This window comes from Felis catus, chromosome B4 (assembly GCF_018350175.1).
Source record: "Felis catus isolate Fca126 chromosome B4, F.catus_Fca126_mat1.0, whole genome shotgun sequence".
Classification (NCBI taxonomy): domain Eukaryota; kingdom Metazoa; phylum Chordata; class Mammalia; order Carnivora; family Felidae; genus Felis; species Felis catus.
The window spans coordinates 71,037,656-71,326,013 of record NC_058374.1 but is presented as its reverse complement, the minus strand read 5'-3'; the positions used below and the strand labels follow the sequence as shown (position 1 = coordinate 71,326,013).

The following is a 288,358-nucleotide window of genomic DNA, read 5'->3' as shown; positions in this document are numbered from 1 at the left end:
CAACATATTTATGCCAAAAATGTTCATCACAATTATATCTGAGTATTAATTATAGAAAATTTTTATTTATTCTTTATACATTTTTGTATTTCAAAAACTTCTATGGTGAACCAATATTGCTTTTAACATCTAACATTTTAACATTAGCAATTAACATTAAACAAAGTAAAATTTAAATAGTGTATATAATTAATATGTATAATATATATTATATACATGAAGTTATTTAAAAAAGTTAAAAAAATAACTTTTTGGTCATTCTCCCCATTTTAATCAAATGTCATCTTTCTTGGTGTATTATACTTCAGATCTCATTAAAATAAATAATTATTCAAAGCCTCTTATTCTTTCCCAATAAAATTCGTGACTCCAAAATGACAAATTTAAAACAAGAAGTGGGTCAGTGACGTGGAATTCAGGTGTAACAGAGTTATAACATTTTGTTGACAAACCGACAGGGCACAGAACTTTGAGTCTGAGGTATCTGCGCTGGGCTCTCTCAGATGGGGTGTTCTTCCAGTGGGCTCCTCTCATGCCAGCAGTCAGAGTGTGGCCAATGAGCCACACAAGGAAGCTTGTTGGGATTTCAGACTCAGTTCATCTTGATTTGTTTTGGAAATTCCCTTCTTTTAATTAACTTCATTTTCAGTTTCTACCATTTGTTTACTAACATCTTGATTTTTTTAAATGTGTCTGGCACTAATTATAAACTGATTGCTGTTGCTACAGCTTTCCTTCCAAAATAATACTCCATATACAAAACAATATTTGAAAATAAAATCAGTAAAACACAATCATACCACAATTACCTTTCCCAAGCACTTTTAAAATGAAAAACTATCATGCATAGCATCTAAAAAGTTATGGTCTTCTTTATAAGTTCTTATGTTTGGGGAAATTATTAAAATATATCATGACAAATAACTTGGCCGTTTTGCTTTTCAGTGTTTCTTTGGAAAATGCCATATTTTAGAAAAATCATATCACCTTTTCTTTGTCCAAAAATTATTTTCATATAATATATAAATGTAAGGCTTTGACCTCACAATTTCAAATGTTTCACTGCAACTTTACTAGCATTTGGGCTCTGGCAGAATCCTGCTGTTTTCCTAGCAGTAAAATGACTTTAAAATAACTTCCCAGCTCACGCTTTACTTGGTGAGCACAAAAGATGAGTGCTTTAAAAATTCTCTAATCAATCTATAAAGCACTCTCGAGAAATTCAAGTTACTGTGTGAATTCTTTACATGCTGAGATTTGTAAGAATTTATGGACATTTTCTTCCTATTGTTTTCTATCAAATGATTCCCAGTTTATTAATTTGCAATCTTTATTCATGTTGGGTAGGTATGAAAAAAAAATAATCTCAAAGGGAGAAGCTTCACATAAAGCCATCGGGTAAGAACCTGTTTCAGTTCAAAGAAACTTCGATTGGAAAGGCTCCTACTTTGTAGATACTTCCTTAAAAGTCTCTTTCTCTTCCAACATTTCATGGAAAGGTTCCACTTTGCAAACAAAAGAAGACATTTCGGTATGTGCGCTGATTTTAAAACGAACGTTCCATTTTGCATGACTGAATAAAAATGAGGTTAAGTAAGAAATAGTAATAGATTGTGGCCGGAAGGCTTTCCCCTTACCTTTTTCACACACAAAATCTGAGTAACAAATGTTTCCACTCAAGCCCATGGCATCGCATCCAAACTGTTCCAGTGCCTCTTTTGCTCTTTATTAGTTTTTAAAAGGGTCTATCAATAAGGGAAATTTATGTTCTAATCTCTTCCACCCCAGAATATCAAATCTTTCCTAAGGTCATGATTTTCTTTACATCCCAAAGAAATGTTAGTAGATGCTGATAAAAAGAGATTAACTGCGGTGGAAAAGGTCAGGTGCTCAGCACCTGATTAAAACACTATGTCAATGTAATACAGTAGTGAAAGTACACCTTTCAGATAAATCAGAAGTGGGAAAAGAGTGGTATATTTTCAATACCCACTGGTTATGAGCATTCTGGTTTCACATGCTTGTGGGAGGCCATCTGGGCAATGAAGTCACTTGCAAGCTTTAAAAAAACAAAACAAAACAAAACCATCCATTGCAAGAATCTTATTTATGAACTGTGAGCCAACACATAAAAATACAGTTTACGAAACAGTACCTACCCTCAATATGTATGTACCATTACTGATATTTTCTACTCTATTCTTTTTTTGTTTAATGCTTTTGAAACCACTATGAGCCTGGAATGTGACCTGCTAATTGTAACCCTGGACCAGTTATTTACCCTCTTCGCATCTCAGGTTTTTCACTCCAAGTTCACCAAGTTAAATGAGATGACATTTGCAAAGTTCTTGGCACCTTGAGCTCTCAATGTATGTAATTCCTTCCTGTCCACACCACTCTTTTTCCTTTATGTAGAGTCTATGTTTATATTATGTTGACCAAAAACAAAATTAAATATATCCCAAAAAAAGGCAACATACACACACGTATGATAGATGGCCATAGTAATGACTCTTAATTTATCACACCTGCCTGTATCTATGGTCTGTATGGTAGTCCTCTTCACCAACATATGACACGCTTTGCCCAATGGGATACAAACAAACGTGCCATGAGCAGAGACTTAAAAACCGCTTGTGCATTGGGCTTACCTTCCTGCTGCTGGGAACTCCCTCATGTGACTTTTGGAACGCTGCCACCATGTCAACAAACCTACACAAGGCTGCCAAGCACTTGTGGTCCAGCTGACAGCAGGAACCAACAGACAAACATGTGAGTAAAGACCATCCTAAAGCATGTCAGATGACAGCCACAGAGATGTGCAAAAGAGTACCCAGCCAAGCCAGCCTGAATTGCTGACCCACAGATACATGAGCAAATAAAGGGCTATTTTATATCATTTTTTAAGCCATGGAATATGCTGGCTTTAAGTCACTAAATCTGGGGGTGATTTACTATGCAGCTCTTTCAGCTACATGGTTATTTTCAATTTTGTAGGAAAAAATTAATACAACTGGTTAATCTGTTTGAGAAGATGCAGACTAAGGAAATCCTCAACCTGGAGAAAATAGGGGTCAAAGGACTTTCTCCAGGAAATGCATGTAGCTCAAGTCCTTGATGGCTGAGTTCTTAACATCATGTGTGTGTGTGTGTGTGTGTGTGTGACACACACACACACACACACACACACACACACACACACACACACATATATACACACACATATATACATATACATTATATATATGAATATATAATATATACATATATATAATATATATGAATATATAATATATACATATATAATATATATGAATATATAATATATATGAACATATAATATATACATATATAATATATGTGAATATATAATATATATTCATATATAATATATACATATATAATATATATGAATATATACATATATTATATATGAATATATATGAATATATATGAATATATACATATATTATATATGAATATATATGAATATATATGAATATATACATATATTATATATGAATATACATGAATATATATAAATATATAATATATACGTATATATTATATATATGAATATATATAATACATGTTCATGTTATATTGTATATTAAAGAAACATAACATGTATATAATACATAAATACTCTCTCTTTTCTGACAATACTACCAAAGAAGTAAAAGCAGGAATCTTTTATTCTCAGGTTACTCCCCAGCAAGATTGTGACTGAGCAATCTGGGGTATGATTTTTCTTGAAAAAAAGAGGCAAATGATTTTTAAAAGGAAACAGAGACCTTTCCCCAGTATAAGCAAAGGGAAAATATTAAGATGTCATCTCAGAAACTTGTCAAACATATTTAGGGAAGTAGATAAAGTAATTACGATAACACAAAAATGAAGTCCTAATAAGTTCACTTTCAATTGAGAAAGACTATCACTGATCTTCCTGGATGCCTCAATTTATAGAAACATGATCAAAAGAGGTAATGTTTAAAATATGGGCCACAAGGTACTACATGAGAAATTTGGACAACAAAATACACATATAGGGTCTAAGCAAAAATAAAAGCATCTTCAAGTAACTGACTACAAGACTACTGGATTAAACTATAACTTGATCCAAGGGATTTTTTTAACGTGTTTAATAAGAAAGGAAATGACTAGAAAACAAGAGGGTGGGTTCTTGGTTGGACACCTCCCCTTTGTGCGGAAGGAGACATTAGAACCTGATGTGACTGAACATTTCCCTGGGAGTGAGAATGAGGTTCACACTCACCCTCGACTCCTCCGATAACCTGACTTCCACTATCATATTCCTAAAGGAAACCATGTAGGCTAGCCCAAACATCCAGTTTTCCTGACATCTGCTGTGTTGTCCTAAAATAATAAATTCACCTTCCTATTTATAGATGAAAAGAATGTTTTATTTACATATACAATAAAAAAGTGACTATTTCTTGAAAAGGTAAGGTCTCTGCTAGAACCCATTTTTCTCTTCATTTAGATTTCATTTTATAAGGCAATATTTTGCTTCATTACAAACATTTATGTCTTTGGGGCGCCTGGGTGGCTCAGTCGGTTGAAAGTCTGACTTCGGCTCAGGTCATGATCTCGCGGTCCGTCAGATCGAGCCCCGCATCGGGCTCTGTGCTGACAGCTCAGAGCCTGGAGCCTGCTTCGGATTCTGTGTCTCCCTCTCTCTCTCTCTCTCTCTGACCCTCCCCTGCTCATGCTCTGTCTCTCTCTCTCTGTCAAAAATAAATAAACATTGAGGGAAAAAATTAAAAAAACAAACATTTATGTCTTTTTTTCATAATATTAAAGAATTCTGGACTCAGAAGAGACATTAGAAGCCATCAGGTTTAACCAGTCACCCAAAGCAGAAGTCTTTCCCATATTCTCCCCTAACAAGGGTTTTTTCCAGTAGCTGCTTTAACACTTCTACTGGCAGGGAAGGGACTCACTGCAATACCGACAGAACAGTTACTTTAATTTCAGATGGCTTCAATAGCTAAAAAGCTCTTGCTTATATTAAGCCCAAACTGATTCTCTATAACCGTGATCCATTCATCTTTCCGCTTTTCTGTCCTCTGGCACTACACAGATTAAGGCTACTCCCAATTGTACACGACAGCTCCTCAAGTATTTGAAGATAGTGGTAACATTCCCCAGGCGAAAACCCAGATTTAACAGTTCCTCCAATAAAAGAGTCAGAAAACCCTTTATTAGTGTGGTCTGGCCTCCACACGCAAACAGACGGCCGATGAACCTTTCGGCATATGGACTGGGACATGACTGAAATGTACTAGACCTGGTTTGATATTACAGAGTAGTACTGTTCATTGCCTCATTTTGGAAAACAATGCTTCCTATAATGGCATAAGCTCTTTTAACGCTCATGACACACGAGTGATTCCCACTTGAGCCTCCAGTCAACTAAAACTGTAAGAGGCGTACTAAACAAACTTCTAGTAAGAACACAACCTGAATTTTTCTGGTAAAATCCAAGCGTAAGGTTTAGAGTTGTCTCTAACTTGACTTTTGTTATTTTCGATCCATCACTAAGTGTATGGAGCTGCTTCTTAATGCCGATTCCTTTAGCTAATTTCCTCAGTTTCTTTACCATCACTCAAATTACTGATGGGCTGATAGGCCAGGGGCTGACCCAGAGCCCGGTACCACACCATTAGAGACTGCTGAGGGTCATCTGGCTATTGTTCTTTTTAACATGTGCTTCTTCATGCTGTGCTAAAACCATAAAACTTTCTGCTTTTCTTCAGTATAAAATAATGAATCACTATCCCAAAGGCACTGGGTTTCTAGCGAAAGTCACCCTTGTTTAATGGAGATGCAACGTACCCTGAGAGTCTGCTAACATTTGGTGTATAAAGGTTGATTAAAAAAAAAAAAAAAGAGGGGCACCTGGGTGGCTCAGTTGGTTGAGCGTCTGACTCGCAATTTCAGCTCATATCCTGATCCTCATCCCAGGGTTGTGGGATCACACCCCACGTCAGGTTCCACACTGAGCATGAGATATTCTCTCTCTCTCTCTCTCTCTCTCTCTCTCTCTCTCTCTCTCTCCTCTGCTTATGCTCTCTCTCTCTCTCTCTCTCTGTCTAAAATAAAATAAAATGAGTTAAAAAAATAAAACTTAAATTTAAAAAAAGAATGCACTTTTTATACACTATATTACTTAATCACCCAGCTAGTTCCATAAAATAGGTATTATCATTTTTACTTTATACCTAGAAAAACTCAGTGTGGCTAAAAGTGCAGGTTCTCTTAAGTCAGAAAGCCTGCATCTAAATTCTGACCGTGCCTAATCTATCAGCTACTGGACCATCGGCAAACTACTTAACCACTGTCAGTGGTCTCTCCTCCTAAGATTTTTATGAGAAATAAATAAAATGACATACATAAATCATGTAATACAGTACTAGGCAAATAGGAAGATCTTGATAAATATTATCTATAATTCTTATAGCCTAAGACAAGAGAGTTAGAAAAGTGGCAGAGACAGGACCTGAAGCAGAGTTGCCTGACCCTAAAACAACCACAAATATATATAGTCAAGGACATATAGAACTAATTTCATTTTTCCCCTAGCAAATACAATTTGTCTTCCTGGCCATATTCTCTGATACAGTAAAAAATAAAGATACAATTTTGAGACTACTAAAAGGAACACTGCAACCATGGACATAGCCCAGTTAGAGATTTTATAGTGACAACTTAAAGACAAAAACCAGGCTAAGAACTAGGTCACAGGAAAGATGAGTTACAAGGCAGACAAGTGGCAGCTCAAGGCAGGGCTTTTGTGAGGTGGCAACAAATTCATTTGCTGTCCAGTATTTGAGGGCAAATGCTGAACGGCATTTTGATTTTGATGAGTTGTATGCATAGTCCTGGTTCTTTTCTTTTTTAAGTTTATTTATTTATTTTGATAGAGAGAGCAAGAGCATGCATGAGCAGGAGAGTGGCAGAGAGAGAGGGAGAGAGACAAAGAAGCCCAAGCAGGCTCCATGCTATCAGCACAGAGCCCAATACAGGACTCAGACTTACAAACCGTGAGATCATGACCTGAGCCAAAGTCAAAAGTTAGATGTTTAACCAACTGAGCCACCCAGGCGTCCCTGTCCTGGTTCTTAATACATCCTTCACCTTCCTGAGCTTTGGACTGCCACCTAAATTTTCATAAATAAAACTAAACCTCAAAAAGCTATTCGTTAGCATAACATACTATTAACAGACATGTCGATATTCTTAAGGATACAAATCTCAAAAGAAGATATACAAGTTGTCAACAAATATATGAAAAAAGGCTCAACATCACTTATCATCAGAGGAATGTAATTCAAAACCACAATGAGATATCATTACACACCTGTTAGAATAGCTGTCACCAAAAACACAAGTACTGGCAAGGACGTGGAGAAAAGGGAACCCTTGTACACTGCTAGTGAGAATGTAAATTGGTACAGCCATCATGGAAAACAGTATGGCGGCCCCTCAAAAGATTAAAAATAGAACTACCACATGATCTAGTAATCCTGTATCTAGGTATATACCCAAAGAGGAAGAAATCATTGTCTCAAAGAGATACCTGTATGCTCATGTTCACCGTAGCATTCTTCACAGTAGCCAAGATAAATGGAAACAAACTGTCTATCAAAGGATGAATGGATAAAAAAAAATACGATGTGTGTGTATGTACATAACAGAATATTATTTGGCCTTTAAAAAGAAGAAAATCTTGGGGCGCCTGGGTGGCGCAGTCGGTTAAGCGTCCGACTTCAGCCAGGTCACGATCTCGCGGTCCGTGAGTTCGAGCCCCGCGTCAGGCTCTGGGCTGATGGCTCAGCCCGGAGCCTGTTTCCAATTCTGTGTCTCCCTCTCTCTCTGCCCCTCCCCCGTTCATGCTCTGTCTCTCTCTGTCCCAAAAATAAATAAACGTTGAAAAAAAAAATTTAAAAAAAAAAAAAAAAAAAGAAGAAAATCTTGTCATATGTATTAATTTTAAGGATGTAATGCTAAGAGAAATAAGCCAGGCACAGTAAGACAAATACTGCATGATCTTACTTACATGCGGAATCTAAACAGTTGAACTACTAGAAGCAGAGTAGAACAGTGGTAGTCAGGGGTTGGAGGAAGAAGAAGTGGTGAGATGTCTATCAAAGAGTATAAAGTTTTAGGTATGCAAGAGGAATATGGTCCAGACATCTAAAAACTACATCAATGTGATTACAGTTAACCACAAGAAGTACTGTATACTTGAAATGGGTTAAGAGAGTAGATCTTAAATGTTCTCACCGCACACACATATATACACATGTGCAAAAAAGGTAACTACGTGAGATAATAGATATGTTAATTAGCTTGATTATGATAACCATCTTACAATGTTTATATGTATCAATTCATCACACTGTAAACCTAATTATATATACAATTTTTGTCAATTATAACTCAATAAAGCTGGGACAAGGATATAAACACAGAAGATGTAATTGTCTACTTTATGGTATTTAGTACAAAAGAAATCTATTTCCACGTTGGAGCAAAGTTGAGGAGGTCATATCAAACACATAATAACTGGAATAAAAGACAACAAAAATGTACATCTACAACAAGGTAATTGGGGCACCTGGGTGGCTCAGTCAGTTAAGCGGCCAACTTCAGCTCAGGTCATGATCTCGCAGTCTGTGAGTTCGAGCCCCGCGTCAGGCTCTGTGCTGACGGCTCAGAGCCTGGAGCCTGTTTCCGATTCTGTGTCTCCTTCTCTCTGACCCTCCCCCATTCATGCTCTGTCTCTCTCTGTCTCAAAAATAAATAAACGTTAAAAAATTTTTTAAAAAAACAAGGTAAGGTAAGATAAAAGGATAGATTATCAATTTTGCTTATCTATATAGATTAAGACCACAAGAAATAAGAATGGAAATCCTGTTCTTCCAAGAGAACAAGAAAGAAGCACTCTTCCACTATCAGATATCAGCCCAGCCAAGTCTGCAACTGGCATCCTCAGATGGTAGATATTAAGGTATTGATGTGACATAAAAAGTACCTCAATGTTGTAAATAGAGCATGCATCCATCATTTAACTCAGAGTAACAACTTCCGGTTGTAAAGTAGCTTTATATTTTCATCCTACCTGTAAACACCCTGTCATGGAGAAAGGCTGACAAAATATGATGAGTGAGCTGAAAAGTTCTGAAAGGCTGACTGGAGCTAAAGAACAAATAAATAAAACATCCGTAGTAAAACAGTAGCCCTGTAGATACATCACTCCTAGAAAAAGTACTCGAAATACATATCTAACTAATGTGTGGGGTCAGTAGTGTTACTTTTAGTTGGGTAATATACTGAAGTATTTGTAAGATTTTCCTATATGTGGTAGTCATGCATTCTCTGGAAGCAACTTAGACAATTAAGAATTACGTTAACACTTTCAGGTCACTGGAGTATCATTTAAAATGTCACTTTTAGGGCGCCTGGGGGACTCAGTCAGTTAAGCGTCCAACTTCGGCTCAGGTCATGATCTTACCGGTCATGAGTTTGAGCCCCACATCGGGCTCTGTGCTCACAGCTCAGAGCCTTGAGCCTACTCTGGGTTCTGTGTCTCCCTCTCTCTGTGTCCATCCCCTGCTCACACTCTGCCGCTCTGTCAAAAATAAATAAATATTAAGAAAAAAAAATTTTTTAAATGTCACTTTTATATGTTGCTAATTAATGCATCTTTTGAAAGGAAAACTCAGTAAGTCCCCTCAATCAACAAATATTTACTGAGTACTTAATATGTGCCAGGTGGGCACTGCGCTGTGCAGTTAATACCACAGCAAAGGACGGAGACACAAGCCCTTGCCTGCATTGGACAGAACAGGCTACATAATGCTGTGATAATAAACCACCAAAAATCTCTGTGCCTTTACACAACACACGTTTGTTTCTCACTCATGCTACCTGTGCCATACATGGGCCTCTGCTCGCTCAGGGACCTGGGCTGACACAGGCTCATCACCTGGTAGCTGAACCATCTGGATCATGTGGTCTTAGAGGCCACGTTAGAAGAACAAAGCATGAAGAACCATGCATCAGGGAAAGGGCCTGGGCCAATGATGGCACACATCACTTCTGGTTACAGTCACATGCTCTAACTGTAAGAGGGCTCAGAGATGCAGAAATAAAATCTCTGTATTTGAGAAGAAGAGGAGAATCAAAATATTGTCAAGCATTGGTAGGTAACACTGCCCTCAAAACACAATTTGATAGGAAATATACATGGGTAAAAAGGCAATTAAAACACAGTGTGGTGAATGTTATCATGTGGATGATGCATGATATTATGAGAACATATAGAAGGAACACTTTTCCTGACCTTTAAGTAGACCATCTAAGGAGACACCTGAATAAATATGAGCTAGCCAGAGAATAAGCAATGGGAAAGGGGGTGGTGGGTGGAGGGACTTATTTGAAGACCCAGGGGTGAGAAAGCACAAATTTTATTCATAGAAGTAAAAGAAGTTCACTTTGGACGAACTTAGCGTTTTGGCAAAAGTTACAAAAGGGCAAAATAAAGAGGTGAGCTGGGGCCACATTATTTAGAGCCTTGTAAACTTGGACTTTATTATGAAGACAATGAAAATCCACTGCAGAGTTGTAAGCAGGAATATCCAGGTTTTAGAGGAATCACCGCAGTATGGAAAATGAATGAGAAGGGGGTAGCCGCTGCAGAAATCCAAGGAAGAAACTAGGAGAGTAGCAGTAAGGATAGGTCTACGTAGATGGATTTGAGAAACACTTAACAGGTCGAATCAAAGAGTCTCTGTGATTTACCGCACTTCTGAGATAAGGGACCACAAGAAAGAATGAACAATATCTAAGTGTTTGGCCTTAGCAACTGGTTAGCTAACAAGCCATTCACCGGTAGGGAACAGAGGAAGCCGGCAGGGGTGGGGTCTGGGGTGTGAAATGAGTTCAACTGTGGATTTATTTAGCTTGAATATTGTTGATATACTCAAATAGATATTAGTATGATATGAAACTCAGAACTAAAATTAGGGATAAATATAAATATTTTAGAATCACAGATATAAAAATAGTCAATTAAGCCAAAAGGGTCGATCTCATTCAAGGAGCCTGAATAGAATAAGAAAATCAGACTACAACCCTGAGTGATGGGAGCCTAAAGAACACTGTAAGAGCAGTACCATGAGAGGAGAGAATAAAGAAAGGAGGGAAAGGTATGGCATCAAAAACCAAGAAGGTAGAGCATTTCAAGATGGCAGGAAAGGTGGTAAGTGCCAAGTGCTAGAGCTCCCTCCCCCTCTCCGGTAGAGCAAAATAGGACTAGGAGATCACAGGTGACCAAGTAGATTTGGGACCTGCACAGGATGATGTCAAGACTCGTGGCAAAGAGCAAGACGGAGATAGGTGCTAAAGCCTCTTAGTGAGTGAAAGGGATAATCACCAAGTTACTAGAAGACAGAATGGGACAAGTACAAGGTGAATGCCGGAAGCCTCCAAGGACTTTATATGAGGGTGGGGGGTGTGATTTTAAATTAATTTTTGAAGACATAATAATAAATCTGCACTGCACATTAACAAACGTCTATCACAAAGAATATTTTGCTTCTATCCTCTTTTTGAAACATTAAAGGGAATTTTTTTGCTTCATTCTACAAAGTAAAAGGATATTCCTATGGCTCTGTTGTGCTTTCTTTGATTAGAGATGTTGTGACATTACTAGCTGAAAGGATTTTTATCTATCTTTTTATATTTCCGCTTGCAATATAACTCTTACTTCCTAAAGTAAAATTCAAACTCATTTCCTACTAAAAGGATATACTCATAAATCAGTGTGTCACACATGGCTCATGAGGAAGTGTTAAGTGATTTTAGTAAGAATTATTTGCACATGTGCAGGCTGCAGTAAAAACTGCCAAGTCTGGAAATAGTTTTAAGTACAGGTACTTTCTCATGCCTAACTAAAAGAGCATGACACCATTATTCCTAAATTGAAGTGGTATATGGCACCTATAATCTGATGACTCTAAGAATCTGTACTGTGCTAAAGAAAGAAACTGAAAAATCCTGTAGCGTTTTAGCTACCCCTATAGTCAGAATAGTATGGGAAGTTGCCTGAACATAATCTTCCTTCAGCGGGTTTTTCAAGCCAAATATGTTACCTTTTCTGTAGCAAATACTAAAATTAGGCTTGAGGAAAAAGATCATAGAATTCTATACCTAGAAAAGAATTTAAGAAGTTACCTGCCAACTATGCTTTCCTTGGTCACAAGGTAGAACTTTAAACCATTCTTAAAAGACAACCCACCATCTGAGGAAGAAATTTGACTAACACCTCTCTGATGTGGTATCAAGCTTGCTGTTGTTGAAAAGGGCAAATATGGAAGACATTCTCCTTGGAAGCTAGTTAAGTTTTACCTGGGTGCCATACCTACAATTAGATTAGTCATTAAGACTAGAAATAAAGACCATATTGACAGACTTGGAAGGAAACCGCTCATTAAAAATTATTATTGGGCCGCTTGGGTGGCTCAGTAGGTTAAGTGACCAACTTTGGCTCAGGTCAGGATCTCACAGTTCATGAGTTTGAACCCTGCATCAGACTCTGCACTGACAGTGCAGGGCCCACTTTGGATCTTCTGTCCTCTCCTCTCTCTGCCACTTCCTCGGTCTCTGTCTCTGTCTCTGTCTCTCTCTCTCTCAAATAAATAAAACATTAAAAAAATCTTCTTTGTTGGGCACCTGTGGGGCTCAGCTCAGGTCATGATCTCACAGTTCGTGGGATAGAGCTCTGTGTCAAGCTCTCCACTGACAGCACAGAGCCTACTTGGGATTCTCTCTCTCTCTCTCTCTCTCTCTCTCTCTCTCTCTCTCCACCCCTCCCCTGCTTTCTCTCTCTCACTCCAAATAAATAAATAAATAAATAAATAAATAAATAAATAAACAAACAAACAAACAATCATTTAAAATTCACTGTTATACTTACTGTAAGGATTTGTTAGGAATGTTCTTGAGGATGTCATTCTCTACATTTTAGAGGGCTCTCTTTATGAAAACTCACAGGAAAATTTTCCTTTTGGTTTTCCTAAGAAAGACCTGTAGTGCTTCTCCCAAATATACATTGTATAATGCAATGCATGGTCTTTAAGCCTGAGACTCGGTTCTCTGTTGATTACTTGCTAATATTTTATGGGACAGCTTTAACGTTTCCCCACCATCAACATGGAGCAAGATATCCAGAAAAGCATGGAGCAGAAAATAAAATTAGTGCAGAGACTGAAGAAGAGTATAGGAAAAACTACACAGCATACAAAGGGAATTTGTTTTGTGGCAATTCTAGATGTGTGTGTGTGTGTGTGTGTGTGTGTGTGTGTGTGTGTGTGTCTGTGTGTCTGTTGTGTGTCTGTGTCTATGTATTTTTTTTCTTTCGGAACATTTTCATCACACAGAACCCATTATTTAAGTACAGTATATTAACTATTCACTGCTGAGGAATAAATTATCCCAAAATGTAGTGGTTTGTAACAGTAAGCATTTATTATCTCACAATTTCTGTGGGTCAGCAATCTGAGCACAGTTGAACAGCATCCTCTGGCTCAGAGGCCAGGTCACAGACTACAGTTCCCATACCAGCAGAGGCAACAGTCTTCTCAAGGCTTGATTTGGGGAGGCCTGGCTTACAAACACACTCACATGACTACTGGTGGGTCTTAGGTCCTTGAGGAATGTTTGGAAACAGCTCCTTGCCACATGGGCCTCCCATAAGACTACAGAAATTGTGTGTGGTAATTTTGCTCCAGAGTAAGCGTTCCAAGAGAGAGACAGACAGACAGACAGAGACAGAGATGGAGACAGACAGAAAACAAGGCAAACAAGACAGAAGTCTAATCTTAGAAATAATACCCCATCATCTTACTATATTTTATTCATTAAAAGCTAGCCACTTGGTTCAACCTACACTCACCCTACACTGGCTTGAATATCAGAAGCAGGGAACATCAGGACCGCCTCAAAGGCTGCCCACTGCATACAGTTACTGTCATTTTCTCCAATGACAGGGGTCCCCCTTTACTTCAATCAGGATCTGAGTTGAAAAAAAAATGGAGCTTGATAGGTTTGCCTTAAGCAAAATGGAACGTATTTAAATTTTCTTAAGCAATAGTCATGCGAGCAGAAAATGGAATTCACTTGGTCAGTCAGTCCTTAACCTTGACCACACTTTGGTCAATAATAAGGCCTTTCCTGAGGCTTTACTATGAACATGAATTTGTAAAATTTTCCAGGAACTCATTCTTACTATATTCTAACCTGATACAAGTTATTCATGGACAAGAGGCCATGAGATCCTTTATCTTGAAACAATCTCATGGTCCCTATTAGAAACTGAACTTGGCTACAAAGTAATTAAAACTGTCCAGGAATATTCAGTGTGCATCAAGGCCAAGTCTTCTTTCTAAAACATCCCCAGATGATCCTTTTTCTATCCAGGTCTCTCTCTATTCTCTCCTACTGATTTTAGGTAGGGCAACTATATGTGTCAGAGTGCCCTGACACCACAGTTTAAGTAATGCTTTGTAGTTTTCTTCCTTATTTCTACTCTGGCTACAGGGAATGGGATAAAGGGATCACCTTGTATCCTCTTCTTTTGCTAGTGGGAAGGGTTCAGAGAAAGAAAAGGCAGAAGTGAAACAGGAAATGCTCATTGCTAACTCTTCCCAATCTCTCTGTTCTCCAAGCAGTGGTGCACAGTCGACATATATTTAATAAAAGAAGAAAAGGCTCAGACTATTGAGCAGAATTTGAAAGATATATGTGGCACGGATAAAATACACCTAAGGACAACATTAAAAACAAAGTAAGCTAAATTCACAGGAAAAATATGGGCAAGGCTGTTTTGACTCCCTCTTAACCCTTCTGGGCAAATGAGAACTTCTTGGCTAGCTGTAAGAGCAGGCAGAGCAATCCACAAAGCAGATGGCTCCAATCCAAGCCAATTATACAGGTCACAATTTCCCAGTCCAGTGCTTTTCCTGGGCTACAATGGAAGAGATAACGTAGATATGCAACCATGTGATTTACTATCTACTCTGCCTTCAACCAAAGTCGGGAAGAAACATTGCTATGAGCAGTGCTATGCCCAGAAGCTTTCAGGCTCAGGTTCAATTTAATTATTTTTTTTTCTTTTTTAATTCAAATCCTTCCCCTCTCATGACCTCATCTTTTGCCTTTAGCAAACTCCTCCTTAACTTTCCCAGAAGGAGGAGTTGACTTGAACAAATATTTCTGTACCTCCAATTATTTCTTCACTCACACTATAATATTGCTAGCATGGAAAGGGGGCCCTGTTGCCAGGGCAACCAGGAGGAGTGCATAAGTTCAGCCTCAGTTGGATTCTCTATTCTAATTGATCAAATTCCAGCTGTGTTCTTGACTTATCCCAATTTTGTAGACATAAGAAGGCAAAACATCTCATAATTTCTCTGACAAATTATATATTTACCCATATCTTCATAAGGTCCCACTGACCAGTGTCTTTTCTCCTAAATCCACTAACTCAACTCATTTATTTCTAATAATCATAGATGACATTGAAAGTGTTCAGAACAGACATGGCATGAGAAACACCCAACACAATGAATATATTCACCAAATCAAAATGTATACTAGAGGTACACAAGAACTGAACCAGAGCATGTTAACTATCAATCGATCAATAATACCTTGAAACCATTCCTTCCTGCTATCAAATAGATTTCTCTGATCAATTACTGTGCTTTTAATTACCTGATTGGCCATATGATATTAACACTGCATACAACTAGATTAGATTCTGCATACACATCAATCAGATTTTGATGTGAAATTCATTCATTCCTTTTCTGTCACATCATAGTTACAATGATTTTGTAAAAATAATTATATATATATATATATATATATATATATATATATATATCCCCTTTATAGGAAGAAAGACACTGTTAGAAAGTGCAGAAGGAGGCTTGGAACTGCAATCATACCATGTACCTGGAATAATGCTACTGACTACCATATGCGGCCACTCTTACCTCAACTAGGAAGCGATTATGTGCTTCCTGATATCCTAATTCTTCCTGGATACAGTTTCCAGTCTCCTTGTGCTTGGTTGGGGCCAAGTAATTAGTGCTAATCAAAGTTGTGTGTCAACTAGTCTTTAACAAAGCAGTAAAGAGTATCCAATGGAAAAAAGACAGTCTCTTCAACAAGTAGTGTTGGGAAAATTGGACAGTGACATGCAGAATGAAACTAGACCACTTTCTTACACCATACACAAAAATAAATTCAAAATAGATGAAAGACCTAAATGTGAGACAGGAAACCATCAAAATCCGTGAGGAGAACACAGGCAGCAACCTCTGTGACCTTGGCCAAAACAACTTCTTACTAGATATGTCACCGAAGGCAAGGAAAACAAAAGCAAACATGAACTATTGGGACCTCATCAAAATCAAAAGCTTCCACACAGTGAAGGAAACAATCAACAAAACTAAAAGGCAGCCTGTGGAATGGGAGAAGGTAATTGTAAATCACATATCTGATAAAGGGTTAGTATCCAAAATCTGTAAAGAACTTAACAAACTCAACACCCAAAAAACAAACAGCCCAGGTAGGAAATGGGCAGAAGACATGAATAGACACTTTTCCAAAGACGACATCCAGATGGCTAACAGACACATAAAAAGATACTCAACATCACTCATCATCAGGGAAATACAAATCAAAGCCACAATCGGATACCACCTTACACCTGTCAGAATGCCTAAAATTAACAATACAAGAAACAATAGGTGTTGGAGAGAATGCAGAGAAAGGGGAACCCTCTTGCACTGTTGATAGGAATGCAAATTGGTGCAGCCACTCTGGAGAATAGTAAAGAGGTTCCTCAAAAGAATGGAAAATAGAATTACCCTATGATCCAGCAACTGCCTTATTAGGTATTTACCCAAAGGATACAAACACAGATTTGAAGGGGTACATGCACCCTTAAATTTATAGCAGCATTATCAACAATAGCCAAACTATGGAGAGAGCCCAAATGTCCATCAACTAATGAATGAATAAAGAAGATGTGGGGTATATATATATATATATATATATATATATATATATATATATGATGGAATATTAATCAGCTATCAAAAAGAATGGAATCTTGCCATTTGCAATGATGGATGGAGCTAGAATGTATTATTATGCTATGTGAAATAAATCAATCAAAGAAAGACAAATACCATATGATTTCACTCATATGTGGAATTTAAGAAATAAAACAGATGAACATATGGGAAGCAGGGGGAGGGGAAGGGGAAGAGGAGAGAGGAAAACAGACCCCAAGAGACTCTCAGTGATACAGAACAAACAGAGTTGAAGGAGGGAGGTGGGTGGGAGATGGACCAAATTGGTGATGGGTATCAAGGAGGGCATTTGTTGTGATGAGCATTGGGTGTTGTATGTAAGTGATAAATCACTAAATTCTACTCCTGAAACCAATATTGCACTGTATGTTAACTAAAATTTAAATTAAAAAAAATTTGGGGGGTGCCTGGGGGGCTCAGTTGGTTGAGCGTCTGACTTTGGCTCAGGTCATGATCTCACAGCTCATGAGTTCGAGCCCCATGTCAGGCTTTGTGCTGACAGCTCGGAGCCGGGAGCCTGCTTTGGATTCTGTGTCTCCTTCTCTCTCTGCCCCTAACCCACTCACAGTCTGTCTCTGTCTCTCTCAAAAGTAAATAGACATTAAAATTTTTTTTTAATTTTTTAGTTTAAAAAAAAAAAGATGTTTTTTACACAGTTAAAAAAAAAAAGTTGTGAGAAGTTACATTCCATCAGAATGTTGAATTATTTCCCTGAGACTCCAGGAGCAACTCTCAACATTACAGTGTAGTTACTATTTCCACCACGGTCCCAGAGGGAGGATGATGAAGCAGAGTCCTCCAATCGACTCACAATGAAATGTAGTGTGAGTAAAAAACAAATTTTGTTGTCTTAAGCCATTGAAATTTTGGATTTGTTTGTTACTGACACAGATTCTAACCTATCCTGACTGGTAGAATCTTAGTTTTATCATTGGAGCCTCCTGTTCAGTGTTCTAATTCTGAGATACCAACTTCAGTGGCTTTTAACATGGAGCCCATAAACTCCCTCACACTGTACGCAAAATTTAGGAGGCTGGGGAAGAAGATCCACGGTGTTCATTAAATTCTCCAAAACTCCTGACTTTAGCTCTGCCTTGTTGCTGATTCTTAAGTAATCTATGAGTTTAGTCTCTAACCATGATAGGTAACCTCTGGTTGCCAACCTTGACTTGGATCTCCTTGCCCTAGACTCCTACCTTGTCTTTGTAACCCATCATCATTCATTGTCTGGCTATGATGAAAATGTGCCTGTGACCTGCCTCCAGAGCTGAACCAGCTCTGGATACTTGTTTGATCTCAAGGAGATCAGTCTTTAAAGTGTAACTGGTAATCAGTGTCCAAAGTAGGTACTCGAAAAATGTTCTTTTAATCAATGAGGCTGATCTCAAACAGATCAACAGTGTCTGATACCTTGCTCCTACGAAAGATAAGGAAAAATGGCTATTGTGAATTTTAATTAAAAATCCTCCCAAAGCCTGATGAGTCTAGGTAATAAAGTCTCTAGAAGCAATTCCCCAAATAGATGCACAAATCTAGCTTTTCTACTAGTTTAATTTAGGTCATTGAATTTTTAGAAACTTACCCTAAACTGACTTACCTTAGATGATGTAGTAAAGTGATAATCAAGGCCACCCTATCCAGACAAGTGAATTGTTTAAGTAGCTTAGCTGTCCTTTCTGCTGAGCCCTGTGTTAACTTAACATGATCCTAACAGAAATATCATATCTGTTGCTCATTTAAGACCTATGTAATCCTGTTCACTTATCAGTTTTATGTAGATCCACATATTCAGTTAAGATGTCACTGTAAGGTTCAGTATAAGCTACAGCCTCTTATCTCTCTGTAGTTACTTATAACTTTATCATCAATGATTCATTTTTTTAAGTTTATTTATTTGAGAGAAAGAGAGTGCATGCACACACACGAGCAGGGGGAGGGGCAGGGGAGGTGGAGGGGGAGGGAGAGGTGGGGAGAGAGAGAGAATCCCAAGCAGGCTCTGCGCCGTCAGCAGAGAGCCCAATGTGGGGCTCAATCTCACGAACTGTGAGATCATGATCTGAGACAAAATCAAAAGCCCGGCGCTTAACCAACTGAGCCACCCAGGTGCCCTGATCAGTGATTTATTTTATATGCTTAGCTTTAAGTTTGCACATCAAATTCTCTAATAAAAGTAAAATGGTTTAATAAATAAATTTGACTATCTAATAAATATTATATATACATATACATGTATAACAGTATATTGAATAACATATACTATTACATATAATATACATTTTATATTAAAAATGTGCATATTTAGGGGCACCCAGGTGGCTTAGTCGGTTGAGCATCTGACTTTGGCTCAGGTCATGATCTCACAGTTCGTGAGTTTGAGCCCCGCATCGGGCTCTGTGCTGACAGCTCAAAGCCTGGAACCTGCTTCAGATTCTCCCTCTCTGCTCCATCCGCACTCATGCTCTGTCTCTCTCGGTCTTAAAAATAAATAAAACATTAAGAAAAAAAATTGTTTTAAATGTGCATATTTAGGTAGTATATGGATGATCTTGAAGCAAAGAAATCTATTAACATTTTTCCTAAAAAACTGCACATGTGGTATATATTCTTCTCTATTATTACACAGAATGCTGAACATCTTAATGCTTTGCAACATCCCTGGGAACCATCCTCCTCATCTTTTAAAATATGCACTTTGGGGGGAGAGGATTAAACTATGTAGTCTACAAAATACAAGTCAAAATCTAATACCCCTTTTCTGTCTTCATATTTTGTGTATATTTTACTAATCTTTTATTGTAAAGGACGTAAAGCAGGTTTTTTTTTTCAATTAGGTAAGGGTATCCATTTAATACATTACTTAAATATGATGTTTTTCTATGTCTTTTGTAACTAACTGGTTCAAGTATTTTATGCACATTTGCTTCTCTAAGAAAAAAAAAAAAAGTAGAGCGTCAGGGTACCCTGGCAGTAGCCTAAAGGAAACTGAAATAGAAAGAAGCTAAGCAGTCCCAATGAGATTCTCCTCTCGAGGAAAACACAAGCGGGGCTCATTTATCTTTACCCCAGAAAGGCACTATCCTCCCGATCCGGTGCAAGAGTAGAAGTTGTAGACATTCCTGACTCAGCAGCCAGAGTAGTGAACACAACAGTGCTACAAGTGATGTTACCTTGACAAGGAACGATTGGAATGATGAAACATTTTATTAACAGAATTCTGTTTACTGGTTCTCTGATTCCCTCAAGAATAACTATGGGGTTAATAGGTGACAAAGGGGGTTACTTGTCACCGAAATGTCACTTTCTCAGCTCGTTCTGGGTCCCTCTTATTCACTTATTAAATTAAACTATATAACTTCTGATAAAACGTAAGCCTTAGGCTATCATATACATCAACTTTTCATGCCTGGAAAGTAATGATTTCCTACATGTTCACCACTGGGAAAAAGGGACTGAGATGAAAATTAAAGATATTCATTATTACACAGTCTCTGGATAATGGATATTCACACACATGCACATATGCATGACTGCCACGTCATTAATTCCCATGTTATCATCAATAATTTCACCAAATGTTCCCTCTTTTCAAAAAAGACAAACTTAGCAAATAATCATTTAGTAACTTAATATATGTTTGATTTCCTCTTCTGAATCCTGATTAAATATTATATTAGCTCTGTGTATTTGCTTTTCATTGATGAAAAATAAGGAACAGTTTATGTATATTCATAAAGATGCATTCATAGCACTTGAACTGAGTGCTATGTATTGCATATACTAATCTGACTCTATAATGCAAGTATATTTAAGATTATGTATTATGTACTATTATGGCATAGGAAATTAATATTTATTGAAGACCTACTAGTGCTAGTTTGCATACATTGATAATAATCACCATAGTTGTAATGACAATAAAGTAGTAACATCACTGACATGTATTATATCATTTCGTTATAATGGCCGAAGTACTTACTGTTATCATTATAACTAATACTTACTGAGAGCTAAAGTACTTGAGAAACTAAAATATATTTTCTATTATTATAAAAGCAACTAACACTTATTAGGAGCTCATTACATGGTGGGCAGCACACCAATCTCTTGGCACACATTGTCTTCTTTGATTGTCACAACAACCTTAAGGCAGTACTAACATCCCCATTTTGCATCAGTGGAAATGTGGCTCCGATAGTGAAGTTTGCCTGGGGTCACATAGCAAAAAAGAGTGTCAGCACACAAGTCCATGCTATTTCTAGGACAACACATTGCCCTCCGTTCAAAGCAAAGCCAATGGTGACCGAGATTATGTTTAGTTTGTTTCTCCACTTTGGAAGCATGCATTTCCCCAAGATTAACAATAATAATGGTGAGGTTGATAATAGTAAACCCAGTAACAATCCTGTAACAGCAACCTATGTCTTAAAAATGAGAAACGGTCTAACTTTTCCAAGTTATTTTTGCCAGTGAGCGGCTAAGATGGGGCTAACGTCCAGGTCTTTCAATTGCCGCATTCGAATTTTTCCCCTGTAACAAGCTGATAAACTATTTAATGAGAGAGTCGAAATAAGCAACTGTAAACAAGGATCATGGAACACCTCTTAAGCGTGTCAAAACAATGTCGATTCTGGACAAATAATAATGCACTCACACACAGTAATAAGGATGCAACATCGATTGTGTTTTTCATTAGTGTTTTAAAACTTCATCAATTCAGACAACACTTACAGTAAACTCGTGATAATTTGGCTGTGCTGCGCTATCTTACCTTTGTACTATCAAAACCAAGTAATGCGAAACCAATACTATTAAAAGCAGCCAACTGTGCCCTATTGCTATACTGCCTCTGGCTGGCTAAGTAAGTCTCCTTCTCCCTTGCCTGACCCTCCCCCACCCACTCCCCTTTCCCTTCCCTCCCTCCCTTTCTCTCTCACCAAGCCTGCCTCCCTCCCTCCAGCATCCCACTGGGTCAGCCCCCAGGACCAGACCCAGCCATTCACTTCCAACTTTTCTTCTCTCCAGCCCATTCTCAGCAACCAGCTCAGGCCCCTTACTCCCAGCCTTGGTAATTAATTGTACTATTATTGTGAATTAATCGTACAAGCAAGTCAATGTTTAGCCTAATTAAGAATGAAGCCAACAAATTATGTAAAGCACCACTCCAGCAGAATTTGCATTCAGCCTTGCATTAGCAGCCAATCAAGCTTTTCAGCTATTGACTCAAGTATTTTCAGACTTCATGAATACCTACAGCCAAGCTTTCCCCCCATCCCAGCTTCTAAACCCGGCCCAGGGACTCCATCCTTCATCTGTCCCTCTAGGCCCACCCCTTGAAAACCAATAGATCTCTCTTTTCATTTACTAAAATTTAAATGGATAATTTGGGACATTAATAGTGTTGTTAGTTTACGTCACACAAAAACTGTAGTGTTTAACATTACAAAAGACCATTTAAATTTTTTCTTGCCATCTCCCAAAATAAATATAGCACTTTTAAAAACAACAAAACACACACACAAACGTCCCTTCCTCCAAAGGAAGCTACCAGTGTAAACAATGGTAGCAGGTCACCAACTTTGTACTTGAAATATAGCAAGTGAAAATCAGGGTTCTTAACAGAAAGAAACATGCACCACAGCCGTAACTATCTAGATCTATCTAGTGGTGACCAGAAAGAGAAAAAAAATGTTTGAGTAAGGAATCTGAAAGCATTAGTGAAGGTTTTAAAAATAGTGGACATAGGAAGGAAAAAAGTACTGCATGGAGTGAAATTTCACCCTGAATTTTTCCATTAAAGTGTAACTCAACTTTGGGAAAAATAATGGGCCGAAACCTAGACCTCTAGCAACAGAAACTAAAGCTATAAATCAGTTTTTTCTGATATGACATATGGACACACAGATGGACCAGAGTAACAGTCATTCTTTACAAAATGAGGATAAGAAGAGCATGGGGGCTAAGGTCTAGGTCAGCTGTGCACATACCCTTGAGAGAGCATTAGCGCTTGAACCATTTCATCCAGCCTGTAGACAAGTCTGTGCCAGTCTCTTGCTTGGTCATTTTTTTCCTACTCATTCTTGCTTGCTTTTGCTGTTCCCTCTGTACATAAAAGCCATACATCTCAGATTTTAGGAAAGTGTCTATTTTAAGTATTTCCTCCTGTCACCACTCCTAGACTTATCACCCTTACAGCACATCCACTGAATGTGCTTACCACACCCAGACATTTAATGAGCTCTCCACATAAGTTCTTACTTACTAAAACTGATCAGAAACAGAACAGAACGGAGACAACCTATTCCATTTTCATTACACCCATCACCAAATTCTTACCTTCATTTTTTTCCAGATTCTGAATATGAACGCTAATATTTATTTTCAAACTTGCCTGAATCAAATCACTTTGTCTCACTCGGTTCTCAATTTTTGTCTCGGCAAGACTTAACACATATTGATGTATTAATTAATATTTGTGACACTTCTCTGGAAAAAGATGTGTATTAGGAAGAAGAAAACTTTGTCATTATCACTAGAAAACGTCAGCGTCTTCATATCCTGCCCTAAGTAGGATGCACCCTGTGGAAAGTTATTCCAGTTCACAGAGGAAATTTTATCAGTCTGTCAAGTGTCTAATTTCCTCAGTGCTAAACACAACATTTATCCTTGTAATACTGGAATAAGTCTATAAACATGTATATATATGCATGTGTGTATATGTGTGTGTGTGCATGCGTGCCTATGTGTTTATATATACTATTATTTAAACTTGTTTTAGAACATAAAAAGAGGCCAAGTGCATCACATAATAAGTACTTATTATAGAGATCACTAGGTGGGTTTCTTCAGAAAGCTCACTAACAATTAGGAAGGCAAATATTTCAACCCAAGTTTCAAAAATTCAAAAGAAGGAAGATTCTCTTCAGAGAAAACCTGCCTACCACATGGTGAGGCAGTCTAAGCTTAAAACATGCCTTTTGCTGCCACCAAGTGGCTGTTTTCAGAATCTTTTTATGAACAGAACTGGAGCGTGCGTGCTTGCTTTCATACCATTTCATTCCTTATACATTATACATGTTATTCTTTGGGGAATTGAGATATCTGAGAAGGCCAGGCAAACATTTCCTAAATTAGGGCTTTATACATTTGATGCCGTAGAAATTCCATGACTAAGAAGTTCTTCAGAAAATGATGTCACAAAGGGTGTAAGGTATCTAAACACTAAAAAAAGACTCTTCCCAGCCCTTTATGACTTGCTTATTAGTTTCTGGTCAGTAAAGACCTCAACCTCACTAGATTCTACACCTGAAACTAATGCTAACTGGAATTTAAATAAAAACTTGAAGAAAATTAATTAATTAATTAAAGACCACAATGTGGACTCAAGCACACCTCTATTTCTGTCAAACAGAGATTTCTAAATGGATTGGCCTTAACATACCTAGTTGAACACAGAGGAAATCAAAACAACTGGGGTGGGGGGAGTCATTTAGAATCATTTTTAGGGGCACCTGGGTGGCTCAGTGGGTTGAGTGTCTGACTCTCAATTTCAGCTCAGGTCATGATCTCAGGGTCGTAGGACATGCTTAACATGGAGCCAGCTTAGGATTCTCTCTCTTTCCTCTGCCCCTCTCCCCTGCTTGCATTCTTTTTCTCCAAAAATGAACAAACAAGCAAATAGATAGATAGATAGATAGATAGATAGATAGATAGATAGATAAAACAAAATAATAAAAATGTCTTTAGAATCATGTTTAACCAAGGCAAGTCCATCACTGTGGAAGGAAATAGGAAATGGTCTGGTTTCTTTCCTACTTATGTCTCTTTCTTGAGGCTGCAGTCCTGTTTGGGAACAATGCAGCATATTGCAGGACTGGGATTACCACAAAACCCTAATTTTTAACTTAACTGATTCCTTTGTCTCTTTTTCTTTGACTGTCTTCTTTTCGCTCCCAAGAGACAGTTAATTAAACATCAATTGAATGACAGGAAATTGCTAACTTAAAAACAACACAAAACTGAAATGCGGTAGCAGCAGCCCCTTTGGGATTCCAAGAACACAGCACCATTCCTCTTGGGGTCCTGGTTCCTTTGACTGCAAAATGCATTAATGTGATTTGGGTTATGAAAGGAAAAGTTCCAGATAAATCAAAGTGGACAGAAGTAGAGATGAAAGAGAACTAAATTGCTCTATATAATGAACCAGAAAAATTTTAGAAGTTTTCTGGAATTCCAGAATTCTGGAAATGCGGGGGGCTCCAGAGAAAAGTAGGAATCTAAAACTTATTATTATTATTTTATAATTTATTGTCAAGTTAGCTAATAACATACAGTGTATATAGTGTGCTCTTGGTTTCGGGAGTAGATTCCCATGATTCATCGCTTACATACAACACCAAGGGCTCATCCCAACAAGTACCCTCCTCAATGCCCATCACTCATTTCCCCCCCGCCCACATCAACTGTCAGTTTGTTCTTTGTACTGAAGAGTCTCTCATGGTTTGCCTCTCTCTCTGTTTGAAACTATTTTTACACCTTCCCTTCCCCCATGGTCTTCTGTTAAGTTTCTCATTGCACACATGAGTGAAAATATTTGATATTTGTCTTCCTCTGACTGACTTATTTCACTTAGCATAATACCCTCCAGTTCCATCCATGTTGTTGCAAACGGCAAGATTTCATTCTTTCTCATCACTGAAGAGTATTTGATCATATATATAAGCCACATCTTCTTTATCCATTCACCAGTTGATGGACATTTGAACTCTTTCCATAATTTGACTATTGTTGAAAGCACTGCTATAAACATTGGGGTACATATGCCCCTATCAATCAGTACTCTTGTATCCTTTAGGTATATTCCAAATAGTGTTATTGCTGGGTCTAGGGTAATTATATTTTTAATTTTTTGAGAAGCCTCCACACTGTTTTCCAGAGTGGCTGCACCAATTGGCATTCCCGTCAACGGTGCATGAGGAGAACCTGAAACTTAGAAAAGAGAATGGGGGCACCTGGGTGGCTCAGTGGGTTAAGCATCCATCTCTTGATTTCAGCTCAGGTCATGATCTCACAGTTCATGGCTTTAAACCCCTCCATCAGGGTCTGAGCTGAAAGTACAGAGGCTGCCTGGGATTCTCTCTCTCCCTCTCTCTCTGCCCCTCTCCCACTCATGTGTGTTGCACTTTCCCTCTCTCTCAAAAGAAATAAAATAAACATTAAAAAAGAAGAAGAAAAGAGAATGGCGAGGAATTAGGGGGTGGGTTCTAAAATCCCAAGGAAAATGTATATTAAAACCATAAAATTATGCCTATGGTTATGAATTTCTCAGAACTTTTTTCTAAGCAAAGCCCAGCCTGTCAGACAAGCCTCCTAGATGCTGCCTGTGCTGGTAGTTATATTTTCTAGTCCATCTTCTGTAGCACTCTGCAGAACCACTGAAGGTAGGAGTGCACATTTCCATTCTCACCTAAAACGAGCCCAAATCCTGATCTCTGGTCCTGCTATGAGAGGTAAACTCAAACCCCTATGTTAGTGCCTCGGAGTGTCACTACACAGGCTTACTGCCCTGGTTTTCAGATACTTCTTCATTTTTGGCCTCTGGGATTTTTCTTTTTCTTTTCTTTCTTTTTTTTTTTTTAAGTTTATTTATTTATTTTGAGACAGAGAGACAGAGCATGAGCAGACGAGGGGCACAGACAGAGGGAGAGAGAGAATCCAAGGCAGGCTCTGCACTGTCCGCACAGAGCCTGACTCAGGGCTTGAACTCAAGAAACCTGAGATCATGACCTGAACTGAAACCAAGAGCCAGATGCTTAACCAACTGAGCTACCCAGGTGCCCCTGGCCTCTGGGGTTTTTTGTTACATCTGGGTAAGCTCAGCTATGCAGAGCTATGCACAGTCTATCAGGCTGCATTATATTTTCCATTGTTTCTAAAGACTTTGTAGGACAGCCTACTTAGACAGCCAACGTGTAAAAATGAAGTTGCTCATAAAATGTCTATAATGTAAAAACTCTGCCAAGGATCGGAGCCTTAACTACAGCAGAATCCTGATCCACAACCTCAAACATTTATAGAAAGATGAGTTTACTTTCATCTTGATGACTTAAAACATAACAGAAGTTACAAAAACAGCAGCATTTTTGGTGGGGTGTGGTGTAGAGGGGTGGAAAGAGAATCAATGGGGGGATACTTTCCTCATAGTAGTAGGACATATGGGCTGTCGTGAGCCTTGGTCCCTTTAGTCCGGTCAGCTAACTTACCTCTCTCCTTCTCCATTTGACCGCCTCTCGGCTTGACTCTCCAGAGATGGCTAATGCCATAGAGCTAGTGCATGCTTCAGGGAATTCACTCCAATGAGAACACCAGGAGCAGGCAACTTGACTCTCATCAAGCCAGTTCTGGCTAAAACTCTTGAGGTTCTGGTCAGATAAACCTAGGGGTTTTGTTCTCTATAAGGAGGGATCAAAGGACTCTGGCTGAACCTAACTTTACAACCAATCCTAAAATTGGGGGGAAAAGGCAAATCACTCTAGGGAGTCCTCTCAGAAATCCTAAAGAGGCCACAAACCAGGAAACACTGGAATCCTCAATGCCAATCAGATTCATTGTAAAGAATCCAGGATTCTTCTTCACCACCAGCAATCCTCTGATATAAAACTAGTCAGTCATGATATCCACATGCCTATCATCCTTTCCACACCCTCTGGCTCCATCATTCCCTGCCCTACAAAGGATGAGGCAATGCCTCAAATAACATGGTGAACCCTGGAGAGCCCCAATGCACAGATGCATCAATTTTCCCTAGGAATGGATTTTCCTCCAAGTTTACATTCCTACCTTAAAGTACTCACTAGTTCAAATGGCATGTGTCATTAAAGTTGGTAATATGTCTTTTATAAATGGTGATTTAATTTGTTTATTAGTAGAACTAAACCATTTGTCCCTTGCTTCGGATTTTTTAAAAAATTAAAAAGGGATTGCAGTAAGATGTCCCCTCAGGAAAAGACCCTTCTGAAAAAGGATGAGGCATATTGGTGAGGAGTTCAAGAGTTAGTAAAAATATGGAATACTGTATTTAGTCTGAAAATAAAAGAGAATCACTTTCAATTTTAGTTAAAATAGACGCATACAAATTTTCTTATTTTCTGCATATTCCTCCTACTTCTTTCAATTTTCAAACTCTGCTTGAAAGATTAAAATACAAAGCAAAGCTAATAGACTTACAGTGACTGAGTAACAGAATCAACCAGCAATCAACTCTGTGCCACCCTAAGAGCAGGATGTATTACCAGAATTCACTACTTAATAGTCCAACTCCTCCTTTGTCAATGTCTAAAATAGAGATTTAATTATAGTGTAACTTTAGACAAGTGACAGAACATGTCTGGTCCTCAGTTTCTTGATCTGTAAAATGGAGAGAATACAAAAACCTATTGCTTAGGGTCATTGTAAGGTGTAATTGAGTAGTGGTACTGAGTGCTTAACAGCTCTTAGCCCTCTGAAAGATTCATTTCAGTATTACAGTGTGCCAGGGGTCTTCCATTATTGCATTTAATTTATTACCTTGATAACTCCTTCTTCCCTCAGAATAAAAACTTCTGGTTATCAAAGACCTCTTTAGCTCCATTTAAAAAAAAAAAAAAAGAATTAAAGAAGTCAACTTCCAAGAAGAGGGTATATTTTATATTTAATGTATTATTTTCAGCAACAGCTTAAAAAATGCAAGGTTTTTAATGGGTCCCTTCCCCTTCTGGCCCCAGTGCTGACAGTGCACAACACCTCTCTGACAGGCTGAGTTGTGTTGGGTAATTCCAAGAGCACCATTACCCATTCCATTACTATCAGCACTGCGCTAAGGGTGAAGCTTGCCCTGACTTCCCTAGGTTAGAGTCTGTGACTCCATCATTTAAAAATAGACTCAGTAAATGGCATTATTCGAAACCCAAGAAACAACTACAAAGCATTTCGGTAGCTTCTTAAAGCCTGAACATTTGATCTAAATCTCACGTTCCACTTGGTACCAAAAAGGAACCTTTGTGAAATAACCTGCTTTCCCATTGCTGTTCATCTCTTTTGATGGTGGGGGGAAAAATAAAAATTTTAATTGAGCTATCCCTCTCAGCTTTGTGCTGGCTAACATCTGTACATAAGATCAAAACAATTGCAGTACAGAAGAGGCCGACAATCTTGCCTCGCCTATATTTAGAAGAAAATGATATTACCTAGCTTTCCAATCTATTGGGAAGGATAGATGAAAACCCTCCTTGGGAACTATTTCATTGCACAACAATATCTAACATAGTTTATTATTGTCACTAATCTAATTCTTAGTGCTGTAAGCTAAGCCCTTCTCCTTATATTCTGTTCTTAAACCTTACTGAGAGCAAACTAAGAATTGGAGAAACTTAAAAAAAAAAACCTACAGTCTACTTGTTAGTACATCTTCATGCCACAGTGATTTGATTAGTGATTTGATAAGTATAGATCACAACCCTGGATTTAATACAGGGTGGCCCACTTTTAAGATGACCCATTCATAACAAAGTTCTCTCTGTTGGAACTGTCAAGAGAGTTAAAAAAAAAATGCCACCAGTATCAAACACTTTTATTTAACCAGGCATTGCAGAGCAAAGGAATTGCAAATCTAAAGACCTTCATCTTAGCCCAGGCTTACTGAGTGTAAACAAGTCAGTAAGATTTCCCAATTCTCATATTCTGTCACTATAATGAAATTCTTACCTGCCCTCAAACTATCCACAGAGATATCCTAAAGGAAAAGGAACACAAGACAAGCACTGTAGAACACTACAAGCTCGTTGGAGGAAAGGCTCTAAATGTCTTAAGCAAGAAAAATGCACAGATTACCTTTACTGACAGTAAACTATCACAAAGAGTTAGGCTACTACAAGCTAAAAAATTCTCGTTGAATTTTCACGAATTTCAAACATAACACTCACCACAGTAGAAAGGGGAAAGATAACCTACCCCATGTTCCCATCCATTAGAAGAATCGTGTTGTAGATGTGAGAAAATATGAAGAGAAACAGAATTGTGCTGAAGAACATTGTCATCCATGACCCATGATCCTCTCGAAACATTTTTAACCGGAGCAACTGACCTGCGATAGAAAACAGTATTAGAAATTCATTGTACATCATAATTCCAAATTCATGCATCTTCACTTTACTTCACTGAATCTCTATTAGCTCCCCATATTCTAAAGACTTTGCCATAGAATTGCCTTATGGATCAAACCACCATGTTAATGTCCTTTCTGGTCTTTTGTAAATAAATGATCATGGACAAAGTCTAAGTCAACACCATATTATCCTGGAGCAAATGACACTAACATGAAAATCGAGTATGGTTTAGAAATAATTCATTATGCCACCATGAAAACAAGATGAATTAGAGCTCTACCATCTGCTATTTTTTTATTTCACAGATGTGTTCTTGGTTTCTTGCATGAGAAAATTACTTAAGGCAAATGGTAAAGATAATTGCTTTTTGTCTCCTTACACCCACTCCCAATACTGACCAGTCAACAAAACCAAGGCAGAATTCACATATACAAAGATCCAGCTGTTGAAGGTACATGAACACTTAAAGGGAAAACTCGAGTTTCTGTCATAAGATACAGACAACATAGCCTTTTTCTTAGCTAAAATATCCATAACTGCATACAGGCCTGTGGGTTGAAGGGGCAAGGGTTGGGGGGGGGGGGGGGCAGCATGTACATGTGTTATGGAGTTTGGTGTGGCTCCCAGCAAAAGGTTACTTACACCATGATGCCTAAAATTCCATTTACAAAGATAAATGCTAAAATTAGAATGTTAAAATTCAAATATTTCAAGGAGGGAAAACGTGTTAAGATCAATACTAAAGTAAAAATTATGAAGATCAGAATTAATCCAGAAATGCTTTTCCTTTATGGTAGAGAAGAGAAATGAGAGCATTAGTATATCCTGAAAGGTGAGGGAGATGACAAACCATGGGAGTAAGAAAAAATGAATGTAGGTCACCCTGGCTTTTCCTAAGATAAATTTTGTCTAGCATACTCATCTCCATTCCTGAGAAAGTTACCTAAATAACAATAAAGGCAATGATACACCTATAGGAACTACAGTTAAAATAGAGTAGGACTGAAATCTTATAATAGAATTTCTCACTAAAGAAAATATTCCCTTGGAGAGGATGTGGGGAAACAGGAACTCTCATGCATTGTTGGTGGGAATGCAAACTGGTGCAGCCACCCTGGAAAACAGTGTGGAGGTTCCTCAAAAAGTTAAAAACAGATCTACCCTATGACCCAGCAATAGCACTGCTAGGAAGTTACCCAAGGGATACAAGAGTGCTGATGCATAGGGACACTTGTACTCTAATGTTTATAGCAGCACTTTCAACAATAGCCAAATTATGGAAAGAGACTAAATGTCCACCAACTGATGAATGGATAAAGAAATTGTGGTTTATATACACAATGGAATACTACTTGGCAATGAGAAAGAATGAAATATGGCCTTTTGTAGCAACGTGGATGGAACTGGAGAGTGTTAGGCTAAGTGAAATAAGTCATACAGAGAAAGACAGATACCATATGTTTTCACTCTTATGTGGATCCTGAGAAACTTAACAGAAGACCATGGGGGAGGGGAAGAAAAAAAGAAAAGTTAGGGAGGGAGGGAGCCAAACCATAAGAGGCTCTTAAAAAACTGAGAGTAAACTGAGGGTTGATGGGGGGTGGGAGGGAGGGGAAAGTGGGTGATGGGCACTGAGGAGGGCACCTGTTGGGATGAGCATTGGGTGTTGTATGGAAACCAATTTGACAATAAATTTCATATTAAAAAATATTAAAAAAATAAAATAATAAAATAAAAAAGAATGCAGAATATATATATATATATATATATATATATATATGTATATATTTCCATCTGGAAATTGTCTCTCTAGGGATAGACAGTAGCTCTCATGTAGGTTATTGAACATAGGAAGAAATCTTTTAAGATTTAATTACTAAACTTTTCCTTGTACCTCACTTTTATTAAAATAGCAATTTAGGTTTCATTTGGAAACCAGAAACATTACCCTAGCCAAAACTCTAAATAGAGAAAAAAAAAAAAAAAAAAAAGGAGATTTGGTTACATCATTATCATCTGATTTCTTGTCCTGCACAAGAGAAGCAAAGAGCAAACCTGAAAGTCAGGGGGGATGTTAATTGTAACTAAAAGCAGAATGTGGAAAACTTTCTCTTGAAGCCAACAATACTATAAACTAGCACAGCAAATTACAACCCCACAGAACTTGTTGATTAATTGAATCAATAATTATGGAAAGCCAGAGATTTGCAATTCTCCACACAATACATTGTCAAGAACATGATAAATAGATAGTAAGCATAGAATGCTTGAGAGTAAAAAACTCATGCCATGAATATCTTAAAGCAAACTGTAAGGAATATTATTCATTCATTGAGCAAATATTGTTGAATGTGTTCCGATTAAATCAGCCATGGTTCTAGGTACTAGAGACACAGCTGAGAGCAAGCCAAGAAGGTGTTTAAAGTCCACCATTATTTAGGTAATTAGTGAAAATGTGATCTTATTTTAGACTCACAGGCTCTCTTTGTTCAAGGTTCCCTTTGCTGCAAGTCCTTTCAGCTTCAAACTAAGATTTATTTAATCCAGCAGTTTATTTATAATCCAGCAAAGACCAGTTAATTAGAATTCCTTGAAAATTTAAATGTGAATTTCCTTGACATATGCATATATGCAAAAATTACTAATGGATTTATTTTAAAGGTCAAATCATAACACTGGCGGTTGAAGAGTGCTTTGTAAATAAAACACTGGATTAAGTGTACAGTGGCTGAAATAACATAAAGTTAGTAAAAAGGGAAATGTGACCGTACCATTTATGCTGTCATTGCCAAGCTCATCGTCTGGCACTAATTTCAGTCATTAGCGTCATTAGAACAAAATGGCAGGTTAACATTGCCTGAAATTCACTTGCAACGCACAATAAAAGTGCTGCAGTATGTGAAGGACAGAACTGGTGTGACTCAAATGTTGAGTTAAATCACATTATAAAAATTTCCCGTAAGTTACTTCAAGGTGAACTCACTGAGTGCCCATCCTAATGCTAGAAATATATATGTATACATCGCCAACAGCTGACTGCTGTTTAAGTGACTTCTCATGCCAGCTAATCAAATCAAGAACCTCAGTGTTACCTGAAGGTGTCACAGGAAAATGTGCTGCCTCTGCCCTGTAGCATAACCATACATTTGGTTTGGCTGGGACAGTAGTGGCTTATAACTGTTGTCCTTATAACTAATGTCCCCTTCCTAAGTGTACTGGTCTGGGGAATAAATTATATGTCACCTCTTCTATAGGCCACAGAATTCAGAATTTTACAATACTTTCCTTTAGAGGGCTTTTGTAAATAACTGAGTGAAGACAGTCCTTATAGGTCAACAATAAGAAAAGGCATCACAAAGAAGGTTAGGTATATTGCTGACAAGGTCGTAAGTGACTTCTGTTTTAGTCATAGATGTATCTGTAAATATGAGTGTATATTTACATTATTAATAAAATTTGTCTTGGACTGTATGGAGCATCGCCTTTGATATATATGGTCAAGGTAATGGTAAAATGACCCTTAGAACAGCAGAAGCATTAAGACGGTACACAAGTCTGGGGGCGCCTGGGTGGCTCAGTTGGTTAAGCGACTGACTTCAGATCAGGTCGTGATCTCACGGTTCCTGGTTCAAGCCCTGCTTTGGGCTCTGTACTGACAGCTCAGAGCTTGGAGCCTGCTTCAGATTCTGTGTCTCTTGCTCTCTCTCTGCCCCTCCCCTGCTCACACTCTCTTCCTCTGTCTCCAAAATAAATAAACATTTTTTATTTTTATTTTATTATTTTTTTAAACGTTTATTTATTTTTGAGACAGAGAGAGACAGAGCATGAACAGGGGAGGGGCAGAGAGAGAGGGAGACACAGAATCTGAAACAGGCTCCAGGCTCTGAGCTGTCAGCCCAGAGCCCGACGCGGGGCTTGAACTCATGGATCGTGAGATCATGACCTGAGCCGAAGTCGGCCGCTTAACCGACTGAGCCACCCAGGCGCCCCAAAATAAACACTTTAAAAAAAAAAAAAGAAAAGAAAAATATGGTACACAAGTCTGTGTACATGTTGGGAGACACAGGGACTGGCTGTTATGAATGTTAGTTAAAGTCAGTTAAAATGGCCTAAAACCTCGGAATCGTTCCTGGAAATACAGTAGGTTTGGGACCACTAGCATGTCATAAAATTCTAACAAGATTAATGATCTAAAGGCATATTTAAAAATATATAATGCTCCTACATATGTAATGGAAAATAAAAAGAGACATGTGTAATAAGGAGAAATATGGAGAAACAATTTGGTTTTTGGGGGGATTTTTGCTACTATGTTCTCATTGGCAAAATAAAAAGGAGTATTTCCTTTCTACCTCATAACCAAATTTTTATCCTGAGTTCCCTTTTGTTCATGTGTGATTCTCACAAGGAGGCCTTGAACAAATAAATAAATCTCAGAGAAGATGAAGTGTCCATGCTTCCACATAAGAGATGGGGGTAGTCCTACTCCTGGGAATTCATGAAAGCAAGGGATTCGATAGAGCAAGGGCTTCTAGGTTCATAAAAGATACAATCATTTAAGCCTCCAAGGCGGCAGAACATCATCTGGATTTGATTACATGCACACTGGTGAGAGCTAAAGTATCAAGGGTCATGGCATTAAAGTCAGGCAAGGGGACTGAACTACCCCCAAGGGAATAAGGCCAGTAGAGCAGCCACCAACCTCCATTAGGAATACAACAACCTGAACAGGATTCCAGTCAACTGTTGGAGGAGGTCATGGAGAGGACATGATCACCGGTTGACAGTCAAGCTAGACCTGGGCAATCAGATGCTCCTCACCCCTCCGGGTCATTGGAATGCACGGTCCACACACAGGTGGGAGCTGTTTTCAAGGATGTACCCTTGAGAGAACAATGAGTTATTTAAACTGTCTAGATTTTATAAGTGACTGAACTCAATTAAGGCCTCTATATGAATTTTTTAAGACTGTAGCAAGCAAGTGCAGAGATCTAGTTTTGTGGCCGCCGAAGGCAAGCCTCATTACATGTTCTCTTGCTTATTAAAACTGCCACTTCCCAATCTGAAAGGGCCTGTCTCTTCTTTTTTTTTTTTAATTTTTATTTTGTTTAATTACATCCAAATTAGTTAGCATATAGTGCAACAATGATTTCAGGAGTAGATTCCTTAATGCCCCTTACCCCTTTAGCCCATTCCCCTTCCCACGACCCCTCCAGTAATCCTCTGTTTGTTCTCTATATTTAAGAGTCTCTTATGTTTTGTTCCCCTCCCTGTTTTTACATTATTTTTGTTTTCCCTTCCCGATTATGTTCATCTGTTTTGTCTCTTAAAGTCCTCATATGAGTGAAGTCATATGATATTTGTCTTTCTCTGACTGACTAATTTCGCCTGCCTCTTCTGTCTCTGGTTGCCCTCCATGTATGGGGGCCGGTTTCAGATTTTACCTGAGGAATCCCCAAGGTTGCAAACCAGCACCATCTTAAGCAGCACCATCGTGCCAAAGAGGTGGCCAAAGACCATCACCCAAGCAGCATTAGAAGAAGCAGGGAGCAGGTAAATACAGATGAAGGATTTGAGACTTTAGAGATAAAAAAGGTAAGGTGAAATATTACCAATATTGTACTCTCTGCTCACCTTGGTAGGCAGGAACTCACAGCAAGATTTATTTAATAACATAAAAGGGAAACTGTGGCTTTACACATAAGACCCTGACCAGGAAATACAAAAGGACGAATGAAGGTGGCACTTTCCTCAAAAAGACATCAAGCTGAGGGGCGCCTGGGTGGCGCAGTCGGTTAAGCGTCCGACTTCAGCCAGGTCACGATCTCACGGTCTGTGAGTTCGAGCCCCGCGTCAGGCTCTGGGCTGATGGCTCGGAGCCTGGAGCCTGTTTCCGATTCTGCGTCTCCCTCTCTCTCTGCCCCTCCCCCGTTCATGCTCTGTCTCTCTCTGTCCCAAAAAATAAATAAATAAATAAAAACGTTGAAAAAAAAAAAGACATCAAGCTGAAATGAACACTACTATCCATGAAGTCTACTGCTCCAAAACCTCCTATAGTGTGTGATGGTCAACCATATACATAATGTATACTTAATGGATACATACATAAGAAAAAATGTAATCTACAGCTATTTATAAATTCTCAATTTGTTAAGGTCAAAAGATAGTCAAATTTGGAATAGCAGGCATTCCACATATCAGTAAGAATGTTCTCTGTTGCAAGTAACAGAGAAAGAAGGAAGGAAGGAAGGAAGGAAGGAAGGAAGGAAGGAAGGAAGGAAGGAAGGAAAAGAAAGAAAGAAAGAAAGAAAGAAAGAAAGAAAGAAAGAAAGAAAGAAAGATGAAAGGGAGAAAGGGAAAGGGAGAAAAGGGGAGAGAGAAAGGGAGAAAGAGGTAGAGAGAGAAGGAGGGAAAGGGAGGGGAGGGAAGGGGAAAAGAGAAAGAAAGGGAGAGGAGGGGAAAGAAGGAAGGAGAGGGGAGGAAAGGCAAGAGGAGAGAAGGGGATGGGAGGGGAGGAGAAGGGAGGGGAGGGGAAGGGAAGGGAAGGAAGGAAAAAAATGAAAACCAGCTTTAAAATATAAGGAGTCTTTATTTATTGGTTTCTCATATTTTCTAACAAACATGCTTGTTCCCTAAAAAAAAAAAAAGTTAATCTTCTCCTTAACATGTATGCTCAGAAAACAATGTGGATTTAGTTTCACTAAAGGAATTAAATGACTTCAAGCAAAACTTGACCCAGCACTCACAAAATGTAACCAAGGTTTGATTTATCTCCATTTCCCAGCTTCATTTCTTCAGAGTGGGGTCCCATTATACCCAGCTCCTCCAACATGTTCATACATACCGTCTGTAGTCCCAAGATGATTGCAGCAACCCCAAGTAATGTCTTCATTTTTGTCCAGGGGGAAAACATGACGCTTTTGCCTCACTATTTCTAAGGAAATTTATGTGATTCACTCTCATTGAGCTTGTTTGGGTCCTGAACCAATCACTACTGGCAGTTATGAAAAGCAATGATTAGTTAACCCTATGTCACATGTGAAACTCCTAAAGCCAGATTAATTACCTAATAATACTACACTGATCCGCAAACGCCAATCAAGTATGGCAAACACTGTCACAAAAGGCAGAACCACAAGATGGAAGATCCCGGGGTCCTTGAATCCCTGATTAAAACAGAAGTACCATCTCGGTTTTAGGCTTCATATGGGTGAGAAATTCAATTGAGATGCACTCATTATATATTTTTACTACTGAAGCTAATGTTATCTTACCAGATACAAGATGACCAATAGATCAAAGGCACAGAGAAGGAAAAAAACGGGGTTTAAAATGGCCAACATGGAATCTTTATTTCCTGGTCTTTCTTTATATCTCTAGTACTCAGCACAATATATGGCAAAATATCTGCATTAAATTAAATACTTATGGAGAAATTCTAGAAGGAAAATTAAGACCTGCCCACAAGAAAGGGTACACATTTTCCAAGAGAAAAATTCTGTAAGTAAAATATGTGGGAAAATACATCTTGTTGGCAATGATGCCATCACTCACACAGCTCAACCTCAGAACACGTAAGGCCCAAGACTTTGCATAATTTATTGTCTACCTGTGTGTGCCACATCCATCTATAAACTGAAACACAATGAGGCCCACATTTGTCTTCTTCACCACTGATATCGCCATGGCATTGGCACATAGCATGTCTTATATAAATATTTGTCCAGTTGCTAAACAATGAAGTGATACAATACAAAATTGAATAATAGTTCAGTATTCTACTATATGACTACAATCCTGGATCTCTGCAGATCTGGCAATTTACACCTACCCTCTGAGCCCTATGGAACCCATCAGTTCTTTGACCTTCACCTCCGCATTTTATCCCCATCTCCCCTACTTCCTCTTATTTAGCATGCTACTTCTGTTTCCTTATCAAACTTTCTTTTCCTCAACACCTTTGTTTCCTGTGTACCCCATACCTGTCTTACACTTGCCTGCAAAACCCCAGCTCCGATTCAACGCTATAGTTTGCTTTCTCTGAGTTCGGTCAACTGCTGTAGAAAAAAACTGAACACAAGCTGATTAATAACTCACTACATAATCATGATCCCCACTTTCAGCAGCTACCACAGCACTGCACATTAGTAGTTTTCCTTGTACTTGTCAGTCTCTTTCCCATTCTCCTCAGCACTCATTTCACACTTTACCCCAAAGCTCCTACTAAGCCCCTCTCACTCTCAGAATATAACCTTGGTCCCAACCCCAGGGAAAACTGCTGCCACCAAACATGATTTCCTTCAACTTCCTGGCCACTCACATACATCCACTTTCTATTCACACTTCCTTCCCTTGTTTCTCAGAGGATGCAGAGCTCATCCCACAAAAAGGACCCACTTATGCCTTCTTAAAACTATACCCCCTACCCCTGCCCTTGAGGCCTGGTCCATCAGCCATCCTTTCTTTTCTTTCTATTTCCAGTCTCTCCCTCTCTCCTGGTTCTCTTCCCTCTGCCTCTAAATCCTAAGTCTGTCCTAAAGGCAGTGCTTTCTTGACCTCATGTCCTTGAACTACCATCCATTCTTCTCTTGTCCAGATTTCAAGAAAAAGTAGTATGCATCATGCCCACTCCGAGATCTTATTTGCAATGCAAACATTCTACTGAAATTGTTCTGGCAAATGTTGAAGCCTCCCACATTGAAAAATCCAGTAGAAATACATTGGTCTTTAATTTATAGGACATCTCCTGTATCCGACATGGCAGTTGTCCACTCTTGTCCTTTTTGACACTAACTTCCATGGCTTCTCTAACACCAAACACTCTTTGTTCTTTTTCTACTTTCCTGATTATTCTTAGTCACCTTTTTGGGCATCTCTTCTACTCATCCCATAAATGATGATGTTCCCCATGATCAGTCTCATATTATTGCATGATCTCATCCCCTGTTATGGGTTTAATATCCACTATCTCCAGCACAGACTTTTCCTCCCAAGCTTCAGACTGAAAGGGTCAACTGTTCACTCCCTTCCTGAATGTCCTATTGCCAACTCAAACTCAGTATACAAAAATGGAGTCAAAATCTCCATCCCTATCTCCAATCTGACCTTTTCTATAGCTAAATCCACTCCAACTTCTGACTTTACCACCTTGTTATTTTCAACATAACAAGACAGAATTCATTCTTGATTTTTTTCTGCACACCTGCCATTTCAATCAACAGTCATATTATTTTTTGACCTTACATCCATATTCTTCTCTCACAATTTGGGTTTCATTGTCTCTGCATGGGAGCATTACAAAAACCTCACTGGTCTTCCTCATTCCAAACTTTTCCACCCCAAATCCAACCTCCAGACAGCTAATAGATCTGACTGAAATACAAATGTGGTCACATTGTTCCATCAACGATCACCATTCCCCCATTGTAATTCAAGCTCCAAAATATGCTACAGAAGGCGTTGCTTGATTTGACCCAAGCTTACCTCTCCTTTCTCACCACCACCTGCCCTCCACTCTAGTCCCATCAACACTAAACAGATTTCAGCCTCTTATACTCATGCTGAACCCTCTGCCCGGGATACTCTTCCTTCCCCGTCTCTCGACTAACTCCTGCATTTGCTGTGAGCTTTAAAATGCTGGGCAGAGATGATCTCTTCTAGGTAGTTATCTTCACTGTTAAATATTTCATGTATTAGAGTCACAGAAAGAGCTTACAGGATGTACTCTTTCAGGAAGTAATAAGTTCCCTTCAGTGCAGACAAGAAGAAATGGCCACCAGCCAGGTATAGTTTAAAGGGCTGGATTAAATGACTTTTAACATCCAACTCTAGGATTATAGGATTTGTTTAGTCAGTGAGAGATTAGTGTAGTATGCTAGCTCAAAACACTTTAAGTTAAAAAGAGAAATCCTTACCTATTGAGAGAAAAAATGTTCCTCCTAATGTTTTATCTGTCATTGTATGCCTCTCTAATGTGTAAAATGAATCTAAAGTAACACAGTGATAAGATTCCTTAAAGGCCAAGTTAATATTTAACATTTTAAATATGAGAACACTTGACAATAATGTAAGTCCTATTTCTTATGTCTAGAATAAGAGAATAAAGGATAAAAATAAATTGGATCAGAGCATTTCAATATTAATTGAACTTCACTTCCAATTAGACTACAATAAGTATACAAAGTATTCACAGCTGATCTGTGTTCTAATTTATAAGAACATTATATAACTTTTTTAACATTAGTCATTGAAAAATGGCAACAGAATAAAAATAACTAAAATAAAACAGTCAGTCCTTGGATGGAACATCAAGAAAGAAAATTATCTAACAAAACACATCAGAATATCATTAGGGAGAAAGGATGTTCTAGTTAAGACAAATGTGGCATTATATAATAAGTATAAAATCATAAAACTTTTATGCCTTAAGGGCGCCATTCTATTAATATTCAGATTAAGTTGTTATTTCAGTGTACAAAGAGAATTAAAAAAACACTAAACAGATGGTTTTCCTTCATATTAGGAGTAGGAGCTTACACATAAAGTGTTTATTATTCACTGAATTTGACAGAAAACCAAATATTGAGAATTGAAATATAATCCCATATAATACTACAAATATGTATTATAATATGTAATTCAAAAGAGATTCTAAAAAGAACAAAAAATAAGACCATGGTTAGATACCCAGCATAAATGATGGTGTTTTCAGACCTAGAGCATAATGTCAACTTCAAACTTTTGAAGGGGTTCCTGGGTGGCTCAGTCAAAGGAGCATTTGACTTCAGCTCAGGTCATCATCTCAGGGTTTGTGAGTTCGAGCCCCGTGTCGGGCTCTGTGCGAACAGCTCAGAGCCTGGAGCCTGCTTCAGATTCTGGGTCTCCCTCTCTGCCCCTCCTTTGCTCGCATGATGTCTCTCTCTCTCTCTCTCTCTCTCTCTCTCTCTCTCTTTCTCTCTCTCTCTCTCTCAAAAATAAATAAACATTTAAAATTTTTAAGTGTACATATTACAAATTTATAGTAAAACATATACCAACTAAATAAACACATTGATATAAATAATTCTCCCCAGAAAAAGCTGTAACAAACCTTCCATTTTATTGAGAGAGGCTAAGTATTTTACTATAATAATATGGCTCTTTCCATTACTACTCTTAGGATTACTGACTTAAATTGCTTACTATTGCTCAAGAGGAAAAATTAGGTCCCCAAAGGAAATAAAAGTATTCATTTATTATTATCTAATTTTCCTGTTAAAGGAAAAAAAATAGCCACTGCATAAAAGAATACTAAATTGACATTACAACTTAGCTTGTGGCCCAAGAGAAGATTTAGCAGCACACTTAATTTATGCATCCATATAATATTGTAATATTGTTATTTTCATGAAAATCAATTTGTTCTGTATCTTCCAGATTTATACAGGTGAAATCATACTAAACAGCATTTTTAAGATCAAAACCCATCAAAAAAGTAAAAGTTTATAAAATATGTTCTCAAATGTTAGAGGTTGTGGTTATTATTACAATTTGTATTTCAAAATGGGCAACAGAATAGAAAATATAGCTCCCTATTCTTAAAAAATTAATATAATCACAACTATTAATAAATTTTTATGTCTTCATCATTATATTGGTACCAGTTTTGAAAAACAATAATACACTTCAAAAATAAGTTTTCAAAAAAATAAGTTTTCATTTAATCTCAGGCATTCTATTAACCCATCTAAAAAGGAAATATTAAATTGTCAAGACTAATCCCCTATAGGCTGATCAATGGTTTGAAGCAATCCTGATCAGTCACAAGGTAATTGTCCACATGGCTGGGACACAAGCTCCTGATCATTCATGGGGTAGAGTGGACAGGAGGGTCTGGTCCTCCCATTACCATAAATGCTAGGAAAGCAAAAACAGGTCAGAGGCCAAAATTCTAGTATTTCTATTATCTGCATTCATGTATCCAGGTCTCTTTGATTTCCCATCTATCTTGAACTTGGTTTTCATTCATAGCTTCCCATAAGTCCTCTAACTTAGACTGGTTTCTTGTACTTGCTATTTTCTCTACCCATTCCATTTTTAGACTCACTAAATATATTGAAAATTCATAACGGGTGTCTACTTCCATTTATAAGATGCCTGGAAATCACCACTTCATCCTAATAACACGTATAAAGCAAAACAGTTTTAAAATGAACAACTCTCCTAGGACCTGCAAGAGAGGTGAGGACACAGGGCAAACTCTTGCCGCTCAAGACCGGAGAGACAGACAGGCAGACAGGAGCTTACCACAGCAGAAACTGGCAACTGAAAACTGCCTTGGGAAACAGCACTGGGGTAAGAAAACTTGAACTGTAGTGAACAAATTGTTGGAAGCCCAATGTGGACAAGTCTGAAAGTTAAAAACTCGAGGAAGGCACAGCCATAGTGGAGGCCTCATGCTTTTGTAAATTTTACGTCCAGAAACTCAACTGGAATCCCACAGTAAACACTGGAGAAACCAGACCTACCTGCTGAGGTTTTATCAAAGCCTGACTGACCTGGAGGAAAAGAAATACTCAACTCCAGCCTACTCGAGCCACCCTCTCTCAGTCAAAGTGGTGGAGAGGTGATTGAGAAGTACTTTAGGAAGTTCACAGACCAGAAATATAGTCTCACTAAAAGACTGAGATCTAATCACAGGACTATAGGACGCTCTCTTACCCCTACACCTCGCCACCACATCGCTAAAGCGTTCCTTTTACCTGGTACATCATGTTCAGTTGTCAAGAAAACATTACAAGGTATATTAAAAGGAAAACAAAAAAACACCATTTGAAGAGACAAAGCAAGCACTAGAGCCTGACATGGCAATGATATTGGAATTATCAGGCCAGGAATTTAAAACGATTAATAAGCTAAGGGCTCTAATGTGTAAAGTAGACAGCATGTAAGAACAGGTGGTCAATGTTAGCAGAAAGATGGATTTCCTAAGAACCAAAAAGAAATGCGGGAGATAAACATTGTAATTTAGATGTAATTTAGAAATTAAGAATGCCTTTGATGGGCTTATTAATAGACTACACATGGCTGAAGAATCTTAGAACTTAAAGATATCTCAATAGAAACCTCCAAAAGTGAAAAACAAAGAGAAAAAAGACCAGAAAGGGTAGAAGAGAATATCCAAGGACTCTGAGGCAACTGGAAAAGATGTAATATATGTGTAATGAAGATACTAGAAGGAGAAGAAAGAGAAAAAGGAACAGGAGAAATACTTGAATAATAATGACTGAAAATTTCCCCAAGTTTATGTTTAGCATTAACAAGTAACAGATCTGGGAATCTCAAGAAACACCAAGCAGGATAAATGCAAAACAAAACAAAAAAACCCTAAATCTAGACATATCACTTTCAAGCTACAGAAAAATCAAAGATAAAGAAAAAAAAATCCTAAAAGAAACGGGGGGGGGGATGGAGGGGGAACCTTCCCTATTGAGAAACAAAGATACTAACTATATCCAACTACCCAACTTCTTCAGAAACAATGGAAGCAAAAAGACAATGGTGTGAAATATTTAAAATGTTGAAAGGAAAAAAAAATACTAACCTAGAATTCTGTACTCCGTGAAATTATCCATCAAAAGGGAAAAAGAATAAAGACTTCCTCAACAAACAGAAACCAGGAGAATTTGTTGCCACTAGTCCAGTCTTGCAAGAAATGTTAAAAGAAGCTCTTTTGAGAAAAGGGAAGAATATATGTCAGAAACTCAGAACTACATAAGAAAGGACGAATATCCAAGGAGGAAGGGAAGGTAAAATGAAAGCCTTTTTCTCTTATTCTTAATTGACCAAACCAATACATTCATTCAAAATAACAATAGCAACAACATATTCAAGTATGCACACTTATGCATATATCTTATATACGTATATATGTATATGTAAGTGTGTGTGTGTATATATATATATACACACACACATATGTACACATGACATGAATGACACCAATGATACAGAAATGGGGAAAACAATTAGGATTATTTTATCATTTCAAAGTATTCACATACCTGTAAAGTAATACAGTGTTACTTGAAAGTTGATTGAATTAGTTGTAAATATATATTGCAAACTCTAGGGCAATCACTAAATAAAGTTGTTGTTGATTTTTAATGCTAGCTGAGGGGCACCGGCATGGCTCAATCAGTTAAGCATCCAACTCTTGGTTTCGTCTCAGGTCATGATCTCACCATTCATGGGTTCGAGCCCTGACAGTATGGAGCCTGCTTGGGATTATCAGTCTCCCTCAGTCTCTCTCTCTCTCTCTCTCTCTCTCTCTCTCTCTCTCTCTCTCTCTCTCCCCCCTGCTCTCCTTCTCTCTCTCAAAAATAAACATTTAAAAAAGTAAAAAATAAAAATGCTAGCTGAAGGAGAATAAAATGCTAGGAAGGAGAGAAAATGGAAAAATATAAAATGGTGCCCTATTGGGCAGCATCAGAGAAACTTCTAGTCTAGTGCTAATTCTCCCCCACTACTCCGCTTTTGAGTGTTCTACCTAAGGCACCATAAATGGTAAGGTTTTGCTTCTCTGCCCTGTGGGCACACAAACTATCCCAGGCCCTGTGTGAGCACCAAGGACTTTTTCCCATGCTCCTCTGGAGTGATTCTTTCCCTCACTGTGGGGCTTTCCTTATGTGCATGTGCTGATCACACCTCACTTGAAGACTAAAGGGAGATCTGCTGGACTGTGGAGTTACTTCTCTGTGCTATGCTCTCCCCTCCAATACCTGCCCTGTGAGTTCTAGCTGTCTCCGCCTCCCCACATACCCAGCTCTGTCTCCCCAACTCACAGAGATCCCAGCCTCTGCCTGATGTCCTCCTACCTGCACTGAAGCCAGGAAACTCTCCAGGGATGTAAGCTGGAGTAACTGTAGGCCTCTCTTTTATTAAAAGATACAGAAAAGATTTGGGGTGCCTGGGTGGTTCAGTAAGTTAATTAAGGGTCTGACTTCGGCTCAGGTCATGATCTCATGGCTTGTGAGTTCGAGCCCCACATCGGGCTCTGTGCTGAAAGCTCAGACTCTGCAGCCTGCTTTGGATTCTGTGTCTCTGGCTCTCTCTACCCCTTCCCTGCTCATACTCTATCTCTCTCTCTCAAGTAAACATTAAAAAAACAAAAAAGATACAGAAAAGATCTTAAAATCAGACAGTAAAGATAGATTACTTCAAAGCAACAACACTTATCCTGACAGAAGACTTCCCAACAGTAACAAAAGATGTCATAAAACAGTGCTTCAAAGTACTACTGACGTAGAATTATGCTCCTAGTGCAAATATCCATCATAAAGAAGGCACCTGTTTGAAGACATCAAAGAACAAACAAGGCAGCCAAGATTTAAAGGGCCAAGATCCCTGCCAGAAGAAAAATGCACTTAAATGAACTCCTTGTTTATTACTGCTTTTTCCCCTTGGAAGATCTGCTGATTTTCAGTGTGGGACACAGGAACCACGTGGAAAACTGTGGCCTAGAGTTTGAGGCAGTCTCAGCGGGTCAGGGAGACAGAAATTGAAATTGAGGGCTCCAAATGCAACCAGGACATAAGGAATCAAAGTATCAGAAAAAGGGAAACTCAAAGTGAGCCCAAACATCTAATACAATTTCATACACAGCATTTGTTGACACCTAAACTATGTAGGTGAGAGATGAAACCAAGAAAAGAACAGCTGATAAGAGAAAACAGTTAAGCATGGATTGTAGTAGACTCATGACGCTCAGGAAACAAAATTGGAATTCAGGATTACCAAAGTAGAAGAGCTATAAGCAAAGTCCAGAGTGTCAGCTGTGACACACGAGGGACTGTATCACAGGAGTAAAAACAAACCAGAATGAGACCAACCCAAACAAAGCCTAAAACCCAGTTTTTATTTGCTTACCAGAAGAAAATTAAATTTTCCCTAGGGAAGATCATTATTAAACCTCTAAAGTTCTTCACACATTAGGTATACAAGGAAACAAGACAAGAAAAATTATTGTAAATCAAGAGGAAAAAAACAATATAAGCAGACTCACTGATGATGCACATATTTTAGTTCTAAGACCTGGAAGTCAAAATAACTATATCAATATGCTCTAGAAAATAGATGAAAATATTATGAATTTTACCAAAGAACTGGAATATATTTTTGAAAATCAATTGGAAATCTAGATCTTAAAAATAATAACTGAAATGAACACCTTTAGATTCAATTGAAGTTACCTATGTACCTACTATGTGATTCCACTTATGTAAATTTCTAGAAAATGCAAACTAAACAGAAAAGTAAACTGCCTGGAGGTGGAGAGGGATGAGAGAAAGGGATTACAAATGTTCATGAAGACATTTTTATCTTAATTGTGGCAATGGTTTCATAGATGAATACATAGTTCAAACTTTACAGAACTATACAGTTAAATATGTACAGTATGTCAATTATATCTCCATAAAGTTGCTTAAAATTAAATAACAATAATACTATTTTTTAGGACTTAAAACAGATGTTTTAAATTCAAGGAATTTAGGTTTATGACAAAAGTAGGTCAAAAGATAGAAAGAGGTAAGTGGAGTTACAGCTGTAAAGTTCTTATGAAGTGTTGGCAATATTAATTAAAGACAGACTCCAGTAAGTCAATTATATATGTTTTACTTTCCAAGATAATCACTAAGAAAATAAAAATATGTACAACTAACAAAGTAATAGAATGAGAAAAAAATAAAATATAAAAAATATTTAATTATCCAAAGGAAAGCAAAGAGAAGGAAAAAAGAACTTAGGAATGATAAGGCAAACCAAAAGCTAGTATACAGCAAAATGCTAGATTTAAACATAAATATATTGGTAATTAGTAAGTTCAAATGGACTAAATATTCGACTTAAAAGAAAACTGTCACAAAGATTTAAAAATATTTTAAAGCATAACAATTTAGAGAGTATGTCCCCTAGATATACCCCCTAGATATACTTTATTTAAAAACCTTCTCAAGGTTGTACATCAAGGTAAATAAACCTGACTCAGAAATACCTGAGACAAAAAGGAATGGTGAGAAAAGAAACTGATCAACATGTATCAAACCTAAGCAAACATCATTTGTATAAAATACTAAAAATGTTAGTGTCTACTTTGTGGGCTTAAAAAAGAACTAGAATACTGAACAACAAACCCATATAAGTAAGAAGAGGTTGACCCTAGTTAAAATGTTCTAAGGAATTTTCATCATTTGGGAGGTGATTAAGGCATTGATTAGCTGTAAGGGTGCCTGGGTGGCTCAGATGGTTGGGTGTCATACTCAATTTCTGCTCAGGTCATGATCTTGTAGTTCATGGGATTGGGCCCTGTGTCAGGCTCTGCGCTGACAGCGTGGAGCCTGCTTTGGATTCTCCCTCTCTCTCCCTTTCTATCTCTCTCAAAATAAATAAATAAACATTTTTAAAAAGACATTGATTAGCTGTGGACTTGCTAATATGTACAGTAAAATTGCAAGGTTAGCCACTTAAAGAGTGAACATTGAATGCATAACTTATAAACTCAATGAAGGTATAGAGGAGGGATAGAAAAATGAAAGGAAGGAACAAAAGAACAAAATCCAATCAGCCTCCCGCACCTAAAAAAAAGAAAGAAGTTAAAGCTGTACTAGTAAAAAACACACAAAAAGTGGTAGAATCAAATCACAATATGTAGTAATATATTGACCTTGTTAGCTAAAAGACAATCATTGTTAGATAAAAGAAAAATAACTAACAGGAAAACAAAATCAAAGACGTGTGTTTGCAAGAAACCTGTGTAAGAATATAGTAAGGCTGGAAGTAACAGATTATAAAATTATATACTAGACAAAACTAACCAAGTGAAAACTAGGATAGGTATAAATTCTAAACAAAATAAATTTTAGGTGAAAAACTAACATTAGGAATAAAAAGAATAATTATATAAGGACAAATATTAAATTCTCCAGGTAAATACAATGATTTCAAAGTTGTTTGTACCAAGTAAGATAGATTCAAAATGTATAAAATGGGGGCACCTGGCTGGATCAGTCAGTGGAGCATGTGACTCTTGATTTTGGGGTTGTGAGTTCAAACCCCATGTTGTGTGTAGAGATTACTTAAAAATAAAATCTTAAAAAAAAATTTAACGTAGAAAATGAAGTCTAATAAAACCTTAGAGAGAAATTAAGAAATCCATAATCATGGGTCGCCTTGGTGGCTCAGTCGGTTATGCGTCCAACTTCATTTAAGGTCATGATCTCATATTTCGTGAGTTTCAGCCCCACGTTGAGCTCTGTGCTGACAGCTCAGATCCTGGAGCCTGCTTCAGATTCTGTGTCTCCCTCTCTCTCTGCCCATCTCCGCTCACACTCTTATCTCTCTCTCTCTCTCTCTCTCTCTCTCTCTCAAAAATAAATAAACATTAAAAAAAATTTTTTTAATCATTCTATAGTCTAAAAAAAAAAAAGAAATCCATAATCATATGTGAGATTTTAATATCCCTCTTACTTATTGACAGATCATGTAGACAAAAAAAAGTAAGAATAAAATAGAATATATCAATAATACGATTATAACTTAATGAACTTATATTTAATCCTGTATGCAACAATTTTTTTCCACTTTTGGGGGAAAATAAGTACAAATCTGAAATAAGAGCTTATAAATTTGGAAGCACTGGGAAACCATACCATTGGCAAGGATTTCAACTTTGAGTACATAAAATCCTGAAGCTATAGTAGTGATGAGATACCAGCCTTAAACAGCACCCTTCCCCACCAACAGTGGCAGCGACATCAACAGAGGGTACTACAACACAATATAACTGACTATTAGGGTACCTGGGCAGCTCAGTCGGTTCAGGGTCCAACTGTTGGTTTCGGCTCAGGTCATGATCTCATGGTTTCATGAGCTCGAGCCCCATGTCAGGCTCTGTGATAGCAGCATGAAACCTGCCTGGGATTTCTCTTTTTCTCCCTCTCTCTCTCTCTCTCTCTCTGCCCTTCCCCCACTTGTGCTCTGTCTCTCTCAAAATAAATAAATAAATAAACTTAAAAAAAAAAAAGAATGTAACAGACTACTTCATCAGTCTATATAATATCCCCCTGGAGACCACAAGAAACAAGTGCTTGAGATTTTAAAGAAGGCTAGAAATTACAGGTTTGCCAAGAAACAGTGACATTGGGTTATGCATGTAAATGTGGCTCTCTAACTCAATCCAATACTTTTAACCAAAACAAACATTTGTAAGTATGGTAGCCAATCTCCAAGATGGCCCTAAGTCTCACATCTCACTAGTCATCCCACGTATAGTATCCTCCCACAGTGAAGGGCAACTGGTCTATGTGACTAATAAAATATGGCTGAAATGACAATGAGCGCCTTCCAAAGCCAGGCTGTGAAAGGCAATGCAGTTTCCACCTTGGTCTCTCTCTTGAATTGCTTATTCTGGGGTAAATCAGTTGTCATGTCTTGGGGCAATGAAATTGCCCTATGGAAAATCCACATGGTGAGGAATTGAGGATTCCAGCCAACAACTAACACCAACTTGCCATCCTATTTGAGAGAGCCATCCTGGAGGAACAACATTCCAATCATGTCTTCACATGACTGTAGCCCTACCTGATATATTCACATTATCCTCCTGAGAGACCCCAAGGAAGAACTATCTAAGCTGCTTCCAAATTCCTCATCCAGAAAAACTGTATGAGATCACAAATATTTATTCTTGTTTTAAGCCTCTGAATTTTGGGATAATTTGTTACATGGTAATAAATAACTCTAGGTTCTATAATTATTCTGAAGGCTAATAGGAGCCACTTGAGAATTTGAGACATAGAAATAACAAAATCTAACGTATGTGATTTTATGAGTAAAGATCAGAGACCACAAAATAGAAATAAAAGTATAATATTCATAGTATAAATACTTTAACTTAAAAAAATGTTTGACATTATGATGACAGAGCAAAAGAATCTTTATGAAAATTACCTTTCATAGCACAAAAGCCTTGAAATAATTGAATAATTTCAAAGGACAACCTTGGTGTAGTAAATGTCACTAATGATATTTTCTTTTGATCTCTACTATAATTCACATAATGCATCATATTTCTCACCATATTATATACCCTTTTACTCAGAGTTTTGATGTCTATATTACTGACAAAACAATAAATACAAGAGCTATTTTAGATGACTGGTGTCTATGCAAACTGAATGAAAAGCAATTCATTATAATTTAGATATTAGAATTCTTTCATCTGTAAGCATGGAGGCAATATTGCTTCTGAGTTTTAATCTACTGAGATTTAGAACTTATCTCAGATATACGAAGAATAAACAAGCAAAACAAATAAGAAACCACACCACACTCAGGATAGCCAACAAACTGCATTTACAAAAAAGAGATCAAAATATACAACCCATTAGAATCCACAGTACCATTTTTGCTTGAAATCCTAGTCTTACCAAATCCACTATTTTATTTTATTTAGTTCTTACTTAAAAGACACTTACATAGTGTTATGGTTTTCTAGGCGGTATTATAAGTGTTTCATTAAAGGGGAACTTAATGTAGCCATTCTCCTAAACTTCGATGGCTATAATTTAATATTTAATATTTTTATAGTGTAAATTGCATTCCCATCCTAAACATCACAACTATAACTCTCTATGACTTAAACACTGTGAATATTACTGACATTTACATTTTACTATTTTACATTTACTGACATTACTTACATATACTTTCTGTATATGAAAGCACGAAAAATCTGTGGTTAGAATATTGGTATATTTCTCAATACTTTCAATTCAAAGAACTGTCTGTCCTCAATGCAGTTACATGACTGTGCAAAGTTAAATTGACTATTTTTTTGGTATACTAATTTGAAATTATGACAGAAAAATTGTAAGTTTCTATTTAATCAAGTATGCAAACCAGCAACTTCAGAGAGATTAGTAGGAAAATCATTCCAAATATAATCTCCTTTGAATTAGTCCCTTGTACAGTTTTAGAAATAGTTATTTGCCAGTGCCTAGGGGAAGTAATAACTTATGATGTGTTGGTGGTGAAGAATATTGATATTGTAACAAGCTAGACGCTACTGTGGTTTATCATTAGCACATAAGATAAAACAGTGATTCTTCAGGGATGCACTGGGGATCAGGGCCATATTTGTAAAATTACAGTGTGTGACAAGGTGCCCCCCTAACTTGTGCAACAAATACATGAAAAAAAAAAACAATTTTAGACAGCTGTTACAGCCAAAGCATCAGCTGAAATCTCAACTATTCCTTGTATTAAATATGTTGGGATAAGTCCGTTATAACTGATCATACCATTTTTCTAATCATCAGATTATCATAAGAGGATTGACACTGTTGGGGGGAGTGTCTATACCCCAGTCCAGGTTATTTCCTTTCAGGTAGAGAATGCTCCATCAGCTATGTCATCCCTAATCTGTCTCCACTTCCAAGGGAGAAGTGACTTATTTAATTGATCATTCTGGAAGAAGAAAATTGGTGTGTGTGGCTCAGTACCTTTTCTCTAGAGACAAACTCTCTCTTGGAGAGCACCTCAAGTCTGTTCCACTCCTCCAGGGGAAGTATGCCAGAGGAGTATTGCCTGGATCAGGCTGAACTGTGAAAACCCACTTAACTATGGATTTTAGTACCAAGGAGTTCTCTTGCCTGCAGATACAAGCTACACTCTCCAGTAGATAGTCTTCCAGAATACACATAATATTTTGGTCACCATAAACTTTACTTCAGTCTTACTGCTTCACTTATTTAGAATGTGTGCAGAGAAGAGAGGTGCTTCTTATGAAAATAATCAAACATTTCACAAAAAGACAAAACACAACCATCCAGACCCTAACCAGCATTTTCATGTGTTCTAACTTTTTTTTAAGTTTGTTTGTTTGTTCATTTGTTTGTTTTAAGAGACAGAAGAAGGTGAGAATCCCAAGCAGGCTTCACACTGTCAGCGCAGAGCCCGATGTGGGGATCAAACCCGCAAACTGTAAGATCATGACCTGAGCCGAAATCAAGAGTTGGCCACGTAACTGACTGAGCCACCCAGGCGCCCCATTCCAACTCATTTAATAACTACCTAGCTTGTTTGAAGTTACAATAAAAGGAAATGTGGCAAAGGTAAGGTTAACAAACTAGCATGGCCTGACCAAAAAAATCTCAATGCAAAGGTGATTTCTAGACCAATTAGAACACAAGAATAACAGCATGTCATGCTAACATCAATTCACCATATTTATCACTTTGTTGCATGCCTTTCCTTACAAAATCACACAGACATTTTAAGTCATCAAATATAATTAAACCCAAAGCACAAATAAGGACTACATTTGCCTGCATGTTAATTTCACATCCAGTAGCACTATTTTCCATCACAATTAGGAAGGCATCAGGGATGCCTTATTTTCTTATATGTCCTTAAGTTCAAACAAAGAATTAGAAATAACTGGAATTCATAATCAACCTTTATAGACAATGACGTTACTGCCCCAACGTCTAACTTCATGTCCCTTCCTATCAACAGAATCCATTGCATGCTCACTACTTTCTAATACCAAAGAAAAGGAAAGACTAGGCAAGTGTTGAAAGAAACCAGTCTTTGAGATATATTTGGCTTACTGGTTAAATGCAACATAAAGACTCTTTATTGTACTTTTTTCTGGTCCTGCTGACAAGAGGTGTTCTAGTGTTGGAAATCTAGAGAAAAACAAGATTTAGAACTGTCTAGAGTGGCGTTCAGAAAGAAAAGTCATGGTAAGAGCATGACAGTGGGCATCTGGGGGATCTGGTAACAACAAGAGGAAAGCAGCCAAACAGAGGCAGAGGTGGAGACGTAGCCAATATAGAAAGCCAGGGAATGGAAAGAATGATAAGAAAGCACAAAGGTGGAACTCATTCACTCAATGAATATTTCTTAAATGACTCTCTATGCAGAACCTAACTTTAACTACTGTTGTGAACATAAAAACTGCTCCTTCCCTCAAAGAACTTGACATTTAGTTGGGGAAATGAGATACACAGCAGCAAAAGGTAAATAACATCAAAACAAAATGTGATTAACAACTGACTTGTACAGGAAATTTAATACATGAGAATAGAGGGGGGAAGAAAGGAAGAATGGAAAAAAGAATTAATAAAAAATAAAACTTATACTGACTCCTCATCTTTGCCAAGGTCTTTCACATAAATTTCATTCAAATGTCACAGTAAGCACTAGGTATGATTGTCCGCATCCTGTAGATGACAAGGTAAAAGCTCAGAGAGTTACAGTTTTTCCAAAGTCACCTATCTACCAACTTTGAAATGTAGGATCTAAATCTGCCTCTATCAGATTCCCAATCTTTTTTTTCTTTCCACCAAGCAATATGTTTTTCAATATAAGATATAATATGTAAAGGAAAACAAGCACTGGAAAATGAGCAAAACACATTCATTCATTGATTCATCCAAAATTTTTATTGGTTACCTTCTCTGTTTGAGTACGTGTATGTACTGGAGGAAAATGATCAGAAAGAAAATCATGTGTCTACATATTTGAAGTTTCTAGGCTAGAGGTAGGTAGATAGGTAGGAATGGGCTGATAGATGATAGATTGTAGATAGATAGATAGATAGATAGATAGATAGATAGACTGATCAACAAATATAAATAATACATAGCTCAATAAGAAAATGCCAGAGAAAAACCAGGAAATGCTATAGGGTTCAAATGAGGAAAGATTACATCATTTCAAGAGAATCAATAAAGGCATTATTAAAAGATGAAAATATGGGCAGGTGTATTATAAATAGAGACAAAGACTGCAGTTACAAAGGACAACATGAGTAACGGTGTAGATGTGGAACGCACAATATAGATCACGATCTGACAAAAAGCAATAGTGTAATTGAAGTGTAAGATATGGGGAGGAGAGTACAGGAGGAAAAAGCAGAAAAGTAAGGATCAGATTGCAGAAGACTTCAAATATCTGGCTAAGTATTATACTTAATTTTGAACACAGTGACTAATTAGGTTTCTGAACAGAGAAGAGACATTCTCTGAATTATGCTACAGAAAATAAACTTAGGGATGCCTGTGTGGCTCAATCGGTTAAGCATCCAACTCTTGATATGAGCTCAGGTCATGAACTCACAGTTCATGAGATCAAACCCCACATCAGGTTCTACACTGACAGTGCAGAGTCTGCTTGGATTCTCTCTCTCCCTCTCTCTCTCTGCCCCTTCCCTGCTCATGCATGTGTGCACGTACTCTTTTTCTCAAAATAAATAAATTTAGAAAAGAAACTTACACAAAGTCATCTACATTATAAAGAATTAACTTTTTTTCCCTTTTTTTAAGTAGGATTCATGCCCAGCATGGAGTCCAACACAGGGTTTGAACTCACAACCCTGAGATCAAGGCCTGAGCTGAGATCAAGAGTTGGTCACTTAACCAATTGAGCCATCCAGGTGCCCCAAGAATGAACTTTTAAATGCTACTGACATAGCACAATGGAAAGTACTCTAGGTTTAAACTGGCATGATGAAAAAAAGGGGGGAAGAGGCACAAAGACATTTAAAGCATAAACTCTATAAAATTTGGTAACTGATCGCCTGTTGAGAATAAGGGAGGGAAAGGTCAGAGAACAGCTTCAGTGTTTCATGCTCAGGAAACTGGTCAATGGTAATGGCAGCAACAGAAAAGAGGAAGAGGCAGATATTGACTGTTGGGGTGGAGGGATGCCGTGCAGGGAGGACTCTGAGACTGAATGCAGAATTCCAGTAGAATACCAGAATGGAGAGGTCCCTTAAGATGTCGGAATATTATGAGTGATGTTGGATCTGGAGATATAAACTCATCTGCATCAGCCCAAGGCTTACAAGTGAAATCTTGAGAGTTAGTAAAGTCAACAAAAGAGCATAAAGCGAGAAAAGGGAATAGAGGGTGCTAGAGACACACACTCAGATTTTTGAATGACAGAAGCAGCCATCTCATGCAATTCACTTAACACTTGTAGGAAACTGGAAAAGAACTAATAAAAAAGACAAAAGGCGGTGGGGGGTAGGGAGGCAGAGAGATACTTTTCACCGTGTAACTCAAACAAGAAAATGCCAAAGTACAGTTAACAGTATTAAATGGCACAAAGGCTAAACAGAATGAAGACAGGAAAGAGGATTTGTTGTGTGGGTGGTCAATCACCACCGAAGAAGTGCTTTCAGAAGCACGGTGAGAAAGTTACAGTGGTTTTGAGTGTTGGGTAAGGCAGACAGCCATGGAACACAGTAGACTGCAGGATAACTCCCAGGGTTCGGGAGCCACGCACAGAGCCAACAGCAACAAGACCCACTTGACACATCGTACCAGGCAAGCAGCAAATTAGTTTTTAAAAAGGACAGGAAAGGAAAGGAAAAAAATTTCAAAGAAAAGCTCTAGAGCCCATAAAGCATTTATCTTGAAAAATAAAATCAGAAGTAGCATCCAATTAACTAATTAACTACCAAGTTATACAAAGCTGTCCAAAAGGATTAACATGGTGAAATAACCTTTTGTTTGGCAGTGATTAATTTTCAGGTGCGGTTAGCACTGAAGAACTTTGCTGTTACCTTTTGTCACAATTTGGTGACAAGTTAGAAAAGAAGTCAAGACAAAAGTATTCAAAATCCCTGCAAGAGATATTCTAAAACTGGAACAAAAAACATGGCTGATAATATAAAAATCACCATCAATTTTAATCAGACTAGACCAAATGGAGGTTGCATACACAAAAAGGGTGCTGTCGCTAATTATTAAAAACAAAACAAAACAAAACAGTGTTTGGGTGAGGACAGAATGATGCCTCTCATAACAGCCATAATCACAGCACTGTGCTGGGAGTCCTACACCAGCATGGAGGCAATGTTTTTGTCAAATAAATGTGAGTGTGTCTGACAGTTATGTTCTATCACTATGTCCTTGATGATAAGAGAATTCTGGTGGGGCAGACATAGAAACTGAAGGACTCCCCTACCCACCAGAGAAGAACACTAAGGTGTCAATCTAACAAACTGGTATGGATGACTCATTGCCACAGCCCAGCCACCTGGAATAGAGATCAAACAGAAATCTAAATCAACCTCACCCAAGCAATGTCTAAAATTACAAACCAATTCCATGCAACTACATGACAGGACAAGGGCATCTCTAAGATTACTCCAGCTCCAACATTCAATGTGTTTATAAATCCTCATCTTTTCTTTCTGCCTGATAAAAATCAAAAGAAACCTAACATTAGAAATAAGTTAAAAAGTTGGTTTGAAAATTCAAGTAAGAATTATGAACCTTCCTGGTTTTATGTTAGCCCAGGAACTTGGGAAAGAAATCAAGCTAACAACTATACCCATACATTTATGAAATGCATAATGAGTAGGGGTGAAGGCTCAGGAGACAGTCAACCAAGTTTGATTCCTGGTTTAACCACTGCCCATTGGGGTGACTTAGAGCCAGTGATGTAGCTCTTCCCTGCCTGGGTTCTTCATCTGCCAAATGGGGGTAATAATATTACCATGTCATAGGATTGTTGTTAGGATTACATTATGATTTATGTAAATCCCTTACTCAAGTGCTTGACCCATGTAACTCAAGGTGAGTTATTATTACTACTTTATTTCCCTATCACTGAATCAGATTTGATCTCTGCATGCAACTCATCACATCTGCAACTGAACACCAACGTTCTTAACAAAAGGATTTCAGATAATCTGAACATGCTCTAAGAAGCTGAGACTTTGATAGGGATCCAATTGTCATAGAAGAGAAGGATGGGCCCAAGGAGGAGCAGCAGGGACAGGCAGGCTCTAACACTGACATTGTAATGTCGGAGAAGCAGCTTACATTTACTTCAGGCCAACAAGAAATCAGAAAGAGTCAGATGCTCTGTCAGTAAATCTAACTGGCTTATGGGTTAGTTATCCCCTTCTTCAACGCTTGGGAATAGAGGAGGCCAGTAATGGAGCTGACAAGTTCCAATAGATAATTTTTTATTTTTTTGGCCCCAGGAGCTGGAAAAAGAGCACCACCTAGACTCAGCAATTGTATATTCTGACACCAGTAACAGCAACAACAGTTCACCGTATTTGTCTTTCTGACACTGTAGAAAGATTTACGGACTAAGATGTTGATATCAGAATGATGTAGCTAGTAAAAAAAAAAAAAAAAGGCAGCACCCTAAGAACATCCTAAATGTTCAATCAAATATCATGGTACAATGAAGTCATAAAATCATGCAGCTTTTAGGATGTATTTATAAGTGATAGTTAATGACCTGGAGGGGGTGGAATCATGATAAATACTGAATGGAGAGTATAGGTTCACGTTTTATAAATATATATTTATAGGAAAACATCAAAATATGAACAGTGGTGATCTCAAGATGGCAGGATTACAAGAGTTTTTTGTTCTTTTTTTGAACCTTACATTTTCTAAATTCTACACATTCTTGTTTTGGCTTAACACATTCTCTGTTTTTAAGAAAACAAAGGATTGGCATTAAGTCACTGAAAGCATTTGGCAGTGAAAAGCAAACAGCTGGGACAGGGGATCGCCCCTCCCCCCCACCATCCTATGTCCCTTGCACTTCCTCGCCTCACATGCTCTCCCTCTTCTGATGGCCATAGAGACCAGCATTAATAGGTTGCCCAAATATACCTGGGGAGAGGAAATGACTTAGCAGTGGCTATGAATTTATCTTCTCCTCTTCTTCTTGCCCAGTCCTCACTCTCTCCCTGCCATTATTTACCGTAATGGTCACAGCAGTTTTTTTCTGGATCAAATTGGAGTGTTTATTTAGAGTTGGGTTTGGGGGAAAGGAAGTAGCAATGTCTGCAGTAGCAACAATGAAATGAGGTCATCTGCTCCCATCTTAAAGAAACGTCTTTCCTTACCCTCACCTCCTCCTCTGAAAAAAGACACTATATCCTAAATACAATATACACTACGGCATTTTTCTCCTCTCTCCTTTCTGCAATGACTGTTTTGTTCTCCACTGAATTTCCAGCATAGTGCTTGGCACAGAGTAGGGGCTCTACAGTTTATTTACAAAATGAAGGAATGAGTTCATCCAATCACCACATCAGACTTGAAGCGCCGATAAGGAAGACTAAATGTGTGATCACAACCTAGAGGGAAAAAGAGGAGTGGTCACTGGCACTAAGATTCTTAGGAGGCCTGCAGGTCTAAGGGTTGGGGGGAGGGGGTGGATAAGTACTGATAGAGAGGAGCAAAACCAAAGCAGAAACAGAGCAAGTTTACCAACCCAGTTTTTTCTCCATCTACAAATGTTCCTAGCACCAAACCCATCCTCTCCCTACCCCTCCTCCACATCCCCCACTCCCTCACACATGGGTTCCACATCAGGCTGTAGGATCAGGGCTTGCATTTAATTGATTGAATTTGGCCAAAGCCTTCTCCCATGATCCTTTGTCTACCCTAGAATACACCAGAGAAAATAAGGAAAGGACAAAGCATTTCTGCCTTTCACAAGGAGGATTATTTATATCTAACATCCCAAAAACATATGGGAGAATAATGTTGGTCTACTGAAATGCATTAATATAAATGAGAAAGCCCATGATACCTTTTGTCCTATTTGACAAGATACATTTAATATTTGGTCCCTTGCAATATTGCTGCTTTCAATTGTATTTCTCTAAACAAATAAAAAGTCATTATCTTTCTTTTGTCACGATGGAAGTAAATGAAGTGCTTAATGAAAAGGAGATGCCAACATATTTCTTAATTCTTTTATTAAAGTGTATTGTGGGATTCTGTGCCTTACATAAATCCAATTTGTATTGACTTTCTAGAGAGAATATAGTGAGAGCTATAATGGCAACGTGTCACACAGTGGCAAAAACTGGAATGATTCATCAGCCTAGAGAACTGGACGTTAGGTTTAAACAGAGTGACAGTTGCACAGGGTCAGATTTACCTCTACTTGTTGCTGTTCCTTTCCTCTGTGTGCAGCTACCCTACAAACGTCATTCAGAGAGCCCCCATCTTCTATCAAATATTCTGGGAGCTCCCTTCCTCTCAGGCACACTGTGGTCTTTTATATCACAATGTGACACACAGATAACTAACACAAATTTTATTAACCTATGTGAATATGTAGACAGACAGTAAGAAGTTTAAAACAGAACTGTTAAACAACATGACTTTTTATTACTACACACTGTTTCACTTGATCAATATTTATTAAACATAAAGCACTTTCTTGTGGCAGAGGATAAATCAGATCTAGACACTGAGCTCAAGGATTTAAAGTGTAGCGGGCATGCCATTAAGGTCAGGTTTCCTAGGGGCACCTGGGTAGCTTAGTCAGTTAAACATGAGGCTCACCGTTTGTGGGTTCAAGCCCTGGAGCCTGCTTTGGATTCTGTCTCTGTCTCTGTCTCTCTCTCAAAAATAAATATTTAAAGAAAATTTTAAAGTCAGGTTTCCTAACTGGAGTCCAAGAGCCCACAGACAGTACATGAATGAGCTTTCAGAGGCCTATCAATCTCTAGAAGTAAATGTGATGGGTTATGTGTTGGTATGTGCATTTGGCAGGGTCAGTTGTTTGATAGATACCAAATTCTCAGAAGAACTATTGGCCTCCATGAGGTTAAGAACCACTGAGTTGGAGCTTACATAAAAAACTTCATTTCTCAAAACACTTCTAGTTTCTCAAAACATTTTTTGAGCTTCTCCTTTGGAATGCTTCAAAGCCTAGGACACCTTTTGTAAATAACCTCAATGATGACAAGTCTTCCTTGGAGGAGAGCCCTCAGTTTTAAAGTCATCCAAAAACATGGAAGAAAAGTATGATAGAAAGGTGCTTAAACTGTAAAGTTTACTTTTGGTTGAAATGAATATAAATATAAAATAATAAGACTAATTTCCTTGAGGGACAAAAAATAGATTAAAGGCTATTCATTAATTGAAAATCACATGGAAAAGCACCAATAAAAACACCAGTGCCTTATGGATAATATTAGGCAAGGTGGGGAAAAATCAGTTTATCTTCTTCATTCACTGAACAAATATTTATTAAACATCTGCCATGTACCCAGTACTCTTGTAAGTCCTGAGAATAGACAAAAATCTCTGCTTCGTGGAGTTTCCGTTCTACTGTTTTTTTTAACAATTCAATTCATCGAACATGATTATTCAACTAGAAATAAGTATTAATGGAAATAAAATAGAAACAAAAAGAAAGTACGTCATAGAGAAAACAATGTTCAGGTAGAAAACTATCAGTAGCAACATACAATGTAATGTTTAGCATGCTGGTGAAAATATTTGGTAAAAATGAACAGGCTTGTAACGAAAACATAAAAATGAAGTAGACAGTAATGATATTAGGTGTTTGACAATTCTAAGAAATATATGTTGATTCACCTAATCTAAGCAAAAGCAAAACAAAGATTCTGGAAATCTGGAAGCATAGGATCATATGATAACATTGAGGCAATGAGAAATAAGGTTGTCAATAAGCTGGAGTCTGAGTTTAGTTCTGTCTCCATAAAGTATAAGGAGTTGCCAGAGCCACATTCAGGCATTTATAAAAAAGAAGTTCTTGCTCCAGGCTAAATAACTTTCCTAAATTAAATGAGCAAATTAGTCTTCATCCTTCTCTAATCTGAACACATCAGGTTATTTACAACACATTATGCCACAGATCAAAGAGCCTAGAGATACAATTTTCTGACATCATCCTTTACACACACAAATAAAACAGAATTTAAAATTTTATGTGGCTTATAAAGGATATGTGAATTGATTAACAGTTGAGGCAACGTAATAGGAAAAATGGGAGGAAGTCTTCATCCGTGAGTGAAGAGAAGGAAGAGAAAGGAGATTTTATCTTCTGCTCTCCATCCCGCATCAAGATTGCCCACTAACCCTCCATCATGTGCCTCAAAAACTCAAATGGCTACACACTGGGGATGAAAGAATGAAGAAGGATTCTTCAAGTATTCTAGCTTGAGTACTAAGAAACTCATCTGATGCCTTTCAGCTGAAGCTGCCATTTCCAAGCTTTCTGTGCAAAACTTGGGAGACCAGAAATCTTGAGGGGAAAACACACACTCAAAAACAGACTTTTTAATATGCAAGGTGGAGCAAATGTTATTTTGGGTTTTTTGTTGTTGTTTTGGTGGGGGGGCTATTTTTTAATTTTATTTAAATCCAAGTTAGTTAACATATAGTGTAATAAAGGTTTCAGGGGTAGGATTTAGTGATTCACTACTTACACATAACACCCAGTGCTCATCCCAACAAGTGCCCTCCTTAATGCTCATCACCCATTTAGTCCATCCCCCCACCCAACACCCCTCCAGCAACCCTTCAAATCAGCATTTTTGTATCCTTTGGATAAATACCTAATAGTGCAATTGCTGGGCCACAATGTAGCTCTAATTTCCATTTTTGGAGGAACCTCCATACTGTTTTCCAGAGTGGCTGCACCAGTTTGATTTCCCACCAGCAGTGCAAAAGTGTTCCCCTTTCTTCACATTCTCACCAACATCTGTTGTTGCTTGAGTTGTTAATGTTAGCGCCATTTTGACAGGTGTGAGGTGGTATCTCACTGTGGTTTTGACTTGTATTTTCCTGTTGATGAGTGATGTTGAGCATTTGTTCATGTGTCTGTTGGCCATCTGGATCTCTTCTTTGGGAAAGCGTCTTTTCATATCTTCTGCTCATTTCTTCACTGGATTATTTGTTTTTTTGGGTGTTGAGTTTGATAAGTTCTTTATAGATTTTGGATATTAACGCTTTATCCGATATGTCAGGAGCAAATGTTATTTTGGAATGAAGAAACTGGGACAATAAGGGACTAGACTGCTTAGTATAATGATAGAAAGAAGTTATTTTTCTTGGGTACAGAGAGTATTAGTTGTAGAATTGGTTTATTTGTTTTCTCTCTCTTTCAGATAGGTAGATGGTCAGAGAGATGGAAGCCAAGGCATTCACCTGAAGTGATAAATGACCAGTTGATACAAAAGAGCTGGCAGGGGCCTCAGGATAAAGACTTCCTTATGAGAGGAATGGTGAGGACTTTAGAATTAGCGATCTCAAAATAGATTTTAACATTTATGCTAGAGGCCTTCTAATGCCTTCATATAATCGTCAGGCCTGAAGTTGAGCATAGTTGAACATATGCAGATAGAACCGGAATGCAAACATTTTCCTGGACTAGGTAAAGATTTTTCCTCAGGTTTTAGAGACTCAGTAGCAACTCAAAGATCAGCTCTATGTCAACAGAACACTGTGACTCGAACACAGTCAGCTCTGCCACTTGGATTAGGAAAGAATAATACCTTCTTGTCGAGCTGTGAAGTTTTCCTTAATTTCATGCTCGCTGCACTCACATATGAAAGGAATAGTTTCCAAATCTTTTAAAAACCAACTGTTCACATTACAAAATGGTTGCAAGTACTAAGAAATCCCCATTTGAAAGATGAAAATATAATTTAAATCACAAATATCAGAAAGGATTTTAAAAGTACAAAGTTGCTAAATAGAATTTCTTTAGGTAAACCACTTAAAGACTCTGGTTTAGCTTATGACTTTGAAAAGATGGAAAAATATCATTCTTTTTAACCTTTGAAGATGCCAAGTTTCTAAGACAAATTGATCTTAGGAAAAATAAAGTGCTTCTTTTCTCAAATTATACTATCTGGCAAAATGACCATGCATTCATTAGGATAGAACACAATACTCTGAATGCACAATCATTAAATATGATAGTGACAAAAGTGAAAGAATTGGGCTTTGTTTCATTTTGTGGAAGAAAAAGTTAAGACATCAGAATGACGGTATTTGAGTACATAAAGGAGTCATTGAGGTAGAATTAAACACTCTTGGTGGTAGGAAGATTAGAAAGGACAGGGTTCCTGTTCCAGGAGGTCAGATAACTAGATAACCATGGCTAGGCATATAAATGGACCAGGCTGAGTTGACCTGCCAGATAAAGAACATTGCTTGCATTGAAAAATCTCCAAGAAAAAGAGCCACTGGTAGAAACTTTATTTTTAAGTGCAGTTATCTCAGACATTTTTACATTTTCGCTAACATCCAAGCTCCCCAGAAGCCCACATCTCAGGCTATTAACGTTCCCTTATCACAACTTCTTCATCTTGTCTTTATCTAAAAAAGAATGAGCCAACGTCAATGGATTATAGTTTTAAAATATTAGAATAATCATAAATGAGACTAAATGCAGATTACTAATGCAACACATGAAAATTATTCTAATAAAATTTTCTGCTGCACTGATATTTCCACTTAAGAAAACTGGGATGACTCATTCTGAGGTCTTTTTGGCTAATTTGTATTTTTCTCTATTCTCTATTCAATAATTCTGTCTTGTACTCAATTGACCTCATGTCCTCAACATTCAATTTCTTTGAAAAGGTCTTATTAAAACACCAGCAAAAGCAGTAATTAGTAATGCTCAGTGACCTTTTCCCATCCAGCACTAGAGAAACCAGATTTTCTTTTTCATAATTTCATGGTATCCACTTTCCTTGACTTGTAGCCAAAAAAAAAAAATACAATACCTATTCTGAAAAGTACCTGCCAAGTGGCACCAAGAGAGGTCTTATAAATATTTTATTCGTATTCTAAATGTAACTGGAGTCTACAAAATCAAGTAAATTTCAGGAGACTTTAAAACTGGCAAGAATAAAGTTACTAATGTCACAGTTTTAAAATTCCATCAATACCTCATGAGTTTTCCAGAAAAGGTCAAGCAGAAAATAAAGATTTTTCAATCCTTTGGTCTGCAACTTAGTAGAAATAATTTATTTGTACCATTTGTTTTTCTATTTAAAGGTACCTCTATGCATTTGTCATTGCTAAGCTACTGTTGGGTTTTAATCATTTATCCAGTTTTTCACAATAATGTTGAAACCTTATTTCCCAATGTCCAAGCTAGTATTTTTTACTTAATGTCATTTGAGTAATTAGTGATTTATTCTCTAATTTGCCAATTTAATGGAAGTGTTAAATAGCACTAAATCTAGGACTGGCTCCTCTGGGTCACCATATATCCCTCTAACTTCTGAAACACTGATAATCACCTTTGGGTGATACTACTGCGATCTGTCTGATTCCAATACCCTCCTACCCCCATGTCTTCTCTCTCCACAGTGGGAGCCACTTAATCTCTCCTGGGTATCCAGTCTTATCTCGGGCTTTGGACCAATAGCATCCTCATGAGAAGGGAACTTTAGCTCAATATGGAGCACTAGATAGCAAGTCAACCTTGTTCTTGGTCCAACTCTGATAACTGACTCTTTGGCAAAGTTTAACAACTAGGCTTCTGCCTTGTTCCTGAAACCAAGTTTCAGTTGATCCTCTAGATGTAGTTAACTGGGTCCCTTGCTCACTTCTCTCTGTGCCTGGGTCTCTGTCCTGATGAAACCATTACATCTGCTCTCTGTACACCCCAAAGTACCTTCCTGAATGGATTTATTTCCCAGTATCCAGAGTTATGTCCTGGTCCCACATCCTATTTCATCCTCAACCTCCTCCACTCAAGGGCATATCTAGTTCCCATTCCCAAACTAGATTCAAAAAATTACAGGGTATCTATATAATAGGAAACCATATAGTCTTCACAAATGATGCTATCTTTTATTATTTAACAAAATGGGAAGCATCCAGAAACAAAACTGCATTGAGGTTAGTCAAGAGTGATGGAATAGCAGGCGATTCTAATTTTCTTTTTCATACTTTCTTTCTACCACTATCTCTGTCTCCATCTCTATCTCTTTTTTTCATCTAGTTCTATGCTTTCAAAATGTTCTAGACTAAGCATGCATTGCTTTTTAAATGACCTTAAAAAAAGAATTAGAATGTAAAATAATTTTAAAGCATGTGGGTACCCTCAAGTATAATAAAGGATCTGATTGATTTCTCTTTTAATGTCTTGATTAATCAACAGAGATGATTTCTCAAGAGAGATGCTTAATGCCGCAATTTCTTAATCTACCTCTGCATGGTGCCTGCTCCTATCCTGAGAACGCTGCCCCAGCAGATCTCTAAACTGGATCTTAAGAAAAAAACAAGCAGGTCAACAAACAAACACACCAAAAACAATGTATCTAATTATCCTAGTCAAATGCAATATGCTGTAGCAATCTCCTGCTGTCTAATCCCACCAGAGGATTTTTATTATAGTTAGAAGAATCAGACATTTTGAGAATAGGTTGAGAAAACCATAGGTGGACTCCAAATTTCAAAATAAAAACTCATCTCCAATTTGTACCCAATCAGTTCAACAAGAAAGGATTAGTATAAACACTTACTGAATGCCTACCAAGTTTGACCAACTTTATATTAATATGCATATGAGGATGAAATAAGTGTTTATGAACCCCATAACAAACCTCTTCAGAGATAAAAGCAGTTTGTACAAGGTCACATATCTACGTAATGGCAAATCCAGTTCTGACTACCTCTGAAGCTCATTTTCTTTTTAAAACACTCTTAGGCCTAAGGATTCTGCTAATTCAAGATAGGACAAGTAAAGAGAATGCATGTAAAGTAACCTGCACTGTGCTGGGCATTGAGCAAGTGGTCAATAAATAGTAGTTCTTTTTACAGCTACTGAAAGTTAGTGGTTTTGATACATTCTCACTTCAAAAAGAATTAAATGTGGGGCAAATATACCTAAAATGAATTTCAAACATCTTCTGCTCATTGAATTAGCATATTAAGAAAATACAAATACTACTTTCCACATGATTCCAGTATGCTGAATTCATGATGCAGTAAATTCCCATTCATTCAGAATGATCAAGAAATAAGGCTGCTAAGCATCGCTACTTTAAAATGCCTATGTGGACTACCAATGTTTTATATTGCACACAATAAAATCCCTAACATACACTGAAAATAAGTTTATCTTTTTGATAGTCTAGAAGACAGTTCAGAATCTTTCACAAATTATGATCATAAATTTCCACTGTGGTCTAGACTAAGGGCCCATCAGTAAAGATATTCAGTAAACTGTGCTCTAGATAACCCAACTTTTACTTCATGCCTTACAAAGCTCATTGCTATTGGATGACTTCAGTTAGCCAAGGGAACTATTTTAGATTTCCTAATTAAACATATTTAAGACCAGACATCAAGCAGTATGAGTCTAAACAAAATAACATAATCATCAGCTGCTCTCATGTGGTTGAATTAGAACTTGTATACAGTTCTCAACAGTCTGAAAAATTCTTGTGTAAGGACAGGGATTTCATTCCTAACATCTTTTTTGATCTTGACACAATGCTTGGTTATCTGCATATCACATATATTTGAAAGATATCCACTGGCCGATAGCGTCCCATGCCAAGCGGAAGCTGACTGCTGTCTTCTTTGGCTGGAGAAAGAATCTGGACGTTCTGAAATCAGTCAGATAGATTACTTTTCTAACTACTTTTAAGGCCACTTTCGTCTTAAAGCCAATCCTAACTTTCTGCAGATCTCGTCAGACTCTGGTTCTATTGCAAATGCTAACAAATCAGTTCAGGAGTTGTATTTCAAGAAAAGTGTTATGTAAAAGATGCAGTCTGTTAGAGTACAACTAACCACTGTGCTGGACACCATGAGGCAAGTCATCCAACACCAACAGCACATGGTGCTCCAGCCCACAAAAACCATTTAGGGGACACTATGTTAGGTCAACAAGATCAGCTCACTCCTAGGACTCTGGAGTCACTATTTTCCGGTATCCTAGGTATCTAAAGTGGATTACAGATGAGATGAAAATAGTTCCCCATCCCACAGCCAGATGTAAGCCAGGTCTAGAAATGTGGGGTTCGTGTAGGGTCTATTATCATTAATTGTTACTCACGTAGGAGGCGCCTGGGTGGCTTAGTCGGTTAGGCGTCCAACTTCGGCTCAGGTCATGTTCTAACGGTTCGTGGTTCGAGCCCTGCGTCGGGCTCTGTGCTGACAGTGTGGAGCCTGGAGCCTGCTTCCGATTCTGTGTCTCCCTCTCTCTGGCCCTCCCCCACTAACGTTCTGTCTCACTCTCTCTCTTAAAAATAAATTAACATTAAAAAAAATTAATTATTACTCAGGTAGAATCTATTATTAATCAAAATATATCATGAAAGTCTAACTTGATATTAAATTACCCAGAAGAGTATTAAAAAATTACAGCTACAGGGGCACCTGGGTGGCTCAGTCAGTTGAGTGTTCAACTCTTGATTTCAGCTCAGGTCATAATCTCAATGTCATGAGATCTAGCCCCATGTCAGACTCTGTGCTGAGCTTGGAACCTGTTTGGAATTCTCTCTCTCTCTCTCTCTCTCTCTCTCTCTCTCTCTCAATAAATAAATAAATAAATAAACATTTTAAAAAATTACAGCTACAGTACTAAAAGAAAAATAACACCATTAAAAGAAAATTTAAAAGTCATGAGAACTCAGATTCATAGGGTTCAGAGTGAGGAAGTACTTCAAATATTATCCAGTAACTATATTAACTCATCTGGAGGGAAAAATAAAGAATTCTGTTTTGACTTCTTAAGTTTCAGATACCAATTAAGCAAATAGTAGAATTGAGGAGAAAATGTGTGTGTATGTGTATGTGTGTGTGCATGTGTAATATATTTAATAGTTGCCTTCATAGAGATGATAGCTGATAACATGAGAATAGACAAGAACAAGAGAGAAAGTGTGGACAAAGGAAACAAAGGTACGAGTAAAACCTCAGGAAATGCCCATATTTAGTAGGCTAAAAGGAAAGGCAAACACACAAGGAGTTGTCAAGTAAGTAGGGAATTGGAATAATCAGTGCCTTAAAAGCTAACAAAAGCAAACGTTCTACAATGCAATTCTGGGCAGTAGTTTAAAAATTCAGTGAGAGATAGAGGCAGATATGGACTGAGAAAAGATTGAATCTGGCAATGTTTCAGTCAAAGCATTTTAAGTTACAAAGAAATAGTCAAGTGAAGGAGGATGTATTTAATAATCTGAAAGGCAATCTCATGAAGAAAGGAACTAATGTGAAGTTCAGACTCCCAGGACGCTGAACTGAGAAACAATTAGGACCAGAAAAGCCACCATCTCAGAGTCTATATGATGAATCTCATCTCCAAGTTTTCTCTTGAGTAGCTTCCTCTCCTTGTACACATACCAATATGGTTGCCTGACTCAAAAAGAAACTACAGGACGAAACAAAAAACCCACCACAAACTGAAACTTCCCTGTCTTAGTACAAATTCATTCAAGAATCTGACAAGTCGATCAGCTGTGCTTGAGCTAATGAGTTGACAAGCCATGGGTCATGTATACATTCCAAGTCTAATCAGTAGGAGTAAGTCATATAACATAATCATGGCCACCAATGTCTTCAGTAGAGGCTACAGATTGAGGTAGAATTCCAGAAGGATGTATAAGAAGGGTGGAGTGCAAGAAAGAAAGAAAGAAGAAAGAAAGAAAGAAAGAAAGAAAGAAAGAAAGAAAGAAAGAAAGAAGTTTGTTTCAAGCAACCTAGAAGTGTCTGTTATAATTTAATCAGCATTTCAAAACGTGGAGGTGCCTACACTATACTAGATACTATAAACTGAACCTAATTTTTTTTCCCTAAATGTCAGCAGAGTAGGAGACTAAAAGAAGTTGAGGACAACTGTATAATTACTAACTGTGAACAATATGAAAACTACCATATAAAAGTGATAAGATGACCAGAGGAAATAAAAATGAATTCATAGAGGAAGGGACATTTTTGATGGCCTTTGAAAATGAACAGGATTTCAAAAAGAGATGGGAAAAAAAGAGGGACAGGAATAAAGCCTTATCTAGAAGACACTGCCTCTGCTGCTAGGCTGAGAGTCCCTTGAGGGTAAGAAATATTCTCCACTCACCTTTGTATCTCTAGTGCCTAGTACAGTATTAGCCACGAAGCAGTACTTCAATCAATATTAATATTTTAACATTAAACATTAAAGTATAAATAAATAAGGGGAAATATCAGCAAAATTATGAGAAAGTTTGGGAGCTGGTCATAAGACAAGTGTATCTAGTACTTGAAGAGTGGTAAGAGATATAAATGGAAAAAGGTATAAAAAGCAGTAAGAGGTATTATGGGCCATATTCTGAAGGCCACTGATCATAAACTAACTAAACTCTTGGAAATAAAGAGACTAAATTATAGGTCCAGATCTGCCAAAAAGCCCCCTCGACTATTCCTCATCTGCAATACAACGCTGGAAAATTCCCTCCACAAATCTTGGACAACTGCTGTGAGAACCAAATTTTAAAATGTATGTTAAAGATGGCATTATTTATTTTTGTACCCCCCACAGTATATGCGTCACAAAACTTTGTCCAGTAAATGTTTAATGACTTTCATTTCTCTGTAAACTGTGAAAATATTCGCATGTAAGAAATGTTTAATCCCTACAATGACTCAATCTATTGAATTTAGTAGATATTCAATAATTACCGATTACACTGAGTTATTTTTTCAACTTGGCATGTGTTTCCTACAAATATTGCCATGTAAATTCTATTCAAGAGACGGACATTAAAAATCTGTGATATATAAGACAACCGACTAGAAACTAGGGCTATGAAGACAAACCAGCCACCATTCCCTCCCTCAAAGAACTTTCCCTCCCTCAAAGATCTAATAAGGGATATGAGACATCTATATAAATACATATAATATGAAGGAACACTGTGAAAATAGAAATTTGAGTAAAGTGCTCTAGTGTGATAGCTATTTCCAAGATGGCTGTCATTCATTCCTTTCCTCCTTGTATGCCCACGTCATTCTTTTGGCAAGGAGCAAAGCCTTTTCCCTCACTTCCTTGAATCTTGGCTGGCCTGTGAATTCAGTGACAGTGTGCCAGTTCCAGACCTAACCTATAAGAGAACTGGCAGCCTCCATCTTGATCTCTGAGAGACCTCAGCCTTCATATTAGCGGTTGTCAGGCTGTGAGAAACCAAAGCCCTGAAGGACAAGATACCAGGTGGAGATGGAAAAAGGCCAAGAAGCACTGAGGTGCCAAACTTGTGAGGGAAGAAGTCATCTCAGAAATGGATCCTTCAGTCTCAGCTACCCTCGCTGATGGTGTATAAGGTGAACAGTGTGGTTGAGTCCTTCCTGAATTTCTGACCGACAAAATCATAAGCAAAGTAAAATTGGTATTTTAAGCCAAAAAGTTTGGGTTATATTTTTAGGTAGCAATAGAGAAGTGAAATACAGGAGGCCACAAAAGAGAAATTAATTCCAAAGTAGAAAATAAGAAAATAGGGAAGAATTCATGGAAAGGGAGCTTTGAAAAATAGGTAACATTTGGATGCAAAATAATAGCTAAAGGGGATTATAACTTTTCATAAGGAGACACAAGCATTAAACAAATTACGGAGATGAGAAAATCTATCATATTTAAGTAATGGCCAAAGAGTTGGGCTGACTTATTTTTTTTTATTTTTTTTTTAGGCTGACTTAAATATGACATATATAAGAGAAATTTTTGAGAAATTTGTAGTGGGAATAACGTGTGTTCAAGATCAAAAATGTGTCAAAGGTCAGAGTAAGGTACCAGAACTACATACTGCAGATCATTGAGCGATTAGACTCTGAAGCAGTTAAAGTGTCATAATATCTTCTCATCTCTCCCTGGCTCCCACCTTAGTTCAGGCTTCCATGATGTTAAGACTTCTAGAATAGCACTGAATTTGCCTCTGGCCTTCCACTCCTGCCCTCTTACCCTTCTGCCCTAGTTTCTGACACAGCAACTACTATGATCATCTTAAATATAAATTGGGTTATGTCACTCCCCGCTCAAAATGCTTGGAGAAATTTCTATCATATTTAGAATGAAATTCAAACTCCTACCATGGCCTCTGAAGACAGCCCACATAATCTGGTTTCTGCCTATTTCTCTAAACTCTTCTTATCTTCTCTACCTTCCACATTCCACCCCATCTATATTAATCTTCTCGCTGGTTCTGAAATATACCTCATTTCACGTCCACACCTTTCGCTTGCTGTTGCCTTTGCCTGGATGCTCTTTTCAGTCTCTACTAAAATCTCATCTCTTCAGCTAGGCCTTCCCATCTAATAAAGTGTTCACCCCATCCCATTGCTCTTTATCTCATCAAACTGTTTTATTTTCTTTCATAGCCATGATTACCATCTAACATTTTTAAAACTATCTCCCTTTCTAGAACAAAAGCAACATAAGACAGAGATTTTATCTATTTTATTCACCACTGTATCTCTAGTACTCTCTAGTACACAGTGCCCAATGCATTGTAGATGTTCAATAAATATTTCATGAATGAATCAGTATCAGAGCTATACTTCAGGAGAAGTGCACAAAAAAACAAAACAAGTTATCATAGCAGGCCTGAATGCCTATCCTTAGAAAGGCCTGTCTGCAAAGCCAGCCCTGGGCTGGCATGTGGGAAGTTAGACTTTGGAAGGGTTCCCACCATTCTATAACTAAGAAGGCTATCTCACGGTAGCTAAACTTTTTGTATACACAGTATGGCGTATGTTAAACACCTGCTTTGCCTCTGGGAATCTGGAATTTGGATATGTGCCAAGCAGAGGATGCCTGTGTAACCATCCCCAGTAAAAACTCTGGTCACTGAGTCTCTAGTGTGCTGCCTTGGTTGGCAACATCTTACACATATTGTCACAACTCCTTGCTAGAAGAATTGTGTCCTATTGTGCTTTCACACTGGGAAAAAAATTCTGGAAGGCTGTGCCTGCTTTCCCCAAGATTTTGCCCCATATGCCTTTTCCCTTTATTCACTTTGCTTTGTATACTTTCAATATAATCATGTACGTTGAGTACTTATATATGCTGAAGTCTGTGACTCCTCCTGGTGAATCCTCAAACCTGGGGTTGGTCTTGGGGACCTCCCAACACAGGAAATATTTGACCAATAGCTTACAAGGTGGATTTAAAGATTGAAGTCATTACTGCCAAAGAGACCAGGTAGGAAAGAACTGCAATGTCCCAGACTGGTGTAGGATGGTAGCCGTGGAAGCAAAGGAAGATGATTATGTGAGTATATTTTCCCAAGGGAAACTTTCACAAAGTTTTAAGGTAACCCACTGGATTACAAGAGGTTAAAGAATGAAGGGGAATTAAGGAAGGGGAGACACGAACTGTGGACTACTCTTAAACAATGGAGGGAAAAAATAAGAGAGCATGGTGGTTTTCAGGTAGTCTGATTACAAGAAAATTATATTTGAATAAGCAGTTATGAGTATACTTTTAAAAAATCATGTAGGGGCGCCTGGGTGGCTCAGTCAGTTAAGCGGCCAACTTCGGCTCAGGTCACGATCTCGCAGTTCGTGAGTTCAAGCCCCGCGTCGGGCTCTGTGCTGACAGCTCAGAGCCCGGAGCCTGTTTCAGATTCTGTGTCTCCCTCTCTCTGACCCTCCCCCGTTCATGCTCTGTCTCTCCCTGTCTCAAAAATAAATAAACGTTAAAAAAAAATTAAAAAAAAAAAATCATGTAGAAAGCTTAAAGGTTCAAGAGGCATTTCCCAAAGAAAACACTAGGAGATGGGCTTAAGAACAAAAATAAGATTAAGAATATAAATGCAAATTATTCTGTAAACTCAGTGAGGGCAGGGACATTTGCGCGTCTCATTCACTAGCCTATTCCAAGCACCTAAAAGAGTACGTAACATGGTATACACTGAACAAATACTCAACAAATGGTACGGAAAGAAGAAAGATCATATAAAAAAAAAAACAGACAAATCTTAAAGTATGGAAGACAAAATGGAAAGATGAGAGAATGATTATCTCATACCTCTCAGTAAAGTAAGAAGGTATTATATGTGGGAGAGAATGGTCCTTGAAAAGAACAGGCAATGTTCATGATCATCTTTCTGAGGAAATCCTTAAGGAATCAACAAAAGGGTAACAAAAATAAAGCACTGTCTTCCCACCCAGATCTCCTCTTTAAAAAAAAAATTAAAATACCTTTTAAATACATATTAACATGATGCCTAATTGAACTGAATTGAATCAATGCCTTCTTCTTGAAAGAACCGTCAGGGGAGCCTGGGTGGTTCAACCAGTTGAGCATCTGACTCTTGGTTTCGGCTCAGGTCGTGATCTCACGGTTAATGGGTTCGAGCCCCACATTGGGCTCTGAGCTTACAGCATGGAGCCTGCTTGGAATTCCCTCTCTCCCTTTCTCTCTGCCCCTCCCTGGCTTGCATGCACGCTGTCTCCCTCTCCTTGCCTCAAAAAATAAATATATAAACATAATTTAAAAAAAGAAAATAACTCTTAGATAAATTTCTTATCTCTAGGCCTAAAATCTGATGAAAAAGAAAAAGAAAGACACGACTTTTACCTTAAACCCATCTAAAATGGCAGTACGTACGTACATAAAAATTTCTCTCTATAAGAGAAAAGGAGTTTGTCGCTACGTTAGGTAAGATTTATTCACAGATTGTCAATAGTGATGTTAGAGTCCAGACCAAAGTGTGGAAACAGTCAACTTTGTGTAAAAGCGGCAGAGAGAACTGTTAGCACTTGGAAGAAATACACCAAAACTTAAGCTTCAGTTTATTTTGTAACTGCTTTGAAAACAGAACACTGAAAATTAATCTATATTCCTACATTAAATGTTACTCTCCTCCTTTTTCTGAATTACATATCACACAAGGTGTCACGGATGCTGGGCTACATATCCCAGATCCTCCCCCTCACGACAGGTGGACTTATTTCCCAAGCTGCTGGGAAGGTTTTTAGCGGACAGCTTTTCAGCTCCTTCCAAGATTCATCCTTTTCTAAAGAGAGCTGCCTTCCCCAACCTCATGCTCCCTTCCTCAATGGCCATAGTCCAATGGTTGCTTGGGAGGTGAAAGATTTACCTGTTGTTCCAAGATTGAAATGTAAATGAATCTATGTATTGCTATCTTCACAATTTCAGAAAAGTAATTATAGCATACCCCCCAAAAGCTGTTTATTAAGAAAATGAAAGGAGAAAAGGCACAAATCCTGCTTTGAAACAAAACCATTCCAGTGCCACAACTAACTACATGAGCTTGGGCAACTTAAATTCTTCCACCCTTGGTTTCTTCATTATTACAGAAAACATAATAGTACTGATCTTATTAAGTTCATATAATAATAAACTAAGATTATGCACAAAAAAATACACGGTAAGAGCTCAGCAAATATCACTTCCCTTCTCTCCATTTATTATCAATGGAACATGAGTTTAGAGATACTTTCCTGTAGTAGCCATTCATTTGTACTGATGATGTAAACTCCTAATAATGTATAGCTTGCATTTATAAAACACTTGTTGGGCTAATGGATGACATATCTGATCAATAAGGTATGAGAAAGTATTATTCATACTATATACAGTCTCATACATAATAGTAACTTAACACTTATTGAGCATTTACAACATGCCAGGTAAAATTATTATGTTTCATTTAATCCTCAAAACTATGAGGTAAGTACTATGTCCCCTTTGCAGATATGAAGCTGGTGATGCTCAGAGAAGGTAAGTAAATTGTTCAAGATTACACATTTATCTTTTTAAGTATGCTTTTTTTATTTGTTTTCATGTTTATTTATTTATGTTGAGAGAGAGAGGGCCCATGCACAAGCTGCAGAGGGGCAGAGAGAGAGGGAGAGAGAGAGAATCCCGAACAGACTCCACAGTCTTAGTGCACAGCCTGACATGGGGCTTGAACCCACAAACTGTGAGATCATGACCTGAGCCAAAACCAAGAGTCAGACACCTAACTGACTGAGCCACCCAGGCCCCAAGGTTACACATCTATTAAGTGGCAGAACCAATATTTGAATTTGATTTTTCTTTTTTATTTTTTTAATGTTTATTTATTTTTTGAGAGAGAGAGAGCAAGAGAGACAGAGAATGAGCAAGGAGGGGCAGAAAGAGAATCCAAAACAGGCTCTAGGCTCTGAGCTGTCAGCATAGGGCCCAACTTGGGGCTCGAACCCACAAGCTGTGAGATCATGACCTGAGCCAAAGTTGGATGCTTAACCGACTGAGCCACCCAGGCGCCCCTGAACTTGACTTTTCTGCTAGATCTAGGTGCTTGTATTATTCTATAGGATGTCTTTTGCTTTACTCTCCTTCCACAGAGTGGCTCCAAATACAGGCTATCTCTGAAATACCAGCTATACAAAGACACATGGGGCCATCTTAGAGACATAGGCTGCAATGCAGAGCAGAGGGAAGGTACCCGTAACACCTGATACGACCTTTGCTGCAAAAGAAACAAATGGTTTCACCTCCAGGAATACAATCTAATCTTTAATTCCATACCCACTTTGCTTCCATACCTAGTCTATGGAACTGTCTTCTCATCACTGCTGTTTTTGAGTAGATAGGTCTTTTCCTGGGTATTGGAGCTACCACAGTCCTCAATCAGATCCCCGGTGAGTGTAACTTCTGCTGCCCCTTCCTGCCCTCCAGGCCTTGCAGTGAGAAGCAGCACATCAGAGCTGGTGGAGTCAGAGTGTTTGTCTCTCCTACAGAAGGGGCCCCTGTTCTGAGATTCTAAGATCCCACATTTGCACTGGCTGAAAGGCATGGCCACAAAACAGATGAAACCCAAAGAGGACTCCGGTTGCACCTTTTTAAGGAACATATTTGGTTTAGTTGCTTGTAAAATCCCCTATATTTCCCACCAAATTCTGCCCTCCCACTGTTTAATCTTTCATGATGCTATCATCACAACCTGCAAGAATTTGTTTTAAATCGGTTTTGTGTACACTGCAGGAAATAGCAGGAAGAAAAGTATATTCTTTGTGCTCAGCCGGCATTAATCATTGCCCTCTCTAAGGAACAGCTATTTACAAAACACGAAATAACCTTTTCTCCTAGGAATCTCCATTAAGTAATGGATTCTAGCTTTGTCTCAAGGAGCAGCGCTGATTCCTGCTTTGGGGGAGAGTAACAGCAGATGCAGCCATTCAACCCCTCAATGAAAATAGGTGAGGCCCTTAAATCTCTATTAAGATCAAACGAACAGTAGGGAGGGAAGTCGCATCCTGTTCTCTTTGAAGCTCATGTGTTGACAACAAGCCTACCTGGGTGTGGGGCACCTTGATCTCAGACAATGTGCTTACAGAGCCAGGCTTGACTAGGACAAATACACACAAAGCTGAATTGTTCACACCAAAAGAGGCCATGTGGCCACCCCGCTCTCAAGTGACCATGTTTGCTGCTAAGCCATGAGGTGTTTTTTGGCACACTGCCTTACTTTCATAAATGGGGGGGATAGGAAAACTAAAACAACAGGAGTGGAGCAAGAACATGGGAGATGGCCAAGATGGTTGTTTGGAAGATTCCACTTGAATGGATACATCCCTACAAAAACATGGTCCTCTCTCCAGGAGGACACTGGGTCAAGATCTCTCAGCATCTCAGGAACAGAAACCTTTACTGGAGGCCATGAAACTAGCATAGATTTCTGGAAGTGCTAAAGAGAACTGAAAAAATCGTTAGCATTAAAACTACTACTGTAAATTACAAAAAACGACTTTTTGGGAAAGTGGGTTTGAGTGGCTTTTTTAATCCAGTTCAGAATTTATATATCTAACAAATCATAGTAATGCAATGGAATATTAAATAGTTATGTAAAAGTCCCCACAGAAACTCATGAACGCTTTTTAGCTAATAAGCAATAGGCTAGTCATGTTTTCATAAGAATGAAACAATTATTTTAGCTCTTTGCTGTCAATATGGGTACATTGTAGCTCCTTTTACTAATGGAGTAGGTCAATAGGTCAATCTTACCATGTTTCCTTCCTTAGGACAGATTTGGTTGGCTAGCTCCTTGGTTTCATGTGTTCTGCCCTGGCATCTATATTACGTTATGAAAACCAGTCAGGATTGTTTTTCATATTATTGTTGGATTCCAAGGAAAGTAATATGTATAAAGCCATACAATTTTAGAAATGGGCTGCCAGGGTCTCCACATGAAAGGGAGATCCAACTAATCCATTCTCTTATAACTATTCTCAGAACTACTCTTTCTTAAGTCAGTCTGAAAAGGCAGTAAATGCTTTGGAGAATTTTGTTTAGCTGATTGGCTGGATATTGGCCTTAATTGTTTTGATGGACTTGATTAATGAAATTCTAAATCGCGAGAAGTCTATTCTGTTCTCAGTATTAAGAGCTCAGTGATCTGGCAGTTATTTTTGGCAGACTTTGAAATGAAATATAGTGGTAAAGAGGTATGATTTGAATACTTAATCCTTGTATGTATATATAATACATCAAGAAGAAACAAAAATAACAAAAAATACATGAACAAGGTTCTTTAGACAATGTTTCCCTTTTTAAAACGCTTGTCTCCAGAATAACTAAAACAATTCTTGAGAAAATGTAATATGACTGTTGATATACCTTTTCTTCCTCATGTATCTAATGAAGCTTATTTGTATGGATTAAATAATTTAAATACACTCAACTTTTACATAGAAAAAGGGGCAAAATATGGAACCCTGCTTCTTTTTATAATGAAATACAAAAACCTCAGAAATTTGAGGGAAAAAAATAATACAAAGACCTGAATGAGGCCTTTCTATTTTCTAAAAACCACACCAAATCAAAATGTTCTTACTGCACTGTCTCATACTCTGGTAATGAAAACACATGCTACGGAGAAGTGAACATCTTTACTGTTAGTTTTAGTTTTCTTCTCCAAATGTCTGACATAAACAATTTGCCTATTCCGAGATCTTAAAATTTCCAGCTGATCATTGCATAAACTGCTATATTCAATACATTCCACAAGACGGTGCTCTATCCCTAAAAAGAAGAGCTTTCGTTATACACACAGCTAAGCTACCTGTTTATTCTCCCCGACCCAAAGTGAATTCAAGATCGCCTTTTTATAAAGGAAACCTCTAAGAGATGAGCGAGCTCTTAAAGTAATTCTAACACAATGTCTGATGTGAGACAACAAAAACGTATGCTTCCATAAAGCGCAAACCTTTTTCCCCTGCTCTCAAAATCAGGGGTAAGGTAACTTGATAAACTGAAGCATAATGAGAGTCTCATGTGCAATTTCAAATGTTCCCGTAATCACACTAAAAAGTTAAAGAAAAGGTGAAATGGATTTTAATAATATATCTTACTTAATCAATATATCCCAAATCTTTCCAGATGCGATCAGTATAACAATGATTAACAAAACATTAAATTAGTGAAATACTTGACATATTTTCTTTGTACTCATTCTGGTGTACATTTTACACTTCCTATACATCTCAATCACACTGGCTTCATTTCAAGCGCTTAAGAGCCACATAGGGCTAATGGCTACTGTATTGGACAATGCACGTCTAGAGAAATCTAACCTATTTCACTTGGCACTAAACTTAATCTCTGATTAAAAACTAAACATTCGGGGCGCCTGGGTGGCGCAGTCGGTTAAGCGTCCGACTTCAGCCAGGTCACAATCTCGCGGTCCGTGAGTTCGAGCCCCGCGTCAGGCTCTGGGCTGATGGCTCGGAGCCTGGAGCCTGTTTCCGATTCTGTGTCTCCCCCTCTCTCTGCCCCTCCCCCGTTCATGCTCTGTCTCTCTCTGTCCCAAAAATAAATAAAAAACGTTGAAAAAAAATTTTAAAAAAATAAATAAATAAAATAAAAAAAACTAAACATTCAATGTACAAGCAAAACTGCAAGTAGGTTTTTTTCTCATGCTTACCACTGACTTAAAAGAATGCACAAATGTTCTCTTGCTATAAATCATATGAAAATCAGATGAAAATAATTGGCCTAAATTCTCTTCATGTCAATCATCTTTGAACTGACGAATTACCTAGATATAAAATAAAATAAATCCTACCCATATTTAATAATATCTTTTACTGACACAGCCAAGCAAAAAATACATAGGGAAGTGTAATTAGACCAAAAGTTGCAACTCTCACATACAAAAGATGGATGGTACATGTCACATGTATAATTTTTTTCAAAGTGCATTTAAAAAGTAGATTAAAAAAATAAAAGTAAAAAGTGGAATTGATATGGGGTGCCTGGGTGGCTCAGTTGGTTAAGCATCCGATTCCTGGTTTGGGTTCGGGTCATGATCTCATGGTTCATGAGTTTGAGCCCCATGTCGGGCTCTGAGCGGACAGTGCAAAGCTGCTAAGGATTCTGTCTCCCCTCTCTCTCTGCTCCTACTCCCCTGGCATTCTCTCTTTCTCTCTCAAAAATAGAGAGAGAGAGAGGGTGACAGACTCAGCAAGCAGGGGAGGGGCAGAGAGAGAGGGAGACACAGACTCCAAAGCAGGCTCCAGGCTCTGAGCTGCCAGCACAGAGCCTGACACAGGGCCCGAACTCACAACCATGAGATCAGAACCTGAGCCAATGTGGGACGCTTAACCAACTGAGCCACCCAGGTGCCCCTTAAAAAAAATTGTTTTAAGTGGATTTAATAAACATCTCATAATTATGGGTTTTAGAATTCTATTCTAAAATAGAATAGAATTCTATTCTATTTAACCAATTCTGCTAGTTAGAACTTTCAGAATCACAGATAGCAAAAGTATAAATGGCCTATCAGTCCTCTCTTCATAATATATTGTATTTCTACATGAAAAATGGGAACTTGATTCAAAAGCATTCTTAACAAAAATGAAAAGGTTTGACTTCTCATTAAATGAAAAGGTCCTGAAAGGAGACTGGGTTTTATTTTTCTTGTCTAGCAGGAGCACAAGTTTAAAAGACAACCTTGTTTCTTTTACAAGATGTGTTTACGAGAGCAGTGAAATACAATCACTTTGAGAACCTGCAGCACCAAGAGGTCACACGGCTCCGGCTTGGTGAAAAACGGGTGAAGAAAAAAAGCATTGTCCCTGGGTCTGCAGGCCAGTCTTCAGGGACCCCTGCACCCAGTTACACTCACTGGCACCACTAACTGAGATCAGGCAACATAACGTTTTCTTTGGGAATCGCACACCCAGAAGGAGCTGGCATTCACCTGTAATTCCTCATGTCTCCCAAGCTTCTGCAAAGCCTCACCTCTTAATTCTGAAATATAATTTTGAGATTGGACATGAGTAATTGACAGGCTGATATTTTTCTCTGCACAAGAAAAATAAAAAGGATACAAATTAAAGTTGGTGAGAAAATAAATTCAAAAAAAGTCCTCTAACCATGTAACGTGGTTGGTTATATGTTATTCTTTTAAGTAACATTATATAGTTCAATTAGTTATGACAAGTAATTTTAAAAAATGCAAAGAAAGAAAGCGCATGAAGAAAGAAAACAATGCCTTACAGTGTCATATACATTTATGATTTATAGGAAACTTCACATCCCCCTAACTGATCTTCAAAAAATTGTAGAATTGAAGGCAGGTATTATCACTGCATTTTATAAATGAGAAGACTAAGATTCAGAAAGTCTCCTAGTAAAAAGCTGATGAAGTAAAGGGGGAAAAATGCTACTAGAAAAATATTACAGACACTCCAATGACTCAAAGGAGTCTTTAGTTTATATTTCTTACACATAAATCATTCTTCTGTCTTGATGGAAACAGATTTCCTTCCTAAGGGTCTATTACAGACTTCATGTATCTTTTTTCCAGCCAGCTGGAATCACTTTCCATCTTGCTCAAGTGAAGGGAGCCTCTTGGAAGCTTAGCAGGAGCTCTGTAGCAATGTGGCTCTGTGTACCAGCAGGCTCTCAATTATTCAAGATAACACAGAAAGGCCTGGGGATAGATTACCCCAAATGCAGCAGAAACAAATTAACAGTTAGCTGAGTTGCATAAACTTGAATAAATGAATGTCTTCAACTGTGCATGCTGATAAAATATACACTGATGAAATAAATATGCTGATAGGATTCAGGACTCTCACAGCAAGTGGGTACAATGATTTAGAATCCAAACTCTGTAGAGAAGCCACAGCCCATATCAGACCCCAAATGAGAAGGAGGTAGGAACTGCACCTCTCTGCACCTCTCTTAGCTATACACACTGATGCACTCACCTCACCAATAGCAAAACCATATTTATTTATACTTTGAGACCTGCACAAGGACAGCTGGTAAAAGCCTGCTTCAGAGTGATATGGCACTCCCACTGACCTCACCAATGGGAGCAAGGGAGCCATATACTGAAATATATGATGATCACCAATAACAATCATGCAAATTTGTCATTTACATTTCAAAATTCAATTTCATTAACATTAAATAAAATGTTTAAAAAATCCTATAAAGTTTTAGAAAATATAAAATAGAATCTGCCTTATTCTTTAACACTTATTCTTGACATGTTGAAATTATAGTAAAGTTTCAATTCCGAGACTCTTACAGGAATAGAATAATTGCAGCAGATGCTTTGGATAACACTATACATGTATCTAAAGTATACCCCTTTTAAAATAATATTAACATTATAGTGTTCAGACCCCTGATCTAATTATGTTTGACAAACTTACCTATAACTCGCATTATGATTAGCATTTACAATTAGCATATATATCTAAAGTATAACCCTTTTATTTATTTTTTTTAATTTTTTTAATGTTTATTTATTTCTGAGGCAGAGAGAGACAGAGCATGAGTGGGGGAGGGTCAGAGAGAGAGGGAGACACAGAATCAGAAGCAGGCTCCAGGCTCTGAGCTGGCAGCACAGAGCCCGACGCAGGGCTTGAACTCACAAACCGTGAGATCATGACCTGAGCCGAAGTCGGTTGCTCAACCAACTGAGCCACCCAGGTGCCCCCGTATACCCCTTTTAAAATAATATTAACATTATAGTGTTCAGACCCCTGATCTAATTATGTTTGACAAACTTACCTATAATTCATGTTATGATTAGCATTTACAATTAGCATATATAACTTAATTCAAATATATTTTGTTTATTGGCTCATCAAGTATAAGCACAGATTCCCAGGAAGTATTTGCAATATTTTCAAAATACCATTTGTTCACATTTATAAAGTGACCATCTATTATATTTAAGTTACTGTGTCATCATCTCTGTTCAGGGGCTTTCAACTATCAAGATCTTATCCATGACCAATAACAAATTTTACTTTTCTAAATAAAGTACAGTAGCTATCTTACTTTGGTTCCCTAAATTACAAAAATTTCTAAGTTTAAAATGATTTTTGTCTAGTGTTACCAGGCCGTAAAATGCCTAAGACATACAAAGTTTTTTTTCCCTTTTAATACTCCATGTTTGATTGAAAGGCAAAATTTCAATCAAAATCTCTAGAAATCTAGTGAGCTACCAAGAGCACACACTTAGCTATACCCTGTTATTTCCACCCTATTTGATTCTACATTTTTAGCTACCAACAAAATTTGTTCCTTCCTTTCATCTATTGAAAATTATAGATTATTTCTGAAAACAATTTCCTAAATTGATACACTTTTGCCATTTCAACCTCTATTCCTTCTTCTGAAAAAGTGATGTTTGACACGATCCAGGCCAGGATATGAACTGACTATATTTTCAACAGCCTTTCTGAGAATGATTACCTCTGAGAACATCAATAACTGAAGAAATCCCAATAGTTTAGCTGTTACCTTGTGTAAAATAATATCCCAATTAAGTTAACTATAAAAGTCGTCCTGACTTCAAGGCACACTCTTCAAAGCCCTGAAATTCCTCTGGGGACTACAGGAACCTTTCTGGTTTAGGAAAACAGTTTGCAGAAAAGTTAGAGCAGTTTGTAAGGGTTATGGGTTTTTTTTTTCCTTTAGTTTTATTATTAACTTTTTAATTCAAAAATAAAACTTTAAAAAAAAAGTAAAACTTTTCCATTATAGCATGTGAAACGATACAAAGATATATTCATATACAGTGCCTAAGATACAGTTTCAAAAATCTGAATATACCCTTTCAGAACTAGTTCTATGTTCAAACAAATAAAATACATATAAAACATATAGTGTGATTACACATGTGTATTTTTTTGCTTTTTGGTTTTACATTACCATGCACATGACTCTGCAATTTGTACTTTTCAACAGTATCATGAACCTCAACATACTCAATATAGATATTTTTAGTGGTGACAAATATGTAACATGGCTGATCCACATTTATTCAATCTTTTTATTATTTTTGATCATTCACATTGATTTCAGCTATTTGCTGCTACGAGCCTATGATATTGTAATTTGTAATAAGACATATATATGTGGTCTTTGTCCCTATTTCTGGCACATTGCTCTTACAACCTTTGGAATTTCTTACATATTGAGATTGATAAAGTGTCTTTTGTTATGCTAATAAGGTAACTTTTGGATACCTCCTAAGAATGGGACCTGGCTACAAGGGAGCCAGCCAAAGTGATTAGAGATGGGAATTTTCAGTCCCACTTCACTGGCCTCCCTCCCCCACCTTTGGGGAGGGGAGAGGGGCTGAGGGTTGAGTTCAATCACCCATGGCCACTGATTTAATCATTTGTGTCTGCGAAATGAAGCCTGCATAAAAATCTAAAAAGACTGGATTCAAAGAGCTTCCAGGTTGGGGAACACCATGCCTAGCTATGAATCTCTTCCTTCTGGCTGTTGGAGTTGCATCCTTTTATCATACACCAGTGATCTAGTAAGTCAAATGTTTTCCAAAGTTCTGTGAGCTGCTCTAGCAAATTAATTGAACCGAAGGAGGGTATCATGGGAACCTCTGATTTACTGCCAGTCAGTCAGAATTATTGGTAATAACTTGGGTTTGCAATTCGCATCTAAAGTGGGTGGGGGCAGAGGGAAGTCTTGTAGGACTGAACCCTTAACCTGTGGAATCTAATGCTGCATTTGGGTAGACACTGTCAGAATTGAGCTGAATGGCAGGACACCCAGCTGGTGTCCAGAGAATAGCCCGTTGGTGTGTGGAAACCCTTCCACACACACACACTGGAACTGGGTGTGGAACTTGAAGTAAAGCCCCATAAATATTTATATGTATGTTTACATAAAATCACTGTTATTTCTATAGGATAGATTCTCCCAATGAATGGGTCAAAGGCTGCTTTTTAAGAAATGAATATTTCTTCAAGTTGAAAACCAAAGTTCATAAAACAAATTGGCAATAAATAGCAAGTCCAAAATTTGCATATCCTTTGGGGCACCTGGGTGGCTCAGCTGGTTGAGCGTCCGACTTAGGCTAAAGTCATAATCTCATGCTTCATGAGTTTGAGCCCCACATCAGGCTCTGTGTTGACAGCTCAGAGCCTGGAGCCTGCTTCAGATTCTCTGTCTCCCTCTCTCTCTGTCCCTCTCCCCCTCGCTCTCTGTCTCTCTCTCTCTCAAATATGAATAAATGCTAATTTTTTTTAATTTGCATATCCTTTAACTCAGAAATCCCAATTCTAGGAATTTTTCCTAACAAAATAATGGAGCAAACAAACATAAATTTTTTTAAATGTATGTACATGGATATTATTTGAAACTTACTATATAAGAGGAAAATAAGAAACATCTGAAAATTCAAGAAAATTATCAATTAAATTATTCTTTTAATTTTTTAACATTTACTTATTTTTGAGACAGAGAGAGTGTGAGCAGAGAAGGAGCAGAGACAGAAGGAGACACAGAATCCGAATCAGGCTCCAGGCTCTGAGCTGTCAGCACAGAGCCCAATGCAAGGCTCGAAACTCACGAACTGTGAGATCTTGACCTGAGTTGAAGTTGGACACCCAACTGACAGAGACACCCAGTGCCCCCTAAATAAATTATTTTTGACACACTTAGTGGAATGCTACACATACACTAAATTTGAGCATTTACAAAGCATTAAAAATTATGAAAATATGTATTTATTGACAAGGAAAGATGCTTTATAAAATATTGCTTAATAAGAAAGAAAATACCTAATTGAATTTGTTAAATAATTTTGTAAAATAATTTTAAGGAGGAGGAGGATGAGAAAAAGAATATGCCAAAATGCTAATAATAGTTATTTCTCCAGAGTAAGATTAAGTATAATTTTCTTCATTTTTACTTTTACTTGTCTGACATTTATTCAGCAAACAAAATAAATATAGGTATTTATTGTGTATCTACATTTTAGGCATTATGCTAAGCACAGTGTTAAAAAAAAAGCAGTACCTTAATGAAAATTACTCTAAGTGGACAGGAGAACAGTGGACGCAGAATAAGTGGAGGGGCTTTAGAAGGTGAAGAGGGCAGGTCAAAGGTTCAAAAAACATTCAAAATTATAAATTTAATCTTTCTAACAAGCCCCTGAGATACTATCATATCCAGTATATTATGAAAGTATGTCCAGTATATTATAAATTGTCTACGACCATGGAGCAAAATAAATGATAAAAGACTAAGATTCAGATCGCATTTACGTTCCCAGTATTCTCACCCATAGAATATAAGAGGAAGCAATATACGCTATTTCCAGGCAGAGGTAGAAAGAAGCAAGTATGCCTTCTCCATCCTCTTGTTTTCTAACTGGTAGTCCTTGAAAACCACATCCTGAAGATCAGCCTAAATTCCTGACCCATCCTAGAGATGACAGAACAATGCCAACGGACGGAGCTGAGAGCTCGGTGCCTAGCTGAAGCAGTGATAAAGAGGCGAGACGCCTCAGGTAGGAGGCAACCACAGAGGAAACTGTCAGAGACCTGGAAAGCCAAGTCAGCCGGGAAATACCACCACTCCGAACAAAATGAGAGAAACCAAGGCATGAGTGATATCAGCTGCTAATCTTTACCATAAATGCCAGCAAGACAAACGATAACGAGAATGAAAGGGACAAAGCCACAGAGACAGGATGAGCCACTGGACACCACGCAGATCATAAAAGACATATTCTTCTACAGTATCCCCAGGTGACGTCTTAGAGAGAGAGGGAGAGGAAATCTGAAATAATGAGTATTTTACCCAAAGGGAATAAGTCAATCAAAACTACCATCACCATCAGGATGCCTAGGTGGCTCAGTCGGTTAGCATCCAACTTCAGCTCAGGTCATGATCTCACAGTTTGTGAGTTCGAGCCCCGCATCAGGTTTGCTGCTGTCAGTGCAGAGCCCACTTCAGATCTCTGTCCCCCTCTCTCTCGGCGCCTCCTCCACTCACGCTCTCTCTCTCTCAAAAATGGATAAACATTTATAAGGAAAAAGAAAAATGACCCTCACAAAGGACTCAAGTTTGAACAGACTAAAAGCTTCAGCTGTTCATGGGGAGCCTGGGTGACTCAGTCGGTTAAGTGTCCGACTTCGGCTCAGGTCAAAATCTCATAGTTCATGAGTTCGAGCCCCACATCGGGCTCTGTGCTGACAGCTCGGAGCCTAGAGCTTGCTTCAGATTCTGCCTCTCTCTTTCTCCCTCTGTCTCTCTCTCTCTCTCTGCCCCTCCCCTGCTCATGATCTGTCTCTCTCTCTCTCTCAAAAATAAACATTAAATTAAAAAAAAAAAGCTTCAGCTGTTCAAATTATTCTGTATGGGACTAAATCAGGGGTTTCCAGTTATGCAGTGGATGGGGCCTATGGATTCGTATCATTCTGAAAAAAATAAGTAATATATAACAGGAAAGAGCAAAGAGTAGAACACAAAGACACAGCAAAAAGCTCTCAGATTTTTTTCCCTTGCTCATTGTTAGCCAAAGCCAGTAACAGGGTGATAATTTGTCATTCTTCATTTCACCAATAAATAAAGCAAGCCAAACATGTTTTTGTTCTAGGCCCCGTCCCAAATTAGATTCTTTGAATTTTAAGCAGCTAGATGATCAATCCAGCCAAAGTCACAGACAGGGAAAAGGGCAAAGAAAATAATCATAAGACTGAGAAATGAATTTATGAAAGAAACTTTATTGGACATGATCCTGCATGACTTTTAGAATGGAGATGAGAAACATATATGCCAAGCTGAACTGCTTCAGCTACTGAAAGCATAAAACAGCAACATATCTCAAAAGCTCACATGCAGATCTCCAAGTATCTCAAAAGAACTCCTAAATTTGGTCCAGATTTCTGAGCACCCAGAATAGTAGGAGATGTGTAGCTTCTGGATTTGTAAAATGCAGCCAGTTCCCAGTATAGCTTAGGTACAGCCTCCTTCACTGATCCTCTTGCCCTGCCAGACTCTGACTCCGTTTACACACACACACCACATACATATGCACACACATTCATACCAGACACGCATGTGCGTACAGGCATGCACATTTACACATCACCCCCCCCCCATTCTTTTCAATCCCTTGGTCTGGGTTTTAGAAGAAAAAAAAAGGAAAAGAAAAAGCCAAATTTTTCCTTTAATTTCTTTAATGCTGGAAAGAAACTAACTTTTTACTTTTACTTTTTAAAAACACATCATTTATAAAATATTTGGGGGCAACTTATACCTACTAATGGTTGAAGCTAACTTGTTATTCACTGAAAAGAAATAATAACAATTTGTATTAACCAATTCAATTCCCTTGGGGATCTCCTATTACTTGAGAAACTAGAAGTGAAAACTTATCAAATATCAAACGTTATTTACTAGTGAGAAAACATAATTCCCAGCTGGATCCCCAGAGGGAATTTGGTCACCCTGGCTTCACTGTATCCCACAGGGTCCAATTTGATATCACCATTACCCTTCCAGAAATTAGAGGTTTGGGTGTACATTTAGACAGTGAAGAAGCTAGCACATTAAATAGTAGTTCCAATCAACTCCACTAATATGAACAAAGCATTTACTGCATGCCAAGTACTAACAAAAGACTCAAACTGAAGGACAAGTCAAATTAAAAAGAACATTAAGAATGCAGAATCAACTATCCAAGAACCTGTACAGATAAAAAATGAAAAGAGGGAGTAAAGATTGAGGAAAACAGACAGACTCAATGAGCCTATCTTCCAGCATTCAATATGGTTTTTAAGTCTTCTTGACCTCCCGGCCATGAAGAGAAGAGACATACTAAACTTCCATAATTCCTTCCTATGTATTGTGATGGAGAAGCAGAATGTTCTCTTGCCCTCACCGTTTTCATTCCCTCGTACAAAGTCATGAGCTGAGACAGTTCAGTTTTACTAGCCTGAAGAGAAAAATACTAACAACTACCAAAGTGGGAAAAAACTAGGATAGAAAAACAAGAATCAAATACAGACATGAAATAAGGAAGTCCAAATAGAACACCAGAGGATAGTGAGCGAAAAGACACATGGGTTTTGCAGCTCAGATTAAAAGGAGCTCTACCAAAACCAGTTATAACTCACTGGCTGTATTGATAAATGAGTAAAAGACAGTTGGACGCATCCAAAGAAAGGAAAGAGAAAACATATAAATGCCTATAACTTTAATGTTGACTGCAAGAAACAAAAATCAGTAAAATCTTAAGAATCAATGTTGTAAAAGGCAAGAAATAAGCTCTGAGAATTAAACTGAGAAATGACAATAAAAGGAAAGAAATAAAAACTAACTGGAAAAAAGAATACAGTAAAAATAGGTAGAAACAGTTAAGAAAGAAAAAAAAACCTTTAAAGTATTTTTAAAAGAGAGTAAGTTTTTTTTAATTACATAAAATTAACAAAAAATGTTTGCCTGCGTCAGCATAAACCTCAGATCTTGTCTAGTACCCATGGCATGCAAAAACAATATTCAATATTTTATTACATTTCAATATCAAAAATGATTATTAGATAAGAGCTTCATTAAAGCTGTGAACATGTGACTACGCTGGATGAGCTTCGTTCCTTTATATTATACATTAGAGTTAACAGAATTTCAGACATATTTGTAAAATGTAAATATACTCTCATATGCTAAATGGTTTTGATTAAAGTAGATTCTCAAATAATTAACTTTTTAAATAATCCCTATGCTGCACAGCACTTGTTAAATGTGCCTGCTTATACAGTAGTAAGCTTATTAAAAAGAAGAAAAATAAGGTTTTCTTTCAGGTTTAAACTGTGGACAACATTTTGAGAGTTCAAATCTATACAGGATTATCTTTCCATAAAAAGGATAAAATGGAGGCCAGTTTTGATTACAAACTATTGTCTTTATTGTAACTACTACCACATTCCATGACTTTCTCTGTTTGCAACATCTTTCTTTCCTAAGACATTCTCCCTATGGAGCACCCACCTCTTCGAATTTTCTTTCCCATAACAACTTTGGTGCAATTTTCCACTGGTCTTCCTACATCCTCTCTGGTTATGGCCCCTACATTTTAGACTCTGGCTTTATAAACTTCTATTTCAAGATATTTTCCAATGTAGTAAAATAGCACATTTGTATCATCACTTCTTTTCTTTCTCTCTTTGCCAAAAAAGAATCAAGACAAGAAAAGTAGGCTATAATCTGTGGTTATTATAGAAATGCATAATGCTATGAAAGACATTAAAATTCAAAGACTAAATTTTATCTCATGACACCATTTCCTTGTTTCATGGAACAGGACATACCACTTTATGGCAGAGTGGGGAAGCACATTTTTTTTTTTTTTGTTTATTTATTTTGAGAGAGAGCAACTATATGCATGAGCAGGGGAGGGGCGGAGAGAGAGGGAGACAGAAAATCCCAAGAAGTCTCCAAGCTGCCAGCACAGGGCCTGATGACACATAGGACTCCATCTCACCAACCAGGAGATCATGACCTGAGCCAAAATCAAGAGTTGGATGCTTAACCGACTGAGCCACCTAGGTATCCTGGGAAGCACATTACTATCTCAAGTGTCATAACTAGAATATGGGAAGATTCAAAATTACCTTTGCAACTGAGGGATTACCAATGAATCATGCTCAACCTCTTCCAATACGTCATATAATGATTTATGATTTTCCATTTTTGAGAAAGCTAATTCCCCAGTAATATTAAGACACACACACACACACACACACACACACACACACACACACACACGCTCTGTGATGAAGAGTATTTGAGATTGTCAACCAAAGTTAGCAAATTAAATGCCTAAGAGAAAGTATGTTAGAAAAATAATCTCTCTAGCTCTTAATACCTGCTGCGTCACTGAGCTGCACATTGGCCAAATAGATATAATGTCTTAGTCACAGGTTTTCCATGGTCAGAGGCAGAGATATTTTTTCATTTATTTTTAGAATAGTATTTGTGCTCATAATGATGGTCTATGCCAATACTGTTTCCAAGCCAGTCCTTGATTATCACAGGATATAAGCCAAAAAAGGAAAATGATGAGCTGGTGGTTCTGAAGATAGGGAGCTTTGAAATGCCTTAGTCACAACTCACCCCCTGAAGTAGCAGGGATTGCCACACTTACTCACATTAGTAATGCTGAGCAATTATCATTTAAGATCAAGTAAAATTATTTATTTCATAATTAAAAAATATGTTGACTAAAAAATATGTTGACTAATTTATTTCATAATTAAAAAATATGTTTCTGGCCAAAGCCAGAAAGCTCATAAACTGATGGTTTAGGGATTTTTTCTATCTGAACAATACCTAGATGAATTATCAAAGACCCAACAGAGCCTAGTACTGTACTCTGAACACAGGGGGAAAAAAAGATCCCTCATAAATGCTTGGAAAAGGTATCTCCAATTCATCTTTTATGAAACATTAGCCTCTTGTTGGAATATATCAATTAGCAAATCAAATCAGTAACAAGTCAATCTACTCTCAAGTGTCTCAAAATTGCTGTGTAATAGCTTACGTTGTTGTATTAAACACTAACCACCATTGTGCAGGTGGCCAAACTAGACATTTTATTCAGAGTTCATTTACAGTCACAATACCATGATACCAGTGAGGATGAAGCTGAACAAGGACGTTGCTTCTTCATTTCGACTAACACAACAGACACCTGCCTTCATTCATTCATCTATCCATGGCATCCACTCAAGAAATGTTTATTAAACCCCTTCAATATGCAAGATGATGAGGGTTTATACAAAGGCATGTTATCCCGGGATAACACTTGAAGTAAAACTGGAAGAACAGATAAGATCAAGGGAACAGATAGAAGAAGGTGGAAAGGCAGAAAATGATGAGACAAGAACCAGGGAGGAGAAAATCCAGTTGGGCCTCCTATTTCAGGTTTTAACAACTGTTTTCTATTCTGCATACAAAGAGAAAATGAGGATAAAACACTGACTGATTGTTTGTGCCATCAGAGTCCACATTTGAAAGTATGCTTCTGTTTGACCACAAATTTTTGTCGCTAGTGGGCAGAAAGCAGCTAGAAGCATTCAGTTCTGATGAATATATTGCATATATTGTAGGAGACGGTCATTCCTAAAATTTTCCTTCATCTCTCCATGTCCTTCAACACACATGTCTGACAAATAAGTTATATGTAAAGTGCTTAGACCAGTGCCAGGCATAAGATAAGTATGATACAAGTATTAAATAAATAAATCCTTGTTTCTCTCTTCTTGCTTCAAGGATAACACCTAATAAGTCCTCAAGGGCACAAGAACTGGGACCAACTAAGTCAGAACATTTCTTTATAGAGAGGTTTTTGATAATAAATTCAATTTCTTGCATAGATGTATAGCTATTCAGATTATTTCTTATGTGTATTTCATTCAACGCATGCTCTATCAGGAAATTTGTCTATTTCTTTTGTGGGATTTTGGGGATTTACTGGCATAAATACACTGGCATTCCCTACACTTTTTACCTGTTTAGGATCTGTAGTGATATTCCCACTTGAATTCTTAACATTGGTAGTTTGTGTTTTCTCTCTTTGCTTCTTGATCAATCTTAGCAGTAACTTGTAGTCTTATTGATCTTTTAAAAAAATCAATCTTCGGCATTGTTAATTTTCTCTATTTTTTTCTTTTTTCTTCCTTTTTCCTGCTCTTTATTATTTCCTTCTTTCTACTTACTTTTGGTTCAATTTGCCTTACCCTTTCTAAACCCTGAGGATGGGAACTGAGAGCAATGATTTAAAACCTTTCTTCTTTCCTAATACAAGCATTTACAATATAAATCTAAACACTGCATTTGCTACATCCTATATACTTTGACATGTTGTAGCCTCACCATCATTCAATTATAAATATTTTCTAATTTCTCTCATAAATTCTTCTTTGACCCACAGGCATTTAAAGTATGTTTTAAAATTTTCAACCACTGGGGAATGTGTGTGTGTGTGCGTGTGCGTGTGTGTGTGTGTGTGTCTGTTGTATATTTGTTTTTTATTTTTTTTTATGTTTATTTTATTTTTGAGAGAGAGCACAAGGAGGGGAGGGGCAGAGAGAGGAAGACAGAGGATCCAAAGCTGGTTCCACACTGGCAGCAGCAAGCCCAGTGTGGAGCCTGAACTCATAAACCGTGAGATCGTGACCTGAGCCAAAGTCGGGCACTCAACCAAACAGCCACCCAGGTGTCCTGGTTTTTCATTTCTAATTTAATCCCTTGTGGTCAGAGAACATACTCTATATGATTTTCTCTTTTGAAATTCACTTAGACTTTATTTTTATGTGCCAAGTATGGTCCAAGCATACTTCCAAGTATGGTTCAAGTATAAATGAATTCTTGATTTTCCCTTTTGTTTATATAAGGATAAACCTTGGTCTATCTTAACGAATGCTATTTTACTTTGAAAGAATGTATATTCTTATATTTTTTTGTTTAATGTCCTGTTAATGTCAAATCAAGGTGCTTGATAGTTTCAAAATACCTATATCCTTATTAAGTATTCTTTCTAATTTAGTTCTACTAATTATTAAGAGATAAGCAATGAATTATGCAGCTATGATTGTGGATTTGTTTTCTCCCCTCTTTAATTCTATCTGTTTTAGCTGCAGATGTTTTGAACCCCTCTAGTTAGGCACATATGTATTTACAGTTGTTACATCTTCCAGATGAATTGCCCCCTTTCATCATTTTGAAACGCCCACCTTGGTTATTTTGTCTGAGATTAACATATTCACACCAGTTTTCTTATACTTACTGCTTATAAGATATATTCATATTCCATCTGGTTAATTTCAGTTGTTCTATGTCTTTAACGTCTATCTCTCAAAAACTGTATATGGTGGATCAAGCTTTTTAAAATTCAGTTTGACAATCTCTGCCTTTTTTAATTGGAATGTTTAGGTTTCTTGCATACAATTTAATTATAGGTATGTTTGGGTTTAGATCCACCACTCTGCTGTTTGTTTTACCCCTGTCCCATCTGTATGCTATTACTTTGTTCCTGCTCTCCTGCCTCCTTTTGGCATAAGGGTATATTTTTTAGTATTCTAACTTACTTCCTAGTAACATTTCTCATCTATCCTCTTTGTATTATTTTTCAGTGATTGTCCCAAAGATTGCAACATGCCTCCTTAACTTAGCACAGTTTAAGATCAATATTGTGCCACTTAGTATAACATACAAAGATCTTACAACGGTCAAATTCTACTTATCTCCATCCTCTGTGTTATTATTGTCATATATTTTATACCATTATGTGTTATAAAGCCCCACAATATAATACTGTAATTTTTCCTTTAAACATTCAGTTGTCTTTTAAAGAAATTAAAAGAAAAAGAAATCTTTTAATTTAGCCCCATATTTATGACCTAGTGCTCTTCATTCTTTCCTATAGATCTGAGTGTCTCTACGGTTTCACTGCACTCCAGATGAAGAACCTTTTTTCAGCATCTCCTTTAGTATAGACCTACTGGAAATGAACATCTTATTTATTCGACTGTAAAATGTCTTTGGTTTGCCTTCATTTTGAAAATATAGGTTGTCTGGATAAAGAATTCTGGATTGAAATTTTTCAGTACTTTAAAGATGCTATCTTGGGTGCCTGGGTGGCTCAGTCGGTTGAGCGTCCAACTTCAGCTCAGGTCATGATCTCACTGAGGTCTGTGAGTTTGAGCCCCGCGTCAGGCTCTGTGCTGACAGCTCAGAGCCTAGAGCCTCTTCAGATTCTGTGTCTTTTCTGTCTCTCTGCCCCTCCCCCACTCACACTCTGTCTCTGTCAAAAATAAACATTAAAAAACATTTTTTTAAGATGCTATCTGGCCTCCATTGTTTATGATAAGAAGTTAGCCATCTTTCATATCATCATTCTCCCTACACAAAATGTGACTTTATTCTGTAACTGCTTTCAAGATCATCTCTTCATTTTGATTTTCAGTAGTTTGACTATGAAACTACTTTCAGTTTTCTGTGTACTACCTTACTTGCCCATGAGCAATATACATTGCTTTAAAGTCCTTGTCTGCTGACTTCTGGATCATCTAGGTATTCATTTATATTAACTACTTTTTCTTTGGATTATGGGTCATATTGTTCTGGATTTTGGGGTTTTTTTTTTTATTGCTGTGGGTTTTTTACAAATGTAGTATTTTATACTCGCCATTATGGATATGTTGTAGAGACTCTGTATTCTGTTATCTTCCTCTGAAAAGCTTTATTTTGTTATTGTTCTACCAAGCACTGAAATTATTTGCTAATCATTTTGAACTTGTGTAAGCTTGAATTTACACTTGGTTAAGATGGGTCTATGTTGGTTTTGTCCTCAAGCCTATAAATCTTTATTTCTAAAGAGCAGGCCTTCTGGGGTTTCAGTAGAAAGCCACTGAAATTTCTGTTCAGCTCTTTCAAACTTCTACCTAGTGTTTCTTCTGGGCTTCTTGAATTTCTCCTATGAGTGTACAGCTGAGGGCCAGTCAAGGACTTAAGCTGAGTCTGTACCTAAAATTTTGGTCTCCGCCTCCCCCCCCCACCCCCGTGGATCTGTTCTTTCCAGGATATCCCTCATTGCTTTCCAACTGCTCTGCCAGCCCCGAACTTCATATTCTGAGTCCACAAATCAAGAGAGCTGTAGCTTTCTACTGGAGTTACAGCTGTCCCCATGCTTCATGGGTTGGAGAGTGCCTTCAGGATTAAAGCTATGTGCACATGGATCTCACCAACCTGGTTCTCTTTTATCAGGGTTAAATTCCTCCCCTGGGCCCCTGCCAGTTTGTTTTCTTCAGGTCTCCAATGCCTTCAAACAGTTGTCTCCTTTCAGGGGTAAAAGGTTATAATTTTTATCTAGAGGAAGATTAATGTGATATAAGCCACTTCATAATACTAGAACTGGAACCCCATACATACCTAACTTGTACTGAATGAGTATGGGTATACAGATAGGCATTCCAACCTCATTGTGTCCAAAATAAAAACTTAGATTTTTTTGTTCCCAAATCTTCTGTTTGCCCAGTCTCTGTGCTTTATTAAATAGCAACATAATCCACCCAGTTGCTCACACACACACACACACACACACACACACACCCTTGAATCTTATGTTTATCACCCACATCCAAATCATCATCCAATCCTGTGGGATTAACTTTCATGATGCATCCTGATTCCATCCACTTCTTTCCATCTCCACTGCTGCCATCCTGAATCAAATCACCACACCCTCTCACAAAGACTAATACAGCCATCTCCCAGCTACCAGTCAGGAGTTAGTCTCCCTACTTTCAATCTTTTCCCCATATAGCCATTTTTTTTGAGTGACCCAAAGAATCACTATAAAAACCTAAATCAGGGGCACCTGGGTGGCTCAGTCAGTTGAGCATCCAACTTTGGCTCAGGTCATGATCTCACAGTTCATGGGTTCCATCCCCACATCGGGCTTTGACAGCATGGAGCCTGCTTCGGATCCTCTGTCCCCCTTTCTTTCTGCTCCTCCCCTGCTTGCGCGCACTCTCTCTAAAAAAATGAATAAGATTTTTAAAAATGTAAAACCCCAAATCGTATATAATTTCTCTGCTCAAAACGCTAGGATGCTTTATTCTTAAATTTTTTAAAAATTTCTTTATGATGACCTACCAAGTCCTACATCATTAACTCCCACCTCATCCTCCTTCCTCTTCCTCCCTATTTAGAAGCTCCACAAATGTTCTTGGTGTTTCTCAAGTGTCCCAAATGTTTTCATTTCTTATTCCTTTAATTTACAATGCACATCTTCCAGATTTTCAGGTGACTAGTTCCTTCTCATTGTTCAGCTCTTAGTTCCCCCAGAATCTCCTCAAAGGGAGCTAATCTCACTACCCTATTTAGCAGAGCCTCCAAACTGCAGCCAGACATTCTTTATCTCAGTTCCCTGCCTCAGTTTCTTTATACAATATATCATTACCTGTAATTATTTCTTTTAAAAAGTGGGGTTTTGAGGGGCATCTGAGTGGTTCAGTCAGCTAGGTGTCATACTCGTGATTTCAGCTCAGGCCATGATTTCAAGGCACATGAGATCAAGCCCCGCATCAGGCTCTGTGCTAACAGTGCAGAGCCTGCTTGGGATTCTCTCTCCCTCGCTCTCTGCCCCTTCCCTGCTTGTGCTCATGCACATTCTCTAGCTCTCTCTCTCTCTCTCTCTCTCTCTCTCTCAAAATAAATAAACATTTTTCTAAAAGTGGGTTTTTTTTTATTTCATTCTCAGTCCAGGCTAGGTTATGTCACAATAACAAACAATGCCGAAAATCTCAATGCCTTTAAACAACAAAGGTCTATTTCTTTCTCAAACTACTTGTCTGTTCATTTAGGGCCAGGTAAAGAACCTACTGCATATTGCCTTTACTCTGGGACTCAGGCAACCAGAGCAGCAAGTATCTGGAACACTGATGGCTGAGGAAAAAAGAAAAACAGCTTGGGGGCTGGAGGGGAGGGGGATGGAGGGGTCTTACATGTGCAAATGAAATGCTCCAGCTCAGAACAGCCACACATGACACCTGCTCACACCTAACCAGCCAGAAGGAGTCACAAGACCAGGAAATCCTACTATGTTCCAAAGATACATGAGACAAATATTTGATGAATTCTGTAAATGACTATAATTCTCTATATTTTCCCTACCAGAAGATACAACCTATGAGAGTAAGAATTTTGAGTGATTTGTTATTGCTATTATTATTATTATTATTATTATTATTATTATTCACTGTTACATCCTGATGCCTAGAACATAGAACAGGCCTCCCATAGAACAGGAGCTCCCAGAAATACCTCTTGAATAAATGCATAACATCCATTTGATTAACCTTTCTTGTATATCTAGGAGTAAAATAACTACACTTAGTTGAGTATCACATGTAAAGCTCTTCCTCCACTCCCTGCTGAGAGTTTTGTGAGGAAAAGTAAAAATACTCTTCTTTCATATTCAATTTGATCTATCATCAAGAATTCAGCTGTTAAGTAAATTCTCTGTCCTGATTTAAATGCTTGGATTGTTAAACGCTTGTGTTTACAAAATTCAACGGAAAGGAGGGAATCCAGTAATCTGTTTAGCCTCTAAATAGAAGCAAGAGAGCAACCCAGAAATAAACGAATATGGCCATTTTTCATGTGGCTAAATTAACAGTCTCATGGAGGAGTAATGAGGAAAAAACCTAAGAAGGGCCATAAACCTCCTCTATGCCCCACCCCCCCGACCTCCAATGGGCAGAACACTTACTCATCCCTAGAGAAGGATGCTTTTCTTACCCTACCGGGATAATCTGAACTTTAGAAACAAACAATTGGGGCGGTCCCCACAGCTGCTGCCTCCAGGGCCATCTCCCCACCTCCACTGCTAAAAATACCATTACACAATTAGCCCTGCTGGTGGGGATGAGGGACCAGCACAGGGTACAGACATTCTTTAAAATAATCAAATAAAAAATAAAATAAAATAAAATAAAATAAAATAAAATAAAATAAAATAAAATAAAATAAAATAAATAATCAAATAACTCACCCACCATAAAAAGCAGCTTTCCTCACTTCCATATCCCACCGGAGGGAGGGAGGTGGGGTGAGCACCTCCATACAGGAGCCATAATGGTTGTTCCAAAGAGTAAAAGGAGCTGCCAGATTGAAAATCATTGACTGTGCATCATGTCACAATAGACCAGGAAGCAGGGCTCAAGGGTTTCACCAGAACGCCAATTTTTAATGCAGTATGTCCATAGTAGATACCAAATTCTTAGTTATACAGAAGCATTTGTTTATCAGTGCTTCCCTTTACTCAAGGGGAAAGGACTCTTTACAACCAAATGCCTATAAGCTTGCTACCCCATCCCATCCCCACTACTGCTGTCTTCCTGTTCACCTTGCTCCAGCCATTGGCCTCTTTGCAGTTCATTCACTTTAAACACACTACCGTCTTGGCTTTTATACTTGCCTCACCCTCTTCTTGGTCATTTTCCCCCAGAAAGCTGTGCTGCTGGCTCCCCCACCTCCTTCAGACCTTTTCTCAAATGTCACCTTATCCGAGGAAATTCCCACAACTTCCCAGACATCTCGTGCTTTGGTGACTGCCACAGCATGTACTGCCCTCTGACATAATATACGGTAACTTATTTCTTGATTGTCCATCTATTCCCACTAGAGTGTAAGCTCAGTCAAGGCAGGGACTTTGTTTTTGTTCAATGCTGGATCCCCAGAGTCTGAAAAAATGCTCAATATGCATGCACTGAATGAACAAAATCAAGGCCTATAGTACTGAGGTGCTGACGCTTCTATACTTTGTAAGTGAGTTGAGACAAATCAATGAGCATGATCCAAAACAGTGAACAAGTTCAGGCAAACACTAAGCTTCAAAAAGGAAATTCAGTGGCATTAGGATCTTCACAATACATAATTATGAACATAAATCTGTTTTAAAGTTTATATATTTATTTGGGGGGGGGGGTGGGCAGAGAGAGAAGGGGGGGGATCTGAAGCTGGCTCAGCAGTGAGCCCCATGTGAGGCTCAAACTCAAAAACCATGAGATCATGATCTGAGCCGAAGTCTGATGCTTAACCAACTGAGCCACCCAGATGTCCCAAATCTGCTTTTTCTTAAAGTCTCTTCTAGCATTAGAAACGACCAGAATAATACATTCATTTCTTTCAGCAAACTTGGAAAAGAAGGTAAGATGATCTAATGAGAATTCAAGTTTCTAATTTTAGAAATAGATGGATATACTTATGTTTAGTAAATGAAGGAAATGGACTCAGGAAACAGAGTTCTTTTTTTTGGGGGGGGTGGAGGGGGAGGGGAGGAGAGCAGCAGAGAGAGAGAGAGAGAGAGAGAGAGAGAGAGAGAGAATCCCAAATAGGCTTTGCTCTGTCAGCACAGAGCCCAACATGGGCTCCACCCCACGGACCATGAAATCATGACCTGAGCCGAAATCAAGAGTCAGACACTCAACCAACTGAGCACCCAGGCGACCCGGGACCAGAGTTCTTAAAATGAAGATGTTAACTTTAAAAAAAGAACAGTGTGCTTGCACTATCAGGTCTTCCTTCACAACCCTGCTTCCTTCCTTCCCCTCCAGTCCCCCTTCACTGCCACTTCTAAACCGAGCCTTGATCTCTTAAGGTCAGGTACACCCAAGTGACTGAAGCACCCTCCCCACCTCAAAGCCAGTCATTCTGCATCCATCATCCTACAACACTGTTTTGATCTTGTCACTCTTGTGATCAAAACCTTTTAAGCTCTCTGACTTCATTCATATAATCTGGGGGTGGTTTTGTTGTTGTTGTTGTTGTTCTGTTTTGTTCACAAAAGTCTTATGCACTTTTGTAACCTAAAATTTAGAAAGGAGGGACATGCTCCATGGCTTCCATTGGTTTTCAGAATAAGTTTTAAGCTCCTGAACCTGAAATGCAAGGCCCTCCACAATTTGCCCTGAAGCTTCCCTTTCCAACCTCCCGTAAACCCTAATCTGGCATGGTAGGAAAACTACCCCGCTCCACTCTCCCACAAAACCAGCTGTCCTTTCCTTCCCCACAACTGTATGCCTGACATTTCTCCAGCTTGGAATGCCCTCCTCCCTCCAGTGGAATTCTCCTGGGGCCACAAGGCACAGCTCAGGTTCAGACCCAAGAATTACTGCAGAAACAGTAATGAGACCCAGACTTCTTAGGGGATGGTGAGTTCGTCATTATTAGAGATACTCAGAGACTGGCTGAAAACATACCAAGGAAGCTCTCACCAAATCCACTCACCCTGGGATTCCAGAGTTCCCATGAACTCCTCCTATAAGGTTTTACTTGACCATTTCTATTGGGAATGACTTCTTTCCCCCTTCAGAATAGGCTCCTCATCCTGCTTACATGGCAATTATCATATGCTGACATCAGAATCCTATTACAGCTGTATTTTCCTATGTCTGTGTCTGATCTCCTTCACTCACCACAACCTCCTGAAAGATAAGACTCGTGGCACCTGGCATCATCCCTTCAAATGATGGGTACTCAACATGTTTATCAGTGATGATACTAAAAACATGGAGCATTTCAAACAGGAATAAATTGGGAAAAACATAAAAGAGAAATGGGATAGGTCATGAAGCAGCAAGAAACACTGCTTTGTATTCTTTCAAGGGATGGTCAGTCAGGTGTGGCCGCAGAGAGTACACAGAAGAGGGACAGGAACACATTTATTACACTCAGTCCTAGAGAGAGTCACCGCATGCCCCAAGGGGGCCACATGGGGGAAAGAAGACATGGAGGGTCAAGGGAGCAGGCTTAACCAAGCAGGTGGGGAGCTAAGAGAGTAAGGACAGGGGGCAAGTGTCTTTATTTGGGTCAGGAGTACAATAACAAAGGTCCAAGAGGATTTCATGGGTGTGTCTAAATGTCACTAGGTCACAGTGGCGGAGGGCAAGAAGGGGGACTTGTGGCAGAGGCCAGCCTTATCACACTGGTGCACCTGATCACCTGGGCAAGGTGCTCACAGCCAGTTTGTAGGAAAATACGAAGTTTAAAAATTTACAATGCAAATACTAACTTTCCTGGGCTACTGCGACTTGCTCCCTCAGGTGTCTGTGTGAATTTGCTTGTCTACTCTTAGCTGGTCTATCCATTTCAATGGGTCTGTCCTCAAGGAAATGCAAAGTATCTTAACAAGCATGGACTAGTCAAGGGAAATCTTGATGTGTAATCACATTCCTCTTGAATCCGGGAAGAAGAATAGCCCAGCACCGAAAGGGAGATCACCCATGGCGCCAAGGACAGGCAGCCCTGTGCCGACATCTTCTGGGTCAGCAGCAATAACAGGCTTTGTCCTGGAAGTGGACAACTGCTTGCAGGGTCAACAAAATGACTTTCTTCACCCAGAAGAGAGGGCTAGTCAGGCAGGAGATGGTGCCAGAAAAAATCCCTGAACACAGACAAAGTGGAGCGAAGCCATAGGGAGTGGCCTAGCTCAACTCAGTCCTGAGGCAGACTGCTGAGTCCTGAGGCTCGCCTCAGTCCTGAGGCTCGCCTGCTGCCGGTTTGCCATCTGGGATGCCTGAAAAGGCGCCTGTCGGAATCAGAAGGCTTCAGTTTATGTTCCAATTTTACTGCTGGCTATTGCTGTGACCTTGGAGCCAGGCAAATCAACCCTGTGCATTTCTGTTTTTCCATCAACAGTAAGTCAGGGCCACAGCCATGATAAAAACACAAACCCAAACAACAGAGAATTGCTTTGAGCACCACTGATACTCAAAATCCAATACGCAGCTTAAAGGCCACTGCTGGAAATAGCGGGTTTTTCCTCTGGAGAGGCTCTGTGTCTGACTCCCTGTGAACCCCTAGGTCTTCTAAGGGCCTTCCTTTCCCTCCTTCTATCCAGAATTCTGCACAGCTACCATATCAGAACATTCTCCCACCTACCAACACTTACCCTTTGGACCTAGATCTCCCAATGAAGGCAATTATTAATATCCTTGTTAGTTCATCATACCTCCCAAGTAGCATAAGACTTTAACCCAGTGACAGTATCTTCAAGAAATAATCCAGTGTTAGGAATTCATAAAAGAGAAAAGAAATCAAAGCAGGGAATACTTTTTATTCATCAGTGTCCTCTCAAATCATACTCCTCTCCCACCTAGGATTGTTGACCCTATTATTTGAACCATAATCAATTCCTATCAAGGTGGTTTTAAATGAATCAAGTGATCAAGCACTCTTCACTTTCAACGTTACCATAGTTTAACCAGCCATCAGGTTCAACCCAGGCTACTTCTATTTCATTAATCAGTGACGTGGTTTCTCTCAGCACCCTGTGCATGGCTCTGCGTGCTTCAATTCCATTGGATAGTTGCTTCCATAAGAAAGTTCTACCTTCACCTCCCGTACGTGGGATACGAGAAGAGGAAGAGGATACCAGGTCCAATGATTGGACCTGGTAAGGAAAGGATGCCTTGGCCTCTGATGATTCATCTATCAAGCACAATAAAAAGTATCCAGGAGGGTACCTGGTTAATAATTGCTTAATTACAGTGCTCTGAGTTAGTTTTAGTAAGTCCTTGAGGGTATCCTTTCACAGTGTTTGCATCCTCTATCCTATGGGAACTAGAGCAGCCAGGCAATCCTAGCACACTGAGAGCTGCAGCCGATTGCCCTTTAGTGCTAATGGACCACGATGACTGTGGCTGCAAACTAACGAAGGGGTGGGAGGAAATGGCCAGAGACCCGGGATTTGCAGCCTCATCTTCCTTTCCTGCTCTATAAGGACATTAAAGCAGCATAAGTTTTTTGTAAAGGGCTACCAAGTTCACTAACTCTCAGACACCAAATTTACCTGGGAAGAGAGTGTTCCTTGGGGATTATTTTAATGCTAAATATCAATCCCTTCCCAGCCTACCTGAGCGTGTCCTATCAAAAACTTTGCTTTTTCTTCTTCTTCTTTCATTATTTTTCGCAAGCACTGGGGTAACATTTTTCTCTCACTTGAATTCTGTGGTTACTTCTAACCAAAATTATTTTACTCCACAAAAAAGAATTACATGTTCACAACTGAGGCATAAGAAAAATGAAGATTTTTGGCATTCGGCATACATTGGTTGAGAATGAAGGTGGTAATAAACATTTAAATATGACTATCATGAGTATCAAATTCAGTACTTTGAGAAGATAAAACTTAAAATGATAGATACTCTAAGTAGCATTCAGCTCTGTATACAACATTTGTTCAAGTAATTCCGCCAAAATGAAGTCCCTATTTGAGAGTACAATACTTAAAATAATCAACTGCTGACAAGCACCCTCAGAAGTAATAAATATGCATTTTCCTAATGTCTTATCAACTATCAGGATAAACTTGAGGGTCATTTATACTATTTAGGTATTCATATCTCCAATTAACACAAAAAAGAGCATACCATACTCACACCATTACATTAAAATAATGCTTTTCCTTCCTAAACGTATCATTATAAATCTGTTTCTTCACGTTTTGATGCTCCTGTATCACCATGACTATTTTGCCCATACTTTCCGGGACATCTGAAATGTTTTCTATTTTGAAATGATGAAATCATATGCATAGCTCAAACACAAAGGAAAGAATTTCAGACTGGACTTAAAGCTAAGACAATAGAAAACAAACAAGCATTTAGCTTTATTAAACTCAAGAGATGACAGAACACTGTTCAGATACTTGGTATTTTATGGAAAACTGCTTTTTTGTTAAAAGAGAAGAAAAAATCATGGAATTTATCTTCTCAAATTTCTGGATGTATTGAGAACATTCTATTCAGAACTTCCTATTTGAAACTAAAACAGACCTAGGTAAAAGGAAATAGCAAACTCCTTAATATTTCACGGAATATAAACACAAGAAAAATACACTTTCAACACACATTCTTCTTTTAGAGATGTCTAGATCTTAGTCAAGCCCCTGTCTCTCTTTTTTTTAATCACTGGCTTCTAAAAACATCATGATTTCGGGGCGCCTGGGTGGCACAGTCGGTTAAGCGTCCGACTTCAGCCAGGTCACGATCTCGCGGTCCGGGAGTTCGAGCCCCGCGTCAGGCTCTGGGCTGATGGCTCAGAGCCTGGAGCCTGTTTCCGATTCTGTGTCTCCCTCTCTCTCTGCCCCTCCCCTGTTCATGCTCTGTCTCTCTCTGTCCCAAAAATAAAATAAAACGTTGAAAAAAAAATTAAAAAAAAAAAATCATGATTTCTATGCAGCTGGATGGATATCTTGGAGAAATCAAACATGTCTACAAAATGTTACTTATACTCAAGTGTAGGTCCATTATCCAGTTTCTGTAATTCTGAAATCCCAAGACTCTGATCTTTATAACTGAATTGTTGGCAAGACATGACCAAACCTGAATTCACTCAGTAGTAAAGCCTAGTCCGAAATGATTTGAGGCTGTTTATAGTCTTTACTCACACTACTTCATGTGAATAAGTATATAATCCAGCTATGGTTATGCCAATGTGTTTGATAGCAGAGTATGTCCTCAGCCCTGTAGGGCAAGCTCTCAACTACAGGCACATGCACTGAATTCTGAAACACATTTGGCCTCAAAGTTTAGATAAGAAATGGTGTGCCTGGATTCAGTTCAGTAAACCCATACTGTGCTGTTCTGAGCACTATTCAAGATAAATGGTCCATTGTCTGTGTTCTCATTACCTAAACCTACCATTTACTAAACTCATTATCCTCTCTAACTGGATTCTCCTACTGACTGACTTCTTCTCTTTTTTTTTTTTAATAAAATGATCACTCCCTTAGTCACTCACCCAATCTCCTAGTTACCTGTAACTTCACTCTTACTCTCACCTCCTCATATCCCATCAACGGGTGAAGTTCCATAAGGTTCCACATGTCCCCATCTTGCTGCCCATTGTCCCAGCCCTATTCATGAGTGGCCTGAATGGCTGCAAGAGGCTCCAAAAATAATTTCCTTCTTCCCTTTCTACTCCCCTCACCTTGCCCTTCTCTGATTCCCACTAGATTCTGCTTCATTCTGATTCATGAGGATCTTGTCATCGTCTCCCATCTTGTTCAAATATTTTTTTGATTCAAATACCACAATGGAAGAGATAAAGGGCACCTAAAGACCAAAGAAAGAATATGGACTCAGCCTGCCTTTGTAACACCTCCTGCTCTTTCTTAATGCAAACTTTTCACTCCCTTCAAAATGAGCACAACTTCCTCAGTTTTTCCCAACTCTAAAAAAAACTAAGTTGTTTTCATCTCTTCGGCTGACACCATCTACCCCATGACCTGAAATCTGTAATGAATTCTTTGCATCAGATCTGACTATTTTCATCCCACTCGTGCTTCAAACTGAACTCAGATCCCACGCTGGCAGCAAAGCTTTCTTTCACCTTCCCGGCCCACCCGCATCTCTTCTTGAATTCCCATAGCACCTACAGTCTGGACTATTCATTTGATACTTGATATGCACTTCCTTGTATTATCAGAGCAATTAATTTTTCATGCATATGTATCCTCTCTCTTTAACCAGATTTTAAATTCCTTGAGAGCAGAGACCACGTCTCATATTTTATGAATGAACAAATGAATACCCTTCTCGAGCTTACAATAAAAAGGTAACAATGGCAAAGACAACATGTGAAAGACCAACGAACATTAATTTATTCATTCAAATTTATCAAATATTACTACGTTCCAGGCATTGTGTTAGGCACTGAGGATTAAATGACAAGCAACTCGACCTAATCCCTGCCTCTGTGAGGCTTGTGGCATAGCTAGGAAACCAGACATTAATGAAACAATTATGCAAATAACTATATACGCAAATATGTATGCTTTAAAAAAGGAGCTGTGCAATATTAACAGGTTCAGAATCAGTTTCATATCCTATCCCTGTCGACTCATTCTGAGTCAGCCTGCCCTCCACCCATGTTAAGAAGAAAACTACAACTAACAGAGACTCTTTGTACGTTAGAAAACAAAAGGAAAAGAGGGAAGACAAATAGCAGGAGTAGTCTGTTTGAAGAGGACATTTGTCACAATCTTGATGTCTGAAGATTCATCCTTGGATCAGAAGGCAGTATTTAAACCCTGATCACTCTGCCCTCCACAGACTTACCGTCAGAGTATTTAAAAAGCACAGAGCTGCTCTCGTTCTTAAAAGTTATGCTCTTGGGGCGCCTGGGTGGCTCAGTCAGTTAAGCAACCGACTGTGGCTCAGGTCATGATCTCATGGTTCCTGGGTTCGGGCCCCACGTCGGGCTCTGTGCTGACAACTCAGAGCCTACAGCCTGCTTCAGATTCTGTGTCTCCCTCTCTCTCTGCCCCTCCCCTGCTCGTGCTCTGTCTCTCCGTGTCTCTCAAAAAATAAATAAATGTTAAAAAAAAGTTACACTCTAAACTTTTATGAAAAGTTTGATTTAAGATACAAGAATGTGAAATCCATTTATGCCTTTGCCACTTCACTACTCAGTGCCTCCCGTACAAACCAATGTAAAAAGAAAATTGTTTACCAGAACTTAGGGCAAGGAAATTCCAAAATTTAGTGCAAAGATTCCCCTGTGAAACTTGCAATGTTCATCATTTCTGGTATCCAAGCTATATAATATATCACATTTCCCCTTTCGCCCAGGCTCCAAGAAAGCTCAAAACCAACAAGGTAACAAAATTCACAAAACTGAAAGATATTTAATTTTCTTCTTTTCTGTGGCCTTCATTTTCTATTCCTATTGTATTAAGCACATATGTTTTGGAAAAGCATTTCAATTCTATCTTGGAATAAAAATGATTTCTTGAATAAGCTTATTTCTATATAATAAGCCTTATCATCAGAAATACAAGTCTTATCAGAAATCTTTGGATTTCTCTATTCATGGATTTCTCCAATGTATAATGTGTAATTCTCCAAAAGGCTAGGATGCATCACGCTTATTTTTTAAACAGTGGAATCATCCACTGTTTAACAATGGAATCGTCCACTCCATTCTGTTAGACAGTATTTCGACAGAATTCAATTCTCATAAATCCAAATATAATACTCACCTCAACAAGATTCAATGTTAAATCTAAAGAAGCTTTTCTGAAACGTATCAATTCTCATTTCCCCTGTGCTCCTACATTATTTTCCACATTTGGGAAATTTGGGATCTATGACCAGTCTGAAATCATAAAATTTAGTGCTGATAATGCAGGAAACCCAGCTCTCTCGTGTTATTCCAACCATACAGCAAAGGTGAGAGGTGAGCAACTTAAAATGCATTTAATCATTTGTGTCTCTGATAACATGCAATTTCCAACTTGCGTCACCATTTTTGTTTGGGACAATTCCCATTACAAATCATAAATCATGAGGAGCCTTCATGCTGTTAATTAAATAGCCACAAAATTATAATCTTTATACCTCATAAAAATAAAATTCATAACCAACAAACTACATTAAATTATGTACTCGGAGAATTATCACTCTTCCTCATGCATGCTTTAAATTGGTCATATGGTACTGTCCTCTTGGAGACTACTAACAAGAGATATTCCATAATAAAATAAGTGAGGGAAGACTCACAAGTTAATGAAATGAAAGGAACAATGAAAGGAATACTGGCATTCTATCAATATTCTTATTTGGCATTTCATAAGAGGATTAACAACAAAAAAAAAACTTTAACTGATGGCACAAAAGAATTTGGATTATCTCGTAAACCATTCCAATTTCTGTAACAAGAATTTCTGTGCTTGCCATTACCAATCCCACTCGTCCCTACATACACACTATCATCATCACCACCACCTACCACAAGCTTGCATCTGCAAACTGTTAAAGGTTTAAATATGGCCTCTTAAAAAAATGGATTATGTATAAATGCTAGTTATCTGGGAACCAGGAGGGAAACACTGATCACATTCCGAGCCAATAAGAACAATGCTTGTGCTGGGTTACATTTTGGATTCTTTTCCGTAATGCTGCGTGGCTGTCAGTTCCAGAGCACTCTGCTGTACTTGCTGTTGCAAGAAGACACAAATGGGAGCTGGAGGGAAGACAATATCTGACAGGAGGGAGTCAGAGAAAGTGTCGCACAGATCATGCTTAAACTTGGATGTAAAGGAAAAAGAGAAATCAACCAAGTTACTAAGAAGGGGATGAGCATGATGCCCAAGGGCGGGGTGGGGGAGAGCGCACAGGCAAAGGCACAGAAGCATGAGAGAACGCAGCAGATTGGAGAACCTGCAGATAATTCTGTACAGTGTGGAATGTCAGGAGGCCAGATTTGAAGTCAGGCAGGGTAGATCATCAAGAGCTTCGGATATCAATCAAAGGAGTTTAGATTTCATTTTGTAGGTAATAGGAGCCATCTAGCCATGTAGAAAAATTATTCCAGTAGAAAATTTCAGAATTAACTGGAGAAGGGCAGAACTATTAGGAACAAATGATTACCATTTTGGTTTTGTTTTTTTTTTTAATTTTTTAAATGTTTATTCCTTTTTGAGAGAGAGAGAGACAGAGAGAGAGAGAGAGAGCACGAGTAGGGCAGGGGCAGAGAGAGAGGGAGACACAAAATCCAAAGCAGGTTCCAGGCTCTGAGCTGTCAGCACAGAGCCCGATGCAGGGCTCAAACCCACAGAAAGCGAGATCATGATCTGAGCCGAAGCTGGATGCTTAACTGACTGAGCCACCCAGGTGTGCAAATAATTACCATTTTGTGAATGAAGGAAGAAATAATGGCAGTAAAGAGAGATGCAGAAAGATAAAAGGAGAAGACAAGTTTGGAGTTCATTCAAAAATTCAATCAGGAGTCCAGTTATCTTTCCCCTTATCACCAAGATGTGCCAAAGGTTATCATTCCTTCTCTAATATCCCATATAATTTCATAAGGTTTTAGTAAGAAAAAAAAAGAAATTGCCAAATAGAAGTGATAAAGCTAACTACATTAGAGAATCTTTCCTATAGTAAGCAAAAACAAAAAAAAAATTGGGGCACATTTTCGAACTATCTCAAAATAATTTGTACTCAACATAACACCCGAAATCTAGAGTGATTTTTCAGGGCTAAAGTACTTATATCAACAGGAGAATTAAAAAGGAAGTCATTATTATTATGTGATTTTAGTATAAAACACAAGATCTTATAACAAAATAACTTAACAAAATGTAGAAACTACAGAAGCAAATGATCTTCCCTTATTATTAATACTATGACCCTGACTGTATGATTCTCAATCAATCTCAATACAGGTAGATACCTTTTCTCCAAACTGGATATTTTGTCTAAGTTTGCCTTACCTTTCTACACGGAGAAAATTTCCTGAACAAATTATAAACACACCAAGACACTGTTTGTAACAGACATCTATGGTTTTGTCTCCCAGCACTCCTCACCCATTTTTGGAAACTGACCCTCTCCCACTTACCCCCCCCCCACCCTTAACCTCTTCTATCCCTGTGAATGTTATGCATAGCACCATGCTTGTTCAACGTGTGGTCGATGGCCCAACTAACACCCCGTTCCTAGATACCCTCTCTGTCATGACCTGTCGCTGTACTTTACCTTCGCTCTCATAAAGGCCACGCCCTAGCTGGAAATCACCACTAAAGACTGGCTGTGCTTCTGTTACAACATGGCATCTCACCACACCCATAAACCCCTTTCCCTCTTCTTACTTCCATTTCATCTGTTCAGTTTCACCCAATCTTCCAGCTTCTGTCCACTCCTCCCAGACTATCAATCTTCCTTACCTCCTTTCCATGCCCAGCCAGACCCCTGTTAATCAAAACAATAACTTTTTTATTAGAACCTTCCATTTATTTCCCATCCTTTGTTTCCAATACAGCAAGCCTGAGCAGTCCCCACCCAGATGAATCACTCTCAAATTCTGTTCCAGGTGACTGAGCTCTCATAAAGAAAAATGCTTAGCAGTTCAGATCGATGTCATTCCAGTTCATAATGGCTAACCCCAACAGCCCTCCGTGATCATCAGTAATGCTTCTGTTTGTCCCTAGGCAGGTGATAGCTATATTCCCTAGGGTCGCTGTTCCAAACCTTAACCACTTTCTTAAACCTCCTGCATCATCCAATCATTCCACCTTTATCTTTATTTATTTATTTTTTTTATCTTTAGCTCTTCCTTGTTCATAGTCAAACAGAGATCATCAGGTGGTAGGCCACTTACCTCTCTACTCCCCCACCCCAATGGACCTATCAGAATATCAAGCTTTATCTCTCTCATGAAAATTTCTGAGGAACTGGAGTCTCTCTTCCTGTCCCCGCTAAGGCCATTATTTCTACCTGTGTCCTAAGTCACAAAGCAAAGAAGCTTTCAGAGTTGCTCTCCTCCTCTGTCTTTATCTTCACTTCAGCCTAGCTCTTTCCCCCAAAATGACAAGCAGATCAATTAATCTCACTCCTCAAAACCAGCACCACCCACTGCCACGCCCAACACAATCTTTCCATGGTCCTTCTTCCATTTTTAGCTACTTCCTATCTCCTTTCATTTCCTCACCAAACTTCTTGAAACTATGTACATATATAATAAACATAAAATATGTACCTTTTATAAATGTATGTAATAGAAACAAAGGACAATAGTTTAAGGAGTAGAGATTGCAAAGAATATAGAATTAATACTATGTGTGTGTATATCTATGTTTCAATTTGTTTTTTCCTGAAACAATTGCCATCTGTTTCTAGCCAAACTTCTAGATTAAAAATACCTACAGTGTGTCACCTATGATCTTATAATTACTAAATTAATGTTTTATTACCAAGTTCTCTTACTAACTGGCCCAGCAGCATTTAAAACTTTCTTTTCCCAGTAACACTTATCACCTCTTTGCATAGTACATTAATTTGTTTTCTGTCTTTCTCCCTCCTACAGGATGTAAATTGTTATAAGGGCACAGTCCCTACTTTTTTGATTCACTCTCTAGAATAGTTCCTGGTATGTAATCAGTGATCAATGAGTATTTGTTGGATAAATATCACCCAACTCCTGACCAAAATCAATTAGGCAAAAGGTGGAAAACACACCCAAACTGGGTCAACATCAGGCTCTTTTCTGAGAGTTTAAACTTAGGACCAAGAGAGTCAGGTCAGTCTCTCTGAGTAGATATAAAGTGATCTTTAATGTGAACACAGAATAAAATAGATATGTTAGAGAAATTGTCACAAAGAATATCCTGACAGAATTCAAGCCCCTGGTTTCATTCATCCCAATTACCAAAATGAATTTTATCCTTGATCTTTGAGAAACAGCTCAGTACCCTTATAGTAAATTACCTTTTTTTTTTAGCTTGAACTATTTTAGTGTTTTTTTCTTTGTCTATTGCTTACTATCAAAGGATTCTGTGCTAATATACTGTTCTGTGGTTGAATAGGCTCAAAAATAAACATCCTCAAGCCAATGTTCAAAATAAAAACAAAAAAAGGAAAGAAAAATGGTAAAAAAGTTAGAGTTGCCATTCTTATTCTCAGAATGAATAATATATGTAAATATATGAGCAATGGTTAAGTTACTTTAATGAACACATGGTATGACATGAAGGCAAACTCTTCATGATAACATACTTGGGTACTGTTTATGGGAAAAGAGCTATTTTCATGTCTTCTCTAAAAAGATTACACACACATTAATTTAGGCTCTAAAGCCGTTTCTTGAAATTAAGTTTAGAACTACTTTTACCTCATGTTAATTGTCCTGAGGCCACAGGAAAGTACACCACTGGGCAAAGAGCAGCAGAAGAACCCAGCTCCAACAGCTCACAGCAAATTCAGGCTAGAGGGAAAACTAAAATGCATCCTAAACTGGCGTTTAGAAATAACAGGGCTCTATCTCGAAGAACAGAATTCAGTCATTATCAGCCTTACATTTCACAGGTACTTACCAAACAAACGCTGATGGAACAGAAATTTGCCAGCTATTAGTCCTATGAGAATGGCAAGTAGCCATAGAAGCACCTTCAGGATCCTCCAGCCAACTCCTCTAGGGTATTTATTTGTTACAAATGAAAAACAGTTTCCAACAACAATAACATTGGCTTCTGTTTGGCTATGAGAAACTGGGTCCTCGGCAAATATTAAGAAGTTAAAGAAGATCACCAAGTAAGCCACGATCAAGCGAGACCAGGGATGCTGGAAATAATAACGAAAGTCTTTACCCATCCTTCAAAACTTCAATTCCGTTGTTTACCTGTGTAAGAAAAGATACATAGGGTTAGAGCAGAAAAACAAATAGTCTCTCTTCCTATTATCTGTTCTGATTCGTACGTAACAGCTCGATAAACAGGCATTTAGAAAAGATGCTACCAGGGGCTCCTGGTTGGCTCAGTGGGTTAAACGTCCAACTCCTGATTTCAGCTCAGGTCGTGATCTCACAGTTAATGAGATCAAGCCCCGCATCGGGCTCTGTGCTGACAGTAGAGCCGGCTTCAGATTCTGTGTCTCCTGCTATCTCTGCCCCTCCCCAGCTTGCTCTCTCACTCTCTCTCTTTCTCTGTCAAAAAATAAATAAACATTAAAAAAAAATTTTTTTAAAGATGCTACCTGTTCCTCTCATGGTCCCAAGTCATGTCTGAGATTGAGGAAAGTAAATATTGTCCCTTCGCTGGCATCTAATCATACCTCTGACCACATGGGGGATGTGGAAAAGAAGAATGAAAGAGCAGGGGGAGAAGAGACATGAGAGGGCAGAAGAAGATTGTCCAAAATCGGGGTGGGGTGATGACTGAGATGACCTGTAGAGGTCACCCCAGGAGGAAATGCAGGGCAAAAACACAACACAATGCTTTTCCTCTTTTAGATTACTATTTTTAGGTTACAATCATAATATAGAGTCGTTTAAAAAATGAAAGCAATGTAGAAGCAAACTGAGCACATAGGAACAAAAAATAAACATCTTCCTCTGCCCCAATCCCTCTCCTCAGCATGATCCCTTAATAATCTGTACTCTCAGACCTTTTCCTATATGTTGTGTATGGACTTTTATACAAAGGTTCATAGACTAGTTGTCAAATAATTTCAACACAGAATAAGTCTTATGAAATAGCTGAGTCTATAGTACAGTAGTGAGTTACATGCAGGAGGGACTGGACAGTTCTGCTTGTGGGAAGTGAGGAAAAAGGGGAAGACTGCACAGAGGACAAACCCAAGTTCAGGGCTGAAGGATTAGTAGGAATTTTTCCCCAGTGGAGAAGGCAAGAATGCTCAATCTAGGCATTTGGAAAGGCACAGAGGCATTGCAAAATACATACTATGCCTCTATCTGTGGGTCCTAACCTCGAGGTGCATTGAGAGTAAAGAGCTTTCTTAAAACTCTTTTGTGCAGACCCCACTTCCAAAATCTTGCTCACCTCCTCCTTTCTCTTTGGGAGGCAGCCTGCCTATAAAGAACACAAGCCTGCATTAGATTCACCAAGGCTGTGACTGGTTGTTATTAAGTCTATCCAATTGTGGGATGCAGTTTTGGTGAACCCATTTGGTGCTCAGACTAAGCTATATCTCTATGATTTCAGCAACAAAGCTGAATAAAAGCTGAGATCAAAGCATAACAATAAAACTGAATAAAAGCTGAGATCAACACATAACAATAAAGGTAGTAATGTCACTGAAATCTGCCAATTCTTTTCTCTCCTTTCTCAATTTGTTTAGAACCGGGAGAAAAAAGGGACCCTTACAAAGCCTACAGCATATGACATCCAGGCTCTGTGTTGGATGTCTACATGCATCATTAAATTATTTTTTTTATCATAACAACCTTCTGAAATACTGTCATTATCATTCCCATCACCTCATTTTACAGGGAGGGAACTGAGGCTCACACAGATTATGTAACTGGCCCAAAGTCAGCCAGCAGAGCTCTTATCTGAGCCTCTGAAGTCAACTGTAGAGCCAAATCACCCAGTCAGTTCCAGGGATTTCCCCTGCCTTAGAAAGACACAGGGCCCAGCCCCAGGGATGTCATCCCTTGAATGCTTTCTGGAGACACATTCTTCTCCAGAGATGATTATATTAACTCTATAGAGTATACTTCTATACCCAGGCAAAAAATACATAAGTGGAAGAAACCTTCACAAATCCTGAGCACTTTGGTAAATTGATAAATTTCCCATTGACAAATATTCTCATTTCCACATGACTAAAAGCACAAAGATCAAGCCACAAGCCTGAAGTAACTCTAAGTCAATGGAAGACCTGAGAATAGGATCCCAGGATCCCAAGTCCTGTCCAACACTCTGGGGTGATGGATATCAATCAAACCCACAATCTAAGTTAATGAAGACTTGTCTTAACTATTTCAGAAAAGCAATGTAAACACACAAAAGGACTGAAAATATAACTCAGTAAAACAGTCTCTGTGCCTTCTAAACAATTTCAAGTCCCTCGTGATCTTTGTGAATACTCTGAAATGTCTGTTCCCAGGGGCTGCGGCTCAGACAACTTAGAAATGGCGACTGCACAAGGATTTTTTTCTCTTTTTATGTTTATTTTTGAGACAGCATGAGCAGGGAAGGGACAGAGAAAGAGGGAGACACAGAATCCCAAGCAGACTCCGGGCTTCGAGCTGCCAGCACAGAGTCCGACCCAGGGCTCAAATTCACGAACTGCAAGATCATGACCTGAGTGGAAGTAGGATGCTTAACCGACTGAGCTACCCAGGCACCCCAAGATTTTGTTTTCTAATGTGAAGTTCATCACCCAGTAAGTATAGCAGTAGTTGGTTATCACATGAAAGAGAGCAAAGTGGTGAAGAACAAAAATGAGCATCATGCATTTTCATGATATTCAGTATGCAAGGATGCCAGAATGAGTTGTCAATTCAATTTCATGCAATGTTTTTAGAAATGTCCAAAGACCGCTATCATGAGAGACTACATAGATATCATCTCAAGGCCAATGAGTCTTGAAGCAGGACTCACTCCTACATGCCCATCAGAACAGGGCATGAGTAACATCTATGAAGTTAAACAGGTTTCTAGGTTGCTTCTCTTACCAATGCAGAATTCTCCTGTAGTTGCCCCACCACCTCCTTTCCCCCCACCCACATACAAGCAAGGCAGCAGGATTCAGAACACTGAATACATAGGATCTTGATTGCTTATTGAATAAATGCTTTGTGAAGGGTTAGCATATACTTATTTTATCATTGTTGTTTTTAACTTTAGAATCTTGTTTAGTGAGCTATGTAATGTCCACCTGCCCAAACTGAATTAGAACATTCAAAAAAGTTGGGAGACAGCTGTTCCTCTCCAGTACTTATGTTATTTCAAGACAGAGAACTGTAGAGTTGAGCAACAATCCTGTACTTGTTGACCTGAACTCCCACAGGCATGCTATGAATGGTACCATCACCCCCAGGTTACACGTAAACAAAGATCAGAGTGGTTGCTGCCTATCCACATCCAGGAAGTGGAAGAGCCAGCATTTGAATCCAAATCCATTCCTAGCCCTTGATCTAATATATCATAAAGCTGGAAGTGTTTCTTCCAATAAATATTTCCCATCAGGTCTGCAGGCTAGTCTTTATTTCCACAAACAGATACAGTGACTCACAGACCAGCTGAATTACTGGTCTATTTTATGCTAAACACGGCTGATATTTATTCTTGTTTCATATGCCAAAGCTGAAGTGAGGTCTTCCAGGGGGTCCCAAATTTCAAAACCTACATAATAACTTGAATGAAACTTCTACTTATCCCCACTTCCTGACTTCATCCACAAGGTCACCCAAAGCTTGCCTAGTCATCTCAGCCCTAGGTACCAAGCATGCAAAGCACCAAAACTGTTTTCACTTCTGTAGTTCACATAAAGCAATATGATCATTCAGTGACTCTAGTGCTAATAATCCAGGATTGAAATGGTTCAAACTGACTATGCTACACAGTATTCATAGTCTACAAACCCTTTTAATTTCTTTAAACTCAATTCTGCCACCAAAGCCGAGCTTTTATCTTAAATAAATGTGATCTATCTTAGGTCTTAGTACATTATAGTAAAATTATCGATTTATGTGTTTGTCTCCCTCACTGGGTCATAAGATCCTCAGTGAAGGGCTGTTCACTTCCAGGGCACAGCACCGGGACAGGCTCAAAGTGGGCAATCGATGGACATCTACTAGATGGGGAGGGGTGAGCGGTACACTTAGAAAGAAAAGCCTCCTTATTGTTCAGGCAAGATGGAGACACAGCAACCTGCCATTACCTTTCACTAACAAAAAAAAGGAGAAAAAAAGCAATGGAACCCAAAAATTGCCATGCTGACTCACCACTGATCCCACCCAACAACATCTCATTTTACACAGATTCTGCATTATCATCATTATCACTAGGGCTAACATTGAGTACTTAACCATATACCAGGACACTATGCTAATGAGCTTTACAAATTTTATTTAAATTGCACAGCAGCCCAATGAAGAAAATACTCTTATTTTCACAAATTTGAACCTGAGACCTACGAATTTGTAATTTGTACCAAATAACAAAATGGGTCTGGGCCAAAACCAGGATACAAATTCAAGCCACTTGTCATTAACGCTCTACACCAAGCCTTCCCACGTAAAGGAAAAAATTCCAAAATCTTACCCGTTACGTGTTGGTTAGGAAGTTTCTGATAACGAATCTGTGTGATATAAAAGATTCACAGTACTTCTAGGATGAATGAGTCTACTCATACTATTCCAGCGGACCTGGCTAGCATGATCAGAAAGAATCGGGGTCACGTAACTGACTACAGGATTGCTTGAATTTTGTTCTTCTCTGAGCATCAAGTGTAAGTAGTTGAGTTGATCTGCTTGTTCTTTTGCAATGCATCACTGATGCTCATTCTGTGATTTTCCAACTATGCCTAAAAAGAACACATCTCTGAGAGCTAGATTAATCCACACCATTCACTTCCCTCTTGTAAGTAATGACATGATTAGGTAGATGTCACTACCAATATCTTGGAAGCCTCTGCCTTTCCACATTATAGCAGTGATTGAAGAAGTTGGTTGGCTACAGGCTGGAACTTTACACTCTGATAATCCACAGGCCTCCAGTCATGGTTTCCAGCTCTAGATGGACTAATATTTATCATAGATATTAGGAATCCTATACATCTTACTACAAGTATTGTATTTCGGCTAATCTAAAGGCAAAGAATGGAGAGGTATTCAAAGGAAAAATGGGAAAGAGGTAAGGATACTCAAGTTGGGAGGGCACTGAACAAAGGCAGAGAAGAGACTTTCTTCTTCATCTGTAGGAGGTGCATCTGGAGTTCTGTGTGGCTGGAGCACAGAGTGCTTGAGGGCATCTTGTGAGAGGCAAGGATAATTTGGGGCCAATTCAAGGAACATAGGCAAAAGTGTTGTTGTGTATTTTACTGAATAGAGACCAGAGAATGAAAAGTTTCAGAACTGAAAAGTGATATAACTGACTAGAGCAGAATTTGGGAGAGAATTCTCTGTCAGCTTAGATCATGAAAACTTGGTATGAGGCATAATGAAAGTGGGGAAAATAAGTTTATAGGCAACTTCAACAGTTTAAGTAAAAGATAATCAGGTTGTGGACTACAACAAAATAGATCCCCCAAGAATCGTTGTAATAATCTGACTGAACCAGAGTACCCTGCCTCCATCACTTATTAGAGTCTTTACGAATAAAGGAAAACACTGAAGGAGAGTGAATTTCATTTTTCTCAGAAGGGACCCTGGCTCAGGCAATAGTTCTTGCATAATAATAAGTCTGATTAAGATGGAGGACACCGTTGGGGCTCCTGGCAGGGGCACCTGGGTGGCTCAGTCGGTTAAGCGTCCGACTTTGGCTCAGTTCATGATCTCACTGTTCATGAGTTCGACCCCAGTGTCAGGCTCTGTGCTGACAGCTCAGAGCCTGAAGCCTGCTTCAGATTCTCCCTCTCTCTCTGTCCCTCCCCTGCTCATGCTCTCTCTCTCTCTCTCTCTCTCTCTCTCAAAAATAAACATTAAAAATTTTTTTAAAAAGATGGAGTTTACCCTTACATTTTTAAAAATTGGGGCGCCTGGGTAGCTTACTCAATTGGGCATCTGACTTCAACACAGGTCATGATCTCACGGTTTGTGAGTTCGAGCCCTGAGTCAGGCTCTGTGCTGACAACTCAGAGCCTGGAGCCTGCTTCAGATTCTGTGTCTCCCTCTCTCTCTACCCATCCCCTGCTTGTACTCAGCCTCTCTCTGTCTCTCAAAAACAAATAAACATTATTTTATTAAATTTTTTTTTTTTTTAATTTACGGATGCATTTGGAAAAGTCCTTGATGAATTAATGCTCTACAAAAGACACTACTACTGGCCAGGAAGAGTACACTGAGTGCACAGCCCTGTGAATACAGGTCTCAGCATCTAGTAACACCTAACCAGGTAACATGCACAGGGCACTTCCATTGTGAAGGGCACCGGTCTAAAATAAAAAAAGAATCTCTCCAAGTTTTTTGAAGCTCCTTAGCATTTATGTCTGAAAATTCACCTGGAACCTCTCAGCTCTTATTAAAAGGCTTTGAAAAGATGACTGTGCCAAGAGTATAAATTGTAGCCCGGCACTTTGAATCCAATCTCTTGAAAAATAATTTTTAAAAAGACTTCCAGTACTTTACTTTTTGTGGTATGCACTTTGTGACACATACAGCTGTACTTTGGGCCATTCTTGGCTGTTTTAGTACAAGACAAAGTTAAAGGCTACAAGACAAAGAAGAGCCTCCTTTCTTCAATTACCCTAGTTCTAGCATAGTATTTAAAGTTCTTTGCAGTTCACAGAACACTGTTTACAATCATTTCATTTAATCCCTAGGATAATTTTTTTAAAATTCTATGTCCAGGGGAGCCTAGGTGGCTCAGTTGGTTAAGTCCCCGACTTCAGTTCAGGTCATGACCTCACAGTTTGTGAGTTCAAGCCCTGTATCGGGCTCTGTGCTGACAACTCAAAGCCTGGAGCCTGCTTTGGATTCTGTGTCTCCCTCTCTCCTTGCCCCTCCCCTGCTCGCACTCTGTCTTTCTCTCTCTCTCAAAAATAAATGAGCATTAAGAAAATAATAAAATAAAATAAAATGAAATGAAATAAAATAAAATAAAATAAAATAAAATAAAATAAAATAAAATAAAATAAAATTCTACCTCCAAAAGGCAGACACAGTTTAAAACTGTTTAATATTTTTTCCTTAAAAGGTAAATAAGGATAGCAGCCTATATTTATATCACATTTTACCTTTTAGTGTTTTTAATGGGCAAAACCACACCATTAGAATGACACTAGAATGATTCAAAGGAATCAGGAGCATGAGTTTTTCAAAGGGCAGCCTGATGTGCTGGGAGGAATATGGTCCAGTTCTAACTGCTACTTACTAGCTCTGTGACCTTGGGCAAATCCCTAACCTCTTGGAGATTCCACTTCTTCGCCCGTAAAATCCCAGTAAAAGTACTTCACTCAAAGCACTGTAGTGAAGACCTAAGGAGATTTCATTTGCAAAGTGCCTGGTCATTTCCAGCCACTTCCTACCCTGAAGGCCACTGTTAAAATACAAACGAGTCTTGGTCATTCCCACTAATAATGAGCATGATGGTAATAGCACCTACACATTACATTTACGGAGTGATTTTTTATGTTATTCTCACCATTAAAGTATTTTTAATGCAACTGTACAAGGTAAAGGATGAATGCTATCCTTACTGTGCAAATATTGAAGTTGAGGCTCAGAAAGCTTAAGCTACTTGTCCAAAATCGTATTGAGAAAGTGTTAATTCCATGATAACATTCATCACTCATTTGTTCAACATTTACCAGTTGCTTATTTGTGCCAGGCACTGGCCTACCCATCAGGGTTGCTAACAGATGACACTCCTGTTGTTTTGCATGTTACAGTCTCACTGAGGGAAACAGACGTTAAACAGAAAAGAAAATAGATACATAATATTTTAAAAAGCTGTAAGGTGATGGAGGAAGTTACTGGGGAATGTCAGCAGGGAGGGAAATTAAAGTAGGCTTCACTATAAGGTGACATTTGGACAGAACCTCAAAGACGGGAGGGAAGCAAGCAGGTATCTGGGAAAGAGGGACCTAGACACAGAGAACAAAACATTGCAAAAATCTGTGCTGAGTGAATGATTAGCACATTTAAGGAAGAGCAAAAAAGCTAGTGTGACTGGATAGAGTGTGGATGCAGGGGAGTGTGAAAGGAGATGGAGCCTGCAAGGTAGCATCCGATTGTGAGGTGGCCTTTAGTGATCTGGCCTTGAGGCCGTCCAATGTGTGTGGGCTTTCCCTTGTGTGATTCGGGAAACAGGAGACTGAGTGACACATGTGAGTTACATGTCAGAAGGGCCACATTTCTGTCTGGTGTTTGGAAATGTATGAACTTCTAGACATTTAAACGGAAGAGCTGACGACAGTTACGTGATGGATTGGATGTGGACAGGGCCTGGCAAAACCCAGACTGGAAATGCCATTTCCTGAGAGGAACACCACCGAAGCAGACATGGACAGCACAATAATCATTAACATTTCTTAGTGCTTTTTATATGTTAGGCAAGTACTTTTCATTCAGTACCTCAATTAGTCCTTATACCAGCCCTTTGGCTTTACCAATAAAGGAGTGGAGACTCAGAAAGGTTATAATCTGCCCAAGGTCATATAGGTACCAACCAGTGGAAACAGGAGAAGTACCTCTATGACCCCAAAGTCAAAATTCTCAATAACTACTATGGTCCCTACACCGAGAAGTATAAAATACAGACTAAAGTTCCAATGGGAAGGAAGCAGGGGCACTAGGAACCATTAAGTACTAGGTGATAACTTGTACCTAGTAGGCATTCAACAAATATTTGCTATTGAATTAATAAATGAAAAAAAAATTATGGATCATGATGGGATAATGAACCAGCCTTGAGTAAGAAGAAAAAAAAAAACAAAAAACAAAAAACACTGAAGATTCCATTCCAGAGAGAACAAACTCTGGATAAGGGGATATTCAAGTCTATAAAAGGACACATGGCAGAAAAATGGAGAAACCAAATATACATTTGCCTGGACCAGCCCTAAGGTCTTGGTATATTATCCTGAAATGTTAGGTGAAAGGCAGGTATGAGGAGATTACATATAGCATTCTACATAATGCGAACGCTTAATACAGGTTTTAAAAACATAAATCGCAATAATAACAGAACTAAGTTGGAACTTCTTGCTTTTGGTCCAATACCAGAGACCACACAGCCTTTTAAATAAAAAGCAACCTTTTAAGTCAATCAATGAAACCACCCTAAGTGACTTTACATAGATACCAGGATGGTATTTGTAGTACCCTTGCTAATTTAGAGGATCATATCCATAAATCCCTTCCTAGACTTTCTCTTCATATTGTTTTCAACCTTTAAATGATTTTCTTTCCTTGTTCTTATCCTGCAGTCTTTGGGATAACAAAGTTCTAAACCATGCAAGTTTTTAAAACAGAGAAGCTGAAGCAAAGTAGGTCTGGAGTTCTCTCTAATTAGTTAACTTTTCATTAAAATGGCAAAGTATTTATGAACACTTTCATGTCATAAAGTGGAAACATATTCACCAATTAATTCTTTAAAAATGCTTAGACCTCTTTTTAGCGATATCTGTTTATGATAAAGAATCTAAACAAACACCAAAGAAAATAATAGTTCAAGAACAAAGTAAAATTCATTCATATCTGAAATTATTTTTTAAATAGCTGGCAGTTTAAAGAAGCATATTAAATAAAATAGACAAGTATTGGTTTCTGAGCAAAGGATCAAATGGAGGTGGAATGGGAGTGGGGATAAACACCCAAGTTAAAATTTCAAAATCCATAATTGCTTTTAAACTACATAGATGGGGGAGGGGGCGGTGTTCGGAAGTGTAGGCATGGTAAAAAACTAAAAACTTTACAACAAAAATAGTTCTTACAGAGATTCTACTATTCTTTATATTCAATAAATTGTAAGGAATGTTTTCTGAAGACAAAACTAAACCCTGAAATCTTCCTAGAAGTCCTTCTATGGATTTCAAACAGTATGTCATTTATAATGAGGGGTAAATATATTTGTTCAACATACCCTTTTTTTTGGTTCATTAGACACACAAATACTAAAACAAGCATGTGATGTTTACTACCCTCTCTCACACCCATACACAGAGTTCATTGTTCCACAGAGGGCAGAATGAATAATGGTAGCCCAAGTGTTACCACATGGACCTACCACACTTGTGGGCCTATGGCATTTTCAAAAATAGGAATCACCAAATAGCTTTCTTTAGCCACAATAAAGTTAGTAAACACTCAAGTTTTGTTTTTTTTTGCTTTTTTGCTTTTATGGAGAACGCCCCAAAACAGCAACCTGTTAATTTAATTAACAAACAATACGTAGTGCTTCTCCAGCTCTCCCGTGCTAGTAATCAGCGAAGCGAGGAAAGTTCAAGGTCTGTCATGGTAACCCTGGGAGCCCCGGAGTTCCAGGGTTCCTCACCGACAGCCTTCCACCTAGGAGTCTCAACTGCCCTTTCGCAAAAGGACCGGTGCATCCGTTACCGCCTCTTCCCACCCCCCACCCCCCACGCTTGACACTTTACCCTGCCTCCTGGCGTGCCATCCTCGGGAACCGAGGAAACGCGCCGGGGGAACTGGGGGACTGGGGGCCGCGGCCGCTTCCGCATTCGCGGGCAGGGACGAGGGGGCGGCCGGGCTAGCAGGGCTCCGCTGCGGCCGGCCCGAGCGGCGGGGGAGGCGCGCCCAGCGCCCGGGCCCGCGTACTCACCGGCTGGGGCCGCGCGGGCGCGGGGTGTCTGCAACACCGGAGAGCCGGGCGAGCACAGCCCTCCGCCGCGCCGGCGGCCTCGCTGGGAAGAGCGGCGAGACGGCCCGCCGGCGTCGCTGCCGCCGCTGCTGTCACCGAGCTATAAATACCGGCTCGGCCCACACTCGCCGCCGCCTACGCCGGGCGCCCTCCGCAAAGTCCGCCGGCCGCGGGCCGGGCAGCCGGGGCGCAAGGGCGACGGCGACGGCGCCGCGCAGGTGACCGCGATGGCTCCAGCTGTTCGGCAGCCTCCGCAGCTGGAGGCATGGCCTCCCGCCGCCGCCGCCCCCGCCCTCCCGCTCCCCTCCCGCCTGCGCCGCGGGCCGACTCCAGCCCGCGGGCCGCGCGCGCCGCGCCGAGCCCGCCCCGGCCGGGCCCGCCTCTGCAGAGCAGGCGGCTGCAGACCCAGGACCACTTGGGAAGCGGCGGAGGCGGGGGCGGGGTGGGATTGGGGGTGGAGTGGGGGGGGGGGGGGGTGCGGTTGGCTTCAGCCTAGCGTGTCAGCAGCAGTCCCTTCGTCCTGGGGGAATCCGCAGACTTCTTGCAAAATCCACCATCCTGCAGGGAACCAATGAGATTCCCAGGTGGAATAGCCTCAAAGAAGTGCAAACTTTCTAATGCAGTCTCAGGTCATATAGAGCATCCTTTCTGCTTTTGCCAGTTGGCGATGTGGAGGTGGGGTGGGGAGAGACAGCCCGGGAGGACATGAGTAGTCTTACACTTACTTTCCATACACTTACTTTCCAGCCTGTCCGGTCTGGCACACCCCACGCAAATATAGTCACACATTTGTTCACATATTTATAAACTCACACACATTCACACACACTTAGAAATGGACAGATATATGTACACATGCATATATACCCATACACACGTATACAATCACACATACATTCATACATACAGTTACGCATACATATATCAGAAGCACACACATGTGCAATATTGTTGAAGCTTGAAGCTCTCAGGAACCTATCATGCTGTAATTCTTAAATGCTTTATCTGTAGCATGGCAGAGGAAGACCTTTGACCACATTTGACCAATTCCTTTCTTTCTGATGTAACCTCTTCTCCATCACATGTGTGTGTGGCCTTTGTTTCCTTCCACACCAAATAACAACTGCTACCTCAGTTTACCAGCTGCTTATACTGTATTAAAAGGTGCTTTCCAGTATACTGATATTCTGTGCAAATGGAAGTGATCCCTAGTTAGTATAGTCAGATGGAAAATGGGATAATTCCTATATGCCTCCAATAGCAGACATATGAGGAGAAAAATAGCCTCTCTCCTGGACTGGCAGCATGATTCAGGAATGTTCTGGGTAGCAAGAGGGAGAGCTGAGATGTCAGCAGATTTTGAGATGGGACAGAGAGAGCCACTCCCAAGTCCTGCAGTATAGCTAATCTACACAGGCATAACTGGGAGTTCAGTGCCATACTTCTCACTAGCTTGACATATGTTCAAGCTTCTAAGAGTGACCACGTGTATCTACAGTACAGTCATAGTTTGTAATCATCTTCTGGAACTCTTAGCTTGGTAAGATTCTTTTTAGTGAAGTTTTCACAAGTGTTCCCAGAAGGAGCTGTTTCCTATGCTAGCACTTTGTACATTTTACGATGACACTTCTTACATTGAATGTACTTTTTTCACCATGTCTTTTTCTCCCCCACTAAGCCATGAACTCTTCAAAGGCAGAGACTAAGTCTTACCAATGCATCCTCAACACCTAACATAGTGAATGATGGTAATGGCCCAATAAATAGATTAATTCTACAGATTATTAGAGTCTACAGTGCTTTTATAATTATAATCAGGATTATTTTCCAAATGATGATTAAACTGTGTAACTGTCTAACATGGATTCCATGTGCTATATTTTCTTTGTATCTCCATTTAATTTTTTTTTCAACGTTTATTTATTTTTGGGACAGAGAGAGACAGAGCATGAACGGGGGAGGGGCAGAGAGAGAGGGAGACACAGAATTGGAAACAGGCTCCAGGCTCTGAGCCATCAGCCCAGAGCCCGACGCGGGGCTCGAACTCCCGGACTGCGAGATCGTGACCTGGCTGAAGTCGGACGCTTAACCGACTGCGCCACCCAGGCGCCCCTGTATCTCCATTTAAAGCAAGGATGTCTTCAGTCAGTTGAAACTGGAAAACATTAAAGTTTCACAAACTATGCAGCACAGTACTGATATCTATGGCTTGTTAACCAACCCCTCGCCCTCAAGAAACAAAAGAAAACAAAACAGAAGCACTTTTCCTGTCATTAAAAGTCTGTAAAACATACTATACTTCAGAGGATAGTGAAGTAAAAATCAATGAGCGGCTTCTTTTCTGACTATGTGAGAGATAGAGCTCACTTTACTTCACAATCAGTTGAATTAGACAGTGTCCATTAAAATGAACTTAATTTAGTCAGAACTGAAACGTCTGCCCTCGGTTGCACCGTGCTTGTTTATCCTACCTTTGTATCCCTGTATTCTTAACATATGGCCTTGCTTTCTTTAATAATAATTTCAAGAATAAGCTCAACTAACGCTTACTATTTGCTCTTAGTTGAGGGATCTCCAGGTTTAAAGAATATAACTCCCCAGGACCACTTTGGGGCAAAATATTGAAATGACCAAGGTTTTCTTCAGCATCCATTATCCTAAAATAGCCATTTACCACTGACTAAGAAGCTTGTGCCCTTTGCTTTGCCAGCCACCCAAGGTCCCCAGTCCAGTCCTAAGGACCAGGCAGAGGAACAGCCTCTGCACTTGATCTTTGCCACACTAGTCACACATAGCGATAATAGCTCACCTTACTGAAGGCTTGTTGTCTACCAGGCCCATCCCATGTATCAAAATGTTTGCTCTCTGCAATAGAGGAAAAAGGCACACAAAGACTGAGGGGCTCATGCAAGACCTCATGACTAGCCAGAGAGGTGGAGTAAGGAGTAAGGACTTGCCAATCCACATTTACCTCTCATCTTACGCTTCCTCCCCATGTTCCAGGACAGGGGTGCTGGTTTTACAGCCAGGAGACCCAGAATAGGGATTATCGGTGAGAATTCTGTTCCACCACAACCCTAGCTATAACTACTATAGAAAAAATCAGTAAGAATCCCTAGGTCTCACTTTCTTCACCACTGAAGTGGTGAGATATTAGATCTGAAGATGGACTTACGAGTCCAACATAGGACATTTGGCCAGTTCAAGGAGAGATCCTACTTAGGATTAGGTACTGTGCTCCCCATTCTCCAGTCTCTTTCCATCCCAGTCACTACCACACAGACCTGTTGGGAGATTTAAATGCCCTCATGTGTGTAAGACACCTATATATACACTGTCAAGTACATAATAGGTGGTCAATAAAGACCATCCTTCCTTCCCATTAATGTTCCATGAAAACTTTCCTCAGGGCCAACATCTATTGATCTGGTATACAGAATGTGATTCCTTACTCACAGAAATTAATTATTTCTCTAGTGTTGGCCAGCAGTGTTAGAAATGGTATACATAGAAGCCCCAGGAAGAAACGAAACGGCAGAACTTCAGATCTCTCACTCAATCCATCCTTACTGTAACCCAAACAGTTTTTTTTTTCCATTTCTTTTCCATAGAGGATATCAGCAAATTGGCCACAGCTTCAGACAGTGTCAGGACAATGATTGGAAACTCTCAAATCACACTATCCAATCATCTTCTCACTCCACCTCCACATACAAAGTCAACCCTGCAGACAGGCTTAGAAGTGTGTCTTATTTATGTATAATTCCTTTGTAAATTCTGACCCCAAAGTGCAGAAATCAGAAGTCACCACATGAGATGATGTTTCTGTTTACCTCACATAGGTTAGTAATACAGTTATGCTCTGTATTTAAAAAAAAGAAAAAGAAAGCTCAATATACACTTCAGAAATTGGTGAAAATGTTGATTATGACCAAACTAAACCCTCCCTAAATGGCAAACGGAAGCTCTAGTCACAAGCATCAGGAATCTCTACCAAGTCTATCAGGAAACATTCTCATCAGTGATTTGGTAGACTCTAAGCAAAACTATTTTTAATTTCCAATAGGTCAATCAGGATGATGCTAATTGCACACTCCAAATATAAACAGCATAATTTCTTTATTGCCAAGGATGCAAGAACAGAAATTTGAACATAATTTCCTTCTGGTATTTAAAGGCCATGACTTCACTGCCAGCATTTTCCTCAACAGTCCAAATCACAAATGTCCAGTTCCCTTGTACCCAAGGTGTGCTAATATATTTTAGGCCACATGTCCTGAATTTTTCTTGGGAAAAGATACTCATCACATGTCTAACTGCTTGGAATATTAGAGCCTGTGCTCTGGAATCCTGGTTTAGCCACATAGTAGGAATGTGATATTAAGCAAATTCCTTCACCTCTCTGTCCATTAGTGGTACGTGCCTCATAGGTTGTTAGAGGGATTAAATAATGTGTGTCACACTTTTTTTAAATTTCTTAAATGTTTATTTTATTTTTGAGAAAGAGAGAGACAGAGTGTGAGCAGGGCAGGCTCAGAGGGAGAGGGAGACACAGAATCTGAAGTAGGCTACAGTCTCTGAGCTGTCAGCACACAACCCGACACGGGGCTCAAATTCACAAACCGTGAGATCATGACCTGAGCCAAAGGCGGACGCTCAACAGACTGAGCCACCCCAGGGCCCCATGTGTGTTACACTTTTAACATTCGGTCTGTCCATGTTAAGTTCTCCATAAATGTTCTTTTTATTATCATTGTTATTCATCTCATCTCTGCCCTGCTAATATTCAGCACAGCCCATCGTTTCTTTTACCAAAGGACAGATTCACCTAGCCTTCCCTTTACCCTGGAAGTGGACGGACAAAGGGATTTTTCTGCACGGTTTTTAAAGCAAAGGGGTCATGCAAACAGAAGGCAAGCTAGCAGTCATAGCAGAAGTAGGACTGTCGCCTGCCTGGTGCCCAGCATCACCCTTGATTCATATGCAGTCCTGAAGAATCTGCATAAATGCAACAGTTCCTTCAAAGAGCCCTTGCTCTTATAACAGAGAGAGACAATTGTTTCACTGCCCACTCCCTTCAGCTCCTTTCACTGCTTTGTTGCTTTCTTCTCTACCCCGCAACCCACTCGTACATACACAGAGACCCTAAAACTTGCGCAGTGCCTCACTTCAAGGGAGTAGTGATTGATTAAGACTAGTGATGACTTCATCCACAGGAATGTGACTGCTGGTTTTAAATGGCAAATTTGCCTTTGGGCAGTTTTGAGCTGACCTTTCCTTTCTTCCTGCTTGGTTTCTCCTAAAACAAATCGTCTTTTTCCTTCTTCAAGCTGTTTCCAGCAGACCCACTTAGACAGGTTTGATAGAGTTAGCCCAAGGGGAGGAGGTTTGATGTGAGGTAACACAAAAATATATTGGCTTTCCAAACCTCCTGATTTCATTTAAAAGTACCAAATATGCCACCCAATCAATAACATATCCAAAGCAACTAGACCATCAAAGCGCTGCAAGGTGCTGAGGTTTCAAAGATAAATACAGTGTGCCTGTTTCCTCAGGAAACTCATGATCTAAGTGAGCAGACAAGAAATAGCTTCTAATCACCATAAATAGTAATACAAGGTGACGTATGATTGGGGCCAAATGCATTTTACTGACCATAAGGGCTATAGAAATTTGAAGAAGAAAAATAAAATTATCCTTCGGAGTTGCTATAGAAGACCAGATGGGAAAAGAAGCTTGAGGCAAATAATGAAGGGTAAGAAGAATTTAGATAAGCAGAAAAAAGAGAAGAAATTCCAGCAAATAGGACAGCGCAGAACAGTGCTCATTACCCAGAAGATGGGGAGGGGGAGGAGCAGGAATGCTATGGTCTTTTCACCGGAGTGGGTAGTAGGAGACAGTGAAATATGTCATTTAATGAAGTAGGTAAGGCTAGGCTGTTGAGAAGGGACTTATCAGTTCCAACCCTTGTAGCAGTAGGGGGTGGGACCAGGGAGACAGGATAAGGGGGAATAAAGGGAAGGTAAGAAAAATACTTGGCACCGAGAATTTTAAATTATAAGAAATGAAAATGATGTACTTATGTGTTTGAAGATAACAGTCATATTTTCATGTAGCCATAAAATGAGAAACAGTAAGCCTCCCCTCCACCCACAAACTGGAAGGACTGCTCTCCCTGCCTCCCTCATGGGTTAGAGGGAGCAGTTCCCCCCACCTTCCGCCTTTCTGGTTCATATGAAGAAATAAGAAAGAGCTGTGCAAAGCTGTCTTTCAGAGTCTGGGTCCCTTCCTCCATGGTCGCTGCTCAGCCTGGAGGCCTGCCTGGCTCACACCGCTGAGTTTTAGCATGTCCTTTAGAAAACTGAGTTTCACAGGGGCACCTGAACCTGGTGGCTCAGTCGGTTAAGCGTCCGACTGCCGATCTCAGCTTGGTTCATGATCTCACAGTCCATGGGTTCAAGCTCCATGTTGGTTGGGCGCTGCACTGACAGTATGGAGCCTACTGGGATTCTCTTTCTCCCTCTCTCTCCACCTCTCCCCTGCTCTCTCTCTCTCAAAATAAATAAATAAACATTTTTAAAAAACTGAGTTTCAAAGACAACATCTTCTGCTCAAAGTCAGCACTCATGTGTGTTAGGTGTTACTATCCTTAACTTCATAATATTGTGGACGAATTTATCTGTGGTACAATCCACTGGTCCTTTTTTTTTTAAATTTTTTTTTTCAACGTTTATTTATTTTTGGGACAGAGAGAGACAGAGCATGAACGGGGGAGGGGCAGAGAGAGAGGGAGACACAGAATCGGAAACAGGCTCCAGGCTCTGAGCCATCAGCCCAGAGCCCGACGCGGGGCTCGAACTCCCGGACTGCGAGATCGTGACCTGGCTGAAGTCGGACGCTTAACCGACTGCGCCACCCAGGCGCCCGCCACTGGTCCTTTTACCCACAAGTAAGCAAATATCTCCTGTACTCACCGTATTTGTTTCTTAGGCTACCATAACAAATTATCCCAAACAGTAGCTTACAACAACAGAAATGTATTTTCTCACAGTTCTGGGGGCCAGAAGGCTGAACTCCCAGGGCCAGCAGGGCCATGCTGAGGCTCTGGGAAAGAAAGCTTCCTTGCCTCTTCCAGTTTCTGGTGGTTCCTGGAGTTCCTCAGCTTAAAGATATACTTCACTCCAATCTCTGCCTCCAACTTCACCTCATCTTCTCTTCTGTGTCTCTGTGTGTCCAATTTCTCATCTCTCTTCTCTTATAAAGACACCAGTCATCAGATTTAGGACCCACCCCAAATCCAAGATGATTTCATCTCAAGATTCTTAACTAGTTATATCTACAAAGACCTTATTTCCAAATAAGATCAAATTCTGAGGTTCTGAGTGGGCACAAATTTTGGTGGGACACTGTTCAATCTACAGCATTTATGTTCATAAAGAAGCAAGTATCCCCTAACTAAATGTTATAATTTTACTTACAGTAGTGGGTTATTCCTTCAATATAGGGTAAAAATACACAGGAGAAGTCATTTACTTAATGATAAAGATTATTTTTTGTACAACTATCCCTTCAAAAGGTATTATCCAAATCTCTCACATCATGACTCCAGCATTGTTCAGCACTGGGTGTTTATTTTGCTTCTCTTTGTGGAGGTATATTAGGCCTCTGAATGCCAAGGTTATTTGCCTGTTATTTAAGCTTCCATTCCAAAATGTAAAACCATCATTTGCGGGAAGTCCTTCCGTGTCAGATACTTCCAAGTTCTGACCTTACTGTGATGAAAAAGACAAAGCCTCTGCTTCCACACAGCTTATTCTAGTGAGTAACACAAAAATGCATAATGATATAATTTTATTAGAAAAGTAGATAGAATTATAGCATCAAGTAAGAAAGCATATAGGATTTAAAATTTTAAAAAGAATGGCCAGGGTGAGCTTCTTTCATGGGACATTTAGGCAGAAAAATTAAGTTAGCTCCTGCTGCCACAACTTTTTTTTTTTTAATATTTATTTGATTTTGAGAGAGATAGAGCACGAGGGAGGGAGGGGCAGCGAGAGAGGGAGATAGAATCCGAAGCAGGCTCCAGGCTCTGAGCTGTCAGCACAGAGCCCGACGCGGGGCTGGAACTCACAGACTGTGAGATTATGACCTGAGCTGAAGCTGGACGCTTAACCAACTGAGCCACCCAGGCACCCCTCCTGCTGCCACAACTTTATTTCTCTTTCCTCCACTGCATTTTGCTGGAGGTGCTAAATAGTACACATACTACATTAACCATAATCATACTATAATATAACCAGAAATCTTGATGTCAATGGGTATTCTGGTCATTGTATTGCCAACTGCCACACACTGATGCATCTGTGGTGTATCCAGTCACAATTGCTGCACTCCAAGCACTATTCTAGGTGCAGGCATATACGGGAAATGCACAGACAAAAATCCCAGTGTCCTGTAACTCCACTAGGATGGGGCTTGCATTCCAGCAGTACACTTGAAAACAGGAAGCTCAGCTTTGATCCCAAGTTCTAACTCTCACTTTTCCCTTACCTTTCATCAATCATTTTATGGTTCTAGGTCTCAGTTTCCAAATCTATAAAGTAAGGAAATCGGACCAGACATTCTCAAAATGCCCTTCTGACTGTAGCACTCTATTGTCTTAGGGTAAATAGCAACCTGAATTACCATAGCTAAGGAGCCATGTTAAATGTGATTCCAAGTCAGGCAGCACCAGTATCCTGGGAATCATGAGCAGAAAACAATAGCAGGGATCCTAGACCCTGGATTCTGCAGTCAGGTAGATCGTACCATTGCTGGAAGATGACATTGTTGATTCTGAAGCAAAGGTCCCAGTGGCAATTGGAAGTATGGGAGATCTAGCCTCTGGGGGTAGTGAGATGCCAAAACACAACAGGGCATTCAATGGCTTCTCCAAAAGTTGAATTAATACATGTGAAGCACTTAGAAGAGTGCCTGGCACAGAGTAAACCTCAATAAATAAGGCTGTTGTTATTTTTGGCTTGTCCCAGAAGAACTGGATTACACTTGGGGCGCCTGGATGGCGCAGTCGGTTGAGCGTCCGACTTCAGCCAGGTCACGATCTCGCGGTCCGTGGGTTCGAGCCCCGCGTCGGGCTCTGGGCTGATGGCTCAGAGCCTGGAGCCTGTTTCCCATTCTGTGTCTCCCTCTCTCTCTCTGCCTCTCCCCTGTTCATGCTCTGTCTCTCTCTGTCCCAAAAATAAATAAACGTTGAAAAAAAAAATTAAAAAAAAAAAAAAAAGAACTGGATTACACTTATAGAGCCAAGAGAGAATGACTAGACAGACATGGCAAGACTTGGATAAGAAAGCAGGCTACTCAGCAAGGCATGCTGGGGCCTGCTCCATAGGCCATGCTGGTCCCCACCCACCAAAGGTGCAAACACACCTTAATTGTCTTGGTCTTGGGCAATTAAGTGCATGATGATGAGTTTCAATGAAAGGAAATAAAAGATATGTCTGTGTGCAGGCTTCGAAGGACAGTAATACTTTGGATACAGACAATGATAAGTTGGAGATATCCAGGTAAAGACGGTAGAGATTTCCCTACAGTAGGTAGTTGTAACTATAGATCCATAAGTTAGGCAAGAAGCTGGAGCTGAAATAACAGATGTGGCAGCCACAGTATCCATTATGAGTCAGTGTTTCTGAAGTGTGGTCTCCAGACCATCTGTGTTACAGTAAACTAAGGTGGGTGTTAAGAGCAAACTTCAGAATCCAGTTACTGAATCAGAACCTCATACAGTGGGGTTTAGTAACCTCCATTTTGATAAACTCCTGAGTGACTCATATACACATTTAAGTTGAAGGAACATAAGTAGAGGGAATTTTTTATATTACAACTCTACAGAAAACGTTGTATAAGGAGAATATGGGAGAAAAGGCATCCGGAGAAGCCTCGTATATATGGGCCTGTGGTACCTGGAATTCAGTCACTTCATATCACTTATGAAGTAGGGTTCAACCTAGACTTCACAATAGGATAATCCGATGCTTGGGACCCATCCCAAGTCAACGAAATTGGTATCTCTTAGCGGGAATAAAGTGGGTCTTTTCCTTCCAGAGTCCCAAATAGCTGCCCTACACCAAAGCTTGCAAATGGGTGGCAGTTTGACCTGTAGATTATTTTCTTTGACTCTCTCACTATTTTAAAATTTTAATTCAGTTGTAAATATTTTAAAACCAGTACATTTCACATTTGAAAAAAATTGAATTTGTAGTTTCTCAGGAAAATTTGAAGAACTGGTTTTGTTGGGCCTCCATTCTTGAATGGCAAAACAGCTGTTCCAACACAGCCTTTTGCAGTCCTCTGGGTTACCCGTCTGGTCACAGCCTCTTAAAGCATTTGAGGCCTACAATGCACACTCTCAATGGGCTTTATCACCTCAGTTTCCCTCATGCTCACCCTGCATCCCAGTCTCCACACCAGCCTCTCTTGTCACAGATCCTGTTAAAGAACAAAATTTCAACTGAGTAAACTTGAAGATCTAACTGGCTTTTTAAAGCAATTCATGAATTATACACCATCCCACCCAGCAAGGAGAGGGGAGTTCTGAGGAGTTCTACAAAATGGAAAGTTTTTGTAGGAAGGAAAGCAGGGCAAGCAAGTTATTGTCCCAGGCAAGGTCACCTCCCCTTTGTCGAAAAACAGGGGGTGTTCTTAGGTGGACTACCTTGTCTTCCTTTGGGGGAGGGGATAGACAGGGCCCATGTGACATATTAGCCCATTGGTGCTACCAGAAGATTCCTGACTAACCAGCTGAGACCACATTTTTGAGGGAAGTTGAAGCTGTAATTGGATTAAGTATTGAGCCCCAATTTGGTGTCTTAAGCCTAAGCCTGGCTTAGCCTGTGGTTTTCTTTTTAACAATTCCAAAGTCCCCCTCAGCATGGCAGAGTTTGGGGAAACCATGTGAGGCAGGCCCCCGTTTGTCTGCTGATTTCATCCTGTGCTTCCCATTTCTTCAAGCCGTGGTCCCCAACATCTCAGGTCCCATGGAGAGGACTGGTACAGCTGCCTGGAACAGCACTCCCCCCTGCCAAGGTAAAGTCTGGCACCGACACTGATACTTCTGCATTCTCCCCACAGGGCTAGGTTCTTCTCCAGCCACATCTCAGCCGGATCCCCAGATTCCCCAGAATGATCCCCAGCAAGCTCCTCATCTCAGTGAAATCGCCCTGCTTTGGGAAGGAGCAGTGCCAGCTTATTTGACCAGAATGCTTCCTAGGTCTGTGGAGGGCTGGGTTCTGTGTGTGAATTTGATGGACTTATTTGATGAGAGGAATTTGAGAAGTGTGCCCCTGTCTGTAATAATGAACTTCCTCATGTCTGTTCTGTTTCCCTTACCTCCAACCTCAGCTAATGGATTGATCGCTGTTTTTGAAAAATCAGTGCCAGACATTTGCATCTAGGTTTTAGTATTTTAGTGCTGTGAGAATGTATATATTAGCATAAGTAATTTGTCTTGAGTAATTACTTAAAACTACTAAGCTGACTCAGAATGTTTCTTATCTGCAGTAACAGGAAAACAACTGAAAATTAACATTTGAACTGATGTGGAAGGTGCTCCAATAAATTCACTATCGACCTAAATTTTGTTTAAGTTTATCTATTTATTTAGAGACAGAGAGAGAAAACACACACACACACACACACAGCAGGGAGGAGTAGAGAAAGAGGGAGACAGAGAGAATCCCAAACAGGCCTTGTGATAACAGCGAGGAGCGCTCCTTGGGGCTTGAACCCATCAACCGTGAGATTATGACCTGAGCCAAAATCAAGAGTTGGACACTTAACCTACTGAGCCACCCAGGTGCCTCTCCCCAAAAAACTCACTTACATAATTTTGTTTGATATGGGTTTCAGTCTTACCTAAAAGAATGTGGTTATCTTACACCTTGAGTAGGTGTGTAGTGTAATGGGAAGAAGGTAGACATTTTGGAAGTAGACATGCCTGGGTAATAATCCTGCTTTGCCACATACTCTGAGATAGACAACCTTGTCTGAAATATTTGGCTGATAATATATACCATATAGACCACAGTGAAGATTAAATGAAATAATAGAAGTAAAACATCTGATATCTCCTGGCACATCTATTATCTTCCTAATAGATCTTTAAGTTTCATTCAGGCAGATAGCAGCTCTAGTGAAAGGCCTCACATTTTATAATAAATTCCTATACTTCACCACAATTTTAATTGAAAAATATCATATGCTGAGTCCATGACTTTTATTTAGTATCTCTTAAACATATTTTGTGGGTCCAGTTTGTACAATGGGTCTAATACTGTCAGAATAACATTGTGTTAAATATATTCTGTTAAATAATATTCTGTTAAATAGAATTCTCTGAAGAGAAAAAAATATTTTCGAATTTCAACAAATTGGCACTTCAAGCAATATTTAATTCATCTTTTCAGCAAACATTTGCTGTCTACCATAGGAACAGCTAAGAGAACATCATCCCTGCTCATCCTGTGTAGAAAAAGACAGGCAGGTAAACATACTATCATTATGGTATAGAAACTAAAGAAGAAGGTATCCCATGAGAAACAGTATAGAAACTAAGGAAGAAGTAGCCCATAAGAACACAGAAAACTGAACCACTAATTTTGCCTAAAGGTATAGAAGGATTCACAAAAGTAACAGGTGATATAACAAGATTACTAGGAAAATAACTTTCACCATCACAAATAGTGCTTGTTTTAATGCCATTTTACTTGTATATTACTTGACATTAATTTGTGTTCTGCTCTATGAATCCACAGGTATCTTTGTGTATGAATGTCTTGTCCCAAAATAGGTTTACTACCTTTAAGAGAGACACATCCAGAGAAGCTAAAAAGAGTTTCCTTTAATTCCAAAATACCAGGGCACCTGGGTGGCTCAGTCAGTTAAACGTCTGACTTCAGCTGTGGCCATCATCTCGTGGTTTGTGAGTTCAAGCCCTGCATCAGGCTCTGTGCTGACAGCTCAGAGCCTGAAGCCTGCTTCAGATTCTGTGTCTCCCTCTCTCTCTGCCCCTCCTCTGCTTGCTCTCTCTCTCTCTCTCTCTCTCTCTCTCTCTCAAAAATAAATAAACATAAAACAAAATTTAATTCCAAAATATCATTATAGCATAGAATTTTTTCCTAGAATATTTGTAAAACATAATGGAAAAGTTAAAGGGCTTCTTAGACCTTTAAGAATGTCTAGATACTAAGTTATAGACACTCTAAAAATAATTGACATTAATTTTGTCACATAACTGACCTATGTTACAATACACCATTACTGAAAAAGCATTAATCAGAAATTTACTTGAATCTGCAAAACCAAAGTATTTATTATTTCCCGAGAGTTTCTCTTCAAGATTTAACAACAAGAAAAGAAAAATCTTGGTGCACATGGCTGGCTCAGTCAGAGCATGCAACTCCTGATCTTGAGGTTGTGAATTTGAACCCCACACTGGGTGCAGAGATTGCTCAAAACTAAAATCTTTAAAAAAAGAAAAGAAAAGAACAATCTTATTTTGATATGAGTGTGGGTGGTTATCTGGGTTCACACAAGAGCTGTGTTTTCCTAAGACTGATGTTTCATAGAAGTCAACCCACATATGTGCCTTTGTAAAACATACACACAAGCACGTGCACTGAATTTTGGGTGCCCATAGAGAAGTCTGAAATCTTGAACATCAGTTTCATACCCACAAACACCTGGATCTCCTGAAGTTCATAAAAAATGCAATTGAGGCCCTATGGAGAGCCTGGGTGGCTTGGGGTCAGGTTGTGATATCACTACTCGTGAGTTCGAGCCACACGTTGGGCTCTGTGCTGACAGCTCAGAGCTTAGAGCTTACTTCTAACTCTGTGTCTCCCTCTCTCTGCCCCTTTCCCACTCACATTCTCTTTCTCTCAAAAATAAATAAATGTTAAAAGAAATTTAGAAAAAAATGCATTGAGGCCCATTATCTTTCACTTCTTTATAGTTGTTGCCATGAAAAAGATAATCAAGATCATAGACCCACATCCATATGGCCATACTCACAGCTGGCTCAACCAATGTAGTACCCTATGGCCTCAGAGCTGACACTCTAGAAATGTGCAGAATAAGATAAAGTACCATAAAAATGTATCTATCTAGAAGGGGTCCAAATCCCCTCACTTCCCTACTAAAGAAATACAATATTTAATAACTCAGGAGCCTTGAAAATAATATCACTTGAAGTATTAAAAAAAGAATTAAAATGGGAACCAGGAAATGTGGGTTTTAGTCAAGTCTTCCACCACTAAATCTGTTATCACCTTTGATGAGTTCATTAACCTCTACATCTTCAGGGACCCAATGTGTTTTTGTAAACTTTAGGAGACCCAGGCATTTGCAGGCATAAAATTGATATTCCAAATTTCATGATTTCTCCATGGGCACCTACGTTTCACTGCATGTACTTATGTGTATTTTTACTACAGCACAGAATGTCTTCATGTGAAAAATAACAATATTGGACACACACAAAAATAAGTCTATTTAATCCCTAAAGTTTTATCATGCTAAATAATTTATATCAAGTGGTAATGAATGCAAATTTTATTCATTTTGTGTCTTCATACTTTTTATAGAGAGATAAATGTGGTGAAGGTTTAACTCATTTATTTGTTTCTGGGTGTTCAAGACAAATTTGTTTTATATTTTTGAGTAAGCAAAAATTTCCTCCTGCTCTCTTATGATTGTGAGGACAATACAGCAGGCAAAATGTGTGAAATTGCATATCTGCAGAATAAAGAATGCTTGCTGCATATTTTTCTATAGGAATGCATTCATTCCACTTGGCAAATACACCTTTAATTACACGCTGGTAAGAGCTAGAGAGCTAGAACATCTGAAAATTACACAGTAGATAATCATAGGTTTTCTTTTTCTGCTTTTTTTCTTCTTCTAATTTTATTTTACTGTATTTACTCAACAGCCTTTATCTGGGAAATGCAAGCTTAGATCTTTTCCATATAGAAAAAGACCACATGGGGCACCTGGGTGGGTCAGTTGGTTAAGCATCCAACTTCGGCTCAGATCATGATCTCATGGCTCCTGAGTTTGAGCCCCGTGTTGGGCTCTGTGCTGACAGTTCAGAGCCTGGAGCCTGCTTCAGATTCTGTCTCTTTCTCTCTCGGCCTCTCCGCTGCTCATGCTGTCTCTCTCTCAAAAATAAATAAATATTAAAAAAGAAAGAAAGAAAAGAAAGAAGGAAGGAAGAAAGGAAGGAAGGAAGGAAGGAAGAAAAGGACCACAAAATGGTTAGGATGGCATCACAACTCTTTCTAGAATTCAGCATCAGCCTATGAATTCCGTGCTATAATGATACATATTTCAATTTAACCACCCAGTCACGATTATGATAATTGACAGAATCAATGCTGTTGGGTCAGACATTCCTTCTGAAATATCATAAGGGGAAATGAAATACATCTTACAGTGGAGCCTGCCACCAATCAAGCTTTAGAATCAAAAATCAGAAAAACCTGCAATAAATAGACTCAGAAGTAGGCAGAGGCCCCTGGTCTTTTTTTTCCTCTAGCAAAATAAAGGAACAAGAAAGGAAGTAAAAGCTTGGCACAGACTGTGTCTACACCACTCCATAGAAAGTAAATTATTAGGTTAACTATTGAACAACGGGTTCAACAAGCCCTCCTCCCCCCATGTAGCTAGTGACTTAACCAGTACATTGTGACCTCATGTTGCCTCTCCTGTTACAATTCAGTGTCTTTGGCTTCATGTTAACCCTGTGTTCTCAATTTATACAGCACATCACAGAGAATTATGGAAACCCCATTGGCTTTGCTAGAGTGATATGTTGAGAGTTATTTCCAGTTGAGGGAACAAATGACAAGGAAAAAGAAAATGATGGAAATAAATAACAGGTGGAGAGGTGTTATGAAGGTATGCAGTTCCTTTAAAATATTATGGACATACATATCTCTCTAATCCCTATTTCTCACCCCATTAAAAAAGACATCAAAATCTGAACTGAGACCATAAAAGCAATATTAAAATGTTAAGATTTAAGGAACAGGTACCTAATTAAAAATAGAAGAAGGCCATGGTGTGTGTGTGTAGGGGGGGAGGGTATAAGTGAAGGTAGCTTGTAAATTAGAAAACAGGCATCTGTTTAAAAGTTTATTTTACTTTTCAGTAAATAAAATGAAAACAATATGTCAGCACTTACTTTTATGTACTTTCTATTCCAGACAGGAAATTTGACTCACTCAAACGCTTAGAACCAATTATACATACGTGGATAGAAGTGAGAATCTATTTGGATAGCTTTATCTGCAAGTTTTAAACACTGTGAGGGTGCAAACAAACTCATCATAGAGATGTCCTTGAAAGGAGAAACCTTTGTCCCTGTATTTTCAGGCCAAATAAGCTCAAGCATATACCTGTTCTCTAAGTACACATTTTCAAGTGAGGTAAATCAAAAGTGGACATAAAGTCTCCTTACATCCCTGTTTTTCAAAATAGCACCATCACTCATGAGATAAACTAAGTGGCTCTAAATTTACTTCATGAAATTCATCTCTCTAAAGAATAAAGTTCTTGTGCTTGCATTAATACAGCCAATGTAAGTAAGTTTTATGCTAGTGGGGAATAAAGAAATAATTCACAGTCTGAGTCTGAGTTTAGGAAAAAATGTATTTTTATTTATTCTGCATTGACAAGTGGAATCAACCAATGTGAAGAATTGTGTCCCTTCAAAGAAGAGTGTCCCTTCGGAAATACTCTATGAAATTGTGCTCATATGTTAATGTAATTTATAGTCTGAAAAATAAAAGGTGCTTAAAAAAAACTCACAAGAATGATGTAGTTCCTTGTCAGTCAACTCTAAAATATTTAAATAGTTTTTGGGGTGCCTGGGTGGCTCAGTTGGTTAAGCATACGACTTTAGCTGGGGTCATGATCTCAACGGTTCGTGGTTTCGAGCCCCGTGTCTGGCTCTGTGCTGACAGCTCAGAGCCTGGAGCCTGTTTGGGATTCTGTGTCTCCCTCTCACTCTCTCTGCCCCTCTCCTGTTCATGCTCTCTCTCTCTCTCTCTCTCAAAAATAAATAAACATTAAAAAAATTAAATAGTTTTCACTGCCTTCAGAAATGGAAGAGTTTCTTAGTTGCTGTCTAAATTTATAAAAATCCTAAGCTCATTCCAGTATTCCAGCCACTTAAAGCCATAAATTCACATTTTTCTTTTGCCAAGTTGGAACACCAAATGGAAGTAAACAAATGTACATATTCTTCACAATCATACGAAGGGAGTATCTCCTAACTCATTCTTCTCCCAAAGGGAATTTTTATCTTTACTCATTGCACTTTTAAAATGTAACTCTTCCTGACAGGAATATATCCCCCTAACCAGCTTGTTATCTTTTCGGGTGAGGTCAATGCCTCTGATGGAGATCCGTGAGTTTACTTTCCCAAGAGTAGAATAAAAGGCACATTTTCCACCCAAATTGTTTTTCCTAACACTTGAGAACCATAAGAATTTTTCTTCTAACCCATCATTTATTCCTGTTAAAAAGGAGCACATTAGAACCGGTGTTTGTATTCATTTAAATGTGGACTTTTGAAAGGCCCTTTATCTTCTCAAATGCTACAGAATCCATTGTGCTCCTTAATGGCCGAAAGAGCTCGGGCAGCTGGGATAGTTCTGTGTTCTTTCATAGCTACTAGTTTCCAAATAACTGCAATTTGTTCTAAACCCTTCATGGACTTCAGGGTATGTGAAATTATAATTATACCATTTTGCATAAAACTAATATATATCAGATTTCGGAGGAAAGAGTGCTAGCATCACATCTCTCAGGTACTTTACTTTCAATAACGGTGACAATATTAATACATCACTTTAAAGTATATTTAGTTCATGATGGATACTTCATTTTTCAAAAAGCTAATAATTAGGTCTTCAGAGACCTAAGAAATTTGGTGGATTCTGCTTAAATCAAATAACCAATGTGAAATGCTGGCATGTGATGGCAAGGATACGACTAGTTTCCAAATCTAGGGTTGACCAAACCCTCTGCTCTCTCAGCTGCACTTTTATCTCAACCATCTCTCCAGAGTTCTAGACTGGTAAGGGTGGTGGGCAGGAGGGGAACATAGATAAGGGGGAAGAACTGGGGGGTGGAAAGGAGCAGGGTGATGTGGAGTGTAATGAAGTGGAACAGACACCGTGCCCACTATCCCTCCCAGTCCAACAGTGTTTTGTCTGCCTCTCCTTCCTCCCAAGCTGACAACCCCAGATAACTGCTCAAATGTCATGTGAAGTGGTAGGCTCAACCTTTGGGCTCAGAATCCTGTATAACTTGCACACCAAAGGAGTACTTAAAAAAATCCTTACGACATAAAAACATCGTATAATAGTAGAATGTCTCCTCAATGCACAAGAGTATGCAAACAAGCAGATGGCTCTTTTAGGCATGCAGAAATCTGACACACTAAAATCTGAAGCCATAAACATTGGGAAAGCACAACACAGAGGGTTAGGTGACAAACAGAATCAATGGATTTATTCCCACTTTCTCTCGCGCTGCCCCCCTGCCTTTGGACACAACCAGTTGTGTGTCTCTTGATTTATCATTGTCCTCTATGTTCAAAACGCTGCGGCTGACGGTGACAGTGTTGCTTTGCGTGTGCGCAAGTGTGGCCACAGGAGGGCTGCGCGCCCAGCAGTTCTAGCCGTTGGCAGACGCGGGGAGGCAGCTCTTTGGTTTATGGCTGCGGCAGCAATTTTCACAGCCTGTTACTCTTATGGCTTTGGGCTCTTCACCTTGTATGCTACCTGACACCTTGACTCCAAACAAGTGACCTACTTTTCACGTCATGATCTGCTGTTGCTGTTTCCTGGCATTTCATGGCCAGGCTGCCTGATTTGAAAACGTACCTCTGTGTATCCTCATAACGCCTCTCCTGTGTCTTCAGCAGTTTGCTCTGCTTCGGTTCCTCAGACAGCTGATACTTGGGTGTTCTATTGTCAGAAGGGAGAAAGACTTCCCTGACTCCCCAAATGTCTCTCACAACGAGTCATAAGACTTAAAGTCATTCATTGGTAAGGCACCTGGCGATTTCAGAGTTAGTGTTAAAGGTCACCATAAATGATATATGGAAAGAGTAACCAATAATATGATAGTCACTATTAATTTCACTTATTCTAGGAGCTAGCCACTGTATGTAATTACTGGTAAAGCCCAAAAACTCCTGCAAGGAGTTTTGACTGCCCCATTTTACAGATGAGGAAACTGAGACTTCCAGAAAGGCTAAATAAAATTTTCCAGGATGATATATAGCAAGTGACTGGGCAAGATTCAAACCTAGAAATGTTTTGACCCCAAAGCCCAAGGTTGCAGGCTGTACATTGATAATACAGCCAAGCAGCCTTGGTCAGTCATTCACACCTAGCACAGGAGCTGAGGTACTCGATAAATGTTTGATGAGCCCATGAATGAGCACCTTGCTGTGAATTCATTTACCAGCTTGGCTTCCAGTTACCTGGCAGGTATGCTGAACAAGTGAGAGCCTGGACAAGTTACCTGTGGTAAGCAGAAGAAAAGTTACAGTCCAGAGCCGAGGCCTCAGCACCAGTGGGCTAGGGCAGGACACCATCCAGAGAAGCCAGGGAAAAATCACAAAATGACTAGAATGTCAGAAGGATGGCAATGAGGAGAATAGAAAGAAACCATCTGGCAAAGGTAAGGAAGTACCAACAACAGTTCTGAGCTAATATGGTTGCTCGAAGATGACTCCCCTGCTGTCATCCTTTCTTTCCTCCTTTACCGGCTCGCAGTCAGCATCGCACAGTGAGGCAGTCGTGGGAGTGAGATTATGACCTGGAGCGTTTCCCACTGGGAAATACAGCCTCCCATGTACACACCTAGACTAGATTCTTAAAAGTACAATTTACCTCACTTGGAGCTGTATTTTTCTCATTAGCATTACCTATTATCTCAAATGTATTTCTACTCCAGACTTGAACTGTAGAACAGAAAGATCTGTATCCTTTTGAACATTTATTCCAGCTCCATTATAAACATTATCTGAGATGCGCTACAACAAAAAAGAATATGCCTGAGAATCCACGGGGGATCTCTCCCCACTGTTCCAGTTTACTGTTAATGAGCTATAGTTGCAAGAAAAATATCACGGCACTGACCATGGTGGTGGGAGGAAGGAAGCAAAGGAAGAAAGGAAGGAAGGAAGGGACAGAGAGAGACAGGGAGGAAGAATAATCTTTAAAAACAAACAGAATGAAGGTTAAAGTGGATGGGACTTTACCATGTCTACAGCCAGGGAAAGTGAGCTGTGATTTAACAGGCCTGTGCTTTCGTTCCGTGAAAGATGGTTCAGGAAGAAACAATAGCCAGTGAGTAAGGGCCTTGAAATAAGCTTCTTTCAAAGGAAGTGAAACCAGCCCTGACAAGAGAAATGGAATGATAAGACCCACTCGGCTGGCCACGCCATGGGGCTAGAGTGTGAAGACATAAGCTGTGATGTTATTTCAGTGAAAGGAAAAAGAGAGATCAGGATGTGAAAGTTAAGAAGGAAAACCAGTTTAGAAAACCTGAATGAATCAGGCCCCGCCACCATTGGGAGGGCTGGTAAGGGTATTACTATAAGGGCAGCTGGGATGTGTCCACTGAGTTTGTGAGTCGGGGGACTCCAAGCAGAAGAATTCTATAGTGAGGCCAAATGGAATTGGATCTGGGATCCACAGTGACAAACTCAACTTTTTCTTTCTTTTTTTTTAAATTAATTTATTTATTTTGAGAGTGGGGGGGAGAGGGAGAGAGAGAAAGCAATCAGGGGAGGGGCAGAGAGAAAGGGAGACCGAGAGAATATCAAGTGTACCCACACTGTCAGTGCGGAGCCCAATGCGGGGCTTGAACTCACTAATTGCGAGATTATGACTTGAGCGGAAACCAAGAGTCAGATGCTTAATGGACTGAGCCGCCCAGGCACTCCAGACTCAACTTTTTCTTAATGAGAGAGCCAGGTGTAGTCATAGGGTCAAAGTCAACTGGTTTAATAAGATTGATCAGAAATGCCAAGTGCAAGGGCTAGTGATGACTGGGAGGGAAAAACGAAAAGTACATGGAAGAATCTGAGTAATGCTGACACCTTGCCAACCTAACCGTTGTGTCGCACAAAAGTGACACACTTTTGCCATTTCTCTCAGTGGTATACCTTCACTTTCCACTTACTGTAATAGATCCAGGGTGCACATGACTGGTATTAAAATGTGCCGTGCTGCAGTGAGTAAAGAGAAAGAACACGTGGGACAAGTCCACATGCCTCTGAGGATTCCACGGTCCCATTCCACTCAATTGTCCCACAAGGGCCATTTTCCATTGACAACAGGTCAAACATAACTAACAGGAAACACTGACAAGAAATTGTTCCAAGGGTTTTCTCTTTTAGAAGCTGTCTGTGAGAACTCATTTAAGAGAGACAGTTAAAACAATGTCTGGTGAAAGGCTGGAGGTAACAAAGGACGAGGTACAAACCAGGATCGTAAGATTACATCCTAGATTCACAGAGAGAATATTGAGGAGGCTCCTAAATATGTTTGTTTTTTTTTTTAATATGGTGAAGACTTTTTGAATTCCTGTATAACATTGGGTTGAGTCAACATTTAGGAAAATGTTGACATTCAAAAACTATGCCCCTTGAGCCAAACCATAAGAGACTCTTAAAAACTGGGAATAAACTGAGGGTTGATGGGGGGTGGGAGGGAGGGGAAAGTGGGTGATGGGCATTGAGGAGAACACCTGTTGGGATGAGCCCTGGGTGTTGTATGGAAACCAATTTGACAACAAATTTCATTTTAAAAAAATGCTTCTTAAAATGTTTCAATTACTGTAGAAGTGAATCTCACTAAGGCTTAAAAATGTTTTTTTTTAAAGAATGGAAAAACATTTTGAAAGACTGACAGTATTTCTAAATCTGATAAAGAATGCATGTTTATCTGCTTTTCTACAAAGGAATATTTTTAGATCTAGGCTGATTTCCTTCTCTTATTTAGCAAAGTTATAGGAAAACTTTGCCCCTGCCTATCTTGTCATGCATAGGGAATGTACAATATCAACTAACTGTAATTTCACCTTTTTAAAAAATGTTTTTAAGTTTATTTATTTTGAGAGAGAGAAAGAGAGAGAGAATCCCAAGTAGGCTCCACCCTGTGAGTGTGAGCCTGATGTGGAGCTCAAACTCACAAACCGTGAGATCATGACCTGAGCTGAAACCAAGAGACAGATGCTTAACCGACTGAACCACCAAGGTGCCCCTGTAATTTCACCTTTAAAACTACATGTGTCCAAATTCTCAGTAACTGCTCCCCAAAATTCAAGAGCTAAATGAACATGGAGAACACAACATCTCTTATTTTACAAACCTGCTATCCAAGCATTCTCTCTACGAACTAAAGAACTGTGTAATAAGGAGTATTTACACATAACAGTTGTGGTGAAGTAAAATGTCTCTCCTATGACATATATTTGGCTGCTAGTAACAGAGACTGGAAATAATGGTGGCTTAAATAAGACGGAAGTTATTTTTCTTGCATGTAAAGGAAGTCTGGAGGTGGGCATGCCAAGTCTGGTATATGAGAGCCACAACCAACGCAGACCACGGTTCCTTTCTTTCTTTTCCACTACCCTAATTTGTGTCTTTCATCATCAAGGTTGTCTGAGGTCCAAGCAGCAGCTGGAAGTCCAGCCATCATATCTTCATTCTAACAGGAAACAGGAGGGTCCTCACCGGCTCTCCAGCATGGTTTAAGGAGCCTTTCAGAAGACTTGCCCAACAGCTTTTCCATCTCATTGGCTAGAACTTAATCACATGGCCACATCTAGCTGAAAGGGAGGTAGAAATGCAAATTTTTATCTGGGTGCCTTGCCACAGCAAATGAAATCTGTTTTCTTGTTAAGAAATAAGAATATTGTGTAGTGCCTGTCAGTCTCACCAAAAGCATTATTAAAGCACTAAAAATATATATGATCCAATATAATTATTTAATGACTTTTCAACAGTCCCTTTTCTGGGATTCATTGTACTGTACAATGCTCCCATCATTAACATACAAAATGTAGAAGTTAACCCTCTAATTAGCATATCCTTATATAAAATTCACCACCTTAATCTTGCCTACCCTAAAAAACAGAATAGATACATTGAAGAAAAGTTTACTTATTTACTGTGTGTGTGTGTGTGTGTGTGTGTGTGTGTGTGTGTATGTGAGAGAGAGAGAGAGGAGAAAGAGAGAGAGAGAGAGAATGAGTGGGCAGGGGCAGAGAGAGAAGAAGAGAGAATCTCAAGAGAATCTCGAGACTTGGGTCTCGAATCCACCAACCATGAAATCATGACCCAAGCTGAAGTCCAGAGTAGGACACTTAACCAAATGAGCAACCTGGGTGCCCCCATTGAAGCTTTAATATAAAGTCTTTGTTATGACTTTGTTAGTACTTAGTAAAAGGTTAATTTATTTTTGATCCAAACCATGAGACTATAGTTTCCAGGCATCTCCAAAGAGTAGTTTAGGGTGAGGGTGAAGGGATTTTAACTCTTCCATAATCTCGCTTAGCTCCAGCTGCCTCCCTCCAAATTACTTGATATGGTTTTCTCAAATTTATTTCTCTCTCTCTCTCTCTCTCTCTCTCTCTCACACACACACACACACACACACAGCACAAAAAAACCCTGTTATGTAAGCTCAACTTCACAATCCCCTTCACTCTGCTTTCTCACAAAATTTCAGATTCTAGTCCTAATTCCTCTAACACAGAAACACTAGAGTAGCCTCTGTTGTGATGACAAAAATACCTAAAAGACATAGAAGATTGTACCCCATTGCAGACTCAGTATTAGGCTTTTCTGTGCACGCTGTAGAGAATCTTTTTAGGTGTTAATTAGTATCACGAAAAGACAGAAAAAAGGAAAGAGAGAGAGTACTCTATTTTCAAAATGGCTTGATAATATTCCCATTAGCCATTTAAACCATCCTACCCACATGAAGACCTTAAGAGATCATGACAATGAGGTTCAAGATTTTGTTGCTAAGGCATTTCTCCAAAGCAGGGTGAAAATCCCACTATAAATAGTACATTAAAAAGCTGGTTGCTTTGTGCTTTCCTGCACTTTTATTCCAATATGCCTCTTTATCATTATCAACAACTCTTATGAACCAAAGTGTTCCCTGTTTCTTCCATTAGAAAGTGCACATCACTTATTAAGATTACCTCCGTCTAGATTTCACTCAGGAGAGAGTAATAAAGAGATATTATTTGCTTGAACTGATCTTTAAACCCAAACTCTTTGTTCTGTTTCTTCGGTGACTCATTCAAGCATCACAGAGCCTGAGTGGAAAGAAAGAATCTTCTGTGATACACTCTATTGTGTTAAAAATTTTAGCAACCTTGCCAGGTGTTTATTACAGATTGTTGGGGATTATAATTACATGCATATAAAAGCTGCTCGATGCTTGATATTTATGACCAAGAGTTATTTTTCCTATTTGATTATTTATAACTCTAAGAAGATGTTAAATAAGACACAGCAGTGAACAGTGACATTGTGGCTTTATGAACCTATATAAGAAATCAAACGTAGACCATTGCTATTGATGTTTGGAAATTCAGTCTAACTTTATTTGCTCTGTTTTTAATGACATATTATTTTGAAACATACAGTATGTTTCAAACATACTGTATTGTTTCAGACTTAATTCTAATGAGCAGATATGAAGCCTAATATCCAGTGAGCACCTAATACATGTTAAAAGGTTTATAAAATCATATCACAATATCTCACTTGATTTTCATGACAACGTGAAACATTGGTATTGGTATAAGAGAAAATTGTGGCTCAGGGAGGTTAAAAATTTTTTGTTCATGGTCACAGAGCTTCTGTGAGGCTTTTTCTCCTATAATAGATTTTTTTTTTAATGTAGGAAAGCCCAAAGCAAATAGTATGGCTCTTTATTCTATAATTATCTCACAAAGTAAAATGAAATGATTTACTTTCATTGATTTAAACAGAGATTTTACATAAAATCGCAATTCTGAGTTCATTTGAAAATCAGAAGATATACCCTGAGCCCAAATTCCCAAAGAGCATCTATCAGCTTGGAGTTGAGTAACTCCCTTTAGATGGAGCCTGTGCTCTCTCTGGGTGCTGCAGTCTCCATCTGTCAGCTTCATTCATTTACGTTATCTAACTGCCCTCTGAACATGTTTCAGCCAGTGACTTCTAACTTAGGTTCTAAGCACTAGTTCCACCAAATTGTAAAAAGCAGGAATTCTAAATCTGCTTTCCAAACCCAAGATCCGTCTCCCCTCTGATGGTCATTGTCTTTCATCCACGGGGCAGCGCGTACTGGATAAACTGTCCAGTCTGGTCAAGGATGATTTACAATGTGAGCCCGTAGGGTAAATCATATGCTCTCCTAGGAATTTGGAAGTTGCATTTACAAACAACTATTTAATCTCTGCATGTGGCTAGAATTGTGACTGTCAATTTGGGAAGTGTAGGGTGGCCACATTCTGCCATTGGACTGCACAAGTAGCAAGATCCCATTTGGAGAGGGAGAGAGAAAGAGGGATACACAGATAAAGCCAGGCCCTTAAGATTCGTGAGATTCTCCTGTAATCTTATAATAAATCCTGTTACTTGCATACGTTGTCTTAAAATGGTTTCTGCCTCTTACAAACACTTGTTCTAGCCTTGAAACTTGCTGACTTCCCCTCTCTATTGCCTCAATTTCCAAATATCTGAGAGTTAAAAAATAAAAGCTGATAACATTTCATTCAGCCTGTCAGATGGGATTCTGTTGTGCTCAAATAAGTCTATATATTCATTGAAAACTGTAAACCATCATACAAATTATATTTTTATGACAGCTCTGACAAATGTTTAATACAAAGAGACAGAACAGATGAGGAAAAGTGGGAAAATACTCATGATCGGAGCAGAGGACTCATACATACAAATAATAGGAAATAAGAATATATAAGTTGGTAGGATCAACAGTAAGGTGCCACTGTAAAATCAGCTACTTTTTAAAAAGTTTTAAATTTATTTTTAAGAGAGACAGAGTGTGAGCAGGGGAGGGGCAGAGAGAGAGAAGGAGACACAGAATCTGAATCAGGCTCCAGGCTCGGAGCTGTCAGCACAGAATCTGGCGCAAGGCTCGAACCCATGAACTGTATGATCATGACCTGAGCCAAAGTTGGACACTTAACCAAATGAATCACCCAGGCTCCCCTAAATCAGCTAAATTTTAAAGAAGGGAGTAAGGGTTAGAGGACACAATTTTAATAACTGTCTGAGCAGTCACTTCTAAAAACATAATTACTGTAAAAATATTTTAAGAAAAATCTTACAATGCAGATTTTTCAAAAGAAATTCAGTTTAACTGCATAAAGAAATCAGAAGTGTTTCCAAACAGTAGTTTTACTGAGTGAATATATAATTTTAATTACAAAAGAATCATACAACTTGATAACTTAAAGAAATGTTCTTAGAAAACTGTTCAGCACCCTATTTCATAGTTTCACAGAGGACAAGTGACTTAGCAACATCAATTCTCACATGCAAAACAAAAATCATCAAGTCTTTTCAAATTCCAGAAATGTTTACAGAGCACTGGGATCATTATTATACCCCCAATTTTAAACACTTAATATACTGAATGAATGATTAAATGAATTAATGAGTACTAAATACATGCAAGATGCAAAAAGAAGCAAGATAAAATCCCTGATATCAAGGACTACACAGTCTAATATGAAGCCTGGAATGAGCTTATGTACATCTGGGACCACAGGAAAGAATAAAGAGGTACTAGAATAGACACACAAAATTCTAAAGGCATTTGAAGAAACAAGACTTCATATATAATTGAGATTGAGGAAAGTCTTCATGGAAGTTGCTATGGCTCCAAAGAATGGGTTCAATGTTGAAAAGCAGAGACAGCAGAAAAAGATCTGGGTGTATAACTAGGAGACTGAGGAATTGTCTTCCAGATTAGGAAAATAACATGATGGAGACAATATAGTGTCATGTTTAGGGGTAATTGTGTCAGTTTTTCTGAAGCATGGGGCACAATTGGGAAAGACTTTGCAGAGTCTTGGGTGCCAAGCTGAGGAGCTTGTGATGTGAAATGTTGGGGTTTGGGAGTGAATGGTCAAGAAAATTCTTGAAACATCTTCAGTGCAAAAAGGGTGGTTTTATTAAAGCACAGAGACAGGACTTATGGGCAGAAAGAGCTGCACTGCGGTTGTGAGGAGCAGTTGAATATATACTTTCAAGTTGGGAGGGGGTCAGGACAGCATAAGCCTCTAAGGAATTTTGGAAGCAAGGTTTCCAGGACCTTGAGGAGCCTACTTATTGTTAGGAAAAAGGTCATTTACTACTGTCTAGTAAAACCTTAGTCAGGAGACCCTTCACATGTATATCAGTGGGCCATATGGTTGGAGGATTGTGGGGAATAAGCTTAGGCATTCCCTGAGCCTGCACTGATGGGTTAACAAGGCAAAAAGAATTACAAAGCCATAGGATGCTCACACCCAAGTTTGGGTAAACAAGATTAGGTAAGTAGGTATAGGGAGGGCAGGGCAAAGGCCCCAGTATAGAGAGGGTGGGGCAAAGGCTCCAATACAAAGGTATATGAGGTAAAGAAGATTAGGTATTCAGGGCAAAAATGTCCTCCAATTTAGTACCATAGCAGAAAGCTGCTTTCACAGGAAGGAAGGACCAAATTAGGTAAATAAGCCAACAGGACTATAGCCTCTACAGGGTGAAGCTGTCCAGAGCAGAGCTAATTAGCAAAAGAAAGGTGCCTTGTTGACCCTGAGGTTGCCCTCTCTGTCTTATCCCCTAGGTTGGCTAAGATAAACAGACTGGACACCTGTCTGCCATTAACAACCATCTGCCTGGCACCAGGATTTTGGTTTATATTGACCCAAACTCCTAATGCCCTATATCTTCAAAACCCCCTTTCCCTCATGCCCATGAGTTAATGTTCACAGATTCATTGTCTTTTTGTGCAAGCCCATCATGTTTGTAAGCCTTCTGATCTTAATAAATATGGAGCAAGGGCCCTTATTCAGGGCTCTTGTCTTTTCCCGGACATTAGCCATCTCTTGCATTTTAATCCTGGGTCCACCTCTCTTGCTGGACAAGAGAGAACTTTAGACCCAGAGCCTATGACAGAGGATGATTGGTAACCTATATCTTGGGTGAAGTGGGTAGAGATAAAGGAAGTTTCCAAAGGGATTTTTTACAGGATCCCTGAGTTCAAGCTAATTTCAAGCTAAGGTTGCCTTTTACCTCTAGCAAAGTATTAACATGGAGGTAGCTGAGCTCCTTGAGAAAGCTCACTCTGCCTGTCTCAAGTACTTGTCAATGGGTTGCAAATTGTAAGGAAGTTTAATTTTTTTCTTTTGCCTGTATTCTCCACAGCACTTGGACCATATTCTGTAGGTAGTGGGGGGAGGCTTTAATAGTCAGCATGCAGAAGATTGAACAGTCAGAAAAGGATTTCAAGAAATAAATGTCAGGGGTGCCTGGGTGGCTCAGTCAGTTGAGCATCTGACTCTCAATTTTGGCTCAGGTCATGATGCCAGGGTCATGGGATCAAGCCCCACTTCAGGCTCGGCACTGGGCATGGAGCCTGCTTCAGATTCTCTCTCTCCCTCTCCCTTTGCCTGTCTGCCCTGCTCACACACTCTCTCTAAAATGAAACTTAAAAAAATAAAAAAAAATAAAAAAAGAGAGAGAAAGAAATGAACTTGACAATTGAGTATGGATTTGTCAATATGAGGCCAGAAGAGAAAATAATACAAGGTAAGGTAAAAAGAGTAGAACAAGACACAAAGAAGGAAACCTAAAGGAGGGTTTTGCTTTCAGAATTCAAACCAGTTGAATCTATAAGATTTAGGAAAAAAAACAAAAAACAAAAAACAAAAACAGAGAGAGAGAAAAAAAGAAAGAAAGAAAGAAAGAGAAAGAAAGAAAGAAAGAAAGAAAGAAAGAAAGAAAGAAAGAAAGAAAGAAAGAAAGAGAAATTGAATGGGAGGATTTGAAATGGGCATAAGTAAGGGAACTGGGTAAATGAAATAATTTATTTTATTGAACACTAATTGTGTACTCTGTTTAACGCTTCATTGAATTCTGCTAAGTAATTGGGAAAGGTGATTTACCAAGTATAGATTGAATATAGAAGAACCGAGCCTCACAGTTCCAAGATCAAGCATTTTAATCATCATCTATGTTACTTTTACACCTGACACCAGAAATGTGGTTAATATAAGCAAGTCCTCCTAGGTCTGGAGGCAGTTATGTGGCAGATAAGAAGGGCCTGCTTTTAAGTAATGATATCATATCAAGAGACATTGAAGTCCAGAGGACAGCTAGTTTGCTAATTCATTTTTTACGTACGTTAGCAAAGTGAAGTAAAGAAGACATAGATGGAATTAAAGGTCATTTAGTCAGGATTCTCCAGAGAAACAGAACCAAAGGAATGTGTGCATGGAGAGAGAAAGAGAGGTTGATTTTAAGAAATTAGCTTGGGCTTAAAAAAAAATAAATAAATAAATAAAAAGGGGGGGCACCTGAATGGCTCAGTCAGTTAAACGTCTGACTTCAGCTCAGGTCATCATCTCGCGGTTTGTGAGTTTGAGCCCCGTGTCGGGCTCCATGCTGACTGCTCAGAGCCTGGAGCCTGCTTTGGATTCTGTGTCTCCTCCTCTCTCTGTCCCTCCCATGCTCATGCTCTCTCTCTCTCTCTCTCTCTCTCTCTCTCGTCTCTCAATAATAAATAAAATAGATAATAAATAAATAAATAAATAAATAAATAAATAAATAAATAAAAAGAAAATAGTTTGGGCAATTGTGGAGATTTGGTGAGCTTGGTGAGTCATAATCTGATGTGGTAAACTGGCAGACTGGTGACTCAGGGAAGAGTAGTAGTTCAAGTCCAAAGGCAGTCTGTTGGCAGAATTTCTTCTGGCTCTGAGGAAGTCAGTCTTTGTTCTAATAAGGTCCTCAATTAATTGGATGAGGCCCACCCACATTAAGGAGGGTAATCTGCTTTACTCAAAGTCTACCAATTTAAATGTTCATCTCATCCCCAAAACACTCTCACAGTAACATCCATAATGTTTGACAATAACACTCTGGGCACTGTGGCCCAGCCAAGTTAAGAGGAAAATCAGGGGTGCCTCAGTGGTTCAGCTGGTTAAGCATCTGGCTCTTGATTTTGAGTGAGGTCATGATCTCATGGTTCATGAGTTTGAGCTGCACATTTGGCTCTGTGCTTTCAGTGCAGAGCCTGCTTGGGATTCTCTCTCTCTCTCTCTCTCTCTCTCTGCCCCTCCCCCACGTGTGTGTGTGTGTGTGTGTGTGTGTGTGTGCATGTGTGTGTGTACTCTCTCACTCACTCTCTGTCTTTCTCAAAGTAAAGAAATAAACATTTAAGAAAAGACAGGAAATCAGTTTAATGCAGCATCAAAGAAAGAGAAGCAATGATGAAGAGTGTCAGAAGCCTCAAACATCTATAGTAGGTTGAATGGTAACTGCCCCCCCTGAAGATATGCCCACATCTTAATCCTGGAACCTATGGATATTACCTTATTTGGAAATGAAGAGATTAAGCAATGTGACCAAAGTGGCAGAGATTGGAGTGATTTGGTCACAAGTCAAGGAATGCAAACAGCTACCAGAAGCTAGAAGAGACAAGGCAAGATAGTTCCCTAAAGCCTCCAGAGGAACGGCAGCTGTTTTGGATTGTGGGCTCAGAACTGAGAGGAAATAAATTTCAGTTGTTTGAAGCTATCCAGTTTGTGCTAATTTGTTACAGTAGCCACAGGAACTAATAAAACATATGAGAATAAATATAATCGATTTTGCTATTAAGAAGGATGATGCTGGTCACATTCAAGAAAATAGTTTCAATAAAGTGATGTGAATAAAGCCACATGCAAAGGTTATAAGGCAGAGGTTCCCAAGCTTTCCCAGTTTATGGGGCCTTTTTTATCTCAGTAATTTTTTTTGTAGGGTTCATAGGTCAAAAGAAATACTGAACAGTTGATTAAGTAGTCAGTTCCAAACAACTTACTCAGTATTTGTGTACTAGCAACTCAGTAGCTGTTTGAAAAATACATAAAAATTAAAAAAATATTTGATTTTAGTTTTAAATAATCACAATCACTTACTAATGGGATACATGCACCTATTACACATTACACAACTTCCTAAACTTTGGGATTAGATTTCACATCAACTACTGTCATTTCTGTTCCTCATTGATTTCCAACCCATAGTTGCTTTGTATCACGGCAACTGCTAAAAATCCAGCTTTTCAAAGATATGACATTATGGAAAGGAAGGCAGGGCTATCTAATGTTAAAGCTGAACTATCTCGAGCTAATACTTTGTGTGGTGTCAGAAAGACGTCAAACACTATTGTGTTTTCCTAAAAAAATTTACAGTATTCCCCCAGGCATTCTCACTGTAGCTGGGGCACCTAGGCACACTTTAGAAACCATGGATTTAAGGAGTGAGAGCTGAAAAAATGTATATATAAAGTGGAGATGATATTTATATGACGTTTAGTAGAGGCTTAGGGAAGAAAAGCCAGAAGATATTCAGAATATTAGCAAAGCTATTCTAAAGTCATAGGAAGAAACAACAATAACAACAAAAGATGTATTAGACTACACCAAAATTTAAAACTTCTGTGCATCAAAGGACACAACAGAATGAAAAAGGAGCCTACAGAATGGGAGAAAATGTTTGTAAATCATGTATCTGATAAGAGGTCAATACCTAGAATATATAAAGTACTCCTACAACTCAAAAACAAACAAAAACACAAACAACCTGATTCAAAAATGGCAAAGAACTTAGACATTTCTCAAAAAAATATATACAAATGACCAAGAAATATATGAAAAGATACTCAACATCACTAATTATTAGAGAAGTGTAAATCAAGTCCACAACGAGATAGCACCTCACATCCTTTAAGATGACCACTATAAAAGCAAATCAAAACGGGAAATAGCAATTATTGGCAAGGATATGGAGAAACTGGGACCCTTGTGCACCATTGCTGGGAATGTAAAATGGTGTAGGCATTAGGGAAAATAGCATGGAGCTTCCTCAAAAACATTAAAATATAATCTAGCAATTCCACTTCTGGGTAAATGCCCCAAAGAAATGAAAGCAGGAACTCAAACAGATATTTGTACACCCATGTTCATAACAGTATTATTCATTATAGCCAAAAAGTAGAAGCAATGCAAATGCCCACTGACAGATGAATGAACAAAATATGGCGTGTATATGTATACAATGAAATATTATCCAGTCTTAAAAAGGAAGGAAATTCTACATGCTACAACATGGATGGATCTTGAGGACATTACTCTAAGAGAAATAAGCCAGTCACAAAAAGAAAATACTGTAGGATTTCATTTATATGTGATACTAAGATTGGTCAAAATCATAGAGACAGAAAGTGGAATGTTGTTTGCCAAGGCATGGGTGCTGTGTTGGCACAGGCAGTTGTTTAATGGATACAGAGTTTCAAATTTGTAAGATAAAAAGAATTCTTGAGCTTGGTTGCAACACAAGGTAGTTGTATTTAACACTACTAAACTGCATACTTAAAAATGGCTAAGATGGTATATTTTATGTATTTGGCCACAATTTTTTTTTTAACTTAAGGCAAGAAGTCATGATTTGGATCACATTAACCAAAGGAACAGGATTTCTACCAGACTCTGTTTGCCTAGGTAGCTAAAATATATGCAGCATTAGCACTCCACATATTCAATAAACTATTTCTCCAAAATTAGTGCAATGCCAAACTTTAACCGAATCTGAAATAAACATCATACATAATAAATTAGTGAGATTTCAGTGTATAGTGAATATCGACCAGAGATATTTTCAAAAACATCCTATGAAAGCATCAAAAATCCATTTTCTTTGCACACACATAAATATAGTAAAATAGAGGAAATTATTTAACTATATGTAGAAACACTGATGGGCAGTAAAAGTGGTCATTTTGGCCATGCTTTTTATAGCTTAGCAAATATTTTCCCTTCTCAGATTCCCTGTTTTGCTCAGAGGAACTTTGCTGTTTTGAAAACAATGCACCCAAGGCCCTTGTAGCTTTTACATCAAGCTACTGTACTGCCATAAAATAAGCACTTTCTAGTGCATTCCAGGGTGGTCCTACTCAACCTAACTGGACTTTCCTATTTTTTAGAGCTGATCATACCGTGGTCTTTTCTAAACATGAATATGGGAGAATTATTTTTTCTTATCAGTACTTTTGAGCAAAGCCAACATCCTTAGGCAATTTTCCCGAGTCACCAAGACATGAATCAGTCAAAAAATTGAAGATGAACTCTGCAATTTTCTCTGTGCTCGACAAAGCAGTCAAAAACTGGAAAATCAGAAAGAACTGTTATGTCAGGAAGAATTTGGTTAGAGTGAAACTCTCCCTACGTTTCTTAAATCCAAACAAGTTATAAAGCTCAAACTAAATTTTGCTTATTCCATAATATGAGGATCTGTTTGAGAAACAGAGCTTAGATAACAAGAACAGAACATAGCAACCTTGTTTGTTGTGATCCTGGCAAAGAAATAACTGCAAGCCTGATAGTTAATGACTGATTAAAAAATACATTGTATTTGAAGAGTGATTTTGTTAACTTGCACTTATATTATTGGCTGAAGAAAGTATTTGTTGATAAGCAGATTGTAATTTTGTATCAGATCAAGGCCCTAAAAACAAAATACCCAGTTTTATACCTAAGGAACTATAATCTAGGAATGGTAGAAAAGTAGTACAAAAGAATTAAAATTACCTTTGAGAAGGAAATATATGTTCATAACAGCAGAAGACGGAAAAGAATTTTTAATAATATCTGCTATCTTACACATTTATCCAAATAAATCCTAAATAATTACTTCATTCAAGAATAAACGGCCAAGATATAGCAGAGCGGTAATCATAGCTTGCTATGATAAATTGACCACAAAGGAGTATTCAAGTCAGCTAATTTACTCCCTTTAAGTGGCTCTTTTTGAAATGAAGAGAAAGCAAAACTTAGTCTCTAAATGTACCCAACTGAAAAAATAAAAGTTAACAGTCTGAGATTAATTCAATTTAAAAGCATGGGAGATTTTTGGGGCGCCTGGGTGGCTCAGTCGGTTGAACGTCCGACTTCGGCTCAGGTCATGATCTTGCGGTCTGTGAGCTGAGCCCCACGTGGGGCTCTGTGCAGACAGCTCAGAGCCTGGAGCCTGCTTCTGCTTCTGTGTCTCCCTCTCTCTGCTTCCCCACTGCTCACACGCTTTCTCTCTCTCAAAAATAAATAAAAATTAAAAGCATGGGAGATTTTGATGAGAGACCACCTATACATTAATACTCATTTTTAAAAACGGGGCAGTGCGTGACCCTTTATACTGTAGGAAGAATAAACAAAGAAAGATACCGTTCATATCTTTTTCAAATTGAAAATATACGATCAGTAAAATGATCATTCCCATTTTTGAGCATCTTTTTTGCTGAACCAGCCAATGGTGGTGTCGGCAGTGCAGACAGTAGAGGGCAAGGTCATCCTGCTGGCTCTTTCATATTTCACGGCGATGGGGCCAGAGAAGCCGGCGGCAAGAGCCAGGGCAGAGACCCCCAGCAGAGAGCTGGAGGAGAGCGCCGGGTGAAGCGGACTTGCAGCCTAGCGGGCAGAAGAGCGCGCGGGGAAGGGGGGCGGGGGGACAGCAGGGGCGCGCGAGGACGCGGTCGGCCTAGCGGGGCGGGGCGGCCGCGGGTCGCGGGCCGATGACGCGCGGCGGCCGGCGGAGGAGTTGCCACTTCCTGGAGGCGCCGGCCGGGGCCGCTCTCTGCACTTAGATTCGGAGCCGGGAGCCCGCGGCCACCGCCATGTCCCATCAGACCGGCATCCAAGGTAACGGCGCCCGGAGCGGCGCGCGGGAGAGGGGCTCCTGGGAGGCCCCGGGCGAGCCGGGCGGGCTGCTGGACGAGGAGGGCTGGAGTCGGGCCCAGAGGGAACGGGTGCCGTTCTCGCCGCGCAGGCGGGGCCTCTTCGCCTCTCCGCGCTTTCTGGTCCCGGGCCACCCGGCCTGCGTTCCTCCCAGGCGGGTCCGTCTGCTGCCACGTTACAGACGGACCCGAAATTCGCAGAAGCGAAAGAAACTGGTTTGCGAGGAGGCCTGAGTGAAGGGGATATGCCTTCCTCTGGCCCTGACTGTAGTCTAACTTTCCCCCTTTTGTATCAGGTACGGGAGACCTGAAACACTGGAGGTTACTGGGGCTTCACTGTGCAAAGGAGATTGTTACAAGAGTTTGATTATAAAACGAAAGATACTGGAATCTTTCTTATTTCCAGTAAAGGTGCTTCCCAAATTCTTCCGCATTTTCTTTCAAAATGGAAACATGAACTATGTTCTGAGAAATCCTGAGTGTGGGGTGTTTTGATCTTTTTCTTAGGTACTCCCCAGGGAACTGAAAAGTCCGATCTGTGTGGCTGAATTTAATCATCCCGTGAAGGCAGTTCAGTGTGCAATTATATCTGACCTCCATTATTTCCTGGTTTGAAAATGGGCAGTCTGGAAACGCTCGCCTCATCAGAAATAATATATCCCGGGGTTACTCGCGATTACTTAACGAGGGCTAATATAAACCCACGCTCTTCTGTTAATGGACAACGAACCTTTTCCCCAGATGAACATTTAATTGTGTTTTGTTACTATGGGTCTTTGACCATCCTGCACCTCTCCCTGCACACACAAACACAAGCAAAATGCTCTCAAACCTGAAAGCACTGTTTTATTCGTCAGAGTTACTTTTGACATTTAAATTTGTAATTACTCATTTTCATGTTTGAGCCTTACAGCATTCACTACTTAAGTAATGGTTCATTCTTACAACCCAAGAATGAAATCAGAACGAAATCGAAGCTTTAATAGGAACACAAGCGTTAAGTTATTAAATACATATTTGTTTAGTGAACTTAACTCTAGCTTTTTGAGAAATACAAGTTAGAAAAATATTACCAGAAGTACAAGCTTGAATGCACTTTAATGACTTTTTGTTTAATTGGGATAGGATATCTTATATTTACTGTTGCTTTTAATGTGAAAATGTAAAAATGAATCGAATTGTTATTATAAGCTTGAAATTGGACTAGAAGAGAATGAAAGATTTTCAACAATTTCAACCAAGCAATCAAGGTGTTTTTTAAAATTGTAATTTGTTCCTTATTGGATTTGAGTAACTTTAATATTTTCACTCCCAGTGTTATTTCTGCTTTGGAATTTTCTAGCTAAAACATAGTAGAATTCATATACTTTTAAGCTATATTAACATGTATATTTCTTAGCTGTATACTCTGTCTGCTATTTACACCTTCAAGTTTTATAATTTAAATTACTGACAATAAGGGGATACTACATCCTGAAGATTTTTTCTTTGTATTATAATTTATTTTTTCCTCACTTGAGTAGCATTAGAAAATATTAACATGTAAGTATAAAAAATAGGTTTACTTTTCTTTATCTTTTTATACAGCAAGTGAAGATGTTAAAGATATCTTTGCAAGAGCAAGAAATGGAAAATACAGACTTCTAAAAATATCTATTGAAAATGGTTAGTTTTACATTTCTGAATATTGTTTGTCCTTGGATTACTGTTATATTTTTAAATTTCTAAGTCATTTCAGTGATTGGAACTATTAATTACTGTGAAGAAAGTTCAAAGCTTGCCTTTAGGTAACTTGGATCCTGTATATTTGGTCATGTCCCTTTAGCTGCTGCTTACCTTCTGAATTCTGTAGTTGACTATCAGGGAAAACAGAAAGATGTTTTTTTTGGTGCGACCTCCTCTACTTTTACCTTTTGCGTCTCAGTTTCTATACCACAACCCGTTTCTAATGTGAGTGCTTCCATCTCTGGATTGGAAATCAGTAAACAAGTGATCATCTCCAACCCCCCCTCCCCCCAAAAAGAGAAGTTACTTGAGAATTGTTATTCAGTAAAGTTAGTTTTGAAGTAGAAACAAAGGACTTCAAATTCCCAGTTTCTCCACATGATTGCAATCTGTGCTGGAGAAAGGATTTCCCTGTTTTGTTTTGGGGAAAAGTTCTAAGAATGTAAAAAACTACAAATTGATCGTTTCAAAATAATTCTGTTAGGGATATTGAGTGGATGGGAGAATCTTTTAGTTTCCCTGTATTTGAATTTGGACAATTGTCACAAATGAGTATGTTAAAATATTCCAATGGTCCAATTGCTTAAATACCTAAATTTCTTGAATACCTGGAAATATTTTGCTTTGGGAAAATAACTTGTTCTTTTATAAACTCGAAGTAAATTTAATTTCCTTTTTATTTTCTACTTATATGTTAAAAATACCAGAGTAGTTTGAAAAATATGCAGTTGTTACTGTTTCTGTGTGTGTGTGTGTTTATGTATATATATATATATATATATATATATATATATATATATTACCATAGTTGATAGTAATAAACATATACTGTAAAGCAGCATATTTTAGAAATATTGAAATGCCATCATTTCCTAACCAACTATTTAAGTGACTAAAATGGAAAAACTTGTCTAGCATCACTACGGAAGGAAAATGACACTATCTCTTAAATCGTTATTTTTGTTTTGAGAAAATTTTTTAAATAAGGGAATTACAGAGAATAAATAATATAACAAATACTTCCATTTCCTCTTAAATTAGTAACTACTAACGTTTTATCATATTTGCTTCAGCTTTTTTTTTTAACTTAATATTTTTGTGATATTAGGGCATCCTCTTTAAACAATTTCACTTCCTGACCTCCTTCTCCTGAGGCAACCATATTAGGAGTTTTTACATATCTGCAGTGTGTTTTTTTATATGTAGCCCCCTAGATAACTCCTAGTGCTATTTTGAGTTTTAAGTTCATGTAAACTAACATCTTATTCTACAACTATTTTTCTGTAAACATTTTTGTAATTTGTCTTGGTAGAGAACTCACTATTTTTAAATATGAATTCATTATATAACTGTGCCACATCTATGATCGTTCTCTTATTGATGAACATTTATGCTATTTGCAGCTTCTGCTGTTCTATGTGGAAATGTGAATAATAGTATTAATAGATGACTGTTATTAATTTATTGTCTCTTCATTACCATTTGGAATTTCAAATCATTCATGTGTCTTTTAAAACTTGTTCTTCATAGAGAAACTTGTGATTGGCTCATGTAGTCAGCCTTCAGATTCCTGGGATAAGGATTATGATACCTTTGTTTTACCCCTATTGGAGGACAAACAACCGTGCTATATATTATTCAGGTTAGATTCTCAGAATGCCCAGGGATATGAATGGATATTCATTGCTTGGTCTCCAGATCATTCTCATGTAAGTAATTTTTTTGTTACTTGTTTAACATTAAATGCTAGAAAATTTTTTTCTGAAATAGTCCTAGGCTAGGAGAAAGTTAAGAAGCAACAGTTATTTCCGATAGAAGGGAGTGATCATGAAGAAAATCCTACTGTTGGTAATGTAGAATCAGGAGTAATGTACTTATGTTCAGAAGTCTTGCCCTTGAAATCAACAGTATTATTGATTTTAAATTTAAAAATCTTTGGCAATTATATGTAAATGACTATACTCTGAGAGTAATACTTCAAATAATTCTGAAACCTAATTGAACATTATGTTAAATGTTTTTAATAGCTACCATTTAAATGATAGGCATACACGCAAGTATTTCTTTTAGGAAAGTTAGCGGATTGATTCAGACTCCTGGATTTGACATGCAGTTTTGTGAAACTAACTCTGTTAGTTGGCAGTTACCTTTTGTAGTTTTTAGCAGTTGCTATTAGACTCTTTAATAATATGGTATATATTGTAGTTTTCATCTTTGTGTTTCCCATAGAATGGTATATGCTGCAGGTGTGCTATGAACATTGATTCTTAAATAACTTAATCAGTAATATCTGATCTAGAGATTTGCTTTGAGTAAAATGTCAGTATCCAGGTTACTTCATTTCAAGCGATGTTTTCTACCTTATATTCCAAAGTAGTATTTTAATAGGTTTTTTTTTTTTTAATTCTTGATCTCATTGTATACTTTGAAAAGTGATTAATTTTTAAAAATTTAGTTTCCCAATTTTTTAAAAATATGACATAAAGTGAAATCTACCTTAATAGGTGAACTGTCATGATGGCTATTTGTACACATGTACTTAAGCCTGTTACAGTCCATGGACTTCAGCTTTATCATAGTTTATTTCTTTTTTTTTTTTTAACTTTTTTTTTCAACGTTTTTTATTCATTTTTGGGACAGAGAGAGACAGAGCATGAACGGGGGAGGGGCAGAGAGAGAGGGAGACACAGAATCGGAAACAGGCTCCAGGCTCCGAGCCATCAGCCCAGAGCCTGACGCAGGGCTCGAACCCACGGACCGTGAGATCGTGACCTGGCTGAAGTCGGACACTTAACCGACTGCGCCACCCAGGCGCCCCTATCATAGTTTATTTCTAATGTGCTTGAAGATTTTAATACATTCAGAAAGTGCTATCTTTTATAATGAATAGTTTTCATCTGTACATTTCTGAGTAAACTTTCACAACTTACTAGGTTCGTCAAAAAATGCTATATGCAGCAACAAGAGCAACTCTGAAAAAGGAGTTTGGAGGTGGCCACATTAAAGATGAAGTATTTGGAACAGTAAAGGTACAAAACTTAAACTTTTTTGTGGATTCCACGTGTTGCAATTAAACCAGTTTAAGAACTTCTAGGTAATGTGTAATTGTTATGAAATTAGACTAATGAATCTGTAACAATAAGAGAAAATATTGTTATATTTCATACGATATGCAAGTTAACTAAAACATTGTATTTACTCTCTAAAATAAGTTGAAATGTCCTTTGCTAGTCTTCAGAAACTGCAATATGCCTTAGAGATCATCTAGTTCAACCCCTCATTTAGTTCACCCTTTTCATTTTAATGATAAGGGAAACAGGCTCACAAAAATGAGAGACTACTTGAAAGAGATGGTAATTTTTAGATATTTTGGACATTTATACCCACATTGTAGAAGCAGTAACTATGCATATTATGTTAACCAGGAACATTGAGGCAGGTCAATTGATTGATGATTAATTGGGATAGTTGATTAATACATTTAACTAGTTAGATTATGATTAAGAATTTACTTATATAATTTATATGGTAAATACATATATTTATACATATACACACAAATTAAGAAAACAAATATTTTTTAACAGTTAAATTATCTAGTAGGTAGACCACAAGACTTGTGGGAATACTTTTCTTATTCACCATTAATTGTGCCGTGGCCTGGTTTCTCAATTCTTTCTATTCCCAGTTTTCCAAGTCACAAAATATTGATGAAAGGTAGACCTCTTTGGAATATTTTACTCTTCTAAATAAGAACTATGGTCATTTTCTATGAATAATTATACAGAAATTGTGGTGATTATTGAATAATTATGGGGCAGGCTTCCCCAGAAGTTTACTTATTATTGTCCTGTAGATTTAAACATGACCCAAGTGTATCATGTGACTGGCAGCAGCACCACCACACTCATACAAAAGATTTAGTAATTATACAACTGTGGGAAATGAAGAGTAAATACTCCCTTCACCATTTTTTGAAACTTGTAACCAATAATAAAATTCTTGATACTATACTTCAATCAAAATATTTTCTATTAAGTTAATAATTTTGTTTTTCCTAAAGTAACTTCACTGAGGTTTTACTTTTAGAGAATAGCTAGTAACAGTCCATTTCTTTGTTTACAGGAAGATGTATCATTACATGGATATAAAAAATACTTGCTTTCACAGTCATCTCCTGCCCCATTGACTGCAGCTGAGGAAGAATTACGACAAATTAAAATTAATGAGGTAAATTACATTTTTGAAACAATTCCAAGATTTTAAGTGTTTGAAAAAATATTTTTAATTAATAGATTAATAGAGATTAAGTAAGGTAGCTTGCATTTATTCTGTATAATTTAGAGATAAGACTATGTGCTCGATGTGTTTTCAGGAAAAAATAATTAAAAGTAAATACTAAAATTCGTGCCAGTTTCATAAGTAGCTTTCGCCTATATTTGTAATGTATGTGACAGACTAGTAAGTGTTCCTGTTGGAAGTACAGCTTTTTGTAACCTCGTACTTTGATTACTAAGTAAATGGGAAAAATGTACGTTACCCATTTAGTGCAAAGAATTATATTTAATGAGGTTGCCCAAAGCAGGTTTGTTTAGTTACATTATTTCAGAGAATCGTGGTAACTAAAGAGGAAAAAATATAAATGCTATAAGATATTTATTATTTCTAGAAGCTCTATAAATTCTGAGTGCTACCTGGATAGGCATGTGCATATGTATTTATGGGAGATGGTTTTTTGAGTACTTGTTTAGCCCAGTTCTATTAGAGTCAATAAACTTCATCCATATTATAGTTTATCATATTTTTAATGTGTTCACTGCAGCTATTCTAATTACAAGTTAGAGTAACTACTATATTTCTACTGGGATTTTATAGGAAAGAACAAGTAACAGAAACCACTATTCACTAGTCCGAATAACAGACTAATAGAAATCTGTCTGGAAAGTGATTGAATATTACTTAATATTAACCTGATAGCAAGGATCTATCTTTATATTATTTTAACTCAAGTTATTTGAGTAAAGATTCTTATGTGATTTTTTTCTTTACAAGTTTGATAGTTTGTTTTATTCCTTGCAATCAGAACCCAGAGGATCGTATTGGGGTATGCATTTGCATATGTTCTCTGATGTTTTCATTATCCAATATCATTTATGCTGTAGAATCTCCATTCATTTTTTTTAAAAGTAAAATTTCTATTTGACTTTTCTGTTGCAACACTGCAAATGAGACCCTATACTAGCTATCATTTAAGTATAAAAGTCGTGAAACATCCATCAAAAGCTTTCTTGAAGTACTCTTCTAGTATTTGTTCTTAGTAATGAAAAGCTGTAAGTCTGGAACTTCTGCAGTAGTATAATTTGTTGAGCTGTGTTGTGTCTTTGTATACTGTTCATACTCCTTTCAATTCAGTGCATGGTGTTTGTGTTGCATTTTATGTCTTCTAGAACAAAGTAAAGTTTTATGCATATTGCATATATATCACACTGTTCATAAATTTTATCAAGTAAGTTTTGTAATTAAAGTATAATCTGAAGACACTTCAAAGAGTTTATATAGTTCTCTGCAAATGTGCCAAACTGAACATATAAACAACCTCCCCGCCAAAGCCCCACTAACAGCGCATACCCACTCAAATGTTCACTCCCAGCATTTCATAAAGATATGTCATACACTCTGCATGTTGACAAGGTGTTAGCAGAACATGAACAAATGTGAAAAATTACTTGCTTTTTAAGTTCATGGTATTTTAAGGGTTAATTTTAGTTACATTAAAATGGGCAAGGGTGGAATGGCACTTGGTAGAGATTGGGTTTCTTGTCTTTGCTGTATGACACTGCTAAATGCTACAGCTTCATCAGTAAATTAAATCTATCATACTTAGGTACAAACAGACGTGGGTGTGGACACTAAGCATCAAACACTACAAGGAGTAGCATTTCCTATTTCTCGAGAAGCTTTCCAGGCTTTGGAAAAATTAAGTAACAGACAGCTCAACTATGTGCAATTGGTAAGAGACAGATGATGGTTATTATGAAATGGCTGCTCTTCCTGGTGGCTCTTGGCTCATAAAATAGGATCGTTTTTAGTGGATTTAAAATTTGTTTTAAGTTTATTTTATTTTGAGAGAGAGAGAGAAAGAAAATATGAGTGGGGGAGGGGTAGAGAGTGAGGATCCCAATCAGGCTCCCCACTGTCAGTGCAGAGTCTGACGCAGGGCTCCAACTTCCTAACCATGAGATCATGACCTGAGCCGAAATCAAGAGTCGGCTCATGACTGAGCCACCTAGGTGCCGCATGTTTCCTGATTTTTTTTTTTATTCATTTTTTTTTAAACTACAAGACAATGTATGTTCCTTGTGAAAAAGTCAAGCCTGTATAAATTTTCCCTTGTCTCTTAGGTTTTATTTATTATAAATTTAAATTTTCTGTGTATCTGTTTTAATGAATGTATTTCTCATTGACAGGAAATAGACATAAAAAATGAGATTATAATTTTGGCCAGTACGACAAATACAGAACTGAAAGATTTGCCAAAGAGGATTCCCAAGGATTCAGCACGTTACCATTTCTTTCTGTATAAACATTCCCATGAAGGAGACTATTTGGAGTCCATAGGTATATAATATATTGTTTTGAACGTGTTACTTTAAGTTTGCTTATTGACAGCTTAGCACTGTATTCTTATTTCTTGCCCAGAGGACTTAGTTATAGTTTAATATTTGCTTTGAGTGATATATTGCTAATTGTATTTATTATTTTAACTCACAGTTTTTATTTATTCAATGCCTGGATACACATGCAGTATAAGAGAACGGATGCTGTATTCTAGCTGCAAGAGCCCTCTGTTAGAAATTGTAGAAAGACAATTACAAATGGATGTCATTAGAAAGGTAAAATTACCTACCTCTTTCTTTAAAATTTTCAGTTTGTATTAGATCTTTATTGTCTTCTCTGTGTAGTTCATGATGTATGGTGGTTTATAAATGAAAGTATTTTTTCTTGTTCTCCTCATAAATCCTTAGGATCTTCTCCAAGTGCTTGGGGGTGATCTGGCATTACTGCAGTCTCTCTAGATCTGTACTCTCTCATATGTAGCCATAAGCCACATGTGGCTATTTAAATTTAAGTATAAGTTAAAATGGAGTAAAATGTAAAATTCAGTTCCTTCATCATACTAGCCACATTTCAAGTGTTCATTAGCTACATGAGGCTGGTGGCTACTGTACTGGGCAGCGCAGAATTGAGAGGACATCTTCCATATTGCAGAAAGTTCTTTTGGACAGTGCTGCTAGGGCCACATACTTGTGATTGTCTCAAGACTTGCTAGTAGTAAAGAACTATAGTCTCTAGTTACAACTGACTCTTGGGATGGTTGAGACTCTAGTTGTTGACAAAGGAGGGAACGGACATAAATATTTGAATTCGGGGAGCTAAGCTACCAGTTTTCTTAAATTTATTTTCTTAAATGTAGTTGAGGCTTAGGGAAAGATGATGGTTTACTCTTGAGCCCTTGAAGTCTTTAAAACACAAGGTCTTATAAACTACCAGTGTATTAGGTCCTGAACCCTTTAAGGTTTTTAAGTTCCTAAGATAAAGCAGGGACCGGCGCACTGTTTTCTACAAGAAGACCACATAGTAAATATTCTAGGCTTCACCAGGTCACAAATGGTCTTTGTTACATATTCTTGTTTTATTATTTTGTGTTTCTAACCGTTTAAAAATGTAAAACACACTCTTAATTTGGGGTAAATTTGGCCCTGTTCTAGAGTGATTTCAAGTGACCCAAGAATGAAGGGGCCAATGAGTCATGTTCCTGAATATGCATAGTGTACCAAAGCAGAACAACTTGAGAGTACAGTGGTGGCTTCTACTTTTATTTTTTTTTTAATTTAAAAAAAAAAATTTTTTTTTTTAACGTTTATTTATTTTTGAGACAGAGAGAGACAGGGCATGAATGGGGGAGGGTCAGAGAGAGAGAGGGAGACACAGAATCTGAAACAGGCTCCAGGCTTTGAGCTGTCAGCACAGAGCCCAACACGGGGCTTGAACTCACAAACCGTGAGATCATGACCTGAGCTGAAGTCAGACGCTTAACCGACTGAGCCACCCAAGCGCCCCTGGCTTCTACTTTTAAATGTTAGTTAAGGGGCACCTGGCTCAGTTAAGCATCCAACTCTCAGTTTCGGCTCAGGTTATGGTCTCACAATTTCGTGAGTTTGAGCCCTGCATCAGTCTCTGCACTGATGGTGTGGAGACAGCTTGGGATTCTCTCTCTCCCCCTTTCTCTCTCTGTCCCTCGCTCAAGCTGTCACTGTCTCTCTCAAAATAAATAAATAAACTTAAATAAATAAATAAATAAACATTAGTTAAGCAGGAGAAGAAAGAGGGAAGCAAACAGAAAATGATTATAGCTGATTATGTATTCAGGCAACTCACAAATCCCCTCCCCCCCCCCCAAAAAAAGCAACAGTGAAACTATTACATATGGTTCTTGATACTGCTGGAATGGGTGTTACATATTTGTGAGCATTCACACCTGAAAACTGGCTCCTTGCTTGTATTAGGTTTTGAATGTTGTCTTCTTCATATCATATCACACTTTACTGATTCCATCTCTTACAGATCGAGATAGACAATGGGGATGAGTTGACAGCAGACTTCCTTTATGAAGAAGTACACCCAAAGCAGCATGCACATAAGCAAAGTTTTGCAAAGCCCAAAGGTCCTGCAGGAAAAAGAGGAATTCGAAGACTTATTAGGGGTCCAGCTGAAAGTGAAGCCACTGCTGATTAAAATCATTATATTAAACGTTAGGATACTAGTTTTTTTAAAGTCCAGCTTTTAGTACAGGAGAACTGAAATCATTCCACATTGACACATAGTAGGGAAAAAATGTACTTTTTGAAAAATAGCACTTTTCACTTCTGTGTGTTTTTAAAATTAAGGTTATAGAAGACTCATGATTTCTATTTTTGAGTTAAAGGTAGAAGAGGGTTTGTCATAGTGATGTTTAATTTGGTCACACTGTTTTCACAGAGTAATAACGATTCCATGCTTTCACATAATTCTTAAAATTTTATACACTTGGGCCAACTCCAGAAAGTCTAATGTCTCAAAGTAAGATACACTCCTTACTACTCTTTAGTGAGACATCAAATTTTTTCTGTAAGGAAGAAAGACCTTAAAATATTCATACTACTTATGAATATGTTAAGGACCAGGTTAGATTATTTTCTAAACTGAGAATTTAGTGTGCCTGGGTAAAGGTGGAAAGTTGCTGACTCTGAGAAGCAACACTTAACTCAGCCTGTGGGGTCACGTCTGCAACTTGTAGAAACACTGTTTCATGGCAGCAGTCTTTTCTATTTGACTTTTTTGGTTTTTAAATGGCATTAAAGTTTCAGAAGATCAGTTCACTCTGAAACCTTAAGGGTACCAGATATTTTCTATACTGCAGGATTTCTGATGACGTTGGAAGGCCTATTTGAACAGCTTTAGTAAATTCTCTCTCTAATGCTTTACAAAATTTCCTTTTCAAAAGTAAGTCATTTCCTTATATAGTGTGAGGCCAAATATTTGTGTTTAGATTGAATATTAATATCCTTAAAAAAACAAAAGTCAACAATGTTGAAAGAGTTTTAAACATCAAGATTGATTTTTCTCCAGAACCACATATTTATAGGCAAATTGTGTTCTTTATTACTTTTAAGCATACTCAGATTTAATAAAATTGTTGGAAAGTCCTAGTACTTAACAGCCTAACACAAATTAAACACTTAAGAATCTGGTTTCAATTTATATCTTATTTCAAAACACATTTAACTGTTTTTAAAGCTTTGCATTTCAGCTACAACCTACAGAAATTTAGAAATTTTGAGCCTTTTTTTTTTTGATACTTGAAATAAGGAAGGAGTTAGATCGAACACTTCGTCATGTTAAACCTGATAAACCTGCTGCAAGAGCCATAACTGGGAGGAGTTTTCTAAATGAACGATGGGGATCCAGGATTTCGAATTTCTTGATCTAAACTTTATGCTGCATAAAACATATTAGAAATGCACATTTCATAGTATAAAATATGAAACACATTTTTATACCTTATTATCTAAGGTACTATATGCACCTTTCAAAAATTCCATGTGTGTTCAAGTAAAGCATATTAGAATAATTATGGGTTGACAGGATTTTTTTCTAGAGTTAAGAGTATTTGTGTGGGGTTTTGTTTGTTTACAGATAATCAGACTATAATATTTAAACATGCAAAATAATTGGCAGTAATGTTGCACTTGTTTTCTAAAGATACACTTTAAGTTGTTTCATGGGTGCCCACGTAGACACACATATACACAAATTGCTGCATTGAGAATCCTAGAGTTGTGTTGCAGGCCATAGCTGAAGCTGTATTTTCAATCAGAAAGAACATTAAGCCTGTAATGAAGGTATAAAATAATTTGGTAGTGAATGTTTTTTTGTACCATTCATGTGCAATTATAGTCTAAATTTTACACTACATGAAAGTAAATGGACATTCCAGAATATAGATGTGATTATATAGTCTTTAATTATTATTAAACCAAGATTGCTGAAAATCAGTGATGCATTTGTTATAGAGTATAACTCAGTGTTTACAATATGTTTTAGGTGACATCATAACAATCAAAGGTGAATAAAATATTCCCAGTAAATTTATATAGCAGTAAAGAATTACATGCCTTCTGTGGACATTTTATAAGTGCATTTTATATTGCAATAAAATTTTTTTCTCTTTACATTGTATACGAAGTTGTTTTCTGTAACTTTTTTTCTTTAATGTTTGGACAATTCTGCATAATGCTATATCTAGTAGCAAGTTAGAAAATTCAACCCGTGTATTCATTTGTTAATTCACCTATCTAAATGGAGGGTTTTAAACATCTTGCAACCTAGGCAAGTTGTGTCAATAGAGTGCTTAATTTAGATTAGAACTTTCCCACTGCTGCAGCAATAATGAAAATGCCATGACTTAAACTGTTCTGACTGTGAAAGAACCCAGTACGATAGGGTGACCAACATGCTTGACACTAAGCTTGCCACCCATCCAGCAAATACTGAATGCACTCCTGCATATGATTCACTATCAGATGGATCTTTTTATTAGGGCTAAGTTACAAAAGTTGGAGAGTTGTCCTTAAAAGGGCTAATTTTAGAAACCTTTAAATAGAGTTCGGTTCTTTAAGGCATTCCTACTCAGAACTATAATGTGCCTCAGATACATATTGTAGTTTGGTATACATCCTTTCATATACTTTGCATACACAGCCATAAATTATAAGGATGAGAGGTTCTCTTAAGTAATGATTCTGGGGCTTTATATCCAAAGATTTTGATAAAATCAGTGGGCCCAGGAATTACATAGTTTTATAAATGAATCCTGTGTTGCCATGACTGGATACAGTTTGCCTTATGATAAAATTTTTTCTCTATTCAGTCAACAAATTCTTTAGTATTGTATACTGGTATATAGTGGTTATCAGTAGAGTAACATCTCATTGAATAAAATCTAGTCCTTCCTGTTGCCCATTAGCTTCTTCATGACTTGAGAGCCCATGGCTCTGCAACTGGATCAGTCAGCTCCAGTTCATCAGCTGCTTGTTGTACCTCTCTAATGGACCAAGCTTGTTGCTGCCTCAGGAATGCTGAAGGTACTGTTCCCACGCTGGATCACCAATCCAGGATCTATATGTCTTCTTCCTTTACTTAACGCAGGTCTCTGCTCAAGTGTCCTCCCCTTAGAGAAGTCTTCCCTGACAACCCAATCTGATTGTACTCCCTGTCCCTCTCACCATAATCCTGCTTTATTTTTCCTCTAGAGCACTCAGGGACTTTATATCTATGCATATTGTTTGTCTCCTCCAGTAAAATAACAAAGTAATGGGGGAAAGGAGTGCAGCATCCTCAGCACCCAGAACAGTGCCTAAGACATAGTGGATACTTTATGTATTGAATGAATAAAAGAGATTTTACTTTCCTTGAAGAACAGTGGGGAGAGGAGCACACTCAGCAATGGTAGATACCTCACGGAGGCTCTGGCCTTCAGTGCTGCATTTCTGGCCAAAGCAAATGTCACTAGGACAGCCAGCCTCTTGTCCTCTGGACCGTGATTTCTACCACGAAAGACTCTAGTATTAACTCACTCCTGAGCGGCATCTTCCAATGGGAATCTTCTTTCAGCAGACTGCTCTGGAAAGGCCAAGACCAGCCTTTACTCAACTGCCAGTGCCGTTCCACCCATCAACATTTGCTAGAATTCATCCAGGCCATAGGGCCTTATTGAAGTCTGGATGCTTAATGGGAAGAGGCAAGCTATGAATGCTATTTAAACTGTAATTTCCTAGTTTCCGATTACCAGGCTGTATGGACGGACCAACATGGGTCATGTGTTTGTGAACGTGTGTGTCTGTGTGTGTGATGCTGCCACTTAGTGGCTAAATGACTGAACTCAGTTATTGCTACCATACCACAAACCACTCCCAATATGTAGTGGTTTAAAACAGCAGCAATCACTTTCCACAAGTCTACAGTTGGTTAACCTCTCATATTCTCATATATCTGTGGTCACCTGACAGGTTGGCTGGCCCAGGATGACATTATCTGAGGTGACTTGTCCCTGCTCTGCATGGTCTCTCAGCCCAGGATTGTTCTCATAGCAGTGGCAGTGTTCCAGGAGACTAATACCCAAGGACTCTTGAGGCCCAGGTTAGGAACTGCAATATCACTTTTGGTGCATTCTATTGTTTAAAGCTAGTTACAAGGCCATCTTAGATCTAAGGGCTTGGGAAACAGACTGTGCTTCCTGATGAGAAAAGTTACACAACTATATTGCAAAGGACATGGATGTAGGGAAGAGTGGACAATGGCAATTTAATATGATGACCGCTAGGAACAAGTTACTTAAACTTTGGGGTCATCAATTTCTTCAATAAGGAAAAGGTAGAACGTGTCTTATAGGATTATTAAATGAGAACATGCTCATAATACAGTGCTCGGCACAGCAGTTAGCTCTCAATGATAGAGAAGATGATGTTTATATGATGACATAGGGTGTGGTGGTAAAGGTTGCACGTTGCTGTCAGATGCCTGAGTTAAAATCCCAGCCCTGAAATTTCTTAGTTGCATAACCTTGGGCAAGTCACTTCACTTCAATTTCCTCATTGGTAAAATATGGATAAAAATACCAAATTCCTAGGCTTGTTATGAGGATTAAATAAGTTAATAGAGGGGAAGCACTTTGAGCAGTGTTTGTAATCGTTTAATAAAACCAGTGCAACATACAACTTTTTAAAAATTAACAAGCTTATAAATTAACATACATAACATTATTATTATTATTATTATTATTTTTAACGTTTATTTATTTTTGAGACAGAGAGAGACAGCATGAATGGGGGAGGGGCAGAGAGAGAGGGAGACACAGAATCGGAAGCAGGCTCCAGGTACTGAGCCATCAGCCCAGAGTCCAACATGGGGCTCGAACCTGCGGACTGCGAGATCGTGACCTGAGCTGAAGTCAGACGCTTAACCGACTGAGCCACCCAGGCGCCCCAGCATTATTATTATTTTTAACTGTTATTGGGGTACTGTCAGAACGCAGAGGGGGCGCCTGGGTGGCTCAGTCAGTTAAGCATCCGACTCTTGATTTCTGCTCAGGTCATCACCTCACGGTTTGTGGGTTCGAGCCCCGCAACAGGTTCCGTGCTGATGGTGCAGAGCCTACTTGGGATTCTTTCTCTCCTCTCTCTACCTCTTCCCTGCTGTCTCCTTCTCTCTCAAAATAAATAAATAAACTTAAAAAAAAAAATAAAGAACAGAGGAGAGGCACCTATTTCTACCTGGGAATCAGAAAAGATTGTGGAGTGGATCCTTGCACTGAATCTTAAAGAATTGATATGTGGCAATATCTGGATATTGCCAGGTGGACAAGGCAGGTAAGAGCGTTTCAGGCAGAAGAAAAGAATGGGTCATATGCATAAATACACAGATAGCCATGTCATATTTAAGAAATTCCAAGAACTGCAGTTTGTTTGGGAAAAAAGCATATTTCAGGCTGGTTGGCTAATAACGAGAACTAGAAAAATCTAGTCATCTGTATGTGGATGATATTTGAAACTCCTTAACTGGACAAGATAGATACGTCCAGAAAGAAGAGATATCTAGGGTTGAATCATCAATATGAACAGGCTAGGAAGGGACAGAGAAGCATTCAAAAGAAACTGAGGAACAGAGAGACAGGAGGAAAACCAGGAAGCCAAGAAAAAAAGTCGCAAGAAGGGATGGAATTCTATCTGAAATGAAAATGAAACCAGGTGACTTCTGCTTTTGCTAAGAGTAGAGCAGCTAATTCAGTTCAACTTTCCCCCTGAGGAAAAGTAGGGGGAAAATTCTGCTCAAAGGCATCAGAGGATTCACAAGTAGTCAAGAAATAGAGAACGAGATCTGGGAGAAGATAGAAATCTAAAAACATAAACCCAGCATCTCCATTTCTCTGGAGGCATTTGCCATTTCTGGAAGAAGTTATAAAAAGGCCTGTACATGTGTCAAGTATGTTTCATGTGCTTATTGACCATTTGTATATCTTGAAGAAATTTCTATCCAGATGTGAAACAACTCGTTTTTCAGTTGAGTTATTATTCTTTTTTACTGAGTTGTAATAGTGCTTTCTATATTCTGGATAGCAGATTCTTATCACATATATGATCACATATATGATTTTCAAATATATCATCCTATGGATTGCTTTTTCCTTTTCTTAATAATGTTTTTTGAGGCACAAAACTTTTTAATTTTCATTAAGTCTAATTTATCTTTATTCACCCACCCATCCATCCATTCATTCATTCATTCATTCTTTTTTTGACTGCTTGTGCGTTGGGTGTTATAACTGGGAAACTTGCCCCATTCAAAAAGAAAACACTGACGTTTTCTTCTAAGAGTTCTGTAATTTTGCTCTTACCTTTAGGTATTCCATCCATTTTGAGTTTATTTTTCTATGTGATGTAAAGTAGGGGGTCCAACTTCATTCTTTTGCGTGTAAGTATCCAGTTGTCCCAGCACCATTTGTTGAAAAGACTATTCTTTCTCCTTTTGAATAGTCTTGGCAAATCAACTGACCGTATATGTGAGAGTTAATTTCTCAATTATTTATCTTTATGCCAGGACCACATTGTCTTGATTACTGTAGTTTTAGTAAGTTTTGAAGTCAGGAAGTGGGAGCCCTCTGAATTTGATCTTCTTTTTTAAAGATTATTTTGGCTTTCTGGTTCCCTTACATTTCTATGTGAATTTTGGGATCAACTTATCCATTGCTACTTAAAGAAGCCAGTTGTGATTTTGCTAAGGATTTTACTGAACCTGTAGATCATTTAGAAAATATCGCCACCTTAACATTAAGGCTTACAATCTATAAACATAGACTGTCTTTCCACTTATTCGTCTGCTTTAATTTCTTTCAACAATGATTTGTAGTTTTTAGTGTATAATCTTGTACTTCTTTGATTAAATTTATTCCTTAGTATTTTATTCTTTTTGGTGCTATTGTGAGACTTAGTTTCCTTTTCAGACCACTCATTGCTAATGTATAGAAACACAACCTATTTTCATGTGTTGATCTTGTATACTGCATGGGTGCTAAATTTTTTATTAGCTCTAGTAATGATTTTTCCCTCTGTGCATGTGGACTCCTTAGAGTTTTCCATTAATGAGACATGTCATCGTAAATAGAAAGTTTCACTTTCCAGCCTGGCTTCCTTTCCTTCCTTCCCTTCCTCCCCCTCCTGTCTGCTACTCCCGTCATTTTCTTCTCTCTTCCCTTTTCTCCCCTCCTCCTCCTTCCTCTGCTTCTTCTTTTGTTTTGTGTGAATAGAAATGGCAAGAGTGGATATCCTTGCTGTGTTCCTGATCTTAGAGAAAGAACTTTCAAGCTTTCACCATTACATAAGATGTTCTGGGTTGTTTTTGTTTTTTTATTTTTTCAGATATGCTTTATGAGATTATGTTGCCTTCTATTCTTTATCTGTGAGTGAATTTATCATGGAAGAGTATTGAATGTTGTGAAATGTTTTCTCTGCATCTATTGATAGGATCAATCATGTGGTTTTTGTCTTTTACTCTATTTAAATGGTGTATTATAGTCACTGATTTTTGTATATTGAACCAATCTTGCATTCCTGGGATAAATTTTACTTGGTTTTTGTGTATAATCCTTTTTATATATTGCTGGATTCAGTTTGCTAGAATTTGGGGGTGGATTTTTGTGTCTACTTTGGGCACTGCTTTTGCTGCATCCCATTAAGTTTTGTTTGTTTTTCATTCATCTCAAAGCATTTTATAATTTGCCTGTGATTTCTTTTTGAATCATCATATATTTAAGAATGTGTTGTTTAATTTATATATGTTAGTGAATTTCCCAAATTTCCTTCTGTTATTTTACAAAAAATTTTAAACTTTATTTACTTATTTTGAGAAAGAGACAGAACAGGAGAGGGGCAGAGAGAGAGGGAGAGAGAGAATCCTGAGCAGACTTTGCTCTGACAGTGCAGAACCTGATGTGGGGCTCAAACTCACAAACCATGAGATCATGACCTGAGTTGAAACTAAGAGTAGATGCTTAACCGACTGAACCACCCAGGCACCCCCAGTTTACTATTTTCTAATTTAATTCTCCTGTGGCTAGAGTCCTAGCTTTGTATGATTTCAATCCTTTGAAATTTATTGAGATTTGTCCTATTTGTTGGAACTGGTAAATGCTACTTTCTTCAGTAAATGGATCTTTGCAAATGTGACTAAGCTAAGGATTTGAGATCAGGAAATTATCCTGAATTATCTGGTGGGCCCTAAGTATAATAGCATGTATCTTTATAAGAGAGAGGCGGAAAAAAATTGACTACAAAATTAATGTTAAGGTAAAGGTAAATGTTAAAGGTAATGTTAAGATGGAGGCAGAGATTGAAGTGATGTGGCCATCAGCTAAAAATGCTGGCAACCAGCATTGATGCTAGAGCAAGAAATGGATTCTCTAGAGATTTTGGAGAGGGGTTACAGCCATGTCCACACCTTGATTTTGGTCAATAGTACTGATTTTAGACTTCTAACCTCTAAAATTTTAGGGGAATTAATTTCTATTATTTTAAGTTATCAAGATTGTGTCAATTTGTTACATCAGCCACTGGAAACTAATACCTTTTTTATGGACTAACATATGGTCTTAGAGAATTACTCATGAGCTTAGAAGAATGTGTATTCTGCTATTGTTGGGTGGAGTGGTCTATAGATTCTGTTAAGTCTATTTGATTTATAGTGCTGCTCAAGTGTTCTATTTCCTTGTCATCTTCCACCTAAGCCATCAAGGTAAAGTCTTCAACAATTATTGTTGAATTGTCTATTTTCTTTCTCAATTATGTCTATTTTTGCTTCATGTTTTTTAAAGCTCTGTTGTTAGATGCATATCTGTTTATAATTGTTATATTTTCTTGATAGGTTGACTCTTTTAGCATTATAAAAAGAAGTCCTTTGTTTATAGTAAGAATTTTGGCCTCAAAATCTATATTGTCTGGTATTCATATACCTACTCCAACTCTCTTTTAGTTACCATTTGCATGGTATATCTTTTTTAGTCCATTTACTGTCAACCTATTCACATCTTTAAATATAAAGTGAGTCTTTTTTAGAAAGAATGCAGTTGGATCATGTAATTTTATCCATTTTCCAATGTCTCCATTTAGTTGGAGTGTTTAATCCATTTGCATTTAATGTAATTATTGAGAAGGTAGGAATTACATCTGTTATTTTGCTATTTATTTTTCTATATGTTGTCATTTTTGCTACTCATTTCCTCTATGACTGCCAATAGATACATTCTCATGTAGTATTTAAATTTCCTTATCATTACTTTTTAAGTTTTATGTATTTTTTTGAGAGAGAGAGAGAGAGAGAGAGAGAGAGAGAGAGAGGACAAGCCGGGAAGGGGCAGAGAGGGAGGGAGAGAGAAAAATCCCAAGCAGGCTCTGTATTGTCATTTCAGGGCACTATGCAAGGCTCAAACTCATGAACCCATGAGATCATGATCTGAGCCGAAATCAAGAGTCAGATGCTTAACCAGCTGAGCCACCCAGGTGACCCTCCTTATCATTTCTTTTACCATATTTTAAAAGTTATTTTCTTAATGGTGCCCTGGGAATTACAATTAACATCTTAACTTATAAAAATCTACTTTGGAGTAATACTAACTTAATTTCAATAGTTTCTGTATAGGACTCTGCCCTGCTCCCTTCTTTGTGCCATTATTGTCATACAAATGATATCCTTACATATGGGATGTCCACCAACACGGATTTTTAATTATAGCTCTATGCACTTGTCTTTTAGAGAAAAAGAGCCACAAACAAAATATATTTACAATGTCTTTTATATTTACCTATGTAGTTGCCTTTACTAGAATTTTTTTATTTCTTCCTATGGATTTGAGTTACTCTTTAGTGTTCTTTCATTTCAGCTGGAAGAACTCTTATCTTTTTCTCATAGGGCAAATTTTCTAGTCACAAATTCTCTCAACTTTTGTTTTCTGTGACTGTCATATTTTCTCCTTAACTGAAGGATAGTTTTGTTGGATTTACTGGTTGACATTCTTTTTCTTTCAGCAGTTTGAATATATATATATATATATATATATATATATATATATATATATATATATATTTCTTTCAGTTTGAATATATCCTCCCACTGCCTTCTAACCTCCATGGTTTCTGATTTTAAAAAATCAGCTATTAACCAGGGCACCAGCTGCATGTAAAGCACCCCTCCAGGACAGGACAGACTGGCACTCTGGAGTGGGCAGAGGGAGAACACAAAGATAGCGTCTGTCTTCTGGGGTCTTTGGAAAGGATTAGTCAACCCCTAGATCCCTTTTTAATTAGAAGCCTGCCCCTCAGGCTGCAGCTCTGATGATTAGCTGAAAGGTCTTTTTCACGGAAAGACCTAGATGCTGGGTTTGTCGCCTCCTGCTGTGCCTCAGTGGTGTTGAACTGCTGTTTAAGAACTCTTTCTCTTTTGCTTACAGTCCTGTGGGACCCATGAGCATAAGTCCTACTGGCCACCAGAACCAGGTGATGTACAGGTGTCCCCTGGTAGCAGCCACAAAGATTGGGGCACCAGACAGACATTGAGCTCCAAATCTTGGGTGACACCAATTATTACAATAGCATGGGACTGGAAACACAAGCTCCCCTGGCCTCCAGAGCCACACAGTCAAGAGGTATATCCTGGGCAGCAGCCACAAAGATGGGGGCACCACACACATGTAAAAACTCCCTTCTGGGGATCCTGGTGCTCTGGAGCACAGAAAAGGGAGAGCATAAAGATGGTGCCCACCAATCTCTGTCCCTGATGAATGTTCCAGCTGGCTCCCAGATGTATTAAATTAGACACTTGCCCCTCAGGCCAGAGCTTTAATATAAGCAGGTAAGCCTCCTTCACTCTAAGTCTGGGTGCAATTGGCTGCCTCTGAGCTGGGCCCTGGGGTAGGGGAGACTAAGTGCAGAGGCCTATGAAAGCTATCTCCCTGGTCACTATAATCTATGAGTCTCGGGACACAAGTCCTTTTTGTTTTCAGAGTTAGATGTTTTGGGGGCTCATAAAGATGCAAGTTGAGATGCCTCATGGTGGTTCAAACCCTTTGCTCCTTGGGGAGAAGTGGTGGGCTTTAAGCTTTCTCCCCATTGTGGGTCTCTGTGCTGGAGGTGGGGATTATGGTAAATTGTATCCCCACCTCTTCCACCTGTTTTGATGTGTCTTTCTTATCTGCCTGATGTACAGTCATCATTCAGAGGGGATTTCAACGTTTTTTTTTATTTTTTATTTTTGGGACAGAGAGAGACAGAGCATGAATGGGGGAGGGGCAGAGAGAGAGGGAGACACAGAATCAGAAACAGGCTCCAGGCTCTGAGCCATCAGCCCAGAGCCTGACGCGGGGCTCGAGCTCACGGACCGCGAGATCGTGACCTGGTTGAAGTCGGACGCTTAACCGACTGCGCCACCCAGGCGCCCCCAGAGGGGATTTTTTAAAGAGGAAATTGTTCCATTTGTAGCTATAGACTCAGTGCGTCTGTGGGAGGGTCCTTTGTTGCCATCTTGAATCTGATTTTCTTGTCTAGTACCCTGGTTTTGCAGTTGGCACCCAAGGGATGCCTTTGACTGCCTATCTCTTTTGGCCATGGGGGCTTGCATTCCTGGATCCAGTGGGACTGGCAATGGGAACGATGGTTCTTAGCAGGTTGCCACTCTCAGGGCACTGCACAGAAAGCAGATTGAAGCACACCCCCTAGTCTTTCTGTGAAGGAGGCCTCGGCATTTCCTGGAGCTTTAACCTCAGGATCAAGATTTAGGTTTATCACACACCTAGTGAACTATGAAGCTGCTTTCAAGGAGCATAGGCTGTGAACACCATCTTGATGCTCTCCTTCTGCTTTGCTCCAGCTCACAAGTATCTCCCGGAAAAGAACTTATTTGCTCATATGAACCCCAATTTTTGCGACTGCTACCCAGAGGATACTGCCAGATTGCCTGACCAGTGGAACTTAACACTTGTAGTCCCACAACACTATATATATATTTGCAAACTTTTAAAAGCTGCTGCCTGAGGGCCTGGCTTCTAAATAGTCTGAATCTACATGCTGAGATGCTCCCCTTAGGGACACTCACAGGTCTTGGTACATCCTCAGCTACTGGGAGCTATTAAAAATGTAATAGGCTGCTTGGGTAGAACAAAGGTTTGAGAGATGACAAAGAGTTAGCTGGCTCATGACCAGTTAGCTGGTCAGAGTTAGCTGAATGACAAGGCTTCTACACAAGGCTACTCCTTCAAGAGTGGGAGAGATGGTTGTTTCATCTACTGTAAGAAATCAACAGAGTTGAGCAAAATGAAGAAACAGATGAATATGTTCCAAATAAAAGAACAAGATAAAATCTGAAAAAAAAAAACAAAAAAACCTTAATGAAATAGAGATAATTAATTTGCCTCACAGAGTTCAAAGTAATGGTCATGAAGATACCAAACTGGGGAGGAGGATGGATGTACATGGTGAAAATTTCAAAAAAGAGATGGAAAATATAAGAAAGCACCAAACAGAAGTCACAGAGCTGAATAATACAATTACTAAACTGAAAAAATACACTAGAAGGGTTCAAAAGTAGAATATATTAAGCAGAAGAAGGCAGTGGAACTCACCCAATCAGGGCAGAAAAAAAAATAAATAAATGAAAAGTGAAGATAATGTAAGGGACTTATAGGACAACATCAAACAGATTATAATTTGCATTTTAGGAGTCCTAGAAGGAGAAGAGAGAGAGAAAGAGGCAGAAATGTTGTTTGAAGAACTAATGGCCAAAACTTCTCTAACCTAGGAAAGGAAACAAACATCCAGATTCAGGAAGCCCAGAAAATTCTAAATAAGGGGAATCCAAAGAAACCTATACCAAGACACCTTGTAATTAAAATGGCAAAAATTAAAGACAAAGAGAGAACATCAAAAGCAACACGAGAAAAACAACTTGTTACATGCAAAGGAACGCCTATAAGACTATAAGTAGGTTTTTCAGTAGAAACTTTGCAGGCCAGAAGAGAGTGAGACAATATATTCAAAGAGCTGGATGAAAATACAATTTCAACCAAGAATACTCTACGTGGCAAAGTTTTCATTCAGAACTGAAGGGGAGATAGAGTTTTTCTTTATCTCCTTGGGGAGCATAAGCTAAAGGAGTTCATCACCACTAAACCAAACTCACAAGGAATATTAAAGGAACTTTAAGCTGAAAAGAAAGGACACTAGTAACAAGAAAACATGAAAAATAAATCTTACTGGGAAGGTGAAATACATTGTAAAGGTAGTGGATTAGTCACTTATAAACCTAGTATCAAGTTTAAAAGACAAAAGTAATAAAAATAACTATGATTGCAAGGGATACACAAGATAAAAAGATGTAAAATGTGACATCAAAACCAGAAAACATTGGAGGAGAGGGAGACCACAAATGCTAAGCTTTAGAATAGGATCAAACTTAGGTTTTTATCGATTTAAAATAGACTGTCATAGATATAAATTGTTATATGTAAGCCTTGTCACCACAAAGCAAAAATCTATAGTAAATACACAAAAGATAAAGAGAAAGGAATATAAGTATACCACTAAAGACTGTCATCAAACCACAAAAGAAAAAAAAGAGCAAGGGAAGAAGAAAGGAACAGAGAAGAACTACAAAAACATAAACAATTAACAAAATGGCAATAAGTACATACTTATCAGTAATTTAAATGTAAATGGACTAAATAATCATAAGACACAGAGTGGCTGAATAGATACAAAACAAAAACAAAAACAAAAACAAACAAGAGCCATCTATATTCTGCCTACAAGAGACTCACTTTAGATATAAGGATACAATCATGATGAAATAGAAAATTTGAACAGATTACTAGTAAGGAGGTTGAATTAGTAATCAAAAACCTTCCAACAAATAAAAGTTCAGGACCAGATGGTTTCATTAATGAGTTGAAAAAAGAATTAATACAAATCCTTCTCATACTCTTCCAAAAAATAGGAGGGAACTCTTCTAAGCTTACTTTATAATGTCAGCATTACTCTGACACCAAAACCAGACAAAGATGCCACAGGAAAAGAACATTACAGGCTGGTACCCCTGATGAACAAGATGCAAAAATCCTTAACAAATATTAGCAAACTGAATTCAATAATGTATCAAAATGATCATACACTGATAAAGTAGGAGTTATTCCGGGCCTGCAAAGATGGTTCAACATCTGCTAATCAGTGAATGTGATATGCCGCATTAACAAAAATAGGAATAAAAATCATATGGTCTTCTCAGTGGATGCAGAAAAAGCATTTGACAAAGTTCAACATCCACTTATGATGAAAACTCTCAACAAAGTGGGTATAGGAGAAATGTACCTCAATATAATAGAGGCCATGTATGACAGGCCCACAGCTTTTACTCCATGGTGAAAAGATGAAAGCCTTTTTTCTAAGATCAGAAAAAAGAGAAAGATGGCCACTCTTGCCACTTTTATTCAAGCATTGGAAGTCCTTGCCAGAGCACTTAGAAAAGGAAAAGAAATAAAAGACATCCAAAAGAAAGAAGTAAAATTGTCACTATTTGCAGATGACGTAGTACATATAAAAAAAGCCCTAAAGACTCCCAACAAAAAACTGTGAGAACCAATTAAGTGAAAAAAGTAAGTTGCAGGATATAAATAAGCAATTAACAAAATGGCAATAAGTACATACTTATCAGGTATTAATTTAAATGTAAATGCATTAAATTCTCTAATCAAATCAATCAAATCGAATCAAACACAAATCTCTTGTGTTTCTATACAGTGATATAAACTCTCAGAAAGAGAATAAAGAAAACAATTGTATAAATTGTATCAAAAAAAAATACCCAGGAATAAATTTAACCAGGGATGGGAAAACCTATATATTGAAAACTACAAGACAATAGTGAAAGAAAAGTGAAAAAAAAAACCCACAAAAAATGGAAAGCTCATGCTCATGATTAGAAGAATCAATATTGTTATAATGTCCATACTACCCAAAGCAACCTACAGGTTTAATGCAATCACTATCAAAATTATGATGGCATTTTTCAAAGAAATAGTACAAATAATCCTAAAATTTGAATGGAACCACAAAAAAAAAAAAAACAAAAAAACAAAAAACAAAAACACACACACACAAAAACAAATAGCCAAAGCCATTTTGAGAAAAGAACAAAGCTGGAGGCATCATGCTCCCTAATTTCAAAGTACATTACAAAGCTATGGTAATCAAAACAGTATGGTATTGGCATAAAATAAACATATAGATCACTGGAACAGAATAGAGAGCCCAGAAATAAACACATGCATATGTGGTCAATTAATTTATGATATGGGAGCCAAGAAATGTACAATGAGAGAAAGAAAGTCTCTTCAATAAATGGTGTTGGGAAAACTGTACAGCTATATGCAAGAATAAAACTAAACTACTACCTTACACCATATATAAAAATTAACTCAAAATAAAGACTTGAAAATAAGACCAGAGGGTGTGTAGGTGGCTCAGTCAGTTGAATGTCTGACTCTTGATTTTGGCTGAGGCCATGAGCTCATGGTTCATGTGATCGAGCCCCATGTCAAGCTCTGCACTCTGTAGCACAGAGCCTGCTTGGTATTCCTTCTCTCCTACTCTTTCTGTACCTCCCATGCTTAGGCTCTCTCTCTCAAAATAAATAAACTTAAAAAAAAAAAAAACAAAAAGAAAGAAAGAAAAGAAATAAGACCTGAAACTGTAAGACTCCTAGAAGAAAACATAGGTGGTAAGTTCCCTAACTTAGGTCTTGGTGATGATATTTTGAATCTGACACACACACACACACACACAAAGCAACAGAGCAAAACCAAACTATGAAACCTACATAATGCCAAAAAGCTTTTGTACAGGAAAGAAGTCATCCACAAAAGGAAAAGGCACCCTACTAATTGGGAGAAAATACTTGCAAATCATATTTATGGTAAGGGGTTAATGTCCAAATGTATAAAGAACTCATATAACTCAATAGAAAAAAATCCAATTAAGAAATTGGTAGAAGATATGAATAGACACTAATGGTTAAAGACAATGTGATAAACACACACAGACACACAGAAACACACACACACTGAAATATTCAGCCATAAAAAAGAATGAAATCTTGCCATTTGCAGCAACATGGTTGGATCTAGAGAGTAGAATGCTAAGCTAAATAAATCAGAGAAAGACAAATACCATATGATTCCACTCACAGGGTGGATTTTAAGAAACAAAACAGTGGGGGCACCTGGGTGGCCCAGTTGGTTAAGCATCCAACTTTGGCTCAGGTCATGATCTCATGGTTTGTGGGTTTGAGCTGACAGCTCAGAGCCTGGACCCTGCTTCCAATTCTGTGTCTCCTTCCCTCTCTGCCTCTTCCCTGTTTGCACTCTGTCTCTCTCTCTCAAAAATAAATAAACATTAAAAAAAAAAAAAAGCAGTGAACAAAGGGGCAAAAAGAGATAAACCAAAGAACAGTTTCTTCTCTCTCTTTTTTTAAATTTATTTATTTATTTTGAGAGAGACAGACACAGCACGAGTGGAGAAAGGACAGAGCAAGAGAGAGAATCCCAAGCAGGCTCCACGCTGTCAGCACAGAGCCCAATGCAGGGCTTGAACTCACAAAACCAGGAGATTATGACCTGAGTTGAAACCAAGAGTCTGATACCCCCCAAAAAATATTCTTTATAGAGAACAAACATGCGGTTACCAGAAGGGAGGTGGGTGGGAGGATGGGTGCACTAGGTGAAGGGGATTAAGAGGATACTTATCTTGATGAGCACTGAGTCGTATATGGAAGTTTTGAATCACTGTGTTGTAATTCTGTAACACTGTATGTCACCTACACTGGACTTAAATGTTAAAAAATGTAAAAAAATTTTTTTAACATTTATTTATTATTGAGAGACAGAGAGACACAGAGCGTGAGCAGGGGAGGGGCAGAGAGAGGGGGAAACACAGAATCTGAAGCAGGCTCCAGGCTCTGAGCTGTCAGCACAGAACCCGATGTGGGGCTTGAACTCACCAACTGCAAGATCATGACCTGAGCTGAAGTCGGTTGCGCAAACAACTGAGCCACCCAGGTGCCCCAATTAAATATTTTTAAAGGCCAGAAGATATGAATAGACATTTGTCCAGAAAAGACATACAGATTGCCAACAGGTACATGAAAAAATGCTGAGCATCATTAATCATCAGAGAAATGCAAATCAAAACCATAACTAAATATCACCTCAACCAGTAAGGATGGCTAGTATAAAAAAGGAAAGATATAATAAGTGTTGAAGATGTGGAGAAAAAGGAACCCTCATGCACTGTTGGTGAGAATATAAATTGGTGGAACTATAGAAAACAGGATGGAGATACATCAAAAAATTAAAATTAGAACTACCATATAATCCAGCAGTTCCATTTCTGGGTATTTATCTGACGAAAACAAAAATACTAACTAAAAAAAAAAATGCACCCCCATTTGTTCACTGCAGCATTATTTACAATAGCCAAAATATGGAAAAAAACTTAAGTGATCATCAATGGATGAATAGATAAATAAGCAGTGGTATATACAGACAATGGAATATTATTCAGCCATAAAAAAGTGAAATCTTTTTATTTGCAACAACATATATGGACCTTGAGGTCATTATGCTAAGTGAAATATATAGAGAGAGTCAAATACTGTATAATCTCTTATATGTGGATTCTAAAAAAAGAAACAAACAGAAATACCTCAACAAGCTCATAGATACAGAGAACAGATCTGTGATTTCTAGAAGTGGGACAGATGGTGGGAGAAATGGGTAAGGGGAATCCAAAGGTAAAAAGAAAAAAGTAAAATTAAAAACAATTTTAAAAAAACCCAAGTAAACAAAACTGATAACATCAAATCCATTCACAAAAAGTCCTTACTTTTATTTTATATTCTTTCTAATAAGTTTTATTAGCTGGCTTCCTAACTCATAAGAAATCTATATCTATTAATCTTATTGAGGATTCTTTATACCTACTGAGTCACTTTGTTTTTGCTGCTTTCAAGATTCTCTGACCTTAATTATGACCAGTCTAAGTGTGGCTCTCTTTAAGTTTATCCTCTTTATCTTTTTAAGTTTAACAACTTGCAGTTGTTAATTTCTTGGATGCATAGATTAATTTTCATCAAATTTGGAAAAATTTTGTCCATCATTTCTTCAAGTATTCTTTCTAGCACTTTCTCACCTCTCCTTTTAGGACTCCCATTACATGTATGTTGGTAAACTTCAGGGTGTCCCATAGGTTTCTAAAGATCTGCTCATTTTTCCTTATTTTTTCTTTCCCTCATTTGATTTATCTTCATATTTATTGATTTCTTTTGGCCTGCTCAAATATGCTGGTAAGCCATTCTAGTGAATTTTTACTTTAGTTATTGTACTTTCCAACATCAGGATTTTTATTTGGTTCCTTTTTATAATTTTTATCTTTTTATTGATATTTGCTATATGGCAAAACATTCTTATACTTTTCTTTGGTTCTTCAGACATGATTTCCTTTAGCTCTTTGCACATATTTAAAATAACTGATAAAGTCCTTCTCCAGTAGATCCAACATCCAGGCTTCCTCAGGTAGTTTCTATTGACTTTTTTTTTTTTATATTGGGTATAGGTCATACTTTGTTTTTTCTTTGTATGTATGGTATGTCTTTGTTGAAAACTGGGCATTTTAAATAGTGGCAACTCTGGAAATCACTCTGTCCCCTCCCCAAGACTTATTGTTGCTAATTGTTTTAGTTGTTTAATGACTTTGATAAACAAATCCTGTAAAGTGTGTATTCTTCGTAATGTGTGGCCACCAAAGTCTCTGTTCAGCTTAGTCATCACTATTGAATAGACCGAGATTTCCTTAAACATCTGCAGCCAATAAATCTCCCAATAAAAGAGTCTTGGCTAGGGCTCTGAGCGCATATAGAGACCCACCTTCCACACTAAACTAGGTAATTTAGACTCTGCCTTAATCCTCACTTCTTGCTTGTACAGAGCCACAAGGTCAGCCAGAGTTGAGAGCTTAGGGATTTCTCAGGTCTTTTTCATTTTGAGCATGTGCATGGCCTTGCACATATGCGTGGTTTTCTTGGTTCCCAGGAATATGTTAGAGATTTTAAAAGCCATAATGAATATCTTATTTGTCAGATTTTTCTTTTAAACTTTTTAGTTAACCTATTGTTTGTCCTGTTATTCATCACTTCAGCCAGCTGTGATTAAATCATTAGCCAGCAAATGTTTTTGACAAATGACTCCACAGGGAGGTTTTTAGCACTAGGTGGGTGAGCTTTAGTCAGGTCAAATAAAGATAAGACCTAGGACGTCTTTGGAACCACCTGAGTGGTAAAACAACTACAATTCTTTCAGAAGGAAGCTTTGAAAGAGCTCCAGGTCTGTTCTGCACTCTCTGGTACCAAGAATGTGGGCTGCTTTTTCTTCAAGGCTGCACGCTGGACATAAGGGGTAGTATTAGGACAAATTAAAATGCCACAAAACTTGTCATTCCTATTGGGATTCAGCCCTTTTTCTTGAGTAAATGTCTCTTGGGTTATTGTAAAGTTTCTAGTTCTAAAAAAGTCAGTTCTGACAATTTTTGCCATTGTATTCATTGTTTTTATGGAGAGGCAACTTTTTGGAGCTCCTTTGTCATTTTTGAGCCCTGAGTATTTAGTGGCACATGTTCTTACTGATCTTTCTCTGTCAAAAAAGAAAAACAATCTTGGTATGGCAGGGTTTCCTAATATGTTTAACAGAGTAAGCTGTAACAAGTTTTTTCTAATAACATGAATTTATTTAAGAATATTTGACCAAAGAATACCATTAATGGAAGCGTTGTTGACTTTTTTTAAAGCTATTGGTCAACATTTCAACATATTTTTGAGGCCACTCACTAACCTATAATAGCCAAATTGTGTTATCACTATAAAGAAAAGTGTTAGTCTTCTTCTAAAATATGTTATGGAAATATTCCTCACTTTCTAGGAAAAGTTCTGTCATTAGCCATTTTACAAAGGGGAGGAGGAACTAAATATGCAGTCTCTTGCTTAACTTTTAAATTCTTTCTTTCCTAGCTTTATTGAGATATAATTGACATATAACATCGTGTAAGTTTAAGGTATGCAATATGGTGATTTAATGTACTTGTATATTGCCAGATAATCGCCACCATAGTGTTAACTATACATTTGAAAAGTTTTTATTTAAATTCCAGTTAGTTAACATACAATGCAATATTAGTTTCAGGTGTACAACTTAGTGATTCAACACTTACATACAACACCCAGTGCTCATCACAAGTGCACTCCTTAATCCCCATCACATATTTAACCCATCTCCCCACACACCTTCCCTCTGGTAACCATCAGTTTGTTCTCTATAGTTAAGAGTCTGTTTCTTAGTTTGCCTCTCTCTCTCCTTTCCCCCATGTTTGTTTTATTTCCCCCATTTGTTTTTTCTTAAATTCTACACATAAGTGAAATCATACGGTATTTGTCTTTCTCTGACTTACTTTGCTAACATAATACTCTCTAGCTCTATCCATGACATTGCACGTGGCAAGATTTCACTCATTTTTATGGTTGAGTAATATTCTGTCATATATATACCACATTTTCTTTATCTGTTCATCAGTTGATGGACATTAGGGCTGTTTCCATGATTTGGCTATTGTAAATATTGCTGCTATAAATGTTGAGGTTCATGTATCCCTTTGAATTAGTATTTTTGGGTAAATTCTCTGGATAAATACCTAGTAGTGCAATTGCTGGAGCTAGTAGCTCCTTTTTAATTCTAAAAAGAGGTCGAGACACCATCTGGCTATTAGAATGGCTGTAGTAGGAGAAAGGGTCACTCAAAGTCTAAGGTTTGAATTTTAGAATTGCAGATCAGCCTGACATGATCAATTGTGAAAATTTAATTCATGCTACCTACACTTTTGAAAGACTTAGGTATAAACCAGGACGTGAATTTACTAATCATACAGGGACGCTGAGGGGCACCTGGGTGGCTCAGTCAGTTAAGCGTCCGACTTCAACTCGTGGTTCATGAGTTCAAGCACCACATTGGGCTCTGTGCTGACAGCTCAGAGTCAGGAGCCTGCTTCAGATTCTCTCTCTCTCTCTCTCTCTCTCTCTCTCTGCCCCTCACCCACTCATGCTCTGTCTCTTTCTCAAAAATAAAATAAACATTAAAAAAACACTCTGAAACACAAACTGATACGTAGGTTGCCATAGTCTTTGTCACTGTGCATTGTCTTCTAAAAGGCAAATCCAGGCAAGAAATCAAAATGAAAAGGCTGCCAGATAAGTATGGGGTTAATGCAAGCAACCAGAGAGTTAGATAACCTTAACAGCTATCTTCAACAAACTACCCTGATGCATAAATAAATAGCCTAGTAGAGGAAAATACCTGACATAATCTAAAAGATAATAATCCTTGCCCCGGGATAGTAGTAGAAATTTGATGACAAAGTCTTATTCTAGGTCACTGCTAACCCAAGGGCATCTGATAACAGAGCTAAACACCAAATAAAACTTGATTCAATTTTTATTTTTTTATTTTCTTTTTTCTAAGTTATAGCAATGGTTGCCATTTCTGAGACCATACATTGGTAGGTTTCATTTTGTTTGTTTTTTGAGCTTGGGTGTTGTTAAATCTTTTAATCCAAGGTAATCTCTTTATCGCACACATAGTTTTAATGTTTCCTTTATACTTCTCACTATCTGATCCTGTTTTATTTACTTGTATCATCTCAGTGTCTCATCTCCATCAAATAGGGATTTTCTCCTGAGAACAAGCTCCTAGAAAACAAGGACTTAGTAATGTTCATTATTAATGGTTCATTGCTATTATAAATGTTTGGACCATTGAAAACAATCAGAAGATCTGTGGAATCAAGTTGATTATTTGTTAATTATTGTTTTAGATGAGATTATCTCATGAGATGATTTTTCCCCTAATTTCATCAGAGGAATGAAATCTTAGCATTAATTTTGGAGATTCATTGCTATTGTCTCCATATTGACTATTTTTGAGATTCAGATTTGAATGATTAAAAAGCCATTCCTATTTATGTCCACTCTTATAGCACAAACTATAAGAGTATGAGGAGAGGTGGGTCAAAGAATACAAACTTTCAGTTGTAAAATGACTGAGTTATTGGATCTAATGCACAGGTTGATGAGTATAGTTAATAATACTGTGTTGTATGCTGAAATTTGCTAACAGAGTGGATCTTAAATGTGCTCACCACACCAACAAATCAAAAAAGGTAGTGATGTGAGGTGATGGCTGTGCTAATTAGCTTGATTGTTGTAATCAGTTCACAATGTATATGTAAATCAAACCACACATTGAACACCTGAAGTATGTATAATTTTATGTTAACTAGACCACAAGAAAGCTGGAAAAAATTAAAATACATACTCATAGGCATAAATCATTTTATTTCACTTTGCAGATAATGCAGCTTTTATAAATTGAAGATTTATGGCAACCCTGGGTCGAGCGAATCTATTGGCACATTTTTCCAATAGTATTTGCTCACTTAGTGCCTGTCACATTTTGGTAATTGCAATATTTCAAACTTTTGATTATTATTGTATTTGTTATGGTGATCTGTGGTCAGTGACCTTTGACGTTTCTGTTTTGCTTGGGGGCCTCATGTACAGTACCCATATAAGACAGAGAACGTAGCAATAAATGTTGTGTGTGTTCTGACTGCTCTACTGACCTACTGTTCCCCCATCACTCTCCCTCTTCTAAGGCCTCCCTACTCCCTGAGACACAACAATATTGAAATTAGGCAAATTAATAACCCTACAATGGCTTCTAAGTGTTCAAGTGAAAGGAAGTGTCCCACATCTCTTACTTTAAATCAAAAGCTAGAAATGATTAAGTTTAGTGAGGAAGGCATGCCAAAAGCCAATATAGACCAAAAGCTAGACCTATTGTACCAAACAGCCAACTTGTGATGCAAAGTATAATTTCTTGAAGGAAATTAAAAGTGCTACCCTAGGGGTGCCTGGGTGGCTCTGTTGGTTAAGTGTCCAACTTCAGCTCATGATCTCATGGTTTGTGAGTTTGAGACCCACGTCGGGTTCTGTGCTGACAGAATGGAGTCTGGAGCCTGCTTTGGATTCTGTGTCTCCCTTTCTCTCTGCCCCTCCTCCACTCACGCTCTGTTTCTGTCAAAAATAAACATTAAAAAAAATTTTTTTTAAGTGCTCTTCTAGAGAATACATGAATGATAAGAGAGTGAAACAGCCTTATTGTTGAGATGAAGAAAGTTTGAGTGGTCTGGAAAGATCAGACCAGTCACAACATTCCCTTAAGCCGAAGCCTAGGCTTTCTAGGCTAGCCAGAACAAGGTCCTAATAACTCTCTTCAACTCCATGAAGCTTGGGAGAGGTGAGGAAGCTTCAGAAGAAAAGTTTAAAGCTAACTGATGCTGGTTTCTGAGGTTCAAGTAAAAAAAAAAAAAACAAACCCATCTCCATGACATACAAGTGCAAGGTGAGGCAGCAGGTGCTGATGTAGAAACTGCACCAAGTTCTCCAGAAGATCTAGCCAAGATAATTAATGAAGGTGGCTACACTAAACAATACATTTTCAGTGTAGAGGAAACAGCCTTCTTTTGTAAGATGTCATGCGGGACTTTCATAGCTAGAGAGGAGAAGTCAATGCCTGGCTTCACAGCTTCAAACGACAGGCTGACACTTGTTGGAAGCTAATGTAGCTGGTGACTTGAAGTTGAAGCCAGTACTCATTTACTATTCCAAAAATCCTAGGGCCCTTAAGAATTATACTAAATCTACTCTGCTTATGCTCTATAAATGGACCAATGAAGCCTGGATGACTGCACATCTGTTTACAACATGTTTACTAAATATTTTAAGCCCACTGTTAAGACATACTGCTCAGAAAAAAAGGTTCCTTTCAAAATATTGACATTTCATTGGTCATTGACAATTCCCTTGGTCATGCAAGAGCTCTGATGGTGATGTATAAGGAGCTTAACGTTGTAGTCATGCCCACAGCCCATGGATCAAGGAGTAATTTTGACTTTCAAGTCTTATTATTTAAGAAATACATTTCATAAGGTTCTTCTGCCATAGATTCTTCTGATGGATCTGGGAAAAGTAAACCGAAAACCTTCTGGAGAGGGTTACCATTCTAGATGCATTTAAAAACATTTATGATTCATGAGAAGATGTCAAAATAATATTAACAGGCATTCGGAAGAAGTTGATTCCAACCCTCATGGGTGACTTGGAGAGGTTTAAAACTTTGGTGGAGGAAGTGCAGTTGTGATGGGAAGAGCAAGAGTAGAAGTGGAGTCTTAAGTTGTGACTGAATTGGTACAATCTCATGATAAAACTTAAACAAATGAGTTGCTTCTTATGGATGAGCAGAGAAAGTGGTTTCTTGAAATGGAATCTACTCCTGATGAAGGTGCTGTGAAGATTGTTGAAATGACGACAAAGGATTTAGAATATTACATCAACTGATAAAGCTGATAAAGCAGTGGAAGGGTTTGAGAGGATTGACTCCGATTTTGAAAGACATTCTACTGTAGGTAAAATGCTATTAAGCAGTATTGCATGCTACAGGGAAATTGTTTGTGAAAGGAAAAGTCAATCAATGGGGAAACTTCATTGTTGTCTTCTTTTTAGAAATTGCCACAGCCACCCCAACCTTCAGCAACCACCACCTGATCAGTCAGCAGCCATCAACACGGAGGTGAGACCTTTCACCAGCAAAACGATTATAACTCCCTGTGAGCTAAGATGATAGTTAGCCTTTTCTAGCAATAAAGTATTTTTAAATTAAGGTAAGTACATTATTTTTTAGACATAATGCTATTGCACAGTTAATAAACTACAGGATAGAATGAACATAACTTTTATATGCATTGGCAAACCAAAAAATTTATTTGACTCACTTTATCGTGATACCTACTTTATTGTGATGGTCTGGAACCGAACTTTCATACCTCTGAGGTATGCTTGTGTTTTGAAAGTGAAAAAAAAAGGACTACAGATAGCTGAGATCTATGAGCATTTTATATAGGACCAGAAAGTGGACAGAGCAATAAATGCTTTAGAATGTCTTAAATTTCTCTGAATTATATGTCACAAAAGTAAGGCAAAACATTTATCAATTGTTCCTATTACCTGAGTGCTTTTCATAGAACATAACGAGAGAAATTAAAAATTAAAAATTTTTAGTTGGCTAGCTAGCAAACCAGTGGGTCAGAAATATGGTTCAAAAAACAGTTGTTCTTTCTAGAAGAATTCAGTTTCTTGTGGTTATACAACCCAGGTCCCAGTTTTTTTTTTTTTTTTTAATTTTTTTTTTTCAACGTTTATTTTATTTTTTTTGGGACAGAGAGAGACAGAGCATGAACGGGGGAAGGGCAGAGAGAGAGGGAGACACAGAATCAGAAACAGGCTCCAGGCTCTGAGCCATCAGCCCAGAGCCTGACGCGGGGCTCGAACTCACGGACCGCGAGATCGTGACCTGGCTGAAGTCGGACGCTTAACCGACTGCGCCACCCAGGCGCCCCCCCAGGTCCCAGTTTTTTATGCTGGCTAACAGCTGGAAGGTAGCCCTTAGCCTAGAAGGCCACCCGTAGATCTTAGCCAATGTGGCCTTCTTACAACACGGTAGCTTCCTTCTTCAAGGCCCACAGGACAATGTCTCAGACTTCTTGTAAGAAACCATCTTATTAGGTCAGGCCTACCCAGCACAGTCTCTCTGTTGATACTCAAAGTCAGCAGATTAGGGGCCTTACCAACATCTGCAAAATTCCTTCATTATGGAATATGTTGCCATATAACATAATCTAATAATGACCATATCATCAGGTAATATTTGGTTAGTGGTGAATGCTTAAAATAGTACATTGTGGGGCACCTGGGTGGCTCAGTTGGTTAAGCGTCCTACTCTTGATTTCAGCTCAGATCATGATGTCACCGGTTCGAGAGATCAAGCCCCATGTCAGGCTCTGTGCTGACTGTGCGAAGTCTGCTTGGGATTCTCTATCTTTCTCTCTGCCCCTCTCCCACTCATGCAAGCTTTCTCTCTCTCTCAAAAAACACACTGTGAACACGATCCTATAAACAAACGACTGTAATTGGATTGTATAAACATCTACATAAACTTTAAATTTTACATCACTTTACATGTTACAAAGTGCTTGTACATAGTCTACATCACTGGATTTCCAGGACTACCTGTCAGAGAAGCACAGTAGATAATTAGCCTAATGTTACCAGTGAAAAAACAAAGGCTCAAAGCTGTTAAAGGATTGTCCAAAGCTCTACGGCAAATTAGTAGTGGAGTTGGGGCTTCAGCTTTGGGTCTTTTCACCCAATAGTCCAGTCCCCTTTGTTGCTAATTCTAGTTTTCAAACCATGTTTGGTGAGGTTCTAAGGCGAGGTCTTGGGGATTACTCAAGAACTGAGGGTGACACTAAAAAGCCAGGGATTAGGGTCGATACAGTGGCTCTACTTTTGTTGTTCTACATATATGTTGGGGGTTCCATGCTCCATGCTGCCTTGTTAAAGGTAAAAAGGAATGTTTATAACAAAAATTTAGTTTAAAAACTGTTTTACATAGCTGTATATAAAAAACCAAGAGTCTTCCAGTGAAGTTTCAAGAAACTGTCATGTCTTGCAGCAGCTGTTGAACCTTTCATAAAGACAGAAAAAAACAACAAAAAAAAATGCATTAAAGAGTTGGTTTGAAATGTACACTTAGGAAAAAAAGATGAACCCTACCTTTTTCACTTTTTCAATAAATATAAAAAAATCAGTACCTTCTTAATATCTGGTCTCTTATTTTTCTTTTCATGCAAGCATTGACTGGCAACAGAATACATGGTTTCAATGGAAATGGGATCACTGTCTTTCATCTTCGTATCAATATAATCTTCAATTGTCTTTTCTTCATCTTCGATTTCTTCTTTAATATCTAGCTTTAAAACAAATGTTAAAACTTTAGTAGGAGTTTCAAAGAAAAGTGAGAGAAATCAGAATGTAAATGGATTTATTTCATCTACTTCATAACAACATGTACTCTTGTTTTACTGTCTATTTTTATAACCTTACTAAGAATTAAAGACATACAGGAGAAACCCTATTTGTCTATTTATACATCTATTCATACCTAGGTACATACATACCTTTTAGATACTTTTGGCCATTTGCCTTCTAATTTTTGTATTTCTGTTGCTGAGCTAATTGCGCTCATGTTCCCATTGGCAGCATTTACTAGGCTGCTCGCCCAAGGTGATTTGCTTCTTGATGTGCTCCTGATAATGCAGTTCCAATTTCTGGACCCAAAATCCTCCTCCCTGGACAGGCACACTTGTCTATAGGTACTCAAATTATTGAATCAAAGATAAAGAGGTAGAAGGAAAAAGGGGACAGGGCCATGATAAAAAAGTACTGTACAGGGAGAGAGACATAGAACTAGGATGATGTAGTGGGTCAAGTGATGGCCCTGAAAACAGTATGTCCAAGTCCTAATTCCCAGAATCTATGCTTATGACTTTATTTGAAGAAAAGGTCTTTGCAGATGTCATTAAGCATCTTGAGATGAGATCATCCTAGGTTATCCACGTGGACCCTAAATCCAATGATGAGCATCTGTAGAAGAGACAGAGAAGAGAAGAAAACAGACACAGAGAAGACAGTGTGACCACAGAGGCAGAAATGAATGATGTGGCCTCAAGTCAAGGGATGCCAGCAGCCACTAGAAGCTGGAAGGGGCAAGGCAAGAATCTCCTCTGGAGCCTCCAGGGGGAATATGGCCCTGACAGCCCCTTGATTTCAGATTTCTTGCTTCCAGAACTATGAAAGAATAAATTTCTGTTATTTTATGTCCCAATTTCTTACAGCAGCCCTAGGAAACTATTATCATGGAAAAGACTACTTATGTGAGGTCAGTTGTAAACCCTCCAGAAACTCTTCCAGAAGAATTTTAAGGGGCGCCTGGGTGGCTCAGTTAAGCTTCTAACTCTTGGTTTCGGCTTAGTTCATGATCTCATGGTTCATGGGTTTGAGCCCTGTATTGGGCTCTGTGCTGACAGTGTGGAGCCTGATTGGGATTCTCTCCCTCTCTCTCTCTGCCCCTCTCCATCTCTCTCTCTCAAAATAAATAAATAAATAAATAAATAAATACACATTTAAAAAAAAAAAGAATTTTGAAAGCATTTGGGTGATGGCAGAATCTAGTGATGTAAAGGTTCTTTCAAGGATCACTCACTCCCTTTTGGTTATATTTGTAATAAAATCTTACTACTTTATGGTCATCTTGCATTCACACCTTAAGAGTAAGTAAAAGGGTATAATCTTCCCTGAAGTTTTATGATTTTCATTATTATATGATCATGCATAAAGGTTAGGACTGAGATGGATTGTGTGTTTTTCTGTATTTCATCCTTACTCAAACCAAAGGTTTGAGTCTTTCATAATATATTAAAGGAGAAAAAGTCTGAGGGAAAAGGATTTAGGCTTTTAGACAGGTAGGCTTTGCTTAAAAAGTATAAATTACACAGTAAAAAAAAAAAAAGGAGAGTTCTTTTAGTTTTTTTAACTGTCTTGTATATTTATTTATTTATTTTTAATTTTTAAACATTTATTTATTTTTGAGAGACAGAGACAGAGCACTAGTGGGGGAGGGGCAAAGACAGAGGGAGACACAAAATCCGAAGCAGGCTCCAGGCTCTGAGCTGTCAGTACAGAGCCCGACGTGGGGCTTGAACCCATGAACAATGAGATTATGACCTGAGCTGAAGTCAGATGCTTAACCAACTGAGCCACACAGGCACCCCAACTGTACTGTTTTTTAAAAAAAAATTTTTTTTAATGTTTATTTATTTTTGGGAGACAGAGAGACAAAGTACAAGCAGGGGAGGGGCAGAGAGAGAGGGAGACACAGAATCTGAAGCAGGCTCCAGGCTCTGAGCTGTCAGCACAGAGCCTGATGCAGGGCTCAAACCCACGAAGCTCAGATCATGACCTGGGCTGAAGTCGCACACTTAACCCATTGAGTCACCCAGGCACCCCTGTATTTTTAATTTATACACTTTCTCTGTATAATCCCATACACACCCAAAGCTTTATCTACACTTGGACACTAATGGTTCCAAAACATTGTATCTGCAGCTGAGGCTTCCTTCCTGATGTCCAACACACAGTAAGTAATGTACATACACTATAATAACATATATATAGCTATATATAGCTATATATTATATAGAAGATATAATTATTATGTAGATAATATAATAATATAAATATATATTATACAAATAATAACTTTTCACAATAATATTATGTTCTGTAAATATACCTTAATGCGAAATGTTATATAATATATAATACTGGAATAGTACATATCTGGGAAACCATGGAAAGCTTTATAATGTACTTTTTATTAAGGGACACCAGTAACAATATTATAGTATATAGATATCATACTTATGGCTTTTCTTAAAAGAGTATGACACCAAACTCTTGAGCAAACATAGCTTTTGACTTTCTAATCTCCATTGGGAAATAATCTGTTATTCATGTATTATCTGAATTTTTCACACTGGTTTGTCTCATTAGAACACATAAATTAGAAGAAAGTCAGCGTAGATATTTAATTTTAAGAAAAGCTTATACATGATAGTATTTCTGTAATCTTTAGTTTACAAAAGATTTTTGTAAATATTTAATTTTATAAAAAGACCCTCTAACTTCTTAAAATTTACCATATGGGGGAAAAAAGGGGCAAGGCATAATTTTCTCATAACTTTAGCATTCAGTTAGTCTATTTATGTAATTGCCAACGAATGCCGAATATAATACACAGGTAATGTTTTCTATCATAATTTTATAATTAAAATACTTCATAGCGGTGCCTACATGGCTCAGTTGGTTGAGCGTCCGACTCTTGATTTTGGCTCAAGTCATGATCCCAGGGTCGTGGATTGAGCCCCACATTGGGCTCTGTGTTGAGTGTTGTGCCTGTTTAATATTCCCCCTCTCTCTCTCCCTCCCTCTCTCTCTCTCCCACTGCCCCTCACTCCAATTCACACTTTCTTGCTCTCTCTCCCTCAAACAAAAAAATAAACAAACAAATAAATAAAATAAAAATAAAATACTCCATAATAGAAATAGAGAGCAAATTTTACCAATAATTCTATTCTGATACAAATGTGAAAGGAAGCAATATTGTTTTTTCTCTCTGAGCTGAAAAGTCTGTTAGTAATCATCCTGAAAGTAACAACAACAACAACAAAAAATACTGGAGAAGACCTAAAAGATTATATAGTTCTATTCTGATATTACCCACAAAGAAACCAGAACATAGAATATATAAGTGACTTTACCAAGCTTCACAAATCCTTCATGGCAGAGCTGAGATTAGAAGTCTGTTATGCTTTTTCCATATGCCACTGGGTAATTGCCAATGGAAAAATTGCCAATAGAAAGTGACATATCTAGATGCCAAACTTACCCATACAAATTTAGATTATAAATGCAAAAGAAAAGGACTGGAAAAAATGAGTCTTTCAATTACCAATAACTGAGGTTCACGGTATTCATCTACAGCTGGAAGTCCAGTTATTATTTCTAATAAAACCTATGAAGACAAAAAAAGATCCATTACTGTAACACTCAAGACAACATATAGAAACTAGACAGAATATGGATCTTGATTATGAAATCTGATTAATCATTTCCACACATTGCATTATGCCTTTCAGGCATTAAAGCAGAAAGGACATGAGCTGTGGTCATTTCTCACCATCATTCCCTCACAGAAACCTTGGGTTCCAGCAATCCCCACAAGCAGTACTTTTCGACTGTCAACTTACTAAACAATCAGCTCCACTCACTATGTATTCTAGACATTCTGTCCCCTGTCTTGCAGGGGATTCTTCACAAGAATAATTGTCTCTGGCTTTTAGAATATTATTTTCTAAAGTTTAGGCCTATCCTACAACTCTGTGCCTTAACAACACAGTGCTATGGAGTTAAATTTCCATATAGGAAACATACACGCAAAAATAAGATGAAGTAGCACCTAACTTCTCCAACCATTTCCACTCACTCCATATTAAAAGTTATTAGGAACAGACCAGTAGATCAGAAAATGCCAAAGTGTACATCTGTTAAAAAATATTTCATTTAAAAACTGACAGTAAAATACATGCTGTATATGATTTGCTTTATGCACTAATTTAAGCTTCATACTAATTTGTGAGGATAGTGTGCTAAAAAAGTCATTTCTTACAGTAACTTCAGAAACCAATTTAAAAGTTTACAAATTTGGAGAAGCTTTTATGACTTTCTCATTTAACTAAAGGTTAAAGTAAACAATATACATACTTACATAAGAGAGCTAAGAAAGACAGGTGTGTTCAAAATATTCTACTTCAACTTCACAGTTATAGCCAGAATGATTATTGTTACGAATTATATATGTGAAACTTACCACACCAAAGCTGTATATGTCAGATTTGGCTGTTATTTCTCCTCGTAAAGCCTCAGGTGCCATATAAGCTGTTGTTCCCACAATTCTGCTAGTCATGACTGTTTGGGCAAACTTCTCAGAAGCCCGTGCAAGCCCAAAGTCTGATATTTTGGCTGTAAAGTCTTCATCTAGTAAGATATTTGCACTGAAATAAAGTAAAGTTTGAAGAAAATAATATTTTTCTTTTCAAGCAAGTCAAACAGTCAGGTGTATGAACATATGTACATATTTACAGAGTAGACTATTTTATAATACACATCTTAAAAGCCTGAAATTCGTGTAAACAAATCTAGACTTCAGATTGAAGCTAAAGAGAAATAATTGTCTTCTTTTTCCTTTTTGTTTCTTGAGGAAAAATTTTAGAAGAATATAAATGAAATAAAACTGTCCACATTAGTGAGAGATAATTTCATTGTTTCACAAATAATTTATTTTGGGAAAATATCCCTCAGTCTCCTAAAGCTCCAGTCTTAAATTCCTTTCCTAAAATTTCCCAACTCATTTAACAACAAATTTCCAAACAAAGTATCTTAATTATTCATCTCTTTATTCTTTTTTTTTTAAGTTTTTAATTTTAATTCCAGTATAGTTAACATGAAGTATTAGGTTCAGGTATTATTCTCTCCCTCTCTCTCTTTTTTTTGTACTATCTGATAACTTTCAAAGAGGAAAGAACATGGCTAAAAGGTCTTCATTCATTCATTACACACATTCACTCATACACACATTCAATAAAACTTTATCAAGGACTTGCTATGTATAATAGTATTTGATCTCAGTGCTGCATAGAGGGGGAGTTTTCAAATCTTGTCCGTGACAAAGGTATATACCTAATTTTAAAAATCCAAAAAATATTCCACAATGGTGATGTTATGTACAAAACGCTGAGAGAACAACTAAATGCCTGGAAGAACTGGAGAAAATTCTAAAGACAGGGTAAATGTGTGCTTAAAGGATTGTTAGAAGGTGATGGCTAAATGAGGGGAAAAGGTATTTTGGCAAATGGAGCAACATGTACATAGTGATGAAAACAAAAGCATATGATCAATTTCAAGAAGCTGGTGCCCATGGAACATGGAGAGAATATGAACTTCATTCTGTGATAGCAGGATGCCAGTGAAAGTTTCCTAGTAATGAATTAGTGCTATTACACCTGAGTTTTAGGAACACTACCTGGCCAATGTAGTAGTGAATGGAAGAGAACTGGTACAGACTGGTTAAAGGCTGACCATGAAAGCTTGTAATAAAATAAGAGATAGAGTCTAGATAAAGAAAGAACACTGTGGGTGAAAAGGAGCTGAAAAGTTTGAGGCATGTTCAAAGGAACTTTGTAATTAGTCTGATACGAGGAATGAGAAAGACTAGCTGGGAGACAGGATGAATAGTGACTTCATTTAATCAGGAAGAGAATATAGGAGGAAGATTGGTTTGGAAGAGAAAATGAATTTGATTTCTGACATGTTAGCTTGGAGGCTGCTGTGGGACATCCAGGTGAGGTATCTTTGGCCTGGAGATACTGAAAATATAGGATTGGAGGCTGATGATACGGATGATGATAGAGTCACCCACAAATAGATAGTAGGTGAAGTCAATATAATGTCAGTCAGCAAGAATACGTTGTGAGAACAGAAGAGACAGGAGGTGAGAACATGAGGAAATGCACCAATATGGAAGGGATGAGAGAGAGTGCCTGTCCTGTCATCCAAGCTTGATCCCTCTATCTGGACTCCATCCTAAATTCTCAGGAACCTTACTCTATAAATTATCTTCTTCTTTCTTCTACTTTATCATCTCCCTCTTCCCATAGGCATAAAAGCATGCTTTAGTCTTCACCATCTAAAAAAAAGGTTTCCTGAGTGACATATTATTTTCAGCGATCATTCTTCACTATCCAAATGTCTTAAAAGACTTGTCTACACTCACATCTCAGTTCTCCAGCTTTCTCTCTCCTCAACTACAAGCTGAATTCTGCCCAATTGCTACGTGTGGAAACAGAGCTCTGTAAAGATACTAATGACCTTCAGGGCACTAATCAAATGGTTATTTTCAATCCTCATCCTGACTTCCAGAAAGCAACTGATATTTTTGACTAATACTTCTTAGGAAATGCTCTCTTTCCTTATTTTCACGGATACCACACTTTCCTGCTTCTCATCTTACCTTTCTATGCCTATTTTCTTAGATTCCTTAGGGATCATGCTCTTCTAGTTGGCCATTAAGTCTTAAAGTTCCTTAGGACTAAATCTTGGGACCTTTTCTTAATCTCTATCTCTCCTTAAGTGAATACAATCATATGACAGGTCTTCAATTATCGCCTACATGCAAGTAATGCACAAATTTAATGTCTTCAGCTCAGACTTCTTTCAGGTCCAAATCTGTATATCACATTGTCTGTTTAACATCTCTACTTCTATATCTTAAGAGAATCTTAAACATAACATGTACAAAAGAGAATTCATATTCTCAACCCTCAACCTGGTCCTCTTCCACACATCATCCCAGAATGCAATTCAGGAAGCTATAAATCCAGGAGTCATTCCTGACATGTCCCTCTTCCTGACCCCTCTGCAGCCAAGATATGAGCAGGTCCTGCTATCTTAAATCTCTCAAATCTGCTCACTTCTTTTGATATGAACAGCTATCACCAAGACTTCTGTGAAAGCCTAACTCTCCCTTCTTACAAACTGTTCTCTACACTGAGAGTCAAAGTGACCTTCTCAAAACTTAAACATGAGGCCACATCCCTACTTATAATTCTTCAACGGCATCTGGTTATTTGATGATAAAAATAAAGTCCTTACCTTAGTCTATTAAATCCTACAGGGTTTAGCTCCTTGCTGATTTCTATAAATTTATCTTGTATCAATCATTCCTTCCATTTCTGCACTTCAGTTATAACTGTGTTCATTTCACTTCCTGTAATTAATTCATCATGACCGCATGCTCCCTCTCAACATTGGTTTCACAAATGCAGAATGCTGTTTTCCCTACCTTCTTTAGCCACCCTCAACTTGAGCCCACTTATTTCCCACTCATTCTTTGGATCTCTGCTAAAATATCACATCCTCAGAGAACACTTCTTTATACTAATATTTATATTAAATACTGTATACTGCACACTAAAGTTTTTTATGATCTCGTGATCATTCGTCTGATGTCAAATGTAACAAGTGCTACTTTTGCTAAATATATTATCTTCAGTGCCTACCATATGGTAGGTGCTCAATTAATATTTGTTACTTATGTAAGAAGAAAGAGACCTGAAATGCACCCATGGAGGATGAAAGTGATTCAGAAAATAATGGTGACCTCGAAAATAATTTTGACAAGGTAAAAGTGGTCAAGAAAAACAAAACGCCATGCTATTAAAAAAAAAAGGCCATGTAGGATGAGCACTAAAAATAGATCACTGGGTTTGTAATAAAGGAAATTATAGAACATCTTAATGAGAAGAACTTTCATGGGGTGCCATAAGTTAAGACATGCATATGAATATGAATTGAAAGAGTGAGAGCAAGTTATTCTTTAAAAATTTTTTTTTAAATGTTTGTTTATATTTGACAGAGAGAGAGGGACAGAGCATGATCAGGGGAGGGGCAGAGAGAGAGAGAGAGAGAGAGAGAGAGACAGACAGACAGACAGAATGGGAAGCAGGCTCCAGGCTCCGAGCTGTCAGCACAGAGCCTGACCCGAGGCTTGAACTCAGAGACCGCGAGATCATGACCTGAGCTGAAGTCGGACACTCAACCAAATGAGCCACCCAGGCGCCCCTAGAGCAAGTTATTTTTTAAAGATGGTTCTCCAAAAGCTTTTTAAGAGTAGCATTTACCTTTTAATGTCTCTATGAATATGATGGTTTTCATGTAAAAAACTGATGCCAGTAGCTGCACCCTGAGCAATCTTGCATCTCATATGCCATGAAAGTGGTGGAGTATCATCCTTATAAAGTAAGAAACCAACCCATTAAAAAAAAGAACAACTTTCTCAGCAACTGCTGAAAATGATATCATATCACCCAGATTTAGAATTGCAATTTTTAAAAACTGTTCAAAAATAATCTCTCAATAAGATCAAACCGGAGTTACCAATTCTTATTTAACAATAAAAATATATAAGAGCATCTTCAAAGACTAGTCTTGACTGATAATTTTATGTTTAAGATTATTACCTAATAGAATGGCAATCCCAGTTGTTTACCTATCAGCTGTATAATTTTCAAAAAACAAGAAAAATATTAAGATTAATGTGGTTCAAATAACCTTGTCAGAAAGTGAATATTCATATTCCAACACATAAACAGAAAGCCAAGCAATATGATGAACAAATATCTTACCAAGCAGGACAGCCTGTCCAGCAATGACCCATTGGGCATGTAAACATACACTAAGCAGAGGTCATCTCCATCACTTGAGAAACCAAGTAGTTCTACTAAGTTTTCATGTTGACACCTACGACAAATAATTTTGCACTCAAAATTATTATGATACATACATACATTCAGCTGTAGGTTGAAGGTTATTCAATTTGGAACTTTAACAGAAAAAAAGGAGTAAGAAAATATTGATATGCTATGTATCATTATATTATAATATGTATGTTTATAGTATGTATATTTATTACAACCGCTTATAATTTTCTGCAAACAGTTCTTTCAGACAATACTGATCAACATTAGAAGCAACCCCTTTTTCCATTTTAGAGTAAAAGCTCAATACTTTAGAACTTTGGAACTTGTGACAGTTTGGTTAAGGACTTGGCTTGATATTTACCTTTGCGTAGCACAATTTTCAATGATAGTACAGGCAAGATTTCAACAAGTCTGCTGAAACTGGTATGACAATCTTTTCAAGAACTTTTTAACATATCCAAAGCACTGATTTATAGATGTGTGATTTTTAACTACATCTAATTTACACATTTCTGATCTTTAATGATATGTTATTTATAACCTAATTTGAGTTTCTTTATATACTTGAATAAAACTAAAGAGAGCTGAAACATAACAAAACCTTAGGTTTCCAAGGCAAAGTAGAAAGAAAAGTGGGCAAAGTCCTAAGTTTAAAGCCTAGCTTTGCCACCCTCTGGATATTTGACCTATAGGCCAAATTAACAGTTAACAGGTTAACAACCTCACTGAACTTCAGCAACTTTACCAGATGTGGATAGTAATACCGATTACATAACACGGATGCTCTGAGAATTGAATGAGGAAATACATGAGAGCCTAGAAATATACTTAGAACATGATAACATTCCATCCACGTGCTTACTCATTTTGATTCAATATCATCTAAAATTCTGACATTTCATTATTTCAAATCAGACTTTAATTTGAAATCAGTCTGTCCTCATAAATATTTTAAGAAGTACAAATTAAAACAGTAAGTGCTCTATTTTCCACCAAACTGGCACATTTTTAAAATGAGTTGGCAACATTTGATGACTTTATACTATATACAAGGCACTGCAGTAAATGATTTACCTGCTTTGTTTTATTGAATTCTCACAATAACTTAATGAAGTAAACACTATTATCCCATTTTATAGATGAAAAAACTAATGAATAGACAGTTAAGAAACTTGGCCAGGGTTATTTTGCTAGTAAGATCCAAAAATTGGTACTTGTTAAGAAACAGTGATAATATTCAACGGTGGTGAGGTAAAGGTGAAATTTGACATTGTAATACATTGCTGGCAGGAGTATAAATCACTATTTATAAAGCCATTTGGACATGTACTTGTAAAGTTTTTAAGAAGCTCATGAATTCTGAATGAGTAATTCTTCTAGGACTCTACCTGATGAAATATGCAGAGCTGCATTTAAAGATTTATGTACAACAAGATTTAATGGAGCTTTAATTTGTAATGTTGAAAATTAGAAATTAACCTAGCAGGGTAATGGTTAAATAAAATATAATCATCATATATGCCAAATAATTAACATATAATACCTTGAAATTAATGTATGATAACAAAATGTTTTAAAATTATTTTTAATGACATGGGAAAATTGTATACACACATCATGAGGCAAGTACATCAAAATATTAGTCATGGTTATCTCTGAGTGATATATTTAAGGGATGATTTTTATTATTGTAAATATATATTCCCGTATTTCATAGATTATCTACTTTGGACAAATTACTTTTAGGATTGGAGAGTTGGTGTTAGAGTAGGGGGAACAAAATCCTGAAAGAGGTTTTTTTTTTTTTTTTTTAATCAGTATGCATTATTTTTACTGTCACTGAATTAATTCCAGTCTGTTCTTTCTTTCTTGGGGTTAAGCAACTAGAATCGGTAATTTATAGCAATGGGTGTAACTGAGTGTAAACTGGTAAATCTCATTAGGATTGTATAGTGACTGAGGGTGACTACACTTATGGTGGTGAGCACTGAGTAATGTAGAGAACTGCCGAATCGGTATGTTGTACACCTGAAACTAATAGAACGCTGTATGTCAATTACATTTCAATATTAAAAAGATACATTTAAAAAAAAGTAAAAAGAAAAAAGGTCAAGCTCTGGAATCAGATCAGAATATGAAAGGCAGATCTGATTTTTACTGGCTATGTGGCCTCGGGCAAGTTACTTGATGTTTCTAAATCTCAATGAAAAAAAAAAAGGTAGAGAGGTTACAATAACCTTTATGAGGATTAAATGAGGCCACACACATAAAATACACTGCACTACAATTATTAGAATAATTTCCTGATTTGTTTCCCTTATTCTTCCTGAAGACACCCAACAATTTTCAAGCATACTGGGTCAAAGTTTTCTAAGCATTCTGGCATATAACTTTTTCCTGGTTTAGGGTTGTTAAGATATCTAAGGGCCTATTATTCTATAATTTTTTTTTTATATCTCTATAATTTATCTGTCATGAATTTTGGGAGCAGCAGAGGATAATGGAAGATATTTGAAACCCTTTGTAACTTTGCTATGATTTAAAATAATAACTGCTGTTTTATCTACAGGCATATAAGCATATGCAGTCACAGAATTATAGAGTCAAAATTCTTTCAATTCCTCTAATCTGAACCCTTTATTTTAATTTTACATATCTGAAAATATCACTAGTTCATGGCATACTCTGGGTAAGAAACCAGGCCCCCTGCTTCTTGTCCTGCTCTTTTCCATTATACCACACTGTCAAATTAACTTACTTTGCCATAACTTTTATTTCTTGATCAAACTGCTGTTTCAGTTCTTCAGTACTAATGTCAACCATCTGAAAAAATAATATGTAATATAATACAACATGATAACCTTAAGGCTCCTAAAGCTAGGAGGAGGCACAAGCGATTGCCTGGCTGATCTTGCTTTCTTTAAAATAGTAAGGCATTATTCTCTCCCTTCTGTAGAATAACCGAGAACTGGAAATATTACTGATTTGTTCAAGGTCCTATGGCTAGTTAGCAGAAGGAAAAAAACCTTAAAAACCATATAACCATATAAGTCTCAGTTACTGTAGGAACAAAATGAAATAATGTGAGACTTCATTGTATAAACATTCTGAAGAAAAAATTTGCTGTAAGAAAACATAAGCAAATTTGAAGGCAAAAAGAACAACAAAACCTGCAAAAGTATTTGTACTGTATATGACAATGGGTGACTATTTTTATCATATAAATATGTATTATATGGATATTTCTAAAACATAATAACAGATTTATAATGTAACAAATCAACTACATGCTGAACACTCTAGTACCAATGGGAATGAGGGATCTAGACAAGAATTTTTTCAATCTTTTTTCTTATTGTGTAATTTTTAAACTTCATTTTTAAATGAGAACAGTAACATAAGAAAGTTATTTTTACAAAATTCTCTTAGTGTCTTCCCATTTTAATCTTGATTATGCATAAAAGCACTATGTAGAACAGGGCTTCTCAACTTCATTTTGTGATTCTTCCAAAATTATATATACAATTGTATGTGTATGCCCATAACTACATTTTTGTAGGGACAGGATCCATAGCTTTCAACAAAATTTTAAGTGTTCAGAACCACCAGCTTAGAAGATGTTTAAAGAAAATATGCTCTGAAATAATGTATTTCCTAAGGACTAATTTAAAGCTTAAGATAGAGCACCCTAGGAAGCAACTTTTTCCTTTAATTCTTTTTACTCCTAAACATGTAACTTACTGCTGCAAGCTTCTTCACTGCTACAGTTTTGTTGTTCACGCAGCCTTTATACACAACTCCAAACCCGCCCTCTCCCATCTTGTTGCCACCGACAGAAATGGGCCTTTCATCAAAGTTATTTGTGACATTCTTCAATTCATAAAACGAAAAGCTGTGAAAACCTATAATGTCAATGAAATAAGAAAAAAAAGTGCTTCAATAAAAAGGATATTGGTTTTAATAACTTCAGTGTTTTCTCAACTTGATTATTTCATGTATACACAAATATTTAAACTTTGGATTAGACAGGATAGGAGAGAGTAAAGCTATATTTTAAACTAAAAATTTAAGTTTTATCTTGAGAATTCTGTTTGGTGGTCCTCCACCCAAAACTCTAGTCACTTATTTTCTTTACAAAATGACCTTTTCAAGTTATGTAAATATTTATACATTTTTTCATATTTCTATGGTTGTATATTCTGTTGACTGTACTCACTGATAACACACTAATACGATGAAGATGGTGCTTAATAGGTCAGGGGGGAAAAAAAGAAAACCCACCAAAGAGCTATTGCCAGTGTGCACAAACAAAAGGAGAGATTTATTTCAAAGCAGTGATGGGCCTAATGACAAACCCGCCAGGGGAAAGCACTGCACATGTTACTTACGTGTATCACTCCCTGCTAAACTTGTATTTTCTGGGCTTGAGGAGTCAGGGGGCATATAGTTTTGTTCAAGATCCTGCACAGGTAACACAAATGTCCTGTCTTTGCCACAGAGAGGCAATTCTTTCTGCGGAATTGTTACAGCTTCTTTAGCAGGTAGTGTATTAACAGTTTGGGGAACAGCATCTGCCAAATGAAGTTACAAGTTGTTCTTCAATACGGAAAAGTGTTTGTCCAAAAGTTAAACTAGGAACTTGGTTCATTTGACATCACTTCAGTTTCCACATGTCAACCCCATTTTCTCACAGCACACATGATAAGCTACCTAGTATGAATTTGTTGAGTTTGAGGTTAAGGTGATTAGAGAGGGTAAGGTGATGTTTTCAAAAAGTCTATGAGCCACCTACATCAGAGCACTGAAGTGCTTGTTTAAAAACATATACCTTAACCCAAGTCAAGCATTCTGATACAACCAGGAAGCTACCTGTTTAACAAAAACCCCAAGGGATTCTATTGCACACTGAAAAGTGACAACTGCTAGCATAAATGGCATCAAAGGGAAATAAGGCTATTAGGAAGGCATCTAGACAGTAACCCACCAGAATACAATGTAAGGATATCATGATCACAGAGTCCCATGAGGGTGGAGGTTAAGGGTAAAGAAAATCAAGAGCTAAAAACAAACAAACAAAACCAACCAACCAACCAACAAAAAACACCCCAAAACTAATTTTCATCCTTCTACACTTCCTACTGGCACAAAACTACCTGACTTGAATGGTGGGCTCAGGCCCAGTCACGAGGCCTCCTCCTCAGCAGCAAGTCCACAGTGCCCTATGTCTGGGGTGCTTTTTGAGTTGGGGAGGGTGGAAAGAATGAAAAGGAGTCTCAAATGTAAAGTTCATCTACTAGGAGAAAAAAGTCCAAGTAAGAAGACATGTTCCCATTTCTGCCACTTGCCTTTGCACCCTAATCGTTGATGCCCTACTCATGCTCAAGTTTACCTGGTAGCAAAAGACTTGCTGGGGCAAAAAACTCATTTTGGACCAAAAGATCCACAAGATCACCAACTGTGCAATTTGTGGTACCCCAGTCAAACAGTAATTCACAAGTGGGGCTTTTTCCAGTTTGAAGTAATGCTTCAAATCTCCTTAAAAGCAAGCAACAAAGAAACAAAATTAGTATGTAAATAGGCTTAACATGAAAATAGGAATTAGTCCCTCATGCCCTTGTCTGGCCCATACCATCTCCGATAGTATAAAAGGAAAGGGGCAGCAGAAGAACCAGCCAGAATTACAGAGAACTGGGAAGATAGGCAGAAAGGAAAAAGATGCTGAAGATGATTATACTATAGGTTAGCATATACTGAATACTTACTGAGTATCTGCTCAGTGGGCCATGGGATGCACCCACATAAACTCATTTAATTCTCAAAGATACTACAAATGTAGTACTAATTATGAATGAGAAAGCAAAGCATAAAGAGGTAAAATAACCAGCCGATAGCCACACAGCCAAAAAACGATATCTAAATTGAGATCCAAATTAAAAAAAAATTTTTTTTTCAATGTTTTTATTTATTTTTGGGACAGAGAGAGACAGAGCATGAACAGGGGAAGGGCAGAGAGAGAGGGAGACACAGAATCGGAAACAGGCTCCAGGCTCTGAGCCATCAGCCCAGAGCCCGACGCGGGGCTCGAACTCACAGACCGGGAGATCGTGACCCAGCTGAAGTCGGACGCTTAACCGACTGCGCCACCCAGGCGCCCCGAGATCCAAATTTAGATCTCACTTGACATAAGGGTCTGCTTTCAACCTACTAAGCTATATTTCTTCCCTACCTGACTTAATAACTCTGCTAGCCATATGAGTTTAAAAAAAATTTTTTTTTTAATGTTTATTTATTTTTGAGAGACAGAGTGTGAATTGGGGAGGGGCAGAGAGAGAGAGGGAGACGCAGAATCCGAAGGAGCCTCCAGGTTCCTAGCTGTCAGCACAGAGCTTGACATGGGGCTTGAACTCACAAACCGTGAGATCATGACCCGAGCCGAAGTCAGACGTTTAACCAGCTGAGCCACCCAGGCGCCCCTTAAATTTTGTTTTTTGTTTTTTTTAAATTTTTTTTTCAATGTTTTTTATTTATTTTTGGGACAGAGAGAGACAGAGCATGAACGGGGGAGGGGCAGAGAGAGAGGGAGACACAGAATCAGAAACAGGCTCCAGGCTCCGAGCCATCAGCCCAGAGCCTGACGCGGGGCTCGAACTCGCGGACTGCGAGATCGTGACCTGGCTGAAGTTGGACGCTTAACCGACTGCGCCACCCAGGCGCCCCTTAAATTTTGTTTTAATGTTTATTTTTGAGAGAGAGAGAAAAAGAGAAAGGCAGACAGAGAGGACAGAGGATTCGAAGCAGGCTCTGTGCTGACAGCAGCAAGCCCGATGTGGGGCTCTAACTCACTAACCATGAGTTCACAGCCTGAGCCGAAGTTGGACGCTCAACCAGTTAAGCTCCTCAGGCACCCCCAGCCATATGATTTTCAATAAACCCTCCTGTTTAATGAAATACAATACTATACATAAACTTGGAGAATTATTCCTTTGATCTTAATTACATTTTAGTTAAATTAAGGAAAAACAGGTCAGTTTTTTGTTCTTATTTCTTTAAAAATTAGTTTGGAAACACTTAAAAATGTAACAATTTTTTCTGGTTTTCCTCCAAATTTTTTACATTGAAAAATGTCAAACCTACATAAAAGTTGAAAGAATAATACCAGGAACAACCATTTGCCCTTCACCTAGAAGCACTAATTGACCAGTTGATAACACTTTGTCATACTTGTGTTTTTGCCCTCTCCCTTTACCTGTATGTGTGTGCATGGGAGCACATGTGTATGCACACAGGCTTTACAGTGGAAGCCAGACACCTTGTACAATGTCTCACAGTCTAGACTTGTCTGACTACTTCCTCATGATTAAATTCAGGTTAAAAATGTTGGGTAAGAACACTACATAGGTGACAATGTGTTCTTCCCACTGTATCACATCCAGAGGGCACATAATGCAGTCTGTACCATTGTTAGTGACCCAAAGTTTGATTACTCGGTTAAGGAGGTGTACTTCAGATTTTTTCTTTGTAAAAGCACCATTACCCTTCATAATTCATAAGTAACCTGTGGATAATACTTTGAAATCTTATGCAGATCTTGTTCATTGACAACTTTTCATCTTGTCGTTTTAGCATCACTGATGAGTCTTGCATGAAGCAATTATTCATTGGTGGTTGTAAATTGGTAACTTTTCTATCATTTTTTCAATAATTATTTGTTACCATTAATCTGTAGAGAAGAGCTTTTTCTCCACCCCCCCCCCCGCCTCAACCATTCTCCAGAAGGTTGTTTTTTTTTTTTTTAATTTTTTAACGTTTATTTATTTTTGAGAGAGACAGAGCATGAACGGGGGAGGGTCAGAGAGAGGGAGACACAGAATCTGAAACAGGCTCCAGGCTCTGAGCTGTCAGCACAGAGCCCGACACGGGGCTCAAACTCACAAACCGTGAGATCATGACCTGAGCCCAAGTCGGCCGCTTAACTGACTGAGCCACCCAGGTGCCCCCAGAAGGTTTTAATAGTATATCAGTAAACTATCTTTGAAAGTTGCCTTTCAAGGTTTAATCTTAAACTTCTTTCAAGTAACTTAAAGTGTTTATCCTTCATATGAGGAAACACTTCCTAGAAGGACTAAGAAGTTAAAGTTTTGGGATCTTTATTAGGTTAATGCTGAAAATCATAAATTAATGTCTTTTCCTCTTACTTCGAAAGACAGATTTTGATATAGGTTTGAGCTGAAGTAACAGCTTCAAAAATAAAATCTGTACTTGTATTTTACACTAAATCAAGCAGAGATAAGTAGATAAAGAATGAAATTATCTGAAGATAGTGTTGAAAAATCCTGCCTAAGAACTAAGAATTCTGTTTATAGATGTGTACATTTATAAGCAACTTTAAAATGTCAATTTGAAGAACTCCCAAAGTACACTGGTAAGGTGGAGTAGAGATTTATACACTTAGAATTTTACTAGAGATGCTTATAATATCCTATGTTCAATCTGGAAATGACAAGTGTGAGGCAGAGGGAACTGTTCTCAGCTTGCTAAACAGAAAACTATAGTAAAAGTAGGAATCTTGATTCTAACCCAAAAACTTATTTGAAGATCACAATACTAGCCAAGCTAACATAATGGAGAAGGAATAAAAAAATCATACACACACACAGAGGAAAAAGAGAGAGTTTTACTTTCTGAATTGCAACATTAGACAGTATTTACATCTATTCATCATTCTAGATTGTGATGTAAGAATTTAAAAAGGAAGAGAATTTTATAGGTTACCTTATGTGAAACTGATTGTATCTATCATCACCAGATGGTTTTTTAATAGCTACCGCTAACTTCTTCCATCCTTCTTGAGGATCAATAAAATCTGACAGCTTCCTGATTAGTCCAACATTGAGGGAGCGCACATATGTTGAAGATGTTATGGGTTTATTCATCTTCTCTTCCTAAAATATGGAAAATTCTCATTAAAATTTTACAGTAGTTTTAGTGATGACATCTGTAAGCTTATAAATCACATTTTTCTACAGCATATGAAATGTTGGCAACTGATTACACCATAATAAAGGAACACTCCAAAGTCAACTAACTGATATCCTAAGAAGAAATTAAAATTGTGGTTTATTTGTTTAATTGTCCTCTGCTCTTACTTACTTTCTCTACCTATAATTATCAATAAAAAATGGAAGAATCTTTTTCTGACACTGACATTTCCCAAGTATAATTTATCCAAAGGAGTAAAAAATTTACTTTTTCAGAAAAATTCCTGTGAATATATTCAGGAATCAAATCTATTAAATAACAGAGATTTATTTTTTAATTTAAAATATTTTTCTCAATCAGTATTTATTTACTATGAAACATTTACCACCACTCTTTGGTAGAAGTAAAAAAAAAAAAATGTCCTGAAATAATTTGAGTAGCATTAAAAGACACGGTAAATAGTCAACTTTTTCTATAATATCTTTTTCAAATGCTCCACATTATTTGAATCCAGCAGACCTATCTGATCATAATTCATTCTCTACTAAGCCAAACCCTGTGGTTCACCACTTTACACTCTAGAGCAAACCTTTATTTCCTTATTCCCCTTTTTCTTTTGCCACTGGACCCTGGAGAGCATCAGCCAGGGATAGATTTCACAATTTTACTGGTACAACAGCATTACTGAATATACCTAAGAGAGCCTGGTAACTGAGCGGACTGGTATGAATACAAATTAATGGGGACCCCTTTTCCATGGGGCCTTCAACACTGCTGTTAATCCTTTTACTTGTCTTCTCTCAGCTTATTGTCCTTAGTGACTATTTCACACCTTACCCTCTTTCCGTGTGGTTTTATTTGATCTCTATGCCTCTCGTTTTTAGCAAGTAGCAACCTTTCCTTCTAATTCATCAAGACAGAGAGATTTAGATATTCTTCTGTCAATTATTTTCCTGCTTCCCCCCATATATATATATTTTTAAAATTTTTTAATGTTTACTTATTTTTGAGAGAGAGAGAGAGACAGAGCATGAGCGGGGGAGGAGCAGAGAGAGAGGGAGACACAGAATCTGAAGCAGGTTCCAGGCTCCATGCTGTCAGCACAGAGCCCGACGTGGGGCTCGAACCCACGTACTAAGAGATCATGACCTAAGCCGAAGTTGGAGGCCCAACCGAATGAGTCACCCAGGCGCCCCATCCTCTTATATTTTTAATTTTAAGATGTACTATAATTAAATTTTGGAGCAAAAAATATATTCACGTGGTACAAAATTCAGAAGCTATAAAAGAGTAAGAAGCAAATGTCTCCCTGATCCTAGGCCTCTATATTTATATTCTCTTCTCTTTGGCCTTCTTTGACCATGGCATCTAAGTAGGTCTATCTGCCTTCAACCTAATTGTCTTTGATCACTGCATAATGTAACTGTAATCATGTATTTATTTGTTTAGTACCTGCCTCCCCCATCAGATTATAAGCTCCATGAGTTCAGGGACTATGCTCTTTCATTCACTAATATAAAACTAGTGACTAGCATGTGGTATATATTGCAGATAAATGTTAGAAATGAATGAATTTGTTGTCTAGTACCATGCTAAGTAATTCATATATTTCACTTAACCCTTACAGTGATGAAGACAATTTAACATCTTTACTTCACAAAGGTAGTAAATGAAGAGTTGTACATGAATCTGTATCTTACTCCAAAATTCATTCCATATGTCCTTGCTTCTATAACTCAATGCATTGTTTGAGTCATTCTCTTTTCTATAAAGACAAGACATATCCTTTCATATATTCATATGTTCAAATAACATGTCAGGCTTTGGGGGCACCCGGGTGGCTCAGTTGGTTAAGGGTCCAACTTTGGCTCAGGTCATGATCTCGCGGGTTCGTGAGTTTGAGCCCCATGTCAGGCTCTGTGCTGACAGCTTGGAACCTGGAGCCTGCTTCAGATTCTGTGTCTCACTCTCTTTCTGCCCCTCCCCTGCTGATGCTCTGCCTCTCTGTCTCTCTGTCTCTCTCTCAAAAATAAATAAACCTTAAAAAAAATTAAAAACAAACATGTCAGGCTTTGTACTAAGTGATGGGAGCTACAGAGAGGAGAAAAATCTTTGTTTTCAAGCTTCTCAGTCCAGCAGGGGATACAAAGAGTGAATGACAAATGTTACAAGAGGGGTGTGCAGGGTGTGGATGCCCAGTGAAGGAGCATCAAGCCAAAGCAGTCTAAAGGAAATATATCAAGATAGATTTAGGTGGGGTGGGAGATTAGAAGGATGAGTGAAAAGGAATGAGGATAAACCTAAAAGGAAATTCCAAGCAGTAGGAATAGCAGGGAGAACATGGATTAGGCTCAGGCAAGGAGTTTGCTATGGCTGGAGCATGGGATGCATGTCATTAAGTAGTAAGAGAAGAGGTAGGAGAGGTAGGCAGGGCCAAATCATCATGCACCTCAGATATTAAGACAAGGAGTTTAAGCTTTCTACTAAAAGTTATCAGGAAGCCATTTCAGGATTTTAAAGAAAGGTGTCATGAGATCTTATTTGGTTAAATGGATTCTCCTGGATAAAAAAATTTGAAGGAATGTATATTGAGATAAAGAGACCAGTTTGAAGACTTTGCAATAATCTAGGTCAGCAGAAATGAAAGCCTGAAAAATGTTGAGGAATGGAGGGAAAAAAAGACTCAAAGATTTAGGAGGCCAAATTGAAATAATTTAATGACACATCAGATATTAGAGGGAGAGGAGAGGGAGGGAAATCCAGAAGTTGATTCCTGGTTTTTTGGCTTGGGCAGTTAGATGATAGAGGAAATGAAGTGTTCATGGTCATGTTAAATGTGAAATATCTACCTCTGGCACCATCTAGGGGATTTGGCACTAAGTAGCTAGATATATGGTCTGGAGCTTAGGAGAGAGGTTTAAGTAAAGAATGCTCAGTGTATGAGCATTCTCAAATGTTCACAAGTAAATTGTTGGTTGAAGCAACAAGTAAATATGAGGTTGCCTATTAGGAACATATAGAATATGAAGAAATGAAGAGAAAGAAGAACCTTTAAAAAGTATTGATTAGCCATGGAGGTAAGAAAAAAAGCTAAGACAATAGCATATCAGAGATTTCTAGAATAGGGGATAGGTTGGTATAAAAGACCCAAAGAGGTCTGATAAATACTGATGGTTGTGTTAGATTTGGAAACTGGATGACTTAAGAACAGTTTTTATAGAGCAGTGAGTGAATGATAAAAGTACATTTTCCAAGAAATCTGGGTTTGAAGGGAAGGAGACACAGAGACAGAGACAGAAGGCATCAGTTCTCAAATTTGGTCTTGGTACCCTTTACACTCTTAAAAATTTCTGTGGACTCCAAAGAGTTTTTGTTTATGTTGGTTAGATCTATCAATATTTACCTTCTTAGAAACTGACACTGAGAACTTTAAAGATTACTTATTCACTAACTGATTAAAAATAATGAACATATTACATGTTAGCATACATAATATATTTTGATAAAAATACATTTTCCAAAATAAATAAAAGTGTGATATTATTTTACAGTTTTGTAAATGTCTTTAATGTTCAACTTAATAGAAGACAGCTGGATTCTCATATCTGCTTTTGCATGTAATCTGCTGCAATATATTGATTTGGTTGACATATATGAAGAAAATCCAACTTCACACAGACACATAGCTGGAAACAGTATTTTAATAGCCTTTTCACAAAGTAGATTTTTCTCTTTGACACTATAGTGAACCTTGATAAAAGATAATTTCCTAAACCATATCAATGAACTTTGTTTCATTAAAGTTCATTGCATTCTGAATCAATCTTTTACTCATAAGCGATTTTGACCCTACAAACCTCTTGAAAGAGACTTGGGGACACCAACAACATCCTGAAAACTGCTGGTTTAAGATTTGCTTTTAGAGTTAAGCCTGGTTGAAGATACAAAAAGGGATAGTGAATAGAGTATAGGTGAAGATGTAGCCTTGAATAGAAGGAAGATTCTTCCAAATCTTGAAAAGAGGAAGCAGAGGTTTGGATACAGACATATTTGAAGGGAGAGGGAGAATTCTCACACAAAGTTATTTTTTGGTGAAGCAGAAGGTGAATTCATTTAGGGCTCAGTAAAATAACTGCCCAATCACCTTGAGGACAACCAGGTAAATGCCTAGGATTTCTTCAAGCTCAATGCAAAAGGCACTATTGGCTTTCCCTGACAATCATCTCCTTTGCTCCAAACTATCACCAGTCACTCTTCCAGCATAACAATTATCATATTTTATTGTTTAATGTGTCTGCCTTCTCTTCTAGATGGTGTGCTTTCCTAAGCAGGGACCCAACCAAATTGAGCTTTAGCAGCTACTCAAAATAGTTGTGTTGGATGAAAGACTGATTTTAAAATTTTAATTTAGTTTTTTCAAGTTTATTTATTTATTTTGAGGCAGAGAAGAGAGGGAGAGAGAGAGAGAATCCCAAGCAGGCCGAAATATTGAATATTTCAGAATGCTAAAATAAATAAAGTAGACTGAAGTCTACTTTGTGCTGGATACTGATCTAAGTTCCTAGAGATAAAACATTAGGAAAATATGAAAAAAATAACTGAACTCATGGAGCTTATATTTTTAACAGAGGAAGATAGGCAATAAGCAAATAAACTCTATACTATGCTACATAGTGCGGACAAAAATAGAGAAGGGGTTTCATTTTTAAAGAGGGTGGTCAGAGTAGGCCTCAGTAAAAAAGTGCCATGTGATTAAAGGTCTGACGAAATGGGAAAGTCAGACAATGGGATATCTGTGGGAGAAGCTTGGAGACAAAAGGAATACTAAATATAAAGGTCTGGAGTGGGCCCACTGAGAACAGCAAGGAGATGCTAAGTCTGGAGAGGAAGGAGCAGGAAAGTAGCAGATTAGATGAGAGAGGTAGGCTAGAGCCTATAGCCTTTGTATTGATTTTGTTTATCCTCTGAGTGAGAAGACAGTGGAGGCTTTGAGAATGGAGACATACCCTCTATATTCATGTCTTAAAAGGACACTGGGGCTGCTGCTGAGAATAAAGGATATTGGAGTAAGAGTGGAGAGGCAGGGAGTGACCAATTAAGTAGTTCACGAACAATCCAGGTGGGAGGTGCTGGTGGCTTGGGTGGTAGCAGAAAAGGTGCAAAGTCTTAGGATGCTGTATATTTTCTGAAGTAGAGCAAATAGAATCCTATGTGCTGATATGAAGGGCAAGGAGATTGCACCAAGATTTTTGGCCTGAACGTTTCCCGACATTTACTGGGATGGAGAAGACTGTAAGGTGCAAGTTTGGCCCGCAGGATCAGGAGCTTGGATTGGACAGGCAGAAAGCAAACTTCAAATGAGTGCTCAGCTTGAGAGAATAAAAGAGATAATGAACTTTCTGACCGATCTCTTCAAAGATTACCCTTAGAAAGGGGAAAGGCTGGCTTTAATATTCTCCGCTCTTAGGGCTCCTTGGGCAGTAAGTTTTCAAGCACAAATACAGCTATCTGTTTCCATTTTAAATGGCATTTTCTCGCTTTCTCAGGGTCTGCTTTTTATCCCTTTGTTATCTCTCTTGCTCCAGGCTGTCAGGTATACTTTTCCCATCTGATTATGTACTTACCTGATCCTGACAGCCCTCTTCACTTTCTAATTTCCTGGAAACTTGGAAGCCAGAGTGACAAGTTAATTAGAATCTTGTGGAGGCCCAGAATGCTTTCCATGCCACGAGCATCTCTGCCCGAAGCTGGCCTTACTTCCTGGTTCTCGGGAAAAGAGATTCATTTCGTAAATTGGTTCCCGCAACACAACGCTTGGGTGTTGAGAAACAGGACGCGAGGTCTGACACAGCCACACAATGAACTTGGTGACGCCTCTCCACGCCCCGGGCTCCTCCCCAGGTCCTATTCACTTTTTGATCCTCGGGAACCCACCCAAGTTTTTAGCCTGGAGCAAGCTGTGCGCACACAAACTACTTCCTCTCTAACTTTTCTCACTTTGCTATTTTCCTTCCGAAACCTTCCCTCAACAACCTTGCGGCAGAGGGATGGAGGCCGGAGCACAGATCTTGGACGACCTGTGAAGAAGGCGCGCACGGCGGGAATCCCTTACCTGCCCAGTAGCGGGGCGCCAGGGCGGCTGGGGCGCCTGGGCGGCCGGGGCACCGCCCAACTGAGCCGGCTGCGAGGCAACCCGGACTTGGAACGGCAGCGGAGCAGGAAGGGTCCCACCTGTTAGTTCCAGCCCGAGACCCCGCCCACGTCCAAACCCCGCCCCTCCTCTTTGCAAGTCCTGGCGTCTCCGCAGAGAAATTCCGGGTCTTGAGTAAGGCTCCGCTTTAAGTGGCAGCCTGCCCCTTTAATTACTCCGCTGTCGGAGGCTAAGTATTTTAGCGCTTCCGGACATGCGCACAGTTTTGTGCCCAGGAATTCCGTAACGTGGACGTGAGGTAGACCGGGTCAGTCTTGCGAGTTTTGGCGTTTCTGTGGGGGGCAATGACGTGATTAGTAATGGGACCCCCGACTGTTTGCCCGCAAGCGGAGGGCGACATGGGCTAGTATCGTGCGTTGGGACAGGCGGGGGAAGTGGAGGGAGAAGTGGAGCCATTGGCTGTGTCTGGGGGGTACTTTCGGATTAGCCAGAAGGCAACGCCCCCGGAGACTAGTTCTGCAAATTGGTGACAGAAAGCAAGTAAGAGTGAGTTCGGCTGAGCGTTGGCGTTGGAAGAAAGAGCGTGAGGGGAAAAAGCACTACCTGCTGCATTTCTAACATCTCCCCAGAATCTACCCTCAACCAACAATTACCCTGTCTTGGGTTAGCCAAACTACTCACTCCCCTCTCCACCCTGTACCCTCATCAAGAAATCTGTTTAGGAACACTGCACATTTGTGTTTAACTCCACGTGGGCTCCTTGGCCCCCTCCAGCTCAGCTACATTCTTTTATAAGATGGTTGTTGTAATTCCCTGATCATTACGTTCTTTTCAGTTCTACCTATCCTAGTAGTTTAGAATGTCGTCACATCTTGCTTTCACTGGGAGAGAGTAGATCCTTATTCTTTACAAGGTCAATCCTAAAACAGTGCTCTTGATCACATTGCTTTGAAACTCTTGGAGTACTTCATCACATTCATCCTGCTCATTGCCATTATTCATCTTATTAAAACAGCTTTTTGGATTGTGCCATTTTTCTACTCAAACACCTGCAGTAGCCATCTATTGACCACTCAATAGATCCTAAGTCCTTGGCAGGGCATTCACTGGCAGTTTGGCTCTAATGCAAGCTGTATTTTCTAGAACTGTACTGTAAGACATTACTCCTGTATCTGGGCTGTTCAATTTTCCCTGGCACATTGCATATTTTGTTTGTGTGTTACTTCTACGTTTTTACTTTATTTCTGTATCTTGAATAATTTTGAAGACTTAGATGGCCACTTCTCACATTACACCTTTTCTGATTATCATAGGCCGGAGTGATCTCTTTTTTCTTCCTCTTCACTCTTACAGCTCTTATTTTGTACTAGTTTCATTTATTCAACAGTCAGTATTGGTTGCATGCTTACTATATGCTTGACGCTGTTCTGAATGTGAGATAATTAGTCAATTAGGCAGACACGGTTCTTGCTCCCATAGAGCTAACATTGTAGTTGTGAGAGATCTACCGTAAATAATAGGGAAAATTATTAGGTAGAAATACTGTGCAGAAAATTGAATAGAGTTTGGTGAAAGAGTGCCTTGCTGGTTCCTTTACCTTATTAGTCAGGGAAGACTTCTCTGAAGATGTCATTGGGGAAGGGCTAATTTAATCAGCAGGAACAGTTAACACAAAGGAACTGAAGAAAGCCGGTGTGGTTGGGAGTATAGTAGGTAATGGGGAAAGGGTACAAGATAAGTTTGGAGAATAAACAGAGGCCAGAATCTTAGAAGTCTTTGGAAGCCAGGGTAAGCAGTTCGGATTTCATTCTAAATGTGATCAGAGGTTTTAAAGAGAATTGTGATATGACTTAATTTACCTTTTAAATCATCATTCTGGCTATGTGGAGACTGGACTATGGTAGGCTAGTAGTGGAAGCAGATGAGAGGCCTTCACAATGTATAAGAATTACTGAGGTGGAAGTACTGTGTGATCAAAGGACAGCCATCATGTACTGTCATCTCTTGACAGTAATCAGAGAGCCAGATGCTTAAAGCTGATGTAATTTTTTGTGACGAGAAGGTCAAGGTTATGACCAAGATGACGTGGAAGTGGATTGAGGTGGAGATCAAGGACTGTGGTGTTAAATAGATGATGCATGTAGATGGACGTGAAAGTCATGCTGGGTAGACATTGAGGGAGGCACTAAAGGCATCAGTGAATGAAGAAGAGTCATCTGGGGATCAAAGAGAAGATGATAGCAGATGGTAGAGCCTGATGGCATGAGCTTCGAAAGAGCTGGGATATGGGGAGGTAGAGGAGGGATAAATGGTTTGGAGCTGTGGCAAATAGAAAATATTTACTATCTCCAGGTCCTAAGTTAGGTGAGTGTCAAAGGAAAAAGAGTCCTCACTTGAGAAGACTAGAGAAGAAGCCTGAGGAAATAGCCAGGTTTCAGTTATGGCAAGAAACTGAGGAGACTGTGCAGGAAATCACGGAAAGAAGGAAAATAAATATATCCTCATTTACTCCAAGAAATTAAGATATAGAGACTTTGCTGTGATTTCTACATGGCATAATTGGGGGGTGGAGGTTTGCTAAATTGGTTCAGATTGGTAGAATATATTGTAGAAATGGGGTGAAGGTTCAGATGATGACAAATTACCTAAAGATTGTAGTTAACACACAGAGAACTGAGTAGTATGGGGCCCATGGGCATTTTATCTTTCTTATAGCACTATCTGATATGGTAACCATGGGTTATGTGAAGGGTGAGTAAAGACTTCAGAGGATTCTCTTATCTACTGCTTCAAGAAAATCTGTAAGGGTTTTCTTCTCTGATGCTAGTTGTATGGTTGGAATTTTTCTGTGCATCAACCTTAAAAACTTGTGTCTGTAAAAGTTTGTAACTGGGCTTTCAAGAAGGTTTAAGATTCTGGATTAATTTAAGCCTATTTTGAAGCATAATCACATTGCAAGTTTCATTTATCAATTTGGACTATTTCCTCCTGTCTTCTAGTCCCTTCTCTCATCTCTAACCCCTAATATATACAAATCTAGCCACAAATTCTCTGGAATTAGTTAGAAATTTTCAGGGATGGGGTTTGGACAAATCATTGTTTAAGTCTGTGTTCTGGTCCCTTCTTTGTGGGCCTACACATGATATTTTTAAAGCAGACTTGAAACGGACCCATTTTAATTCTAGATAATAGATGGAAGCTTGGAATGGGTGAAAGAAAAGTTGCAAATCATCAGTTTCATGAGAAAAAGATTGCCTATTAGTTTATCTTGGTATAGGAGAGTCAAAATGCCCATGATTTATAGAAATAATTTGCATTTTAAGGGGACCAGGATTGAAAGGGAGAAAGAAAAATAAATCCTGCAAATTTATTTTTTCTTGTTATCTATAACTTTTCTTTTGGGTAACTGACTGCCTCTTTGTTTCTTTTGTAGGCATTGTTATTTAAGAATGGAAGAGGATACAGATTTTAGAATCCGGTTTAGTTCTTTGTGTTTTGTTACTGATCATGTTGGATTTCGTGGCACTATAAAAAGCTCACCAAGTGATTTTGTTGTTATAGAGATTGATGAACAGGGACAATTAGTTAATAAGGCACCAAGTAAACTGATTAGTAAAGTACTACCTGAGCCAAATAACTTTGCCAAAAAGACAAAACTTGATCTTCAGAATTTATCCTTTGAAGAGGGAAGCAACCAAGAAGTTAGTATTTTTGCTGGGTGCTCTGGTGCTGATCAATATCATCAGTGTGGTTCAGAAAGGGAAGATACTATCAGTGATGGAACTTCCAAAGGCGAAGAAGAAACAGTTGATGTTTTAGGTACCTTGTTAGATGAAAAAACTAACGAACTACTGAATCACTTTGCCTGTGATATAAAAGAGAAGTGGAATTCTAAAACTGAGCTAATTGGATCATCTCCTGAATTCTCATTAGGCAGAATCCTTGACAAAAACCAGAGGGCTCTTCTGCACAGTGCTATTAGGCAGAAATTTCCTTTTTTAATAACTGTAGGTAAAAACAGTGAGATTGTTGTAAAACCAAATCTTGAGTATAAGGAACTCTGTCACTTGGTATCTGAAGAAGAAGCATTTGACTTTTTTAAATATTTGGATGCAAAAAAAGAAAATTCCAAATTTACTTTTAAACCTGATACAAACAAAGACCACAGAAAAGCTGTCCACCATTTTGTCAACAAAAAGTTTGGAAACCTTGTGGAAACCAAATCTTTCCCTGAGCTCAATTATAGTGCTGGCAATCCAAATGTAGCAATAACAGTAAGATTTCGGGAAAAAACACACAAGCACAGGAAGAGGTCTCTTTTTGAGTACCGGGATCAAAAAGTTATATATACAGGTAATTTAATAAATCATTACCATTTCCCTCAACAAACTTAGTTAAAATTGTGTGAAAGATGAATAATTTCAAATGAATTAAATAGAATTAACCAGAGGACTCTTGGGAAAAATATTTGGGTCTGGTTTTTAGTGGAAGATGAAGCCTTACAAATTACACTAATTTTAAGAAATAACCTTATTGATGAAAGTATGGTTAACATCAGCACAAACGTATAAAGTTGAAGCAGTTAGTTTGTTAACGTTTTATTGGCGATAAATCTTGATTTCATATTTTAAAAGTTATTTTAATTAAAATTAAGTATTCAGAGATAAGTAGAATGCATCTGCTCTGCTTCACTTTCCCGAAGTGAATACCTTGTTATCTAAAACAATTCAACTTCATGTAAATTAAACACTAAATAAGTAAATAAAACAATTGAACTTCACTACCCAAGGTAGAGAGCCTAAAAACTTATAAGGAGGTCCTTCCTTTGACTTAGTCACTCTTTTAGAGAGGAGGTTCTCAAACTTTAACATGCATTAAAATCACCAAAAGGGCTTGTTAAACAGATTTCTGTGTCCTGTTCTCAGAGTTTCTGATTTAGAGGGTTTGGGGCAGGGCTTTTTACAAATTCCCAGGTGATGCTTTTTCTACTGGTCTAGGTACCACATTTTGAAAATCACTGTTTTAGTGGGTATATTCAATTCCTAAGATTGGATGGAACTGATGAAATATATATTTTTTTAAGTTTATTCATTTATTTTGAGAGAGAGAGCGTGTGCAGGTGCTGGGGTCATGCTCACGTGAGCGGGGTGGGGGGCGGGTAAAAAAGAGAGGGAAAAAGAGAATCCCAAGCAGTCTCCTCAGTGTCAGTGCAGAGTTCAGCATGGTGCTTGTTCTCACGAATTGAACTGTGAGATCATGACCTGAACAGAAATCAAGGGTAGGATGCTTAACTGACTGAGCCACCCACCCAGATACCCCTGATGAAACCTTATTCTGTAAGTTTAGCTCACCAGATTTAATTGGCCAGTATCTTACATGAAGGATGGGAAGTGTTTCAGATGGTCATGTTTTATAGATTCATACAGCAAAGCTTTTTTTTTGGTTAAAAACTTTTATTTATTTATTTTATTTTAAGTGTTTATTTTAATCACCCAGTACTCATCATGATACTCCTTAATCCCTATCACCTATTTCACCCATTCCATTCCCCTCTGAAAACCATCAGTTTGTTCTCTATAGTTAAGAGTCTGTTTCTTGGTTTGTCTCTCTCTTTTTTCCACTTTGCTTATTTTTTTTCTTTTGTTTCTTAAATTGCATATGAATGAAATCATATGGTATTTGTCTTTCTCTAACAGACTTTTTTCACTTAGCATTACTCTAGCATCATCCATGTTGTTGCAAATGCCGAGATTTCATTCTTTTTTATGGATGAGTAATATTCCATTGTATATGGTATATACAGAAGTGTATACACCTCTTTATCCATTCATCAATCCATCAATGGACACTTAGGTTGTCTGCATGTCTTGGATATTGTAAATAATGCTGCTATAAATCTAGGGGTGCATGTATCCCTTTGAATTAGTGTATTTGTATTCTTTGGGTAAATACCCAGGAGTGAGATTTCTGGATCATAAAGTAATTCTATTTTTCACTCTTTGAGGAAACTCCCTACTGTTTTCCACAGTGGCTGTACCAACATCCACATCCTTACCAACACCTGTTGTTATGTTGTTGATTTTAGCTATTCTCAGAGATGTGAGGTGATACCTCATTGTAGTTTTGATTTGCATTTCCTTGATGATAAGTGGTGATGCACATCTTTTCATGTGTCTGTTGACCATCTGTATGTGTGTTTTGGAGAAATGTCTGTTCATGTCTCCTGCCCATTTTTTAATTGGATTACTTATTTTTTGGGTGAGTTGTATCAGTTCTTTATATATTTTGGATACTAACCCTTTTTTGGATATGTAATTTGCAAACATATTTTCCTATTCTTTACGTTGCCTTTTTGTTTTATTGATTGTTTCCTTTGCTGTGCAGAAGGTTTTTATTTTGATGTAATCCCAGTAGTTTACTTTTGCTTTTGTTTCCCTTGCTTCAGGGAACCTATCTAGAAAAAATGTTCCGTCAATGATAGAGAAATTACTGCCTGTCTTCTTTCCTAGGATTTTGATGGTTTCCTGTCTCACATTTAGGTCTTTAATCCATTTTGAATTTGTTTTTGTGTATGGTGTAACAAAGTAGTCCAGTTTCATTCTCTTGCAGGTAGCTGTCCAGTATTCCCAACACCATTTGTTGAAGAGACCGTCTTTTTCCTATTGGAAGTTCTTTCCTGCTCTGTTGAAGATTAATTGACCATATTATTGTGGGTTCATTTCTGGGTTTTCTGTTCCATTCCATTGATCTTTGTGTCTATTTTTATGCCAGTACCATACTGTTTTGATCACTATAGATTTGTAATATAACTTAAAATCCAGAATTGTGATGTCTCCAGTTCTGCTTTTCTTATTCAAGATTACTTTGACTATTTGGGGTCTTTTGTGGTTCCATACAAATTTTAGGGTGAGTTCTGTGAAATATGCTGTTGATATTTTGATAGAATTTCTATTAAATGTATAGATTGCTTTGGGTAGTATAGACATTTTAACAATGTTTGTTCTTCCAATCTATGAGCATGGAATGTTTTTCTGTCTTTTTTTAAAATTTCTTCCATCAGTGTTTTATAGTTTTCAAAGTATAGATCTTTCACCTCTTTGGTTAGGTTTATTCCTAGGTATATATTATTTTCGGTGCAATTATAAATGAGATTATTTTCTTAATTTCTCTTTCTCCTGCTTCATTGTTGATATATAGGAATGGCAAGTATTTCTATACATTTATTTTGTATCCTGTGACTCTAGTGAAGCCATTTATCAGTTCTAGCAGTTTTTTGGTGGAATCCTTAGGTATTCTGTATATAGTATGTTTTTGCAAATAGTGAAAATTATACTTCTTTCTTACAAATTTGGGATACCTTTTATTTCTTTTTGTTGTGTGATTGCTGTGGCGAGGACATATCACATTGATTGGTTTGTACATATTGAATAACGCTTGCAACCCAGGAATAAATCTCACCTGATTGTGGTGAATAATTTTTTTTTAATGTATTGTTGGATTCAGTTTGCTAGTATATTGTTGAGAATTTTTGCATCTTGGTTCATCAGAGATATTGGCCTTGTACAGCAAAGCTTTTTAAATAAAATCAGCAACCCAAATTTGTGTAGATTGCATGTGGCACAGAAACAGGATTGTATTATATAATACAGGATTCTGTGGTATAAATGAAGAGATTGGACCTTGAATGTAGGTCTTTATTTTATGACTTCAGTTCATAAAAAGATGTATGAACTTTTTAGTATCTTTAAGATTTAATTTCCACAAATATAAAAATGGAAAGAATAATACCATGGGCAAGTTACTTAACAATTTGTAACTTTTTGTTGTACTTTCAAAATGGGGTAATAGTAAAACCTAATTCACGATGATATTCTAACAATTAAATAATGAAAATGTTTAGTATGTAATAGTTATCCAAATGTTGGTGTCTCTCCTGGAAATTTCTGTCTGGTTGTGTGACTTGCCTTATCCATGAGAAAACTGCTGGTATAGGACTTGATACATGAGGCATGCAGTAAATGGTAATAGATAAATCTGTTTTGAAGGAAAAAACAAAACTAGTTTTACATGTGGAAGGGAGAATTGCAGTTAAGTGATTTAAGCAGTTATAGATTTTATACTATTTGAAATTCTAACAGCATTACCTTGAATTAATGAACTAAAAAATTATGGAAACTTTTTATATATTAGTGTAAATTAGTTTTACAAAATCTATGAGTAATTGGAGGGATAAGTTAAGGGGAGGAATTGATGGTACTACTCCAGAGAATAGTATGAAGATATCGGGATATCCACAAGTCCAAGAACAAAGAAAAAGACAAAGGTAAAGTATACTTATCTCAGATTTTGCAAAGGCCACCCTTTTTTAAGAAAAAAATAGCTCATATAAAAAAATTTCTTAATAAGTAGGCCTATCTAAAAAGTAGAACACTTAAAACACTTTTTAATTTTAGTTGTTATAAGGTATATGTAACAAAATTTACCATTTTAACTACCTTTAAGTGTACGGTTCAATGGTATTGAGCACATTCATATTGTTTTACAACCATTACCATCATTTATCTTCAGAACTTTTTTATCTTCCCAAACTGAAACTGTATACCCATTAAACAGTAACTTGCCATTCTCCTCTCCACCAGCCACTGGCAACCACCATCCCACTTTCTGTCTCTATGAATTTGACTACTCCAGGTATCTCAGATAAGTGGAATCATAAAATATTTGCCAAGTTGTGACTGGCACATATCACTTAGCTGAAGATCTTCAAGATTCATCTATGTTGTACATGTGTTAGAACTTCCTTCCTTTAAAGACTGAAAAATATTATATGTATATATACCACATTTTATTTACCCATTCATCTGCCAATGGGCATGTGTTATTTCTATCGTTTGTCTATTGTGAATAATACTGCTATGAACATGGCTGTAAAAATATCTGTTCAAGTCCCTGTTCTTAGTTCTTTTGGATGTGTACCCAGAAGTGTAATTGCTGGGTCATATGGTAATTCTGTATTTAATTTTTTGAGATAGCACCATATCCATTTTCCTAGAATACTTTTTGCAGAAGAAAATATATGAAAGATTTAAACATCCAGTGAAATTTTTATTTTAAGAATTGCATTTTCCAGCTCTAGAAGTGTCATTTAGTTCTTTCTTAGGTCTTCAACTTATTATGTTTATGTTTTCCTATAATCTTTGAGCCTATTTTTAATAGGTCTTTAAATTTTTTTTTTCAACGTTTATTTATTTTTTTTGGGACAGAGAGAGACAGAACATGAATGGGGGAGGGGCAGAGAGAGAGGGAGACACAGAATCGGAAACAGGCTCCAGGCTCCGAGCCATTAGCCCAGAGCCTGACGCGGGGCTGGAACTCACGGACCGCGAGATCGTGACCTGGCTGAAGTCGGACGCTTAACCGACTGCGCCACCCAGGCGCCCCAATAGGTCTTTAAAAAATGTCTGCTAATTCTGTTGCTGTCATTTCTGGATGTGCTTCTAGTGAATGTCTTTTAGTTGTGTTGTGGGTCATATTTTCCTGCTTCTTTGCATGTTTAGTAATATTTTTTGAAGGTCAAACTTAGTGAGTGTTACTTGTTGACTGTCTGGATTATGTTGTCTTCATTTAAAGAGTGTTGAATTTTGCTTTAACGGGTAGGAAGTAATTTGCAAATGCATTTGAGGCTTCATTTTGAGTTTGACTAAGGGAGGTCTAGAGTAGGCTTTACTCTAGAGCTGTCAGTCATATAGTTCTACTATTATAGCATGATCCTTCTGTGGCTTCTCCTGCATGCCCTTGCTATTTAGTTAGATTTCTCCTCTCTGTTCTCTTTGGCTGCTCTCCAGCTTTGTATAATCTCTGACAAAGAGATTACAAATTGACTAGATTACAAATGCCTAATATTTCATCGTTTAGCCTGGTGGAATGTGGTAGCCAGCATTCAGATAGCCCCCAGTGATCCTCAACTACTGATATTCATGACCTTTTGTAATGCCCACCCACAATGAATCAGGGCCATCCTGTCTAAGTAATAGAATATGGCAGCCATAGTGAGTGACTTCTGAGGCTAGGTCATAAAAGGCATTTCATATTACTTATTCTGACAGAACCAAGACAGCATACCTTGAAAACACTCAAGAAGCCCTATAGGGAGAAACTGATGTTTCCCATCACTAGCCAGCATCTACTTAGCCACTGATGTGAGTGAGCCACTTTGGACATGACCTTTAGCTTCAGTTAATATTTGACTGCAACTTCATAGTATCCCTCAAGCCAAAGCGGTCCAACTTCTGAATTCCTGCCCCACAGAAACTGCTGGAATAGTATGTTGGTCTTCTCAGACTGCTGTAACAAAATACCATATATTGAGTGGCTTAAACAGTAGGCATTTATTTTCTTACAGTTCTGGAGACTGGGGGTCCAAGATCAAGGTACCAGCAGGGTTGATGTTTAGTAAAGGTTGTCCTGTTGGGTTGTAGACAGCCATCTTTTTACTATGTGCCCAGATGACCTCTTCTTTGTGCACACATGGAGAGGGAAATTAAGAGAGAGGAAGGGAGCTCTCTGATGTCTCTTCTTATAAGGACACTAATCCTATTGAATCAGGGCCCCACCCTTATGACATAATTTAATGTTAATTGCTTTCTTATGGGTCCCGTCTCCAAATTCAGCCACACTGGGACTAGTACTTTGACATAGGAATTTGAGGATTGGGGGTGGTGGTGGTGATGCAGATATTCAGTCCATAACAGATAGGAAATGCTTATTATTGTATGTCACTAAAATTTGGGGTGATTTATTGTGCAGCATTAAATAACATATTTTGGTACCAGAAATGAGTTGCTTCTATAACAAAAGCCTAAAACTTGTGGTAGCAATGTCTTTGGACCTGTTGGCAGGCAGATGTTTGAAGTTACCTCAGGGAGGCTATCAAGGACAGTTTAAAGGAAGGGACAGTATTATTAGAACCTGGAAGAAAGGAATACTTGTTATGTAGTGACACAAAGTTTGGCAACCTTGTTGTAGGCAGTAAAATGGAAAGTAGAAATGTTTCTAAAGAGGAGCACTGTAGCTAAAGAGATTTGTAGGCAAAGTGTTGAAGGCTTCTTTTATACTGCTTGTAGTAAAATTCTAAAGGAAAAACTGCTAGATATAAAGGAGCTAGAACTCACTGTGTTCAAAATCATTTTTTTTTCTTCAAAAAAAAAAAAAAATCCCCAGTTTCTTAAGATGGCACATTATGTTTAAATTAAGAAATGGCTTCCAGACAAAGAGAAAATCATGGCAAGGTCAGGACATGTTCTAGCAAGGAAATCTAGGGTGTGAACTGTGAAATCCTTTTTTAAAATTTTTGCACAAACCTCTACCAGTGTCTCAGAATGATTCAGACAGGCAAAGGCCCTCTGGGGACTTGAAGGGCATGATTCAAGGATCCCCTGTGTTAAACAGTAATACCCCTAAGGATTTAGGGGACATTTTCCCTCAGTATCTTCAGTAGAAGCCCTAAGTTGAAAACATCTGGTCTTCACAAAATTTGAGTGTATCCTTGTCTAATAGAGTGAACCCACATAGTTTTTGAAAAGGTCAAAGACAGTACAAAATAAACAGAGGCCTTTGTACTACCAAACTTTTATTTTGTATTTATTTATTATTATTATTATTATTTAATGTTTGTTTATTTTTGAGAGAGACAGACAAAGCATGAGCTGGGGAGGGGCAGAGAGAGAGGGAGACACAGAATCCAAAGAGGCTCCAGGCTCTGAGCTGCCTGCACAGAGACTGATACAGGGCTTGAACTCATGGACTGCAAGATCATGACCTGAGTCGAAGTTTGGCACTTAACTGACTGAGCCGCCTAGGCACCCCAGTACTGCCAGACTTTCAAAGGCAGGAATTGGGCTAAGAAAACTACTGCATTATAAATAGGTAACTTTTACGGAAGAGGAAGTTTCACTTGGAGGGCAAAATTGACACCCAAAAGTGGACTCTAGAGCTATAGTAATTATTCCCAGATACTGGGAGGACTGAATGCTAATAAAGGAACAACAACATACACCTGGCTGGATTCAGAACTGCTGTGTAAGAGTAACTTGTAGGTATATCTATCCTCCCCCACCCCCACACCCCAGGTTGAATAAAGAGTATATAGCACTTGTCCTATGTGTGTTTCAACATTTCAAGGTGTGTGAAAAGCAGATTTGTCTCTTTGTGTCACGGTCCTTCAGAGCCTTCATATTAAGAGAAATTGTATTTGAGGATTCTGATTTGATATGTATTCAAGGAACCTTATCTATAGCTGGGCCTGATTTAGATAAAAAAAAAATGCTAGAATTTGAACTGTTTTAATCGTATGAGTGTTGGAGGCCTTGGGAAGGAATGAGTATGTTTTGAATTGGGGGTTTGTGTGGTCGTACTAAAAGTATTCGAGCCAAAAGGTGGATCGTAGTTCTCAACCCCAAGATTCTTAATGCTCTTCTCCTGGTACTCACACAGAGTGGCTTTTGCTGCCAGTAGAATATGACACAAGTGATGGTGTATGTGTCTTCTAAGGCTAGATCATAGGTAGCATTATACTTTTTGCCCATGTTTCTTGGATTGCTCATTGTAGGGTAAGCCGGCTACTATACTGTGAAGATATACATATGGCTCACTGGAGGGCTGAGGGCTGTAGCCAACTGCCAATACAACTTGCCAGCCATGTAGGTGAGTCCCCTTGGAAATGGATCCTTCAGCTCCTGTCAGGCTTTTGAATAACTATATTCTCAGCCACTTCTAACTGCAGCCTCTTGAGAGAGCATGAACTCAAACCACCAAACCAAGCTGCTCTTGAATCTCTGACCCACAGGCGCTATGAGAAATAAATGAACACTGTAAGCCACTGAGGTTTGCAGTGACCTGTTATGCAACATTAGATAAATAGTATATAGCAATTAATCCTAGGTATGTGCAGATTACTAAAAAGCAAACACCTCAAGGGATCACCTATGCAGATTTCTGGAACTCTTTGTGCACACATAGCTTCCTCTTATCTAGAACTCTGCCCTGTGAATTCCAGCCCACTCAGCCTTCCTGAACTCTAACCTCCACCCTTTTAATTCAGTACAACCACTGTGTTCTCCCTGGATTCCTCCTCCATGTGCTGTGGTCAAGTAAATATCTCTATGCCAAAAACAAACAAACAAACAAACAAACAAACAAACAAACAGTATTTTAGGACTCACTTACTTTGTTTTCCTTTTCTTTTTGGATCATAGTTCTATGCTGCCTGTTCTCCAGTGTCTAAAAACGGGTGTTTCTTGTGTTTTGTCCACCTTTCTATTTGTTTACAGTGGGAGGTTGAATCTAGTACCAATTATTCTAACAAGTGGAATTCTCTAAAAGTGAATTTTATTTTAATTTTTTTAATCTTTTTTTTTTTTGAGAGAGAGAAAGAGAAATAGAGTGCAAGCCAAGGAGGAACAGAGAGAGAGGGAGACACAGAATCCAAAGCAGGCTCCAGTCTCTGAGCTGTCAGTACAGAGCCGGACACAGGGCTCAAGCCCACGAACCACGAGACCATGACCTGGGCCAAAGTTGGACACTTAACTGACTGAGCCACCCAGATGCCCCTCTAAAAGCGAATTTTAAAATTTAGCATAGTTGGTTTTCTTTTTAAACACTTCACTTTTTCCAAGTATTTAAGAAAATGTTATAAATTAAACTTATAAATTTGGTGATCTTTAAGTTTTCCTGTGTTGTTTCCTTATTAGTTACTAACTTAATGAGATTTCAATGTAAAAAGACAAATTTAAATCAATTAGACATTTGTAATTGGAATATATGGGAGTCTCATTCTCTTAAACATTCCAAGTATGTAAGACACAGATTCATTTATACAAACACTAAAATTATGGGTTTGATTCTCCTTAATATTCCTATTCTAAGTTCTAAATCCTCACAAATGAAATAAAAAGTGCTTATGCTCTACGGCTAATCCGCAACAAATGATATAATTTCAGACAATTTAGAGGTTCCTTCCTACATGGCTGAGCTTGCTTAACAGCTAGTGAGTGACATACCCACATTGTCAGGGGTAGATTTGACACCTTAAACCCTAATTACCAAATACATAAACTTCAAAACTTTTAAGGATTTGTTTCTTGGCCTTCTTTTTTGGAATACAGTTTCCTGGTCTACTTTGAAAAGTTTGTGACACCTAGCCCTGCTGCTGCAACACTTGACCGAATTTTGCATTTCTTTTACTCTTCAGGTATTTTAGTGACTTGGGTGCCTGGGTGACTCAGTTGGTTAAGTGTCCGACATCAGCTCAGGTCATGATCTCAGGGTTCATGAGTTTGAGCCCCGCGTCGGGCTCTGTGCTGACAGCTCAAAGCCTGGAGTCTGCTCTAGATTCTGTGTCTCCCTCTCTTTCTGCCTTTTCCCTGCTCACATTCTGTCTGTCTCTCTTAAAAATAAATAAACGTTAAAAAATATTCAAAAAATATTTTAGTGACTTCTGTCTAGTTCCACAAATTTGATATACTTGAGGGGCTACCTGTATTTTTTCAAAATGTTCCTAATTGACTCTCAGACATTTTGGTTCTAGGACATCTGAAGGGGATAGCTCTTATAAGTTATCGGAGACCACAAACAACTTTCGTTTGTGTGTTTATTACCTATTGATATCTAACCTATTAAAACAGAAAAATCGTTGGACCACCATGTTGTATACCTGAAACTAAAGTAATATTGTTTGTCAACTATACTTCAATTTAAAAAAAAATTTAATGTATGAAGTTGTTTAAAATAATCTATTACTATTAAAATGATAAGAATTTTAATAAAAAAACATTTCAACTATAAATTAGTGACAAGAAGCAGTGTTTTACAGTTCTGCAAATCTTTCTAATGCCTGATTTCATAGAAGTCAGCTGGATTCTCATATCTGTTCTTGCATTCAGTCTGTTGGAATTTCTTGTTTTGAATGAATCAAAAGAACAAAACTTAGCTTCACACAGGTATGTACTTGGGAAAGGGAGAACATTATAGACCCTATGAAATAATAAGGTCCCATAAATCTTACAAAAACAGAAATATTTGATATTTCTATCTTTCTTATTGCTTTGGCTGTTTGCCATGCTTCTGTTCATTCTTTAAACCTCCAGAGACACTTCTTCCTCAAATTCTTTTAGGCCTCCTAGGACTAAATGCTTCCAAGACAGTGATCATTTTTTTTTTTTTTTTATTGACCATTGTATCCTTAGCCTAGCACATCTTCCTAAATCATTTTATTTAAACTGTATAATTAAATCCTATCATGAAAAAAGCTGAGATATTTTGAGGTTTAATTTCTCTACATTTTAAATATGGGCTTTTCATTTCATTTTATTTGAAACAGGTGATATAAACGGCAGTCTTGGACTAAGACGTTTATATTCGAATCCATTTGGTTAAGATAACCTGAAAGTGTAAAGAACAGATTGTAACTTAGACACAGAATTGACGTGTATGATTCTTTCCTTTCTTTTACTTCTTTTATCAGTTCTTTAAGAATAACAGAAGTCATAGTAAATTTAACTTATCACTGCTATAATAGAAAATTTGGAGAAATCTAGGAAGCTGTATGATCGTATAAAAAATAATGGCCCTAGTGGTAAAAAATATCTAGAAAGTAATGGATAGTGCCTGAATATTCTTCAGAAATTATATCTGTTTATACTTTAACAATTCTTAAATGTGCAAGCAAAAATATTTTTCTTATAAAAATTAAAACATTGAAAATATACAATATTGCATTGTAGATTTTTAAAACTTTTACATAAATTATATGCACTATGCATATTTTTGAAACCTGCTATTTTCATGTTTTTAGAGATTATTCATTAGGAGATATAAATAACAGGTCTTCCCCATTCTTTTAAACAACTGCATGATATTCTAAAGTGTGGATATGATAAGCTCTTGTTTAGCTATTTTATATATTTATAGATAGATAGATAGGTAGAGTTCACATCCTTCTACTTCCTGAATCATGTTTATGTTTAATGTTCATTTTTCCTAGAGTACTCATTATTCACAGAGACCCTTGTAGCTGCCGATGACAATTATGACAACTGAACAAAATATAAATTATTTTGCAAAAAACCCTGTGTTTCCATTTCATGACTTGAGGGAAGAGGGCAATAGTTTGATGTATCTTAATATGTAAATATGGTGACCTGTGGGTTGTGGTATTTTGTTACTATCAATGCTGATGGGTTATGTAGGCCAGCATATGGGAGAACTTCTTTGGTGTTAGTTGGTACTGGGCTTGTTCCTTCTCCCTACCTCCATAATCTCACTCCCACCGTGTCATCTGGTAGACATTTTAAGCACCTACCGCAAGGCAAGCACCCTTCTATCTACTGGTTTGCTGTCCTGGAACTACCAGTTTGTGGGGCGGACAAACATAAAGAGATAAATTATAATGGCAAGTGTCATGATATCCATAATGACAACTTGTGGAGACATGCCAGATTATGTCATCAACATGTTGTGGAGTTTATTTATTCATTCACTTGACAATTATCTGCATACTTACTGTGTGTTAGGCTGTGGGTGTTAACGATTGAGAAAACCAACACGATCCCTGCTTAGGAGCATTCAGTGTGGGGAACTTGGAAAGAATTTGAGAGAGAACTGCTGCTGTTGTTGGATCATGAGTAGTGCATACAAGCATTGCAAGTAAAATGGGAGGAACACATTTAAACAGAGGGATTCAAATGTGCGCAAGTACAAAGCTGTGGAAGGCTCTAGTCCATCCAGGAATTATGAGATAGTCTCTGGGTTGTATGAGATACATGAATGGAAGTGGCACATGTGGAGACTGAAAAGGGAGATTGTGGCCAGATATGAATGCCCAGTTAAGGAATTTAGATGTTTTTTTCTGTAAGCCTTTGCTGAGCCAGTTAGTATTTTTTAAATGATAGTTGTAATCTAAGACACTGATTTTGTATCTTGACTAAAAAATACTTATACCTACTTAAATGAATAATTTGATTCATTATATTAACCTGTTGGTCTACTAAGAATGTAATTGATGTATCACAGCTGGTGTGTGTGTGTGTGTGTGTGTGTGTGTGTGTGTGTGTGTGTGTATGTGTGTGTGTGTAATCTTGGGTTTTTCTTTGTTTCAGCCTTTACGCTACGGAAAGAAAATCTGGAAATGTTTGAAGCAGTTGGTTTTTTAGCTATGAAACTTGGTGTGATTCCTTCAGATTTTAGTTATGCAGGCCTTAAAGACAAGAAAGCTGTCACCTATCAAGCAATGGTTGTTAGAAAAGTGACTCCAGAGAGGTAATATGACATTACTTTATAAGATAGAACTTTTCTATCTTATTGCATCAGATACATAAATGTAAGATTTAAAAAATCAGAACACTAGGAACATATTAACCTCACTATCAATAGTAATTAAAAAAAATTTTTTTTTTAACGTTTATTCATCTTTGAGAGACAGAGAGAGACAGAGCATGAGCGGGGAAGGGGCAGGGAGAGAGAGACACAGAATTGGAAGCAGGCTCCAGGCTCTGAGCTGTCAGCACAGAGCCCGACGCGGGGCTTGAACTCAAGAACTGCGAGATCATGACCTGAGCTGAAGTCGGCCGCTCAACCGACTGAGCCACCCAGGCGCTCCAATAGTAATTAATTGATTGAAAGCTTACTGAACAGCATTCTTTAATAATATAATTATCATCTAAATAGCATTATGTCTTAAATTTACACTGAAGGGGCGCCTGAGTGGCTCAGTTGGTTAAGCGTCTGACTTCGGCTCAGGTTATGATCTCCCAGTTTGTGGGTTTGAGCCCCATGTTGGGCTCTGTTCTGACAGCTCAGAGCCTGCAGCCTGCTTCCAATTCTGTGTCTCCCTCTCTCTCTGTTCCTCCCCTACTCGGACTCTCTCTCTTTCTGTCTCTCTCTCAAAAATAAATTAACATTAAATTTATACTACAAATATAGGTTGTTTTAAGACAGACACTTTGAGAAGTGGAAGATTTTAAATGATCTGAATTGTTTCTAAAAATCCTGTACCAGTGCCTGGCTGGCACAGTCGGTATAGCCTGTGACTCTTGATCTCAGGGTTGTAAGTTCAAGCCCTGTGTTGGGTATAGAGATGACATAAAATTAAAGGTTTAAAAAATACCCTGTACCATATTTGAATATGCATTTATATTCAGGACAGTGTGTTACAAATGTATGTATTTTTAATTACTATAATACTTTTTATGCTTTTATCGTCATGGTTCCTTACATTTAAAATAAATCCTCGGGGCGCCTGGGTGGCTCAGTCGGTTGAGCGGCCGACTTGGGCTCAGGTCACAATCTCACGGTCTGTGAGTTTGAGCCCCGCGTCGGGCTCTGTGCTGACAGCTCAGAGCCTGGAGCCTGTTTCAGATTCTGTGTCTCCCTCTCTCTGACCCACCCCCGTTCACGCTCTGTCTCTGTCTCAAAAATAAATAAACGTTAAAAAAATAAATAAATAAAATAAATCCTCATTAAATGAAGAGCAAAGTATTCAAATTAACCTCCTTTCAGCTTTCTCAAATTTTAAAAATATTTTTTGTAATTGTAAAATAAATACGTATTTATTACAGTAGATTCAGAAAATAGAATAATGTAAGAATGAAGTTAAAAGTCACTAATAATTTCACTACTCAGAATAGCCACAGTAACCTCTTTTTTTTCTTTTCTTTTCTTTTTTTTTTTTTTTTAGTATACTTGACACAAAATATTACATTAGTGTCAGATACACAGCATAGTGATTCAGCAGCCTGGAGCTTGCTTCAAGTTCTGTTTCCCTCTTTTTGTCCCTCCCTGACCCATGCTCTGTCTCTGTCTCTCTCTCAAAAATAAATAAACAACAAAAAAAATTTTTTTAAAGTACAGTATAGTAAGAGAGAAAGACTTTAGCTTTCAAAGATATTTAGATGTTAGAAACTGGTTTTCAACTACTAAAGACAAAATATTATTAATTCCTAGGAGGAGAGAGCCCTTTGATTTGGCTAATGGGTATAGGATTTTAATTACCCTTCAAGTAATAGTAAGATTTTAGCAGATGAAAAAAACTTGAAGATGTATTTGGACGAGCAGTAAGTTAACTACCTACCTGATAAAACAGATAGTTCCTTTAAGTATGACAGAAAATATGAATGTAAAGAAAATGCTTTCTTACAGAGTCTTTAAAGGTGTGCTAATAATTGGAATCTATTCTTTAGACTTGGGAAAGAATTGAAAGTTTGAGTAAGAAAATGTTCAGAGCAGGGGCGCCTGGGTGGCTCATTCGTTTGAAGATCTGATTTCTGCTCAGGTTGTGGTCTCATGGTTCATGAGTTCGAGCCCCACATCGGGCTCTGTGCTGACAGCTCAGAACCTGGAGCCTGCTTTGGATTCTGTGTCTCCCTCTCTCTCTGCCCCTCCCCCCCTCTCAAAAATAAATATTAAAGAAAAAGTGTTCAGAGCAGAATTTTAGTAAAATCCTCTGGTGCTACTTGTTTTTCTTAGTAATGTTGGAGGAAGAGAGACTGAGGAGGAAAGGAACAAAGTCTGAGGACAGGAAGACTAGAACAGTTAAGAGGTTTTTACCAGTTAAATTAAGGAGAAGTCAGAAGGCACAGATAAAGTGATAGCATTGGGAGTATGTGTTTCAGGTCATAAAACAACTCTGTTAATATGATCCTATAGTAATGGGTTTTTTATTGCACATTCGTTGAAATAACATTAACTTTAAAATTTTTAGGTGTTCTGGTATAAGTGGTTGTCTGGCAACTGTCATTTAAACTTACGTTAATTTTTAAATGTAAGATTTAACTGAGTCTATATGATTTATCATTTATAGGTTGAAAAATATTGAAAAAGAAATTGAAAAGAAAAAAATGAATGTGTTTAATATTCGATCTATAGATGATTCCCTTAGACTTGGTCAGCTCAAAGGAAATCACTTTGATATTGTCATCAGAAATTTAAAAAACCAGATAAATGACTCTGCAAACCTGAAAGACAGAATTTTAGAGGCAATAGAAAATGTTAAGGTAAGAAAACTCAATTTTAAAATAATGTTATAGGAAAATGTTTATAGTCCTCTTTACACTGAGGCAGGAAGAAAAACTTTTTCTTTTGTACCTTTTTTTAAATGTGTATATGTAATTATTTAAAAAATGACAGGGACATTTAGCTTATTTTTAATTTTCTTGGTAGTATATTTTTGTATTAAAAAACAGCTGTAATGTGATTTTTAAAAATGTAACATATAGTGTTATCCAGAGTGTGTGGGGAGGGGGAAGCTATCTATATAAGAACAGGGGTAGGTTTTTTTGTTGTTATTTGTATGTTTAGCACATGCCATATAGAGTAGTATTTTAGGCAAAAGGATTATTTTTTTTTGGAAATTTGTTCAGTAATTTTTTTCAGAAATCTTTGGTAAATAGTTACATTACTTATCAGAATTATATACAATCTTTTTCTTTTTAGTCTATGATTTTTTTCAGTGTAGTAAGTCACATACATTTTATTATGTCTTGCAATAAAAAGCTATTTAACATAAACATATAAGTGACATTTGCCAGGCATCTAAACATACCATAGCCTTCAGTCTGATCATCTAGAGTATGGTTAGCAAACTTTTTCTGTAGAGGGCTAGGCATATGGTCTCTTGTGCAGCCACTATACTGCCATTTGTGTGGAAGCAGCCATAGACAATACATAAATGAATGAGCATGGTTGTGTTCCAATAAAACTTTATTTACAAAAATAGATGTAGGGCCGCATTTGACTTATAGGCCATTAGTAGTTTGACAAGTTCTGATCTAGACCAGTAATCCTCAATCTGGGATGCTTGTACGCAATCTCAGTAGTCAATCTCTACCCCCAAACCAATTAAATAAGAATATTTGGGAATGCAGCTTAGTTTATTAATATTTTTTAAAAACTCCCTAGCTGCTTTTACTCTACAGCTAACATTAAGAAACACTGATATAAGATTCTGACCACAAAGACCTTTTTACACAGTTTTATTCCTCTCCAAAGAAAAGCAAACAAAAAGCCAGGTTTTTAATCAGTTATTATGCCTTATAGTCAGGAAAATGACTTCTAATAAAGATTTTTAAAATTCAGCACATTTACCTGTGCATAGACACTCTTTGATTGTATACTCCTTATATGGTTGTTTTTCCCTTACTTCTGTATCTAAAATTCTTTTCTCTGTCCTGAAAAACTGCTACTAAAATAATATCCCTTAAAAAGGGGAGAAAGTTTCTCTGAAGTCTGATAGCATTTATTGCCTGTCTTTCATTTGGAACTTATGGATACACAATTGCTAGTTATAAAATCCCCATTAGAAATGGTTTTAGCTTTAGCTAACTTTCCTTTAGTTCTGAAAATAAGAAGTCTTTGAAGTTTTGTTTTAGACGGTTATAACTTTGACCACTAGAAACCTTTTGTTTTATCCAGCCCTAAGTAATTTGAAGGGGTATTTAAAACTCTTCTGGTTATTCGAGGATATTATTTGATATTATTTTTCCAAATTTGAAGTAATAATTGCTGAATGAATAAATATGATCTCCTCTCATAAAGTGAGTGTGGAAGACTCTTATCTTTCAAGAAACCATCTGGGCCCTGATGTTTTCCTTGTGAGAGCATGTTTAACCACTGACTATTATTGTCTTTAAGGTTGCAGAGTAATTTACAATTTTCTGTTCTTGGGGAAGTGATGCCATGTCATTCTCTTGACTCAGGTCTTTAGAAACTGAGATAATTAAAAAATGAATTGTTCTGTATAAAGGAACTAAGACTTGCTGGGTTTGAAGTAAATGTATTGCTTATTCCCAGCATCTTCAGACAACAGGAGCATCTCAGAATCAGAAAGAGCTTTAGAGCAAAGATCACACTCAGTAACCAGTTCATCCCAGTTTTCCCAGAACTTCCCCAATTTTAGCATTGAAAGTCCTGCATCCTAGAATACCCTTCAGTAATATGAATGGAAAGCTGACCTATTTTTTAAGGCTTTTTTTTTGCTGGCCTTATTTTCTAACTTTTAATTGTTTGTTTTTCTTCTTTCTTTTCTTTAATTGTATAGCATATCTCAGACCATTTGGTTCTCATGTGTATATTGCTGATTACAGTATTCTTTTATTAAAATAAATATGAGGAGGAAACTTGATTAGATATCTGACACAATAATTCTATTAATTTGTTGTAGTCATTTTGGGCCTATGACAAAGACCCATAGACTGGGTGACTTTTAAATCACAGAAATATATTTTGTATCATGCTGGAGGCTGGAAGCCTGAGATCAGGGTGCCAGCCTTGTCTTTGTGTTGTATTCTCACATGGTGGAAATAGAGTGAGCTAGCTCCAAGGTCTTTTCTTAGAAGGGCACTGATCCCATTCATGAGAGCTTTGATTACCTCCCAGAGTCCCCACCTCCAAATACCATCACATTGGAGGTTAGGATTTCAACGTATGAATTTTGGGGGATATACAGGCATGCAGTCCATAACAATATGCTTTTTTTTTTTTTAATTTTAGTTTTTAATTTTTTTTAATACAATTTATTGTCAAATTGGCTAACATTGTATACAGTGCGCTCTTGGTTTTGGGGGTAGATTCCCGTGGTTTATCGCTTACATACAACACCCAGTGCTCACATAATAATATGCTTTTAATGATTGATTTTCTTGTATTTGTAGAATAAAGGGTTTGTAAATTACTATGGACCGCAGAGATTTGGGATGGGAAGGAAAGTTCACACTGACCAGATTGGATTGGCTTTGCTGAAGAGTGAAATGGTATGGATTAAAAAAAAACACTCTGCTCTGATTTGTTTTGTCAGTTATACTTACTACGTAACCCAGCCCTTTGCTTTGTTAACCCAGCATGTGAATGCATATGTACACACATACATACACCATATGCTACATTATTGAACATTTATGAGCAGCTATTGTAGTCTGAGTATCACACTGTAATAAAGTGAATTGTATGTGATGTCCCTGTGTTTAATACTTGAGACTTAACAGAGAATTGATGAGCACTCACCAAATTCTTAATGAAGTGAATGGAGGATTTGGAGGAAACGTAACACCCTATAATTCCAGAAATATGGCATCCGATGATGCAAAATTCACATTTCTTATAGCATTTAAACAAAAGCTGTCCCCTCTTTTAAACTTCATATTCTGTGCTTCTCATTTTTTTTTTAATTTTGCTAGAGCTTTAGCTGTCAATTGTTGCTGTATAACAAACAAACTACTTGCAAACTGCATCGTCTATAATGACGAGCATTTATTATCTCACTGTCTCTGAGGGTCAGGCATCTGGGAGCAGCCGAGCTGGGTGTTGCAGCATCAGGGTGTCTCATGGTGTGCAGTCACACTGTCAGCCAGGGTTATAGTCTTTGATGAATTGACGAGGCGCAGAGGATCTCCTTCCAAGCACACTCTGCTTTTGGCAGGAAGCATTAGTTTCCCATCATGGGACTGCTCATGGCATGACTTCCCTATGAGAGAGGAGTTCAGGAGCACAAATGAATGAGAGAGAGAGACCACAACATAAATCGAAGTGTCTTTTGTAATGTAATCTTAGAAGTGACATCGTCACTTTTGCTCTGTTTTACTCACTGGGCACGCAGATCCACCCTGGTAAGTACAGAAGAGGACTACACGAGGCATGAGTACCAGGGAATGGAGATCAGTGGGGGCCAACTTCGAGGCTGGCCCCATGCTAGAAAGCCATATTTTCTTTCCTTGGAAACATTTTCTCCCCAACCTTTATATTCTTTGCATCTCAATTTAAATTCTCATCCCATTCCCAAGAAAAATTGAGTTATTCTTATCTTGTGACTTCAAAGCCTCTTGGATTTCCCATCTTAGGTTTTATTATATTTTACTGTTAATGTTTATTTAATCTTTTCCAGTAAACAAACACTATGTCTCTCTTGCTCAACATTCCATCCCTGGTACTCTGCATAGTGCCTAGCACATCACAGATGCTTAGTAATATTTATTTGAATGAATTAGCTTCTTAACATATATTTGTTTGAATGGATGAATGAATACTGTAAAATAAGACTGGGATTTTAGGTTGAATGATCTATTTTAAGATCCTTTCCTACTTATGAATCACCATGCTGGAGACAGTATAATAATAATAATAATATACAGGACCTCACAGATAGCATTAAAAAAAAGGAACATCTTTTAATCTATTTAGTTTTCAAAAGAAAATATTAATATTGGCAATAAAAAAAAGATTTTAGCAATTATTTTAAAGACCAAAGCATTCCAAAACTTGAGAACTGGAATGAAATTAGTGGTTCACCATTTTCCTATGCTTATTACCTCCTCTGTTTTTGTTGTCTATGTTGGTCAGGTTTGAGTTTTATGTCATTAGTTCATACATGCAGTCATAACTCAATGATAGAGATAAGGAATGACAGAAGTAGAATATGGAAGTGATGGGAGGCACTTTTTCCAGTTGGGAATATTTTGTTTTAATTTTTTTTAACTTTTATTTATTTTTGAGAGACAGAGCATGAATGGGAGAGGAGTAGAGAGAGAGGGAGACACAGAATCCAAAGCAGGCTCCAGGCTCTGAGATGTCAGCATAGAGCCTGACATGGGGCTCAAACCCACGAACTGTGTGATCATGACCTGAGCCGAAGTCAGATGTTCAACCAACTGAGCCACCCAGGTGCCCCAGTTCAGAATATTTGAAACCTGTGTGTAAAGTTGCTTTGTACAGATTTATTTACCAATTTAACACTGTTTAATTTTTGAAAGCTTGAAGATAAAATTGCAGCACCAAATATCATTGGTTAAGTGCCTATTTTTTTTTATTTTTTTACGATGCTAGAGAATTTGTATCTTTTTTAAAAAAAGTGATTTGCGGCCACCTGGGTGGCTCAGTCAATTAAGCATCTGACTCTTGATTTTGGCTCAGGTCATAATCTCGCAATTTGTGAGTTTGAGCCCAGCATCCGGTTCTGTGCTGACAGCATGGAGCCTGTTTGTGATTCTCTCTCTCCCTCTCTCTGCCCCTCCCTGCTCATGCTTTCTCTCTCAAAAATAAATAAACATTTTTTAAAAAAGTAATTTGTCATTTTCATTTACTATGTTTGCTTGCTTGATTTTTAAAGGTGGAGGCTGTAAAATTATTTCTTACACCAGAAGATTTGGATGATCCTGTAAACAGAGCAAAGAAATATTTTCTTCAAACTGGTATTTAAAAGTTTCTTTACCCCATACATAGTCATGCAAATCTATAATATAAATGTATGTCATTAGGCGGGCATTCATTGCAACATAAATGTGGTAGGAAATAGATTATAGTATGTTATATATTTAATAATTTATTACATGCCCAAGACACTTTAGTTTGGGCCAAATATCCAGAACTCTTGTCTGTTTTAACTCTTGCCTCGGGGTAGGAGTAAGGGGAGAAATAGCTTCTTAGTTTTTCTTGGTCTGTACCCTCAGAGGAGATAAGAATTCCAAATTCTAAACTGGTACTGATGGAAGTATATGCTACAACTTGGGGAGACTGAAAAACTAACTACATAAAAGTATTATTTGTTGTATCCAAAACTTTGTGCATTGATTTGGGCTTAGTCGCCATTCAGCCCTGTCAATTTTGACACTTTAGCCCAATGTGATGGTTTATAATGCAGAATGTTTAATGAGAAGCACTAAAGAAAAGTGGTTATGAGTATGGGTTCTAGAGTCAATCTACATGGAGTTTCACTCTGGAAATGACGTATGTGTTTGTATTATTTAGAGTCCAGAGAACATAACGTCCGTACGGCAATGATTCATACAGTTCAGTGTGCATGAGCAACATGTGGCACATTTACTAAAATGAGGATTCCTACCTGAATAAGCCTCTTTGCAGTAGACTCCATCAATTTAATTTTAAAAAGCACCCCATTAGCAAGGCCTGTTAGCATACATGAAGGATCCAACCTTTCTTATTCCAAATATTCTATATAAGTGTTCATAATAGCTCTTTAAAAATCTATAGGCTCACAGGTTTATTTCATGCTTTTTTTAAAAGTGGTCCTCTGAATAATTTCCAGTTAGTTTATCTCCATTCTGAAGTAGGTATTACTAATGTGCTTTTTGCTATTTTTTTTTAAAGCAGGGAAAATGAATGGAGAATGGACTATATGACTAATGATCTTTATTAAACAAACAAACTCTTCAGGTATAGCTAGGTTTATAGTTGGTAATAAGCATCATCTTCATATTCAAGTTTATAAGATGACACAGTTCATTGCCTCTCATTTAGAGGGCATAATAAAGGTACCTATAACTGGCCTTTAAAGGAAAGTGGTTGACTCACTGATTTTCTCTTTATTTCAGAGGATGCTAAAGGCACACTTTCATTGATGCCTGAATTCAAAGTTCGAGAGAGAGCATTGTTGGAGTCACTGCATCGCTTTGGCATGACGGAGGAGGGTTGTATCCAGGCGTGGTTCTCTTTTCCCCATTCTATGCGCATATTCTACGTTCATGCATATAGCAGTAAAATTTGGAATGAGGCAGTATCCTACAGACTTGGAACCTATGGGTCAAGAGTAGTAGAGGGTGATTTGGTCTGTTTGGGTGAAGATGTTGACGATGAACATTTCCCAAATAATAAAGTAAGTATCCTTTCATCAAAGTTTTCAAAGAGTTGTTACTGCACTTGGAATATTAGAGAAGCTCGTTTTTAGAAATCATTTAGCACTAAACACACATTTTATTTTTTTCGCTTGTATTTATTTGCTTATCTTCTGCTTCTATGCTGTTAACTGAGGTTTAACACCTATCTGTAAACAGAAAGATAAAAATAGTCACTGGTATTAAGTAAAAGGTACAAACGTAGTAAACCTTCCTTTAAAGAACACGTTAAAAAAATTACAGAAGTAATGCACAAAATAGTGCCATTAAAAGTGAAAAATTGAAACTTTACATACAAAGCTGTCATCTTGCCACCACTCTTATTGTGTGTCCAGGAAATCAACCTCTGTTTTTTTCATATATTTTCTTCTAGACCTTTTTCTATGCTTTCACATAAATATCTATAGAAAAGTGTATTTTTATTCTCTTAGCTAACATGAATAAAAGCAAAGGCAGGGCTTAGGAGCTCGGAACTTAAAATATGAAAAGGAAAAAATATAGTTTTTATAATGATGGTATATAGAGTGTGTAATGTTTGGATGTATTTTATATAAATGTGATTTTATATAATTGCCATTTACAACTTGCTTTTTTTATAAATTATAAAAATTATAATATAAATTTTATAAAATTTTTATAATGGAAAGTTTCTCTTTCCATTTCCTCTCTGTCCAACTAGTATTTTTATCTTGGGCTTGAACAGTTAAAATAATGAAACTGAATTATATAAATCAAGTAAAGAAATTTATTTTATATATAATGCAAAGAATAAATTAAAATGCAAAAATAACATTATCTCAAGTTAGTCTCAGAAATACGTTATAAAAGTTAGTGAAGGTATTTTGAGTAGTAATTTCATATATAACATCATAAAATCATTGAGTTCTAGATGAGAAAAGGGTTTTAGAGGCTCTCTTTCCTAACTCCCATTTTGTAGAAATGAAAATTGAGACCCAGATTGGAGAGGAAACAGATTAAGTGACATAGGTAGCAGAATTAAAAAGACCCTAGCCTGAATTGGTCCCTAGCAGAGAAATCATGGAATATAGAAAAGGTGTCTGCATCTAGAGAGAACATGGGCCAGTTTTTCAAAAAGGAAGAAAAATAGATAGATAGACTCTGAACTCTATGTAAAGGAAACTTTATCTAAATTAATGGCACAGTCTGGATGTATGAATTAAGGTTTTTGTTTGTTTTGTTTTTGTTTTTGTTTTAAGTAATGGAGATCCACCTCAAACTAACTTAAGGCAAAGCAGACAGGAATTCATTGGCCCTCATAACCAAGGCGCTGATTCAGGCGCAGCTCTATCCAGAGGTTAAGCAGTCTCTTAAATAATCTCTATCTTCTTTTCTTCATCTTTCAGCTCTGCTTTCCTATGTTAGAGCCATTCTGAGTCTGGCTCATTCTTTTAGTGGCAAGATGGTCATGAGCATCTCTAAGCTTATCTCTTGTGTGTAAGTGATGAATCATGGGAATCTACCCCCAAAGCCAAGAGTACACTGTATACTCTGTATGTTAGCTAACTTGACAATAAATTATATTAAAAAAACAAACAAAAACCCAGATTAATGTGACTGCAAAAACAAACAAAAACAAACAAACAAAAAACCACCTTGTAGAGAAGAGGACTTTTTTCCCCCATGGAATAAAAGCCATGGGATTAGGTCTCTCTGGCTAGGAGTGACCAGGCTTGGGTCCCATATCCAGGCCCAAACCAATTATTGTGGCCTGGAGTATGTCATTGGCTAAGCCTATGTTCCAAAGGATCCTTCCTGGAACCACCCCATAAAAATCACATTTGTGACCTGGTAATGAGGGTGCTACTACTGGAAAAGAGAGAGTAAAGGCTGAATAAGCCAGAGCAACAGATGTCTGCTTCACTGTTTCATTGAATGGGTGGGTGGCTTATAAATATTTAGTCAAGAAAGGGATTACTGGGAGCATAAATCACTAAGAATGGTCATTTAACTGAGACATCTGAAACTGTGTAAAAAGAAATACAGCATTATAGGCTTTACTTTACCTCATGTGAGTGGAAGAAGAGCTATCAGTGATCTCCTTTTTATAAATACTGAAAAATCATGTTTTTTTTTCACATATTCCAGGAAACATGTTCTTTTAAATATGACCTATGCTACGCATTATTTAGTAAGTTAGCCGTTACTAATTCAGATTTTCAGATATTAAAGGTTACTTTGACAAGATATGGTAATAATCTCTGAAATACATGTCTTATAAGACTTTGTTCAACGTAACATTTTGCAAGGAGAGTTGCAGGATCAGAAGTGTATCTGCTTTTCTTTTGGAGCTGTAAGAGAAACGAGAACATTTTCTTCCTCATGTCTTGCTAAGTTTCCTTCTATTAGCAAAAAACTAAAAGTCTGTATATATTGTAAGACCAATCATTTATACTCTATTAGTACGTACTAAGAAAAGAAAAAGCAAGACTTACAGATCCAAAATGGTAACATATGAAAAGAAAAAAGACAATCAAGTTTCTAATAAATGGTATGTGGGGCATATCATGTTGTGCATCTACAGTTAAAAATTGTAGGAAACTATAGGACGCTATTGTGATTCCCTTCTTGATAGGATTACTAGACAGGTACAGATATACCTTTATTTCAAGTCACAAGGTAGATTTTCTTATAATTTTTTGTGAACAAGATAGAGAAATGTGTTAGGTGAGTTAATTAAAAAATTAGGTGAATTCATAGTTGGGGAGTAACCATACACCAAAAGTATGTTTGTTAATCAAAAAATTGATTGATATCAATCTGGAGGGAGTTCTCCAAACACAAAACATGGTCTTCTGTACTTGACCACATTTTCTGGTATTTTCATAGGCTTATGAGTTTGTGAAAGACAAAAAGCTGGAAATGATGATGCAGGAGAGACCCTCATCCCATGGATTTGGTCAGATCACATCTAGAGTTTTACATCCATTTTTGAGTGCAGCAATTAAAAAACTTACCAATAAGCAAACATACAAACCCAAAATGAAAAACAGAAAAGGGAAGCATCTAATCTATTGATTAGAGTAGGCAGACTTGAAGGGAAAGCCAGCAGAGTTAGAGGGGATCTGGACACTACATTATGTGATGAATGCTTTGGAAGGTGGGGGTCCTGTTCATCCTTGTTTAGTGATGACAGCTGCCTTTATACCTGAGTTTCATATGTTAGAGAAATCAGAATGACCTATTCTGTAGTGTCCTATAGCAGCATTTCTCAGACTTACCACATACCTCTTTTTTTTCCCCCTGCCTCCTATTACTGTTCTGTGAAACACGTTTTGAGAAACACCACTTCTCGGAGAGTATTATGATATTTGTTGGGGACAGAGGTGGCGGGGGGTGTGGTGTTTTCAGAGAGTAGAGTTTTGATTCAGCATAACAACTTTGTAAGTCAGGAAAAGTTGGTGATAAGGTGAAATTATCACCTCAGAGTGTTAAGCTACCTCCATTCTCTACGTGTTCCAATTTGACTTGGTTAAAGCAGGAAGCGTTCTAATTTTTATGCAGTCTAGAAACAAATTGTGAACATACTCTTGTTTGGGTACATGTATATTCAGCATGGGAGTCGAATTATACATAACAGGGAAAATTGAGGGAATGAATCATCCATATTTTTGTCATGTTTTTAAAAAATAGGTTCATCTAGTAACTGAAGAAGAGGAATCAGCTAACACATATGCAATACATCAGGTAAATTTGCTTAAGAATTGGCATCACTTTGGTCTAAATGTAGATATTGAGATATTGTGTCCAAAAGACAAAATGTTGATTAGTTTTCTTCTCTACCTTCCTTTTTTTTTAACCACTTTTTAATTCAGGTGCAATTATATATAATAAAATTCACTCTTCTCAGTTTCCAATTCTAAGAGTTTCGATAAACACATACAGGCTTAATGACCACCACAGAAATCAAGATAAAGTAACATTTTCATCTCTCCCTAAAATGTCCCTGTGCCCCGTTTTAGTCAACCCGTACCCCTAGTCCCTGGCAGGAGCTTGTCCATTTTCTGTCCCTATAGTTTTGCCTTTGAAAGAATGTCAAATGGAATCTTATAGTATATGGCCTTTTGTGTCTAGCTTCTTTCAATTAGCATAATTAATTTGAAATCCATTCATGTTGTGTGCATTTGAATTTTTTTACCTTGTTCCTTTTTCTGACTAACCGTTTGGTACCAGTAGTTGAAGAAAAATGTCTAGAAATCACCCGCAAAGGAGGAGAGCCTTACAAAAGGCATAAGCAGCTGTATATGCTGCTAGTGGTTCGCTTTCATGTTTTTAAATAAGTAAGAAGAATATAACATCATCAGCCAAAATACCAGTTATATTATTGAACAGTAGGGATTCATCTTTGTGTTATAGAAACAATACGCTTTTAGGATTGAATGACTACGTTGAGGTTAAGTCTTTGTCGGCTAATTAAATGTACCAGAACTTCTTGTTTCCTCTCTTCTGCATTAACAATAGTTTGTCTAGTAGTATCTGACTTGAGTTGATTACCTTGGTTATTGTGAACCCTTGTTGATTTTAGTTAGCTCTCTGCCTGGCAGCATTTAAAATAATCAAAGTAGTGTGGTGGTCAGTAGCATGTTTTAGGCTGATTGTGATGTTTATATCCTGAGACATAATGATCATATCTCAAGGATTATTTCATATACCAAATCTCAGTGTTACAATGATCATGTATTTTTCTGAAGGCTGTTTCATCTGTATTTTTTCCCTTCTACACAGGTGGTTCTTCCAGTGCTTGGATACAATATTCAATACCCGAAGAACAAAGTAGGGCAGTGGTACCAGGAAATACTTAGCAGAGATGGACTACAGACATGTAGGTTTAAAGTACCTACTCTGAAACTGAATGTTCCAGGATGCTACAGACAGATATTGAAATGTCCCCACAATGTCTCATACCAACTAAAGGAAGAACATGATACTGATGTCAAAATGGAAGGTTCCCACATTGATGAAGCAACTTTATCTCTTTTGATCTCTTTTGATCTTGATGCTTCGTGTTATGCCACGGTCTGTCTGAGGGAGATAATGAAGCATGACTTTTAGAACCATTAGCCTTGATCTAATCGTATCTGTCATTCTTTAGAAGAGAGGGAGCTAAAATTTCTGGAGCATCTACCATTTACCAGGAGCTTTATAATTGTTATCTCCTGTAATTACAAAACATCCTGAGGAACTAGGAATTTGATGCTGATGTTCCAGAGGACATAGAGCTAGTAAGTGGCAGCGTTTGAATTTAAGACTGCAAAGCTTATGTTCTTTCTATGATCTAATGTTTCAGTGACCTTTATTCTGTGCTATAAAGTTTACAATCTTTCTGGACTATTCAGAGCATATAATACTGCAAGGTAACATGTAAAAAAAAACATGTTTGGAGTAATGTTGATATCCTCTACTTGCTTAGAATGTAGATGAAACTAGATTTTAATGAAAACGTATGGTTAGAGAGAAAGATAAATGAAGCATTTTGTTAATTATTATTGGCATTCTCCATTTTTGAAATCATTTATCAGAATAATACATTAGGGAAATATAATTTCTATTATGGTAGCTACCCCGGGGTAATATACCTCTTTATGAGATAAATAATCTTCGGTGAAGATTGAAATAAAATTTTTCATACAATTTCCTTATCTCGATATACATTGACCCTCTTGACTTTCTGTGATTCTTTTCTCTGTCATCAAAAACAAATTTTAGAGTCAGACAGATCTGGGCTCAGACTCCAGCTCCGGCACTTACAAGTCACTTTGGGTATGTTGTTGACTCTTTTTGAGACTTACTAAAGAATCAGGACAGCACAACCTCATAAGCAACAAGTAATAGAATTGTCTCCACCTTTTATGTTGCTAGAGGAAGAAAACATTTTGTCTATTTGAAAATTGAAATATTTAACTATCCCACATCGTAAACCATCCTTTACCACTTATATATATGAGTTAAATTTGGGGTGGTGGTGGTATATATTGATTTCGAAGGTCTAGCATCCTTTCATTGCTGGTAGTATAATATGGTGACATTTAAAAAGCAGTATAGAGCATTGTATGTCAGTATTTGGCACTTTTATATACTTAAGTCAGTGAAACTATTTTGGGTATAGTAGCATAAGGAAATAAAATTCAAAAGAAGGAAAAAAGTTACATGCGACACAAAACTTGCTCATTATAACATTTTTATACAGAGTGAAAGAAATTATAGTTTGAAAGTCCAGCATTAGATAACGAAATAAAATGAGATGTGTCAACTTGATGGCAAAACATGTAGTTATTAAAAATTATTTTAAATGATGATAAAGGTTTTAGGTATGTGAAAAAAATGTTGCCCCTCAAAACCAGAAGATAGACATTACAAATGCAGTATAAACACTGAATGCAGCTCTTTCAAAGAGAGGCACTTTAGCATAGCGACTAAAAGCACAGCTACTGGGAACAAACTCCCCCAGTTTGAACCTTGGCTCTGCCAGGTAGCATGTGGCCTTGGACAAGTTGTTTAAGCTTTGTGTGCTTTGGTTTCAACATCTATAAAACGAGAATGGTAGTATACCTCCCTCATAGGATTATTGTGAGTTCATATATGTTCATATATGTAAAGTGAGTCCATACCAAGTTCATATATGTAAAGCACCTTGGAAAAATACCTGGTACTTAGTTATTGTTAAATAAATATCCACAGATTCAAGTTTGGAAAGGAAGAGAAAAACATGAAAATAAGTGTCTTTTTTGTCATTACATATATTATCTTTTTAAACAGGGTGTGTTTTCAGTATTTTTTTTTAAGTTTATTTATTTTGAGAGAGTGGGTGAGGGGCAGAGAGAGAGAATCCCAAGCAGACTCCGTGCTGTAAGTGCAAAGCCGGATGTGGGGTTTGAACTCATGAACCATGAGGTCACAACCTGAGCTGAAGTTGGATGCCTAACCGACAGAGCCACCCAGGTGCTGTTGTCATTACATATTTTAATAAGAAACAGATCTCAGAACACAAAAATTGGAGGTTGTAGTACCATTGTTTTTTTAATTAATTTTTAAAAATTTTATTTTAGAAAGAGTGGGAACAAGGGAGAGGGGCAGAGGGAGAGAGAGAGAGAATTCTAAGCGGGCTCCACACAAACAGAGCTTGATCCCACGACGTTGGGATCATGACCTGAGCTGAAAGCAAGAGCCAGATGCTCAACCGACTGAGCCACCCAGGCGCTCCTATCATTGTTTTTTTTTTTTTTTTTAATTTTTTTTTTCAACGTTTATTTATTTTTGGGACAGAGAGAGACAGAGCATGAATGGGTGAGGGGCAGAGAGAGAGAGAGAGACACAGAATCGGAAACAGGCTCCAGGCTCTGAGCCATCAGCTCAGAGCCCGACGCGGGGCTCGAACTCACCCACCGTGAGATCGTGACCTGGCTGAAGTCGGACGCTTAACCGACTGCGCCACCCAGGCGCCCCTATCATTGGTTTTTTAAAAATTACCTTTGTCATTTTAATATTTATTGAAAATAAAATGCTATATTAAGTAGTAAAAAATTTAGAAAAATTGTTTCATCTCATGATAAATTATATCCCACAAATGTAATCAGAAAATGAATTATGCAAATTGTGACACTCTAGGTGTCTTATATGTTGAATTGCAATTAGAAAATATGAAAGCATTAAGATGTACCATCATTGATATTATTTTCTTTGCCTGTAGATGGCACTATAATTTTAGATATCTTCCTTATTTATTTTATTTATTTATTTAATACTTTGGCCATATGTAAAGAAAGAATCACTGAACTTATTTCAAGTCACGATAAAATATATTCAGATGCTGTTCATGTAGAAAATTATTTTATATGCCTGTAATATTTGACATGTGAATTTTTTTTCCATTTAAGGCCTTGAATGTACTTTGGACCATATGCTGACCAGTCACCTAGGTTTTTGCAGTTCTCCTGAGCATTTCAGGCCTTCAGAAGAATAATCTTTGAATTAGTTTTAATTTTCTAGGTTGCTCTTGAAACTGAGCAATAGTGCATCAGGATTACTGAGGTGAAACAAATTGAGGTTTTTGTGGCTTACCCTGAACTGCACGTCGTATGCAGCTTTTGATTCAAGTAACATTTATTGAGGGTTTGTTGTGCCAGCACATTCGCTTTTCTCATTTTAATCCATAGACCCAACCTACAGGTAGGTGGTATTTTCCCTGATTTTAAAGATGGGAATAGGGGCGCCTGGGTGGTTCAGTTGGTTAAGCATCCAACTTTGGCTCAGGTCATGATCTCATGGTTCATGAGTTCGAGCCCCACATCAGGCTCTGCACTGACAGTGTCGAGCCTGCTTGGGATTCTCGTTCTCCTTCTCTCTCTGCCCCTCCCCTGCTCTCTGTCTCAAAAAATAGAATAAACTAAAACAAACAATTAAAAAAAGAAGATGGGAATATATCTGAGTGGTTTACTGACCTAGTTAAGGTCAAACAAGATAGTGTGTGGTTAAACTTGATTATGCTTCATGGATCAGTACTGTTTTTATCTACCTAATATTTGCCTTCTGAAAACACGTTTTTTTTGTTAATGACTTTCATTCCCACTGATTCAGTATTACTTGCTCCTGATTAATAGATGTACTGGAGCATGTCTTGAGAGAAACAAGATTTCTTTTGAGATTCTGAGACTAAAATAAAAGTAAAGCAGATCCTTCAGGAAATTCCCAAATCATTTTGGGTTATTTTCCAGAATACTTTGGGACTCGTATCACAATGATAGACAAAATTATCATAGGTCATATAGGAGGTTATTTTAGATGGTACCTGGCACAATAGTAGTATTGTCGAAAAAGCATGGTGAGAGAGTTGCTGCTTTTTTAAGAAAATCTTCTGAAACACTAACGACAGTGTCTAGCATCTAGTAAATTCTCAGTGCCAGCTAGTGTTATGATAGTTAATGTTACATTACCGTGCTGATGAAAGTTTTACGGTAGATTGGTTAATGACTTCCCCCTTGAGATCTGATCTGACTCTGTCTTTGCATAAAGTAAGTATAATTCAGCACACTTTTAGATTTACTTATTTTTTTGTAAGCGAAAAACACTTTCTAAATCTGGGAATTCAGCAATTCATTCAAATTAAGATCTTTAAGAATTATCTAGGTCAGTGTCTTCAATATTTCCCACCTGGGAACTACCTTAAGAGACCAAAAAGAAAGTGAAGCCCCAGGTTAACAGTACAGAGTTTTAACATAACATAGGGATAGGAGAAGAGGCTGCAGGAAGATGCTGGAGTAAGGAAAATAGGACTTTTCATTTTTTTCTCTATTTACCTCTGAAGTGTTTGGGTTTTTAAATAAGAATGTATTTGTATATTAATTTTACAGTTAAAAACCTTCACGAATACGTACAATTTAGAGAAGGTAAGGTAAGAGAATTGATGGATTATAGTTGCATTATTTTCAGAATGGTTCTTCTGGTGGCTTATGCCAACATACTGCCAGAGAGAAATACACATTATATGTTTTAATGGCACTGATGACAGTTAATATAAATGGTTTAAAGTTTAGTGCCTGTGATAATGGATTTTGCTTTCAGATTCAGAAAGGTTCTTAGAGATAGCTTGATGTCTTATGGTGTTTAGTCTATTTTTCCTAAGCCCTTCTGCTTTACCTATTTTTGGTAGGCTACCAAGCAATGCCAAATGCCTGACATAATAACCAACAGATATTTGAGTGTCCCTAAGTTAAAGGCACTCTGTAAAATACTATGGGGAAAGACAAAATAAGTCAGATAATATCTGTGCCTTTGAGGGATTAACAGTGTTATATCCTTTAAGATACTTGATTTGAAATGTCATCTGCAAAAAGAATATGTGGACTAAATGGCAAGGAAAAAAACAAGCAGTGTCTTTCCATTTCACGTATGGCTCACTATACGGCCAATAATATGTTACTTGACCTCTCAGCACCTCATTCTGAATCCTTACATGATACTTATATTAGCATTTCTAAGCATTTTGAGATCTCTTCTTAAAATATGCTTTGAACTATTCAGTCTAAATGCTGCTTTCTGGAAAGCTACTACTTTAAAGAATGGGAAATGGTGTTAATGGAGTTAATCTTGTGTAATTTCAGTGTGGGTTGTCAGGAATATCTTTAAGTAAAGAAAATGACTCTAATCTTCTTAAGCAATTCATTTTCTCAGGCGCTGTGAGGCGGGAGCTAATTTACTCGGCCTGTGTACATAGACCCTGTCTGATTAAAGAAAAATTTTACTCATGGAAAGAAGTCAGGACATCCATGAAATTATTTAAATTTAGATATACTGGAAAATATTATAAAATAGAAGATATATTAAAATGTCTTTTTCATTATCAGTTTCCTTAAAACCCAACTCAGTCACCAATATAGAAATGAAATCCCTGTTACAAGGAAGAAATTGAATTACGGAGTCAAAACAAGAGCTATTTAGTTGTTTTTAAAGAGAAGAGATCAAAGAACTGGTCACTCCTTTACTGAGCACGTTCAAGCAGCAGGATGGGAGTGGGGAGTGGAGAGGGTTAGGGATTCAATTCTTTATGCTTTTATTCCAAGTCACCCTTTTCTGATGAGTCTTAGTGACATTCTCTTAGACTAGTTAGGTCAAGATTCTGAACTTTTCATTACAATAGTGTTTTAATCTTAGCTGATTATTGTTTCCACCCCCACCCCTAGTCATAAAGGACTAGTGTTCTTTTTAAAAAAAAAAGAAGATGAAGGCTATTTCTATAAAAAAACAAACAACCTTTATACGTTTTTTTAGGGTTTAGTAAATGGATTTCTTTTGCACCTGATTTTCAAAAGAAAATTCATTTACGTTGCATTTTTTCAATAAATATCTTAAGGTAAATCTAATAAATTTTTATGATATGTGAATAATAACAATGCACTTTACCTATTTAGAAGTGATTTTAGAAAAATTGAGAAGCAGTTATTCTGAATTCAAAGAGCATTCTCCCAAGGCATTGAAAGAGAAATTTTAATATCATAGTGAAGCATTTGATGATTGTGTTTTTCTTTTACGTCTTGTCTCTAGTTTTGATTATTGTGATAATTTTCTAGCTGGCTGCCTCTATTCTTCATTCTAACCAGTCCATCCTGTACCCTTGTAAACGTAGAAATCTGATCCTGTCATTGTGTTGTGGCCATTTAGCATTTCAGTGGCTTCCCAGTATCTATGTTATAAAAGTCCAAATCCCTAAATAGCATATATATACCTGCACAGTATGGCTTTAAATTATCTTTCAAGTCTCGTCTTCCACCTGTTCCATAAAACATCTTTTTTGTTTGTTTGTTTTTGAGTTTATTTATTTATTTTTGAGAGAGAGAGAGAGAGAGAGAGAGAGAGAGAGAGAGAGAGAGAGAGGCAGCACAAGCAGGGAAGGGCAGAGAGAGAGAGGGAGACACAGAATCCGAAGCAGGCTCCATGTTGTCATTGCAGAGCCAGATGCTGGGCTCAAACCCACAAAGTGTGAGATCATGACCTGAGCCAAAATCAAGAGTCGGATGCTTAACCAACTGAGCCACCCAGATGCTCCAACATACTTTTTGTTTTCGCTGTTTGCTCTTTTCCAAATGGTAATATTTTCTATGTTATGCATCTCAGCCTCCCATTCCTGTTGACAGTGTCTCTTCTTGCTTAGTTTAAATATCTTGTCTATTAAATCTGTGTTGTCATAACACTTGTATATGTCTGTACTATCTCATTACTCATACTAATTTGATTAAATATCTGACTCCTCTATCTATTAATTATTCAAAGGCATTCATCTCTGTACCTCAGGGACCCATCGATGTTATAACATAATAGGTTAAAAATCCTGAATGAATACCACAAATATGCTTTAGTAAATTTATTTGGCAAATATATATATTGTGATATATATAATTTCAGGAAAGTTCTAAAATAGTTTTTTTACCCTCACAGAAAATTTAGTAGAATTAGGTCTCATTAGATTGCTTTTCTACTTTTATAGAATTGCCAAAATCATTTTAATAATTTCATCTTTGTCATTACTACCTAGAAAATGTCTACCTTTTATTTAAATATTAAATGCATTGTAGAATTTCATTTACTGCTCAGAAAAAGCTCTCAAGGGTATAACTATTCTTCATTTCACAAATGAAGTGTCTAGAGCTTGAAGAGGTTGGGTAGTTTACTCTAAGTGGCAAAGAGAGTTTAACTTAGCTCTTTAGTTTCAAGGCCCATGGTGATGCAACATGTCTCCGTTCTCCACTGTGCTTAACTAGTGGATAGTTAATTTGTGCCTATCTCTTATTGACTTGTATATTTCTAAAACTTTATGATATTGAAGCAAATTGGGAGAAGACTCACTTTAAGTGACATAATGATAATAGCTGTTGATCACTGAGCACTATGTGCTAAGCATTTTACAATTTACTAGAACATACCTGTAGAATAAGTACTGTTGTTATCTTCGTTTTGTGGATGAGGACTCGGAGATTGAGTGCAATTAAGAAACTTGAGAAAGATAAAACATGGAGCCAGAGCTGAAAACTGGAACCTTTTTCTAATAGAATCCAGAGACCCTTAAACCATCAACTTGGTTGGAAATTAAATGACAGTGACTCCAGTCAGGTCATAGAATCTGCCAACACAGGTGTTCTTTTGAAGTCACCTTATCCTAGGTTTTGAGTAAATGTTCAAATACATGAACATCACAGAAAAAAGCAAGGCATCATAATTGAGAGCCTGCAGAAACAAAAGATAATATAAATAGACCTGCAAGACTTCATAATTCTAGATACAGATGTCATGTTTACTCTTTTTAAAAGAGTAAGAGACAAGCTTAAAAATGTACAGAAAACAAGAAGCTAAAACAATTTAGCATAGGGGCACCTGACTGTTTCAGTCTGTAGAGCATGTGGCTCTTGATCGCAGGGTTGTGAGTTCGAGCCTCACATTGGGTGTGGAAATTAATTAAAAAGAAATACTTTAAATAAAAACAAACAAAACAAGCATATTTGAAAAAGGACCAATAGACTTTCTAGAAGTGAAAACTTTAGTAATCAAAACTTAAAACTCATTATATGAGTTTAATAACATCACACAAAATTGAAAAGCAAACTAGTAAACTAAAAAATAGTTAAGAAGAAATCCAGAATGGAGCAAATGTGAGATTAAAAAAATACAGAGGTGAGACATGGAGGACAGAGGAGATTTCAGATCATTTCATTGGAATCTGAAGGAAAGGAGAAGGAATAAGGTAGAGGCAACATTTTAATAGATAACAGCTGGGAATTTTCTGAAACTAGTAAGACACTAAAATAAGGATTTAAGAAGTCCAGTGAATCCCAAGCAGTGTAAGTAAAAAGAAGCCCACATTGAGATACATCATAGTGAATATGCAGAGCAACAATAATAAAAAGAAGAATCTTACAAGCGTCCAGGGAAAGATTATTCTCAAGAAATGACTGAAGTGATAGCTAAGTCTCCAGAGAATTGATGGAATATATTAAAATAACTGAGAAAGTTTGCAAGTAAGTACTGACTCACTCAAGGAAATTCTAAAACAAAGAAACCCACAAAGAAACAATAACAAAAAAATGCTTCAGGCAGAGGGTAAATGATCCCAAATAAAAAAACCTAAAGTGGGGAAAATGAATGATGAACAGGAAAAGTGGTAAATATGTAAATATATATGTAAATATATATGTAAATCTATAAACATTGACTTCATAAAATGATAATGTCTGTAATATCTGCTGGGTTACAAAAGAATGATAAATTAAAACATAGAGCCTGGGAGGGAACTTAAAGGAGTTAATGATCTAAGGTTGTGTTATCTGTAAAAAAGGGTAAATATATTGATTAACTTTGGTCTTCTGTAAGTTAGAATTGTGTGGTATAATATCTATAATAATCACTAAAATAATAAAACCAAGTGTAACATCCAAACTAAGTAAGCAAGATGATTGCTCTAGTGTGTGCCCCACAATTAGAGCTTTGTGGTTAGTTTGATATACTTGATAAGAGAAATTTGATGAAAATACAAGAATCATTTACATTATCATGAAAAATTTTCAACATTGATTTTTTTAAAGAATAGGAAGAGTTGTTAGCTTCTTCAAACATAATTTCAAGTGCTGTAAACTTTGTATGATTGTAAAAAAGAGATTCAAAATTTACTATTTTCTAGACATTGTCACAAACACTTTACTTATTAATTTTTAATCATAAACTTTGAAGTGTGTGTAGCCATTTCACACACAGAATCCACTACTGAAAAGCTCTGGTCAAAGAAGCAACTCAAATTTCTTATTAATGTTTTGAAAATACTTTGTTTTGAAACTTTATGTTAGCTCAATATTTAGTATCTTCTCCTACTGTAGTTATAGTTAGTATAGTTATAGTATCTTCTTCTACTGTAGCTGTAGTTATTTCATTTTCTGATCATATTTATATAAAAAAGGTAGTAACATGTTTTTCACTAATTCCTACTCCTAAATTCTCCTCAGTCTACTGAGGAGATGGTACAGATGTCATTTTCTACATATGAGGGAAAAAGTTTGGAGAAAACTACTGTATGTAGAGCCAGATGGAGTTTGGGAAGAGGGAGAAGGGAAAATTCCTCATTATCTTTAATTATCCTGCATTTTAAGGCTATATTAAGAAAAGAAAAAATATTAGAAAATATTTATGTCTACAAATATGAATACTCTTATTTTTTTCCTTTTCCTTTTCCTTCTCTTTTTGGATCATGCCCCTGTGCTCTCACTCTGCATTTGACAACTGACTTGATCAGTTCCATAGCCACAAAAAGTCGTAAGTCGTTGGTTTCATAAGATACTTCTGTGACCTTTGTACTGATGGTTGCTTAGTGTTCCCAGAAGGAAACTCACTAGGAGCCAGCCTTCAACTTCAATGCCTACTCTAATTTCACAGTGAAATATATCTTTGTACTTCTAACCCTGTCCCAGGTCATCCAACTCTACTAGGTATTCTTCTTCATGTCTTAATGCTCTGAGAAAAGCCGGAGGCTCTCCTACGTTTTTCTCTGCCTATTTCTGAAGTGTTAGAATGCTTATTTTATCATGCATTCACTTTCTAGGTGAGAAATCAAATAAAGTATTTTGATAATCAGGTGAATTGCTCTAGTAATTGCAGCTGAATAAAATCTCCCTTAGTAGGAGTTGTTGACAAATATTCTACATGTATTTAATAAGACAAATTAGAGAACTTAATATTTTAAGTCCTTGGTTATTGATTTTACAATTGTGTTTAATGTCATCCAAGAGAGTAGACAAAACAATAAGTCTTATGAGATATGAGTTAAACTTAGGTCTCTGGTCACTTATAATATGAATGTGGTTGTACAAGTGAGCTTTTCCTCCTGAAGATCATATAAAAGCAATAGGGAAATCAACATTTTTAAAGCTTACAAACAATATAATAAACAAACTTAAAGTACATGTAAGAGCTACCAAGGGCCCCTGAGACCTGAAAAAAAGTTGCATGGTAAGAAGTGAAAAAAAGTGGCAGATGGGTTCAATAACAGTAGACCTCAAAAGCACACACCTTTAAACAATAAAAATTTTTTCTGAAGATGAGGGGCCTGCCCTAAAGACAAAAAGTTCTATCTCTTGTTAGGAAGGGTATGAGAAATTGAGTAAGCAAGGCTGGTGACAAAAACCCTGCTGAACTTGGTTTGGGGCTAAACAAAGCATTGCAAACAATGACGTGTTGCATTTGTGAAAAGCAGAAGAATCTGAGTTATAAATCATGAAAGATTACTTGGTTTCTGTGTTCTAACCTAGTATCTCTATCAAATAACTGGGCCAGGAAAATTCAACTCATTCAATAATGAGTAATGAAGGACACTGGGCACAACCTCAACAAAAGGTACTCTAAGATAAACATGTGGAAGAGAGGTACAAAATTTATCAGCAGATCACACAAAGGTGGCCATAAAGAGGATAAAAGTTGTGGCACACACTTTTCTGTGGTAAAGCAATTGTTTCTACGAAGGAAGCTACCAAAAAAGAAATGGAAGAAGAAAGAAAAAAACATAGGAAATACTAAACAAAAGGAGGAGGAGAGGAAATCTGAGATAGCAGATTTCAAGAGAGATGCAGAAGCCAAAAACAAACCATCAAAGAAATGAAGATGAAATTGAAACAAGTACCAAAAAAAGTAGATGATGAGAAAAATACAGTAAGGGACAGAAAATATAAGGAGAATAAAATTGAACTCTTACAAATATTTGAAAATTTAAGCACACATGCCTGCATGCAAGGAAAATCATAAAACACAATGGTTAGGATGTAAAAGGATAACAAAAGACCTTCAAATTTGTGGTCACAAGAACATCTAAGACAGAATTTAAGAATATACTTTTCTATGGAATTGCAAAAGAATCTTGGATTCCTGGAAGGCTTGATGGACTGAGTACTAGGATGAATGAATTCTTCCTAGCTAAGCAGAAAACCATGAGTTTCCATATCTGAGTGTGGATAAACTCAACCTAACTGAAGCTGTGGGCCAGCCTCAGATCAACTCAAAACCTAGGAAGAATCCAAATAAACGCCTTTCTTTCCAACAGTCAAATGAAGAAAGAACTTGTACTGTTTGAGAAATAGACCAACACTGGTCCTTCATATGTAATGTTGGGAATGGAGTTTTTAAAAGTAAGACTTTCAATGAAGCAAGAATGTGTGATCCATACTGAAGAGAAAACTTACTGGTGAAATATTAAACAGTTTCTCCTAAGATCAGAAGAAAGGAAATGATATCTGTACTCACCAATTTTGTTACATACTAGAGATCCTAGCCAGGTCCAGCAGTAAAGCAAAGAAAAGAAATTGAATGCATTAAGTTTGCATTATTTTTTTGGAAGACAATATAATAGTGTACATAGAAAATACCAAGTTATCTACCAAGAGAACAATACAAACAGCTACAACTAATAAATAGTTTTATCCAGTTCATAGACTATAAGGTCAATGTACAAAAGTCAAATTTGTTTCTATGTAATAGTAATGAATAATTGGACAATGAAAAATTTTAAACAATACTATTTACAACTATAAAAACATGAAATATTTACAAATATACTTAATAGAGCTTACATACCTTCTATGCCATTAACAATGAAACATTTTTGGAATTAAAAAAAAGAGAGAACCTAAGAAGATGGAGAGAGGAATGATATTCATTGACTGGAAATCGCAATATTGTTAAGATGTCAGCTCACCCCAAATTGGTATGTAGATTAAATTAATTGCCAATCAAAACACAACCAGCTGTTTGTGTGAAAAATGATACAAATGCTTTGGAAAACTGACAGTTCTTATAAATTTAAACATACTCTATTGTATGACTCACCAATCCCACTCCTAAGTATATATCAAAGATTGATGAAAACATGTCCACAAAAAATTACAAAATGTTATACAAAAATGTTCACAGTAACTTTATAATAATAACTGGAAACAACCCAAATGTCTATAAAAGAAAAGTGGATAAAGAAATGGTATATTCATACAACGGAATAAAAATTTTTAAATACACTAAATTTATAAATATCAAAAACATTGTTTTGCATGAGAGAAGCCAGAAACAAAAGAGAATGTGCTGTGATTCCATTCATATGAAGTTCAAAGCAGGCAAAATAAACTATAGTAATAAACATCAGGACAGTGGTTGCCTCTGAGTATGTTGGCAGGGGGAGTGAGCAGCAGGATTCAGAATCAGAGGGGGTTGGATCCAAGGGCTTGAAGGATCTTTTCCATGTGAAGGAAATATTCTGTATCTTGTTTGGAATGGGGTAAATGGATTTGTAAATTTGTTAAAACTTGTCAGACTGTGTGCACTTAAGATCGGTACATTTCACTGTATGTAGATTATACTTGAATAAAATTATAAAATCTGTGTGGCAGTCATGGAGCTCTTTGACTCAGATATTCATTCAAGAGTGCAGCAGGTATGCAGTTAACCTATAGCCGCAAGCTGTAACACCTTTAGGATGTGCTGCAGCATTGGAGCTAAGGACATGTTCTCTTTTGCACCTCCAGCCAAATGACTTAGCATGGCCTGAGTATTAGATGCTGGCCATTTCTGCTCAATGAGATACTTTCTTAATGGGAAGTTTGTTTAGAGCGTCCCCTTAGAACTAGCCACAATGTTTCAGAGGTGCACTATAGTCTGAGGCTCTTCCTATCCATCTGTCCTTGCTTTCCCCTCTCTTTCTCACATTTTAGACTTGTGGCATGGTCTGAATGTTTTTTCTGACCTACTTCTGCTTCCTCTTGCCTTTTTCTTTCGCAGTCATTAGGCTTAGTAAATCTTCCATGTCTAACTCCATCTTGGCTTTTGCCACAAACTGTCAATTAAAAAAGTCTGTGATAGAAAGGAGACTAAATATATGTCATATCAATACATTTATAGGGTGTAATTCCAGAAAAGTTTTTTTTTGTTTTTTTTTTCCAGAAAGTAAATTGCATTTATGCCTTTATGCTGGATGCAACAGGCTTACCTAAAACATGTATTTAATGGTTGGATATAGAGTTGTGTACAAAGGCACAACTGTAAACAAAAGGCTCTCTGTAAACAGAAAGCAGAAGTTACGATCAGATTAGGAGGAATTCAAGCCAAAACACATTAAGGAAAGGCAATTTTGTATTCTTAATACCAAAACCAGACAAGGATGCCACGAGAAAACAACATTATAGGCCAATATCCCTGATGAACATAGATGTAAAAATCCTCAACAAAATATTAGCAAAACAAATTCAACAATACATTAAAAGGATTATACCCCATGATCAAGTGGGATTCATTCTAGGGATGCAAGGATAGTTCAACATTCACAAATCAGTTAACGTGGTACACCATTAATCAAATGAGGGATAAAAAGCCTATCATTTAAAAGATGCTGAAAGAGCATTTGACAAAATTCAATATCCATTTATGATGAAAACTCTCAACAATGTGGGTATGGAGGTAGTGTGCCTCAAAATATAAAGGCCATATATGAGAAAACCACAGTCAACTATGCTCAATGGTGAAAAGCTGAAAACTTCTCTAAGAAGGAACAAGACAAGGATGCTTACTCTCATCACTTTTATTCAAAATAGTACTGGAAGTCCTAGCCACAACAGACAACAAAAGAAATAAAAGCTATTTAAATTGGTGAGGAAGAAGTAAAACTTGCACTATTTACAGATGACATGATGTTATACATAGAAAACTCTAAAGCCTCCATCAAAAAACTGTTAGAACTGATAAAATAGTAAAATTGCAGGATACAAAATATGCAAAAAACCTGTTATGTTTCTATCTACTAATAATAACTTATCACAAAGAGAAATAATCCCTTTTGCAACTACATTAAAAAGAATAAAATACCTAGGAATACATTTCATCAAGGACAGGAAGGACCCATATATTGAGAACTACAAAATGTTAATGAAATAAATGGAAGAAGACTCAGATAAGTGGAAAGATGTATTATGCTCCTGGATTAGAAGAATCAGCATTATGTCCATACTACCCAAAGCAATCTACAGATTCAATGCAATCAATATAAAAATTCTAATGTCTGTTATTTTTCAAAGAAACAGAACAATCCTAAAATCTATATGGAACCACAAAAAACTATATAGCTAAAGTGATCTTGAGAAAGAACAAAGCTGAAAGCATCATACTCCCTGATTTCAAACTATATTACAAAGCTACAGTAATAAAGACAATAAGGTATTGTCATAAAAACAGACATACAGATTGATGGAACAGAATAGAGAGCCCAGAAATAAACCCATGCATATATGGTCAATTAATTTATGACAAAAATGGGGAAAAGAAAATCTCTTCCATACATGATGTTGGGAAAGCTTGACTGCCACATGCAAAAGAATGAAACTCAACCCTACCTTGCAATATATCCTAAAGTTAACTGAAAGTGGATTAAAGACCTGAAACCATAAAACTAAAAGAAAACATAGGTGGTAAGCTCCTTGACAGTCTTACTGATATTTTGAATCTGACCCCAAAAGCAAAAGCAACAAAAGCAAAAATAAATCAGTGGAAGTACATCATACTCAAAGCTTCTGCACAGCAATGGAAGCCATCAACAAAATGAAAAGGCAACCGACTAAATAGGAGAAAATATTTGCAAATAATGTATCTGATAACAGGCTAATGTATCTGATAACAGGCTAATATCTAAAATACATAAAGAGCTCATAAGCTCAATAGCAAAAAAATCCTATTTTAAAAATGAAGATGTGAATAGACATCTTTTTACCAAAAAAGACATACAGATTGCCAAGAGGTACATGAAAAGATGCTCAACATCATTCAGGGAAATGCAAATCAAAACTACAATGAATATTACTTTACATATGTTAGAAAGACTATCATGAAAAAGACAAGAAACAACAAGTGTTGGCTAGGATGTGGAGAAAAGGGAACCCTTGTGCACTCTATGAGAATGTTGAGTTTCCCAAAAAAATTAAAAATAGAACTACCACATGATTCAGCAATCTGATTTTTGGGTATTTATCTGAAGAAAACGAAAACACTAATTTGAAAAGATATATGCACCCTTATGTTTACTGCAGCATTATTTACAATAACCAAGAAATGGAAACAGCCTGTGTCCACCAATAGATGGGTAAAGACTTTGTGGTATATACATAAAATGAAATATTAGTCATAAAAAAATAATGAAATCTTGCCATTTGCAACAACATTGATGGGCCTCGAGGGCATTATGCTAAGTGAAGTAAGTTAGAGAGAAAGACAAAAACTATATGATCTCTTTTATATGTGGAATCAAAAAGAAAAAAAAATCAAGCTCATAGATACAGAAAACTGGTGGTTGCCAGAGGCAAAGGGTGGCAAGATAGTGAGAAATGGGTGAAGGGGTTAAAAGGTAAAAATTAAAAAGAAGTGAAACAATGTTAGAGGGAGCTGAAGATTTTTTAAAATTAATTAATTAATTAATTAATTAATTTTAGGGAACTGCGGATTTTAATTATTTCCTGAAGTGAGGCTACAGCAAGACTCATGTTGCCCATTGAGGAGGCTTTGATTTCATATATCGATGGCTCAGATGATAATTTTCCATTCCCCTCCTTGCCTTGGTTAGAGAATCTAGTTAAGTAAATTGATATTTGACAGTATTGAGGGTATACAAAAACAACCCAAGGATGGAATATTGTATATTAATCTATGACTGCAGGAAGGAGGCTTTTCAAAGTAAATCAGGAATTAAATTTCACAAAATGCTGTTTCACTGTGAAAGGAAATAGACAAATTCATCTGCAAGGACATGTCAGACACAGAAAAATTAAAAGTAAATTAAAAATAAATTTTTAAAAAAGGAAATACTCATTTTGATAGCATGAAGAGACATTTCAAATATTGGTGACTTTAAAGGCAACCAACAAACTGAAGGATGAAGAGAAAGGAAATTTCCCCTGAAAACAAATAATTGTACATGTGAATCATTCTGTAGTTAATTTTTCTTATTAACTTGTTTTATTTTTTATGTTTTTAAATTTGCATCCAAAATAGTTAGCATATAGTGCAACAATGATTTCAGGAGTAGATTCCTTAGTGCCCCTTACCCATTTAGCCCATCTCTCCTCCCACAACCCCTCCAGTAACCCTCAGTTTGTTCTCCATATTTATGAGTCTCTTCTGTTTTGTCCCCTTCTCTGGTTTTATATTATTTTTGTTTCCCTTCCCTTCTGTTCATCTGTTTTGTCTCTTAAAGTCCTCATATGAGTGAAGTCATAGGATTTTTGTCTTTCTCTGACTAATTTTACTTAGCATAATACTCTCCAGTTCCATCCACGTAGTTACAAATGGCAAGATTTCAATCTTTTTGATTGCTGAGTAATACTCCATTGTATATATATACCACACCTTCTTTATCCATTCATCCATTTGGGCTCTTTCCATACTTTGGCTATTGTTGATAGTGCTGCTGTAAACATTGGGGTGTCCCTTCGAAACAGCACACCTGAATCCCGTGGATAAATGCCTAGTAGTGCAAATGCTAGGTCATAGGGTAGTTCTATTTTTAGTTTTTTGAGGAACCTCCATACTGTTTTCCAGAATGGCTGCACCAGCTTGCATTCCTGTGTAGTTAATTTAACTTAATAAACTTGTGTGGATAAGCCAACAATATCAATTTATGTAATGTTGTTCTGGACTCAGCTGTCTCTTCAAAAAGTTATTTTCTTTAATAACCAAAATATATGTTTTGTCTGAGAAACTTTATAACATCTGGCTTAAACAGTTATGCATAATAATTTTGTAAGTATATCAAATGCATTCCTTTGCATTTGTCTCAATTGTAGCTATATAAATTTATTTCTCCAATTATTAGACTAATATCTTTCCTGTCATACTTTGAGATCCATAAGGGCAGGGATATTATTGGTTGGTTGGTTGGTTTGCTTGTTTTTATCATTGTATCCTCAGCATCTGACACAATGTCTGGCACATAGTGGGCACTCAATAATTCTTATGAATCAATAAATGAAGAATGGAGCACAATAATATTGATGTAATTCTCTATTAAAGACTACAGCTAAGTTTATTCCTTCTAGATGGAAGTCTTTCTGGAGGCAGAAAGTTGCCGTGCTCATTTATTGCTGCATCCATTCAATCAGCAATTTATTTACATGGCAGACAACACTATTCTAAGCATGGAATACATGATGATAAGAAGAATAGATATAGTTCCTGCCCTGGAGGAGCTCATAATCTGGTAGGTAACTGATTAAAGACTTATCAATTCTCTGTTTCTAATATTTTATGTACAGCTATAATTATATATTTATGGTAGTGCTGTATCAGAGGGCTCTCATAAGCTCTTTTCTTATTTGATCCTCACATATTTGATCTTACATATTTATATACATATATACATACATAACATATATACATATTTGATTCTTACATATTTACATTTGTGTTTCCACTTTAAATTTCAATTTAGTATTTTCAAATTTCCCACAAAATAAGTAGAAATGATTCAATGCAGTTCTTTACACTTAGTAAGACCAGGTTGTGATAAGGTCTAACAGTTTTTTAAAATAGCATTAAAAATTCTTAAGATTAAAATTTTCCTTTCCTAACTTCTTTCAAAGACAATAAAAATAGGCATTTTTGAAACTGAGTATAATTTTATTAAACCTTAAATCTTATTTTATTAAACCTTATTTCAATAAGCATAAAAATCAGGGAGTAGTATTTTTAAACTAGGTTATTTCCTAATCATATTGTCTAAATATAAAATACTTTCTTTAAAAAATTACTGTTGTGTTTATTTTGGCTTATATTTTCTTTTATTGGTTTTTTGTCTCTGGTGAGTATATCACATAGTCATTTATTTTAACCGTTCCTCAAATAGTAAACAATAAGTTGTTTTGAGAGTTATATTCTCTAAGTTGGAATGGCATCATCATTTGCAGCCATTTTCTTCTCCTTCAATGAAATGTAAGGAGGGTTTAGAATTTCTATGACATTTTTTAGATCTTTCTCTAACATAAATGACTCAGTACTCTGAATATCTGTGCTTTATATTTTTAGCCTCATTATTTTGCTGTTTTCTTCTATTCTTATTCCTTATTCTGATGATCCAATTCCAGTCATCCTCATCAGCATAACTCAAGTCTTTTTCTCTTCTAGGAGGTGTTCTAGGAACATTCCAGCAAAACCTCCCTATCTGTAAAACTCATCTATTATGGGATCATGGGTTCCTTTATGATAATGTCTTTTTGTTGCTTATTCAACATTCCACATGTTTTCCCCTAAATGAGATTGCAAATTCACTGAAATCAGGGACTAAGGCAGTATAGCCAAGTGTATCAGAATCATGGATTCTCTAGCTGGATTGCCTTGGGTGACTCCCTGCACTCTCACTATTTCCCTTGGGGCATAAGACAACTGTTCTAAGTAATTTCCTCTTCTAAAATACTCTAAAATAAATGTCTGCTCTTATTTTTTCAATAATAAGTATCATTTACATAGCAATTTACCACAATTTATTGAGTTTAGTCCTGATAATATGTTAAATATGTGTTGTTATCCTCACTTTATAGATGAAGACCCTTTTGCTCAAAGAAGTCAAGAACTTGCATGAGATGATATTGTAAGAGGTAGAACCAAGGCTATTTATCTATATATAGCACAGTACTTTGCATACTGATGGTACTAAATTAGGTGATTGATGAGTTGTCTCATGCTTGAAATCTTTTCCTACTGGGGCTTTCTGTGTAGACAGCTGTTAATTTCTTTGAGTTTCTCCCTGTTCATTTCCTGCAAACTTTCCCTCTTCCCACCTCAAGAATTTTAAGAATAGGAGACGGTTAATTATGTATCAGCTACCATTCGACTATGTCAAATTGAACCCTGAAATTAATTCGAAATTTCCTGCTTGACTTGTAAAGTCGGTCTCTATTCGTTTTATACTTTAAAACTTCATATTCTCTTGATCACCTTTCTGTGACTGCACAGCTGAGTCACTCTTTCATGTTCCCTGCTCCACTGCTTACTTCCTTTCTTCCCCTCAAGCCATTACATCTGTCCTTCCTTACAAAATATGTTTCTTGTTGGTTGAATCTGTTTTTAATTCAAGTCTTCAATCATCCTTCATTGCCTGGAGTACTTACAGCTTGTCCAAAAGCCCATTTGTAATTTTACCCCTTTACTTTAGATTTCTTCTTCTCTTTCTTTTTTTCTTTTAGAAATCTTGTTCTTTGATTTTCACATAGTATTATCTCTTTATCTACTGTTCATTCAAACTTTACTATTTTCCCATGCTGACTATAGCAGAACGAGTTGAAATTTATCTGCTGATAATCACACATATATCACTAATTAAAGTTCACTTATTTAACTATATGTGGATTGAAAAACAACCCAACCTCTGCCTCTTTATCAATCTAAATAAAAAACTAAAAATCTAAAAAAAAATAAAAAATAGGATTCTATTTTGTCTTAAAGATGATGGAATTTCAGGAGAAGGAAAACTTTGGGTAAGATAGAAATTTCTGTGACAACTAAGGTAGACAACATTCCTATAACAAGATAAACATACAGATTTTGGTATAAACGTGTGGCTTGGTGTCCATAAAAGACCTGAGCCCCCCCCCCCCCCACCTCTGTCTCTGTGTTTGTGTAGGGAGCTCAAGACACTGCCTATTTCTGTATCCCAATTACTTTTTTCTCATAGCAGCATTCACAGTGGCTGTTTTGATTCAAAAGGATTAAACTTCTTTCTTGAGTTTTCCCTCTCAGGGTTTGGTTATCAGACCTAGGGCCTAAAGGGCAAACCTCCACATTCTCACATTCGAAATCAAATGTCTAATTTCAGGTTCCCAATAACAATATAAATTATACATTACCCCTGGGAAGATGCAAGACTATCAGTATTACTTAATTCTACCGAAGTTGTTATCAGGGTCTGCACTAGCTTGTCCCGCTTCTTGATTTTAAGGGATCCCAATTTGGCAACTCTTATGGTCTTGTGTTGATAAAACTCTACCATGCTTATAAATCAGCTCAAGGGAGTCTAACATATCTGGAGTTTGAATGCCTGTATCAAGAATTGCCTTATTATTCTTTATTCTCTGAAGGTATCATTCAGTCAAGGGTTTCTGAAGTTTCATACCATACTCTTGCTATGAGACAAATTCTACCCCTGGGCTGAACATATAGGGGGCTCTAGCTCACAGACTCCTCAACTCAATAATACACACTATTTATACTGTTGATTACTTATGCCCATTGCTCCAAGCATTCTAGTGGGGATCTGAGATCTTGCTGCTAAGCACAGTTGGCTGGCGTTTCTGCTGTTGTGTTGCCCAGAATCTTTAATTTTTGGTTTCAGTCTTTCAAATCTTCCCAGATGCCTGACCTACCTGATTTCTAATCGGGGTTCGAGGTACTTGCCAACTGAAGCCTGCCTTTGTTAATTTTCTTAACTTGAATCTTTGCCTACTTAGATCTTCTTTAGTCACAGCCTTCAAATTTACTCTCTTATAGTTGAATTCCTCATTCTGCCCCTCTGGCCTCCATCCTTTTTTGTTTCAGTCTAAGTTCTGGTGACATACCCTGGTCAGTCATTCTATAACTTGCACATTATGTGTGAGGGAAGTAATATTTTTTTTTTCCTCAATGCACAGCCTTTGTAATTTAATAAAATATAACATTGAGTAGTAAATCAGAAGAATGTGCCCACATATCAACATACTTGTTAAGTGAATTAACACATTAAGTTATCCACAATTATTAAATGATAGTCTAATTATTAAACTTTTCATTCAATAAACAAATCAGAATGGTTTAATTAGTCTCACTACATTATTACCTTAGGCTCAAGGTCTTCAGCAGCTCTTGCTAAAAGCTGATTTATTTTTAGTTATAAATTTAAGAGTGCAAGCTATAATAATTTCCAGTACAATGATGAAGCAATTGCTTCTCTTTACAAAAAGAAAATCTCTGGCAGAGAGTTAACTTATTTATGGGTATGAAGAAATCAACATGAAAAATAATACAAAGAAGATGGTTTAAGAAATGTTCATTGGATAAATGAATGAATGGTTGAACTAACCATACTGCTTATTTTTTTGTGACATATTTTGGACATGATTGTTTCATTTACTCATATTGGTAGCATTCTTATCATGTTAGGAAGTCTAACATATCTGGAGTTTGGATTCTTATATGAAAAATTCCCTTAGTATTCTTTATTTTTTCAAAGTATCATTCAGTCAAGGGTATCTAAAGTTTCCCACCAGGCTCTTATCTGGTTTCTTTCCACAAAAGTTATGCTGGAGGTGAATTATTGGCCAATTGATAACATAGAAGTTTTAAAAACTTATACCTGATTGGAATGTCATGTTCAGTGTTTGACTTCCTAGAAGAGTTCCAAGGTATTTTTCCCATTGAGTATGTTTTCTGCTTTTTCTGTTGGTAGCGCTAGTAAATTCAAATATGCATTATTTGGTATCAGACATAAATAGCAATGCATTGCCATTATAAAGCTTGTAAATGGTATATAAAAATGTTTTTCTATACTGAGACTTTTTAATAGGACATTCATGCTAGAGAGGCATTGTAGTATTTAGCACTGAAGTCCAAGGAAATTAGCTGGTGCCATATCATGTATTAGACACAATAATGCTCAGTTGCCGGTAACTGAAACCCAAAATAACAATTGTTCCAACAAAAGAACAATTTATTTACTTCTCAAGTAAAATTCCAAAATGGACAGTGCAATGCTGCAGGGGAGATCTGCTCCACAAAGTCCTCAAGAACTGGATTCCTTCTATGTTGTTCTATAATACATAGATTTCTTTAAATTTTTTTAAAGTTTATTCATTTTTGAGAGAGAGAGACAGAGCATGAGCAGAGGAGAGGCAGAGAGAGAGAGAGGTAGACACAGAATCTGAAGCAGGCTCCAGGCTCTGAGCTGTCAGCACAGAGCCCGACAAGGGGCTCAAACTCACCAACCGAGATCATTACCTGAGCCGAAGTTGGATGCTCAACCGACTGAGCCACCCAGGCGCCCCTGTAATACATAGATTTCTATTCACAAGGTCTACTCATGGTCCAAATTGGTTGCTCCATCCACATTTTAAAAGAGAGGAAGGGAAAAATGAAACTAGAAAGAAGCAAATGGTGTAGGCCAGCTATTTTGTGGGGGCCAGCTTTTTTTAATGCTTTTTTAAAAAAACGTTTTTATTTATTTTTTGGGAGAGAGAGATGGAGCACGAGCAGGGGAGGGGCACAGAGAGAGGGAGTCACAGAATCCAAAGCAGGTTCCAGGCTCCCAGCTGTCAGCTTAGAGCCCGATGTGGGGCTTGAACCCATGAACTGTGAGATCCATGACCTGAGCTGAAGTCGGATGCTTAATTGACTGTGTCACCCAGGCACCCCATGGAGGGCAGCTATTTTAAAGAAAAATTTTGCTTACATGTTATTAACTAGAATTCAGTCATATGCCACTTAAGCTACAAGGGAGATGAGGCATCCATGAATCTGACTAAAATGTCAGAAGTTCTTTAATTATGGAAGAAGAGGAGGACTTTTGAAGGGCAGTAAGGATTCTCTACCACCATATGTGAGTTATTTCAGGTTAAGGAAGCTCTGAAAACAAAGATTGAAATATTTAATTACTTTGATTGGTCACTGGAGAATACCAGCCTTTGAAATTTTTAATATATAAATCACAACGTGTTATATATTACAACCTAATATGCATTTGGTCAGTTTTACAATTGAAATACATTGGAATAAGGCATAGAAAAAATAAGTAAGTCATAAGAGTGTGTAACATTAGTCATAACTTCTAATTGTCTATTAACCAAACTGGGTCAAGTGTAAAGAACATGAATTGCTCAAAATTATCAGAGATTAAAATAAATCTCCTTAGTAAAATGGCATTTCTCTACTCCTACATTATTGCTTTGAGTGTGGCTGAAATAAAGAGACGAGGGAACTTGACTGAAACAAATTGGATGAATTAGAAATCCTGATGAACATCATATAACAAAAAGTTGGGGCTAGTTGTGCTAGCTCAATGAGAATGGGAATGCATAAACATGTGGCAGAATAAATCTTTTCAATAAATACTGAATGTAACAAGGTTAGATACTGCATTTCTTTGATATTTGCATGTTGCACATGAAATAATTTAAATTGAAGAACAAATGTTTAGAAATTTATGTTCTATGTAATTTTAAAGAGAATATCAATTCAAGAATATTCCATTTGAACAACAAATGTTGTTAAAATGTCGATACTACCCAAAGCAATCTACATATTCAATGCAATCCCTATCAAAATAACTTCTTCACAGAGTTACAACAAATAATCCTAAAATTTGTATGGAGCCAGAAAAGACCCTGAATAGCCAAAGCAATCTTGAAAAAGAAAGCCAAAGCAGGAGGCTTCACAATCCCAGACTTCAAGCTATACTACAAAACTGTAACCATCAAGACAGTATGGTACTGGCACAAGAACAGATACTCAGATCAATGGAACAGAATAGAGAACCCAGAAATGGACCCACAAACGTATGGCCAACTAATCTTTGACAAAGCAGGAAAGAATATCCAAGGGAATAAACATAGTCTCTTCAGCAAGTGGTGCTGGGAAAACTGGACAGAGACATGCAGACGAATGAACCTGGATCACTTTCTTACACCATACACAAAAATAAACTCAAAATGGGTGAAAGACCTAAATGTAAGACAGGAAGCCATCAAAATCCTCGAGGAAAAAGTAGGCAAAAACCTCTTTGACCTTGGCCGCAGCAACTTCTACTCAGCACGACTCTGGAGGCAAGGGAAACAAAAGCAAAAATGAACTACTGGGACCTCATCAAAATAAAAAGCTTCTGCACAGTGAAGGAAACAATCAGCAAAACTAAAAGACAACCGACGGAATGGGAGAAGATATTTGCAAATGACATATCAGATAAAGGGTTAGTATTCAAAGTCTATAGAGAACTAATCAAACTGAACACCCAAAAAACAAATAATCCAGTGAAGAAATGGGCAAAAGACATGAATAGACACTTCTCCAAAGAAGACACCCAGGTGGCCAACCGACACATGAAAAAATGCTGAACATCACTCATCATCAGGGAAATACAAATCAAAACCACAATGAGATACCACATTACATCTGTCAGAATGGCTAACATGAACAACTCAGGCAACAACAGATGTTGGTGAGGATGCAGAGAAAGAGGATCTCTTTTGCATTGTTGGTGGGAATGCAAGCTGGTGCAGCCATTCTGGAAAACAGTATGGAGGTTCCTCAAAAAACTAAAAATAGAACTACCCTACGACTCAGCATTTGCACTACTAGGCATTTATCCATGGGATACAGGTGTGCTGTTTCAAAGAGACACACGTACTCCCATGTTTATAGCAGCACTATCAACAATAGCCAAAGTATGGAAAGAGCCCAAATGTCCATCGATGGATGAATGGATAAAGAAGGTATGGTATATATATACAATGGAGTATTACTCAGCAATCAAAAAGAATGAAATCTTGCCATTTGCAACTACGTGGATGGAACTGGAGGGTATTATGCTAAGTGAAATTAGTCAGAGAAAGACAAAAATCCTATGACTTCACTCATATGAGGACTTTAAGAGACAAAACAGATGAACAGAAGGGAAGGGAAACAAAAATGATATAAAACCAGGGAAGGGGACAAAACAGAAGAGACTCATAAATATGGAGAACAAACTGAGGGTTACTGGGGGGGTTGTGGGAGGAGGAATGGGCTAAATGGGTAAGGGGCACTAAGGAATCTACTCCTGAAATCATTGTTGCACTATATGCTAACTAATTTGGATGTAACTTAAAAAAAAAAGAATATTTCGTTTGGTGATCTTTTGCTGCATTAATTATATCACTTGTTTCCACAATTTTCTCCCTTTTTGCACCTGCATTTGCAAGATATGAGAAATATGCTATGCTCTCTGCCTTCCCCCAACCCTGGAAACACTCTGACCAATATATACTTTACTTTGTGAAGGAAGCTTAGAGTTTTTTTAGTGCTCTTATACTTGAAAAGATTGAATTCTCTAAGGTGACTTTCAAGCAGATGTCATTTATTAAATAGTTATGTTTCCTCATTAATCTTAGCATTTTTCTCATCAGTTCTGCTATGAAAATGTAGCCAAAACAAAACTTTGGGGACAGTCTGAGGCATGTACTGCCCACTCCTTTCCTTTCTTTGCTTCTGGAAGCAGATGTGTTTTAATACAGGGGGGTGATGGGTGGGGGGGAATGATGATACAAAGAGGACTTTCTTGGTCTCCTCTTCCATAGAGTTTATAGTATCTATATGTGTTTTGTAGTACACAAGTATTATCTCTTGGCTATTAACATTCTGTGCAATAAAATTAGCATTCTTTTCTCTTTTAAATTAGAAGTTTAAATAAGTTGGAATTTATTCGTCCTTCTCTTCATCTTCCTTTGGCTTACTAGGGTAACAGGATGTAGACATTTAAGAGCAATGTGCTGACAAAGCCAAGAGAATGCATTTCCTTTACACTTAGTGGGAAAAAAAATCTCCAAAACAGTAAAATATAAAAAGGATAAATTTAGGGGCCACCTGTCTGGCTCAGTCAGAAGAGCATGCAACTCTTGATCGCAGGGTTGTGAGTTTGAGCCCCGCATTGGGTATAGAGATTACTTACATAAATAAACTTAAAAAAAAAAAAAAAGATTTAGAAAAGTGAAGAGCAGGAGTGGCCTGAGGTTGTGTGGGCCCTGAGGGTTATTTAATATGGGAGGAACACTTCTTTAAGAATCAGAGTGCAAACTATCTTTACAACCCTAAAACAAATGACCATGTGATCACGTTGATAGGGTCCGTCCTGGGGTTTTGGAGGTGGCCTGTGCATGTGAGAGGACCCACAGCTTCTATAGCTTCATGGTAAGTGTGCCTCTGGTTCATCTACAGTACGGTTTCAGATGTACTTTTTGGGGTTTTTGCTATTGATTTGTGTTACACTTCACTGGATCCCCCATTTTTACTAAATGGACTTTCTACAGCCAAGCATTGGATTTGTTATATCATAGAAAAGAAGTTGGGCAGTATGGCCCTGGCCTCAGACTATTTCTGTGGAGCCTGTGTCAGTCCATGTGCCAGAACCACGAAGCTGCCTTTTTGTTTTCTCTCTAACAAGAGATCAGAAGGTCTCTTTCTGGGGAGGGAAATGATTAATGAAGAACATTCATCTTGTAAAGAAACATCTTAAATAGTGTCCGTTCACCCTATACATATCGATTATTCTTTCAAGGAGAAATCCAAATGCCATGACTATAAGCTGTGCATAGCATCTGTGAACTCCTCATAAGCTCAGTTAGGAAATACAAAGTTGGGTGTGTTTGTGTGTGTGAATATATATGATAATCTTCTCAGTTTGGCAGGCAATTATTTTTACTTAAAAAACAAGTAATTTCTTGGCATTTTATACTTACAGGTTATTAATATACATAGTTTATGAAGTGTTAAGATTAGTTTTTAGCTAACACACTCATAATTCTATTTAAAATAAATCGTTTACCTCTTTAATGGAGACATTTTTGGAAGTGACATGTTTATTCCTACATTATTGAAATATATATTTTCAGAATTTCATATGGAATTTGGTTTATAAATTCATTGTGTGTGTGAATACATGTTAATACATACATGTGAATACATACATATACATACAGACACAAACACACATACACATGCATACATACACATACATTTTGTCTCTTGCATGGCCTATGTGAATAAAATTACAAAATTCTACTATGGTTATATTTATTTATGTGGGAGGATAAAAGAATAAAAGAAATGAAAGGAAATAGCCTATGCATGGATAGGAAGACTCGGTATTATCAGGAGGTCATTTATGTGCACACTCATCTGTAGCTAAGTACAATTCAATTGCTTTTGAAGTGTTGTGCTTAGGAACTTGAAGATTAAAAAGGGATTTTAAAGTACATTTATGAAAAAATCATGCAAAAATAGCCAGGAAATTTTTCAAAAGAAGAACAAGGACCAGAGACTTTATCTTATTTTTTTTTTAAGTTAATATCAGACTTCAGCAACTAACTAACTTCAGCAATTAATGTGTATTATGTAATTAGGTATGTAGTGTACTGATGTACACAAGTCAATAGGAAATAAGCCCAAGTATTTATTATGATTTAGTATATCAGCACAGTGGCATATAAAATCACCGGGCGGTGTTAGGAAATAAAAATAGCATTTATTGGGCACTCACTATGTACCCGGTGCTGCTCCAATCACTTGACATCTATCATTTAATCCTAACCTCGCAATAACCTTATGAGTTTGTATTAGTCCTGATTTATAGATGTAGGATGTAAGACTTAGAGAAATTAAATAATTTGCCAGTGATCATACAGGTGGTAAGTGAGAAGTGGGTTTTAGATCTAGGCAATCTGGCTTCCAGCCCAATCTCTTAACGAGTATGCGTTACTGCCCACAGTGCCCCTTGCCAATGATACATGCTAGTTATTTTAGAGCATTGTCAGTATAACAGGCAAAACAGTTTTTAAGTATTTTTTCACTTTCTAAATTGCATTCTTTAATTACCAAGGAGAATGAACTTGTAAAATATTGCATATATAGATGTCTTTTTTTTTTTTTTTTGGTAAACTACCTACTCCCACTGTTATGTTCAACTTTTACTTTTTGATTTATAAGAATTCTTCACATACTAAGGATATTACTCTTTATCATATATATGGTTGCAGCCACACTCAAATTCAAAAATGACAAACCATACTTTGCCTCTATATTACTAATTATACTGTTTTCACCTTTCCTGAAACGTACTTTCCCTGCATAACCCCTGCTCTTCATGATCTCAGTTTAAACATACCTCACAGTAAGGCCTTACCTGAAACCCGGGACTAAGTTAGAACTCCCTCTTCCAGGTAACCAAAATACCCTGTACCTCCTCTTGTAAACATGAATCATATTTATATTTACTTATCCAAAGTTTATCCACTCTAAGAGTGGATATTCTGCTTATATTCTGCTTATATTTACCTGTGAAATGTTTTTCTTTCATAATTTTCTTGTTCCTGATATGGCCTTTTCTTCCCACTCCCTTCAATGTTTCTTGTAAGGCTGGTTTAGTGGTGGTGAACTCCTTTAACTTGTTTGTCTGGGAAACTCTATCTGTCCATTCTGAATGACAGGGTTGCTGAGTAGAGTAATCTTGGTTGCAAGTTTTTTTTTTCCTTCCAGTACTTTGACTCTATCATGCCCCTCCCTTCTGGCCTGCAGAGTTTCTGCTGAAAAAATCAGCTGGTAGCCTTATGGGGTTTCCCTTATATGCAATGATTTTCTTTCCTTTTGCTGCTTTTAAAACTCTACCTCTACTTTTTGGCATTTTAATTATTATGTGTCTTGGTGTAGACCTCATTGGGTTAATTTTGTTGGGGCCTCTTTGTTTCCTGGACCTGGATCTCTGTTTCTTTACCCAGATTAGGGAAGTTTTCAGTTATTATTTCTTCAAATAAATTTTCTACTCCCCTCTCTCTCTCTTCTTCATCCGGGATCCCTATAATGGGAATATAATTATGCTTGCTGATGTTCTTGAGTTCCATTAACCTATTCTCATTTTTTATTATTCTTTTTTTCCATTCAGCTTGGTTGCTTTCCACTACTGTGTCTTCCAGCTCACTGATCTATTATTCTGCTTCCTCTAATCTATTATTGATTCCCTCTGGCCATTTATTTTATTTTTTAAAGGTATTTCTTTAAATTCAAGTTAGTTAACATACAGTGTAGTATTGGTTTCAGGAGAAGAATCCAATGATTCATAACTTATATATAACACCCAGTCATCATCCCAACAAGTACCCTCCTTAATGCCCATCACATTTGGCCTATCCCCCCACCCACCTCTTCTCCAGCAAACCCCAGTTTGTTTTCTGTATTTAAGAGCCTCTTGGGGCACCTGGGTGGTTCAGTCAGTTGAGCGTCCGACTCTTGATTTTGACTCAGGTCATGATCCTAGGGTCATGGGATTAAGCCCCATGTCTGGCTCCACACTGAGCATGGAGCCTGCTTAGGATTCTTTCTCTTTCCTTCTGCCCCTCTCCTCTCTCTCTCTCTCTCTAAAATAAAAAAAAAAAAAATTAAGTCTTTTCTGGTTTCCATTATCTCTGCTTTTATTTTATTTTTCCTTCCCCTCTCCTATGTTCGTCTCTTTTATTTCTTAAATTCCACAAATGAGTGAAATCATATGATATTTTTCTTTCCCTGACTGACTTATTTCACTCAGCATAATACACTCTAGTTCCATCTACACTGTCGCAAAATGGCAAGACTTCATTCTTTTTGATCAAGTAATATTCCATTATATATGTATACCACATCTTCTTAATCCATTCATCAATCGATGGACATTTGGGCTCTTTCCGTAATTTGGCTATCATTGATAGTGCTGCTATAAACATTGAGGTGCATGTGCCCCTTCGAATCATCATTTTTGTATTCTTTGCATAAATACCTAGTGGTGGTCATAGGGTAATTCTGTTTTTAATTTTTTGAGGAACCTCCATTTTGTTTTCCAGAGCGGCTGCACCAGCTTGCATTCCCATCAACAGTGCAAAAGTGTTCCCCTTTCTCTGCATCCTTGCCAACATCTGTTGTTTCCCAAGTTGTTAATTTTAGCCGTTCTGACAGGTGTGAGGTGGTATCTCATTGTGGTTTTGATTTACAATCAACAAAACTAAAAGGCAACCCATGGAATGGGAGGAGATATTTGCAAATGACATATCAGATAAAGAGTATCCCTCCAGTGCATTTTTAATTTCAGTTATTGAATTCTTTGTCTCATTGATTCCCTTCTTTTTTTACATTTTCTTGTGTTTTTTTCACCATGATCTCAATTATGTTTTTATTTTTTTTCACAACTTTGTTTTTAAAACTGAAGAGGAAAAAGGAGAAAATTAACATTATTAGTTGCATATGAGCAATGAAAATATTTTTACACACAATTTTCTATATTTTCCAAATTATCTATAATTTATTCATTTATTTTTACTCTAACTTTAAATCTTTATATATTTTTACTTAAATTTAAAGACATTTTATTAAATTTATAGAGAAATCTAGCTTCAAAAATCAATTGGAACCAAAAGGCTTATAATGAAAAACAGAAGTCTGGTCTCAACTCCTCTCCAATTTCATTCCCTAAGACAACTGTTTTTTGTGGGTTTTTAAAATTTTTTTTAAATTTTAATAAATTTTAATTACACAAACATCTACATGAGACACTTATTTTTTAAATCAGAGTTCCTATTCTGTGCCTCATCTGTGGTAAACATAACTTTTGTAGTTATTTTTAAATATTTTTCAAAGTAGCCATTTGTTTATTTATTTATTTATTTATTTATTTATTCTTTTAATTTCAGGAATAGAGTTTAGTGATTGATCACTTACATATAACACCCCAGTGCCCATCCCAACAAGTGTCCTCCTTAATGCCCCTCACCCATTTAGCCCATCCCCCTACCCAACACCCTGCCAGCAACCCTCAGTTTGTTCTCTGTATTTAAGAGTCTCTTACGGTTTGTCTCCCTCTCTGTCTTTATATTATTTTTGCTTCCCTTCCCTTTATGTTCATCTTTTTTACATTTTCTATCTCTTTGTGGGAGCTCTCACTGAGATCCTCCACTCTTTTCTCAAGTGATAAGTGTCTTTATGACTACTGCTTTGAATTTTTTGTGAGGCATCTTGCTTATCTCCGTTTCATTTAGCTCTTTTGCTGCAGTTTTGTTCTATTCTTTCATTTGGGACATATTCCTTTGTCTCCTCGTTTTGCCTAACTCTTTGTTTCTATGTGTTAGGAAAATCAGCTACATCTCCTGCTCTTGAAAGTAGTAGCCTTTTGAAGAAGAGGTCTTGTGGTGCCCTGTAGAACAATGGCCTTTGTTCACCAGAGCCAGGTACTTTAGAGGTGTCTCCTATGTGTGTTGCATGTACCCTACTGTTGTGACTGAGCCTCATTTGCCTTTGTCCAATTGGCCGCAGTGTCCCACTTTGCCTGTTGTGATCTGGGTTTGGTCCTTGTTCTCTTAGGAGGATAGTCTGGGGCTGTCACTGGCTTGTAGTTGGGCAGTTTCAGCAGTAAGACCAGATGCCTACCCTCAGCCCATTTACTGGGGCTACAGTGGTACCAACCTTCAGGGTGTTCTCCCTATTTTATCCCCTGAGAGGTTTTTGTTAGTGGACAGGACCAGTAGTCAGGCCAGATGCCTGCCAGGGTGCAGTTATACTGATTGGCAGGGGACTCTCCCTGCACTGCTAGTTACAATGTTCAGCTGCTGGGAGTGAGAGTCTACTCATGTGTGTGGTTATCTTCCCATCTCCCCAGGGCAAGAGTCACTTTGGAGTGGAGCTGGTCCCTGTCGGGGCTGCTTGTAGGATGGAACACAGCAGAAACTGCTTTGGAGGGACTCCTGCTGAATCGGGTGGGTTGGATGGGTGGATTTGTAGGAGAATGCAGGGTGGCACCCAGTGTTAGCATGGTAGGTGGAGGGTGTTTGTGCTGTTTCCTATAGGAGTCAGGCTATCTAGGCTGGGAGAGCAGGAGAGAAATGGTGCACACTAGCTCTTTTGTTATTGGAAAAGTGTCCTAAAGATCCCTGTTCTCCAGTACACGTTCTGGGATTAGTAAAGAAATCTCCTTTACATATGCTCCAGGCAATTTTCAAAAAGTATATTTCAAAAATTTATATTATATACTTTTTAAATTGAGACAAAGTCTGCTGTTTTAAAATATACAATTCAGGGGTTTAAGTATATTCACAAAGTTATACAATCATTGCCACTGTCAAATTCTGGAATATTGTCATCGTCATCCCCAAAGAAACCCTGTATCCCCTAGCCATCACTCCCAATTTCTTCCTCACTCCAGTCCATGGCAATGACTAATCTACTTTCTGTCTCTATGGATTTGCCTTTTCTGAACATTTGATATATTGACTTTTGTGCCTGGCTTCTTTCACTTAGCATAATGTTTTTTGTGATTTCAACATGTTTCCGTGTTGTGACATATTTCAGTACTTTATTTCTTTTTATAGATGGATAATATTCCATTGTATGAATATACCATTTTTGTTTATCCATTCCTTAGTTGATGGACATTGGTTTTTTTTCCCACTTTTTGGTTATGAATAATGCTGCTGTAAACATTCATCTATAAGTTTTTTTTAATGCTTTATTTATTTTGAGAGAGTGTGAATGGGGGTGGGGGAGAGAGAGAGAGAGAGAGAGAATATCCCAAGCTGGTTCCAAACTGTCAGTGCAGAGCCCGATGTGGGGCTCGAACCCACAAACTGTGAGATCATGACCTGAGGCAAAATAAAGAGTTGGACATTCACCCAGGCACCCCCATCTACAAGTTTTTGTGTGGACATATGCTTTCAGTTTTCTTGGGTATGTACTTAAGAGTGGAATTGCTGGGTTATATGGGAAACTCTGTATTTAACTTTTTAAGGAACTGCCAAACCATTTCTAAAGTGGTTGTACCTTTTTATATTCCCATCAGCAATTTATGACAGTTCAATTTCTCTACATCTTTGCAAACACTGGTTATAGCCATTTTTTTAAATAACCATCCTAGCAGGTATGCAGTGGCATCTCATTGTGGTTTTGATTTGTATTTCTGTCATGACTGATGATGTTGATCATCTTTACATGTTCCTGTTGTCCTTTATATATCTTCTTCTATATCTTCTGTTCAATCATTTGCCCATTTTTACTGGATAATTTGTCTATTTATTATTGAGTTGTAAAGATTCATTATATTTAGATTCAAGTCTCTCATCCAATATATGACTTATAAATATTTCCTTCCATTCTGTGTTAACTTCCTTGATAGTTTTCTTAGAGTGCACAAATTTATAACTTTTATCAAGTCATCTATTTTTTCTTTTATTGCTTGTGCTTTTGGCATCATATCTAAGAAACCAATGCCTAATCCAAGGTCACTAAGATTTATGTTTGTGTTTTGTTCTAATAGTTTTATATTTTGGGGGGTGCCTAGGTGGCTCAGTCAGTTGAGTGTCTGACTTTGGCTCAGGTCATGATCTCACAGTTCATCAGTTCAAACCCCGCATCAGGTTCTGTGCTGACAACTCAGATCCTGGAGCCTGCTTTGGATTCTGTATCTCTCTCTCTCTCTGCCCCTCTCCTGCCCACACTGTCTGTCTCTCTCAAAAATAAATAAATGAAAAAATTTTAATAGGTTTATATTTTTGGTGCTTACATTTGTTTCTTTGATAATTTTTTAATGTTTTAATATGCTATGAAATAGGCATTCAAGTTGAATTCTTTTGCATATGAACATCCAATTGTCCCAGCATGATTTTTTGAAATGACTATTCTTTCTCCACTGAGTTTTCTTGTCACCTTTGCCAAAACTCTGTCAGTGATAAGTGTTTATTTCTGTACTTTCAATTTTATTCCAATGATCTATATGTGTATCCTCATGTCAGTACCATGCTGTCTCGATTAATATAGATTTGTAGATGTTTTAAAATCAGGAAGTGTGACTTCTCCAACTTAGTTCTTCTTTTCCAAGACTCTTTTGACTATATTGGGTCTCTTACATTTCCATGAAATTTAAAGTTTATTTTGAAAGAGAGTGGGGGAGGAGCAGAGAGAGAGATGGAGAGAGAGAGAGAGAATCCCAAACAAGCTCTCACTGTCAGCGCAAAGCCTGATGTAGGGCTCAAACTTACAAACCATGAGATTATGACCTGACCTGAACTTAACTGACAGAGCCACCCCAGCACTCCTCAATTCTAGAATCACTCATCCACTTATTCAATAGAACCAGCTGGGATTTTCCTAAGAATTGCAATGAATCTGTAGATCAATTTGGGAAGTACTACATCTTAACAATATTAACTCTTCCAATCCCTGGTCCTTAATTTGTATCATGATGTTTTCTAGTCTTAGTTTTCAGTATACAAATCTCCCACTTCTTTTGTCAAATTTATTCCTAAGTATTTTATTATATTTTATATTACTATAACTGGAATAGTTTCTGTTTTGTTTGAATTAATTAATAGTTTTTTAAAAAAATTTTATGTTTTATTTATTTTTGAGAGAGAGGGAGGCACAGAGCATGAGCAGGGGAGGGGTAGAGAGAGAGGGAGACACAGAATCCGAAGCAGATTCCAGGCTCTGAGCTGTCAGCACCGAGCCCGACGGAGGGCTTGAACTCACAAACCGTGAAATCATGACCTGAGCTGAAGTCGGACGCTCAGCCGACTTAGCCACCCAGGCAACCCTTGATTAATAGTTTTGATACATTTTCTTGGTGTGTTTATAGTCTTTTACATAGTATTTTAATTGTCATGATTCTACAAAAAACAAAAAAACAAAAAAGCATGGCATCACAACTTCAAACAAACAAATATATGTGAAAAACCAACCAGACTGTTTTGATATTTTATATTTATAAAAATATAAATGTATCTTTATATTTGTATGCTAAACTCATACTCTAACTTAATATTTCCAAAACTTCATTTTATTCCTTTCTACCTTCATTACTGTTGTGATATCTGCGTGCTAGTTAATATATTTTTAAAAATATAAAATTGAATACATGTATCTAAATGGAAATTTTTTTATCAAAATTTAGGGAGCAATCACTTCTAACATACATTATTATAAATATATTACTATTAAATGTTCTTTCATATACCACCTAAAATTATTTTTAGGTAATCATAAGTTTGCTACTCTTTGGGAATCTCTGCTAGAACCAGCTTAATTAACTGGATGAAATAGAAATTTCCCTACAATTTATTTTATGGTGGCTAGGTTATCCCTTAGTGACATAACGGAGAGACTAAGAGTCATTATCTGAATACATAGGCAAAAAATCCAGTTCTTGATTTGGCATTTCTAGAGAGTATCTAAAGGATATGTATCAGTTAGTGATACTCTTAAGAATAAAATCTGCTCTCATTCAATGCTCCATGGATTACATCATGCTGCTATCTGATAAATATGAATAATTTCCTCCTAGAGGGTAGGAATTGTGTCTATTTAACTTGCCTCATACGGCATGGAGCATAACATTATGTTCATTTGGGCACTTAATAAATGCAAGTTGATGATATAATGCATTTGTTAATCACCAATCATCCTGAAAAATAATGATGTACTCAGAGCTGATGGGTCCACCCCAGAGTTTTATTATTGAGGGTTGGACATTATTGGGAGGCCTCACTTAAAAGGAAACACAGTAGAAAATTGTTCAGCTTTTCAACAAAAAAGAGGGAGCTTTTGTCTTAATAATTTAATTCCTTTTCAAAGTTAAGAATTACCTGAATGATTATTTTACTTGGATAATAACAATATTTCTTTAAATAACAATTTAAAGCATTTCATCTAGAAAAGAAAACATTTCATCTCTAGATTTTTAAACAACCTTTCAAAGAAAACCAGGCCACAGGATCCTTGGCATGAAGAATTAGTTAAGGGCTAAGAGGTAGGGAGACAGACTCTTGGCTTATCTCTTGACACTGGAGTGCTGAAACATTTTAAGAAGCACCCAGACTAGCCTCATTCCACCATCCTATGTACCTACAGGCCATTCCTGTCTCCAATTCCCAGTTCAGCTTCTTTAGGGCTAGGGACAATCTTCAAGAGGGGAAGAACCTTCTTACAGTTATTGTCTTGGTGTAGCAATGTAAAAACTAAAAGAGTACTTGTATTCTAACTAGGACTGCTAGAGAGACATGACTTCTGTAATCTGATGTTGCATATAAAATTCCCCAGATGTAGTACCTCAGAAAAAAAAAAAAGTAGAATCAGTACAGCCAAAGAAAGATAGGGATGTGTCATTTAATAAACATATGAGAGTATTTAAGGATCTTTATATCTAATATAGGTTGTGAATTAAATTATAGACTGGCGCCATACTGCTATAGGCCTGAAAGTTATACTTGAAATGAATTTTAGTGTGGTTTTCAATTTACTTTCTTATTTTGTTAAAGAAACGAGAACCTTTTCATTAAGAGCAGTTAACTCTACTGCGTCGTGACCTTCATCTTTCCCACCTATAAAGTGTATGTTCCTATATTTCTTTTGATTTCACTATATTCGTGATTAAAGAGTTGTTAGCTTGATTAAAAAGATAATAGGTCATCTATCTGACTGGTAATCTAAATAGAAAATTCTGCCTAAATGGGACAGGAAACCCCTTGATCAGATGCCCAGACCAAAGGTAATATAATTATTTGTTTTCCTGTTGAAAATTCCCTTCATAATTCAAGATGTTTGGATATTTGAATGGAGAATTTAGGATTAGTAAAACAGTTGGTGTTCCAAAATCCTTAAATTAAACATCTAAAAGGCTATAAATTTGGTTTGTTTGTTCTTTTAAAGACAGAGAAGTTTGGTTGTGGTATCAAAATGTAAAGTCAGGAGGATGAATTGTTTTGCAAGAGTGAAACTAAAACAAGAGTTTCCTTTCCTACAGTTTCTTTTTAGAATAGCAAACACATAAAACAAGAAAGACAAAGCAGAGAGATTTGTATCTGTAAGTAACAGAAAATTGAGGTGAATGGCTAAAAGGCCTCTTGGCACTGGGAGGACTCAACACATACCTCTGCCAGTCCACATAAGCCTTTCCTTTGATATGGCCAAAGTTGTGGGTTAGATAACTTCCTCCCAAGTCTTGTGTCTCCTTCGTACTGGGCACAACAAATCTGTCCCTCCTTTAAATTTGTCTTTACTCTTCCCTGCCTCGCTTTTTCACTAGTCCAGATGACCTGGGTTTGGGCTCCTCATTAAAGTCATCACTTTTACTCCAGGC

General features: G+C 37.6%; 4 protein-coding genes and 3 long non-coding RNA genes across 18 annotated transcripts in view; 4 read left to right on the top strand and 3 right to left on the bottom strand.

The window, feature by feature from the left end:
• The window catches only part of TMEM117 (transmembrane protein 117), a 499,445-nt gene extending 376,627 nt beyond the window's left edge, over positions 1-122,818 (bottom strand). For 2 of the 5 annotated variants that reach the window (XM_045061663.1, XM_023256968.2), the window contains exons 1-3: positions 122,682-122,818; positions 111,807-112,111; positions 30,180-30,312 (exon numbers count right to left, since the gene is read on the bottom strand). In XM_045061663.1, the coding sequence (XP_044917598.1) occupies positions 30,180-30,312; positions 111,807-112,083 (410 nt within the window). In that variant the 5' untranslated portion in view covers positions 112,084-112,111; positions 122,682-122,818. Of the gene's footprint in view, positions 1-30,179; positions 30,313-111,806; positions 112,112-122,496; positions 122,630-122,681 lie in introns of those variants that run through there. The other 3 variants (XM_045061664.1, XM_045061665.1, XM_045061666.1) reach the window with 3 other exon arrangements.
• On the top strand, positions 17,907-80,591 carry LOC109501543. 2 transcript variants are annotated; one of them, XR_006600667.1, is made up of 4 exons: positions 17,907-18,019; positions 35,772-35,887; positions 76,229-76,338; positions 80,068-80,591. It is a non-coding gene; the product is annotated as an uncharacterized LOC109501543 (long non-coding RNA). The 2 variants fall into 2 exon arrangements; XR_002159669.3 differs by having other exon boundaries at positions 80,065-80,590.
• A 15,598-nt stretch (positions 122,819-138,416) lies between the features above and the next one.
• LOC109501968 lies at positions 138,417-139,346 on the top strand. Its single transcript, XR_006601272.1, has 2 exons — positions 138,417-138,674; positions 138,983-139,346. It is a non-coding gene; the product is annotated as an uncharacterized LOC109501968 (long non-coding RNA).
• Positions 139,347-157,621: 18,275 nt separating this feature from the next.
• TWF1 (twinfilin actin binding protein 1) lies at positions 157,622-170,298 on the top strand. Its single transcript, XM_023256966.2, has 9 exons — positions 157,622-157,766; positions 159,389-159,466; positions 161,057-161,235; positions 162,460-162,555; positions 163,652-163,756; positions 165,411-165,536; positions 165,994-166,144; positions 166,298-166,419; positions 168,152-170,298. Exons 1-9 carry the CDS (start codon positions 157,742-157,744, stop codon positions 168,320-168,322), a joined length of 1,053 nt encoding a protein of 350 aa, XP_023112734.1. The 5' UTR covers positions 157,622-157,741; the 3' UTR covers positions 168,323-170,298.
• Positions 170,299-194,321: 24,023 nt separating this feature from the next.
• Positions 194,322-219,393, bottom strand: IRAK4 (interleukin 1 receptor associated kinase 4). Of its 5 annotated transcripts, none has more exons than XM_006933627.5 (12): positions 219,239-219,393; positions 212,920-213,089; positions 209,537-209,682; positions 208,536-208,718; positions 207,889-208,049; positions 206,906-206,970; positions 204,073-204,187; positions 203,569-203,678; positions 199,701-199,884; positions 198,783-198,845; positions 195,025-195,183; positions 194,322-194,897 (listed from the first exon to the last, which is right to left on the bottom strand). In XM_006933627.5, the coding sequence occupies exons 2-12, from the start codon at positions 213,078-213,080 to the stop codon at positions 194,862-194,864; spliced, it is 1,383 nt and encodes a 460-aa protein (XP_006933689.1). In that variant the 5' UTR covers positions 213,081-213,089; positions 219,239-219,393; the 3' UTR covers positions 194,322-194,861. The 5 variants fall into 5 exon arrangements, 3 of the variants coding, with proteins under 3 accessions (XP_006933689.1, XP_044917597.1, XP_023112733.1); XM_045061662.1 differs by lacking the exon at positions 219,239-219,393 and adding an exon at positions 218,751-218,897; XR_002159668.3 differs by having other exon boundaries at positions 195,025-195,179.
• A 99-nt stretch (positions 219,394-219,492) lies between these two features.
• Positions 219,493-251,603, top strand: PUS7L (pseudouridine synthase 7 like). 3 transcript variants are annotated; one of them, XM_023256964.2, is made up of 9 exons: positions 219,493-219,584; positions 222,711-223,630; positions 236,431-236,590; positions 239,130-239,322; positions 241,978-242,076; positions 244,425-244,506; positions 245,647-245,927; positions 249,598-249,651; positions 250,690-251,603. In XM_023256964.2, exons 2-9 carry the CDS (start codon positions 222,727-222,729, stop codon positions 251,014-251,016), a joined length of 2,100 nt encoding a protein of 699 aa, XP_023112732.1. In that variant the 5' UTR covers positions 219,493-219,584; positions 222,711-222,726; the 3' UTR covers positions 251,017-251,603. The 3 variants fall into 3 exon arrangements, with proteins under 3 accessions (XP_023112732.1, XP_044917596.1, XP_044917595.1); XM_045061661.1 differs by lacking the exon at positions 222,711-223,630 and having other exon boundaries at positions 219,501-219,584; XM_045061660.1 differs by lacking the exons at positions 219,493-219,584; positions 222,711-223,630 and adding an exon at positions 231,037-231,979.
• LOC111561353 lies at positions 242,553-279,743 on the bottom strand. Its single transcript, XR_002743865.2, has 2 exons — positions 279,553-279,743; positions 242,553-242,786 (listed from the first exon to the last, which is right to left on the bottom strand). It is a non-coding gene; the product is annotated as an uncharacterized LOC111561353 (long non-coding RNA).
• Between the last annotated feature and the right edge of the window lie 8,615 nt (positions 279,744-288,358).

Bases quoted from the DNA above. Each gene is read 5' to 3' on its own strand.
- IRAK4 (XM_006933627.5), bottom strand. From the start codon at position 213,080: ATGAATAAACCCATAACATCTTCAACATATGTGCGCTCCCTCAATGTT. The intron at 199,885-203,568 runs GTAAATGCTACT...ACTTTATTTCAG, and splicing joins ATTCATAGAGACATTAAAAG to TGCAAATATCTTACTAGATG. The intron at 194,898-195,024 runs GTACTGATTTTT...TCTTTATGAAAG, and splicing joins AGAGACCAGATATTAAGAAG to GTTCAACAGCTGCTGCAAGA.
- TWF1 (XM_023256966.2), top strand. From the start codon at position 157,742: ATGTCCCATCAGACCGGCATCCAAG. The intron at 165,537-165,993 runs GTAAGAGACAGA...TCTCATTGACAG, and splicing joins AGCTCAACTATGTGCAATTG to GAAATAGACATAAAAAATGA. The intron at 166,420-168,151 runs GTAAAATTACCT...CATCTCTTACAG, and splicing joins AAATGGATGTCATTAGAAAG to ATCGAGATAGACAATGGGGA.
- PUS7L (XM_023256964.2), top strand. From the start codon at position 222,727: ATGGAAGAGGATACAGATTTTAGAATCCGGTTTAGTTCTTTGTGTTTT. The intron at 236,591-239,129 runs GTAATATGACAT...TATCATTTATAG, and splicing joins AGAAAAGTGACTCCAGAGAG to GTTGAAAAATATTGAAAAAG. The intron at 239,323-241,977 runs GTAAGAAAACTC...TTGTATTTGTAG, and splicing joins AGGCAATAGAAAATGTTAAG to AATAAAGGGTTTGTAAATTA.